This window comes from Eretmochelys imbricata, chromosome 3 (assembly GCF_965152235.1).
Source record: "Eretmochelys imbricata isolate rEreImb1 chromosome 3, rEreImb1.hap1, whole genome shotgun sequence".
NCBI classification, from domain to species: domain Eukaryota; kingdom Metazoa; phylum Chordata; order Testudines; family Cheloniidae; genus Eretmochelys; species Eretmochelys imbricata.
In genome coordinates this window covers 126594692-126883049 of record NC_135574.1, presented here as the reverse complement: position 1 = coordinate 126883049, position 288358 = coordinate 126594692, and the positions used below count along the sequence as shown (strand labels likewise).

General features: G+C 43.1%; 6 protein-coding genes and 1 long non-coding RNA gene across 16 annotated transcripts; 4 read left to right on the top strand and 3 right to left on the bottom strand.

Moving 5' to 3' along the window:
* Window positions 1-47211: 47211 nt before the first annotated feature.
* On the top strand, window positions 47212-49272 carry LOC144262168 (uncharacterized). Its single transcript, XR_013345495.1, has 2 exons — window positions 47212-47679; window positions 48067-49272. It is a non-coding gene; the product is annotated as an uncharacterized LOC144262168 (long non-coding RNA).
* Window positions 49273-59918: 10646 nt separating this feature from the next.
* On the top strand, window positions 59919-92653 carry UNC93A (unc-93 homolog A). Of its 4 annotated transcripts, XM_077813343.1 has the most exons (10): window positions 59936-60679; window positions 64945-65384; window positions 66007-66174; window positions 68095-68276; window positions 69480-69709; window positions 74054-74185; window positions 78174-78391; window positions 83643-83778; window positions 85796-85927; window positions 92207-92653. In XM_077813343.1, exons 4-10 carry the CDS (start codon window positions 68170-68172, stop codon window positions 92470-92472), a joined length of 1221 nt encoding a protein of 406 aa, XP_077669469.1. In that variant the 5' UTR covers window positions 59936-60679; window positions 64945-65384; window positions 66007-66174; window positions 68095-68169; the 3' UTR covers window positions 92473-92653. The 4 variants fall into 4 exon arrangements, with proteins under 4 accessions (XP_077669468.1, XP_077669467.1, XP_077669466.1 ...); XM_077813341.1 differs by lacking the exon at window positions 66007-66174 and having other exon boundaries at window positions 59924-60679; XM_077813340.1 differs by lacking the exon at window positions 66007-66174 and having other exon boundaries at window positions 59925-60679; window positions 65179-65384.
* On the top strand, window positions 92462-107341 carry TTLL2 (tubulin tyrosine ligase like 2). 7 transcript variants are annotated; one of them, XM_077813334.1, is made up of 6 exons: window positions 92462-92595; window positions 93328-93772; window positions 99932-100027; window positions 100235-100316; window positions 104279-104447; window positions 105411-107341. In XM_077813334.1, the coding sequence occupies exon 6, from the start codon at window positions 105428-105430 to the stop codon at window positions 107093-107095; it is 1668 nt and encodes a 555-aa protein (XP_077669460.1). In that variant the 5' UTR covers window positions 92462-92595; window positions 93328-93772; window positions 99932-100027; window positions 100235-100316; window positions 104279-104447; window positions 105411-105427; the 3' UTR covers window positions 107096-107341. The 7 variants fall into 7 exon arrangements, with proteins under 7 accessions (XP_077669460.1, XP_077669461.1, XP_077669458.1 ...); XM_077813335.1 differs by lacking the exon at window positions 100235-100316; XM_077813332.1 differs by lacking the exon at window positions 104279-104447.
* A 4590-nt stretch (window positions 107342-111931) lies between these two features.
* LOC144262167 (centrosomal P4.1-associated protein-like) lies at window positions 111932-173660 on the bottom strand. Its single transcript, XM_077811819.1, is given in 21 exon segments — window positions 111932-112121; window positions 113754-113874; window positions 114216-114300; window positions 115071-115211; window positions 117314-117418; window positions 119621-119776; window positions 120075-120181; window positions 120481-120595; window positions 120929-121087; window positions 123311-123457; window positions 124605-124820; window positions 135416-135581; window positions 139461-139587; window positions 142458-143913; window positions 150621-150721; window positions 154519-154659; window positions 155976-156071; window positions 157352-157597; window positions 169509-169605; window positions 173164-173618; window positions 173621-173660. Coding segments are annotated over 21 exon segments (4467 nt in total).
* On the top strand, window positions 163784-164752 carry GPR31 (G protein-coupled receptor 31). Its single transcript, XM_077811818.1, has one exon. The coding sequence runs from the start codon at window positions 163784-163786 to the stop codon at window positions 164750-164752; it is 969 nt and encodes a 322-aa protein (XP_077667944.1).
* A 41403-nt stretch (window positions 173661-215063) lies between the features above and the next one.
* LOC144262289 (monocarboxylate transporter 10-like) lies at window positions 215064-235918 on the bottom strand. Its single transcript, XM_077812015.1, has 7 exons — window positions 235681-235918; window positions 232516-232731; window positions 229544-229753; window positions 226617-226768; window positions 225192-225354; window positions 215523-215726; window positions 215064-215179 (listed from the first exon to the last, which is right to left on the bottom strand). The coding sequence occupies exons 1-7, from the start codon at window positions 235916-235918 to the stop codon at window positions 215064-215066; spliced, it is 1299 nt and encodes a 432-aa protein (XP_077668141.1).
* Window positions 235919-248921: 13003 nt separating this feature from the next.
* CCR6 (C-C motif chemokine receptor 6) lies at window positions 248922-259278 on the bottom strand. The gene is made up of 4 exons (XM_077811817.1): window positions 259225-259278; window positions 253948-254043; window positions 251443-251517; window positions 248922-250762 (listed from the first exon to the last, which is right to left on the bottom strand). Exons 3-4 carry the CDS (start codon window positions 251449-251451, stop codon window positions 249677-249679), a joined length of 1095 nt encoding a protein of 364 aa, XP_077667943.1. The 5' UTR covers window positions 251452-251517; window positions 253948-254043; window positions 259225-259278; the 3' UTR covers window positions 248922-249676.
* Between the last annotated feature and the right edge of the window lie 29080 nt (window positions 259279-288358).

The following is a 288358-nucleotide window of genomic DNA, read 5'->3' as shown; positions in this document are numbered from 1 at the left end:
ATTTGCATGTAGGCTGCTCTGATGAGCAGTCATTGTAATCTTTGGACACAAGGAATAACTATTAAACAGAAGGTGAGGCAGGGGGGACTAGATGGAGCAATCATGGGACTGAGAGCAAGGGATTCCTGGTCTCACATGGAAGGCGGGGATGCTAAACGGAGAAAGGAATCAGAAGGGGAGTGAGAAGGTGAGGGGAATGAAGATGAGAAGGTGGGAGGAGGTTGGAGGGATGAGACTTCTTCCAACAAGAAATAACCTCCGTGGGAGCCTCCAAAACCTAGCGTCAGTCCTGCAAATGTTACTTGGCCTCTATGCGCCACTGCACGGCCACCATGCTAAGTGTCTTGCATGGCTTCAATAAAGGACTTCTGCCGACACCAGTGTCCAGTTTTCACCTTTTGAAGAGCAAAGAGATCATAGCAGAGGAATTTGGATTGTGCAGCTCTTGAAGCTGGAAGGCGGGAACTTGAAGCTGAGAAAAGTGTTAATTGTGCAAATAAACAAGTGAGAAATGAAGGCCCAAATGAGATCTCCCTTACAGCAATATACTCCTATTGGCTTTGACTGTGTTTCTTCTGATTTACACCAGCATGAGATAGTTCAGAATCCACCTGCTATTGAGTTGGAAGGAATACATTAGCCCTCACAGATAGGTGTTTGTAAAAACCCTTCGTAACTGCAGTTTGCTAGCACGAAATGAAGAACTCTGGAGCAAAAAGTTGTGCATTCTTTTTATCTGTATACATGTAGTAACTATCTATATTCAGAAGGGACTGTTAATCCTAGATTTCGATGCCAGACCCAATCTTGCACTCCGTAATCCCATTGATTTCCATCAATGGGAGATTGTTCTGAGTAGGGCTTGCAGGATTTTAAGAAGAGAGTAGCTTTACATCCCCAAGAGCCTGATTCTATTCTCTGTTGTACCAAGTTCTACCAAAAGTAACTACAGTGAAGTTGATGGAATTACACTGATATTAGCAAGAGGTGAACAGCTTAATTGTGGGGCCCAATTGTCTAGGAAGAAATACTGGTTTAAAATGTAATACTAGAGCTAGCTGGAAAAAATCCAATGAAAAAATATTTCATTGGTATTTGCCAGGTCATCAAAACTGAAATGTTCTGTGGAGATGGTTCGAGTTGAATGAAGTTCTGATGGAACCCAGGGCAGGGATTTGATAGAACTCTGCATATCAGGCACGTTTGGAAATCTGCCTGGCTCCAGTCTGGTCCATTCGCTGGACTGCCTTAGAATCTGGGACCTCAGGGCTTCCAGAGACCAGAGCTCTGGGGCAGCCAGCCAGATCGACTGCCCTGGAACTGGGGCTCCCTTCCCTTTTGCAGGGAATTTCAAAAATTTTGGAATCAGAACAAAAGCAATTTTTGACATATCGAAATTCTTTTCAAAGCTGTTACCTCTCTCCACATGGCTCTATTTAATACACATTACGGACTCAGTTTTCATCTGTGTTGTATCCAGTGCAGTCATTTACCCCTGTGTAATGTGTGTATAAGGTGCTACCCAGTCAGGTTTCTCAAATTCCTTAGCTATAATTTCTCTCCCTAAAAGCCCTCAGTCAGGCTGGGTTTACGAGCAGAGGGATATAAAAATGTCTACCGTCCTGGCTACATTTGTTTTAAAATTCAAAACTATTATTAAAATTATCCCCCCTCCTTCCTCACCACATCTGTGGCATGTCACTAAACAAACAGATATTGGGGGCTATGACTTCTTATTGGTATGAATTTGGGACGGTCTACTTGATACTAATGTGGTTATCCTAAACACATGCCAATTAAACATCCGTCTTTTCCACACACAGACTACTTTTTCTTCCTCCTTGCCCTCCTCATGTTCCCTCACCACTAGTTTATCCTCATACTTGGGCCCGTAGTGGCCTACTTGTAAGCTGTATCTGTGTTTTCTCTATGAGGCACCTTTTTGTTACTGATTCAGCAGAGGATGTTGAGGATCTACCATTTACATAGTCTTTTTGGTAGGGCACAGGATTTCATATACCAGCTATGTGACAGTCCGCTGGAATGTTACCCATTGGAACAAGGTACCAAGGGTTGTGGTAGATTTTCCAGCACTGGCCATTTTAACATCAAGATTAGATGTTTCTCTGAGAGGCTCTAATTCAAACAGGAATTATTTCAGAGAAGTTCCAGGCCTGTGCAGGAGGTCATAGTAGATAATCACAGAGATCCCTTTTGGATTTAGATGCATAGATTTTATTCCTAATTGCATTACTTGAATAAACCTCTTTTGTAAAGCTTCACTAAGCTGTTATGTTCAGTTTTACTCAAAAACTTAGGTCTGGTCTACACTACAGAGGTAGGCTGATGCAAGACAGCTTCCATCGATCTAACTACAGAAGTGTCTACACTTAAATTTTGCTCCCGCCAATGTAACCGCCCTGCTTCACCAGTTTAAGAATCACCTCCACGAGTGGCAGGTTGACACAGTGTCAGTATAGTAACTATGTTGCTGACATCGACTGCTACTGAGTTGCAGGAGCCATTCCATAATGCCCTACACCGACAGTACAATCGATTCAAGTGCTCCTGGTGGGGAAACGCACTGCCGACACCAGGAGCAAAACAATGCAATTACTGCGGTGGCTGTATGCTGACATAAGTTAGGTCAACATGATTTGGTAGCGTAGACATTCCCTGCAGTGAAGGCGTTGGCTTATCACAACAAAGACAACTCTTCTGGGTCTCATTGCATTAGACCTGCTAGCTAGAGCTAAGAACTAAAATCCCAAACAGTTTAATACATTGCAGGCTGGCATTGCCACGTTCTGAAAGGCTAACCATTTTGTAACTTTATTACTGAGACAGAGATTTTCTCTCTTCCTTACAACTTAATTCTGAGGACCTTTCCATAAAAAATCACATTAAGTGTAGAGAGCAACTGGCAGTGGTTTTAGCCCTAAAGATGAGACTGTCAAAAGACTTAATAGTGGTTTTAATCTTTTTTATCTGCCCTAGGATTCAAAGGAAGAAAGTCATTTATCAAAAAATACATGTGAAAGGCCTACAGTCTGTATATTTTAGATCAGCTTAGTCTCACTGATCCTTGCTTAACTCTTTTTTTTCTGATTATAAATCCAATTCTCCACTTGTTCTCCCTTGTCTGACATTTTCTATTGAGAAGTATAATATTTACCTTTATATGTCAGAGCAATCTCAGCAAAATATCTGTAAGACTCTATCCAAATAAACACAAGACCAGTGGGATCAAAACCTCAGACCTGAAGTACCACCCAATACCATTACAGCTAAAGTAGTAACTCCATCAGCTGCCAATAAGTAGCAGACACTTACCTTTGCTAGGATTGGCCACTGGAGAGACCAAGACTTTGTCTTCACTGGAAAAAAAAAAAGTGCATTTTTTTAACCATGAAATAATTAACATGCAGTAATTAGCATGCTGTGAAATCCTAGTGGAGACAAAGTACCTATAGTTTTTACCATGAGATTGCGAACTGAGGTCAACACTCAGTCCACTTCCACCCATGGCTGACCTCTCCTAGTTTACGTTATGGTAATACTACAGTCAGTGCCCTTTATGCACTAGGATATTACCGTGGGATAGATAACACACAGTAGTTATCCTGCAATGAAAACATACCTTTTTGTCAGTGACGACAAGACCTAAGTAAAAAAATGACAATAGCATAGAAAATTCGAGCTAAATTCTGCCTCATTACACTGATACCATCTCTTTGATTTCACCTCACAGACACTGATTGGTTTATATGGATTGCAGACTCCAAGCAGAGTTTTGCCCATTATCTGTAGATTTTATTCCAGTGCTGTACTCCCTTCTTTATTCGCCCCATGTTTACCAACTGCCAGAGCAGAGTTCTCCTGGTACCCTAGATATATGCAGTAAAATTCTAGTTTCCTATGTCTAGGGCATAGGATATTGTCCCATGGTTTCATGATGCTACTACATAAATGGCAAGGCAAAGCCAAACTGTTTATTTTCAAAAGTAGCGTGGAAGACCTTTCAGAAACAGCGATCTGTTGCATGGATTTCATCCCTCTTATGCCAAATTTCAGAGTAGCCGCTGCATTCTGATTTGCTTGGGGAACAAAGCTAGTGTGTGCTTTAGCCAACCAAAGCCGAGAATTCCTGGGTTTTTTAAATCCAGAATCTTGCATTATTATGAACAAACAGGTTTCTGAATGGCTGAGTTAGAAGCTGGTTTTAAATACATATACCACTAAGTTTTACAAGTCAGCTAATAAAAAAAAGCTGATTGTCTGGGACAGACTCCTGTTGCTATAATGCAGTACTTATTCAAGTGGTCACTGATGTAAGTGAGATTCAGTCAAACCCTAAGGGAGCAGCCTCTGTTTCCTTGCAACTCTGGCAGTGGAATCTCTCTACAGAGAAAGTTGCTTGTAAAGAGCAAAACAGCTTCCCTGCATACACTCCCCTCCCCCGTCTACTTTTTATTCCTTCTGTGGTCCCACTCTCCCTCCTCCTGCTGCACACACAGCTAACTCCCAGATCAGAAGCAGCTCTCCACTAAAGACAGGAAGCAATTCATTTATCTTGAACCTCAACACCACACTAATCCGAAACATGCTGGAATCATTCTTCTTTGAAATAGTTTCTAGCCCATTAGCTGTAGTTATGGAGCATGGAGCAGTGCTACTTATGTTACAACACAGGGATCCAGAGCTGGAAATGAGGATCATTGTCTCAAACCAACAGCAGAGAGGTAGGACAAAAGATTCTCTCAGTCAGCCTGCAGCCGCCTGTCCTAGGGGGAGCATAGAAGTAGTGTATACCTCCTTCTTGAAACCCCTATACATTTCAGCAGGCTGTTGGCTAGCTTTGAAATTCACAGAGGGGAAGGAATACCGAATCCCTTCCAATCTCCACCATGCCAGAAATTCCCCTGGAAGCTTAAGATTTCATGTCAGATGAGAAGTTTCACATCCAAAACATTTTTTAAAAATGAAATGATAAATACAAGGAACCCAGGTAGAGTGAAAGTGGGTTCAGTGCAACTCCTTTAGTGAAGTAGGTTCAAAAGGTCCCACATTTTTGCAGCATATTGTGATGCCAATGAGCCTATTCTTTAACTGAAAGGGGGTTTTTTTGGTTTGTTTTTGTAAGGGAGAGAAATGAGTTCATAATCAAAGGGCATAATTATAAAGTGATATCAGTCTGGGCCATTCCAGTCCATCCTAATACTCTACATTTTGAAAGTAACTTTCTTTCTTCATAAGAGGGCATAGGTGAGAGAGAGAGAATAGTCACATCTTGAAAATAAGAAGTAGAGAAAGTCAGTGACTTGTGTCTGACAGAAATTCCTTCAGCAACATGGAGAGACTCATTAGAATTTTCCCATGACACACCACAAAAGATAGCTGGGGAAAACAAAGTGAGGTGCTGGAGCTCAGTATATTCCTTTGTCCTTGAGAATCCTGGCCTTGCTGAATCTCACGGGCTGGTGCATGCATAATTTGGGGCAGCTAATTAAGTGCTCTTGCCAAAATAAAGGGGGTTGAAAGGGGTGGGGGAAAGATATAAAGTTGGCTTTAATTAAAACCATGTGATTGTCTTTAATATTTACATAACATGCTATCATAATTGCCCCTGATTGGAGACTTAAAACTGGGAGGAGGAAATGGCAGGCTGGAATTTCCCAGCTGTGAAAACCAAACACAAGCCCCTTCAACCAAACTGACCCAAAAAGCCACAGCAGAGGAAATGCATTTGAGCAATTTTAAACCCAAGAGTTACGAGCTGGGCTCAGATCAGCATATTTGTTATCATGCATTAATATGCTTTCAACAAATTGCAACACTCATGCAGGTGGTCCTATGAGCACCATTATTCTCGTTTATGGCTGCACACTTCATTAGTGCAGACAGGTTGCACGATATCAGGTGGCAGTGGATTGTGGGGGGGGGGCTGTTAAGTAAAGCGTGTCTTGTTTGGTGCTGGTCTCCTGCCTCTCAGATTTGAGAGTCAGCAACTTGTTATACCAATAAAATAAAAACCAGCAGGATCTTATTAAAGAGGAAAAGGCAAAATGCCACATTTATTGTGAATACAGAAAGAATCATAGTAAGCAGTTAGTTATAGCTATAACATTGCATTCAATTTCATATTAATTCACACACACAGACACACACAGGTTCTGCAAGGTTATCATAGTTATCAGCCTTAGAGTTGCTCATGGCAAGCCACTGGCCAGGTGGCCTGGACATGAGGAGGGAGCAGGGCCTTGTCAGATGCTCATCTGATGCTCCTGGAAGTTGGTTTGCAGAATCAGACCCCAAAGTTCTCACTTTCTAGAGTCCATTTTTATAGGAATTTCTTCCTATGCCAGTCTATGGGAATTGCTTCATCATGCTGTTGCTGATGGCACATTCCTGACGGCTCCATGCTGCCAGATGTTATCTTGTTCTTTGGTTCTCCCATTCTTGAGGCTGTTGGGTGGATTCCAGTCTGCCCACGGGGGGGGGGGGGGGGGTCCCCTCTGGTTATTTCCACTTGACACCTTCTTCAGCCGATGGACACTGCATTCTTAAGCTGACACCTCCCTGATCATTCAGTTATTATTCACACCAAGCATCAACCACATACATCCTCCATCTCTATTTTAATCACAATTGTTAACAAAGTGAGATGAATACAACAAAAGGGCGGGGAGTCTCTGGGTGCTGTTTCTGTTGTTACAGAGTATTGCTTTGAGAGTCTCTCTGTGTGAGTAGTTGTTGTTACAAAGAACTGCTTTGAGAACAGACTCTGTCTTAGAATGTACTAGCACAATTAGCAGCTTGCAAGTTTCACACAGAGGGAGAGAAACAGTACCAAAAACCAAGAGACCTCTTAATTAGTAATACCCTGGAATTTAAACTATGGGGAATCAAACTCATTTGTGATTTTATACAGAACTTCTTTAATATGATCCAACAAACTAACTGCTAGGGAAGGAGGAGAGTCTGATAAGAGTCTACATAAAAGAAAGCGCAATACTTTCTTTTGGTCTTCATTATATTAATGTAATGTTAATCATGATGTCCTTTTTAGATGCAGATTGAATGTATAATTTTGTAGGAATTTAATATGGCTGTAACTCAATACATAACAGGAAACAGATGGGCCCTGTACCTGAACCCTCTGAAAATTGACATCTGGATCCAAATATTGCAGTTCAGAACCATCTCTATAAAAGGCCTTAACCTGAACCCAAGCATGCTTGAACTTAATCACTTGTGGAGATAGCTATAAAACTGATGCCGTGTGTGTGTGTGTGTGTGTGTGTGTGTGTAGGGTACTTTTAAGTTTAAAGACAGCAACCATTTTGGCTGCTATGATGTGCAAAAGCAGAAACCATTTTGTGCTCAGAGATCCTGTTATGGAGGAGAGACAGTCACTGTGCTCTCCCTCATGGAAACTTTATTTTGTTATCTCATTGGTAACCTTGATCTACAAAAATGTATAGAGTTGCTCTTTGTGTATGGAAAGACATGAGAATTGTGGTGATCTGGAACTATTAGAACAAAAATAAAATTTCCATGAGAGAACGCCCAGTGTGTGTTTGTGCAGCCCGCACTGTGTATGGCTGCAGCATATCTGAGGAAAATATGGCAGCTGTCTCTACATACATTCAAAGTTCTTGGAAATTTAAAGGTGCAGTATTCAGAAAACAAAGGCATACTGTTTCATAGCTACTTACAACATGGGCTTATAGGTAATGAGAATCAAGTACAAAGAGAAATGCAATTGTATTGCTCTGTGAAACATTCTCTAGGCTCATATAATGAGAAATTGTTAAATTTCTATCCTTTTCCTTGCAAAGATAGCCTTAAAAATGCACGCTAGTGTACTGCTAGGATTGAAAGTTTGGCACTGATTTTTCCTAAAAGTCATGGAATAATTGCTATTTCTCACACTTACAACTCCTACAGCCCAACTTTAAGAATCTTGAAAACCAGGGTCACAAGTCCTTTCTATTTTTGAGAGGACCCCAGATCATTTCACAGCTATTGAGTGTAATTCCACACAACTTGTCATCAGTAGCACCTTCAGCACCACTGAAGGTTCTCTCCTAGCCAGTTCCTTCCAAATGAGCTGGCTCTGCTTAGCAACCAGCACAACCTCTGACCACAAGAAAATGCACCTGAGTAGTATGAGACACCATGTGGATTAGCCATGGAGTGAAAGGGGACTCCTGGGTTCTAATGACAGCTCCACCACCAGCTCTCTTTGTAACCTTATTCAAGACACTTAGGCCATGATCATCAGGCATATCTATTAATTCAGGATCCGTAGGGGTGCTGAACACCCACATTGACTTCAATTGGAATTATGGGTGCTCAGCATCTGTGAACATCAGGCACGAAGGCTCAGATGGAAGTTAGGAGCCTAAATACTTTTGTGGTTCTCGGCGTAACTGTCAGACCTTGAGCACTCAAAGACCAAAATTTATGGACGCAGGAAACTGTTGCTCTTAACTTCACTGCCTTAGTTTTTCCTAATATAAAATGGAGATAATTGTAGCCTTTTTGATGGATGGGTGATTTGATTACTGGTTAATCTCTCAGACTGCATTGGTTCAAGATTCTGTCTTCCGAGGGCTACAGCACCACTTGCCCCCAGCACGTGGGCCGGGCAATATACTGGTACTTCCCTACCTCACAGGGATGCTACAGCCATTAGTGTGTGTAAAGTGCTAAGAGTCACTGGAACACACACACAAAACCCTCCAGTGGCTGAGGGCTTAGTGGCCCTCACATTCCCTTATACATTGACGCCATTGCAAGCAGCTGGTCTCCATTTCTCCTGAACAGCTGAGAGGGACCAGAAGGTTTGTTGTTTTAGTGCTACAGCCATAATGCTAATTGCCTATACGTTATTTCTAGCTTCACATATTGTGTTAGTGAGCATACTGAGAGCAATGCTCTTTAACGTAGAGGGGCCACGCAAGACCTTCTGCATGGTGGGTTGTCTGCCGGGAGCCCCTGGCAGAGTGGATGGCAATGGGGATGGACCAGAGTAGTGGTGTCACAAATTCCACCGATTTCATGGCTCACGTGCAACGGATGCAGAAGAGCTACAGCTTCTATTCTGACCCAGTGTTGGACTAGTGGCCACAATGCGGCAGTATGTACTGCAGCCCTACATCCTCTACGCCCATTTTATTGATTAATACCACTCAGCATCAAGGTTTTGACTGTGAAATGCTGCTGTTCACTCGCCATCTTTGTACAAGCAAACTTCAGAAAGTTTCAGTGATGAACTTAGTTTCTGTCCCTTCCATCAGAGAGAAGCTAGTGACCTGATGAATCTACAAAGACATTTGGAAATGCACTTTGGTATTGCTGTGTCATTTGATCATTTCACAGCAATGACAATAAGAAGAAACTACTCTGCCACAGTCAGGTCCCCAATAAGCACGTTTGCCAGCTGTACCCAGATACAGTAGATTTAGTCACATACACATTGCTGCTCTGACTAGTTTCTGGCCACTTCCAAAAGATAACCTGATAGTGGTGCTCAAAACGTTCTAACAAACTCTTTAAAGGCATACTACCTCATTGCTATTCACTACACATGCCTCTCCCCTTAATGTAAAAAGAACAAAGTCACAACTCCATTACTATCATTAAATATCAACATGCTACAGATTAAGTCTGAGAAGTGGTTTACAACCTCTCTCCGGATAACATTTCGTAAGCATCGCAAAAACAGCTAGAACAGTGTTTGTACATTACCAGCAACATCTTCCTGCTCTATATTGGTAAGGTTTCAGAGTAACAGCTGTGTTAGTCTGTATTCGCAAAAAGAAAAGGAGTACTTGTGGCACCTTAGAGACTAACCAATTTATTTGAGTATGAGCTTTCGTGAGCTACAGCTCACTTCATCGGATGCATACCGTGGAGTAAGGTAATTTGTGGTATACTACTCTGTTCCTATTGGTACATCACAAGTGCCAAATATTCCTTTTCAGTACTCGAAAGAATCAACCTCAATGAGAAAAATCCATCTGTGTGACCTCACTCTCTTGGTTAAGGAAATCATCTGTACAAGAAACTACATTTCAGTGCCGTCAGTGAGCTCGCAACAGAAAAGTCAAGAAGCCTATATTCCATCCCATAAAACTCACTGAATAAAGAGGCATGACGTATGTGCAACCTTGGACATAGCTCAAACTCTGCTTCCAACTCGTTGTTGAACTTTGGGCTCACAACATATGTGGCCTCTCAGACTCTGGGCTTGTCCATACAAACACTTAGTTCACAGCAAATTGGGGTGTAAATCTACCCTGCGCTAGCCAACTGCACACTAATCGTCCATGTGGACCTTGCTGCTGTGCAGTGAAAGTTCCCTAGTGCACTTTGCTCTACTCCAGCACCACTCTAGCAGGCGAGGGAATTTACAGTACTAAGCAGCGGAATCCACACGGACAGCGAGAGTGGAGCAGGCTAATGCTGGGTAGATTTACACAACAGCTTGCCATGAATAAGTAAGTGCTTGTATAGACAAGCCCTTACTTTACCCATCTACAAAATGGATACATTAGAATGGGGAAACACAATGGATACACACTAGACTGAAAGTTATGAGATCTGGGTTCCCTTCCCACTCCTTCCATTGATTCCCTACTAAACTGCAAAGTCTCTTAACCTCTGTGCCTCAGTTTCCCCCTCCCCCAGACCTGTAAGAATGGGGAGAAATAATGCTTACTAACTTTTGTAAAGCATTTGGAGAAATACATAGGCAAGTCACTATCCAACTGCAAAGCAATTTCCTTTTTAATACTTAACAAAGGAATGTTCTAAGGGTTAATACTGGAAAGGGACTCCGTCATGGTAAGTGTAAATTATTATTTCTGTGAAGTTGATTTTTGTCAGAGTAAAGGCATCTGAATGTTTGTCTTTGCCAGGAGAAAGCAAAAATGTGACCAGTTCAATAGCACTGTTGTGGAAAATTCAGACAACCTTCAGACAGGGGAGTGCTCCCCACAGCAATATTAATCGCATAGTTTACAGTTGTAAACAACTAGACAAGAAGCTATTTAGAATATAATAGGCTCTCAAACATATGTTTTGAATGTCATGCATTTCTAAACACCGCTTCAATACCTTGCTTTTCTGGACATTTCAGTCACGGACTAGGTGTTAAACGGGTCATAATGTATTGTAACTGCTCCAGATTAACAAATCATATTAGCAAATAGCTTGGGTAGCACAGAGCTACAATATTTTCTGCATTCCTCCTATCCCCTTCATGCATTTCTACTAGGGTTACCCTTACTGGCCCGTATTTGACTGGCCTGGTCAGTTTTTCTATGGATTTGCCAGTTACCATAAAAATAAATTAATCTGCTGGGGTTTCTTTTACATGGGTCTAAAGATTTCTATTATCACCACAATACACTGGGATATCTAATGTTAAACGTTTCTGTGCCCAGCTAAAGATGCTGCAGTGTTCCCACTGCTGCAGTTTAAGCAATAACTAGGGCCCTACCAAATTCACAGCCATGAAAAACACATCACAGACTGTGAAATCTGGTCTCCACCCGTGAAATCTGTATAGTATAAGGTAAAAGCATACAAAAGACCAGATTTCACGGGGGAGACCAGCGTTTCTCAAATTGGGGGTCCTGACCCAAATGGGAGATGTGGGGGGGGGTCACAAGGTTATTTTAGTGGGGGTTACAGTATTGCTACCCTTACTTCTGCACTGCTGCTGGTGGGACACTGCCTTCAGAACTGGGTGGCCAGAAAATGGCAGCTGTTGGCTGGGCACCCAACTCTGAAGGCAGCGCCTTGCCAGCAGCAGCGCAGAAGTAAGGGTGGCAATACCATACCATGTCACCCTTGCTTCTGCGTTGCAGTCTTCAGAGCTGGGCAAGCAGAGAGTGGCGGCTGCTGACCGAGGACACAGCTCTGCAGGCAGCAGCGCAGAAGTAGGGGTGGCAATGTCATACCAGGCCAGCCTTACTTTTGCACTGCTGCTGGCGGTGGCTCTGCCTTCAGAGCTGGGCTCCCGGCCAGCAGCCGCCGCTCTCCAGCTGCCCAGCTCTGAAAGCAGCACGGCCACCAGCAGCTGCACAGAAGTAAGGGTAGCAGTACCGCAACCCCCCCTACAATAACCTTGTGACCTCCCCACAACTCCTTTTTGGGTCAGGACCCCTACAATTACAACACCATGAAATTTCAGTTTTAAATGGCTGAAATCATGAAATTTACAATTTTTTAAATCCTATGACCATGAAATTGACCAAAATGGACCCTGAATGTGTGTGAGAGAGGGTTTGAGTCACATGAGAGTGAGGAGACATGCTATGTTATCAATCTTATCTATATGTGTTATCTCTCTAGATCAGGGGTCAGCAACCTATGGCACGAGTGCCAAAGATGGCACGGAAGCCAATTTTTAATGGCACACTTCTGTCTGCCAGGGCAGCATGCCATTAAAAATCCTACCTGGCCCGCTCTTTTCTGCCCCCCACCCACCGCTCTCTCCTTGCAGGGCAGGCAAGCTTCCCCCTCCCCTGGCCTCTTCCCCCAGCGTGCTGGGTTCCTGCTCCTCCTTCTCTCCCTCCCTATGGCCGATCAGCTGACAGCCCTTGCTACGGAGCGGGAGGGGGAGAGGGAAAAGCGGAGCCACAGAGCGCTCTGTGCTCCGGGGACCTTGGGGAAGGGGGTGGAATCAGGGCATATCCCCTCCAACCCCCTTCCCTGAGCTGCTCAGGGCAGGGGGCTGGGAGAACCCCCACAGCCCCAGCCCTCACTCCCAGCCCTCTGCCCTTACCCCTGAACCCCCCCACACCCCAGCCCCATGCCCTGACCCCGGAGCCCCCCACACCCCATGCCCTGACTCTTGCACCCCCCACACATACCCAGCCGCCCCACACCCCATGCCCTGACTCTTGCATCCCCCACACATACCCAGCTGCCCCACACCCCATGCCCTGACTCTTGCACCCCCCACACATACCCAGCCGCCCCACACCCCATGCCCTGACTCTTGCACCCCCCACATCCCCACCCCCACCCTGAGCACCGAACAGGAGCTCCTGCACCCCGCCCCACATTCCCACCTGCACCCCTCACACCAAATGGGAGCTGACCAGGAAAGCGCTCCACACCCATACTTCCTGCCCCAACCCTGAGCCCCCTCAGTCATTCTAGTTCCTGGCCAGACCCTGCACCCCAATCCCCAGCCTGCTCCTTCACCCCCAGCCCTGTTCTCAGCGCACTCCCACCCTCATCTCAGTGCAGAGAGAGGAAGAGAATGGCTAGAACCAGGGAGAAGGTAGGTACCCAATCTATGTGGACAGGGCCGGGACCCCAGACCGGCAGCGGGCTGAGTGGGGCCGGCAGCCGGGACCCTGGCTGGCAGGAGCCGGCAGACAGAACCCCAGACTGGCAGCGGGCTGAGCCGCTCAGCCCATTGCTGGTCTGGGGTCCCAGCCGCCGGCCCCGCTCAGCCCACTGCCGGTCTGGGGTTCTGGCTGCCGGCCCCTTGCCAGCCAGGGTCCCGGCCGCAGGCCCCGCTCAGCCCGCTGCTGGCCTAGGTGAATGGAACCCTCAGGCCGGCAATGGGCTGAGCGGGCCGGCGGTGTAAGATCAGCATTTTAATTTAATATGAAGCTTCTTAAACATTTTGAAAACCTTGTTTACATATGACAATAGTTTAGTTATAATAATATATAGACTTATAGAGAGAGACCTTCTAAAAAACGTTAAAATGTATTACTGGCACACGAAACCTTAAAGTGAATAAATGAAGACTCGGCACACCACTTCTAAAAGGTTGCCGACCCCTGCTCTAGATACTGTAAGTGGCTGTTAAAGGGGGGGGGAGGTTCAGAGTTGCCTTGTAGTTGTGGGATGGAGTTGAGGTGGGCTTGCCTGCCTTGTGTGTGGCGGGCGTGCTGGTTTTTTTGCATTTCAAAGGTGGTAACCCCCTAGTTTCTACAATGAGAGTAGAATAGAACCTCAGAGTTACAAAAACTTCGGGAACGGAGGTTGTTCATAACTCTGAAATGTTCGTAACTCTGAATAAAACTTTATGGTTGTTTTCAAAAGCTTACAACTGAACACTGACTTAATACAGCTTTGAAACTTTACTATACAGAAGGAAAATGCTGCTTTTAACCATCTTAACCAGCTACCCTGGGAAACTACATGAACCTTAAGAGCCCCCAAACAGTCATAGGCCAGAACTGCTCACACCTGGACTCTGTAGGCAAGAAATAGGTAGAATGCTTTCCTTCCCACTTCAACAAGCACACCTCCTCTCTTTAAAAGGCTAGTCATTGATCTTCCACTGGTGTAGTCATAGCTCCATTGACTTCAAAGGATTTATGACAGTTTACAGCAGATGAGATTTGGCTTCTCATCTTTGAGGCCCAGCTGTCAGCCTCTCCCTCCAGGACTAACAGGCTGTACTAGTTTTTCAGGGTGTGGCAGGTACTTTCCTCCCTCTAAGGAATCTGATTAACCTCAACCTCCCTTTGCTATGGCCAATGAGTACAGGCCCTCTAAGACATGCAGCAAAGACCATATTTTAGAGACTAATTAAGATTCTAAAATTGACAGGAGCCCTGTTCACAGATGTTACGTAACACGAGTCCTTTGCTCACTCTAGGATGCCTGGAGTATGGAGCTGCATTCTATTCTGTACTTGCACATTTTAATACCATCTCTTCTCCACCTGTATTCTCTGAAATGCCTCCAAAGATTTATTGTCTTATCCTCTCAGCTTTGAACTGGACACAGGCAACAAAACCTACATTTTATTAAACTGATTTACACAGGCATATAAGGTCAAGCTTAATCCCTGTGTTTTGTGTTACATAATGAAACCTATCACAGCAGGCTTTCAAGTTATTAAGCTTTTTTATGTTACTCAATTTTTTTGTTTATTGCTGCATTCCTCCCCAAGGATTTGTTGCTTTATTGTTTTTGGTTATGTGGCAATAGTGAAACTCATTTTAATTCATTTGCTTTTGCATACCATGCCCCAGCACTTATGGATGTGAGTAGCTTTGCATATGTGAGTAGTCCCATTGATCTCTCAAATAAGTAAAGTTACTTGTGAGTGAAAGTCTTTGCAGTACCAGGGCCCATGCTTTTAACAACCATTGTATACTGTTCTTAAATAGTTTGGGTCTGCCCCCGGGTAATGCCACTGAAATCAATGGAATTACACCAATGTGAAGGTGGTGTCAGGATTAGAATCAAGTCTACTGACTGGAGTAAATAATTAACAAAGCTATTTCTCCAGCTAGCCTAAGAAATCTAACTCTTTGTAGGTTAGTAGTAGTATCTGTTTTTATTAGTTTTGAAAAGTAATTTCTAATATAGAAGTTCCCTCTTCCTGGTGATAAACAGCTTCAGGGCTCCCCCCCGCTTTTCTCCCAATCCTTGCTGTCTCTAATTATAATATATCTTTCACTTCTACAGTGTCTCATCTGAAGATCTCAAATTACTTTCCAAACCTTAATTCATTAATCTTCAAATCATCCCTTTGACGTAGGTGCTTATTAATAGACCCATGTTATGGGTGGGCAAATTCAGGCAGAGTGAAATTAAGCCATTTGCCCAAAGTCACAAAGCAAGTCAGCAGAAGGATAAGAATGGATTCCTATGAGAAGCCATTGGAAACACTCCTGCTCAATGAGGATTCCACATTTACAGTTAAATTTTGAGACCCATCAGCTAGCCAGTTTTCAATCCATTTAATATGTGCCATGATAATTTTATATCATTCTAGTTTTTTAATCAAAATGTCATGCTCAGTACCTCTGAAGATCAGATCCAAATTGGCTGCTACCCATTTCTGCAGTAGCTTATCCACTCTAATGAGACTCACAGTACTTTCATGGCTGCATTAATTCTTTTCCTTTTTACTGAATGCTCTTCTGAATTAAAATAATCTATCCCCCAACCCACCCGCTCCAGCCCCCCTTTTTCTTATTTTCCTCCTAAATGCTACAGAAATTGCTTTCCTGGGACTCAGAAACTAATTTATGCAAATTGTTACAGAGCATCACCACTGCCATGGTGCCACTACATTGGTGAGATGGTTAATTATCAGGATAATGCAATTTGTCTGCTCTCAATACCCTTGTGCTGCTCTTAAAAGGAAACAAATGAAGCAGCATCAGTGAGACCAAAAAAAGAGGGATACTTCAGTACTCTATTAATAACAGCCATAAAGGAAATAAAAGATTAAAGGCCATTCCCAGTACAAATGGCATGCAGCTTTATGCAGCACAAAAGCTGAGGGGCTAGGACCTTAGTGGCACACCTGGCCTTGTCATTCATGAGGAGATAAATCCAAAGGTCCTTTCTTAATTGTTATTTAATTACTTTTACCTCACTAGGAATTTCAGAGAAGAAAGAACTGAGTAAAGCTGAGGACCTGTGGTGAGAGATTGGACTTGGATTCAGAAGACATACATTTTCTTCTCAGCTTTGCCACTGACGTGCTGTTTGACCTTGGGCAAGTCATATAAATTCTCTGTGCCTCAATTTCCCTATCCATAAAATGGGGATAACTATGATTATTCATGGTTGTGTTGGGAAAAGTGACAGTAAAATTGATATCAGCTTACTCAACCTTTATGCTCTGTGGGTGTCTTCAAGTTATAGCTGCTTACTTTCATAACAGAAACAAGAGTGTCTTCTGTTAGGGCCAGTACAGCTATAGGAGAGCAAGCTGGGAACTGTTTTGGCTCCCACATGAACAGATTTGTCAGCTAAGTCCTGCCACCAGTTCTTTACTACTGGTGATGCTGTAAGATGCAGAAAGAACCAGCTTGACTTTCAGATCCCAGGCTGCATCTGCAGAGCTGCAGCTCTGAAGAAAACAACTTTTGCTAACTGAATAAATTTGATGAGAAGCCCATGAGAGAATAATAATGAGCGGGGATAGCACACAGTGAGCCTGATCCCATACTCACAGGGACCAATCACGGAACTCTTCCTTATGCAGCGGGAGCAGGAACAGACCGGATACCATTTTCCAGTCACTTTCCTGACTGCATCTGCAGCTTAAACTGGATTAACTGCCCTTTATGCTTGCGCATCACTATCCAGATAATTGCCCTTGGCTGAACATTTTTAAGTGCTTATTTTTCCGCTAGAAAAACTCTCTCTCCCTTCAATCAAGCGCAGTTACCTCAACCTCCATTTCTAATTGTTGATTTTCCACACATGCACACGTGCACAAAATTCCCTTGGGGGTTTTCTGCCACTGTCAGTAGATACTTTATTAGCAGAATCCACTGAAGCTAGTGGAGCTGGCAGCCATCTTTCATCTGTGGCTGGCAGGTACTAAACCACCATGTATGGGGATGCCCTGAGTGGCTAGTGGCATGAAGGGGAGGAGGGAGAGATAGAGACCTAGAAATACACATGTGAATAACAGTTGTGTGTCTTGAATTAGAGCCAAAACTCCACAGATGCCCAGCTGGCAGAGCCCATATGGAGCCTCTGAGGCCAGGAACTATGGAGACGCAATATATTTCCTAGATGTCTTCCCATTTTAATTGCTGAAGTAGTCTCTTTTCTTTATCTCAACAGGAGCTGCAGTAGGAGAACAGAGATACATATCTTGGCTGCTCTTCTATTGTAAAACCATCCTGACAAGGGCAGTGGGAAATTAAAATCAGCTGCCAGACACTTTACGCAACTCTCGGCTTCAGGCCAATCAAGAAGAAACAAAAGAGGCAACAGGAACACATTCCCTGTTCCCAGTGTCTCTGAGTCAGACCAGTCCCAGGCATGTGCCGTTACTGCAGACTGTACACTGAAAACAGTCCGGTGGGATGAATAGAGCCAATATAGATTTTAAAAGAAAATCTATTGTTGGGGTCGGTCTGTCCCCTCTGTTTAAGGGGCGAAGACATGTTGGCTTTGTACAGCACTATAAGTGGGGCAGGGAGGGCGGCAGAGACCTCAAATGCAGGAGACAAGAGCTTTATACAGGATAAAAGAAAAATTACTTCTGTTCCATTACCCTTGAAAAATGATTTAGAACCTCCCCCCCCAGCTTTTATTGAATCTAAATTATAGCAGGGTTTTCATCATCTGTGTCATCTCTGCCTTTTCTTTAGCAGGCTTGATTAAATAAGTCATCATTGGACAGTTTTTTCCCCCACTCAAAAAAAAAAAGGCAATTTGGACAGGTTTTTTCCTGTTAGTCTTTTGCAAAATGGTGCAAACGTGGCATTTGGGATGTAATCGTAGCATTTATCCTACCGCTTCTTCACTGGGTAATGCTGCAGCGATGTGCACAAATATGAACAGGATGCTTTTTGGAACTTTTTTGGGATCTAACTATCAGAGAGTACAAATCTGTAACATATTTGTCCATCCACTTCCGGTGGCCATGATGAGACAGGCGCAATTCAGGACGGAGTGGCAAAAATGGAATCACACCAGTTTTGCATCTGCAGGATTCTGGGGCTTCCAGGGACAGGTTCAGGGGGCTCCTCAAACAAGTCTGAGGCGCAATGGTCTGTGAGAAACCACCAGTTAGGTCAGAACAGCTGCCGTGCAGAGCAGAGTAGAAACATCCTCTTCTCCCCCTGATATGCTCCCTGCTTCCCCCATCCTTACACCAGGTGTGGATTCTCTCTCCTGTGGGTAGATCAGCTGCTTGTCAGCCCACTCAAGCTGCAGAAGCAGCATAAGAGAGTCAGAACAGAACCCCAAACTGGGGCCTAAAAATCAGCCTCCTGTGATTTCAGGCATGTTTCCAATCCCTACACTGTGACCAAACCACAGGCCTCTGGTGACCTCTTTTCTTCTCTGTGACCCTGGCTTCCAGGTCTCTTCCTCCCAGTAACCCCCTTATCTCCCTGAAACTTCCATTTTCTTTCCATCCAGGACACTACTTGCAAGGACCCCCTATCTTTGATCCCATGGAGGCAGCTTTCTTCTCTGATACATCTGCTACTCTCTCAGCCAGGCCAGCTCCTCCTTCTTGCTTCCAACTGATTTAAAGAAAATGGGCCTAAACAGGAGAATTTGGATATCTGTTCAAATTCTGAACCCTTCCCATGTTCTGGGATTTTGGATCTGAGGAGTTGGTTCACCTCATTATGGAGATAAGGCCAGACACTACATTTTGATCCAGACTTACATTCAGATTTTAAGTCCTACCCAAAATGCCAGGATATTCAGATTTACAATTCTGGTTTGGGCCCGTGTCTAATTTACATCTTGCAGCTCAAGAGCGTTCCCTGACCTGGAGAGCTCATAAGAAGCTGAAATAGAGACGCCCAAATTCTTGTGCATGGAGCACTTGCTGGTGATCTACAGAATGTTCAAGCACATAGTGATGGAGTTTGTTGTTTTTTCCCCCGTCCAGCTGCTTCTACAGGTGCCCAAGTTCCTCACTGCAAAAATGCTGTAAAAGCTGCTAGGGGCTGCTGCTACAAGAAGAGGAAGAGAAAAAACAGAAGTCTGGAACCACCAGGTTCCGGGGGAGCAGGGAACAGTACAGCTAGGCAGGATGTTCAGAGGAGTGGGAGGGGTCAGGAGAGGAGAAGAGATTCAGATGTCCGGCAGAAGGGAATCGTGTGGCAGGGATTTACAAGCAAGGCAAAAGAAGCATGTGTAGGGAGAGAGGAGGAGATGGGAACCGGGCCTGACTAAGCCGAGGAAAGAGGAAGGGTGGCGGGTACAGAGAAAATGGGGGGGGGGACGACAATGGGCCGATTCTCAAAGGTATTTAGGCACCTAACTCCCATTGAAATCAATGGGAATTAGGTGCCTAAATACCTTTGAGGATTTTAGCCAATGTGATTAACTTTCTGAAAGAAAAACACTTAGGCACAGATTTTAAGTGACAAATGATTTTGTTTGCCTCAATTTCTGGGCAACCGACTCGAGATACCTTAAAGAAACCAGATTTTCAAAAGTGCTGAGCACTCCCCTTCTGAAAATCCAGGTCCCTTTAAAGGTGTCTCAGGCTGGGAACTAAAAATGGAGGCACCCAGAATCGCTAGTCACTGTTGAAAGTCTGGGCCTCATTGTATTAAAAGAGTTATCATGCATAAATAATGCCCTCACTACTTCTGCCTGGGAGCAACAGCTCTTCTTGCCACTGAAAATGGGAAGGCAGGGGAGTCCACAAGACAGGCTCTCAAACCGGGAGCACTGTTATGAAAGAGCTTCAGGACACCTGAAAAAAGGATCCTATGTAATACCAGGGCAAGAGGCTCGTGTAGAGCCGTGAGCATTTCCAGGGATGGGCCTTCCCCAGTGGGATCAACAAATGTAGGGAGGCGTCATGAGTCTTCTGGAGTGGGAAGAAGGAAGACTGAAATCTCCGCTGTTTGTAAGAAGGGAGTATAGAATAAAGCCACAGACAAGGAAAGCGGCTGAAGAGTCATAGCGGGGGCGATGAGCCAACACAGCCTGGACAAAAATCCAGATCCCAGGTTCTATGGCACCTCTGTAATATCCATAATTTTTCATGGATGACATTAAGACACAGGACAATTCAAACATTTAAGCTTTCTAGCTGTAGCTCACGAAAGCTTATGCTCAAATAAATTGGTTAGTCTCTAAGGTGCCACAAGTCCTCCTTTTCTTTTAGCTAGAGTAGTTTTCCCTCATTTAATAGGACTTCTTTTGCTACCCAAGTGCATATTTTATCTCTCTCCACCCCTGCCTGCCCCAGCTTCCAAGTGCTGATTTAAATGCAACTCTTCAGAATCGGCTCATTAATGTTAAACTCCATGTCTCCATTTTCCTTGGCAAAATAATCTAACTACTGGTATCCTTTGCTCTGCCACTGCAGAGATGATTCCTGCATCCTTGAAAGACAGGGAGAGAAAGCTAAAAGAAAAGTTAACAAGCAGTCAGGGGAATGTAGGTTACTACAAACAAACAGAAACTGGAGGGCTGTAATGAGATACAAATTGAAAATGAGACAAAGCATTGCCATGCTATCCTTCTACACACAGAGACAACATCATTCACCTTGACTAATGAGCGCTGTGGAACAAAATGGGCAAAGAGGGGGACTTGGCTGCACTGAATAATATTCTAGTGCAAGTTGAACTATTAGGTAAATTTCATCTGGTGATGAATGAACACGTTTGGCATGCATGGCAGAAAGAGCCCATGATTATGTCATGAGGGGGAAATGCATTTATCGAAGGGGATACTGGCAAGGTATTTAAAAAAAAATTTTAATAGTTTTTTCCACTCACTGTGTTTATAATGAATCACCTCTTGGAATCTTGAGACTGAAATTGGTTTTCCTAAGGAATCCCTGTAGCAGGGCGAGCACCCCGGTCTGGAAAGAAAAGGGTTAATACCAGCTCTGGGAAAGGACTGCCCTGAGGAGCCGATCAGGTGAAGGCAGGTAGCAGCCAGCCAGGCCTGGTAGGGCTGGTATAAAAAGGGCTGTGAGCTAGGAGGCAGGCAGTCTCACTCTAGCCTTGGGGTGGGAAGGACTGGGCTGCCTGGGAGCACAGGGTACCTTGAACAGAGCAGTGGAGGGGAAGGGGCAGGCTGAAGCTCAGGCCTGGTGACCTCCCAGGCTGAGGCCTGACAGGAAGGCATAAAGAGGTACTGGGGCTGCAGGGAAAGGCAACAGGTCCAACGCTCTAACCAATGATGAGTGGCCACTTCAGACTGCAGTTTGCCTCTGAGGGACGGGGCTAGATGAAGACTGGCAGTGGGTCACTGAGGCGAGGTGGGCTCAGTGGAGTGGGGTTCCCTGCGTGAGGGGCAGCACCCCAAGGTAAGGGGCACTGTGGTCTGGGAGGAATGTGGGGCCTATACGGGGTGGAAACAAAGAGACTGCAGAGGGGTAGGTAAGGGCAGGAAGAAACTGGCCAGAGGAGGGCACTCCTGAGCTGAAGAAGCTAATTCCCAGACTGACCAGCAGGAAGTGCTGCTCTGGTGAGTCAGCACCTTGCCACAATCCCCTTCCCCCACTTTGTGTTGTATGACTGAACTCACATTGATTATTTTAATGATGTATCAATATTTTGTAATTAGTACTAAAAGGGAATACTTTTTCCACACAAAATACAATTAGCTGGTGGAACTCATGGCCACTAGATATCACTGAGGCCAAGAGGTTTGGTCACTTCTGCATATTCCTCTGATTTGTATTATTAGAATAGTAAATATTTTACAAGTAAACAAGAGTTTTGGAAGGAATATAAACCCTTATGCTTCAGAGTAGTAGTAGGGTTTCTTGCACTTTCTTTTGAAGCACCTGGTGCTGGCCACTGTTGGATACAGGATACTGGACTAGATGGACATTGGTCTCATGCAGTGTGATTATTCCTAGGTTCCTACTTATATACCATCAAGAGGTGCATCTAGAGCACCTATAATTCCAGAATCTCAAAGTGCTTTACAGGCACTAAGGGTATGTCTACACTGCAATTAAAAATCTGCAGGTAGCTTGTGCCAACTGACCCACCTTGCAGGGTCCTAGAGCTTGGGCTCCAGCCAAGGGCTGTCTCTAGCTATTCTGGGGTCCTAAACAACACCCAATTTGGTGCCCCAAATTTCCTGGTGCCCTATGCAGCTGCATTCTTTGCGTATGGGTAGGGACGGCCCTGGTCCAGCCCAATCCCGAACACCTACACTGCATTTAAACAGCCCCTTAAAGCCCCAGACACCAGAGCAATGCTAAGGAGTAGCCAAACTGGGGGGAAGCTCCCTGAGCTTAAGGTTCACTTGGACAGTTTGAAAGGACAAGGTGGAGGGAAGAGAACGGTTAGAAGACAGTAGGAATGGTTTCAAGATCCAGAATGAATTCCTAACTACATTTAAACTAAAACAGGTTTCTCCTCATTTATACTGTCAGACCATTAGTGAGTTTTAAGGTATGTTTATCAGTCTGAGGTAATGCGAAAAGAGGACCCTTTTAATTCTTCTGGCCCTCTCCATGAGGTACTTATGTTTCCTTCCCCCTCCTACTTCCATCTTTGTGGCCATCAGCACATTCCTTCAGACTAGAAGAGAAATGTCCCCAAACCCCACAGCTGCACTGTCTGGGATATGCTAAAAGGAGGCTCCTGATGGCTTCAGGAAGTCCCTTGCTAAAATTCTCTCACCCCTTTGAAGGCAGGGAGTTGAGGTGATTTCCCACAGCAGGATGGGCCGCTCTCAGAGAAATACCCACAGAAGTCAAACCTCAGGGAAGAGTTTGCTGGGATCGCTAAGAGTGGGGGCAGAGCTTTTGCTTCCCTGCAGAACAGGCAGCAGAAATTGCCAGAGGTTTACCACAAACACCCAAGTAGGCTGAGTAGTACATGCACAATGCCTTGCAACTGTTTCCTCCCGTGGCCCATGCATGCACCTCTGGGGTCCCTGGATGTGTAGGACTCCAATAGCTTGCCATAATGAATGTTGCTCAGACTGGCTGATAATGGTAAAGAATCCCTTTGTGTTTTTAGGGTTAAATACAAGAATAATATTCCCAAATCCAATGTCAAAACTACGGTTAATCATTGGCGGCGGCGGGGTGGTAGTAGGGGTGCAAGTGTCCCATACAGACATCTGCACTTTTATGTGGGCAGCCTCCTGACAATGCTGTCCAGTCAGAAAGCCATTAGTTTAATTTTTTCCCTAACATCTAGCTCACAGCCAGCTTGCAAGTAAAAGGTTTTCAAATGGCCATCAAACAAAGGAGCTGCCTGAGCCCTTTCTGCTGCCAAAGTCCCTCTACCTCATGTGGTATAGAAATCTTGTTTACGAAGTTGGAGTGTGACGAAAGCAGCATTCCAGCATGGTCATAGTCAATGCCACTGATGATGCATGCCAGCTCTTTACGCGTTAGAAATGCACCTTAATTGTCGTTTGTTAGCTCCTTGAAGAAGTTACAAACTTCTACAGAAAGTCATTAACTTTGACATGAAACCTAGGTGGAAAACCCCACCCAGTTTTTATTCTGATAGTAGGATTTTACTGGTTTCAGAGTAACAGCCGTGTTAGTCTGTATTCGCAAAAAGAAAAGGAGTACTTGTGGCACCTTAGAGACTAACCAATTTATTTGAGCATGAGCTTTCGTGAGCTACAGCTCACTTCATTGGATGCATACCGTGGAAACTGCAGCAGACTTTATATATACACAGAGAATATGAAACAATACCTCCTCCCACCCCACTGTCCTGCTGGTAATAGCTTATCTAAAGTGATCATCAGGTTAGGCCATTTCCAGCACAAATCCAGGTTTTCTCACCCTCCACCCCCCCACACAAATTCACTCTCCTGCTACTATTACTTGATTTCACCTTTAAGAAAAACACCTCAAATTAAACAAAATATAAAATCTGAAACTCAGGCTGGCCCACCTTTGTTCCATTTCATCTGAATCTGGAATGTTCTTTGGCAGCTCCTCTAACTGGTACTCAAAAGCAAGGTACAATAGTGTGACAAGTTCAGTTTTAATAACCTAAAATTCTACAGGCACATATTTCAGCCAGCCAGAGCCATACATAGTCGCACCTTTGTGAGCGACAGGGCGTTAGAGGGAGGTCGATGTGGATTTTGTGCGCTGATAGTGCAATGTAATATAAATGACCAGCTAGGTAATATGCTGTCAGACACTTGCAGACCCCAACCACTTTGTAACTGCATGTGGGTTCATGTTGTGTACAGATACTGCAGTGATATCACCAAAATACCAACCAGATTACCTGTTAGAGAATAGATTTCAATTGAAATCCCTGTTTACACACCACTGGGACACTGAACTACCTATAATGGAAATTTAGGTTTTTCCTAAATACCACTGTCTACTTGCACCCACCCAAGTGATGTAACTTGCACAGACTAGTCAGACTGATACCAGTGCTTCTGACTCTGGCTCTTTAACTGTTGTGCTGCACTGCTCTTGTTTTGTTGAGCTTGAGCCAATGCCTAGTGAACTCAATGGGTCTTTCCATTGGGGTGCTGGATTGGACCCAAAATGCAGTGAATGCTTAAAGTACAAAACAATAGGATCACAGAAGAAAAGAAATATTTCTTGAAAAACATATTTGAATGGGAAATACAACTTGGAATTCCCCTAACCGTATGACAATCATAGAATCAGAGCAGTGTAGGGCTGGAAGGGACCTTGAGAAGCATAGGCACTGAGTTTCTAATCTGCCTGGGGATGCTCCCCCCGGCTCCGCCCAGGCCCTGTCCCCACTCCACCCCTTCCCCAATGCCTCACCCCCACCCACCTCTTCCCACCCCTGCTCCGGCCTGCCTCTTCCCTGCCCAGTTCCGCCAAGCATGCTGCACCCTCCCTCCTCCCCCACCCCAATGCCTCCAGATGCCGCAAAACAGCTGATCCACAGGAGGCAGTAGGTGCTGGGAGGGAGGGGGAGGCACTGATCAGCAGGCAGGAGGCACTGGGGGGAGGGAGAGGCATTGATAAAGGGGCTGCTGGTGGGCGATGAGCATCCGCCATTTTTTACCCATGGGTGCTCCAGAGGTCATCAAGTCCAGCCCCTTGTGCTGTGGCAGGACCAAGTAAACCTAGACCAATCAGAGCAAGAGAAACTGACCATCACCAGAAAGCTTTGCAATGTAATACCCCAGCATCTCCTGGCCTCAGTCTTGGGGCTGCTCCAGAATTTAGTCTTACCCACATGATACTGGACAACTCAGTCAGGAACTTATTCAACAGCAGAGGAAAGCAGAGACTCATGTCTGAGCGTGTGCGCCCTGCAGTGCTACTTTCTATCATTTTTAGGTAGAGAGTGGCTCCTGCTTGTTTCATAGCCATTAACAAACACATGGCTTGTGACTCTTGGGGAAAATAACATCAAAAGAATAAATAGGATTCCATTTTCCAGGTACATTTTTCTCAGCCCGACAAAAACAATAAAGGTCTGTCTGCGTAACGTTCCTTGAAAGCTGTGAGCCATGGAATAAGGCCACTGAAGCGGGAGTGCTCTTTCACTGCTCTGCTGTGTGACCTCAAGCAAAGCACTGCACCTCTCTGCACCTCTTTCCCCCTCCATCTGTTACATGGGGATGACACTTACCTGCCTTCGTAAAGCACTTTGAAAGCAAAGGATGAAAAGTGCTATATAAAAACTAAGTATGAATAAATACATTTTTCAAAAAAAAAAAAAAAAACCAACATGAACAGAAGAAAAAGAGCCAGTACAGAGTGTAGTCATGACGAATAAAGTTGTTATATAAAGTTATAGAATAAAAAATAACCTGTACAAAAAGAAAAGAAAGAAAGAAAAGTAGGATTACAGCCTGCTATTGTTCCCAGAATGTAACTGGCTCTGTAACACTGTACAAAAATCTGCTACAATTTGTTATTTCCCTGTGCCTAGGTTCCAGAGGATAATGTAACAACCATTTCCTCTGCACAAATTCCTTAGCCATAATAAACTCAGAACAAATACAAGTAAATAAACATTTGTCTGCAGGTCTCGTCTGTTACGATCACTATTTATTATTTGTATGGCTGTTTAACCTACAAAGTTCTAGGTGTTTTCCAAGCAGAGAGGAAGATAGTGCTTTTGCCAAAGAGGTCAAAGTCTCAGGTCCTGCTGGTCTGATACCCATCAAAGCCAATGGGTAGGGCCTGATCCTTAAGTAAACAAGGCAGAAAAACAATAGGGGCCTGATACAAAGTCTCAATGAAGTCAATGGAAATACTCCCACCGATTACAAAAGGCTTTGAATGAGGCCCTGTATGAATAACAAAGCAGCAAAGTGTGAAGGAGGTTGGTATGTATTGTGTTTGTTTTTTTCCTTTTCAGGACCTTCATCCCCAACCACTACACATCTGGCCATCAAGCCCCTCCCTCAGCCATATTCCTACCCTTTTCTTTCATCCAGATTACTCTCCCATGCCAAAGCACCAGCCTACCCATGACTCCCCTGTAATATTCCCCAAGACATTGAGTCCCCCAGCCTTTCCCAAGCCTCCCTGTCAAGCAGTCCACAGAAATGAGGAGCCCCCAGAATGGCGAAAGGTGTACTCTCTCCCCCTCCTCCCACACCACTGTAACTGCTCCAACCACTGCCAGAAAATCTCTGGCCTCCACAGAGACTGATGATGAGATTTCCTGCCCCATGTAGGTGTCTCCTTTTAATTTTTTGTCCAAACATTGGGTTTGCAGCCCAGATTTATGATAACACTTGGTATTCAGCCATAGATCTGAAACATTTTACAAAGGTGGCTAAAATATTATTGTCTCCATTTTACAGGAGAAGAATTCAGATCTTTTAAATCCCAGGCCAGTTCCTTAACTGCAAGGCCAGACCATCCTTCCTCTCTTCACAGCCCTTATTGGGTTAGAACCTGACTAACGCAGAAACTGCTCCACTCTTCATAAAAGTGGCCACAAGTACTCCTTTTCTTTTTGCGAATACAGACTAACATGGCTGCTACTCTGAATCCACTCTTCATGACTCTCACCTACCACACAGCTACAGAGTTCAGGAACATAGGAGATTACTATGTTTAGGGTGAAACTCTAATGGCTGGGTGTTTTTTCGCCTTCCCAGTTGCAGGACCATTGTAACGGAGTTCCCTTCCAGCAGATACCAGAAGATCCCAAATCCCATTATCTTTGGAAAATAATGTAGGTGCTCTCTCTCTCAAATTTCTGGAAGATGCCAAATAATAGCAATGAAAAGAAACCACAAATTCATCCTTGGTGCCTCATAAATTCAACAGGGAAAATAGTCTGTCAGACTGATTGGTTTTTGCAACTTTGGTTGTGCTGGTTGGCCAGGAGAGGTCCATGTGCTAGATTAGATAAAATACTTAGACTTTCAGGGCAAGGAGTGTCCATATTTTGGAGAAAGGATGGTTTTGTGTTTAAGGCACTTGACTATAACTCAGGATCTCTGGGTTTCAAATCCCAGCTCTGCCAGAGGCTTCCTGTATGACCTCAGCAACTCATTTAATCTCTGAATCTCTAAAATGGGTGTAATACGAGGGTCTGGGGGAAGAGGGCAGTGTTAGGCTAAATCAATACATGCTCAAAAGGAGATTAGAATCCACACTGTTCCTATTGGGATCCAGAAAGTGGGCAGGCGGAAGCCCGCCCACTGCTAAAGGGTCCTCTCCCAGCCTAAGGGGGGACCCACAGGACCTGGAAGCCAAGTGATTTCGGGGGACAACTAATAAAAGAACAGGAGTGTGGTCAAAGGGTCAAACAAAGGGAACTTGATGGGGACACTGAGCAGAGAACCCCAAACAGCGCCCACTGCTCCTCGAAGGCATCAAGAGAGTCAGTGGGCACCGCCCAGAGGAATTCTGCCCAGATGCGTGAACAGACAGAGGATTGGAAATAGGCCCCACAGTCACAGGAGTCTCCATCGGCCAACCTCTTCTCCCTGGTTTTATAGATGGCCATTTTAGACAGGGCCAGGAGGAGGTTGACCAGGAGGTCCTGTGGCTTTGTGGGGCCATGGATAGGGAGTGCATAGATAAGGCAGTGAGGGGAAAAGTGTAGCCAGAAAAGTAACAAAATATTTGTGAGGAGCCGGAATAGGGGATGCAACCTGGTGCACTCCAAGTAAATGTGTGCCAGGGTCTCCCTCACGCCACAGAAAGGGCAGGTGTCCAGGCTCTATAAATAGACACATCATGGGTTGGATCCTGATCTTTCTTCAGACAGTGCAAAGGGACCATGAAGTTGTCTGGGCAATTGGGAATTTCCCTGGTGTGGGGAAACTCCTAGATGGCGTTAGTAAGGAGAAGGTGTCACCACCTCTTGGCCCTCTTGCACAGGGTACATGCCAGGGTGCCATGGGGCACGGCCACAGCATGCTACACTCCAGCCATCCTAGAACAGTAGAATGGCCCCTGGGAGACTGATCCAAACCAGCAGGAAGTGAGACTGCACAGAGTTATGATAGAAACCAAACTGACCACCTTTGCCCACCCCAACCTCTGTTTTACTGTGCAGAAGTCTGGGATAGCTGAGGATCTGGCCCCCTGTACCTTAGTCAATGCTGAGCACCATGTTGCTGCTTAACAAATATAAAACAACAACAACAACAGACAAAGTATCTATCATAACTGTTCTCTGCTACAATGTAAGAGTTGAGCTAAAGGAGACTTGTTCCAGAACAAACAATGTAATCTTTTATTTCAGGAATTACTGTGCTATGACTCATTATATGTCAGATCACACAGACTAGAGCCACTTGTATAGCCCAGTAACTGTTATCGATACTCATGCTAATGTAATTAATGTACACTACCTGTATATCTCTTTTAAAAACAGCGTAACTCTGTGTGCGTGTGTGTACGCGCATGTGTATACCTGCGCCAGGATTTCAAGGGATTATGTACCAGCTGTTTCAGCATGTGGCATATGATGCTGAGCAAATGATAACAAAACTTGTAACATGAAGGGCAGAATCTCTGACTGGAAGCTATCTCAAAGGACTGGAGAATCCAAGAAATTCCAGGTTTTTCTAAAGCACTTTGAATGCTCAGAGCCCTGTAAACAAAACGGTGGCTTGGAAAAGGCACTCCCTTCGTTAGCATAAAATTAGTGCAGTGTTGATGGCAGGTGCCCGAATGACAGGCTTGAGGACCAAAGTCCTCTCTTTACACAGCAATGCTGCAAACCTCATTACAGTCCCTTGCCAAACTACTTGACCCTTGCCCTGAAGGAAATTATAGGTGTGAACTATCCTGCAGTCTCCAAGCCTGTTTGCTGGAGCATGAACAAAGCAGCTTTACTAGTTGTAATGTGGGTTTCTGTTAAATAAATAGGATTGTCCATTAGGAACTGTACTGAAACCCCCAACCCATTTCAGATATGGATCTAACGGTCTTTGATTTTTCTATAGCACCTATCAACCTGGCATCTGGATAACCACCATACTCTGCTATATCCTCTATCAGCCTGGACCACACTGGAACCTGTGACCTGGATCACATTTTCAACCAATGTGCAAAATGTTCCCTATCCTGCTAGTAATTTTCTTAGCCATCAGGAATGTTAATAACAAATTATTGTCTCTCTAGTCACATTTATTTACTGAGCTCATTAAATCAACTAAAGCAGTGCAGATTAAATGTCATTTCCAGGCACATGGCGGGTAGGGTACCAGAGCTGGGTTACAATGGCCTCCCACCAAATACAGTCACTAAAAACTGATAAAATAATCTTAATACACAAGTGAATTTCCTTAGCATAAACCTACATATTGTTCAATAAAGGAATGGATTTCTTTTTTAAAAAATAGTAAAACTTATTTTCTTTTTAGTATCACTCAGAATCCTGTTCATGTTCATTTGTTCTTTATCAGCAGATCTTCAGCTGATTTAAATTGGCATAGCTCCACTGAAGTCAATCCATAGACCTATGCCAATGTACACAAGCTGAGGATACGGCCCTTATTTTCCATCACCTTTGGATGGCAGTGTATCAGAGGATCTGAATCCACATTCAGAAAGATATTGCTAAAGTATCTTTCCCAGAGTAAAACTTTAGCTATCTATACATGCACTTCATAAAGTCACTTTGGCTCAAGGGGTAAATCCATCTGATTTTGATCAAATGATTATGGTGATGTGAGGTGATAAAGAATGCCAAACAGCAAATCTAATTAAGCAGGGGTGTAATATGTATAATTTGTGCAAAGTTGTGGCTGAGCAGCTATAAATTATATCACCATATTCAATTACAGGAAACAATATTTCCTGTGCCAAACAACCTTTAAAGTCTGCAAGGAGATTTCCCCATTTCATATGTACATTTTTAATCACTGCTTCAATTTTTCACTTGAAAGAAAAGAATAGAATCAACACACAACAGGAAGGTCAAAAAGTTCTTACATTCTAGACTTCTAAAAGCATCTTAGTTTGAGAACTTTGGGTTCATAACAACAGATACACACACAGTATATAAACAAAAAATCTTAAAGGGACAGATACCTGACACATGAGATCCTTCACACCTTCATTTTGTGGTGCATCTATAGCAGAAACTAATAGTATGAGACACAAACACACCACAGGGAGGGGGCTGTGAGAGGGATGGGGGAAGAGGGGTGCCAAATCGTGCCTTCATCTGGGGTATCTAGGCATCCAGGGGCCAATTTTGGAGTGTCCAAGGGTCAATACATTGCATCAGGCCACCTAGTCACCTGGCACTGAGAGGACACTATTTGCTGACATGAAAGCCCCTATTATCTGCCTAGCTTTATTACATGGGATGACCCTGTTTGGAATCCACCTCCCTCAACTCAAACAAAGCTACAGTTCCCATTTTGTCTCCTTGCAGTTACTTGGCATCCAAGGTGGTAAAAGTGGTAAGAAGCCAATGGCCAAGGAGTTAGAGCAAAGGGCTTGTGAGCTTGGAAGTCCTGGTCCTGATTCTCCTCTGACTTGCACTGTGTTTGCAGCACTGTAGCCCCATTGAGTTAAATGGTGTTACTCTGAAACTATGCCAGTGTAACAGCAGAGGGGAATTGGAACCTCTGAGTTTAAACCCCAGCTGAGTCACTTGTCTTCACTAGATTTATTTTCCTAAGACTTCCCAGCATTGCAGCTCCACCAGCAGTAGCAGTAGTGTAGAAAAGGCACTGACCTGCTGCAGGTGTTTTAATCACGGTTAAAGTAGCTGAGACGAAACAATGGTTAAAATGCTGTTGCTGGTCTTCACTTGGGCTTCCATCACTGCTAACACTGGAGGAGTATTAAATCCACTGCTCTGGGATCACTGGGATTCCACTTTACACCTGCAAACGCTGAAGGAAACTGCTGTTAATGCACCACCAAGGCTTAAAGAGAGTGTCCAGGGACTGGAAGGGGCAGCAGAGGCGCAAGCAAACTAGCAAGGGAGTGAGCTACAGTGGGCAGCTTCATCATATTTTCATCAGAGTCAAAGCTGTAATAATAAACAGTCTAGAGATATAGCGAGACCTAGATAATCCACGCCCATTGATGTACCTAGATGACTGGCTCTTTGAAGGAATGAAGTGTTGATCTTCTAGCCTGGGCCAAAGGCACAGCTGATTTGCTAATCTGAAGATTTTCTATAAATCTGTATAGCTTGCCCTTTTCTACAAAGGAGTGAATTATAGAAAAATAAACTATGGAGCAGTTTCTTTCTTGGCTGCACCCGATGTTCAGCACAGCTGAGGAGGGAGCCCCTTTATCCTGGGACTGCTCTGCACTGGAAAGCTCTTCTAAATTGTGCCAGCTTCTCATGGCCCAAAGGGACTGTTATAGCTGTAGCAGGATCACCAGAGCAGACAATTGTTCTTCTTTTTCAAGGTTGAGGTCAATTTCCCCCGGCAATCGGGAGAAGTTCACTCTACCAGTGCTTATTTGCTTTACTTCTTCAGTTTCTAGGGCTGTCAGTCTGGCACCCTTCATAAGCACCAACCTTATTCTCATACTCAAAGAAATTAAAATAAAACAGTAGCAATAAATTTGTGTGTTATGTAAATAAAGCGGTCTTTAGTGAACAAAGCCAAATTTCAATTATTGTCAGTGACAGATTATAACCTGAAGTTTAACAGCAGGAAAATGATCACTTAGCAGTTGTTACATATTCCTCTTGCCAGGTGTAGTTGGGAGCAGCAGGGACTGGGATCAAACAGCTATGGGTTCCTCCTAAAATTCACAGACACCACTGGCTCAAACCCTGAGGTAGAATTTCTGGGATCACTAAATACCTTCTTTGGGCCTTCTTACTAGGCAAAATTTCCTCACTTCCAAGTACTGAGTCTGTGTATGAAACAAGGAAAACTTTATTTTTCCAAATATATATGAAGGATAGGTAAAATACTGACCCATAGTAACTTTTGCAGTAGGCTGCTAACCCAGTTCCCCACTCATCAGTAGGAACATCGAATAGGCAAACATCCATTTACCACATCACTTCCCCCTTCTACATCTGGTAACCCTAACTCACAGTTTGGAGTCAGTGGGTAGCATAATCCAAGAGTCTTGAAGTACATTCAGACGGGCCTCTGTCCAGTTCCTTGGAAAGCACTGCCGGGTCCTATCCTCGGGTCCTATCCTCAGGTCCTATACTCAGGTCCTAATACCTAACCCAGCTACAGTAACTACAGCTTTATTTAGCAGCTGATCAGGAAGAACCTCACTAGAACTCACTCAGTTCTATTACTGTAATTTGCAGTATCAGCTGACAGTCCTTCCCATAACACACAAGCCTCAGTACAGAAGAAGAAAACAGTACCATATAACCTTCATCATAGCCCTTAATATATCATAGAAACCTTTTTCTTTGCTATTACTTCAGTTCCAGTACCCAACCAATTCTGAGTTTGTGTACAGTTATGGTGATTGTGACTATCACTGGAGGAATTCTGGGTAGAAAACTTATGCAAATGAAGCTCTCTCTCTGCAGCAATAATTCCTCCCGTTAGCCAACAGATGGTGCCAGAAAGCTTCTTACCTTCTAAAGTTTCAGACCACAGGATTCACATTAGTTTAGCTGCAGCCTTTTATTAGGGTGCAGACTCCTTTTAGTCAAGTGACATAGGCCCAGATCCAGAAAGATATTTAGATGCCTCAGCCCCAGATGTAGGTACCTAAGTTCCAGTTTTATGCAGCACTGTGATCCAAGAAGACCCTGCTTGGTTGTCACCTAATCCCTAGTGCCTAAACTCACTTGGAATTTAAAATTCCCCTGTAAAAGTTCCCCAGCCGCTTAAGTTTTTGCTTGCAGGCATGCACATTGCTGCCTCCCTCTAGGAGTCCAGACATCTTTCTGATGCCTAAGCCCTAGCATGATCCAAGGGAGTTTGGCACTCGTGTGCCTTTCTTGTCCATTCCAGATAGGGGTGGTGCCACTGTCCCCCTTATAACTTGTTGCCTTGTGGTCAGAACACTCACCCAGGCTGGGGGGGATGTGGGTGAGTTCAATTCCACCTGCTGCCTGAGGGGAGAAAGGATTTGAACAGGGGTCTCCCATCAGGGTGCCCTAACCATGGGACTATGGGATATTCTGATGTGGGGCTCTCGCTCAATCTCTAAAGTTGAGGCTTTTTCACTATGTAAATACTTAAATAGTCACTGGGCCAGAGAGAGAAAGAGAGAGAGAATCACTGTACCGCCTGACCCAGGGTCCAGTCTCCCTGCTCTAATGACTCTAATTATTTATCCAGAGTAGAATGCCTTCAACAGGAGAGAGGAAGGGAGACCTGTGATGATTCCCAAGGGTACCCACGGCTGTAAGACATCTCACTACCACCTGCCCTTAGCATGAAGAAGCCTTGACTGTGTCTGCTGGGGGTCAGCTCCCCAACTCCATCGGCACGGACAACACATGCACTCACCTTTGTACTTACACAGGCCCTGATGTCCCTCTACAAATTAGCCATAGGCTCACTCCAACCCTTGAGCCCTCTAAGCATCTCCCTAGAGTGTCTAGCCCCTGATCCACTGGACACTCACAGTAGTCACAGATTTGCAGCTTCCAAAGGTACAGAACACCCTATCTTACCAGTTCTACCCCAGATCACAGATCCGCTTAACACGCCGCACTTAGAGGTGTTTATAGTGAACTAAAGTAAACGTTTATTTAACAAAGCAGGGAGATCTAAGTGATAGCAAGTTGAGGTATTGGAAACAAACAGTTACATATAAAATGAAATCCTAACATGCATTCTAGAGCCTAAACTTAGTTAACTAGATACTCTCATGTCTCATAGAGTAATGCTCACCCAAAGTCCTTCCAGCCAGTGACCCTCCTTTCATAAGACAAACACGCTGTTAGCTTGTCTCCTCGGTGAAGGATACCATGTGGTTCTTTGTATTATCTGATATACCTTTGGTTTTTATCATAAAAAGGACATCCCCCTGTAGATTGCTGTTTCCTGTAGATTTTCTCTCTTGTAGATTTTGCAACCTTTCAGCTGGTATCTGGCTCATTATGCACATAAGCATCCCAGACCTTAAGAACATATCTTTTCACTTTAGATACATAATTCCTTAAATATTATCCATACATATATTTCACAATGATTATGATGACCCCAGTTGGCTCATGGTTCTTGGTAGAGACCTCACATACCAGCCTTTGGAGAACTATTATGCATATATCTGACCCAGGGGATCCACGTAAAACCCTACACATCCCTTGTGTCTCTGCCAGTTGACACTGACAGGTCCCTGAGTCACAAACCCCACATCAGAATATCTCATAGCTCAGTGGTTAGGGCTCTCTCCCGATTGAGGAAGGCACTTAGCTCATGGTTGCACGAAACAGTTTAGGCACTTAAGCTGCCTGACTCCCTGAGAGGGGTTCCTGACTGGGGATCAGAAGCAGAGATAGGGGCCTTTCTCCAGCTCGGAGTTAGGTGCCTAAATCTGTGAGGGGGTGGGGCCTAGGACACACCCCTCTCACTGGCATCTCCCAGTAGCTAGTTTAGGCAGTTCCCTTCCTAGTTTGCTGGCTTTTGGGGCTCCCATTCGTAGGTGCCTTTCTCTCCCCATTCATTGTATAGGAAACCGAGGCACCTAATTCAATTTTGTGGATCCTGCTGATGTTCCAGTGATTTCCAAGGTGCCTAAACGTAGGCATTGCAATACATAAGTCCCTTTGTGGATCCAGGCCATTGTGCTTTAGAAGCACTGAGTAGGTATACTGACTTTTTGGAGTCATGGTGAAAAGCATGAGAGCAGAATCAGGCACTAATGCCAAAATGTTTAAAGTTGAGTTCCAAATTAGAGACTTAATAAAACTGGCCTCTGGTGCTGAGCACCCACAGTCCCCTGGGAGTCAGTAGAAGCTGCCGGTGCTCCACAGACAACTAATTTGCAGGGATAGTGAATAGTGGAAGCTCCTACTGACCCTTCCATCTACCAGCATTTTTCAGGCATTTATGACACTGGTGTCTGAGCACTCTGGGTCCCAATCTCACTCGTCTTTCTTCCACGCCATTTCAAGACTCCATCTTTATTCTGCCCCTTCAGCTAAACTCTCATTCAGGTTCTCAACATATCCCATCTTAACTACTATCACTTCTTCCCCCCTGGACTCCCTGACATCCACACTGACCTCCTTGTGCATACAAAAAACAGCTGCTCAGATCTTCATCCTTGCCTGTTGTTTTGACCATTTCATCTCTCTGAAACCCACAGCTGGTTCCCTCTTTCTCCACCAACCTTCTTGTCCTGCTCTTCAAAGCCCTGCAAGGCTTTCCCCCCTCTCTCCTTTACTTACCTCATTTCCCCCCTCCTCCAGCCCATCAAATGGTGTTGCCCTTGATATCCAGTTTGTTCACTTCTCCCATCATCATCTCCATGTTGTCTTTCACACTGCTTCCTAGGCATAGATATCCTTCCTTAGCTGCCTCTGAGAGACTTACTTCTGATGGTGTGTCTACAAGAAACTAGCCAACTAATAATGACTAGATAGAGGAACACTTCGGAATCCTATATAAAATGTCTGCATGCTTTAGCTGTTCCCAGACCTAACCCCATTTCTTTTCTTCATAGAACATAGGCTTTTGGACTGTGCATTTCCATGTCTGTCCAGCATTTAGCACACTGTGGATGCTGTAATTCATAATAACAGACATAGTTCTCTAGTGTGAACACCTGTCGTAAGTGTGTAGAAAGTAGTTCCCATGTTGATTTTTCAGTAACGATATATATTGTCGAGTTTGCCAAAGCTGTAAAGCTTTGGAGAACGGCATAATAATGGAAACCAGTATTGTGGCCAATGCACATACCTTAAGCCAGACATGTACATCCATAATTGAGCACTAATGTAAATAAGTGACCTGATTTTCAGAGGCGTCAGTGGGCATTTGTGGCTTCTCAGCCACTGTGAAAATAAACCAGGCCACTTTTGTTTATGTTCCTAACACCCAAGTTTGAAAATGTCAGCTTATGATTCATGATTTAAAGAGAGAGAGAGAGAGATTAAACTGTGTGTGGTGGACTTGCAGGGAGTTTTGCACAAATTGGAATGTTGCCATGCCAGACAGTTGATCAATGTAGGACTTCATCATATCATACAATTGCTTTACAATGATTTTCCCTGTACAGAGTATTGGCACTGTCCTTTTCAGTCCATTTGGAGTGTGGTGGAAGGTTAATGGGAGGTTTCCATAAGGTATCCAGATGGCTGAGGCTGCCTCTGAGATACACAGGGGGTTTAAAGAAACTTTTGACCAATAATGAAAAACAGAAGCCATGACTGGTGTTGGCTTCCAAGTTACTCATTTTCCTGTGAAATCCTTGACTGACATGCAAGCTGATTGGGGAGTCAGATTTGTAACAACCTGCTGCCATTAGAGCTACGCTGTTGCGCTAAGGCTGTGAGAAGTCAGGTGCGTCAGCCATTAGCCATAGATGTACAGTAGAAGGTTATAGCAGTTGTCCTGAAAACTGGGACGGGCTCATTCTTGTGAGCGAGTTAAAGAACTGAGAGTTAACAAATCAAATACCCTTGAAGGCCAACACTTGTCCCTGAGCATTACCTTTGTACTAGTAGCTAAGGATTCTCTTGTATTCATAACCTGTCTAGCATATTTTTTTCCAAACCCACATGCTAGTTTCTAACTCACTCTTTTTCCTTTGAGCTTAGCTGTTCTTTATTTAAGGCTCCGCTCCCCTCCCGGGACTCAGTAAAGATTTTTACATCCACTAGGTTATTTTACAGCAGGTTTAACCCATTTTCCAAGTATGGCTTCAAACACTTGGCCCAAAGAATTAACCATAAGGGCCAGATCCTCAGCTGGCATAAAGCTCCATAAAGACCTTTAAAGGAAAATTGTCCATAAAAAGGCTACAAAGTGAGAACTCTTCTGAAGGGGAGAGGAGAGTCCAGAGAGTGAAGTTCTGTACAGCTACAGGACTCTTTTCCTGATAACTCTGCCATTTATCCTGTCAGAAACAGACCTATGGCTCTGGCTGATGGAGTCAAGTCTGAAATTAAGCCTCTTGCTGAACAAAGGAGTAATTGACAATAACTGATGTCTCAGGCTGTGAGCATGCACAGTGTTATTTGGGGCTCTCCAGCCACAGTTCAGAAACTTCAAACCATCCTCTCCCCATTTAGATTTCATTAGTCTTGTCTTCAAATGGCACTCTTGGAGTCAACCCTTTGGAAGCTGCAGGCATCCTTCTGAGCATTTGGCTGGTTGGCATTCTGCAAAATGCCATCGTACAATTTCAATTTCTGAGGGCCAATATATGTTAGCACCTAACAAGGCCTCTGAGTAACATGCTGGCTGGATAATGTGCAGCTTGCTGTACCCGTAGCATTGGTGGTCACATGCAACCAAATTGTTCCCTCCCACAAATGGATGATACACAGAGATCATGAACCTGAGGGTTACCTTCAAATCTTGCCCTCCTGGGGATGGCTTGGGTGGTACCTTCTCTCAGAAACAGGGGATCTCATGGAAAGGAGACATGGAGGATTGGAATCCAATGGGATCTCACACCCAATGCAGCTACACTGCACCGGCACAAAAAGCCGTCCATTTATTGTGTACATTGGCCAAACTGGACAGTCTACGTAAAAGAATAAATGGACACAAATCAGACGTCAATAATTGTAACATTCAAAAACCAGTCGGAGAACACTTCAATCTCTTTGGTCACTCGATTACAGACCTAAAAGTGACAATTCAACAAAAAACTTCAAAAACAGACTCCAACAAGTGACTGCTGAATTGGAATTAATTTGCAAACTGGATACAATTAACTTAGGCTTGAATACAGACTGGGAGTGGATGGGTCATTACACAAAGTACAACTATTTCCCCATGTTTATTTCCCCTCCTACTGTTCAACTGCTGGAAATGGCCCACCTTGATTATCACTACAAAAGGTTCCAATCCCGCCCCCCCGGTTCTCCTGCTGGTAATACCTCACCTTTCCTGATCACTCTCGTTACAGTGTGTATGGTAACACCCATTGGTTCATGTTCTCTGTGTATATAAAATCTCCTCACTGTATTTTCCACTGAATGCATCCGATGAAGAGAGCTGTAGCTCACGAAAGCTTATGCTCTAATTAATGTGTTAGTCTCTAAGGTGCCACAAGTACTCCTTTTCTTTATACTTTTCTTTGGACACAAAGAGAGCTCAGGTTAGGAAAATCTGGTCCTAAAACTCTATCCCTTAAGGACTCCAGCAATAGACATATTTCCAAACCAACCTTTGCTACAGCATTAAATTAAAAAAACCCACACAACTAAAAAACTCCCCATGGGCCAGATTCTGATACCCTTATGCATACTGAGTATCACCTTACTCCTTGAGCAGTCCCATCAAAATCACAGTATCTTACATCTAAGCAAACTCATGTATGCACCCTATCTGCTGTCACTGCACACATGCAGGAATTTGGAACACATAGCAAGCTGTGGGAGTTGATTTTTTTTTAGTAAACTCTGCAAAATAATACTAATTTTAAAATGTTCACAGCTACAATCCTTAAGGTGAGTTCCATGATATGGGACATTTGTTGAGTCACATTGATTTGAAGTCCTACCACAACATTGACAGTGTTCCTCAGAATCCATTATGAATTCACCTTATTACCCTTATTACAATGCTTATCTCAAAGAACAGCCCTATATGAAGGGAGTTCTATACCCATAAAACTAATAGAGCGTTCTGGACATTTGCCCTTCCCGGTTCTGATATTTGTGTTTAGTGCTGCCTGCAGTACACCCAACTGGGTGTTGAGAGGTATGCCAGAAAGCCTCTGAATATGTGAACATTATCAGCTGGAACAGCATCATCTAATGCTGCACAATAAGTGCCTGTATCTAGCCGTCCTGCTAAAGCTCTCTCTCTCTTTCTGTTTCTGGCTGAGTCTCTCACTTGTTTGCAGTCATTTACCTTTCAGGCTGATTTTGCATATCCTCCACACCGCTCCCCCACTGCCCTCCCCCCAGATATTTTGGAATGTACGGCTGATCACAGGCAGCTGTAATTGGTCATGAATGGCAATGTGCTCTGGAGAAGAGGAAATACAGTATCTGTCACTCATCTATACTCCAGGCAAATTGTCTGCTTCAAGAGAAAAGATCGCCTTTAAAAAACAGGGGGAAATAAAATTGAAGAGGAAGAGTCAGAAGACATTTTGAATGAAGTCAACTGGCTTTACAAAACAGCAAACTTCTCACCTACAAGGACATAACAGGCTGAGAAACTAGTTATTCCAGATGTACTGTATATCCTGCGCACACATGAAATACCACACAGAAATGTACAGTGCACTTCAGTTCCTATCTGCGTGGGCCTGCTTCTGATAAACATACAATAAATAAAAAGAAAAGGAGTACTTGTGGCACCTTAGAGACTAACCAATTTATTTGAGCATAAGCTTTCGTGAGCTACAGCTCACTTCATCGGATGCATTCTGTGGAAAATACAGAAGATGTTCTTATACATACAAACCATGAAAAAAATGGGTGTTTACCACTACAAAAGGTTTTCTCTCCCCCCACCCCACTCTCCTGCTGGGAGAGAAAACCTTTTGTAGTGGTAAACACCCATTTTTTTCATGGTTTGTATGTATAAAAACACCTTCTGTATTTTCCACAGAATGCATCCGATGAAGTGAGCTGTAGCTCACGAAAGCTTATGCTCAAATAAATTGGTTAGTCTCTAAGGTGCCACAAGTACTCCTTTTCTTTTTGCAAATACAGACTAACACGGCTGTTACTCTGAAACCTATACAATAAATAGCATCTTACTTCCCATCGACTTAGGTGGTTACCTCTTGTGGAGGAAGGTGCCGCTCAAGGTGAGTAAAGGGTATCAGAATCTGGGAGAAGTCTTTTTGCATGCGACACAACTGTTTCTCTGCGCCACGTTTTCCATCTCCTCTTTTGCTGGTGTCCATCATGTTGATTCATTTAAATCTCATACTGTAGCTTTAAAAGGTTATGAGTTACATGCACAATCAATGGGCCAAGTCTCCATTCAGCTTCTATTGTTGCTCATGCCCATGGCTGTCAGTCCCCTAGCAATGACTCCTATCACACTGCTGCTATGGTTCATACATATCATCCCTTATGCCTTTCAGTCTTCCGTATGATAGTTCAGATGACACACACCTCCCAGAATTCAATGCAGAAGCAGGTCACACTCTCAACCTGTCACTATTTTGGATCATATTAAAGAAGTTCTGTATTAAAATCACAAATGAGTTTGATTCCCCATAGTTTAAATTCCAGGGTATTACTAATTAATAGGTCTCTTGGTTTTTGGTACTGTTTCTCTCCCTCTATGTGTGAAACTTGCAAGCTGCTAATTGTGCTAGTACATTCTAAGACAGAGTCTGTTCTCAAAGCAATTCTTTAACAACAACTACTCACACAGAGAGAGACTCAAAACAATACTCTGTAACAACAGAAACAGCACCCAGAGACCCCCCGCCCTTTTGTCGTATTCATCTCGCTTTAACAATTGTGATTAAAATAGAGATAGCGGACGTATGTGGATGGATGCTTGGTGTGGATAATTGAATGATCAGGGAGGTGCCAGCCTAAGAATCCAGTGTCCATCGGCTGAAGAAGGCGTCAAGTGGAAATAACCAGAGGACCTCCGGTGGGCAGACTGGAATCCACCCAACAGTCTCAAGAATGGGAGAACCAAAGAACAAGATAACATCTGGCAGCACGGAGCTGTCAGGAATGTGCCATCAGCAACAGCATGATGAAGCAATTCCCATAGACTGGCATAGGAAGAAATTCCTATAAAAATGGACTCTAGAAAGTGAGAACTTTGGGGTCTGATTCTGCAAACCAACTTCCAGAAGCATCAGATGATCATCTGACAAGGCCCTGCTCCCTCCTCATGTCCAGGCCACCTGGCCAGTGGCTTGCCATGAGCAACTCTAAGGCTGATAACTATGATAACAACCTTGCAGAACCTGTGTGTGTGTGTGTGTGTGTGTGTGTGTGTGTGTGTGTATGAATGAATGTGTGAATAAATATGAGATTGAATGGAATGTTATAGCTATAACTAACTGCTTACTATGATTCTTTCTGTATTCACAATAAATGTGGCATTTTGCCTTTTCCCCTTTAATAAGATCCTGCTGGTTTTTATTTTATTGGTATAACTATGTTTATTTGTGCAGCATTTAGTATTGTTAATAAAGGGCAATTATGGTTAAAATGCATCATTCTGCTCCCTCACTTAGGCTAGTGTAAAACTCAAATAACCCAAGGAATTATTCCAGATTTCCATTGATGTAACAAAAAATCAAAATCTGGCCCAGAAGCTCTATGTTAGAAACAACACTTCCTTACTCAGACTGTGTGTACACCAACTTTTCTGACAATAATATATTTTATTCCAATCCTGATAGCTTTGCAGAGCCCAACAGAGAGAGATTGAACTGGATTTTTCTGACTCATGCACCTTACAATGCCTGTAATAGTTATCAGCTTCTTCATAATTAACAGAATTGTTAAAGATTCTGCAACAGGAACTTAGCAACTAGTGGCGTGAGAGCAAGAAAGACTCCACCTGGACTTTTAGATCTGAGGTGGAGTTTGTGGGCTGGCAGTTAGAAAAAGGCCATCTTTTCACTTGTAGCCAGAGCAAAATTGTTATTGAGCCACTAGCCATGGTAACCCACAATGCCGTTTGTAAAGCCAGGTCATGAAGTATAATTGCATTTTTATCATCATTCTTGTGTTCAGGACTTTACAGAACATAAGGGAAGATCTGGTCCCTGCTTCCAGAAGCTTGCACATCCTCAGAGAGACAATTCAGTTCAAACACATAGCACTTCAATCCTGATTAAATCCCCTTTGCACCGCTCTAGCAATATGGAAGGAATTTAAAGCATCCACAGACATCCACATTTCAGATATATTGTGATGTGGGGAAGGAGGCAGAGCCAGTGTGTGATGCACTCCAGCAGCCCTGGGCCACCACTAGGGGGCCATTGCAGTTGGCATAATTTAGAGCAGCTCCACCGATGCTCTTACTTACAACCAGTTTGGCTCCCAGGAAGGAGAGAGAAATGAAGGTGGCTGACCCTTTGCCTCCCTCCTCAGCTGTGCTGACTGTAAATTTACAGATGATGATTGAAACTCAAAGCAGTGCAGATACTTTCTCTTTTAGATTCTGAATCTGTATTCCTGTGATTCATGTTGCAACAGCGGATGGTCTAATGCAGCTGCAGTTGTGGGTGGGCTGGTAGCGTTTCCATGGAAGATTGGCTCTGCAACAGAAGCAGAACAGGCAGTTGCCCAGGGCAGCAAAACATTAGGAACAGCAAAGTGACAGTTTGTTGAGTGAGTGACTGCAGGTCCCGAAAGCCTGGATGTTTTCCAACAGAGCGGCAGACCTCAGTGCTGGCTGCTGTATCTCCATGCATCACTGCTCAGACCAAAGGAACAGTGCTGACCATTAGTGATCACAGAAGAGATAAGAACAATAAATATGGGGAAGGGTCTGATTCACTGTCCTTTATAATGTTTAAGGCAGTGCTAGGGTAACAGAAGCATCAACAACATAGAGAGCTAATCTTGTTTTTTCAGCTGCTTAAAAACTAGATCACCCTTCTCCTCCAGCCCCACCATACTCTTTTCTTCCGAATAGCCGCACATATAAGCCTCGGGTGCTATTTAAATAAAGTTACTTTATTTCAGAGAGGTTTCCAAACCTCAAAGTTCAGACCTGGATTTAGATCCAGACTTCTCCTGAGTTCAGATGCAGTTCATTCCGCTCATTAGAGATAGAAGACAAGCAGGGGATTCTGATGTAAACTTTCCCAAAGTTCAGGTATGTTTAGAACTGGATTATTTTATTTAGGCCCATCTCCACTTTATTTATAATGCTGCTGGTGGTTCAGTAGGTGGCACTCTTCCTTCTGAGTCACTGGCTCAGCACAGAGCTAGAGGTTATTAGGCTACAGAAAGTGATGTCTTTGAGATGAGAAATAAAAATCAAGGACCGGACAATTAAGAAGCGTGTTTTAAAGTCTAGGTGAAACTCCAATTTAGCTAATGTAGATGTCCTCTCTGCAGTTCCAAATGGACAGGGTAACCTTGACTTCTCCAAAGCAATTTTGTATTTTTTTGGGGGGGTTGGGCTGTATTAAAAAAAATGCTTGTCAAAGCCTTATCCAGGGTCCATTGAAGTCAGTGAAAAGACTCCAATTGACTTCAAAGGGCATTGGATTAGGGCCAGACTCCTCCTTATATTCACTGGTAAGAGAGGAGAATCAGGCCCTGAGAGTTTACCTATCTGGCCCAAAAGCAGTGAGATGTGTAATGTTGTAGGGGCGTCTCCTCTGCACTCCCAGACAGGTCTTTGTAACAATTAACAAAGCAACTGCCTCCAGAGAATCCGCTGCAGAGCCCAATGCATGTTAAGAATCATTTTAAGAGATTTTTTCTTCAAGTAACCATAAAATCTGCTTATCTGCACAGGGAGGTTTCCAAAGCAGAGTGCATGCCCCTTGTTACAATCTACCACAGGAGTTAGTGGCATAAGGGATGCTGTGTCCTTTGGTGCTACAATTTGGAGTAGCAACTGCTATCTGTATTTATTGAGCCTCATTCTCCCCCATCTTGCCTCTTGTGTATTCATTTGCATTGGTGCAAAGTGGGTGTAAAATGCTGTCAGAGCAGAATAGTAGCATTTTACCCCACTTTGGACAGGGGTAAATAACTACACAAGGTGCAAGACTAGAGAATCAGGACTCCAGTGTTTATTCATGGAGATATATGAATAAATTGTCTGCAAAGTAAAATCCTTCAGAAAGAGAATATCAATGTACTTGGCTTCTGAGTTTCATGTGTGTAGTGATGCCCGGTGAATTGCGATGGTACTCAAATCAATTGCTGATTTGAAAGGGGTTTTACTGATTATATAACAGTGGAGGAACAGACAACAAACAGCAACAAATGTTGCTCCCAAGGGCAGACATGCTGAATAGCATTCTGGTTATGGTAGAAAAGCTTTGTCAAATAAGGAAGATTGTGCAGCATTTCCTAGAGGTGGTTAGACTCTGCATTTGTATAACCTCCTTGGAAATTCATTCTGCAGCTAGATACCCTCAACTGGCAATACATTGTCCCCAATTCCTCTGGCACTTGGCCATCCAACCAGCTCCACGCATTGTTAGAGGTGCCTCAAGCTGAGGTTTGGGGCACACTAATGGGAGCAGAGTGGTTAATCAATCGCCAGGATCCCTTACATATCTGTGCCATGGATAAACTGATGACTTTAAGTCTCAAAGGATGACAAGGCTGCTTCTTTCCTAGCATCAGATTAACTAAGTAAAAACCAAACCAAGTAAATTTAGTGAAATCTGCTTTCTGAAGAGGTCAGCAATTCATATCCTCTTGGGGTACCATACCAAAGTCTCTGTCACTCACCCGCCTAATTTTAGTTGCTTGGATTTTGTGGCTGCACTAGTGATGCTTCCTGGCTCTGAATACTGCTTAGCCTGCCTCGGGTCTTAGATTTACACTGGAAAGAGACCAGCAAAAATAATTTGCAACTTGCTTCAGAGCCAATAAACACAGTTGGCATTGTTTTGCTGTGCCACTCTGGTTGTAAAACACAGATGGGCTTCCCTTTATTCCTTGGATTCTTTTTTTATTATGACTATTTCAGAAATGTCCAAGAATGTCAGCTAACGTCTCTCAAACTGATACTTCAATGACATCTGGTGGTCTGGTCAATAAATTGTTTTCAGATGCTCTGAACAATCATAGTGGGGAATTGTCTTTTCAAGGGTAGGGTGTATTTCCATTGCAAAAACCTTTTATTGCTTGTAGGTGCTTTATTGATTGACATTTTCATTAATCCCAACATAAAAAATGTGCTAGATTTTACTTTGAGCAGCAGCGTCAAAGCATATGAGTCAGCACTTGGCTTCCCTCCACCACCATGAACATCTGGGGAAACAGATGTCACCCCATAAAACTGCCAAAGTAATTCATCTCTGTCACCAAGGGGAGTAAGTGGGTTACTTGGGATAGTTGCTGAGTGGTTTCCCATTAGAATTACTGACTTGTTCTGCTGTACCAGGGCAGTCAAGGCTTTAGGGCTATTGTGGACAAAAATTCTGAGTAGTATTACGGAAGGATTCCCAAATTGGCTCTGATGTTGATATATCCTGGAGTAGAATCCAGATCAGCATTCTGATTGTTACTGGAGTGCAGACCTTTCCCCAATTTCCTCTAACATAAAATACAATAAATGTACAACTTTCCTGTTAATAATCTTACCTATAATAATAATAATTAAAAAAACAGTCTAACCTGCGTGTGTGTGCTTCAGACTCTGAGTTGTAAGCCTGGCCAGTGAACTGTTGCAAATACCAGCTCAAGAAAGTGAATCAAATGCTGATGAATACACATATTACATACATAAAAGCAATCAAGTTTAAGGCAAAAGCCCAGACTGGGTTAGGCATTAAAGAATAAAAACATTTCATATTTACTGTAAGTGGAAGAATAATGGTTACTGCTGGGAGAGAGAAATGAAATACATTGGAAAACATGTAGTAAGTGCTGAGTCACTTTCCAAAAGCAAAGTTATGCATGAGTGAGATGCATCTGTTAACACGGTAAATGAAAATAGGGAATGCTACACTGGGCTGCTGCGTTCAGATAACTGTTGACATATAACTGGAGATACTGATAAAATATAATTAAGGAAGGTTCAGAACAGACACAGGAAAACAGACTAATGCAATTTCCAGAGGAAAATGCAATAGAAATAAAAAAGAATACACAAGCCACCTGGAGAAAAATAATTACTGTTACTGTCTTTACCAACTGTCCTTGTTCTCAAGGGGCAGTTCCTGTTAGCAGCTTTAAACCCATGCTGCAAAGTGTGGAGTATGAGACCAATGCAAAAGTTAATTTGTAAGGCCAGCCATTTTCAGGAGTTGCGAGAGAACAGTGTGCTGCCCTCAGCCAAAGAGTGGTTTTTCAGGGAAGTTGTCCTTATATGTTAGTTTGCGTTTCACTGGTTGAGTTCACTTAATATCTTGCTGCCAGGGTTGTGAGGCTACTTTCTGGAATAAACCGTCGTCGTTGGTGCAAGTCAGAGCAGAACCTAGCTGAAGGAGCAAAGCATTGGAAAACTGCAGAGTTCTCTATTACTTGTTCTGCTTCATCCCTCCACTTTCCTGCCCAGTTTTGAGAGGTCAAGAGGTCCTTTGAAATGTTGTGTTTGACTAATTGACCACATAACTTTATGTTCAGCTTCCTCAATTGTTTAGATATGGGCAGGAGGGGAGATTGACTCTTGTTAACTGGAACATGATGTCTTGAACAGGGAAGCTTCCCACAGGGCTACCTTTAGAGAGACAAGTAGCTTGGAAGTGTCAGACTGGGCTAGCAGCTCTTGAATAACATGACTTTTGAGACAGAGCATTACAAGAAAAGACCTGTATAGCACACACGTTTCTTTCATATCACCACAGGGTTGTTTTTCTGTTTTGGTTTGGCTTTGGGGGGGAAAGTGTGTTTATTTTTTAAGCTGTAAAAAGCAGACAAACAATGATAGGGGAGTCTTTTTTGCTAACTCCATGATATTTGGTGTTTTTCTTATGGTCCCAGTTCCTGGAGTCACATGTGACTATGTGAGCATAAGCTTTCGTGAGCTACAGCTCACTTCATCGGATGCATGTAGTTGAAAATACAGTGGGGAGATTTATATACACAGAGAACATGAAACAATGGGTGTTACCATACACACTGTAACAAGAGTGATCAGGTAAGGTGAGCTATTACCAGCAGGAGAGCGGGGTGGGGGGGACCTTTTGTAGTGATAATCAAGGTGGGCCATTTCCAGCATTTGACAAGAACATCTGAGGAACAATGGCAGGGGGGAGGGATAAACATGGGGAAATAGTTTTACTTTGTGTAATGACCCATCCACTCCCAGTCTTTATTCAAGCCTAAGTTAATTGTATCCAGTTTGCAAATTAATTCCAATTCAGCAGTCTCTCGTTGGAGTCTGTTTTTGAAGGTTTTTTTGTTGAAGAATTGCCACTTTTAGGTCTGTAATCGAGTGACCAAAGAGATTGAAGTGTTCTCCGACTGGTTTTTGAATGTTACAATTATTGACGTCTGATTTGTGTCCATTTATTCTTTTATGTAGAGACTGTCCAGTTTGGCCAATACATGGCAGAGGGGCATTGTGACCTCATAACTGTGAAGAAAAAGTGAACCACAAAGTTTCAAAAGCCAGAAGGCAAATAAATCCCAGCAATTATTAATGTTAAAAATCTCCATGCTCTGACACAGACTTCTTGTGTGACCTTGGGCAAGTCTCTCTCTTGGGCAAGCTTCTCTGTGCCTCAGTTCCCCATCTACCTCATAGGGGTGTTGTGACGATAAATATAGGAAGACTGTGAAGTGCTTTGAGATCTATGAATGAAAAATGCTATACAAGAGCTAGGTGTGACTATTATTATTTATTGAACCAATCTCATTATTTTTGAATGCTTAGGATTGGTAATACTGTCCGTGTTTTCATGAAGGTGGGTCAAAGCAACTAAAATGCTCGAAGATAGCTTTCATCAGCCAGGGAATGAAACCGCACAAATCTTTGTTCTTTCTGATTAATTGTTAGAAGCGTGCCACCAACTCAGCCAATATTACCATGAACATCTCTGCACTACCATGAACATCTCTGCACTAAACATCCATTAAACCCAAATGGTCTGATTTTTATTTGCACCCAAGGCAAGATAATTCATTATGAAGAATGTTTTTACATGGGCAGCTCAAACCCATTTCTGTGCGAGAAGAAAATAAGTCTACCAGAAAATTTAAAACCTTCAGGTGTGAGGTAAACAGGATGGAGCTAAGATTCCTTAGGGAAAAAACAACAAAAGCAACCCAACAGTAAACTACCTTTTAGCAGGAGACTTCAATTTCAAGTAGGCAAAGAAAGCTGGAGATAAGAAGTTATCTGCTTAAGATTTCTAAGTATCCAGCCTTATGAAAGTCAAGAACAAGTTCCACACACTATCTGGTGAAGATTATGCCTGACTAGGCACAGAGTGTGTAAACAAGAACAGCATTGGATTATATGTAGTGCCTTTCAAACTCTGGGAGTCTTAAAAGCATTGTAGGTAGTATCACTTCCCAAATGAGCTGCATTTAGTGGATCAGACCTATACTAAGAAAGGACATGAGTTGTGAGAGGTTCCAACTTGCACACACACCAGCAGGATACATTAAGTATGTGGAGCCTACCTGACCTTTCCTATCATATTCCATTGTGAGAGTGGGCAAATCACAATCTCTTTTTGCCTCAGTTTAATGTGAATAAAATGGGGATAATATTTCTTTTCTCCTATCCTTTGTCTGTCTTGTTTATTTAGATTGTAAATTCTTCAGAGCAGATAACGTCTCTTACAATGTGTTTGTTCAGAGTCTATCTCAACATGATCTTGATCTTGGCTAGGGCACCTAACTGCTACCATAACACCCATAAGAAATAGTAACATAGGCTAGAAAGAATGCATATGGCAAAGGATTGTGGGCTCCACTGATGGCACCACAGGCTGAAACTCCATTAAGCAGGGCAATTGGGCACATGAACAGACTGGGGTTTGACATGAGGGGAATTGCAGTTTCAATCCTTCCTCCAGACTCAACTTGTTCAACCTATTTTAGTCAACCTCGCTCTGTGCCCTAGAGTCCATCCCAAAGAAGGGGCAGAGGAGACAGTGGTCCTCCTTTCTCACAGACCTGCAGAGGTACATTGCAGGATGCAGGCAGCACCATCCCAAAGAAGGTTGTTGCTCGCACATTCTCTCTGAGACACTGTCCCTCCCAGAGCTTCCCCAGGGGCAGGGCAGCTCCCCAGTGCATGCAATGCAGGCCTGTGGTTAAATACCACAATCTATGCCTACATAAATTACTCCCTCCTTCACAGAACCTTACAGGAGAGTTTAATCTGCTGGGCAGCTCCACCATGAGCAGTTAAGTCTCCTTTGTCTTTGACTAACACACATACTGCAAGAGCGGGGGATCATTTACACTCTAAGTAATTCTGGATTGGCTATGACTGCAATTAATGGAAAGGGGGAGAGTCTCTGAAAAAAACAGTAACCCGTTGGACTTACAATATATGCAATCCCACTGACTACATTTGGCTTCTAGGAGGTGTAAATCAGACAGGAAAATTGGAGTACATATTTATATAGTATGGGCCTGATCCTCAGCTGGTGTCAATCAGCCTTGCCCCATTGACTTCATTGAAACTGTACTAATTGACACCTGGGGGGATCTGCCCTGTATAGGAAAATAATCCTGAACTTTCCCACTCACAACAGCAAACTTGCCACATCAGTTAAGTCTCTCTCAGTCCAGCCAGCAATACAGCTTCCCCCCGATTACTATTAATGGGAGTTAGGAACATGCATCAAGTAGAGAATGCAACCTACTGTGTTCAGTGACCTTCATCTCATTTAATCAGAGTACTAACTCACTGGCTCTACCAGACACTGCCTTGCACAGTTTCCCTTGGTGCTTGTGTGTGTTATAGGTAATTCATAACAACACATGACAGGGTGTGCATTGGAGTCTCAAGCACTAGAGATGTATTACACAACATAACGCAATGCGTGACCTGGAGTGCCTGAATGCGTTTACTTGTGCAGTGAGGAGATAACTTGTATTCCAGTTCCCTGCAATCTAGCCTGAAATGTCTGCTTTATGGGAGATTTAGGTCAAGGAAAAAAAAAATATGGATTTATGTGTGTTTCAATTATTTCTAAAGCATCGCTGAAGTACTTTGAGTTACCAAGGATTGGCAGAGGTGATGTAATGCATAATCTCCATGAGCACTGTGAACAATTAGGCAAGTAGGTGGTGGTAGAGGATTCTGTTGCCTTGTCTTACCTTTTTTTAAAAAAAGGTATTTTCAGTGTTCCATGGTGACTTTCCCATTAAACAGACGGATTCAAATTCTGGCCAGACGCACACCCAATACAATCTGCTTTTAGCTGAGAGGGTTGCAGGGGGACTATTCTTGTCATAAATAAATGATTTCCTGCCTGCCTCACTGACAAACTAATGCTACCCAGGTAAATTCTGCACATCATTAGAGGAGGTAGAACAACAGTTCTGAATAACGATCCCATTTCTCTAGCACAAGATCCCCCTTTTTCCCCAGACCTGAGTTATGCCCAGGAAACTTGGAGTAATAATATTGTACCAATACATAGCACCTTTCATGTAATGTATCTACTTATAGCTCCTCTGAAATGCAGCCACCTCTGGGTGGGAAACCAGCGGACAGTCAACTGTGGATTTGTGGGGAGTAATGGATGATTCTTTGGTCAAAGTCATGGAGTAAATGCCTGCTCTTGTCAAAAGTATATCAGGAACTTTCATGTCCATAAAGGACTGACAGGTTTTTAAGAGTTCACCTGAAAGCCCATGACACAGTAAGATGTGTGGTACTGACCAGAGCTCACTGAAAAAATCTGAATTTTGTTTTTTTGATGAAAAAAAGGGATGATTTTTTTCACAATACATTTTCCCATTTTTTCCATTTGTTCTAGTATTGACTTTTATCATCTGACAGGCTTTAACACCATTGGATTCCTGACCCAGGTCAGGTGACTGGAGCCAAGAAACAAACTCATTCTGTCTTTCCAGCACTCATGTGTGTCAGAAGTATGTTATATCACCCTGTCAGGATCTGAGCCTGTTGTTCTAGGGAACCTAAGTATTCCAAATCTCCCTCTGATACTACGAAGTCAGGTTCTTCCAGTGGGCTGTCAACTCTCCTTTCCAGCACAGGGGATCATTTACCAAAAAAATGAATTGTTCCACACACATTTTCACCTTTATCTTTCTGACATACAGTTTTCCACTCCCCATCTATATCCCGCTGTTGAAGAGACAGAAAAAGATTTTTAAAACTTCCAAAACTGTTATTCTCTGTTTTGTGCTTTCATCTGACAGCTCATTCCTCACCACTAAATTCTGTTTTTTGAAACTGGGCAAAGTGATATTTTGTGTGACTGAGTAAGCTAATTCCAACGCTTGCTGCTGACCTCACAATAGCCTAGTCAGTGGCCAATCAGATCACTGGATTTATATGGTCCATTTTATAAATGGAGTTGCTGTATTAAAGGATAAGCGTAGGAAGTGTTATTTTGGCTCCAAATATGGAACACTGAGACACAGTAACTACCTGTTACCTTGAGCCATTTTTTGAAGTTTCATGGAACCATATGGATCATCATACTGCTTTTGTAGCTCCTAAGTAACATCTGGCTTTCATTTTCCTTAGCCCTCTTCTGATGCACTTCTAAATCTAAGACTTCTGAGTCTTGGAAAGGAAGCTTTTACATTTTATATGCTTCAGAACACTAAATAGATTTTCACAGAAAGTTTTTAGAGAAAAGGACAAGGTCATATGGACCAGAGATCTCTTTGATAATTCGCCTTGCCTAGTCTTTACTTAAACTGACCCAGATGCTGAATGAGCAGATTTCCAGGTTCCAGTTTGCTTCCTTACCTTGCTGACAAGTTCACTAACCCTGCTATTTGTTATGTTCAGTTTCTATGTTTATCAGCTCTTCACTCAAAGTTTATGAAAAAGATGTTCTGATGAGGGGGATTAAAAAGAAGTAAAAATCGAAGGCCAGATTATCCACACTATTATGCCAGTATTATGCTGGTGTGACTCCTCAAGAATCACCTGTGTAAAACTGATGGAACTTGGATGAGAATCTGGCTTTCAGAATAAGTAGGGAGGAGCCACTTCTCACAAAGGATAATATATGGAATAAATTACCAGGGACATGATTGAAGCAAAGAGCCTAGAGTTCAAGAAATACCAAGATCTTTTCTGAAGGAAGGAATCTGTGAGGATAGAGAAAAAGACTTACAACTAAAAATAAATAAATAATAATTAAAAAGGGCTAGCGTGCTAAATGGCATTTTGTATTCCTAAAATCCCTTTACGTTGGACCTTCTTGTAAATGCATTAAAGTGACCCACTGGAAAATTATGCTTGCTTCAACTTTTTGTAATGGAAAGGTTTCTTGGGGAAAAAATACTAGAAATGGGCCTGAATCATACCCCAGATACTAATTTGACATCTGGATCTGAATACAGAATTTGTCAAAGAACTGGATATTCAGATCCAGTGTTTAGATTCAGCCCATTAAATAAGTACAAGCTGTGAACTCAGATCTGAGGTCCAGATCAAGATTTGGGGTCATAACGTGGGTTTTAATATATGTTCATCTCTAAAGCATACTCACTCAATTATTTTTGAACATTTTCAAGATGGATTTCAGAAAACAAGCACTAATCTCTTTATGATGACATCTCTTGCTTTGTTAAATGTCATATTGTGACAGGGTAGTCGATATATATTGTCACTTTACAAGCCTCTCCATGTCAGACAGCCACTCCATGATTGGAAACCTTGGTAGTCCATGCCCAGGAAAAAAAATCACAATAATAGGGTCTCCTGGGTTAGGACGGAGGCTTGTTAGCAGAGCTGTATGGAGGAAGCTTCCATAATGTCCACTATCATTTGGCTCAAACTAAGTGCTATCACTCCCTCAGATACATGAACATTATAATTCATTCCATTCTAAATAATACCATGCCGCTACCTGTTTATCTTACATTTTTATAATACACCAAGCCCTGTGCAATCTAAGTATTGCACAAAACTAAAGCGCACAAATGCCCCCAATTTGATATATTTATTTATGCTGGGAACCACCTTCCTTCAAAAATAGTCACATTGACATGAATGCTACACTACATGAGTAAGAGTAGCAGAATCTGACCCAGGGTGTTTTCCTTTTTTGTTCCTCTAGTGCAGAGAAGCATGAGTTAGTCCGCAAAGGATATTTTAAGAGCATTGACAAATATGTTTACAAAACACTTTGAAACAAATAGAGGTTAGCAATAATGAATTATTTCTGTCCCACAAGGTTATTTTCTTTGTTCTCAGGTCTGCAGCAAATATACAGAATACTGCAGTCTGATTTTTCTTTACTTCCTCCCCCAAAGATCTACAGATTTTCAGTGGTCTCTAAATTGTTCGATTCAATTTTACAGCCAGAAACCATTTCACGTATTGATTGTCATCTATTGAGTACAAGCAACTCCACACTGGACTTTCTGCAGGTGACATTCCGTCTCTCTCAGGCGGGCCACTCCGGTCCCTCCACCTCCTCCGGGTATTCCGCTGCGGGCAGCTCCGGATCCTCCATCTCCTCTGGGTAATCCACTGCGGGCAGCTCCGGTTCCTCCGGGTATTCTGCTGCGGGCCACCCCCGCTCTCCCTCGGTATCGGACTCACGCTGGTCCGGGCTGCAGTCAGGCCCCTCCAGGTCCTCTGGGTATTCAGCGGCTAGCAGCCCTGGTTCCCACAGGCCTTCCCCCCGGTCAGGCTCCTCCTTGCTTCGCCTGGGTCAGCAGCAGGATCGCGAGGGAGCAGCCTGTGTCTCCCTCCCTCCCTGGTGCTCTCCTCACTGGGCAGAGGGCCCCGCCCTTTGTACTTCCTGTCCCACCCTTCCCCTTCTGGGGATTGGCGGAAGCTTGGCCTGGCCCCGCCCACTCAGGCTCAGAGGGTGACTCTTTACCCTCTGGTTCGGAGGGGAGCCACTCTGGCTCCCTACACAACCCATTGCCCCAAGTTGAACTCTGTTTCTCGGTCTTAGGATATATGTGTACTGCCAAAAAACTTATCTTAATAAAAGTCAATCTCCACAGGAATGTTGAACCTAAAATTTGAACTTTTAAAAAATGGAAAAGAACTGAAAAAAAAATAGTTAAAGCTCAGGATCAAGGTCCTGATTCAGCAAAGCTCTTAAATATGTGTTTAACTTAAATACATGCTTAAGTCCCATTGATTTCAATCCCAAACACGGGGTATTTCATACCCTCTGAGTTCAATCCTGAGCTCCACTCCAGGTCCTTTGTGCTGCTCCAACAGCAGTCAAAGGGGCAAGAAAGTCAGTGGTTCTTCCTAAATGGGGATTCTCCTGGTGTGGGGGCATCCTTGGGTGGCACAGAGCTGGTATCTAGTCTACTCCTTTCCAGCTCCCAGCACCCATTGCAGAGGGACATTCTGAGGGTGTGGCCTGAGGATACTGCCCTCCAGCGATCCCCAGTTGGTAGAGCAATCCCTTTTTGCATAGCCAGATAGGAATTGTTTAAAGCAGCCTGAGTTGAGCTTTGAGACCCAGGACTGGTGGATCTCCCAACTCCCACGGGCTGGCCCTGGCATTTACAGAACATGTGGATTTAGGCTTATGTATGCAAATGAGGAGACACTCAGCTGGTGAGTCTGCATGCAAACTGAGCAGTTCCCTTTCAAAACCTCTTTTCAGTTAATGCTGTGGTTTTTTTCTCCTTCAAGTTCCATAGAAGATACTCTCTGTTACACTTATGCTTAAATTATACATGCTTTTAAACAGAGGGAGAGAGAACTAAAATCCAAGCCACTTTAGGTTAACATAGCCATATAAAATAGTTATATCACAAATTTAAAACCACCATATATCAGTTACATTATCCCTAAACCAAAGCAAAACTTCTCTAGCAAGATTATATGTGATATCTAGCCACAGTGAGTGATCTACATTAGACCCCAGCTCCCACAATAATTCTTCTGCAGCTTGTCCATTTCATCATGTGGCCATCAAGTATAGAACAATTGAATCCCTTGCCCCTTTATTTAAAATGTGGAGGGCTTTGATCAGTTTTGTCCCATGTGATTTGAATCTGTGCACATGTAAGCCCTGCTTGGAAAATGTGGAGCCATTTTCCTTTCTAGTGACTGGTTCATATAAGAGATTAGCGAGCCTGCTACTAAGTGCTTTAGCTCAAGTAGTTGAGGGTCATATTTTAGTTTTGCAGGTTCTGGTTTCAAACCCTCAGTGTTCAAACATTCTGGAAATTATCAGAACTATTGCTAGAGAAATTTTTAACTAATCTATTGAAATCACATCATGATTTTGCTTGCTGGGAAATATGACCACTTTAAATCTGAAGGGCTAAGAGAATCATGCTTGTATGAAGTGTAAACAATGCTAGTGACTGAAAGAAAGTGTCTCATGCCCACATGGGTTGGCCCATACCCTCTTTCATCTAATATGTGGGCAGAATTCCTATTGAAGGTCTTGGTTTATAAGAAGTAGCATTGCAAAAGAATGGACAAACAAGTACATACTTGTGGTCTCTGCTTTGGAGATCACTCCCTCAAAGTTACTTGTGTTGGAATTATGGATGACTTCATCTACTGTACAGACTTAGCCTCCCAACATTTTGAAATGCTGCTGTTCTCATATCCACCCACTTAAAGATGAATAATAGCACAGAGCTATTTTGATGACTTCAGTACACGTCAGAAGCTATGTTTATATGAAAATTACATCATTTTTGAAAATTCATAACAAAATTTCTTCTTAAAGTAGCCACAACCAAATGTAGCTCTGCTCTGGCTCACTGGCTCTAGAGAATCCAGTAAACATCTCTCTTTTACCAAACAGCGACTGTGAAGGTTAATGAAAGTGGTTTAACTGGGAACTGGCTGCTATTTCATGGTTTCCCTCATGCTGCTGTGACAGTCTTTCCTAGCTGGTTCATGGACTGTTCCCTCCAGAAGTGCTTGGAGGGTCTCTAACCATGTGCCTCTGACACTGCCCCACCACTCGTCCAACGGGGCCTTAATGCTGCTCCAACAATGTTTAGAGTACCACAGGCATTTGTCAGCATAGCAGTCTACTCACTGCAAGATGAGAAAGGAGGCCCTGAGTCAGTTTAAATTCAGGCTATTTATCCAAGTCCTCTCATTGTCTGTTAGTCTCTGAAAAACCCAATTTGAACTATATTATATGCAAGCCTCTCCCATGATACTTCTCCGGAGGTGTTACATCCTGAGTGAATTTGCCTAATTATCCCCCACTGTTCTTAATTCCTGGAGGGCTGTGATTACCCTGCCCCATGGAATTACATGCAATCCCGCGCCTACAATGACACATAAACTTAATACAGTAAGTTCTCCCAAAGAGATTGAATAAAATTGCCATATCTGTCACAGCCTGAGCTTCCAGAAACGCGACACAGTGTTAAAATATGTATACATGGAGTGTTTCAGAGGTGTCATTGAATGAATGAGGGACTGGGAATGGAATGTAGAGTGTTTCATCTTTTAAAAACTCAGTTTATTAGGCTGAGGGTTACTGCAAATCATTACCATCCTGAAATTATTTGGTGACTTATGTGAGGTGTGTTGTAGGCCTTAGACCCTTTCTGACTAGACAAGTGACTATGTCACACATACACAAAAGACCACCACAACTGACAACAATTACTTACCACTATTTCCTGACATTGCAATGCAATGGTCTAGGTAAAGCGAGCTAAAGTCTTGCTTGGGTTTCCTACTGACAAACTCACCATTACAACTGGCAGACACCAAGAAAAGAACAGGCATGGAGAACTAATTACCCATTAACCCTCGAGTTGGGTCATCCAGGGTCAGTGCACATGCTCTTCTACTTGGGCATGAAAATTGGGATGTACTTGTATGTCCCCTGGGTCCATTATTTGAGTTTAAGCCCTTAGAATGCTTCCTAATCGCCAAATGTATACCATCTGGAAACATATTTTGAGAGCTGGAAATAAGACTGCAATGGGCACATGCCCAAAGGCAGCAGGAAAGCTCAGCAGTGGAGAAACTGGTCTCTAGTCACCCAGTACTGTTTCCTGGGGATGGGTAAACTGCATTGCAGTGTTTTGACCATTCATAAGAACTAGATATGCAAGAAAGAATCAATTTTAAAATTGATCTCAAGATTATGCTTTCTTTGGGAAATAAGGATTGCTATTATTTGTCATGATTAGCAAGGGATGAGGTTATGTGGGGGTGACTTCATAAATATTATTTTGTTTTACTAGCTCAGGGCATACACCAGGAACTGACATGACTACAGGAAGGTTTCAAACAGAGAAGGAACAGGAAACAGTTTTGCAATTCTAATGAGCACACTGGGACTGTTTGCTTTTAGATCTGGGTAAGATTAGAACTACACACGTGTGCTAAATGTGTCCATGACAGAATCAAATGAGCTTTCCTGACTGAGGAGCCGAAGATTGTTGTGAAAGTGCTGAAGGCACAAGCACAGAGTCAGAAATCTAAGTGAATCTCTTTGTATTGTCTGCCTAATAAATGAACATTCAACTTTACAAACAAACAAACAGACAAACAAACAAACAAACACCACGTTTGCCAGCCTCACAGTGCAGAGGGGGAAATCAGGACTGATTCAGATGAACAGGCTGTAAATTGCTGCCACTGCAGTGACAGACTCCAGTGACTGCTTTTGAGAGGTCCCTCATCGATATTGAAATTGCAATTCACAGCAAGCCTCCTGAAAGGTAATTCAATTGAACAAATGGCTAAGGGTTAAAGTCTGACCAGCTTGTGAACATAGCAGGTGTGTATGTGGACCAGCAAGGAGCTTCCTCCCATTATGCAGCATGTGGAAGGCCAGCCACCACTACAGTCCCTGCACTTAGGTGCTTTGCACCTTGCAGTTATTTATGCCTCTGCAAGATGGGTATAATGATTTTGTTGAACTCTTCCATGGGGGAAGAAAACAAAAACAAAACATTTTTTGACCAGCGCCAATCATCACTCTTTTTTTCTGCAATGTACAATTTACCCTGCAGGAGACCTTTCATTGCACCTCAGGCATATATCAAACTTTTTTTTTTTCCTTTTTTTGCTGTTTTTGTTTCATCAGTTTGCATTCTAAGAGCCCGATTCTGCAACCCTCTCTCACATTCAGTAGTACCTGCTCCCACTGAACTCAGTGAGCCTGTTCACATGAGCAACTGCTACAGAGCATAAACTAGGCTTGTAGCAGGAGGGGCGGAGTCTTGACCGCCTCACACTTTGCATAGTCATTTACACCCGTCAAAGTGGGTATGAAGTGCTTCCCGAATAGCACTCCCTTTGCGCTGGTGTAAATGATCACACTAGGTACAAGGCAGGGGAGAATTGGAACCAAAAGCATTTAACAGGTTTCAGAGTAGCAGCCGTGTTAGTCTGTATCCGCAAAAAGAACAGGAGGACTTGTGGCACCTTAAAGACTAACAAATTTGTTAGAGCATAAGCTTTCATGGGCTACAGCCCACTTCATCGGATGCATAGAATGGAACATATAGTAAGATTATATATATACGTACAGATAAGTTGGAAGTTACCATACAAACTGTGAGAGGCTAATTAGTTAAGATGAGCTATTATCAGGCACTCGTCACCAAGAACACTGGGAGACCAAGAGGTTTCTGCACATTACAGCAGTGGTTCTTGGCCTTTTCCATCCCATGAGCCCAATAGAAAATGTTTCAGGCTCCCCACCTCCTATCTAGCTATAAAGACAGGGAGGAGAAGAGTTGTGACCCCTTGAGGCCTGTTTGTGGGTCTTCTGGGGATCACAAAACCCAGTTTGAAAATCTGTGTGTTACAGCATCTTTTGGGTTAGTTTGGTAATGGGCATTGCTGACATGGGTATATGCCTGGCAAACTATCTATGGCATTTATATGATCCCCCATCACTGTTGTGCCTGAGTGTCTCACAATTTTTAATCCTGTGAAGTAGAGAAATTCCCATTTTACAGATAGGGAACTCAGTCACGGATAGGCAAAGCGACTTGCCCTCAGGTGCAGTGGAATTCTGTGATGTAGTAGTGAATTGAACTCAGAGGTGCTAAACTAGAACCTTAACTGCTGGACCATACTTCCTGTCCAACTGGAATCGGCAAGATGTTGCAAGTTTAGGGACAGCATGGAAGGTGGCTTAGAGATGAGTGCAGGAGGAGTAGTCAGGCTGGTTTCATTAGCACAGAGAGGGGAGGAGTGGTAAGAAATGATGGCAGAGACTTAGGCATGGTGGAGTTGTACATGGCCCTGCAGATAAGAGAAGAAAATTAAACTTCAGAGCAAAGATGACAGGATGCCACTAGAGGGATTGAAGAGGAGAGTGAGTCATGAGTGCACCAGTAATTTTGAGGCGTGATCATATGAGATGTTAACAAGCAGTTGAGTGAATTTCCTGAGCTGCCAACAAGTGGCGACTGAGTTTTGCAGAGCAGCCGTGGTACAAGCCTCTGTTGTTCACAAACAGGATCTGGCTGCCCCTTTCGTTAGAAAGGGTCCATATCACAACAGGGGCATGTGCTTTTTCTTAGCAGTACTCGGTCCTGCTGAGTCAGAGTCACCTTGTACGCAGCCAAGCACAAGCCTGTAAAACGGGCATTAATCAAGTTGTTCTGAGCCATGCAAAAGAGCAGAGGTAAATGCAGATGTGAACTGCTTAGAGGCAGGATATTTTCAGAAGGTAAGACGTGGATGGGCTGAAGCAGAGGAGAGCTACTGCAGGTAGAGAAGTGAATGCAATACGCATACTAGAGAAACAGACTACTTCATGTGTGGGGAGCTCCTAGCTGAGTTTAACGTTCTACTGGATCTGCGACACAAAGATTAAGTCTGGCACCCTGACTCAGCAAGCAGGAAATGCTTCTTTGTCCTGGCAATTTGGGATTCAGGGGAGGAGCCCTACTGTGCTGAGAGCACCCTGCCCCAAGCCAGTCCCAGCCTCTACTACAGGACCAGCACAGGTTACCTGAACAACTGGACTCAGCAGAGGTGGCAGCTGCTGTAAGCCTCCTGCAAGTAAGGACCACAGAGCCCCACAGATGTGCAGGTAAGAAGCCACAGCTGAGACTCCCGTCTGCATTCACTCTGCTCTCTTTCTAGCTGGGCACCTCTCCCCACCCTAGCTGCAGGAAGTTTCTCTTCTTCCCACCTTAGGGGATAGGTAAAGGGAGTAGAGGGGTGTGGACAGTGTGGGAGGGGAGGCGGACGGGGACTGTGGGGAGGACAAGGTGGAACATCAAGGATTGAAGAAAGAAGAGCGTGGCAGGATGTGCAAGGGGTTTGCAGGAGGGGAGCCTGAGAGGGAGAAACTGGGTTGGGGACGTGGGGAAGAGGAGCTGGGGAGGAGAAAGCAGAGAGATGAAGGATGAAGACAAGGAGGAATGGAGAGATGAGACTGGGGAAAAGCAGAGCAAGGAGGGATGATAGGATACATCAAGGGGCAAAGAAAAGCAAGCGGGTGTCACAGAAGGAAGATAGAAAGGGGGACATCACAGGATAAGATTTAGACATACCTAGGGGCAGAGGGATACTGGATGTAGCAAACGGACTGTAGACACCTTGGAAGAGTGAACAGAAGTGGGAGATCTATGAGTAGGTTGCGGAGAGGAGAATGGGTGGTGTTTGAAGGGACAGGATGTAGAGACTGGATCTGTGGGTGGAGGAGAGAGGGATGGAAAGTTGGGTAGAGGCCAGGGAAACGTTTAGAGCTTTAGGTGGAGGTAGGAGAGAACTAATACTGCTTGGAGCTTTGGGCACAGCGTGGCTCCTGGTTCTGTGAGTGTCTTTGTCCTCCCTTCACTTTGTTGACAGAATTACTCCACTGATTGGCAGCTGTCTGCTAGGCCTGATTGATTCCCAGGAGAAAACAGCCTTTGCTACTTGGGGTATTCCACTTAGCCACCCGTCAGCATTTAATAGGTTGTATTCTCCATGGCCACCAGCAGTATGCAGCTGCCCACCTGCATGACGGGTCATCTTTAGTCCTACTTATCAGTCACATCTGAGTGAGGAGGGAACTGACAGTTGAGGGAGGCTGGAGTCAGTGCTAACCTGAACTCCTGCAAATTTGGGAAAGGAGAAGCTATATACCTGCTAGGAAATGAGCAGGTTCAACCTACCCTACCTCCACCCACAGAGAAAATGGAGACCCTCCAAAAAGCCCATTCCCTAAAACCAAGAAGCAGGTATGCTCCTTCTTGGAGGTGGCCAGCTATTGCATGGGATTCCTGACACATTTCGCCACACTTGCTTCAGCTTAAAAAACAGTGAGGCACCACAGCAGGTGTGTGAGGCAGAACCATGCAACTAGGCTTTCACAGTGATAAAAGAACATATTTTTTAAACAGCCTGGGCTGAGCAACCTAGATTTTAACTGGACGCTTACTCTACTGAGCAGATAAATTGGATATTGAATTGGGGGCTGTATGATTCCAGAAATTTCAGGGTGAAGACCACAATATATTATACTGGAGATGTAGACTCATTCCCATTGGGGTGGGGAGTGGGGAAGATCTTTAAGGAGAGAGTGGTTGCTTTAAGACAGTACTGGCTTGGGTACCCTTTTATTTTGTTTACAGGCCATGCTGCCCTGTGTTGGTTACATACTCTGAAAGAGTCTAATCTCCAGATCATCCATTACTACCTGAGGCTCCAGCCTTATGTTTTCCATGTGCAACACCGACCTGGGAGGCAGCATGGGAAGGGTTAACTTCCTTTCTCAGGTCACTAATACTGCCGCAACCTTTAGAGAGTGAATCACATATGACATTTGGAGAGGATGAGTGTGTGGGGTGGTTCTGGCCTTTCACAGAGAAGAACCTTTTCTGGTCTGACAGCACCCTACCCACAACTTGGTCGCTGGCAAAAACCCCAGTATCCATGCCTCTAATATAATGAGGCCAGTATGGGTTATACATGGGGAGTTTGTTAGACAAGTGGGCCTTGTTAACTTGCCAATATGGGGCATGTAACTTGCTGACTTTGCCTGTGGGGGAAACTCAGAGAACAGTCAGGCCACAAGAAAGGGCTCTAACCCAAGTAACTTGGAAGGGGGTCTCCTTACACAGTGAGCTATTTAAGTTTCTTTTTTTTAAAATTGCTGCTGTTAAAGACAATCCTGGGCCTGCATTCTAGTCCATCGGTGACGCTCCAGCTGTGCAAAGGGGCTGCAAAACAGCCAATGTCTCCAGCTGGCGTGAAACGTTGGCATAGCTACCTTCTGTCACTCCGCCCCCTGTTGTAGCCTGATTCCAGGGTTGGGAACATTCTGGGGGGAAAGCATGGCCAGATGACTTGTGTGCTCTGGCAACCCCCAGGAAGTGGTCACCCCTTGGGGGCCAGCAGCAGCCAGGGATAGTTTAGAGCAGCTTTTGGGCTGCTGTAAACTATGCTGGTGCCAGAAGCAGGGAGTGGATCACTCAATGGCTGCCTGTTCTGCTCATTTCCTCTGAAGTGCCTGGTATTGGTCACTGTTGGAAAACAGGATAGATAGCTGGACCATTGGTCTGACCCAGTATGGCTATTCTTATGTTCTTATGACCCAGGATCTGGGAGCCACAAAATGCTACTCATCCCTCCTTCAGCTGCATCCATTGGCTAGTGGGCATAGCCAGAGATCAAAGCCAATAAAGTAACAGCCAGCCTGTGGCCTGAGATAGAGGGATCTAGGGTGGGTCTTCTGTTTTTATTGGGTTTGTTCAATGAAAGCCTAAAATGAACAGATACCCCAGTAAAAGGTGGATGGCTAGAGGGAGGGGTGAACACTTGAGAAAAAAGAAGTCAACCAGAAGGTCTGTTGTGATTTAAGAGAAGCCAGGGCTCAGTTATAGTCACCTCAGAGAACAAACATTCTTGACTGTGGGATGGAGTCATTAATTTAATTGGTCCATTCCATTTCCAGTTTCAGTGATCCCTCCATGTGAGAGCTTTTAGCTAGGAGTGTGTCGATCCCCTGCTTGAGACCTGAGATTGCACACATGTTCGGCTCAGATCTTGAGACTCACTTAATCTTAGGTAAACTGACAGAAGGAATGAAAAGGGTGTCGGGTTGATACACAGCAGGCTCACTGGAGACTCTCACAGCTTGGTACAAAATGAAGAACATCTCAACCTTATCAGATTTCATTGGTAAAGAGTCTGCACATTCCTTTGGAGAGACTCATTAGAAGGCAGATAAGCCAAAGGTCTGGACAGGGACATACAGCAGGCCAAAATGTCTCTCAGATCAATCAAAAAACCAAAGAGCCCAAAAATGCTTTCCAGGAACAGGTGTTGCTGGTGGGAAAGACTGTGTGTTGGCTCTCAACTGACAGTCTCTCCAATTGTGCCTTTAAAAAAGAGTGTCATGTTAAAAACTATTTTAAAAAAGCTTCCCTTTCTAAGTGACTACCAACACAGTGAAGTATTACAAAACAAAGGATTTTGAAAATGTAAAGTGCCTCTCACTGTTGCATGTGTGCACTGTTTATTCTCGCGTCAGAGTGGGAAGTGAGATGTTTCAATTTTGTTTAAAGTCAGTATCACTGTCATGTTCTTATGCATTAGTTCAGTTCAGCACTGGTTTGGGTTACAACCACTACAGGAGAAGGCTGGGTATGTAACTATCAATACTTGCGCCTCCAAAACAAAGGCTGGGTTGAGGCTCAGCTGAAAATTAGACTCTATGTATGTGTGCCAAGTGTGATAGTCCTTAACATAAAGAGACAGTATTTCACTGTCTATTTAGAAAGTCTTGAATTTATTTATAAATATCCTATTCTCAAAGGGATATTAATAACTTCTTCACTCTCACTTGGGGTTGGAAGAATATTTTTCTTCTGCATTTACTTGAATTATAAAACAAGAACTAAAAATATCAGAAAGTGGATGTTCCTCAAAAACAGGAGCTAGCTTTGACTTCTTGGTATGTTAAAATATATTCAGCCTTTTTCTTGTTTTCTTTGTTCTGGTCTTGATTGAATGTGTGTATGGGAAGCAACACTGTGCCATCTAGTAGCTGGTAGAATGATTCCCAGCCATGTATTCCCAAATTCCACTCGGTTTTGCTGGGGATAGGGTATCTTCCATTAGACAAACAGGCAACGCCCTTGCTTTTGTGTGCTGTATCTATGTCAAGATTGAGAAACCCTCCAAGTAACAGTCTCACATTACCCAGTCACATAAACAGGCTGGTTTGTTTGTGTGGTTTGCAACCTTAGTTAAGGAACAGACCTGATATAGATTTCCAAGCAACCTTTTCATCTTTGCCCTTTAAGGTTTAGCTCTAATTGTATTCAAGCCATGCACTTAACTATCTGCATTCTTCTGTTCCAGGAACAGGAGGAAGCCACATACTATACAGATGAAATATGAAATTTTGCCTCATTCTTACAAGCGATTTGTGAACTTGAATATAAAGTACAGAGATCTAATGCAAGCTGATAAGTCCTAATTATTATTGCTTCACAGCAACTGAATGAGTAACTGGTTCATATGGAGTTTTCAGTATCAGAGAAAGTAAAGTTCACCGGCTGACACACAACTGGCTAACAATTCTTTCTACTATAGATGCAGTGAGAAGTTGATCCTTACCAACAAGCAGATCCTGTTTTTCCCTCCCTAAGTACCAGCTGGGCCACTTTGATCAACACCTTTAACTGTCAGGCCTTTATCTTCTATGAACCAACATGGAAAGCAATCTTAAGAATGTCCTTGTCATTTCTTTTGGATTTTTACTTCTATTTACTGCTTACGGAGGGCTTCAGAGTCTGCAGGTAAATGTAACTAGTTTCATTAGTTGCTATGATATCCGTTCCTATAGTTTTCAGAGTAACAGCCGTGTTAGTCTGTATTTGCCAAAAGAAAAGGAGTACTTGTGGCACCTTAGAGGCTAACCAATTTATTTGAGCATAAGCTTTCATGAGCTACAGCTCACTTCATCGGATGCATCCAATGAAGTGAGCTGTAGCTCACGAAAGCTTATGCTCAAATAAATTGGTTAGTCTCTAAGGTGCCACAAGTACTCCTTTTCTTGTTCCTATAGTTGCATCAGTCCAGTCAAGGGGTGTGAAACATAATCTTTTCTTGGTATCTTTGAACAAAAATGTGATTTTCTGGTGTGGGCTGAGATATGGCCTGGCAACAGATGATGTGTTTTACCCAAGTTCCAGAGCTTCTGTTAAGAATTTTATACCTGGAATGCAATGGAAGGGCTCAGAAATAGAGGGGATTTTTAGGAGTAGAAATAGTTCTAGAAATGCCTAGATCTGTAAAAAAATGACTAAGACGTACGTTGGCCATGAAAAGGTGACACGGTATCTTGTTTGCAGACTTGTGCAATGCCAAACGCAGGATGTACCCTTCCTGCCATATGATCTTAAACTGTGATCTTTTCAGATCTCAATAACATTTTGGAATAAAAGGCTGTCTCGAAAAACCCAGAATGCTGCAGCTAGGGATGTTGGTAATTCAGGAAATGGTTCTCTTCCTTCTGTGGCCCCCTCTTGATGAAGAAAAAAGGTGCATTTTTCAATCATGTAAACGTAACATGATTGGAAAGTCCTGGTAAATATGCAGTCTAATACATCTGAAGCCTGGTTAACTGGTTGCATTGCAGCCTAGCAGGAACCCTTAAAGAATTTCTTTTTAAACTCATGATGTTTAAACCGATCTCATGGTTTTTTGTGTTCTGACTAATAATATTTAAATGCTTGGAGCTGGCAATACTTTAGATATGGACGTTTAAATAAGAATCCCCCGCTGATCTGCAAGCCAAATTTGAATGTCTATTGAACAATGAGTTCCTTACACCTGCACAATGGCAGCCATGGAAGGGAAGTAGCAGAAGCTAATATGGCTTCAGGCAGCATTACTCCCACTGGGATTTCCAAACAGCTCTCAGAGCCAACCAGGGATTATGGGCAGCTGGTCTTCAGCTCCACCTCTGTGGACCGAACCCTGCAGAGCCAGTTCCCTATGAAACACTGGTGGAGAAGCTGCTGGAGGCTCAGGTGAAGGATGAGATGAGGCCATGCAGGTGGTACCCTGCACCCACTCCTCCAGATCTGAAAGATCTTAACTAGAGCAGGTCAAAAAAATGGCAACACACTAGTTTTAAATCAAAATGCAATTTCATCTAAATCAAAACTTTTTGCAGAAAAGCGTTGATTTCAACAATGTTTTTCAGTGGGAAAAAGCTGAAACCAATCATTTTGACTCTCATTTCAACTTTGTATTATAGTTTAATATTAAAAATATAAAAGTTAAAACAAATCAAAATGAGAAAGTAGAAACAACACATTTTTACCTTATTGAAATGACACATTTCGATGCACCCAAATCAAACTTTTTAGGAATTTTTGTTGTGTGGGAAACTTCAAAATTTTGACTTTTCATTCGGATTGGGAACTTCTTTTGTGTGGGTATGTGAAATGTCAGAATTTCCCATTGGAAAATGGAAATTCCAGTTGCTGACCAGCTCTGATTTTAACCCCTTGTGCTCATGGAAGTGGAGAGCATGATCTGACCCAAGGTTCTTATTTATTAATATGACTGTAGCACGTAGGAGCCCTCATCATTGACCAGGACCCCATTGGTTTAGGTGCTGTGTTTAGCTAGTAAACAGGAAGCACATTTCTGCACTCTTCTAATTACTCTATATACATCCAAGAACTGTAGCCAGCCACTGAAAAGCACCCATCTCTAGAGTGGAAGACAGCAGACAACCAGTTACCCACCATGCAATGTGTCATAATAGTGATGGGTAGGGAGGAAATAATTTTGGCCGAGGACCCTGGTGACCGCATGCTCCTACAAAAAAAATGCCCCGGGGCTTACATGGGCACACACAACTTCAGTTTTTAAGGTATCCTTTGAAATAACCTTCCCACACAGGGTAAACTGCATGGAACTCAGATCTACCTAGGAAGGGCCAACTAGACCATGCTGGAATTTGAACCTTTGGTTCTGAGATGTCTAAGAAGTTTTCAGACCTTGTGCTTAAAGTACTAAGGCATTGCCTCGGGCAAAAATCCCCTTGGGATTATGAATCAAGAGACTTTCTTTTCAAAGTAAACAAGAAAGAAAAAGAGAGAAGGAAAACAGATTTTCCTTAAGTCTCATTGGTCTAAAAACCAAACTGTGTTTGTTGCAAACCAAAATCCTGGATCTGAACCCCACTCTGCATCCCAAATGTTTAGACAATTCACAATCCAAACCTGAATCTGGATCAGAATTTTGTAAGTGGCCCCTATCTTTGATGGCTTAAACCAAAATTCTGGAACTTGGACGGGTAAGGGATGTTAAAATACAGAGCCAACTTCTGGCTTCATCCTATCTCTGGCCAAAGCCAGTTTTGAGTATCCCCTTCCCCACTCTCCCTTTTCCATCCTTACCCTTGTGGCTTTGGAAGCACTGATATTTCAGCTACCATATCTCCTCTTCTCACATGGTAAATTCTGGGTCAACTTGTTTTTGTCTCCACAGAGCAGTCTCCACTCTGAAGAAGGTCTTGGTGTTGCCTCACTAAGTGTTATCTATGCAGCTCTCATCCTCTCTTCCATGTTTCTCCCTCCAATCCTCATTAAGAAGCTGGGCTGCAAGTGGACCATTGCAGGCTCCATGTGCTGCTACATCGCATTCTCCCTGGGCAACTTCTATGCCACCTGGTACTAATGGCCTTTTATACTGTTCTGCCAGAGTTGAACTAGTGAAACGCCATTCATTACATCTGGGTTAGATATGCAAAGGGGCAATTTTTTCTCCTTAGAGGGTTATCAGTGTTTGGAATTTCCTGCCCCCAGTGGTACTCCCAGAACCAACCAAATGGACAACAACTTGGGCAGAGTCGTCCCTTTGATAGGGCGAATCGAGGTGACTGCCCCGGGCCTTGCGCTTTGCATAAAATCGTGAGGAAGCAATCTTGTCCAATGCTTCTGGGGGTGCTGGGGTATTGTGGAACTGGGCAGCCTCTGCTAGACCTTTTTTCAAGCTGTAGTGTCCTTCATGCCAAACCCAGGTCCACTCTTCATTGGGTAGGGGATGTGAGGCTAGAGGGGAAGGCTACTAGTTTTGTCCCCCTCCACCTCTCTTTACATCCATCCAGGGTAGGCACAATCTAGTCCTTAGATTACAGAAGGAAAGGGTTCGTGAACTCAGACTAGGTGTATGAACTGTACAAGTCCCCCCATGCCCCCAATATAGTTGGCATCATTCTCAAACTTCACAGTGTTCAGTCATTCCTTGTTTAAATTCATTGGGGCAGATTTGACCCTGGAGTAACTCCACTGATTTAAACAAAAGTTGAATATGTTTGGGTTATGGGCGGCGGGTAATGGAGTCTGGGGGAGGCTAAACCTCCCCAAACCTCCACTAATGCTCCCTGTCACAGGCCCAGGGTCAGGCTGTGGCAGAACTCAGAGCTCCTCTGGGTGGCTCAGACTCAGGGCTCGGCCCCAGCTGGCTGGCTGGGGCTCAGGGCTTCTCCGGACTGCTCTGGGGCTGCTCTGGGCAGCAGCAGGCTGGTGGGGGTAGGGCAGCAGGCCAGCCGGGGTTCCGGGCTGCTCCAGGTGCCAGCCAGGGTTCGGGTCTGTGCTGGTGGGCCAGCTGGTGGGGGAGGGGGGTGGAAGAGCAGGAGTGGGGTCGAGGCCTCGACTGGAAGAGGCAGGGCAAGGAGCTAGCCTCTCCAAATGGGGGTGCACAAACTGCCCATGGTTTCGGTGTATTGTGATGTCTGTTATGCATCTGAGACTCTGGGAATAATTTGGCTTATGTATTTTATTTATGGAATGCAGTGTTCAGTGATCTGCCTTGGAGGGGGAATAGATGGACAAACAGATAAAATCTATGCTAAATAAAGTATTCTTTGGCAGGTACACGCTAATCCCTACCTCCATAATCCTGGGATTTGGGGGAGCCCCTCTCTGGTCTGCTAAATGCACCTATCTCACAATAGCTGGCAATTTGTACGCCCAAAAGGCAGGGAAAATTGGAAGAGATGTCATCAATCAGTATTTTGGGCTCTTCTTTCTCATATTCCAGTCTTCTGGAGTCTGGGGAAATCTTATTTCATCTTTGATATTTGGCCAAACTATCACCACAGGTAATATATTATATGTATATGTATATTTAAAGACCTAAAGTATAATATTTCTTTCTTGCACCCTTCCATCATGCCGTGTTTATGAAAGAAAAGATTTATTGCTTTAAAGTTTATTTTTTAAAACCTTGGTTAAAAAAGGCAGGCAGAATAATGCAGAAGCAAATTCATGGATGTTTTGAGGTGAAAAGTCAAATGTGTTTTACATTTTTAAAAATGCAAGTTTAATCACTGATGATAATTGAACTGATTTTGAGGTTACTTGGATTTAGTGCTTAATCCAGTTGCCAGAGAGAGGCAGAACTGTCTACTGGCTAGAACATGGGACTGGAAGCCAGGACTCTTGTGTTCCAATCCACACTCTGATAGTGAATTGCCATATAGTTTGGAAAAGTCAGTTAACTTCTCTGCCTCCATTTCCCATTTATAAAATGGGGATAACAAGAGCTAACAAGGATGTTGTATTTGGTCAATATCTTGAAGAGGGGAAGTATTATAATGTATCATTATTACAATCATCTTGCTGCTTCATTCAAAGGTCAGGATATAATGGAAATGGGAGATTCTTGAGTGGAAAGAAGTTACAGATCACTGGATCAAGCAGGAAAAATGGCTTCTTTTAAAGGAGGTTTTGTCTCCAAGAGTTCAGAGTTCAACTAGAAATTGGGTTTAACCTTATATATTCAGGAAGCTCACATCAGGTTTTATTAACAGTGTAAGTCTAAAAATATTGTCCAATCTGTTGCACCCTGTTTTATGCCAGCGCAACTTTTGAAGTCAGTGAAGTTACCCTGAGACAGACTTGTATAACAGAGTGGAGAATTTCGTCCCCTGGGTATGAATCTCTACTCCAGTCCTTTGCCCCTGAGCAAGGTGGATATAACACACCACTATATCTGAATAGTGAGTGGAAGCACAAGGTGCAAGGCAATGGATAATCAGGTGCATTCTCGCTAGTATTGAACTGTATTGTGGCTCACAGAGATACAGAAGATCCACTTTGAGGGGGTTCCCTCACTCTTACATTTGGGTTTGCACATCTCCCTTAAAATGCTGAGGCCATCTCTGTGGGCCTCCACTTTTATTTCATTGATTGGCTCCTTTTGATTTTAGTGAATGCTGTACTTGTGAAAGGGGCTAACTTAGCAGCTCTCAAGTCTGAAGCTTTGTTTATCTAAACAGTGACAACATGGGCAGAGCCAGTGTAAGCTTCCCCCCATTGCCTGACCACTGAGCCTCAGCCTTCATGTGGAGGGATCTTCTATGAAGGCAAGACTAAACTCCAGTCTCCAGCTCATTCAGTTCTTAGCCTCTCTTTGGACACTACCAACAAGGGTGTGCTCATGTATTTTTCAGCACCAACAATGTTTGTTTTTGTTGTAGCAAAATGGAAAAAAAGTAAAATATGCTCATTTGGAAGAAAACCTTTACAAAATGTAGACCTGCTTCCCACACTCACGCTTATAAACTCGGCCAAACCCATTACCACAGCTAGCCATCCCCATGAAGGCAGGACGTCCCTCATTTTAAGGGAGACCTTGTAAGAATGAGATGCTTCCGAAATATCTAGGGGCTGGCATGACATGCTGCTTGGCTGCATCACGAGGGAACGACACAGGAGATAAATTTGTAAAGGCAATAGCCACATATAAAATGCAACATTCATTTTCCTCACCCCTTCCTACTAGCACCACTTTGGGCTTGATTTTCAGAGATGCTGAGCACCTATTGACCCCAGTTAGAGCTGTGGGTCCTCTGCACTCCTGGAAACCAGGCCCCATACTACTTAAGTGCGCTGTGTCACCACCAGGATATTGCACGTGAGAAGAAAAAGCACCAGGTTTTGCTTTACATTGTTGAAAACTTAATCAAGTTCTAGATTTATTTTTCACTCCCGAGCCTCAGGACTGCTCTACATTATACTTTGCTCCCCAGGGGTCTTTGCAGCAGCTGAGAATAGCCAGAGTGCAGTGTCAGGCCGTGATGTAAAACTGCTGAGGCAGGTCTCTGTCATCTGGAGAATCCTTTTATACCAGGGTTATTCCCCAGGGGCCATTTACACTCTGTTTAAGCTTCCAGTATGACACAAAGACTGGGACAAAATGAAGAGTTCACCCTTGTTTATTTAACACACTTCCAGAATATAATCGCTTTCCTGAAGTTCCACTGGTCCGAAGCTATGCAAATGTGGCCACTGGCCACAGCAAGGCGATCACTTTATCCGCTTTGTTAATTTTTACCTCAGGGCATGTCTACACTGCTGCCTAAGTCAATATAAATTACGACACTGAGGGATGTGAAAAAGTCCCCCCACCCCCTGAGCAACATAAGTTTTGTGCTCTCCACACCAGCGCTATGTTGGCCAGAGATGCTCTACCGCTGACATAGCTTCTGCTTCTTGCATCGGTGCAGCTGTGCCAATGTAGCGCTGTAGTGTAGACTTGCCCTCATGGTAAACTTGAATTGTCTTTGTGGTCAATAAACAGCTTGTGCACGCGGCTGTTGTTTAAAGCTAAAAGCTGTGATGAAAACAAACCAACTGCAACTAATGTTTAAAATAACCATACAATAGACCTAATTAAGTAAGGAATCAACCTAGATAAACTTTATTCCCGCTTATTCAAGAACTGACATGCTTTGCAATGAAAGCTGGTGAATTAATTTTAAAGCTCTCTCTTTTCCTCCTGGTACGCCCCGGCCTATTCAGGTTCACAATTTTGATGACTATTTTGCATTCTTACAATGAGTAATGAGTACAGGAGGGAATTAGCATGGTGTGATCACGCTACAGAGGAACTCTGTGTGGTGTGTGTGTGTGGGGGGGGGAATATTGTCATATGCTCAGCATAGGATTTAAGGATTGAACAAAGCAAAGCCATGTAGAGTTGCTTTAGTTTCAAATATATTCGCAAATAACAATAAAAACAGGAAGAACTGGTTCTTTTCAGGGATGGATTATGGCTAAATGTCACCTAGATCAATCAAAAATGAGCGCCTCAGAACTGTCCTCCCAGACAGAGTGCTACTGGAATGTGAAATTCCATTACGGAGCAGAGCAAAGAAGGCTGCTGCTCAGAAAAACAAAACAACCGGGGCCTGTGTTTCCTCTTCTGAAGTGTTAGGAGCAAGCAGAAATGTTAGACCATTCTTTAATATTATTTCTTCAGTGTCATTCATCCAGAAGGTTCCCAAAGTTGTTTTTTTTTTACAAACTAATTAATAAATACTTTGATCTTCTTCATCCATAGATGTCAAAGTACTCTGTAATGAATGGTAAGCATCATTAACTCCATTTTACCAATTGGAAAACTAAGAGAAGTGACTAAATCAAGGTTACATAGCTAGTGAGCTTCACTGGTGGGACCAGAACTCAAGTAGCCTGTGTTCTAGTTTGGTAACCTTGTCCACTGTCCTCCCTACTACAACAAACATGAATAGAAACTAACCCGCAATGGATCCCAACTGAAGAATTCAGATCTAGATCTGGATTTTGTACGCTCCCAAGTTAGGGATATTCCAAACAAGGGGTTTTGGTATGACCTAGGATAACAAATTGGGCCCATTTGAAAAATCTGAGATCCAGATACTTATTTGAACTTCAAACACTCACAAAGTGAGGATGAGCTCAGATCTGGGATTACTGATTTGGGACCATTTCTACAGATAACCACTTACTTAGTAAGCTAACTGGAGCTCCTGTTGCACTGGAAATACACACTAGGAGGTGGGAGGACCAGTTTGGACAAACTAAGAACCTTACCTATCCAACCTATCAGCCAGAACTTGCACTGATTTTTTTGTTGTTGTTGAGGTTCAGGAAAGCTCATTTAACTTGTATTTCATTTTCATGGATGTGCTAAAGTGCAATATTTCAAGGAAAGCAATTCCTGTGGTTTCTGTGTCCCAGATGTTAATCTCCTAGGGAAGGGTCTTCTTCAGATTTCCAGCCCAGTTTTGCAGACCCAAGTAATTCAAATGAGGCTTCAGTAAAAAGTAAAAAAACCTTTTTGAGTGCTGAACTGAACCATCAACCTTTTTGAAGTTTACTCAGGGTGACTTCAGGCCTTGGAAAGCATGCCCCTCCCCCACAGGGCTTACTGATAAAGAGTGGCGTGAATCAAAGCCCCAGCTAAAAACAGTTCCAAATTTTGGAGCATCACAACTCAGGATTCAAACTCTGTAGCTGGTGCCTTCTTTATAAATGGCTAAACTAGAATATTGCTGAATTTTGGGGAAGTTTGGATCTATGATCAACCTTTGTTACTTGGATCCATTTCTACTTATTACCTTGAACTCTGCTTATCTGACTTCCCTCATGTTCTGCCTTTGTTTTCATTGTTACTGAAGTAGTGGAAGTCTCAGCAGAAGATCTGATGTGCTGTGGAGCATATGACTGCATGACAAATGCTACAGCTAACGCCACTGCATCGAGTGGGCCAACCAAGACCTTAATCTATATCCTGTTGGGTGTCTACACTGGTATGTGCTTCCAGCGGTCTCAACCAAACATCACTTACAGGGAAATTAGAGGCAAATGAAATCAAAGATGATCTTGCAGAGTATGTTTCCAGAGTCCTCCAATTTGAGCTGACAAAAAGGAAAGCCCTTTTCTCCTGAGCTGCAACCAGTTCCCTTCTGAGAAGCCCTAGCTGCTTTGAGCAACTCTGTATTTCTTTACTCCTTAAAGGAGCAGGACACCCTTTATATTTACATTTTTACTTAGAATGAAAATTACAATTAAGGTAGAGTTTAGACATTTAGGCAAACACAATCCTCTCCTGCTTGGACCAGTCTTTACTTCAGCTAAGGAAAGCCCCATACAATATGGCTTTCTTCAACAAGTGTCCAAAAGAGGGGTCTAAAATGTGGCTCACTTCAGACAACTCCCACAGAGGAATCCCCAGCCTCTTCCTAGAGATTCTGTCAGAAACTGAGTAGTGGATGGTCTGGTATAGTGGTTGGAGCAGCAGCAGTCAAACCTAGTTATTGGGCTGGGGAGAGGAGCCAGAATCAAGAACAGGGTTGAAACAAGGCTAAAGCAGAAACGGAACAAGGACAGGCTGGGGCTGGGGCTGGGACTGTAACAGAACAAGAGCAAGCAGAGGCTGGTGCAGGAGCAGTCTGTCAGGGCCACCAAGCGGCAGGTGATACTCCTGGTGGGGTAGCAATGTTGAGCAGACTGAAGTAGCTGCTCTCAGTGGGACCCTGTATCCCTGGATTTGGGATCACCTGGTGAGACCTGCACCTGTGGATTGGCTGAGCCCTGGTTGAGTGACATGGAAGCTCTGAGAGCAATCATCAGGTTCAAAGATGACTCATTACAGATCCTACCTCCCTGAATCTTAGTGCCAGATTCAGCCTTAACTCCGGACAGAACATCTCTCTTCTTGGATGTGCCTTAACTAGGATAAAAGGAGTTTTCTTAAGTGTTCACTCACTTATTTTAAAACCTAGGGATGTGGTAGACTCTTCATCCCTTGAAGTCTTTAAATTAAGACTGGATGGCTTCCTAAAAGATAAGCTCTAGCTCAGCCACAAGCTATGGGCTTGATGCAGAAGTTATTGCATGGAGTTCATTGGCCTGTCTTCTGCAGGAGGTCAGAGTACTTCAATAATACAAATAAATAATAGTAAATAATAATGGTTGCTTTTGGAAAATCTATTAAAACTCTAGTGTAGACAGGGCAAGTTGTATCTCTAACACATTTTAGCTGGTTGAAGTGAATCCTAGGAGAGAACCTATAAAATACACTTTGTCCTGTCTACACTAGTTAAAACATGTTAACTAATACTTTAAATAAATCCTTTTAACATAGTCTAGATACACCCCAGCTGTGCTTAGAGGACATAATTCCTTATAGCTGGTCGAGCCCCACAATACTCAGGGATAGGCATAAATTATTCTTCTTCTAGGCAGAGAATTAACAGCTTCCATTCTACCCTCTGGAATAGACCCCATGGCAGCACCACTATGATACCAGTATATTGGTACCATATGTACGACCCCCTCTTGCACCCCCGCACTGGATGGAGTATGTGAAAACTGCTCATAGGTTCCTTCCTCTGGCCACGCTAGTGGAGTAGAGTTGGGCCCAGAGCTAGTACAGTTGTCCAGTGACTATTTTGTCTGTCTACATGTGGCCAAAAGCCCATTATAAGGAATAAAGAGTGTATTACAATCTGCCCACCTTAGTGTGGCTGGATTTTGCCAATGTAGTGTTTTCCTAGATCTGAAGACAGGATCTAGCTGCTGAGAAGGGGGAAAAAATAATGCAGCACAACATCCTCTGTTCTGAGGTAACACATGAACAGAGTTAGGTATCTCTTTTCACACCCTCTTTTCCCCTCAATGTGCACTTGTAAATTAGAACTAATGTAGCCAATGAAACAACTTTAATTGGAATCCAGTGCTCAAGACAAAGAACACTCATGTCACTCAGTGACATTTTACAGCAGTGAGTAAAGCTTAGAATGCAGCTGACTGCAAACCGCGTAGATAAAATCTTCCGTTCTGGTTAAAGGGGAGAGGTTTTTGACAGCCACATATGTCACCTTTCACCTTTTGACATGGTTTTATGTTTTCTACAGATATATGTAATCTCTGTGTGGAGATATAACACTAAATGTGTAATACACCAATGGAAGGGAGTGTGTCATCTGGCAAAACACCTCAAATCTGCCATGCTTAATTAATGGGTAAAAGGAGGAAGTAAAAAGCCCCCTCGCACATCCTCCACCTCATCTGGAGTGCATTGGAGCTGCTACCTTTCTGCAGAGTGTGGGTTTGGGTTGTGAGTTTTAGCTCTAAATCTGATTACTAACATGTGCTCCCCTAAGCTTTGCTCATACAAAATGAAAGTAACCCTGCCTTCCACTGACCTCACTCCAACAGTCTCAATTTCTCTTTCACTCTTAATAAGAGATATTACTTTCCTACCTTGAGGGAAACCAAATATCTGAATATTTCATTCAGAGACATTTTTTAAATGTCTCCTCAGTTTTGTGGATGACTATATACTTGGCAGTTCTTGGCTGGAGAGGAGGATAAATAGCTAGGCTATCTTGTAGAGTCTTTTGGGTTATTTTGAAAACCAGAGTGTGGACTTCTCTGTTTAGATTTATAAGCCTCACAACTGTTAATCTCCTGTAATTGCTCTCAGTTCACTACAGGAATTTATAGACTATTCATCCTGCAAGCTTCCCTTGATTTTCCTTGCACTCCTCACTTCCCTGCAATAAGTCCATAACACTGCTATAAACCCTAACAGAATTAAAAATAACTCACATCACTAATGGCTACACTCCAGCGGTAACAGAACACGTGTAATCACTTTATGAGAACATTAATATTAACACTGTCTTAAGGAGACATACCTAAGAAGCAAGTTTAGTGTTTTTGTGCAATTTATTGTAAGTCTGCCCCTGCAATGGGAGGCGATATGAAAAGCACAAAGCATCTGGCTCTGAGTTAATGGATAGGCAGATGCACACCTACAACTACAGTGTCACAGTGATGAATGGATGTACAGCATGTAAAACATGCAGTGGGCCTGATTCTCCTCTCACTTTATAACTCCATTTACTTCAATGGAGTGATGCCTGATTTACACCAGTGTAGCAAAAAGATAAATCAGGCCCTGAGTTTTTAATTAAGGAAACGATCACCTGTTGCTGCTTCAGACCTCTTGGCCCAAAATTCTGTTCTAATTTATACTAATGCGGTCCTATTGACTTCAATGGAATGACACTACAGAGACAGGAGAATTTGACCCTATATGTATATGATCATCTGCACTGACTATCAGTGTACGCCGTTATTTGTCATTTTTATATTAGGTGTACAGCCACAGAGTTGATCTATCAAGCTATACACAGTTGCCTCCTAGCATTTTTCATGTCCCATACATTCATTACTGTTCTAAGCACGTCAGCTACCAGCAGTGTTTTGAGATGACAATCAAAATCTCTAGTGGGATCCAGGAAAATAAAAGTTAAAATTCTATCTGTAGCCTGATATTTATTTTTTTCAGGTATTTTGAGAAAGACTATTACTAACCATGAATATCTTGTCATTGAACATGGATGTTCCCTAGTTGAGCTAGAAACTGTTGATAGGTGCAAAGGAAACTCTTTCATGCCAGCCTCCCTATGACCTCTGACATGACTTGGAAGAGTGAGAGATTGTTCTGATGTAATGGTGCAGCTGACTTTGCGACTGTCATAACATGTATGTCACACCTCAGCAGAGGGAATTTTGTGAGGTGCACAGCGGCATACAGCGGTCTGGAACTTAGATCAGGCATTTTTAATTAGACAGTAATGGCCACTAGGCTGTATTTAAACCAGTCTTTCAGCCACCAAAACATGTGACCCAGAACTAAGCACTAGATCTGAATAATAATAAACCAACTGTCTGTCATTCTCTTGGCTTCCCTCCTGGTTTCATGCATTTGTTTTGTTTTTGCAGGTAGTGGTGTGATAGCGGTGTTGCTGATTGCTCTATTTCTGGATCAAATCAAAGCCAACCAAGCAGAGAGTGAGACAGAAAAGATGCAGACACAGTCCTTTTGGTCCACATTCCTAGCAACTTTCCAGCATCTTAAAGATAAGCGACAGTGTCTCCTAATCCCTCTGACAATGTACAGCGGGTTTGAACAGGCATTCCTTGCTGGTGACTATACAAAGGTGGGACTGAATGTTCCTAGTTATGCTCAATCTTTCTATAATTTACCTCTGCTTAATACTATTTCCTCTACCAGATAATTACTCAGAGTAAAATGATGTATATTCAATGGCAGGGGACAGTCTTGGCAATGCTAAATTACTGCCTAATACTATTTGAATTAACTCCGACTGAGCTGTTCAAATACAAGAAGCTGGCAGTAACCAAATCAAAGCAAAAAAAAAAAAAATCTGGGAAGAAATTATTTTGAGTTTACAGCAAAAGGTTTTTAAAAAATTTCCTTAGAATTCGGTATAATATTTGTATTTATTCGGTAATGAATCAATATATTATTGGTTTCAGAGTAGCAGCCGTGGTAGTCTGTATTCGCAAAAAGAAAAGGAGTACTTGTGGCACTTGTGGCATCGGATGCATCCGATGAAGTGAGCTGTAGCTCACGAAAGCTTATGCTCAAATAAATTGGTTAGTCTCTAAGGTGCCACAAGTCCTCCTTTTCTTTTTGCGAATATATTATTGATAATTAAAATGTTATTGACTTCTTTTTAAGTATTGCATGGACATTTTGGTTCCATTTTTGTTTAAGACTATTAAACTATTAGTTGTATTAAGTTGTCTAAAATTATATTGAACATTTCTTTTCCATGTCTATAAATCAATGGCAGTTTTAAAAAGGCAGAAGTCAGGAGGCAGCATGAGATTGGAACAAAAATTAGAAACTTCTAACATGAGATTTGCAAATACAGGACACTCAGCAATTGCTGATTAGCTCATCCTGAGTTCTGGAACAGGTCCAAAAATATCACTAGTTCAAATACAAGTTTTTTCTTCTTTAACACTATGATGCCCTCTTGTCATTCTTCAGGCTTCCTTTTCTCTTGGCACATGCTTTTCACATTTTTGTCATAGTCACTAGTACAGTAAGTTTCAGAAAACTCCAGACCTTCTCAGGGTATATCACGCCACCCTTACTTCTGAGCTGCTGCTGGCATCAGTACTGCCTTCAGAGCTGGGTGCCCAGCCAGCAGCCACTGCTCTCCAGCTGCCCAGCTCTGAAGGCAGAGTGGAGGCTGCTGGCCAGCCGCCCAGCTCTGAAGGCAGTGTTGCCATCAGCAGCAGAGCAGAAGTAAGGGTGGCATGGGTTGGTATTTCCTATATGCTTAAATGGCTCTGTTTGAATCAATGCCTTACTGTTTTTAATATTTAGTGAGAGTTGCATGTTGATTTTTTTATCGGTATATGTACTTGTGTGGCAGGCAGGGGGCATAAACTGCTAGACACAAAGAAGGAGGGCGTGAGCAAATACACTTGAGAACCACTGGTATAGGGAGCCTAAGTTAGGGCTGTGAAGTGAAGTTGAATCCTGTTGAATCCTACTGAGTGGCTTGATGGCTGATCTATAAGCTGGCTGGCTACAAAACATTATCTTGCACATGTTCAAAAGCCAGAAGTGATAAGGAAGAGTCAGAACCACCCCACTGCACATGCATTCTCAAAAAACAGCACAGAACAGACTTATTCCTCAGCTGTACATTCAGAAAGTCTTCAAGTAATCTGAAATAGGGAAGGAGCTAAACATCTTCTTAGACTGCTCATTTGAAACTTTAGCTTTCAGGCACCATGCACAACCAGAGAGGGAGGATGCACCCATTACTAATCTTGAATGGATCAAGTGACATCCCATAACCATTTAGGAGAATGTTTTTATAGGTAAGATCCATTCCCTTTCTGGGGGTGCACCATGCTCTTTTATGGAGATTAGAGTTCAAATCCCAATCCCAGCCAAGGAAGGGTAGAGAGTTCTTTGTGCCACTATGTAGCAAGAAAGTCTAGTGACCAGATGGCCTAGTGGTTAGCTCATGGCCTTACAGTTTCTACTGGTCTAGTCATCCTGGCTGTGGACTCTGCTATAGACCACCAGACCAGGGGGATGAGGTGGATGGGGCTTTCTTCCGGCAACGAACAGAAGTTACTAGGTCACAGGGCCTGGTTCTCATGAGGGACTTCAATCACCCCAATATCTTTGGGAGAGCAATACAGCAGTGCACAGACAATCCAGGAAGTTTTTGGAAAGTGTAGGGGACAATTTCCTGGTGCAAGTGCTGGAGGAACCAAGTAGGGGCAGAGCTTTTCTTGACCAGCTGCTCACAAACAGGGAAGAATTAGCAGGGGAAGCAAAAGTGGATGGGAACCTGGGAGGCAGTGACCATGAGAGGGTCGAGTTCAGGATCCTGACACAAGGAAGATAGGAGCAGCAGAATACAGACCCTGGACTTCAGAAAAGCAGATTTTGACTCCCTCAGGGAACTGATGGGCAGGATCCCCTGGGAGAATAACATGAGGGGGAAAGGAGTCCAGGAGAGCTGGCTGTATTTTAAAGAATCCTTATTGAGGTTACAGGAACAAACAATCCCGATGTGTAGAAAGAATAGTAAATATGGCAGGCGACCAGCTTGGCTTAACAGTGAAATCCTTCCTGATCTTAAACACAAAAAAGCAGCTTACAAAAAGTGGAAGATTGGACAAATGACCAGGGAGGAGTACAAAAATATTGCTCAGGCATGGAGGAGCGAAATCAGGAAGGCCAAATCACACCTGGAGTTGCAGCTAGCGAGAGATGTTAAGAGTAACAAGAAGGGTTTCTTCAGGTATGTTAGCAACAAGAAGAAAGTCAAGGAAAGTGTGGGCCCCTTACTGAATGAGGGAGGCAACCTAGTGAACAGACGATGTGGAAAAAGCTAATGTACTCAATGCTTTTTTTGCCTCTGTCTTCACGAACAAGGTCAGCTCCCAGATTACTGCATTGGGTAACACAGTATGGGGAGAAGGTGACCAGCTCTCTGTGGAGATAGAAGTGGTTCAGGACTATTTAGAAAAGCTGGACATTCACAAGTCCATGGGGCCAGATGCACTGCATCCGAGGGTGCTAAAGGAGTTGGCAGATGTGATTGCAGAGCCATTGGCCATTATCTTTGAAAACTCATGGCGATCGGGGGAGGTCTAGGATGACTGGAAAAAGGCTAATGTAGTGCCAATCTTTAAAAAAGGAAAGGGGGAGGACCTCAGTCCCTGGAAAAACCATGGAGCAGGTCCTCAAGGAATCAATTCTGAAGCACTTAGAGGAGAGGAAAGTGATCAGGAACAGTCAGCATGGACTCACCAAGGGCAAGTCATGCCTGACTAACCTAATTGCCTTCTATGATGAGATAACTGGCTCTGTGGATGAAGGGAAAGCAGTGGACGTGTTATTCCTTGACTTTAGCAAAGCTTTTGATATGGTCTCTCACAGTATTCTTCCCAGAAAGTTAAATAAGTATGGGCTGGATGAATGGACTATAAGGTGGATAGAAAGTTGGCTAGATTGTCGGGCTCAACAGGTAGTGATCAATGGCTCCATGTCTAGTTGGCAGCCGGTATCAAGCGGAGTGCCCCAAGGGTCAGTCCTGGGGCTGGTTTTGTTCAATATCTTCATTAATGATCGGGAGGATGGCATGGATTGCACTCTCAGCAAGTTTGCAGATGACACTAAACTGGGAGGAGAGGTAGATACGCTGAAGGGTAGGGATAGGATACAGAAGGACCTCGACAAATTAGAGGATTGGGCCAAAAGAAATCTGATGAGGTTCAACAAGGACAAGTGCAGAGTCCTGCACTTAGGACGGAAGAATCCCATGCACCGCTACAGACTAGGGACCGAGTGGCTAGGCTGCAGTTCTGCAGAAAAGGAGCTAGGGGTTCCAGTGGATGAGAAGCTGGATATGAGTCAGCAGTTTGCCCTTGTTGCCAAGAAGGCTAACAGAATTTTAGGCTGTATAAGTAGGAGCATTGCCAGTGGATCGAAGGACATCATCATTCCCCTCTATTCGACACTGGTGAGGCCTCATCTGGAGTACTGTGTCCAGTTTCGGGCCCCACACTACAAGAAGAATGTGGAAAAATTGGAAAGAGTCCAGCGGAGGGCAACAAAAATTATTAGGGGGCTGGAGCACATGATTTATGAGGAGAGGCTGAGGGAACTGGGATTATTTAGTCTGCAGAAGAGAAGAATGAGGGGGGGATTTGATAGCTGCTTTCAACTAACCGAAAGGGGGTTCCAAAGAGGATGGAGCTAGGCTGTTCTCAGTGGTGGCAGATAACAGAACAAGGAGTAATGGTCTCAAGTTGCAGTGGGGGAGGTCTAGGTTGGATATTAGGAAAAACTTTTTCACTAGGAGGGTGGTGAAGCACTGGAATGGGTTACCTGTGGAGGTGGTGGAATCTCCATCCTTAGAGATTTTTAAGGTCAGGCTTGAGAAAGCTCTGGCTGGGAAGATTTAGTTGGGGATTGGTCCTGCTTTGAGCAGGGGGTCGGACTAGATGACCTCCTGAGGTTCCTTCTAACCCTGATATTCTATGATTATATGATTCAATCACCCCATCATGCTCCAATTGCTCCCCCCAAAGCTCAGTCACTACAAAGGAGGGGGGGCAAGTTAGGGGGACCTGGGCCCACCCACTCCATCAGGTACTAACACAGAGCACTAGGGGTTCTCTCAGAGTTTCCAGCCCAATTACTGAGCTACCCCAAATTATGTTACCCCAGGTCACTTCCTACCAGTCTGGAGTTCCTCCGTTTGGAACAGGGTCACTGGTTTAGCAGACTCTCCTCAGTCTCTCAGTGTCCTGTTCAGTCAGTCAATCTCTCACACTTGTGGCTTTCAACTCCCAAGGAGGGAGGGGGAGCCTAAGTCCCTGCTGCTAGCGCAGCTGTCACAAAGCTGTTGTCATTCCTTGCACAGCTCTCAGCATCAACCTTGCTTCCTGGTGCCAGCTCATTCCCCCCTTTTCCTGGGCTACCAGCGTCCTTCTAAACTGTTCCTCCACTGAGAACATGCTCTGCACCTGTTGAGGGGGAGCACCAGTATTGTCTACTCCCTGCCCTGGTTCAGCATGGGGCCTGTAGACCCCATCACACACTACCATGGGGGCTGATCTGAAGGGGAAATAGGGCTCCAAATGCAGCCCTTGTTCCTTTAAGAGAAACGCTGGTGCTGTGGTGCAGGTCTCACTGGGAACTGGGATGGGAATGTTGCTGGAGGCCAGATACAGCAGCATTCCAGAGACTTGACTGTGGAGATACCGAACTGTGCTTTATTGATCATGTCTACACGGTATGAATATTCACCAGCTCCGAGAATCAGACCCTCTGACTTTAGCCACAAAGACGAGTCATAGTCTGTGAATAATAATGCCGTGTGTCTGTTCTCTTCTCTTTAGTCATATGTGACCTGTGCCCTGGGGATACATTTTGTTGGTTATGTGATGATCTCCTTTTCAGCTACAAATTCGCTCTGCTCTCTGTTCTTTGGAAAGATTTCCCAGTTAACTGGCAGAAAAGCCCTATTTGCATTAGGTATGTAAAGACTGCTTGGAGGACCAATGATCTCATCTGGTAAGACAAATCCTGTGTTCCCTTCCCACAGCATGGGGCAGGGGGAATCATGCTATAGGCTACCAGTTAGAAGAGATATACCTGGAGGCAAACTCTTCATTCATTAGAGGAGCTGGGGAAGAGAGGAGTCGCAATTAAGCTGCATATTCAAGTCATTCCATTGACTCCGTCCAGCAGCTCTCCATTGTTGACAGGCTCAGCTCACCCTGGTTTTGGTGATACTATATACTCAGGTTGAGCTGTTAGTTCTTTGGAACGAATGTGACTGATGCCAGATTGTCTCTCATTATTGGGCCAAATCCTGATCCTGTTGAAGTCCATTGCAGTATTGCTATTTGCTTCAACGAGTTCTGAATTTACCAATAGCTCTGTCAGGACCAAACTCCTGGCCTACTTTTGGTTAAAAACCACAGTGAGTAATGAGCTAACATATTAGCTTGGTACTTGGGGGAAATGTGAACTTGGGGCTACTAGCAGTCAGTCTAATAACTGCAGGATATGTTTTGAACATTAGTCCTGTGTCCTAATTGCCATGTGTTTTGTAGTGCAGAAAAATGAAAATGAAAGCAAGAGAGAGAACTATCTCAGTGCGCCAGTTTAGACTAAATGAAGTGCTGCATATGGACGAGAAGTGTGTAGGGTACTGTGAGGAGAAGAGACTTATGGGATGGATATATTTTAAGGGCTCCTTTCAGTGGACATTGAAAAAAGGCTGTCCCAATACATAATTTACCAAGGCAGAAAAATATCAAGGAAAGTGTTTCATTTGAAGCCCAGTATCTGAAAATGAGATTTCTGTGCCATTTGAAGAAAGTTTATTACAATGAGTTGTCCTGAATTCCATAGCATGGTTCCCTTTATTAATAGAAACTGCATTGCTTGATTCCACGTGCATTGCCCTAGAAATTTTCCCTAAGATAGCTTTAAAGCTAGAGACAAGAGATTCAGAGTTCTTAATATAGAACCGTAGAACTTTGCAGGTTCTAGCTGTTCAGTTTTCCCATACATATTTTTGCTCTTTGTGTATTCCTCCCTCTTGGTGACTCATTTTATCTTAAGGAAAACAAAGAAATTACAGTCTTTATAAGGGTCTGATTCAAAGCCACCGTCCACCCACCCCTCATTCCACTGGGCTTTGAGTCAGGACCTTGGAGTGTGAGATCAAAATGCAGTGATTCACTAACATTCTCCATCTAAGCAGAAAGATAAAATGTCAGCCACCGCTTCAATAGGCAACCTAGATGATCTTAAGGCCAGGTTTCAGAGTAGCAGCTGTGTTAGTCTGTATTCGCAAAAAGAAAAGGAGGACTAGTGGCACCTTAGAGACTAACCAAATTATTTGAGCATAAGCTTTCGTGAGCTACATTCCACTGAATGCATCCAATGAAGTGAGCTGTAGCTCACGAAAACTTTTGCTCAAATAAATTGGTTAGTCTCTACGGTGCCACTAGTACTCCTTTTCTTTTTAGATGATCTTAATGGTCCCTTAAAAAAAAACAAAAATCTCTCTCTAAAGGACAGTATATGGAAAACAGAATGAAACATCCTTTCAGTTATCTACCAGTAGACACCTACATCACATTAGGATTCAAAGTCTTCTGGGGTCCCCTATGCCTACTCAGTGGTACATTGGCTTGGCTATTCCCATTGGTAGGTCTTAACCTCTGGGTTAATATCTCCATTAGCTCAGAATTCCTCTCTATTTAGGACATGGCCTGGGATGACTATATAAAAACAGGCTCTTCCCAATGTTTCATTGTACAATATTAACTGATGACCAAGAGAGGATTGCAGTGTCTTTGTGTAACTTTAAACGGATGAGTACAGATGATGGAACCTTCCTGGTTCACTGACCTTATTTTATTCAATAGCGTTTGAAGAAATCTTGCAGTAGACTCTGAAACACTGTATATCTAATATGAAATTTCCAGTTTATAACAGTAATTATGTTTTCTCCTTCTCTCTCCTAAACATACAGCTGCAATTACAAACCTTGCCTGTATAATAGCACTATTGCTGTGGAAACCTCACCCAAACCAGCTTGCTGTATTCTTCATATTCTCTGCTCTTTGGGGCCTAGCTGATGCCATTTGGCAGACACAAACCAATGGTAAGTCCCAGCGACAGCTAACTGAACCTCACTGAAATATAGTATTCTGTATGTTTTTTATTTATATGCAGTCTGTTTTACTCTACGTGGGCATAAAACAATGTGATGGGTTTAAGATGGGCTTCAGGAAATATGCTTACCCTCCTTTCAGTCAGAAAAATGAGAACAAATGCTCAGGAAGGAGAAACTAATTTAAATGCTTATTAGCCTGGCTTTAGCCAAGGTGGAGGGAGGGGACATCCTTGAACAAGGTAATGGATGATCAAAATAAATCTTTGAAATGCTCACAAAATTCCAGAAGGAAAGTCAAAATTTGGAGGTAATTAAGTTAATACCCAGGTTGTAATATAGAGCTATCATTGTAGACATGGCCTGCATATATACTGACATCTGAGATAAACAGTTAATGCAAATGTTCTCAAAACTCTAAATATTAATATCTTTCGATACCTCACTCTGCTGAGAATAAAGGAGGCTCTTCTTTTTAGAGACGGGGGCACACACAACCTAAAGATTAAAAACAGGACAAATCAAGAAAGAGTCATGCACTCTGGTGGCCTGCGGGACTGCCTTTGAACACGTAAAGTCTAACAACCACCAATCTTAGCCTTGCTAACTGAATATCCCAACCTGTGCTGGCAAGATTTTCCATAGCCTGCCACAAGCAAGACACAGTTTAAGTGCTGTAACGAGGCACACCCACCTCTCACGAGCACCCCCTTGGCTGAGTGCATTGCCAGTGACTGCAAAGTCTCTCTCTCAGGGCTAGTCTACACTGCAGCAGCGCTTTAACATGGCTTGTGTAACTTGGCTTGTGTAGTCAAGAGCTCTCTCAGCGCTCTACAAAACCCACCTCCACAAGGGGCATAGCTACTGGTGCTGGGAGCCTGGCTCCCAGCGCTGGGGCACTGTCTACACTGGCACTTTACAGCGCTGAAACTTGCTGCGCCTGGGGGGGGGGTGTTTTTTCACACCCCTGAGCAAGAAAGTTGCAGCGCTGTAAAGTGCCCGTGTAGACAAGCCCTTAGTTTGTCCCTGCTCCAGGATAGTGCCCCAGGGCTCCCTCCCTGGTGACAATGTCTTCGCCCTCTTCTTGGGCCTTCTGGCTGCAGCTGTCCAGCTGGGCCACTATAGGTCAGTTGCCTCTTTAGGGTGCCTCAATGTCCAGGCCGCTTCCCCCCAGTGGCTAATGGAGGGGACCTGAGCCCACCCACTACTCCAGGTCGCAGCCCAGGGACCCTGTAGATAACAGCCCGTCCGCTGTATCCCTTTATCTATGTCACAGGGCTTTTCTAATTCCTCTGGGCCACTTCCCCGCAGCCCCCACCATCTTCACCCTTACCTCAGGGCCTTGTCCTAATGGAGTCCGAGCAACCAGCTCAGAGCTCCTTCTCGCGCTCCCTGGCTTCTGTCCACACTGCCCTGTCCAGGGTTCTGTAGGTCAGTCAGTCCATCTGCCAGCCAGCCAGCCACACTCCTACAGCTCCAGCAAGGAACTGAACTTCATCTGGCCCTGCAGCTCTTCTTATACTAGGCTGCTAGCCCTGATTGGTGGTGTCCCACACAGCTGCTCTAGGCAGCGTGAAGGACCCTCTCCACTGCCCTTTTCTGGGGTGGGGTGTGACAGGGCCTTAGAGGGTCTGGTATACCCCATCACAAGTGCTCTCCTATCTTATCATGTGTTTCTTTTCTCTCCATTTCTTAATTTTTTTCAACTGCAACTGTAATTCAGATCTGGCTATTAACATAGTGTTACAGGTGCTGGCTGACCCTCCCGAAGGTGAGATGGGGGAGTATGACATGGCTGGCCTACCAGGTTCTATTTCAGATTGTGTAGCTGGGCCTCCCTTCCCCTGTAGTGCTTCAGCTTCCCTCTGGTTGGTTGGGTAGTTTGGATGAGTTGACCCTCTGGCTAAATAAATGCTCTACCCTTTCACGGTTCCAAATAGGCCAAAGGAAACAAAACACAGTTCCTTTGCCCTGCTCAGGCCATAATCCTCTTCCCAAGATCCACAGTCTTCCCCTTAGATACAGGGGAATGAAAGGTGGGGCTTCCTCTCACCCACTGTGGAACATCCCCCCCTGGGGAGCCCTAAATGAGAGCAGGTGCACACAGCAGGCTACACACCCACACCTCTTCTCTCATGCCAGGCCACATCCTTCTCCTGCATCCAACACAAGTCTAAATCACCACCTCTCATATCCAGGTTCACACCTGCTGAGTTAAGGTTGATATCAATAGTTATTTGCCCTCCCTGGTTTAAACAGTTCATTCATCTCCTGCCTTGAACAATATACGGACCATGGGGGTCCTGCCTCTTCAGCTCACCTTTTCCAGGCTTCTTCCCCAGCTTTCTTAACCATGCAGCAGGTCTTGTTTCATCCCCAGGCTCTCCTTTTACTGAGGAACAGGTTCTGTCTTTTATCCTGCTTCCCTCTTTCCCAGCAAGCCTTGCACGCCGCGACTTGCTCCTTCTGGATAGCACATCCTTCAGAATGCCTGGCCCTAAAGGGGCCATGGCCCAAAAACAGGAGGCTTGGGCTGCATCTCCCTTAAAAGTGGCTGCACGTCCTTACAGCAGAGAGAAAGAAAAAAACAGGAGGGAAGTGCCCACGGTCATAGAAGGAGCTTGAGGAGGGTTGGCAGTTCCTAACCACAGAGTAGACACTGGCAACGGATGGTGCTTCATATCGGTGTAGAATGAGCGACTGTGACTAATGAGCCTTGTGGTGCAGCGGCATGGTTCCCCACTGTTATGTACTGTCTGCTAGCACAGGTGCCACCTTCTTTCCTAAGTTCCTGGAAGGTCATCAACCAAGTCCACATTTAGTGTTTGACCAGGAAGAACAATAAATGTCCTTTATGCATGTACAAACCCCCTATATCTTTTCTTATTATTATCTTTAGCTATGCTGCAGGACAAAATAATATCACAACAGGACAATAATTTGCATCTTCACATGGTCACATGGCATCACTGAGGATAACATTACCCCTTCATGGAGAGATGCAATGTTATTATATCATAATGCTGCATCACACCATGGGATCTCCAGTATTATATGAATCTGTTCAGGAGTCCTATATTGGCCTGATTCTCCTCTCACCTACATCAGTTTTGCACAGGTGTAACACCACTGCCTTCACCAGAATTACTCCTGATTTACAGCAGTCTGAGTCGAGATTCATGCCTTTTACAATAATAGTTTAAAGGACAAATCTTGCATTTCTTACTCTGGCAAACCCCCATTGAAGTCCATTGGGATCTTAAAGGCTGAGTAAAAACTGAGTAAAACTACCAGGTTGTGCTGCACAATTAGGGCTTATGAGATCATCAGAGATTTACTTTGACCTTGTATGGAGATGTACTCTAATACGGATCAAGGGTTCCCCCTACAGGATATTAATTAGAACGGAATGAATCCTTTCACCTATATCCTTATATATATTTTTTAATATTTCTGAGTGGCTGGGTGGTTGTGGTTGTGTGTGTCCCTAGTTATTCTGAATGGAATCTGTTCCATTTTAGAGTATGCAGCACCCTCTCTTATCTAAACTGAACACAGTCCCTTCCTGCTAATAATTGCAGTTCTTCAACAACAATTGTGTAGCACAGGACAACCAAGTAGAGGGTAGCAAAATAAAATTCTTTCCAGCCTCGCCTGCCTCTTTAGAAACGATGTGAATCAGTCTGGAACGCTGACAGCACTGGAGCTCACACTAGGTTCAGCAGCCCCAGTTTGTGCCCATTCCTAGTTGTAAACAGGGGGAAGGGAGGTAAGGGAACTACTGGAAAAATGAGGTCGGGGCTTGTGCTGCTAAAAGCAAGGGGCTGTTTCTGCCCAATGGAATCAGGCATCGCACCAAAGAAGCACAGCGCTGCCGGGGCACCTCAGACTGACCTGCCAATTTGTGCCAAACTGTGTGCAACAGTTTTATGCTATGGACAACCATTTGTTAGGGCCTGGGATGAGACACCAGCCTCAGGTTCCTGTGTGACCTACGCCCAGCTCTTAGCACATGTTCAACCGAGAAGTTAGAGTTACAGGTCCAGATTTACAAAGGGACATAGTCCCAGACCCTCAGACCTATTCAGGCAGCTCACATCCATTAATCTCTCACAGTAAGGTGCCTAATTACCTTTAAGGATCTGGCCTTAGGCATCACCATGCTGAATGTTGCAACACTTAACTTTTAGGCGCCTAGAAAATCATTGGAATCCACAAATTCTGGGTTAGGCATTGTCAAGGTTCCTTCCCCACTCTGAACTCTAGGGTACAGATGTGGGGACCTGCATGAAAAACCCCCTAAGCTTATTTTTACCAGCTTAGGTTAAAACTTCCCCAAGGTACAAACTATTTTATCTTTTGCCCTTGGACTTTATTGCTGCAACCACCAAGCGTCTAACAAATATATAACAGGGAAAGAGCCTGCTTGGAAACATCTTTCCCCTCCCAAACCCTACACCCCCTTTCCTGGGGAAGGCTTTATAAAAATCCTCACCAATTTGCATAGGTGAACACAGACCCAAACCCTTGGATCTTAAGAACAATAAAAAAGCAATCAGGTTCTTAAAAGAAGAGTTTTAATTAAAGAAAAAGTAAAAGAATCACCTCTGTAAAATCAGGATGGTAAATACCTTACAGGGTAATCAGATTCAAAACATAGAGAATCCCTCTAGGCAAAACCTTAAGTTACAAAAAGACACAAAAACAGGAATATACATTCCATTCAGCACAACTTATTTTATCAGCCATTTAAACAAAACAGAATCTAACGCATATCTAACTAGATTGCTCATTAACTCTTTATAGGAGTTCTGACCTGCATTCCTGCTCTGGTCCCAGCAAAAGCAACACACAGACAGAGAGAACCCTTTGTTTTCTCTCCCCCCCCAGCTTTGAAAGTATCTTGTCTCCTCATTGGTCATTTTGGTCAGGTGCCAGCAAGGTTATTTTAGCTTCTTAACCCTTTTTCCTCTGGCCAGGAGGGATTTAAAGGTGTTTACCCTTCCCTTTATATTTATGACAGGCATCTAGGCTCCCTATACAATGAATAGGGAGAGATAGGCACCTGAGAATGGGATCTACAAAAGCCAGCATGCTAGGAGGGGCCTACACTAGCCAATGGAAGATGCCAATGAGAGGATTGTGTCCTAAATCCTGCCCCTCTGATGGAGTTAGGCACCTAGCTCTGCTTGCAACAAAACCCACAACCCCCTCCTGAACAAACAAGAAAAAACCCTTCTAAAATCCAAACTTTTTACACTCAGAAATACTATTATATTAGCAAATATTGTTTATACTAATTCTCACTTCCTTAATCCAAGAATCTGATAATTTTCACCCCTTTTCAGAATTAATTACAAAGCATTGTAGCAAGGTCCCTTGTTACTAAAACATCATGACTTTTACAAAATGTAGTTCAGGGCATTTACTTGTATCCTGTGAAGGACTATCAGATCATTAATACTAACCTACACTGATCCAGGTTAATGAACTATACATTTGGTGATGCACTAGCCTTGATTTCTTACCACCCGTGTTCGCTTACTCACTAATTTGTAAAATCCAGTAAGTGTCCCCTTGCAATTGGCATGAATTAGCAAGGTTCTACTGCCCAGATGATGAGATGATCCCCTTTGGGAGGTTAAACATCTCTCACAGCTCACCCTGACTTTTTGAGAGCAACTTCAGCAGGAAGAGATTTTTGTGACTCTAACACAAGCCAGAAATGCAAATTTACACTGAATGTTCTAACACCCATCAAGACAAAACTGCCCTCTTTGTTGTATGAGACTCTATGGACTGGGCTCAGCCCACGTCATTGATCTTACACTGAAACACTATAGGCCATATAAGTACCTAGATCAAGCTTCTCATTCTACTCCTCATCCTACCTCCTCACTGCATCTAGCACTGTCCTCCTCTCCCTTCTTATGTTCTCATCACTTTATGTAAGAGCCTTCTGCTCCATGGCTCTTGGTGTCTAGAATAAGCTTCCTGGCACCTCATTTCAAACTTCAACAGAAAACATCCTTTCTTCCTTGCCTATAGCTGTCTCCCCCGACCCCCCGCTAGGATATATTCACCAAGTTACCTGTATTATTTAACTTCTTATAACACTATGGGATACAGTTTGCATGACAGAGAAGACTAAATTACAAGCTTGTATTTTCCTGTGATTTGACCACAGGGAAGGAAATATAGCTCATGTTGTAGGAAATATAGAATGTGTTCAGACTTACCATCACAAAGATCATCTCTCTTTCTTTGCAGCACTCTATGGAGTTTTATTTGAGAAACACAAAGAGGCAGCCTTCGCTAATTATCGACTATGGGAGTCATTGGGATTTGTCATCGCTTTTGGATACAGCACCTTCTTTCATGTTTACGTCAAACTGTACATCGTAATGGCTGTGCTGGTGGTGGCCATAGCGACGTATGGGACAGTTGAATACCTGGAAGCAAAGGACTTGCCTGGAAAACCTACCACTGTGAAGGAGGAAATAACAGGATCTGTAGTCCAGCAAACACGTCTTTAAACCCAACAGGATCAGAGTGGTAGAAACAAAGAATTCTGGGCAGCTCAGCACAACTGATTTCTTTAAGGGAGATTCAAAGTGTTCAATCAGATTTTAGAAGAATATAAAGGAACTGTTTTCCTGGTCAGTCTAATATAAAGAAATAGGAATAAATCTCCTTTCATACCTCTGTTTTTTAAAAGGTTATCTGACTTTGTCATTTCACTCAAACTCTTACTAATAATGAAAAATTATTTTTTTAAAAATTGTATTGGATTTTTTTTCCACAAATAACATTTTATTAAACATGATAAAAGACCTTTTTATTAGATAGGATACAAAAGGTTCTGATCCAGTGGTGCAAAATGAATGAGCTACACCTTTCAGTTCCCACTGACATCAATGGGCATAGAGCGTGCTCAGCATTTTTCAGGGGTCACTCATGTGAGTGGACCCCTATTTATAACTACCTCATCATAACAACATCGACTCTCATGAACACAAACCTAAATTATTGCAGTTCCTTCCCACCTAGTTTTGATGAAAGGCTGCTCCATTGCTTGTAGCTTGTGCAGAATGCAGCACTGTGTGCCTAAGAGTATCTGTGATCATACTATTCTCATCCTCTATTTGAATTTTTTTTTTTTTACACTTGCTGTCTGTAACCACAGAGAACTTGTAGTTGGCCTGGTTGGTCTTTAAAACCTTAATGGTGTAGGCCCTGGCTCTACAATATTTAAGAATTCTATCTGAGCTGTCTTCATGTGTATTTGCACTCCGCAATATCTACTCCATTATGCCTTAGGACAGCAGACAATTGTGTCTGTGCCACTGTGGTCCTTGCATCCTGGTACTCATGCCTTCATCCCTTCTTAGGGGCTAAGATTCACGATGTGACGGAGAGACTGCCGAGACTCATCAAGCCCTCGGATCGCTACCCCTTCCCGCTTCTCCACGTGGGCACCAATGATACTGCCAAGAATGACCTTGAGCGGATCACTGTGGACTACGTGGCTCTGGGAAGAAGGATAAAGGAGTTTGAGGCGCAGGTGGTGTTCTCGTCCATCCTCCCCGTGGAAGGAAAAGGCCTGGGTAGGGACCGTCGAATCGTGGAAGTCAATGAATGGCTACGCAGGTGGTGTCAGAGAGAAGGCTTTGGATTCTTTGACCATGGGATGGTGTTGCATGAAGGAGAAGTGCTTGGCAGAGACGGGCTCCACCTAACGAAGAGAGGGAAGAGCATCTTTGCGAGCAGGCTGGCTAACCTAGTGAGGAGGGCTTTAAACTAGGTTCACCGCGGGAAGGAGACCAAAGCCCTGAGGTAAGTGGGAAAGCGGGATACCGGGAGGAAGCACAGGCAGGAACGTCTGTGAGGGGAGGGCTCCTACCTCATACTAGAATGAGGGGCGATCAGTAGGTTATCTCAAGTACCTATATACAAATGCTCAAAGCCTTGGAAACAAGCAGGGAGAACTGGAGGTCCTGGTGATGTCAAGGAATTATGACGTGATTGGAATAACAGAGACTTGGTGGGATAACTCACATGACTGGAGTACTGTCATGGATGGTTATAAACTGTTCAGGAAGGACAGGCAGGGCAGAAAAGGTGGGGGAGTAGCACTGTATGTAAGGAAGCAGTATGATTGCTCAGAGCTCCGGTATGAAACTGCAGAAAAACCTGAGTGCCTCTGGCTTAAGTTTAGAAGTGTGAGCAAGAAGAGTGATGTAGTGGTGGGAGTCTGCTATAGATCACCGGACCAGGGGGATGAGGTGGATGAGGCTTTCTTCCGGCAACTCGCAGAAGCTACTAGATCAAAACGCCCTGGTTCTCATGGGCGACTTTAATCTTCCTGATATCTGCTGGGAGAGCACTACAGCGGTGCATAGACAATCCAGGAAGTTTTTGGAAAATGTAGGGGACAATTTCCTGGTGCAAGTGCTAGAGGAGCCAACTCGGGGAAGCTTTTCTTGACCTGCTGCTCACAAACCGGGAAGAATTAGTGGGGGAAGCAAAAATGGATGGGAAACTGGGAGGCAGTGACCATGAGTTGGTTGAGTTCAGGATCCTGACACAGGGAAGAAAGGTAGGCAGCAGAATACGGACCCTGGACTTCAGGAAAGCAGACTTGGACTCCCTCAGGGAACTGATGGGTAGGATCCCCTGGGGGAATAACATGAAGGAGAAAGGAGTCCAGGACAGCAGGTTTATTTCAAGGAATCCCTATTGAGGTTACAAGGACAAACCATCCCGATGTGTCGAAAGAATAGTAAATATGGCAGGCGACCTGCTTGGCTTAACGGTGAAATCCTTGCAGATCTTAAACATAAAAAAGAAGCTTACAAGAAGTGGAAGATTGGACAAATGACCAGGGAAGAGTATAAAAATATTGCTCGGGCATGCAAGAGCGAAATCAGGAAGGCCAAATCACACCTGGAGCTGCAGCTAGCAAGAGATGTTAAGAGTAACAAAAAGGGTTTCTTCAGGTATGTTGGCAACAAGAAGAAAGCCAAGGATAGTGTGGGCCCCTTACTGAATGAGGGAGGCAACCTAGTGACAGAGGATGTGGAAAAAACTAATGTACTCAATGCTTTTTTTGCCTCTGTCTTCACGAACAAGGTCAGCTCCCAGACTGCTGCGCTGGGCATCACAGCATGGGGAGTAGGTGGCCAGCCCTCTGTGGAGAAAGAGGTGGTTAGGGACTATTTAGAAAAGCTGGATGTGCACAAGTCCATGGGGCCGGATGCGTTGCATCCGAGAGTGCTAAAGGAATTGGCGGCTCTGATTGCAGAGCCATTGGCCATTATCTTTGAAAACTCGTGCCGAACGGGGGAAGTCCTGGATGACTGGAAAAAGGCTAATGTAGTGCCAATCTTTAAAAAAGGAAAGAAGGAGGATCCTGGGAACTACAGGCCAGTCAGCCTCACCTCAGTCCCCGGAAAAATCATGGAGCAGGTCCTCAAGGAATCAATCCTGAAGCACTTACACGAGAGGAAAGTGATCAGGAACAGTCAGCATGGATTCACCAAGGGAAGGTCATGCCTGACTAATCTAATCGCCTTCTACGATGAGATTACTGGTTCTGTGGATGAAGGGAAAGCAGTGGATGTACTGTTTCTTGACTTTAGCAAAGCTTTTGACACGGTCTCCTACAGTATTCTTGTCAGCAAGTTAAAGAAGTATGGGCTGGATGAATGCACTATAAGGTGGGTAGAAAGTTGGCTAGATTGTCGGGCTCAACAGGTAGTGATCAACGGTATCAAGTGGAGTGCCCCAAGGGTCGGTCCTGGGGCCGGTTTTGTTCAATATCTTCATAAATGATCTGGAGGATGGTGTGGATTGCACTCTCAGCAAATTTGCAGATGATACTAAACTAGGAGGAGTGGTAGATACGCTGGAGGGTAGGGATAAGATACAGAGGGACCTAGACAAATTGGAGGATTGGGCCAAAAGAAATCTGATGAGGTTCAACAAGGATAAGTGCAGGGTCCTGCACTTAGGACGGAAGAACCCAATGCACCGCTACAGACTAGGGACCAAATGGCTAGGCAGCAGTTCTGCGGAAAAGGACCTAGGGGTGACAGTGGACGAGAAGCTGGATATGAGTCAACAGTGTGCCCTTGTTGCCAAGAAGGCCAATGGCATTTTGGGATGTATAAGTAGGGGCATAGCCAGCAGATCGAGGGACGTGATCGTTCCCCTCTGTTGGACATTGGTGAGGCCTCATCTGGAGTACTGTGTCCAGTTTTGGGCCCCGCACTATAAGAAGGATGTGGATAAATTGGAGAGAGTCCAGCGAAGGGCAACAAAAATGATTAGGGGTCTGGAACACATGACTTATGAGGAGAGGCTGAGGGAACTGGGATTGTTTAGTCTGCAGAAGAGAAGAATGAGGGGGGATTTGATAGCTGCTTTCAACTACCTGAGAGGTAGTTCCAAAGAGGATGGATCTAGACTATTCTCAGTGGTAGAAGAGGACAGGACAAGGAGTAATGGTCTCAAGTTGCAGTGGGGGAGGTTTAGGTTGGATATTAGGAAAAACTTTTTCACTAGGAGGGTGGTGAAACACTGAAATGCGTTACCTAGGGAGGTGGTAGAATCTTCTTCCTTAGAAGTTTTTAAGGTCAGGCTTGACAAAGCTCTGGCTGGGATGATTTAATTGGGGATTGGTCCTGCTTTGAGCAGGGGGTTGGACTAGATGACCTCCTGAGGTCCCTTCCAACCCTGATATTCTATGATTCTATTGTTCCTTTCTTCACCTCCTCCCTTGCCACTTTAAAACAACCCCCACTCAAAATGTCGGTCATCAACATTTCTAAAAAAATCATAACCACAGTCACCTTGTCCCTCCTGCTAAGTACCATGCAGGGTTTCCCCAACCCCATTTTATTTTTGTTTGGAATTTTATTACATTGTTGGGATTATTTTGTAGTATCATTAAATTATTGAACAGTGTCCCCAGCACCTTGGCAGGTGGGTATTGTCCAAAATCAATGATTATTATTAGTCGTGTAACAGCAGAAATAATCCTTTTTGTAAAGCAAACAAAATGTAAGAGAAGAAAAATTGAAGACACTGACTACCAATCATCAGGATTAGCACACACCTGGAAACAAATGACATTGTAAGATAAACTGTGTAATACCATGAAATCTAACATTTGAGACTAATAGGTTCAATTATTAACTGCACCATGAGAGTGAGGCATTAATGAAATAAAAACAAATGTGGATGTAACAAGAAGATAGAAAGAAATAATCAGATTAATGTGGGAAACCCCCCCGAAGTATTCCTTTTTACAATTTTTTTCTCACACCACTTTCCTTCCTCAAATAGTATTTTCTAGTACCAGGATTCCTGTCCAGATTTCTCTCATGTTCTGTCTAGCGTTCCATATTATACCTTTATTTACCTTCTAGTTTATAATTAAGTATAATTCATTATGTCTAGCAAAAAAACAACAAACAAACAAACAAAAACAGGCGAGCTCCTTTACAGCTCTGCCTCCCTGATGGCTCTGTCAATTCTGAAAAAAGGCTTGTAATTAATCACTTTGTTCATTATATTTGTGACTAAACTATTATAGCAGTGGAATCCTCAGGAATGTTCACCATACATTCAGTGATTACAGATGGACTTTCAATAACATATAGTTTACCTCCTGACTCCTTTACCGTTCTGTTGCATATTCTTAACAGGTGTTGCTTCCCCAGAATGCAGAATCTTTATTTCATCTTCAACTTGCCCTTTACGTATCAAACACACTCACTGCAAATACACAGGTGCTAACACACTACCCCATTTTGCATGCACAGAGCTTGCATGCTGTCTTATTGTCCTTCAGCCCAATGTCCGTTTGTGTGCATGCAACTTTGCATCTGTTGATACAGCAGGTTTTTTCTATCACCATACTATCAAAATACTTTCAGTTACCTCCTCTCCTTCCTTCCAAAACTATCTGGATATTTTTCATGCTGTGGACATGTCAAGCAATGACACCACAATGGTCTGCCACAGACAACATAGATTCCAACTGAAGTTACAATGAATGAAGCAGGCAGTAAGCAACTGGATGGTGCTGGTATCTGGGAATCTCAGCACAGGTGAGGCAGAGTCAGAACTGGAAGGATGGTCTTGTGGGTCAGGCACTGGACTGGAGATTTGTGTTTAGTTAGTGGCTCTGTCACAGACTTCCAGTGTGACATAGGCAAGTCACATAATATCTCGGTGCCTCAGCTCCAACTCTGTAAAATGGGGATAATTACACCTCTCCCTCACAGGGGTATTGCGAGAATAAGTTCAGATAGTATGGCAATGGGAGCCATAAACATACCCAGCTTGACAGTTAATTTGAGAAGCCTTAGTCAGGGCAGAGTGAGGTGAAGCATATGATAGCCTCATATGCGAATAACACGGCTGAGCTGTCTGGCAGAGGCAACTATCAGACTTGATCTATGCAGCCCGAACTTTTCAATTAGGCCATAGATGAGCAAACCCCATAAGTGAGTTAGAACTGTGGTGATTTAATATAAAGTTAATAAACCGAGCCTGTGCTGTAGCACGACTCAAGACATCAAAATATTGGTAGGGGGCTGAGCCAGGGAGGCCTCTGTGCTCCAGTGGGAAAACAAAGTGACAGTTGGTATCACTGTGGCACGAAGCTTCTGGCCTTCCGGAGGAACATTCCGCAAGCCTTGCTTTGGTTGACCGGGTAGTAAGCAGGCGAATCATGTTTGGATGCAATGAACTGAACCAGAGGCAGGACTCACTTGGAATCACCATCCCCTCTCAACTCATGCTTGGCTGATGGCCAATCTATTATAATGCCACCAGCAATAACTGCATTCACCCCAGTAGGCTTCTATCACTGACTCCACCTGTATGAGGTTAATGAGTGCCCATTCTGGTCGCATGCTGAGCAACCCCAATATGTACAAGCTGCAGGCTTGAAGGTACTGGAAAGATAACCACTAGTCACCTGGACAGCAAACCGTCTATAAGCAGACTGCCACTAAATGCTGTGCATGATAAATGTTTATACCAGACAAATATTATGCAGGCTCACAGCTTTGCAAGGTGGAGAGCACCCCCTGCAAGCTGCTGAGTGCCTCCTGACAGATGCTGAGTTCCCAGGCCGAGGAGACACTGAAATGGGGAGCAAGGGAGCAGAACTGAATTAGCTGGAGGAAGGAAGCAGAGAATAGATGATGGGGACAAGGGAAGTCACCAGTTTTTCTCCCTCTGGGACCTGGTCTCACACTTTGTGATCCTGTTTTCCCAGTTCAGCGCAGCTGAGATAGAAGTTTGATATGGAGTTGGGGGCAGTGATGAGAGCCCTGGCCCAAGCAGCAGCAGTCACCGGGGGCTAGGGGTGCGGAGGGAGGAGAGGAGGCAGAAGGTGGGGCATTCTAATTTACCAGCTGACTTTCTAAATTAAACTGAATACCATTAATATTAATCATTGTCTACATACGTCCAGTGACTGCAGTGAGAGTCCTACACATAAAAACCAAAGCCCATCACAGCGCCGCATGAAACCACAGAGGAGAATGAATTAAAAGCAACATAAGCTAAAGTTTGATATTACTAAGCCAAGGCTTTCATGGACTCCTGTGGGAGTTTTGCCTGAGCAAGGCTGGCTGGCTTTGGCTTATGGAGATTAAAGAAGAGAAAGAGGAACTTATGGGCTGGTGACAGAAGTTGAAAGGACTCAATAAACCACTTTGCCTACTTCCATGATGCTGTCACTCTTCGCCTTTGTGTACAGGATTGCTACTTTGTGTTGCTAGGCAACAATACTTCAACCCTCTTGGCCTGCCCTTGGAGACATCCAGGCAAGAAAAACCAATCAGACAGCTGTAGCTGCTGAATCAGGCAGCCTGCAAATCCCACTTTGGCGTTTGCAAGCATAAAGAGGGGGTTTCCTTCTGTTCGTATTTGAAAATTCAAGTGTATGTTGATGTTTTCTGATTCTCTACCTAGAGCTGGGAGTGTCCCGGCCAGCATGCACTGTTGATGAGGACAATTACCATACAGAGAATGCACCTGTCCAGAAGTGTAGCTGTACCAGCGGGAGAGGTATGTGCCCATTTTGAATTGGTGAGTACAGTCGTGTGTGTGTTAAGCACTTTCTAGTCCTTGGCCTTTCTTGGGAAAGAAGGAATTTATCCTGGGGGGCGGGGAGGGGAAATCCTGTGAAAAGAATTTCATTCCCAGCTGATGATGGAGGACACACAACAGGGGTTGAGAGCATAAGGGTTGAAAGCCTTCTTTGTTTCATACCAGATTCATAGAGATGTCATGATTTGTAAGATGCTGAATTCAACTGCATTTCAACTGGCAGAGTAAGAAAAGGGAGGGGTTTTTGGTAAGTCTCTCTATACTATCGTCCTTATGCCAATACATAAATATTTAGTATGCACCTGTCCAATACATCGTTTATCCATTGTACAATGGCTTTTACAATATTAATTCCAACATAATGCAGCTATTGCAAGATTTGATGTCACAAAAACTCTTTTGTTCAAAGAAAATCAGTTATCTGAGCTAGCTTGGATGCATCCTTGGAAGATATGCTTTAGTCAAACACAAGTTGTTGGGACCAATATGGGGTAACAGGGTCAAATTTGATAGCCTCTGATATACAGGATGTCAGACTACTAGATGATCTGATGGTCCCTTATGGTCTTGAAATCAATTAGCCAGGAAAGCTGGGTGAATAATGGATTTTTTGATTCAGTGGCAATTTCAAAAAGTTTAAAAAATTCATTTTGGGTCTCACCAAAATAAAAAAAAATAATAAAAAAATTGGACAAATTGAGAAGTAAAAAGAAAAAAAAATTGTTTGGGTCAAATGAAACATTTCATTTGGACCAAACCAAAATATGCTATTTCAATTTTGACCATTTTAAAATGTTTTAGAATTTTAAAAACAACATTAAAGAACTTTTTGAAACAAAACCATTTCCAATTGAAACGTTCCATTTCAAAAATGAAATTTTAAAGCTGGACACCTGCGCAGCGGTGGCCATTGCAATATCATCAGCATCCAGTTATTCGTTACGGCAGCACGAGTACTTTTATTTAAAATACAAGGAAATACATTAGCCTCTCAGAGACCACTGTGTGAGAGCTGTGGGCAGTTGTTAACTTTGAATGGAAACTACTACCAGTGCACTGGGCAACAATGATTGCAAGTAGATGGAGCTTAAAATTATGATGTTTTCATAACTTGCAAAAGAAAATTGGGCAACTCAGGCAAATTCATCTGAATGAAAGGACATTTGTATAGTGATTCACACAGCCATAGGAAAAAAAGTAGTCAAATTTGTGTTCACGCATTTAGGTGATCACTCGATGATAGTTCTCCTCCAGTTGTGCTTAAATTGTGTTCCTTGTATCTGAAATCTTTTTATTGTTTTTGCGCTCCATATACACTAGGTACTGAGTTTCCAAGGTATTTGGTGTTGATATTTATGTTTAGGCCTGCAAAGCACTTGTCTTTCCAGTCAACTTCCCTCTGCGTGTAAATGGCACGAAAGGTTTTCCATTGACGCAACCTGACATGAGCAAGCCACTGTCAACAGCTTTATTGTTTAGGTAGTGTTAGCAGCCAGTAATGAGTAATTTACAATGTGTTAGTTCAGACTCCATTGTGGCAGCATTTACTGTACTCAGTAGTCATATAACACAGTGCCTTTCAATGAAGGGTTGCTAGTTGCACTACTGATCAGTACACCAGACACACACACGCAACTTACTGCAACGTTTAAACTATGACTCAGAGATGTCAAGCTTGGTCAATTTAGTTAAATGTTATTTGGAATTTAGTATTCCTTGTCAGGGAAGCTGAGTCAGAGCCTAGAAAATTTGCAGCACAAATGTTTCTTTCCAGGGCTTTTAAAATGGATGATTAATAGGTATCTACCAAGGCGATTTTATAAGAGAGAATGGAACTTTAGGGAAGAAGATGGAGGCAAAGACAATAACTAACATGTACTTACATTACTGGAGGCTGCCATGGCAATGTGTGTTCTGCCTCAGCAGTGTCCACCACACTCCTGGGACCTTAAAGAGAATAGAAAATAGTCACTGGTGGGCTGCTTTTCCATATACCCAAGTAAATCTACTTACATCACTAGGGTGCTTTAGTACCCACATGGTTCCCCTCAATCCCACCTCCCAAGAGTGGTACATCCCCTGAGGACTCTGCCTTATGTGTGGGAGAGAGATGGGGAGGAGGAATTCCTGAGTTACCTGAAGGGGCTCAGGGGGTGTCCTCAATCCAAACCTGGACCTGGCTGACTTCCATCTCTGGCTCAAACACAAGAGAGAAAGAAGTTCAGCTGCAAAACAACAGAAAAAATATTCATTTATTTATTAACTACTTTGTTTTACTATAAATAGTATTGAGTAATGGATTAGAAATCATGAAATGAAGAAATTCAGCCGTAGTTCATGGGTGCTCAATAGTCTCTGCTCCTGCTGGACAGTGATTCTCCTTGTCCTCTTTCAACAGGGATCACACTATTCTTCACCTTCCCGCCACTTCCCCCAAGTCCCTCCCGCGTGTACACAGCCATTTCCCTCTATGCAGGGTCCAGCCCTTGGGCTCTCCCATGACGCACCTGGCTGTCTCAAAGCAGTAAAGTGCTGCTTCGCTGCTTCCCAGGGCCACTTCCTATGATGTCTGTCTCTTGTTAGGCCCTTCTCCTCAGCCTTTTGCCATCAATCCTCTGCTGAAACCCTCCTGGGTTTTGTTCCCAGTTCCCTGTCAGGGGCACCACCTCCAGCCTCGGTTCAGATGCCTGGTCACTGGAGAGCACCACTGCTGTCCCCAGATCTCTCCCAGCCACTGCCCTGCCTGTCAGCTTTCTCCCTTGTCTGAACAGCACAATCTGCCTTTTAACCTGGCTCCTTCTTCCCAGCAGGCCTGGCTCCAGTCCCACGGTTTGGGCGGCACGTCAAACCTAGATGGGAACTGGTCCTGAGTTCTTCCTAAAGTCCTAACTTGTCCTGTGCACGTGGCTCATGACTCATGCACCACTGCAGATAGCACCAGACCATTCATACCTGTTTCAAGTGGCAACAATGAAATTTCTCTCAGGTAGACAAGGGTTAAAGCTCACAAAAGAAAGATACTTAGTGTGTTGAGCTGACAGTGCCAGCTGACCACAGCACAAGGCTCAGGGAACCAATACATATACATCAGGCAAGAATGTCACTGAATGCTGGAGTAGGGTGGGAAATGATTTTCCCATCCTGCAGAATTTTTTTAAGGTTTTGAAATTTTTTTCCATCCTGAATCAGGACAAAAAGTCAAAATCTTGAATATGTTGGTCGACTGAAAAATCTGAAAAAAATTTCAAATCAGGTCAATTGAAACATTTCATTTCAACTGTGCCTTTTCTTTTCAATTGAAAAAGATAGAACTTTTCAACAATTTAATTTTTTTGTTCAAAAATAGTTCAAAAAAGGACATTTGTGAAGCCAACCATTTTCGGTGAAAAGTTTCAGTTTTGACAAATTGCCATGTCCCCATAAATATTCTATCACAGGAAAGGGGGGTGAGGGAATGCTGTGAGGTATACACACATCCTGGGTTTCTATGGAGATTTAGAATGTATGGCATTTACATTCTGGGGATTGTTTCAAAAGTTGGGAGTTTAAACCTCAGGAGGAGAGATGCTCAACCTCAAAAAATATACCAAGATGTCAGTCTGAAAACAGGTTGAGCAGAGGATTGACCGCTGTATCGCGGATGTGCATGTCTTGGGCAATGTCAGACCTGTGCAGATACTAAGGCTTTGTCTACACTGGCAAGTGAACGACAAAACTTTTGTCATTCAGAGGTGTTAAAAAAACCCCACACACCGAAAGACAAAACTTTTGTCGAAGAAAAGCGCCGGTGTGAACGGTACTTTGCTGGCAGGAGTGCTTTCCTGCCGACAAAGCCACCGCCGCTCTTTGCGGGTGGAAGTTTTTTGTCGGCAGGAGAGAGCTCTCCTGCCAGCAAACAGCGGCTACACGGTGCACCTTTTAGTGGCACAGCTGCAGCGGCACGGCTCTGTCACTAAAAGCGGCATAGCGTAGACAAAGCCTGAGGGTTGTGATTAGGAAAATTCCTTTCTTCTTTTATTTTCCAATGTTGTTACATTCCAAGGGTAAAATTTAATGTCCGTCCCTGGAGACCCCATCCTGGGGGATTTCAGAGTGTGGAGTGGTACAATAGGCAAGTTCATGCTGATCTTAAGGGCATGGATTTCAATGGCAGAGATGATGCCTTGTGGAACTATTCTCCCCCTAACTGCAGTCTTGTCCCCTTTCTAGACATAGAGGAACTTCTGCAGCAGGTTTTGGGGAAGGGCAGAGCACTGACACAGAAGCAGCAATACCCCCCCTAAGGCAGATATCCGCTGGGATTTTGTGTCCTCCACAGACAGCAGGGGCAACAGAGCCTTCAAGTTGTACCCCATTTCTTTAGATTGAGAATTAATTGGTATGTGTGGGTGTGGTGGGAGGGTGGGAAGTCTTATTTAAAAGTTAATAATTCTGTGTTAAAGCTGCTACTTTCCCCAGGAAACTAGAAGAATTAAAATGCATTTCCAACTCAGAAGAGCTGACATGCACCATCTGCGGTACATATTCTGAAATGGCGCATCATTTAGAGATTACATGAATTCCTATTGGAGATTATTTACAAACCCCAGGGAGAATTAACTCCTCTGAGGGAGGGAAATGGAGAGAAGGAACAGTGTATGGAGCTCTTCAGGAAGGAGGAAAAGTTTCACTGGTAACAGCAAAGTATTAGGTAGACCAGCCAGGTGATACCAGGACTTTAGGCTGAGATCCAAAGCCCACTGAAGCCAATGGAGTCTTTCCAGTGACTTCACTGGGCTTTGGATCAGGTCCTAAGATCTTGTCTACAATGGGGTTTTTCTCAGAAAGGGTTAGATAACATGGTTGTAAAATGTCTGGTCCTTGTCTAAATGGCAACTGTTGGGAATTATGGGTCATAAATTACTAGTGTAGACAAAGTCTAATAGGAGAAGTTATTATCATTGGACTGAACAAAGGCATTGTAAAATAATAGATATCTGTGCATTACAAAAGCATTAGTCTACTACACCAGCCCAATACCGCTAAGATTGGCCAAGTTAAATTAAAAAGCAAAGCAAAAGAAAATATATGGACATTCAATTTTATAGAGACAGCCATGTGTCATGCTGCCTTAAAGTTTTCTGAAACTAAGATCATTGTACATGAGACTCATACAATTGCTCCTTCAGCAGTAAATAAATCTTTGGACTCCATTTTTCAATTGCAATTTGCTCATTCATGGTAGAAAGAACCATGGGAAAGAGAGGAGGCTTTGGGTGTGCCAAGATATATATGATGCATTTCAGCTCAATTCATGACAGTCATTTATTTATTTATTTACCTTCTGATCATTCTTTTTCAGAAAATAAGGCCCACACAATGGCATATGACCATGATGCAGAAGACATCCTGAAGCCTCTGGTCTTCCGTCTCCATGAGAGCATTCCTGAAGCAGTCCGTGAGGTCTTACTGGAACGTGGTTGGAGTGAATTTGATGAACAAGAGCAAGATGAAGCAGACTGGAATCTGTACTGGCAGAACTCCCCTTTCCGTATGACTGACCACCGTAGCATTAAACCATGGCAGAGGCTCAATCACTATCCAGAAACAGTCAGGATCACAAGGAAAGACTATCTGGCAAGGCATCTGAAACGCATGAAGGGAATTTATGGACCATCTCTTTACGAGTTTAGTCCAATGGCATTCATCATGCCTAACGACTATGTCAAGTTTATAGCAGAATACACTAAGGAGAGACAGTCACAGGGCAGAAAGCCAAGCTACTGGATTTGCAAGCCTGTGGGTCTATCTCGTGGAAGAGGCATTCTCATTTTCCAGGACATTAAAAACTTTGTATATGATTGCATGGTCATTGTGCAGAAGTACATTAGTAACCCTTTGCTTATTTCTGGGTACAAATGGGATCTCCGCCTCTATGTCTGTGTCACCAGTTTTTGCCCCCTTACCATTTACACTTATGAAGAAGGGCTAGTGAGGTTTGCCACTGAAAAGTTTGACCTTAGTTCTCTGGACAACGTCTATGCCCATCTGACAAACACCAGCATCAATAAATTTGGCGCCTCGTACAAAAAAAATAAAGAAGGGATCGGCCGTGGCTGCAAATGGACATTCAGCAAATTCCGTTCTTACCTACGCAGCCATGAGGTGGACGACCTGCTTCTGTGGCGGAGAATACACAACATTGTAATGCTGACCCTGCTCGCTATAACCCCTTCTGTTCCACTGACGTCCAATTGCTTTGAGCTCTTTGGGTTCGACATTCTGATCGATGACACATTCAAACCATGGCTTTTAGAAGTAAACTACAGCCCAGCCTTGCGCCTAGACTGTTCCATCGACAGAACAGTGAAAAAAAGACTTCTCCATGACATCATTGAATTGCTAAATTATAAGCAAACTGACACCTTGAGAGAAAACAAAGGGGCTGGCACTAAAGCTTCCTATGCTGGTAGAACACACATCCCCTTGACAGCACAGGGTGAAAATGCAACAGATGATGCTCCTGATTTCCTTGCTTCTAGGCAAGAAAGTGAATGCACTGCCACTTCTGCAGTGCAGTCTCTCTTGGCGGTTACAGGAGGTGCGTTTAAGAAGGAGGCCATAGTGATGGAGAGAATGGCCAGAACACATCCAAGGAAAACACTAACCTCACAGCTCCGGGAAAGGATGAACAGGCCAAAAACATCTTCGCAATCAAAGGCAGTGTCTAAAAGCAACCAGCTCTCAGGAGCTAGACACCCTGCACATGCATCTGTCCAAGTCACCCATCGGTTGCCTACCACTGAGTTATGTAACTACAAATTAACTATTCCTCCATATTTTCTCTCCACTAAAGACAAAAGGCCCTTCCCTCGAGTAGGTGATTTTGTCCTTATATTTCCTTTCAACGATGCTGCACTTGAAGCCTCCAGAAATGGAATAGATGTAAAAAGCATCATACAAGAAATACACAAGTTAATGAACAAACAGTTGCCCCCAGGACAGCAGAGAGTAAAGAAGAGAAAAGATTATTTAACTTTTAGATAACTCAGTAGATGTTAGGATATAAGCTGCCACACAATGAAAGAGGAAGACAATAACCAGATATGAATGGTGCTGGGCTATTGACCCATCTTAGCTGGTGGTTTAGTTTGAAGATGGTGGGTATGTGCGGAAGTCATCTCAGAAATAGGGATCTTGCAAAACCACACACAATTTGAAAATGTCTCTTGTAATTTAACAATGACCCTGGGAAATTATTTTTTTAAATAAAATACTGAATTGCATAATTAATTTATACAGTATTCTTCTGCCTCTGAAATAGTCTCAAAATGAAAATATAAAATTGCATATTCTTTCAAAAGCTTTAACAATGTCAATCTTTGCTTTTGTTTATGAGTCATTTATTAATTCCTACCCTTCATTGTCAATGGCTTTTCTTTTCCTGCCTGGGAGGCTTTATAACTATAAAATGTTGGTTAGTTTACCCCTTGCAGCATGCAACTTGGATATCCATGTCCCATAGTTTACAGTGTTATTAATAGTCATAAAACTATCAAGTCTCTTTAAGAATTCAGTACATGATCTCATACACTGAGCTTCTGGGCAGTCACTGCTGCAACCTGATTACATGCTGCGTGAAGAAATACCATCCAAATAGAATTACATTCATTTGATTGAAAACTGGGTTTCTGCAGAAATTCTTATGAAATGTAATTTCAAAAATATCCTACATGCTGTTCCAGACTGGTTTTCAAACCCACTGCTCAAACACTAAACAAAGAATCCCGAACAGTCTTGGTGAGGTAGAAAATATTATAATTACCAGAGCAACAGAGGAATTTAATATTGGAGCTGCGTTGAGACCTCCAAGTGCCATTTTTGAATCACCAGATAAAACCTCTCCCACCGACACAATACATTATCTGCCTGCTGGGGCCTTACTAATGTTAAACAGTTACTCAGTTTTGTTATGCCATAATTATGGGGCCTTACATCAGATTGCTGGTTTAACACTTTTTGCACAATAAAGTGAGTAGGGAGAAACCCCACCACCAACACTGAATTGAAATATTTGTTTGACTCCCTGTCCAAACCATCTGAGCTCCTTGTGCATCTCTACTGCCACCAATTGTCCGTCTGGCAAAAACTGCATCTGCTATGGTCTACAGAAGTACATTCTCATTTTGTTCCAAACATGAGGCAAAATTCTAATTGCCATGGGCTTAGTCTGATGCCAGAAAATCTGTGGGTAACAAAGAATTGAGGTGTTGCAACTGTATTCTATCTCCCTGCAAAGTCACCCCTTACAGCTTCTATAATAAGAAACACAGAGGGATGTTTTGGGGCCGGCATGGTCTGTGTGTTTAGGGAGGGTAAGACTCTGATCCTGCAGAAGGGAGTATGCAGCCACTCATATATAGGTTACCTGTGTTCTTAGAAGGAATCATCTGTGGCTGGGAAAGGCCATTGTCAGTCAGAATAAAGGGCAGAGGGGTTTTGCAGCATGAAGGATTAGAGAAGAGAGGGGTGTGAGGAAGAGGTAGGGAGCTGTCTTTTTGTATTAAGAATAACCAGATCAGGGCTCATTTTTACTATGTTTTTATTTCCATTGAAGGGGTTCTGGTTACGGCATGAGCTAAATAGCTCTTGTGATTTATGCCATCACCTTCTCCCTCTCTCTGAGAGCAAACTAGTCTTGTGCTATTTGTTTTGATGGTTCCTTTGCTTTTATACTATTCAGCATCTCCTGAGGTTTGCTTTCTAGCATGCCAGGTCCGACAAGACAACAAAATTACCATTAAATACTCATTACTAATCTCATCTCAAATGGTTATACTATGGGCAAGTGCAGCTGCAAAGGGTTCTACTAGCTAGGCTCTGGTTTGCCACTACCCCAGGCAGTATGGTGCCAGGCTCCTGGGGGAGCTAGCAAAATGATTTGGGCTGTGGTCTCATTAACATGCACAGGACATGCAGCTCTAAATCTCATTTTCGTCAGAACCAGATGGTGCAGTGTTCACTTTCCTAGTGCCTGGCCAGGACAGGGACTTAGAGCGAGTTGCCTGAGACTCAATCTAGACGAGACATAGGTGATACTAGTGGGTTGGAACCCAGGGGATACAACAGAAGTAGATCCTGCCCCTGTGCCTGAAAGAGATTTTGCTCATTTTTTCTCCAAGATGTTTGCAATTTGGGGGTGCTACTGGTGAAGTTGTTGGCCCAGAGAACCTTTTTTACCTGCATATGGTAAGTAGTGCTTAAATTATGCGGAAAAATAGGGGGTGGCTTTAATGTAAACATTAGTGAGAAGTAAGGGGGGGGTCATAAGACAGAAGTGAGGTAACCACTAAAAGTAGTATATGGGGGCCTGCCCCTCCCTCCCCAGCCCCGCCATAATTCAAGCACAGCTGGTAAGACATTTGTGACATTTTACTTTGGATCAAGAGCCTGCCAAGGAAATCCATACTTTTGTAACTTTTAGTTAGGATTACTGCAATGTATTTTGCATCTACATGAACCTATACATGAAGGTCATGTGGAAGGTAATGGACAAGGCAACTATATCACTGTTAGATGGGTATTACTCACAGGAAATATTTTACACCAGTTCTTTGATGACTTTACTGTTCGCACTTTTACTTCTGGGTTCAATTCAAGCTCCCGACTTTGATGTGTAAAGCCCTATAGTACATAGTTTACATTAGAGCCTGGTTACTTGAGAAGTTGCCTCTCCTCCTGTACCACAGTGCAAATGTATTTATTTCACTTACAGAGTGCACTATCACCCTAGGCACATTTAAATAAGAACAATCATATAACAGTACAATGCCTCCAGCATCTAATAGTAGCCAACACAAACAATCCCATAAAACACCCTCAGAGAAAGCCTCGGTAAGCAGCTCTTACAATGTTCCCTGAAAGGCAACTGATTCAGCCTGTCAGACCTCTCCACTGGGAATGCTCTGCAACGCTTCTTATATGGGCCTGCCCAGCCCTGACTGGCTGCTCCTCACAGCCCTTCTCTGATCGGCTGCCTCCTGCACAGCCTCCCTGGAGCTCTATTAACCCCTTAGAGCCCAGTGTGGGGCAGGCACCCCATCACAGGATTATAATTAATGGTGTAAACAAGCAGATTTCTAGATACTTAATCATGATTTAAGAGTAAAAGTGACAAACAAAAACCACCAAACATTTCCTGAATACCTGTAAATGAGCACAAACAAGCTGCTTCATTGACAAGTAAACTTTTTTAAAAACAGGATGCTTAGGAATTAACTTGATGTTTCTCATTGGCAGATGCAAACACTATTTTTTCCTAACCTGATTGAATGCAGTTTTCAATAACAGCTTTGCTGCGATGGTTATTTGGGACAAACCATGTAGCCTTGTTTCAGCCTTTATGTAGCAGCAAGAAGTATTACCCTGTAACAAAGGACATGGAATAGAATGGTCTCTTTCAAAGATCTTTTTGGACTTCTTTAATAAGCTGCCTTTCACAAACTATGTAGAAATAGATTAAAGATTACAATAGTGAAAAGCACACCATTCTAAATAGTTTATTTTACACATAGGGAGTAAAAGGAATAAAAATACAACTATGTTATCACACCTGAATTACATTAAAATGTATTCATCATCAAATGCTTCGAAAAGAGTAATTACATTTATACACACTGTAGTTTGTGATCAATATTAATGGGAAATAACTAGTTTCATACACTTTCTGTCTAGTCAGAATACGTCTCCCAGACTGCACAGTAATTTGTTTGTATTCTGAGTTGCAAGAAACAAAACAGAAAAATGAACAATTGCATAATCTTGCAATTATTTTATACTTGCATGTGAGGAAAGAATAAAGGTAGATTGCAGGAGAGTCTGCAGGAGTTTACACATGTATTTTGGGTGCTGGAGTCAAAAGAAATTACATAATGCTAGAGAGAGAGAGAGAGAATCAACAAGAAATATTTGTAAAAGTAAAGACATCGGTCCAGATCTTCATGGAGTGTAAATCAATATGTCTCTATTGAAGACTGAAGAGCTGGACCTGGTCTTTAGATTTTTACTTAATAAACTGCATTCACTTTAATGATTTTGTTTAAGGCAGCATGTCTGAGTGGATCTACCATGCTGAATAATAAAAACAATATTTTTTACATTTATATGGTGTCGTTCCAAAGGATCTCAAAGTGCCTTACAGCTGTGGGGCATACATACAACACCACTAAAGTGCAGCCACTTCTGGGATAGACAGAGGAGCCAACTAGCACCCGAGTAAAGGGAAGGGAAATTTTGGGCAAAGTCACCAGGCAAACACTTGGTGGAAAGGAAAGTACCATGGGTTGGTTAATGTATATTCAGGGCAGACATGAGTGCAGTTTTAGAAGCCTTCAAGAAGCACCCATCCAGAAAGCTGCAGTTTAACTAAAATTCAGTGAATGCAAGTAAAATTCAATCCTACATATCTACTTGGAATGTGAACTTATGGTCCACGGGAACCTAGGCATATCATATCGTATGCTTAGTCTCCTAGTCCATCCCCTTCTTCCTTACACCTGATGTGAAGAAATGAAATGTTCTCCACACAGCAATTTCTGTTTTTTCTGGAGATGCATGGCATTCATTTATGATTTTAGAGAACACAACTCTTTATGAGCCTGATCCTTAATTGACTTTGAGAGGAGTTGTAGGTGCTCAGCACCACTCACAGTCAGGCCCTAATTCTTTCAAGAAACAGAAAGGCAGGCAAAGGGACAAGGAAGAAAACAAATCAGACTTGTGCACTTCCAGGGGATACATATCTACACTGTAAAATAATAACCAATCTCAACCAGAAACTGGCTTGAATGACCTACATACAAGATTGCGTCTAGAGCAGATGAATCACTTCTTATTGAGGATGATGTTGCCCTCTTCGTCTTTGATTCGAACCCGGCCAGAGGAATATTTTGTTTCCTGTTGGCCACTGGAGTACACAGTCTTTACAGTGCCATCGGGGTACTCCCTTCTCTTGAACTGTGACGTGTGAATTTCCTTCTGCCCATTACTGAACATCACCATTTTATCGCCATTCCTGAAAAAAAAGACAATTGATAAAGTATTCAACCACATACAAAAGCCCAGATTCCCCATGGGTGTATAGTATATCCTGACCAGGAGCGGTGGGAGCTCCCTAAAATTGGGCGGGGGGGCCACTGGCACCTGAACCGTGCCCTGCCCCTCCGTGCCACCCCTCCCCCCCGAGGCCCTGCCCCCATGCCACCCCTTTTCCCTGAGCCTTCACCCTCGCACGGCCCCTTCCCCAAGGCCCTGCTCCTGCACCGCCTCTTCCCACCAAGACACCCCCACCCATGCTCGCTCCTCTCCACCCCTCCCCCTGTCGCTTGCTCTTACGGTTGGTAAAAAGCGATAGGGCCATGACCCCTTGGTCCCCCATGTTCTGGTGCCCCTGATCCTGACAGACTCCAGCAATGGAAAATACACCGTGGGGAGATATAAAGTATAATAGATAGCTTCAGAAACCAATGCTGAGGGCCAGGGCTGCCTCCAAAGTGGCCAGCACTCGACAGGGAAGGGGTGTGGATATACTCAATCAACTCACTCCAAGAGCTGCTTCTAACAGTGGGGCTTTGATGGAGTCCCAGCCATAACTTAAAACTGCTCCCTGCAGGGGAAAGCTATGAGGGAGGTGAAGCTACAATTATGCTGCCTGAAATGAATCCTCCCTATGGTGGATGGGCCCAGGCTGGTGCAAGGACACACAAATGACATCTCCTTGTGTCCACATGGGTGAAAGTAGCCCTAATGTTATAAACACTGCTGCAGGAGATGGACAGGGTGCACAGAAATGCATCACTGAGACTAAACGTTCTTATGAATATATCTGATTTGCAGCAGTGGGAGTGGAATATAACACATCAGATGGAAGCTTTCCCCTCCAAGTTTCAGCACAGCTCTGATCTTCAACCACCCAAATGTAACAGCGTTTACAGAAGGACTGCAGTTTTCAGCAGTTCTCACAATGTGGCCTTCATCACAGAGATGCATCAGTACATAAAATTAACTCAAACAGTAATGAACAACATAATCTGCACTTACAGTGCACTCTCCATCCAAGGATCTTAAAGCACTTTACAAACAGTGGTACTCACAATACCTCTGTGAAGTATGCGGTGATAAGTATTATTATTACTCATTTTTCGCTGAGGCACAGGGAGTTGTTACTTGCAGTGACTTGCCCCAGGAGAGAGAGTCGGCAACAGAGGTAAGTATAGAGGCCAGGAGTCCAGATCTTCAGTCCCCTGCTCTATGCACTAACCCAATGCACCTGACCCTCTGGTGCCTTGCCCCTTGCGTAATAAGTTATTACAGCTGAACAAAGTGAGTGTAAAGTGCTACTAAATCAAATCACACCTACTGTATCCAGCTGCAAATGACTACACAAGATGCAAGGCAGTGAAGAATCATCCCCAATGCCTCGCTCTGGTAAAAACTTTCCTCCATTCGTACTCCAAATCCTTTCTCTTTTCAATTCTTCTGAAACCTCCGAACAAACTGGTATGTACTGAAAACAAAACAACCCTCTCGTTTGTAAAAATGAACCTTGTAAGACACAAACTAAAGCTTTAACCTTCTGCCCTCCCACCAGGAGAACCGGTATAGATCTGCTCAGTGCCCCAGCCATGTCACCTCACAGGATACTTACTTTTCTACTTTTACTACTGTGCCATCTGGAAAAACAGTTTCCTCAAGCCCACCATCATAGAAGCGTTTCACTGTCTGATCTGGGAACACAATTTCTTTGGTGCCACCCGGGTGGTGTTTTTCTGTAGAAAACAATATTTTTAAAGTCTATTTAGAAACTCCATCATGTTGGTTTATATGAAACTACAGCATGTTCTTTCACAAGACATGGGGGTGAGGAACGGACTTGATAGATGGTAACCTACTAAAAATTGTAAAGAATAAATAATGATAAGCATCTAAATGGTGCTTTTACATCTGTAGATCTCAAAGCAAATATCAATTATCCACATTTTATAGATGAGGAATCCAAGGGACAGAGAGGTGAAGTGAAAAGTCCCAGTCTCCCAGAGTTAGAGTCAGGCAATTTTTTATGAGAAGATACTCCTGCAAAAGTAGTTCAAAGTTATGAGCTACCACATACCTATCTGATTGTTAGGGAACTGCAGTAACTCCAAGCCATTTGGATAAGTGGTATGGGTTGTCTGTGCATCTGCATAATAATAAATCTGCAAGGACAGTGAAGAGTTTGTATTTTGTTCCTAACATTTTAATAAAGGGATACAGTTATAACAATGTTTTAAAAAAATCTCTCATAGAAAAATGATTTTGAATTAACTTAAGGTATTTGGATTACAAGTAATTATATTTATATTTCAACTCTCCTCTTTCCCTCACATATAGGATGTGTCCAGATTTTGCTGCTTTCTCCTCTACAACATACAAATAATCAATGCAGTTGCTAAAATTATCTTCCTTGCCCACTGGATCCTTCCTCTTGCTCCCCTTTGCACACTTAATAAAGTGTAACATTCTCATCCTACCTTCAAGAACCTGCTCATTTCCACCCCAGCTCACATTACATTATTATTTCCTATTTGAAGGAAATAGTACTACACCTAGAGGAAAGGACCCAATTGCATTGGCACCCTGCAAATGTATAATAAAGAGACACTCCCTGCCCCAAGGAGCCATGTCTCACACTTTGCTTTGTATCATGGTTTCCATTTCCACCTGCTCCACCAAAGATGCCAGCATCAGTGCTCCATTTGTTCCATCTTCTACTGCTATCTTGGCTTCTTTTCACTTTTCCACTTGTCTGTGGGGTAGACTCTCTAGCCCAGTTCACCAAGCCACCCTGCTTCTCTTTCAAACCTCTACTAAAGACACTCTTCTTCTACCACGTCCACAAGACGTAGGACCTTGTAGTACTAGTCAATCTGCATAAAATATTGACGTGCTTTTTTTAAACAAAAAGAAAAGACAAGTGTTTACACACCACTCTCTGATCCGGCATGATCTTCTTTACATCTCCATTGAAAAAAGTAACCACTGTCATCCTTTTATCAGCACTGATCTCTTTCTTGGTACCATTGCGGAAAATAATGATTCGACGGCCATCAGTAAGCACCTCTTCTACCTTTAAACACACAAAATACACCTCACAAGAGAAACAAAAATGGGCCAAACACCCCTTTCAGCTCCACCAGTGCAGCCTCAGTGCAGTCAGTAATGTTGCAGTGGTGTAACTGAAATGAGAGTTTGCTGCTAAATATTTCATTAACACAGGGACTTCAGGCTATGCCACAGCCCTTCAAAGCTTATTTCTGTAGCATGGGTAAGTAATGCCTACGTCACTTGTGTGCCAACAGAGGCCTAAAGATTATTTATCTCTCCCCCTCTCCGCCAAATGCGGGTTTTGGCAGGCTGGCCAGATTGCTATTTCTTCTCATTCAGTCTGAGTTTCAGAGCGTTGGCAAGCACAGTATTTCAATGAAGGACGACAATTCTGCAGCTACACAGTTGGAGTGAGCTAAGACTCCTGATTAAGACAATCTAGTTAGTCTGCACATATGTCCACACAAGTCAGAGCAAACTGAGTTCCCCACCCAAGAAACCTAGGATCTGGGTGGAGGGGACCAAAATGATCTGATCTGATAAGCTGGCATATGGTGGTGACATATGCAGATGGCAATTTTACTTCCAGACAACGTGACCCCATTAGAAGCACTTCAGCTCTATGGAAGCTAAATTTGCTGCATGCAGAGAGCCCCTGGGAAATCACCCAAGACCACTTGACAAGCAGACAGTAAACACATCACCAGTGTACTCTTTTGCAGCTGATGCGTTTGTCAGAGGAGACCTGCGGTCTAGCAGAACCTCTAATTAACCCAAGCAGACTTTGCTGGAGTCACTAGGGCAGCTACTTCTGGTCATCAGGTTGCATTGATTTACATAACACAATCCATTTAGTGAAATCCCAGTGGAGGAGGCAGTCAGAAGAGCTGTGCCTTAACTCTACCGTATGGCGCCAGTGTCATAAGCCATTCCTCATGGGAAAGGAAAGTCATGAACAGGAGAGAGGAGGAATACAAAAAATTTTGTGGGGAGGAAGAGAGGAAAGTAGGGCTTCCCAAAACAGGCATCGTAATGGATACTTGGGACAATATTTTTATTTAAATGTAATTGTATTCAAAGATGCCTGGGTAATAACTCAAAATTGTTATGAAGAACACTTTAACACGAAGTATTGTTATTCAGAGGTCCAAGTGCATTAGGGTGGCTGTTAATGTCTTGCTCCACCTTTAATGCCATCACATCCCTCTATCCCATTTCTCTAGCACTCCCCATCCCCCACAAAAAACAAGCCCAGAACTCTTGACTTTATGAGCTGAAAGAAGTGGTGAAAATGCTTAATCTTTTCATGATTCTTTTCCTTTCCAGATGCAGAACTACAGGTCCTGCATTTGCTACTTCTGTGAGAAGGAACTGTGACAGGTATAGGCTGCCAGAGCCCATCTTAATAATAACTGTGAAGAGTTGGTGGTCTCTGGCCAGTCCCCACTAGCCAGGCAGTATCTACATCACGGAAACTCCCATTAAAACAACTGGCATTAATTGACACCCTCATTGGTAGCATTTGCAGAGAGGCCTAGGACTGAATGGACATGAGGAATGAACTAATGTCTCATGCCTTAAGCCCTGGTGTGTGCCAGAAAACTGACCCATAGCTGACAATGGGTCCCCCCTAAATTAGTGTTGAAAACAGTTTAATAGGACAAGACTGTTTGTAGCAATGTTACACAGGAGTTGGCGGGAGCCTGGGTGCAAGTCTCAACCACACTTCCTGTTATGGCATTGGAAAGAGGGCTGCCCAATCCATGCAAGCAGTTAAACACAACACCTAGGTAGCACTTTTTCATCAGTAGATGGTAGCTGCCATTATCTGCAGTTTACAAATGGGGTAACTGAGGCAGACAGGATAAGTGACTTGCCAAAGGTCACATGGTGAATCAGTGGCGGAGCTGGAAACAGAATCCAGGTGTCTGGATTCCGAGCCCGTTAGTTAATCAAATTTCCCATAACATATGGTGTGATCTTTACATTTTTGCTTTCCTGTGGAAAAGGGAAACTTCTCTTACAAAACGTTCTCTAGAGCCTGTGTAATGGTAATTCATAGCCATAGCAGGGATCCTACTGGTCACCTCTTTTCTACCCTGACATCTGTGTAAGGTCCCTTACCTTGCCATCTGCATACTCTATTTTTTCTCGCACCTCCTCATCACTCTTTTTGCTTTCTTCATATAGTGAAGATCTTCTGGATAATGTTGATTTTGGACGAAAATTCTACGGAAACATTACAGTCCCTGTTATATTGTTACATGAACATAGAGTTTTGCTAATATTTTTGCTAATCTTAATCAACTCTGCCAAAAATATGGTAATCAGGAGAGCATTACTATGGGAGACAAGCACTGCACAGAAGGGTGAGACACAGGGCCCTGTTCTCATTTACTTGGAGGCCCCTTCAGGCTGCTCTGGCTGCATAAAATGGCCTTAAGTTATATTTACACCCACGGTGTAAAGGGCCCTCAGTGTAAGTGAGAATCAGGCCCACAGTGTCCAGATCCATGCTGAACCAATATTAGCTACAATGAGGGAGTGTGCGTGCTTTGTTTTGGAGGCAGAAATCCAATGGAACAAAAAGTCTTTCTCCTGGCAGGGTAGTAACCCATTCAGATGAGCAACACAACAGGGAAACAGTCAACTGAAGACAGTTTAGGGTGTGAGAGTGAGCTACCACCCAAAATCACAGAGCCTCTCAGTTCCAGCTAGCAAGGGGGTCACAAGAATATCCTGATCTGGTGTGTTCTGGTTCACCAAAGAATGTCACATGAGGTCTTAAATGAAAGCAAGGGTCACATTGGCCATTGATACCTCTGTGAAATGGATGTGAAGATACTACGTAAGGAGTTACATATCTATGCTAAAAATATGTTCTTAGATTCTGTATTACAGCAGAGGTGGAGAAACAGGTGTCCTGTCAGAAAAAAAGATATTTATTCACCTGTTTCTCTGTTGCAGGTAAATTAAGCATCATAAGCTAACACAATGGAAGCACATTTACATATGAAATCAACAGGGAGACATGAAATCAACAGGAAAGAGCATACAGAAAAAGCAAGTGATGGGTTATCCCATCTCAGACTATAGACAATCAACTTTGGAGATATAGGTAGAAGGCAAAAGGTAGCAACCTGCACCTAGGAAGTAAACAGGTAGTGTGTTTACATTCATGAAAATGGGACCTTAACAAGCCTTGACTAAAGACGCTGAAAAAGGTTTTGGGTGAGATAAACTAGACAGGAGGTTAACCTAATAGTTAAGTTTAGTCTCTAGAAAGCATGTCATGATTTTGTTTTATATATCACCCTTTTGTTCCATTATCCTTACTCACTATCTCTTGAACCTTTGATAATAAACTTCTTGTTCTCACTATACATAAAACTCAGTGATGAGGTATTAAACAAGGTGCTGATTCTGAGTTGAATCATACAAATTGGTGTGTACACTGTTCCCCTGGGGACTGCAGCCCTGATATTTTCGAGAGTGTTCAGTGGAGAAGGGGCTGGATGCTACAGGGCAAATGCTTCAAAGGAGTTCAGGGACTGGGGTGCACCTACTGTTAAGCTGCAAGGCAAAGGAAGGGCTGGCACAGCCCAGAGGAGAGGGCTTGGGTGGCTAACAGGCTGGAGGTATCAGGTTGCTAATACCCAGTTAAGCACAAGGAAGTCTCCCTCTCACTGGAGGCGGGGTGGGGGGTAACAAGGTGACCCACAATCCTGGAGACCCTGAGAACTGTCACAGCATTCCAGAAGCTGTGCACTCTCTCTGCAGCTCCTTAGCAATGCCTCTGCCCTCCCTGCCAAGATAAGGGCCTCCCTCACCTTTTGTATTATTCATGCTTCTTCGGTGGCATTTTCACCAGTGGTTCCCCTTCTCTCTGAATTTAACTGTCTTCCATTCCCCATTTCTTCCAAATCCAGATTTCCTAACTGTGGCCCAGAACACTTTGGGGTTTTCTCTGCTGCCTGCCAATGTATGCCAAGATATCTTCAAAGGGCCAGAGTGCTGCTTTTGCAGCAAAGCCTTCTGGGGCACATTAGCAATGTCAGGCAATGACAGAAAACACGTACTCTGAAGACAGCTGTGGCAACAAAACCGTAGGTAAAAAAATATTTAGTTTTGCTTAAGCTTTGCACTGCAGCTATGAGCAGTCCCAAGTCTTGCAGAGAGAACAATCCGGCTTCCTACCCCCACAAGGTCATATGCATTTTCATCAGGCAACAGAAGGCAAGGCCTGAACTAACATTAACCCTGGAAAGAAATGTGATGTAGGAAAGGAGGCTGCAATGGAGGGTTCTGTTGCCCCAGGTGTATTTTATTTTGCTTGGATTGATGAAACAACATTTCAGCGCACGGTTGCATGGCTGGAGCTACGGGTGTCGAAGATCAGTACGTGAGCCAGTATCTAGAATTAGCTCAAACCTTTGCTTCAGCATCCAGTAAAGCACAAAAACCTTCTGCTGCTGGTTTGCTGCCACTTGGGATTATGCTGTTTCTCCTGGAGAGTGTCACAGAGGCTGTTTGATCCCAAGGTTTAAGTGATTTTTCAGTCCTTTTAAGGCACAGATTTTCTTTCTCCTGTGTCAAGATGAAAATATTAAATTGCAACGTAAACCTCCTTAAGACAAATCGTTATAAAGGGTTATTTTCACAGAGAAACATACCATGGGATTTGTAAGATGTCGCTATATTGTTTTAAGTACAATCAGCACCAACAGACGGGAGGAAAAATGAAGCAGGCTGAATACTTGGCCCCATGAAGACAATGGAAATTTTGCCAATGACTTAAATGGGACTAGGATTTAGCTCGGTGTCTGTGAAAGCTGAAGTATAAATCTTGCTGGATGATTAAATATATCTATATGGATAAATATACCTGTGTTTCCTCATTGTTACTGCAGGATGCAGAGCTACAAACTTCATCGCTCTGGTTGCGAAAGAGGACTGTGTCCTCTGAACTACCTGAGGTGGATGAAAATCTGCCTACAGGGTGTGGAAAGAAAAACAGATTCAAAAGGTTAGTGCAGGCCTAGGAAAGTGCCCAGTCATACAACTGCCCCGGTGTTGTTTCAGAGTCCATTTAAAAAATACTGACTTTCAGATTCATGCAACACGTTGTTTATTGCCGCAATAATATCATTCTCGTTGACAGCAACACTTGGTGCTGCCTCCTCCTGGAGCAAAAGAAAGAAGCTGTACACTCACCTGCAGACCACTGCTGACAGGTGGAAAGTTCCCACAAATCATAGCCATAAAAACGTAGGGCTTGCAGGAAATCTTACCTTTCGTGTAAGAAGATGAGTTGGTTTCCTTAGACACAGTCAAGTGTGAGACGGGAAGTATAGGTGACTTCCTGCCATAGGTTCTTTGTTCATTATGAGATGATTGACGCATAACCTAAAACAAAATTTTAGACAAATATACAGTCCTACCATCTCTGTAACTTGGCAATTCTCAGTGTATGAATGGTCATGTGTGAACTTCTCCTGGGCTGTCAAGAAATGAAGCTTGTACCATAAATAACCAATATGGTATCTACAATTTGTTTCTATTCAACTGTCTACCTCTCCCCAAACATAAGCATATTGCTTATTATCTTAGATTGTAAACTCTTTGGGGCAGCACGTGTCATAATGGATCCATGATCCCAACCAGCGCCTCTGAGCAATATCATAATATAAACAGTAAATAATCATAACAATCAGAATAATTGCACTATTAACTAGTTACCTTCTCTGGCTCAAATGGTGTTAATCTTCCTTGATGGGATGTTCTCCTGCCAGTGGGTGTTGTATTTCTGCTATGAAAGTGATTAGATGGTGTCTTTTCTCTGGGTTCCCTGGTTACTGATTTCAAAGACTCGGTCCTTTGCACTCGGTCCTTCATTGCCTGAAATGCATTCAATACTTTTGCATTAAATATACACCGTCATGTTAAAAAATCACACTGAAGTCATTCTGTAAAAGTAGCAAAAATAATTTGCTTATTTCAAAAATGTTAGATTTTTTTTTAAATTTACTTTTCACTATTTTTGCTGTTTGTTTACTTTTCACGTTTCTCTCTCTGCTTGGAAAATGGAAGTGGACAAGCCACTTTCACTTTTGTTTCTAAGCAGTTTCATTTTCTGGTTCTTGTGAAGCTGGAAAAACCCTGTGAAAGGTTGCAATCACAGCAGCAGGATGTTCACATATGAAGCACTTATAGATTCATAGGGTGAAATCTGGCCCTACTGAAGTGAATGGCAAAACTCCCATTGACATCACTGGGGCCAAGATTTAACTCACAGTTTTTAAGGCCAGACGGAGCCATAACAATTGCCTTGGGTAAAATTTTTCAAAAGCCCTTATGTGACTTTGGAGCCGAAGCCTCATTTTCAGAAATGCCATAGGCATCCAGGAGCTAAAGTCCCACTGACTTTCAGTGTGACTCAGAAGCAGTGCTAGCCCATTGGAGGCCCTAAGCAGGAATATTTTGCCAGCCTCCAACACATAATAAAAAGCGAAAGGGGGCACCCTTGAGCTGCTCGGGCCCTAAACAATTGCTTAGTCTGCTTATGCCTAGCACCAGCTCTGATGTGACTTAGTCTCTTTTGAAAATGGGGATTTAGGATCCCAAGTCTCTTAGGTGCTTCTGAAAATTGAATCCCGACTCTGACCTCATACGTAACACAGACCATAGAATTTCACCCAGTAATTCCTGCATCAGCTCATAGCTTCTAGTTGAACTAGAGACTAGATGACCTCCTGAGGTCCCTTCCAACCCTGGTATTCTATGAAAATCTATGAAATTAGAGCATATTGTTTAGAAAGACATCAAGTCTTGAGGACAAACATCCAATCTAGGCCACCCCATTCAAAAGTGGGGAAATGACAAGCTAATAGTTCACACACAATATAAATGCTGCCCCTCTGTGTCTGTGCACATTACACAATACAGTCGTTATTCACCTGATCACATTTTACTTCACAAATAATATAATATAGAATTTTAAGGGTTTTTTCCTAAAATCTTCCTGACATCTGTATTCACGTTGCACAGTAGCCTCATTTCACAAGTAACTGCCTTTTACATGTTTTTAAATTCCAAGTTAGTTCAGTGACTGGGCAGGCAAATGCGGTAATTGCTGCTGCTACTGTGGGAAGTAGCTTCCAGTCCGTCCGTGGATGTTAGAACGTATTTGTGTCTTGAGATCATTAACTGCAGAGACAGGAGGAATCTCAGTTCATCTGACTGACAAGGCACAGATTTAGACTAGGTATAAAAAAAAAGGCAGGGGAAGGATTATTATTGGGATGTTCAAATGGAGACAAAACAAAAAAGTTACAACTTGAAGCCAGGAGGAGGAAAATTCTAACTAGATATTTAGGAAAAAGTTCTTAAAAGTGAGATGCATCAGACAATGGTGTAATCCAGCCACAGAAGAGCAGTCAAAGGGCTATCAATATGAGCCCAGTGCTGCACTCATTATGGTCAAATGGGAGTTTTGCCATTGATTTGATGGGAAGTAGGATTAGGTCTGATGTGCACTAAAGAGAAATTGGGTTTCACGCTTCGGGCCAAATTCTGTGTGGTCTCTTTTGTAATTATGCAATGCCTGAAACAGTGAAAATACTGGATTTCAGCTTTAGAGACAAGGCTGCAGAGAGCTCATGAAAGGAGACCTCACAGCCTCCCGTGTGCCGTGGTGCAATTCTCTAGTGTCTCTCTCTTCAGGGCCAAAGAGTCAGGGAGGGTTTGGGGAAGGGGAAGCTGGAAGAGTGGGTGGGGCAAGACTACTAGATCCTCACACTGTGCAAATTCAAGGGCCAAAACCATGCATTGGGGCAGGGGCACAGTACGCTGTGATAACTACAAAGATGCAATTCAGTTATGCTTAAAATAGGAGACAGATGATTGTCTCACACCAGTATGGAGTTAGGAAGAGTGCAAGGAAAACTTTACTACTGAGTCATAACAGGGGGCCATATAGAAAAGGTGACCCCACATATCTGGCATATCTGGACACTTTGATTTACATACATTTTGGTCCCAGAAATCATTTTCTAAAATAAGTCTCATGTTAAACTGTGGAAATGTGCCTGTTTGCAATAAGGACCCGAGTTTTGTCCATACTTTCATATTCACATCTCTGGGGGGGTGTTTCTCCACTGGCGTTTTCCTCCCCACCGGAGTGGTGCTGCGACTCTTCTGGCTACCTCGCAATGGCCTTTCTTCTAGGTTAGCCAGAGATGATGTCCCTCTCAAAATAGCTTCTGAAACCTAATGGAGAATTTATGATAAACAAAGCAATGGTTTAGCCGTCACATCTAACAGAACCAGTCACTTCATCTTGTACCTGGTGAAAAAACTCAAATCAAACCTTCACATTGGCTGAAGTAACAAGGCAATATGACATAAATACACAGCTAGCGACTATTCAGTCAGCTAGACCACAGGAGGGTGGGCAGGAGCAGGTGGCATCTGTTTCCCCCCAAGCAAAGAGATCAATACGGCATGGAAATCCCTCACTAGGTGCCTGGAGTTGGAAAACTTAATGGCTCTGATAGGAGATAAAACAGAATCACCCTAAGTTTACACTCAAAGGACTAGATCCCCAATCTGATCAAGTTATGCTTCTCTGAGCCTGGGGCTAGTCAGGGACAGGATGGTCCCCAGCATAAGTTACAGAAGCCTCAGGGTCATGTCCCATATACAGCGCCCTTATGCCACCTGAGGATTCTCCAGCCCAGAGGGAATCTTCAGAGGCTGAAAGCCCAGGCTTTATGGCTCTTTTGCACCACCAGAGCAGGCCAACGCAGGTGGAGTGGGGGCCGGAATCTAGACCAAAATGTCCAGTGTATTTTGCCTTCCCTAGCTCTTGCTTTGCTTGGGATTGTTATACAGTTTTGCTCCGTACTGGTGTCCTTTATGTTGCATACAGCACAGCTGGAATCATCTTTGTGTGTGACCTTCACTATGCATAAGAAGAAGCGTCATCAGAAGTAACAGGCAGATTTCAGTCAAGTTAAAAATCAAAATTAAATTTGAATATGGGATTACATTTTCTGAAGTAGCCAAAGGGAGTTAGGGGCTTAATTTTCATTAATGCTATATTAAAATTACATTAAAATATATAAAGATTATTTACCATTTCCCTTACTTTTTCAAATGAAATTGGTGGTTCCAGGCACCTTGTAAAGAAGAATAGAGTTACTGTCATTTACAAAGGGAAGGATGGCCCAGTGGTTAGGGTACTAGCCTACGACTGGTTATGTCCCTGAGAATAACTGGCTAAGAGGGAGAGAGGAGTATGCACATGCACTCCTGAATCTGAAGAAATCTCAAAGCTTTGAATTGCTCTGACATTGGTATACCAGACACTTCCACTGCTCAGACAACCACCCACAGACAACAGATCCTTCAGTACCGGGGTTTCTGATTTTCTGCTTATGAAATCCACAGCTCCAGATTTCTTTTCTGCTTCCAGCCTCTGATGCTCTGAAACTCTGAGCTCATCTCGAAGCTCCAGGTTCTGTTTGGTCAGCATCTCAATCTGATTTTTTAGCTTGCCATGGGCAGCCTGCCAGCGGGACTCATTTCTCCTGAACTCCTCCTGGAGCCCTGCAATCTGCTGTTTTAACATCTGTTATTAGAGAAAGGCATATAACATTAGTGCACCAGTCCAGACGAGGAAAGCATTTGGAAAGATGCATGAAATCTGTTGTTTTGCTTAAAGCTTTATTGAAAATTTTCATTATGACATAAACGCACACAAAACAAAATCACACAAGATCTACCAAAATACACAGCAATAAACAAAACAGACAACAACAAAAAATCCATGCTGCAGAAGAGCCAGAGAAAAGGAGCCTAAGAAAAAGGAGTAGCTATTAGCCCCCTACAGTATTTAAGGTGTACTGACAAGCATCTACAGCAGTGAGATATTCAGCCAACAACGGATGATTTTAGAAATGCTGAACACCCACTGTAAATGAAGTCAGTTGAAGTTGCAGGTGATCAATGCCTTTCAAAATCAGGTCCTAACATTCCAACCATCAAGGAGCATCTCGCTGTGTTTACATTAAAAAAAAAAAAAAAAAGAAAGATTTTCTTTAAGTGGCTTGGACTGATGGAACAATCTGACCTATTCAGGTTCTGATCCTAATGAGTCTAGAACATCCACAACTCTTGCTGACGTCAATGACAACTCAAGCCTGGATGTCTTTCTAAAACACATGCTGAGCTCAAACAGAAGTTATGGGCTTGATGCAGAGATTAGTAGATGACATGAGGTTCTTGGGCCTGTGTTATGCAGGAGGTCAGCCTAAATGATCATAATGGTTCCTTCTGATCCTAAAATAAAAATCTATGAATCTATGATCAAGCCATTTTAGAAACACATTTAAGCATATGTCTCCTTAGACATGCACTGCCCCTTTATTAACCCTGCACCTTTAAATGTAAAGGAGTGGATGAGCAAAGATCTCAAGCCTTTCCTTTGCTCAGGGAGAAGTACACCTAAGGCTTAATTGTAATCTGTCATTTTGACAAATAGGGAGGAACTGATTGAGAATTTGAAAGTGGAAGGCAGCTTGGGTGAAAGTGATCATGAAATGATAGAGTTCATGATTCTAAGGAATGGTAGGAGGGAAAACAGCAAAATAAAGACAATGGATTTCAAGAAGGCAGACTTCAGCAAAATCAGGGAGTTGGTAGCTAAGATCCCATGGGAAGCAAGTCTAAGGGGAAAAACAATAAAAGACAGTTCGCAGTTTTTCAAAGAGACATTATTAAGGGCACAAGAGAAAACTATCCCACTGCGTAGGAAAGATAGGAAGTATGGCAATAGATCACCCTGGCTTAACCAGGAGATCTTCAATGTTCTTAAAATAAAGAGCCCTACAAAAATTGGAAACTAGGTCAAATTACAAATGATGAATGTAAAGAAATAACACAAGTATGCAGGGACAAAATTAGAAAGGCCAAAGCACAAAACAAGATCAAACTAGCTGGAGACATAAAGGGTAACAAGAAAATATTCTGCAAATACACTAGAAGGAAGAGGAAGACCAAGGACAGGGTAGGCCTGTTACTTGATTCAGGGTGTGGGGGGGAAATAACAACAGAAAATATGGAAATGGCAGAGGTGCTTAATGTCTTATTTGTTTCAGTTTTCACCAAGAAGGTTGGTGGTGATTGGACGTCCAACATAGTGAATGCCAGTGAAAATGAGGTAGGATCAGAAAAGGCTAAAATAGGGAAAGAACAAGTTAAAAATTACTTGGACAAATTAGATGTCCTCAAGTCACCAGGCCCTAATGAAATGCATCCTAAAATACTCAAGGAGCTGACTGAGGAGATATCTGAGCCATTAGCGATTATTTTTGAAAAGTCATGGAAGACGGGAGAGATTCCAGAAGAATGGAAAAGGGCAAATATAGTGCCAATCTATAAAAAGGGAAATAAGAACAACCCAGGGAATTACAGACCAGTCATCTTAACTTCTGTACTCAGAAAGATAATGGAGCAAATAATTAAGCAAACATCTAGAAGATAATAAGGTGGTAAGTAACGATCAGCATGGATCTGTAAAAAACAAATCATGTCAAACCAACCAGATAGCTTTCTTTGACAGGGTAACAAGCCTTGTGGATGGGGGGAAGCGGTAGACATGGTATATCTTGACTTTAGTAAAGCTTTTGATACTGTCTCGCATGACTCTCTCATAAACAAACTAGGGAAATGCAACTTAGATGGAGCTACTATAAGGTGGGTGCAAAACTTGTTGGAAAACTGTTCCCAAAGATTTCAGAGTAACAGCCGTGTTAGTCTGTATTCGCAAAAAGAAAAGGAGTACTTGTGGCACCTTAGAGACTAACCAATTTATTTGAGCATGAGCTTTCGTGAGCTACAGCTCACTTCACCGATGAAGTGAGCTGTAGCTCACGAAAGCTCATGCTCAAATAAATTGGTTAGTCTCTAAGGTGCCACAAGTACTCCTTTTCTTTTTGTTCCCAAAGAGTAGTTACCCGTGGTTCATAGTCATGCTGGAAGGGTACAATGAGAGGGGACCCACAGGGATCAGTTCTGGGTCCGGTTCTGTTCAATATCTTCATCAATGATTTAGATAATGGCATCCAGAATACACTTATAAAGTTTGTGCACGATAACAAGCTGAGAGGGGTTGCAAGTGCTTTGGAGGCTAGAATTATAATCAGGGGTGAAAGTAAGTCGAGTGATTTACCGTTATGCTGGGGCCAGCTCTGGCCCCCGGAAGGGGCGGGGCCTAGGGCAGAAGGGGTGGGGCTGATGGGGTCAGAGCCAGCCCCAGCCCACCCTGTAAGGTAAGTGCCGCCCGTCCTTCTCCTCCTCCTCCTACACCCCTCCCCCACCAGGGTAGCAGCGGCAGCTTCTGGGGCTATTTAAAGGGCCCGGGGCTCCTCTGCTTCTACCACCCCTTCCTTTAATTAGCCGCCAGACCCCTGGGGAAGCGGCGGGGCTCCAGCGGCTATTTAAAGGACCGGGGCGGCAGAGGCAGCTGGGGCCCTGGCCCTTTAAATAGCCCCTGGACCCCCGCTACCCCTGGGCTCTGGGGGCTATTTAAAGGGCCTGCGGCTCCCCTGCTTCTACTGCCCTGGTCCTTTAAATAGCCCCTGGAGCCCTGGAGTAGCGGTGGCAGGGCTCCGGTGGCTATTTAAAGGACTGGGGCGGTAGAAGCAGGGGAGCCGCGGGCCCTTTAAATAGCCGTCAGAGCCCCGCAGCCGCTACCCCAGGGCCATTTAAAGGGCCATTTAAAGGGCCTGGGGCTCCGGCCACTGCTGGGAGCCCCAGGCCCTTTAAATTGCCCTCTGGGGAAGCTGGGCTGCCCCAGTACGGTGCACCGGCTCTTGCCGGTACACCGTACCGGGGCATTATAGTAGGGGGTTATAGTGTACCACTATAATCTGGGGTTATAGTGGACCACAAACTAAACATGAGTCGACAGTGTCACGCTGTTGCAAAAAAAGCAAACATCGTTCTGGGATGTATTAGCAGGAGTGTTGTAAGCAAGACACGAGAAGTAATTCTTCCCCTCTACTCTGAGCTGATTAGGCCTCAACTGGAGTACTGTGTCCAGTTCTGGGCGCCACATTTCAGGAAGGATGTGCACAAATTGGAGAGAGTCCACAGCTGAGAGGGGCTGCAAGTGCTTTGGAGGCTAGGATTATAATCAGGGGTGAAAGTAGCAACAAAAATGATTAAAGGTCTAGAAAACATGACCTATGAGGGAAGATTGAAAAAAATGGGTTTGTTTAGTCTGGAAAAGAAAAGACTGAGAGGGGACAGTCTTGATAACAGTTTTCAAGTATGTAAAAGGTTGTTACAAGGAGGAAGAAGAAAAATTGTTCTTCTTAACCTCTGAGGATAGGACAAGAAGCAATGGGCTAAAAGTGCACCAAGGGAGGTTTAAGATGGACATTGGGAAAAACTTCCTAACTGTCAGGGTGCTTAAGAACTGGAATAAATTGCCTAGGCAGGTTGTGGAGTCTCCATCATTGGAGATTTTTAAGAGCAGGTTAGACAAGCTCCTGCCAGGGATGGTCTAGATAATATTTAGTCCTGCCACGAGTGCAGAGGACTGGATTAGATGACCTCTCGAGGACCCTTCCAGTTCTATGATCCTATGATTTTTGCTTGCACGAAGTGGTTTTGCATTCATTCTTTGTGTATTTCCAGACAAACTGAACTGTATATTTTAAATCCTTGACCCTTTAGAACAAAACCCTGCAAACCCCAACCCCCAACATTAGCAAAAGCAATGAGGAAAAGCAGCAGTTTTCCCATCCTCCCTCTCCTGTCTGTTCATCCTCTGCCTCCTTTCTTCCTTCAAGCACATAATTCTTTCTTCTTCTGCAACTTCACCATGAATAGCACATTGTCGGGTAGTGAAATTGTGATTTACCGCTTAATCTGCCAAACATGGGACACTACTCCAAACTGAGGTGGACATAAGAAAACTATTTATTTATATATTTATGCACCCACCATTATGGCACTGGGGCACTTGATGTACATTGACAGGCTTGATCCTGCCCAAGGGCAGGTGTGTATTGTTGCTTGTATAAAAGCAGAAGGTGAAAAGTGATGAGCAGGCAAAGACAGCAGGGGTACCTGATCTTGCAAGAATGAGTGATGTTGTGTGTCCGCTACGTTACTAATGTAAGGCATTTGACTTAATCTTGCGTGCAGTGTTGTTGTGGCCGTGCTGGTCCCAGGATAGTGGCGAGACGAGACGGGTGAGGTAATATCTTTAGTAGAGAAGTTGGACAATCTTGAGAAGTTGGTCCAATAAAATATATTACCTCAACCACCTTTCAGAGTAACAGCCGTGTTAGTCTGTATTCGCAAAAAGAAAAGGAGTACTTGTGGCACCTTAGAGACTAACCAATTTATTTGAGCATGAGCTTTCGTGAGCCACAGCTCACTTCATCAGATGCAGCATCTGATGAAGTGAGCTGTGGCTCACGAAAGCTCATGCTCAAATAAATTGGTTAGTCTCTAAGGTGCCACAAGTACTCCTTTTCTCAACCACCTTGTGTCTCTTAATCCTGCAGGATCTTGTAATTGAAAAGATAGCACTAAATAAAATCAATCTGTAGTCAATGAGGAAGTGGGTGGGTGTGGGTGGGAGGGGGTGGGTGTGTGGGAGAGATGGGAACAGGGAATGGGGGTAAGAAAATTGGAATCATGTTTTGCTAAAGGGGGAAATGGGAACAGGGAATGGGAGTAAGGAAGTTGGAATCATGTTTGGCTAAGGGTAGGAATGGGAACAGGGACACAGGTGTAAGGCTCTGTGGTGTCAGAGCTGGGAAGGAGGATACTAAGGAAGGAAACTGGAATCATGCTTGCTGGAAGTTCACCCCAATAAACATCGAATTGTTTGCACCTTTGGACTTCGGGTATTGTTGCTCTCTGTTCATGCGAGAAGGATCAGGGAGTAAGTGGGTGAACGAATAAGCCCCCTAACATCTTGGTGCCGGTGACTCGGATGCATCGCACTGGATAGGTGAGTGGCAGCCTCTAAGTCCCCCCCCCCAACAGTCCGCGCAGCTGCTTGGAGGGGGTATCGCGAACTCTCGTGATGGTAGTTGCGGGTTCTGGCAAGCCAGGGTAAAGGATTTTTTGGATAAATGGATAAGGGAGAACCAGGGCCCATACCAGGTACAGGGGTCAACCTGGGATGGGATTAAAAAGGAAATGGAGGAAGTGATAGGGGACCCAGGGGGATGGGGGGTGGCTGAGGAGCCCACCCTCCTTGGTACATGGGTAGTGGAAGAAGGTCTCTGCCGACTGAATGCCTTCCAGGGAAAGGAGGCACTTCAGTCTGCTTGTGAGAGGTTTGAAGTAAGGGCAGCATTATGGGAAGCTGCCAGTAATCTTTCAAGTTTGGTGCTGCTTCAGCAAGGGCTGCTGAAGGGTTGTAAATTAGTTAGGTGTAGTTAAAGATGATTTGGCACAAAAGGGTTTAAAGTCAAAAGCAGAGTTAACAGACTACCTTTAGAGACTGGATCTGAGACTTGGTTCTGGGGGAGTGGAGAAAAAAAAAAAAGTTTCAAAGTGCAACCTGCCTTTCCACACTCTTTTGTTTTTCTGAAGTTTTAATGGAGGGTACTTTGGATACTTATGTGAGATGTCAAGAAAGAAGTTTTTGTTTAATGATAAAACCCAGTTATATACATGTAACTGTATGTGCAACTCTGTGCAGTCACATTGGATGGAAGCTTGGTAATTAAATTATCCAAGGGGGTCAGGTAGAGTGGCTACTACCACCACTATGCTTCTGTCCACAGAAGCCTTTACAGCTATTCTGAGGGAAAATGGGCCTTTTTCCCACAGAAATGGTCTATAAGGGACTGCTGCAGGCAGCAGGCAGAGAGAGAATCTGATCAAAATTATCTGACTTTTGGGTAATGTAATCAAAATCACTAAAGGATGGAAGGGGTTTCTATTGGAACTTAACTTGGCTGCCCCTGGTTGTGTCTAGTTGTACAAGATGGAAGTGTAATCGGGGTGCAATTGTATAAAAAGAGTAATCACAGTGCAAGGGATGTTAGGCAAAACAGAATTTTGTGTGTGTGCGCACAGGTAAAAGAAAAGGAAAAGGGGAGGAATGATGGGAACACTGAGCCTTGGGATGGCTCTGGGGGATTAGATTGTTGCTTTGGTGGGTGTGCATGAAAACTCTGTAGGCATGGGGGAGGCAATTACACCTAGTGTAAAATTAATATGGCTAATATAATGTATGGAGGTTAAACTATACGGAAGGAATGTGCATTTTCCCAGGACGTGTGCAGTGTATATTGGAGAAGGAGTAAAAGAAATGCAAATAAAACATGGTACTTAATTAAAATCCTAATTGGGCTCCAAAAGGAGCCACAATAGGTTGTGCTTTCTTTTTCAGATCTCTGTGTGTTTTGGAGCAGGAGATGAAAGTAATCAGAACTCTGGTGGAAGTAAAATGCTTCCCTTTTAAGACAGTGTCTGAGCTGCTAACAGCTTTGGATCCAGAAGCAAGCTAGTAAGCCTCTGTGTGTAAATGCAAATTACCTAGCTGATGGGCACAAAGGAGCTGCAAATAACGAATACATCTGGTCAGCAAACAAGCTACTAGAAGACTCAGATTATGGCCCTCCAGTAAAGGGAGGTGAAAAAAACAAGTCAAGCCTGAAAATAAGGGGGACAGGTTAACCTTAAGGTGTGTGCGTACGGTGCTAAAATCTGAAGCTGTGTCTCAGCTATTACCTGAGAATAAACTTAAAGCTTGGCACAGCAGAGAAACTATTGCAGACTTGGTCTGTTGTACAAGAGGGGAAACTGAGGTACACCATCTCATGAATTTCATAAATGACCAGTGAGTGAGGTAATTCACTAGCCTGACTATAGAACAAAATAAGGACAGCCTGGAGGTAATTCTTCTGTTTTTCCTGCAATTAGCAAGGAAATTTGTAAAAGAAAGTGGTATTATTATTAAGCAATAATCTGTCCCCACAGGGGGGTGGAAATTGTTTCTTTTGTTTTTCAGACACTCTACAAGCAAGCTGGTGCCAGCGGAAGAATAACTCAGAATACCATGGATCTATGTTTTATGTTGTTTGTCTGTGGTGTTTGTCTTGTTGCTAGCATTCTTGGGTTTCAATAAACACAAAACCTCATGATGTGGGTGGGGGATGGCTGCAAAAGGCTGACCTTGGGGGGGAAGATGTGTATGGGAATGCGAAATGCTTAACTAGGAGGCCAGCATCTGTGTAATAGCTACCATGGTACCTGGAAATGGAATGGCAACTAAGGTGGCCCCCACAAGCCCTATGGAAATAATGAAAAGGGGAGGAGCTCACTGGGAATTAATGGAGGGGTGTGTAAAATAGTGTAAATCAATAGAAGATGTTTGGATGTGCCCCTCTCCTATGACTATAGAGGAGCAGGATCAATAGCCTATGCAAGGGGTGGACAACTGGGTGTACTGTGTATTAGGTGTTTTGCTGGGAATGTACATATTACTGAGGGCACAATTACACCAGCCCATAACCAAACTACACACATTTACATGCTGCTATCTGGACTTTGGTGCACAAATGGATCTGTGAATCTTATTGCTGTGAATAATCAAACCAGGGCATACTGCCTGATTCCATACCAAGTGGTCAAGCTGGTTTGGACAATATCCCATTTCTCTGTGAACATTCAATGGACTTATGATATGGACAAAAGCATGCAAAACTTGCATGAGCAGCTTGTTGCAACTACCAGCAACTGGACACATAAGATCGTGACCTCGTCGAAGGAGGAGAGGCAGTGTTTTGGTGGTGTCTCGGATGTTGGATCATACTGCAGTGGTCAGGACTTGGTGTTGCTGTGGATTTTGAATTGTTAACGGTACTTGTGTTATGTTGCATAGGGAGATAACCTATAAGTAATGTAATAAGCCCTCCAAACCCTGCAGTGTACTAGACAACCTGGACCTAACCTTCTCGGGCCCACTATAATGGGAAGTCTGGAACACTAATTGGAATAGGTATGGTATGCCCATACGAGAGAAGGTGCAGGGCACTATACTACACAAGGGGCAGTGGGACAAATGGAATATCGACACCTTCCACCTTGCTGCCTGGCCCTATCAGGAAATGTGTCGCCATATGTCCTATGCTTTTCCAGGGATACCTGGGCAGGAGGATCCCAAAAGAAAAAAAAGGGGTGGAGTGTTAGGATAAAGATATTCAGGCCTGTCTGCAAAGGCCTGTACTTTAAGAATTTAGGTGTATTCTTATCACTTGGCTAGTTCTAGAGGTATAAAAGAAAGAATCAAAATCACTGTCTGCCAGTGTAAGGGTCTTCTCTTACTGTGACAGTCTGGGGCCCTGTTCTTAGGCTAAGGCCTTTGGCTAAGCAGCAGAGGCAGCCATAAGCTAGGAAGCGACCGGTCACATCCTCACATTCCAAACTAGTCACATGGAAAGAAGGTGCTATTGGGCTGTTAGGCACTATCAGGACAGGATTGTATTCCTATCACCTCCAGAGAAAGGGACGTGCCTAGAAAATGTAAAAGGAAACTTAGTTTGATAGCATCCTGTCTGGCAAGAACTCTCTTATCAATACTGGGATGTGAAAGCCTCACTTCTGTATTGTCTTGTCATTATAGTTCCCACTTTGCTATTGTTTGTCTGTATAATCTCTGTCTGGTTCTGTGATTGTTCCTGTCTGCTGTATAATTAATTTTGCTGGGTGTAAACTAATTAAGGTGGTGGGATATAATTGGTTACATAATCATGTTACAATATGTTAGGATTGGTTAGTTAAATTTCAGGAAAATGATTGGTTAAGGTATAGCTAAGCAGAACTCAAGTTTTCCTATATAATCTGTAGTCAATGAGGAAGTGGGTGGGAGGGGGTGGGTGTGTGAGTGGGTGGGGGAGATGGGAACAGGGAATGGGGGTAAGAAAATTGGAATCATGTTTTGCTAAAGGGGGAAATGGGAACAGGGAATGGGAGTAAGGAAGTTGGAATCATGTTTGGCTAAGGATAGGAATGGGAACAGGGACACAGGTGTAAGGCTCTGTGGTGTCAGAGCTGGGAAGGAGGATACTAAGGAAGAAAACTGGAATCATGCTTGCTGGAAGTTCACCCAATAAACATCGAATTGTTTGCACCTTTGGACTTCGGTATTGTTGCTCTCTGTTCATGTGAGAAGGACCAGGGAAGTAAGTGGGTGAAGGAATAAGCCCCCTAACAGTAGCCCCTATTAAATGGATTAAAAACTGAATTTTTGAGATCTATCAATTAATAATTGTAAATGGGGAATCACCATCCAGTGAGGTGTTTGTAGTGGATTCCCAGTGGAATTTGTTCTTGGCCGAGTGCTATTCAATATTTTTATAAAAGCATTGCTGGTAAAATTTACAGATGACACCAAAATTGGTGGTGTGGTAAATAATTATAGGAACACGTCAGTTATAGAGAGTGATCTTAGCAAGCTGAACTCATTTGAACAACAAGTATTTTAACTGAGCCAAATGCAAAATCATGCGTTTAGGAACAAAGAATGTAGGTCATACTTCCAAGATAATGGACTGTATCCTGGAATGCACTGGCAAAGAAAAGGACTTGGTAGATAACCAATTAAACATTAGATCCCAGTGCAGTGCTCTAGCTAAAAGGGAAAATGTGATTCTTGGATGTATAAGCAGGGGAATATCAAGTAGGAATAGGCAGCTGGTATTACCTCTGTGTATGGGATTGATGAGACCATTACTGAAATGCTCTGTCAGTTCTGGAGTCCACATTTCAAAAAGGATATTGAAAAATTGAAAAGGATTCAGAAAAGATCCCCAAGAATGATTTGAGGTCTGGAAATCATGTTTTATTGGGAGAGACTTAACTCAGTCTAGTTAGTATATCTAAGAGGAGTTTAAGAGGTGAATTGATTATGGTCTACAAACACTTACGTAGGGAAGTGATTTCTAATTCTAGCAGAAAAAGGCATAATGCTATCCAATAGCTGGAAACAGAAGCTAGACAAATTGAGACTGGAAATAAGTTGTAGGTTTTTAACAGTGAGGGTAATTCACCAGTGGAACAATTTATCTCAAAGCACAGTGGATTCTCCATGATTTGAGCAGCAATTCTCATATCCATTCTACGAGGGACTACAAACTGATCTGTAAAATCACATTTTCTTTTTCCCCTTCTTTATACACTGCTTACTTGTATTTCTTCTGATTTTACTTCCTCTTTAGTGACTCTAGCTGCTGTTGAGTACTTCTTAAATTCAACCTTTTCTTTCTGCGATGTGTGAATGTGGTCTCTCTTATATTCTTCTAAGCGATTAAGTTCTTGAGCCTTGCTGGTCTCAAGCTGATCCATTCGTGTTCTGTTCAAAAGGTAAATTGGGGATTATGAAGCTGATGTAACGAATGTAGGTTGAATCCTGTCTTTGGATGTGTATCCAGGATTCCCAGATTTAGGGCTTGATTTTCAGAGGTCTCGGGCATTCACAGCAGACACTGAAGTCCAGGGGAGCTATAGGTACTCAGCACCTCTGAAAAAATCAGGTCCTTAATCACTGAGAGTCTCAGGTGCGCACAGTTTCAGCTGTAGCCCTCTATGCAGCATGAGGTCACACTGTGTAGAGGACACCAGACAGAATCATCCTACAGGCCAGATCTGGCCCATGGGCCACCAGTTGGGCCATGTTTTTTAATTCTGGGCCATGCAATGCATGCGTCGCATACTTAGACGGCACACCATTGATCGCAACCTGGAGCAGTTGTGCTTGAGAGGAGAGAGAGGGCACAGGTGTCTTCTTCCTCACACATACCCATGCAGGGTGCACGGTTGCAGACTGAGCTTCCGGAAGCCCTAGCTGCCCCAGAGTGAGAATAGCCGTAGACCTTATGTGCCAGTTAGTGGACGGGGAGCTGTTGGGAATGCTTGCTACAGGTATGGAAAGTTCAAGTGCCCAATATACAATCTTAGCACCTAGGAGACATTTTGCTATTCCATTCCTAAAGCCTCTAGATGCTAGCACTGGTACAGGGCACGTTTTCCCTCACTGGAGCTCCAGGCTGTAAGTCCTTAACTGAGCCCAGAAAGTAGCATATTTGTATGAATTGAAATCAGTGTTTGGCACAAGCGCTGACCCCATTTTTGGAATATATTATCATATCATTTGTTAGCCTCATAGGCAGGCACATGAGGCAGCAGTGAGGTGGTTAGGAGCATTCACCTCACTAGCTGGGCCTGTCACTGCAGAGGGTTCTCTAATGGGCAAAATGGAAACTAACACTGACATTAAGAGACCCACGGGCCCCCTCCTCCTGCTGCCCGAAGGAAGGTGCCACTGCAGGAGAGATCTTTACGGCTGAGTCATTTGGAGTTAATTCATTGGTTCCTTTTTTAAAATATGAGCCCTTACAGTATTCTGGGTTCATGAACATTAAAAGTAATTCATCTCCCCAGTAACCAATTAACACCTCACCCCAACATCTAGTAGAAATAATAAATTCAACACCCCTGCTTATGCCCATCCTAACCCTGCCCCTTGTGAGAACAGAAGCGTTACCCAGAAAGTCAACAAAGTTGGACCACAACAGGAAGCAATTTCTAAAGTGGAGGGTCTTTCACTGCAAATGCCCTACTTTCTTGGCTAGACCAGGGAGCAATTAGTTCCAGCATCTCAACTGATTTCATTTGCTGCAGAATCATCCAAAGAGACCAGAGGTGTTTCAGATAGGGTTGACCCCAACCTTTTAGAGGCCTTATACAATAGATTAAAACCAAAGGCTTGAATTGCACATGGAAGTGAATTGGCAGCCAGTGCACATCACAGATGTAAAGTGCTCCCTGTAGAATACACTGCCTACAAAGCAGACCTCCATGTTTCAGGCAAACTGAAGTTCTCACAAGGTCTTCAGCTGTAGCCCCATGTAAAGCACATTGCAATGACCCAATTGTGAACTGATAAAGACCCTAGTGTTGGAAGCAAAATCCACAGCCAGGCGAAAACCTCTAAGCTAAACAGAGGGAAAAAGCACTCATGATTGCTGTTGCTACCTGGACATCCAGAAGCTGCTGTAGATCCAACAAGAACTGCAGGTTATATGTCACAAACGGCAGGCAAACTCCCCAGAAATAATCTTCCCTAATCTCCTTATGGCTTCCCATAGCCAACAGGAATTACCTCAGTTCTGTCTGGGTGGAGTCTGAGCCTACTAACTCCCATCTCTGCCCCAGTCTCCCATTAGGCACTGTGTACATGCCAAAGTCTAAACTCAGAGAATTTTCACCCTCCAGTCTGCACTTCTCATGCCTGCAGAGGCCTAAGGTAAAAAATGTGTTTGGAAACCAAAGAATGGACAGAAGCCTGGACAGGTCCAGGCATGCTAGCTGACTCTCTCAACAGGGCTCTTATTGCTTCCACCAGGCAAAAAAGTCAACATGGTATAACGGAAGAGCTATATCACTGTGGTTACCAGCCAGAGCTCCTGATGTGCTCACTAGTTTAAAAATACAGAGCCAGATCCTGAGCTAGTGTAAATCATTGTGAGATTATTGACATCAATGGAGCTAAGCAAGTTTACCCCAGCTGAGGATCTGGCCCACAAACTGGAAAGAAGAAATGAAAAGGTCTACACTACACAGCATGCCATCTATGGATTTGTAGATAAACACCTTTGTGAAAATGGTAGAGTCAACTACAACTAACTCCACGAAAACGCTGTCAACAACACTCTTTTTAGGGCCAACGCTGTTATTAGATGCCAAAGCACTATACTCAGTAACACAAACCCACCAGAGGGCACTATCTGTCTACAGGAGCAGAGTACAGTGCTGTCTAGGAAAGTATTGCATTAACTCTGCATGGAAACATCACTTAGCAACCGAAGGTAACACCAGTACATAACTCTGGAAAAACTGGAGCCTAATTTCTTTGACTGATTTTTTAGATGTTAAACATAAACAGCCCAAATCCACACGCTCTCACACACAGAACTCCTATTGCAGTCCATTGGAGATCAGCCTGCAGGATGCTTTGGGGATCATACCCAGAAAAAGATCTTTATTGAAGCAATTTTTAATAAATGTAAAGTATTTTGAGCAAGGCTAGCTAAGGAAAAATATAGCACACTGTAATTCTGAAAGGACTTGATCGTAAGCTCTTTGAAATCAATGGGAGTGAACATACAAAAGTGTAAACTTTTGGTTTGGGGGCGCGTTCAGTTTGCAACATGTATTTTTTTAAAGGAATGCAAAAAAAAAATCTAAATCAAGAAATTACTCTTACTTTACATAAGAAAAAAAAATATTCTCATACCGAGTAAGAAATAGAAAGAACACAGTAATATCAAAAAAAGGAGTTTGTATTACAATAGATACACACAAAAAGAAAAGGAGGACTTGTGGCACCTTAGAGACTAACAAATTTATTTGAGCATAAGCTTTCGTAAGCTACAGCTCACTTCATCGGATGCATATAGATATACGGTAAGTGTAGGTTCTAACAGATTTCAGACATGTTTTAAAAAAATTCACACTGGGTTTGAATTTAACCATGCTATGATTTTATTACAGGCATGCCAATGGCTAAGCCTACATTTGAGATGGTGCCCTTATTCCAAACCCCTGTTTTCAAACATAATTTTCTTCAAAATATTACATTTTTGACTGAAATTTTTCCTGCTTGATCTCAACCAAGTAGAAAATTGTTTGAATTATGCAAACAAACATTTTATAGCTATGCAATTTTACAGCTGCTTTACTGCACTTTGATTATTTACAAATCAGCTCTTTTGAAACTTTAAGCTTGGCACATCCATAGTTACAAATACATCCTTTGCCTGGTTTGGATAACTACCACGATATAAAGGTGGGTAAATCTAAATGTGACATACATAGGGATGATAACTAGGTTGGGCCTGATCTTCTGAGCTGGGAAGTGCCCCCAGCTCACAGTGACTTCAGGATGCTCAGCAACTTGTACAGAGTATTCAGCATTTCACAAGATCCAAGCCCTAAAACTCGTCATCTGGCCATAGGTTTCAAATCTGTGTGCCCTCTCGTTAGTCAGCTACATCCATATTTGGACACCCACATAAATGGCCTGATTTTCAGACCACCCACAGATCCCACTGAAATGAGGCCACTTCGGTAGGATTGAACAACCTAGCTTTCGGAATCCAAGGTTGAAAATATTGGCCGTAATGCATGGTCAGCTAGATTCGTTCTGCATGCCATGGGATGGTTTACTTACCTGAGCAAATAACTTGCTTTCTCTTGTTCTTCTTTCATCCTCACTAGAAGAGGGGTTTCTCCATGATATACACCAACCTCCTTTTCCAATTCCTCTAACTTGTCAGTAAGCCTTCTCTGAGCTGCTTCTATGAAGACAATCATATTAGTACATATAACTTACTGTGTGTTCATGAAAATAGTCCACATATTTAACTACAGTAGAATTGCACAGACCAGGAAAATGTAAATTTCTCTGCTATATCCATCATTAGACATTAACATCTTGGGCCCCAATCCTGAAACTATTCACTATACAGCATAATGCTTACTAGTGCAAATCAAGCACTACACCTGGCAGTAAGTGTGATGGATTGGGGGCTCTCTCTGGGCCAAGGTATAAATTCTATTTTGGTTTTTGTTAATGTCACGCTGTATTTCAACCTCCATTTTGAATGTAACTTTTGAAGTGGCTTTGAGCATCCATTTTGAAGCAGGAACTTGGCAGCTACTGAAGAGTCTGTGTATGAGGAGGCAGTTTCCACGGTATGTATCTGATGAAGTGAGCTGTAGCTCACGAAAGCTCATGCTCAAATAAACTGGTTAGTCTCTAAGGTGCCACAAGTACTCCTTTTCTTTTTGCGAATACAGACTAACACGGCTGTTACTCTGAAACCTGTATGAGGAGGTGTGATAGAGCAATCAAGGGCCAGAAACACTGAATGGCTCTACTCCAGTGGAACAATTAATTATTATTAATTATTTGTATTACTGTAGTTTCTCTACCAGCAGGATCACTGACATTGAACGACTCTCTGCCCAGACATTCCTTATATAAGAAATTCTTTCTCTAAGCCTGTGTTTCCTTGCTTTCCTGTCATGTTGTCCCCAAAGTGTGTAACTAGAAAAACCACAGCTCCTACATCCAAGAATGGAACCAAGTGGGGGAACGTGTATAAGCAACAAGGAGCTCAGGCACTAGTTCCTGGGTCTAGGCAATCAGACTGTGAGGTTCCACTGTCCAAGAAGAGGGTTAGACACAGGATCTGCAACTGGGAATGTGCCTGAGCTAGGAACAGTGACTATCCTCTCCTCATATCCAGATCCCGGGAGCGTATTAGTAGGTGGGATTCAGTGATTGGATCCAATCACAACAGACGAGAGTCCATCCAGAGAGTGGGACTGGACCAGGTTGTGACGGTAGGATCAGGCTCTTGGTTACTGTAAATCCAGTTGGAATTCACCCCAGTTAAGTAAAAGGTGCGGCACCAAAAACTTTCTAATTCAGAACAGAGGAGCCTCTCAGAACTTTCACTTGGACAGCAAACCGACCCAGAGGGGAAAGGAGACTGAACATGGTGGAAGCACAGTAATAAATAAATAGATAATTAACTTCCACTCAACCCCAGAAAATAAGTAACTAAATTGCATGGGCATGTGGTATTTTTATAATTTTAGGAATTGCAGCCCTCGGCTTCCAAGGGTCCAATGAACCAGAAACCACAGGGCAGGCTCTTTTTCTGCCACTGGAGTTCCACGTATTGTCGTTATCGCTCAAACGGAAATAGAAAAATCCCTCCTGAAAACCCACTTCCTCTGCAAGGCTCTCCCCACATTAAGAAGAAATGTAAGAGGATCAAATAAATTATAAGATTAAATCGAGTTTGTAAGGTAACTCTCCCCTCTGCTTCTTCCAGTGCATCCTGCTTTTTCTTGTGGGGTGAATGTCTCCTATAGTGAAAACTCTTCAGGGCAGAGGCTGTCTTCCTGTCTATGTCTTGCACAGTGCCAAGCACATTTGCCTGTGCTTAATAGCAACACGAATTAATTACAAAATGAGAGATGTGATGTTGGCATCTGAGCACGTGACCAGGAACCAGGATATAACAGGCCATAACTTCACTGATGATTCACCAGGGATGAATTTGACCCCCCCCCAGCTTTAATCCCAGATCTCACACCATCTGCCATTCTGGCCTTGCATGTGTCACTTAAACTCTCTCTCAGTTTCTCCATCCCTAAAATGGCAGCAACTCAACTTTGGTGCCAACTTTGAGTGCGGTGAGGATGAATTGACAATTTGTAAAGTGCTGTGAAGATGTGAAGCATTATGCAGGCTAAGCAACCACACCTACACACCCACACCGAAACAGTGTTAAATTATATTCAGTTAGTAGTGGGTGGGCTCAGTCCAGCTCCTAGTGCACAGTTGCCCTCGTCATGAAACCAGTTACAAGCGACACTGATAGACATCCTTGTTGGCAGTCTCTGCAAAGAGGCCAAGACTAGAATAGGCATATAGATTGAACTATCCCCTCAGTCCCAGTGGGAGCCTGTTTTTTCTAGGTCAGGGCTGAGGAATGTTGGCATGGTGGTTGGCATGGCATGGGATGGGACATGCACTAATGGAACATGTGGTGCAAGTATGGCGGTACGGTCTGGTATGCCGTACCAGTAAGATATTTATAGCCGGTACTCTGTACCAGAAAGACATAGGAGCAGAACATGGAGCTGCTGGGTGGCCCTACACCCACAGCTCCTCCGGCATGGCTGTACCACCTCCATCCTCACCCCCAGCCCTTCCACGCAGCTGCATCTCCTTTCTGGGGTCTGTACAGCAGCCCTGTCAGAGGACAGGGCTGGGGGCAGTACAGCCGTGCCAGGTGGCCCCACATTCTGCTCCTTTCGCCTGTGGTTCCGGAGAGCCCTGTGGTTCAGAAGTCTCCGGTGCAGTGGGAGGAGGACAGAGGCCCGCCCCCCCCAGGTAATGTGGGTTGGATCATGGGGAGGGGAGAGCGCAGGGAAAGCGCAGAGCCTTGGGCTGGGGTGGGACAGGGAGGAGTCACGTGGGGGGTCATGTGCCCCCCCGTTAGCTGGTGCCCCTCTTTGTGTCCCTCCCATGAGTGCAGCGTACAGGTAAGAGATGAATTCTACTTGCACCCCTTGTGTAGAATCATTATAAACCAAGAAAAATTCAACTGCTGCTGACATCAGGACAGAAGTTTTGCTTAGCCCTTACCTAGCATACCCAGAACCGGTTTTCTTTGTGTCTTTTCCTCTGCAAAGGTGTCTTTAATTTTGAACGCAGGGAACAGGCTGGCCACCAGATCACATGTTGAGGGTGATGACTGCAGATCTACATTTTTAACATCCCCGACATTACTCTCACTCCTTGTCTCAGGCTCTCTTCCACCTCTCGCAGATCTTGGGGGCCAAAAGGGAAACTTTCGAAGAGAAGAGCAAGACTTGTTTCCTCTCAACCTAGCAACCCCGTTACCAGACTCACTGCTGCTTGTGCTGAGAGAGAGACCCTGCTTGCCTTTTATTGCTTGAGCACCCAGTTTCTTTGGAGGTGGCTTGGTGTGCTTTTTCAGGGCCAGCTCTTCTGCTCCACTGGGCTCATCACTAGCATAATCAGCATCAGAGAGATCCAAATTTTTGTCTGTGCGACCTACTTTCTGAGGCACGTGCGTTGTGGGAGTCTGAGAGCAGTAAGATTTGGGGTCATCCTCACTGTCAGTGGACGTGCAGCCTGACCCACTGGACAAAGGTTGAGCATTCCACTTGTTGGTAGCACTTCTACTGCTTTGCCACTCTTGCTGGTGGCCGACAGATGTGATATTCTTTTTCCTGTCCATGCCTTGAGCTGATTTGTGGGTAACTTTCATTATTCTGTCATTAACCATCTTAAACCCAGTGCTGGGTCCTCTTTGGCTCTCTGCGCTTTTGCTCACAGTGTACTCTTCATTGTGGCAACTGCTAATTCCTTTCACACCTGGTGTGAATTTGAGGCTTGTGCTCCAGTCCATCTGCTTGGTTTGGCTTCCTTCAAAATTCTGAAGCTTAGAAGCTTCTTGAAGGATTTCCAAGGGATTTTCTGCTATCTGAGTTAGATTGCCCTTCCCACACTGATCCACAATATCTAGGTCTTTTTGAACTGTAGACTCCGTGGAATGTTTGTCTGCTTTGTCTGAATGTCCTAGAGAATCAGTACTTTGAGCTTTATTTTTCTCACCTATTTGTAACTTCATTTCAGTAATTTGTTCCTGACACGGCTGCAGGAGTTCATCCCAGTTCATCTGCAGTGGTACAACAGGATCCTCCTTTGCACACTCTTCTCTACTACCTCCTTCTCCTCTTTCATCTGGGCATTGCTCAGGATCTCTTGCCTTACTGTCAACCTGAGCCTTTATTTCACTCATGGAGATAGTGCAATCTGTATTCTTTTCATTAGAGACCAACACCGTGGGGCTGCTGACCCATCGATGTGAACGATTTAAATGTTTCCCCAACTGTAATTTTCCTGCATCCTGTTGGCGAGGCAAAGAGAAGAGATTCTGGCAATCAAAACTAACTCTTCTGGCATGTTTGGCTTGTTCTTTCGCAAGGTTCTCTTTATTTTTTTCAAGCCTTGCAATGCCTTCTCCACGTTTCAGGAAAGATTTCTGAGGGGTCATTTTAGTCTCACAGAAGTTCTGCAAATGCCAAAAATTATGTTTAAATTATGAAACATTCTTCAAAAATGGAGAGAGAAATCAGATCCCATTAGGCAGAAGCCATAATAATAAAAACAGTTTCTTTGTTGTATGCCACATTTTTCTATTTTCCTTTATATCAAAACTTTTTAAACACACACTATGTTAGTTTTCCAGCATTTATACTGCTCAAGTCATACAGCGCAAAATAAATTCTCACAAGGAGGAATATTATATTGAGATAATGTTCAGACAGTGTTATTTTAGTTAATCATTTTTTAGGAAATCTAAAAAACCCTTCCAGAGTGTTTGGTTAACATAGGTTAAAACTCACTTCTGGAATGCGCAGACATTCTTTGTAACCCTGTTAATTCAGTCCTTGTGCACAGCTATCTTAGAATTTTTATTTCCATGTGATCGAAGTGTTTTCCTATTTCTGCTTTCATAACAGTGAAATAGTTTCAATATCTCAGATGAAAGATATAAAAAATATTCAAAAGTCATTCAGTGACCACTTTGTGGCTAAGGCCCTCCATTTCTTTTTTTTTAAAATAAAAATTACAGACAGATATATAAATTAATCTGCAAATATCGGACTTCATGGTTTTGTGCTCTCTGCAACAGGTGATGACATCAAAGCTAGCACAAAATCATGGCCTCTTTTTCTAAGATCAGGTATATGGACAAACTAACAAACTGCCAACAGAATCTGACCCACAGTCACCGCACTAAAGAGTTTAGTGATGACATCAGATATTGCCAATAAATTCAGATTCTGGCAAGCAAATTATTCTCACTGTTTCTCATAGTTTAACAACTGCAAGGAAATATATTTTGAGTCTGCGCTTAAACCTGAAACCTGCTCAGATTATTCACAAAAGCAGTCCCATTGATTTAGTCCATGTTCTGTTAGGGCAACATGCATCCCTGTGCAGATGGACAGGACCTGGCCTTTCTGTATCCCTTAAGTCCCACTAAAACCCTATTCTGAGGCCTCTGGTGGTGCTTAGGCCAAGTGATGGCCCTTTTGCACGGGGGGAAAAGGACCTTAAACAGGATTTTGCGCTGTATTTTTTTAAAGGTTTATGGTTTACTTTTAAAGTACATATTGAATTACTATACTCTGGGGAAAACAGACATACAGAGAGATAATGGGTGGAATTTTCAAAAGTGCCTAAATCACTTACGAGCACAGGTACCACTGAAAGTCAATGGGACTTGTGTTCCTAAGTAATTTTGGAACTTTTGAAAATCCCTCTCAACGTGCACAGAATTGAAAGACAGGAAACAAATAAAGGACGTCACAGAAGGCAGAATGATAGACAAATGTAATGAATATAACTGTGCGTTACATAGCAAATAATTCACTACTTCATTTTATTATTACAATTCCATGTAGAAAGAAATACTAAGATTTCCCAGAATTTCAGATTAAAGTGAACCACGGATGCCTGCTATTGTGCTGATGTGATCTGGCAAAAGCCTCCCAAAAATTCTGATAGGAGTTAGAACTCTCCTTTATTTAATTTCAGGCCAGTGAAGTTTATTAACGTAAACACCTTTGCTTTTATGTCACATGGACAGCACTACACGAAGTAGTGAAAAGGTTTATGGTAATAAGTAATTTGAGTTCTGTAAATCCAGATAATCTTTAAAAAAAGTGTTTTCTTAAGTTACTTGTATTTTTATAGTAGTACCTGAATTGATTGCTGTATATTGTATCACCTTGAAGTTTCAAAATATTATACATTGTACTCTATATCACTAAACCAGAATAGAATGTTCTGGTTTGTGGTGATTATTTTGTCAATTTTAGAGTGCTTACTGATAGATAGATAAATTAATGGATAATATTTAAGAAGAGAAAATTGTTGTTTTAATAATCTGTTTATAAAGATAATTTTCCTTGAATTATATTAAAGTTGACCTTTTTCTGAAATCTCACACACCCAGGTATGAACTCCCGGCAAGTGGTCTCAGCTTTTTTCTTCACTTGAGTTTTAATTGTATTTATTTGAACTGGAAAACCTAGCTGTAAACAATAGGTCAGCACTTGACAGTTTGCATAGTTGAAAGTTACCAGGCTCAGGAGCCTTCTGATTAGAGCAGGTCAGGAATTTGGGGTGGGGAGGGATATGGGGCTTTTTGTTGAAAAAATGCCAATTTGTTGAAACCAAAACTTTAAATGGGAAGTGGTTAGATTCAATGCATTTTTCAATTAAAAAAATTTTTTTTTAAAAAAAAAAGATGTTTCTATTTTGAAAATAAAATATTTCTTGTTTTCTGGTTCAAAACAATTTTTGCATAGAAATTTATGCTAATTAAAGTAAAAAAAATAAAAAATAAAAAGAAATGGTCAAAATCAAAATGACAGGTTTTGATTGACCCAAATAGAATTTGGGGTTTTTTTTGGATTTTCAATTCATAAACATTTTTTGAGTCCAACTTTTTGTCCTGATTCAGACTTGGGAAAAAATGTTGTAATCTTGAAAACTGTCATGGGACAGAAGATCATTTCCTGCCCAGCTCTTCTTCTGATGCTTAACCAACCTGTGAGAGATTTATATGAACCTTCTAGATTCTGTGTTATGCTTATCACTGAACTAAGATAGTTACTCTTTCTGTTTACCTCATGTCACATCTGTTCCAATGTGCATGTGTACCCCATTATTGTTCAGATATCTGAACTGAACAAGAACTACACGACACCATAAAAACTTTCAAACCCAAAACATGTCCTTTAATCTCTAAAAAGGCCAAATACCCTCCATGCCACAGAAGACCCAAAGCTTGGCAGAAACAACACGTTATGATGGGAAGCAAGAAGCAGAAAGCAGAAGCCTCCACATCCCTGTGTGCTGAGGAAGCAAGACTAGGGTTGTTTGTGGGTAGACAGCAGAATGGTAGCATGGACAATAGATCTTCAGACTGCACTGATCCACTGGACCACAAAACTGTGTGTGTACAGAGGAAAAGGGATGCTGTACAGCAAGCTACAGCTGCTACTAGGGCCCATACATTGTACCAGCAGCTATGGCCTGGGTGCAAAGGTGACTCAGACCCATCTCCAGTTCAGAGGAGGGAGGAATTCATCCTCCTTTACCTGTGCTTTGCACCCCAAGAGAGATGAGTGAGGTCCAGTGGACTGAGTCTTGGACTAAGAGCCAGAAACTTCTGCGTTCTGGCTGTGATATTGATTCCCGCAGTGACCTTCTCTATCTGATTGTCCCAATTTGTAAAACACTTAACTCACAAGAGTACTATAGTGATCAATTAATATTTTAGACATTATCTGGGGGTGGAAACTACCACACAAAAGCTAGAGATACAAGGCAAGTGAGGTAATATTCTTTACTGGACCAACTTCTGTTGGTGAGAGAGACAAGCTTTTGAGCTACCTGAAAAAGAGCTCCATGTAGCTCAAAAGCTTGTCTCTCTCATCAACAGAAGTTGGTCCAATAAAAGATATTACCTCATCCACCTTGTCTCTCTAATACCCTGGGACTGACACGGCTACAACTACACTGCAAATGTAAAAGCTAAGTATTTTTATTTTTAGGAGTCCTCAGTGCCTGCAGGGAAGTCTTATTCACGTCATTCCTATGAGTGGGAGTGTCATGTGGTTCCAGACAGGATATGGCCCTAAGTGTTCTATTATTCAGAAAGAGCACGTGGCTCCATTGAGTGCAAAGGTTCACATCCAGTAATACAAGCAAAGGGTTCAATAAGAAACGTAACTGGGCCACCAGAAGCCTAGTCTACAGTACTGGCTTTGGGTGATTGAGCAAATGAATCACAACTAGCCCCCAGAGAGGATATGAGAACTACCAGCAGCAGCTACAGGGCTGCTACAGCTACAGGGCTGCTCCTTTAGCTCAAGCGGTAGAGGCCCGTGGGTTCGGAGCTAAAAGAAAGGGGTCTGGTTCAGGCTCCATAGATCTATGTGTTTTCTGTAACAAGTTTTTCTGATGTCCACACTTTTTAATCATATCATGGTAGGCCAACAGTTTCAAACTTGAACGCCTAAAGGTAAAGCAGTTAAATCCATTCTGAGGCACCTATATTAGTAGTCTGATTTCAGTTGCTGAGGCCTTGGGCTTCTGACTGACTTTGGATTTTTCAGCATCTCTGAAAATCAGCCGCTAATTTAGGTGCCTATATATGGATTTAAGCGCCTAATTTTAGGCACCCAAGTTGGAAAATTTTGGCTCTAATTTCAACTACTATTTAACATTTTATTCAGTAGCACCTACATACCTAGCTATCCCTTATGCAAATATAAGTACCAAATGACACGCAACAACTTATTCCCTTCTGTGTTATCGCTAGTGTTACTAAATATGATACTAGAAAAAAGAACAGCCCCTAAAGATGAGAAGTTTGCCTGCAGCTAAGGCAAGTATGAGTGTTTTGTGTAATATCATATAGAAAGGAAGATAATGTATCAGTTTGAGTTTGTGCGTTTCTTTGTTGGTGGACAAAGAGGAAACAGGAATCTATTGCTCTGGGTTTCCAAACGTTTGATACTGAACTGTACGTCTTCCAGGTCAGTAAATATAGCAAGGTGGCAGAGCTGGTAGACAGGATTGAAGATAAAATACAGGTCTCAGAACCCCCAATTTCAAGTGGACAAAAGCCACTGCTACATTTGACACTAAGGGCCAGATTTTCAAGAGTGCTCAGCACCCAGTAGCTCCCACTGTGACACTCATCCAGTGTGCTGAGCACTGTTGAAAATCTGTCTCTGTCAACATAGTACCCTTGCTCTCAGTCTCAGCAGAAAGGACTTAATGAGCCTTGGAAAATGATATATCTTCTCACCCCCATTCCCACATAGCCCATCCAGATCAGGTTTGGAGTACAACATCAATAAGGCATGTGAGAAGTCTGGACTGTTAGTGTCCAAGATATACCCAGTGGTGAGCTGGAGCCGGTTCGCACCGGTTCGCTAGAACCGGTTGTTAAATTTAGAAGCCCTTTTAAAACCGTTTGTTCCGCGAGGGAGAACTGGTTCTAAAAGGGCTTCTAAATTTAACCAGCCAAAAGTGGCGCCTTAGGCGCCGACTCCACGGGTGCTCTCGCCCTGGAGCACCGAAGGGGAAAATTTGGTGGGTGCAGAGCACCCACAGGCAGCTCCCCGCCCCACCCCCGGCCCAAGCTCACCTCACCTCCACCTCCTCCCCTGAACTCGCCGCCCTGCTCTGCTTTTCCGCCCCCCCCCGCCCCGGCTTCCCACGAATCAGCTGTTCGTGCAGGAAGCTGGGACGGGCTGAGAAGTGGGCCGCGGCTTCCCGCTCAGGCCGAGGGAGGCAGAGGTGAGCTGGGGGGGGGGGGCGCGCAAGGAGGGCCTCCTGCGCCACAGCAGGTAACCTGTGGGGGGGGGTGCGCAGGGGAACCGCTCCCCGCCCCAGCTCACCTCCGCCACCCTCACTCTGAGTGGGAAGCCGCCACCTGCTTCTCAGCCCTCCCCAGCTTCCCGCTGAACAGCTGATTCGCGGGAAGCCAGGGGGGCGTGGAGAAGCAGAGCGGGGCGGTGCGTTCAGCAAAGGAGGCGGAGCGGAGGTGAGCTGGGACCGGGCGCGGGGCGGGAAGCTGCCGGTGGGGACTCTGCACCCACCAATTCTCCCCATGGGTGCTCCAGCCCCGGAGCACCCAGGGAGTCGGCGCCTAAGGCACCACTTTTGATGTGATCAGTGGGGGGAGCGGCTGCTCCCCCTGCTCCCCCCCAGCTATGCTCCCCCACCCCTAGGAGCCAGAGGGACCTGCTGGATGCTTCCTGGGAGCTGCCCTAGGTAAGCACCTCTGGGACTCCCCACCTCGCCCCCCGGCAGGTGCCTCTGACTCTTAGGGGTGGGGTGGGCACCCACTACGGTGGCCCACGAGACCCTCCTGCCCGGTCCTGGAGGGGGGGCATCAAGGAACGCGGGGGGGGGTTGGATGGGGCTGCAGTCCCGGGGGGCAGGGGTGGGCAACGACCCCCTCGTGGGGTGAGGAGGGAACCCGTTTAAGATTTTGGCAGCTCATCACTGGATATACCGGTTCTGTGAATTATTTGAAGATCTGTCTTCAGGGCAGCCAGATCAGAACATGTCACCAGGATTAAGCGTTTGATGCTGCCCAAGGTGCTGAGCACTCTGGCTCCAGTTCAGCAAAGGAGATTCACTTACGCACATGCTGATCTTTAAGCACGTGAGCAATCTCACTGAATAAGCACATGGGATTACTCATGTGCTTAATTTGCAGGATTGGGATGAGCATGCTCAGCACCAGGCAGAATGAAGCACTAAATTCACATTAGAAAAGACAAAAAGAAGAGGGACATGATTATCAAACACCAACAGTTTTAGGATAGGGAATGGTGACAAATGGAATAACAGAGTCATCCTGAGATCTAATTTAGTTTAAATAAACTGGAGGAGGCTAGAATATAGGCCATGAAGTACCTAGATGAGGAGGATACTGTGAACACTAAACAGCTCACAAAATGTCAGCAATATCATAGGCAAACAGCATTTCACAGTGCATTTATGAGGACACAGCTTTAATTTGTGGAAGCTAGTCTAGGCCTCTCTAGCATTAACAACAGGTGAGGGGAGAAATTCACCCTTGTGCAAAGAACCAGAACAAGTCCCATGTACCACTTAAGCCCATAGGGACTTGTAGAAACAAGCTGAACAGTTTCATCAATACAGCCAATAATACAGTACCTGCTCGTGGCTGTCTGTTATTTGAGAATCCACTTTAAGTTGTTCTTCAACAAATTCTTCAAAAGTCTTCTGTCTTACACCAATTCCTGGTCTGATTGGTCAAGGCAAAGAATAAGATGGCATCAAATGTAATAACTTCCCAGCTATTTTTCTTTATAATTATAGTACAGCTGACCTCTAGTTCCAATTTCAAAGGTAATCTGCATTTTTTAAAAGGGGGAAGTGGCCGAGCAATGAATCGAACATAACCTGGCACCTATTAGGGCCAGGACATAGGAACGCATGCTTAGTGCATGGAGCCAGGGCCAAAAGCCAGGATCCAGAGCCAAGGGTTAGAGCTGGAATCAGGAAAGGGAGCAGGACAGGACTGGAGTAAGGTCTGTCATAATAGTCAACCAGTGATCCACCTACTAGCAAAGACAGCTTCCTGGAACTCTTAAATAGTGCTCCTCCTGGACCAATCAGAGGTCACAGGGATACTGCTAATTGAGGCTTCCATGGATGGCACTTCCTGTGATGCGTGGTCTCCCAGGTTTACAGTGCACTGATCATGGCTCTACCATAGCTACCAGAGAGTGGCAGGGCAGCATTGGTCACCTGGAGCCCTACAGACCTGGGTTCTGGATCCTTACAGGATCCACTTTTCACCTTGAAAATATCCTGTGTGAGCCTGAATATATGTTTTGCAGACAGACAGACAGCAATTTCTTCTAAAACACTGGAAAATGCCTGAAGGCCAAATAAATCTGAGAAGCTGGACTATTTTCCAATCCTGCACAGCCTGCTTATTCCAGGCACTTGTCCCAGACCCACACCAGCTCCAGCAGAAAATAATGCAGCGAGAGGGAGAAGTCTGCAATATTTGGTGAAAAAAGCGACATATAACAGCATGCCCTTACTTTGGCAAGGGAGAGAAAGAATGTCTGTAATGTATTGGAAGGCCAAATGGAAGTCTCTGAATAACAGACCAGGGTAGTGAAGAAGAGGTAAACCTTTCAGTAGTTTATTCGGGATGTATCTACAAGCTTACTTAAAAGGTCTCTGAAGTCTCAGGGAAAGCAAATCTTGAAAACATCGTAAGATGTGAAAATACTAGCGTGCTGAGGACACATATGGAAATGTTTCTTAATTTGCTTTAGAAAAGCATCTCAGTATTTATCATTACTTCCTCCTTCCAGGTGGATGATCCTTGCTTGCTGATGACATTATTGCCTGATCTGGAGCTCTCTGAAGCTCAATGAAGAGTAAAATTATGGCTATAATTGTAGCTAATGCTCAAGAGACGTCTTGAGGCACCAGGGGATTTTTTTATGCATAGGCTTAATCACTTGAGGAAACTAGGGGCTGCATTTTCAAAGGGCCTCAAACTGGCCTTCACTTGTTCACAGGAAACTTTGCACTTGCAGACACCATTTCAAGCACTAATTCCCACGTGTGAAAGTTGATACCTTCAAAGGCAAGAATGGGTTTTGCCCTTGTACATGCTACCACCTGTGCGTGCAAGTGTTCTTGCTCGAAAAGTGTGTGCGCAGGTGTTTATATATGCAAAAATGGAGGGTGCTTTTCCAAAAATGAGCCCTAGTCTTCTTGCCCACAGGGGTCAGCCTTTTCTTCCTTGTTTTCTGCTGCCCTGCTGCTTTTTAAACTATGCATAGTTGCTAATATTTAAAAGCTGTTTCTGGAATAATTAGGGTTGCCCCAGGGAAGAAGGAGTGAGTGAAAGAAAGTGTGTGTGAGAAGTATGTATGTATGTAGTGTGCATCTCAGTGTTGCCAGTATTGGTGTTTTTTCTTAAAGCTTCAGCTCCAGGAGTCCTCTGATTTTGTAAGAATCTCAGCTTTCATTTAAAAAAACAAAACCGTTTTCTAGCCCTCAAGGCTGTGGAGAAGAGCTGGAACATTTGAACCTGAAATGCAGAAGGCAAATACAAGAACCACAAAATTATCATTTTAAAAATCTCAGTCTGGGGTGTGCGAGGCTGACTCATTATTATTATTTTTAAACACTTGTGGTTGGCAATCCTGAATCTTGGGAAATTCTAGGTTATTTTATTAGGAATGTCTTCCTGTGACAAAGTGTAAGGGTGCTTTGACGTGAAAGGAGTTATGTGGCTCCTCACTATCACATGGCTGATCTAGGCAAGATTATGCAAGAAAAGAGGAAGCTACTGCAAAGGAGGCTGTTTTGTGGGAAGGGTGCATCCTGTTCCCTTTCTCTTTAGTTACAGAAAATCTTATATAGGCAAAACCCATGTGTAACAGTCTTTTAGATGGCATTAACTATGGTCTTAGCGGTCCTTTTTGGGGAGGAAAAGAGAAAAAGTTAGTTGAGATGATCTTGAGCAGTTATTGTAGTTGAAGTCTGGTCCAGTCTCCTTTAAGGCAAAACAAGGCAAACGCACATGAAAGGGGTGGGAAAGGAACAGTAAAGATAGGAAAGGCAGCTTCTGCCTGTGGGGCTGATTTTCACTTACAACCTTGCTGCTAGAGGAAACACAGGTGCAGCGCAGTCTGATCAGCCACTTGAACACCTGGCTAACTTTTACCAGCACCAGGCTTTTTAAGGGATTGCTTTTAGCTGCCCTTCCAGTCACAGGATCACAGCAGTGTAGCAAAAGGTGGAGCTGTCCTGGCTGGCCAGTCTTATTAGGTAGAAGGCAAAAGGAGAGAGATAGGAAAGAGGAGAAATGGGGGCTGGGCGGGGGGAAGGGAGAGAAAGTAAGACATTCGGGAGGGGTTGACAGCAGGTTCACATCCCAAGTGTTGGTCAGGATTTAGCCAAAGCCAGTGGAAGTGGAAATGCCATCTGGTTCCCTCTCTTTAACTGGGTCTGGTGAGGATGCCTGTGCAGATGAGAATGACAAAGGCCCAGCAGTGTTGTGGTGGACCCCAGGATCCCTAAACCTGACAGGGCGGCAACCCCTGATGGTAGAGCTTGCTTCTTGCAGTCCATGCATCCCGTTGTTCCTTTCAGTGATGCTCAGATGGGCAATATCAGACCATGGATGGCAATGAACATTAACTAATCAAAACACATGTTGGTGATTTCAACTGCAAACATTTCCTTCCATTTCTAGAATCATTCAGCTCAGTGATGCCAGCCAGTGACTTTAGCAGGAGCTTTAAAGACCCTTTATTCCAGTTATTTTAACGTAAACAGTCCAGTTTGTACCAGTCTTGGTCTCCATCTTTTACTTTTACAATCAATTGTATATAACATGCTGAACTGGACTTCGGTTACCTGGGCAACTTAGAATACAGAGCTCTGTACAACATTCTTCTCCCCTCCAAGCTGCCTTAAACTGAAAAGGCCTGGGCCGGGGGTGGTATTAACCAGTAGTTTGAGCTGATCTATTCTGGTGTGTTTGGAAACCCTGTGAAAGGGATGTGAAGAGGCCCGTCACTGGGACTTTATTTCCTTTCTCCGGCTGGTTAGCCTGCATATCCACTTACACTGGTGTGCTCAGGGCGTCTGGCCCCCTCCAACCATACCTCCTCCATTTGGCTTTTTTTCTAGGAGGTGATTGAATGTTGTCATTGGTGTTTCTGCTCTGGAGCTGGCAGTCCTATCAAGGAGCCATGGATCTGTCCCAACTTTGCCCATGCACACAAACTAATCTCATAATCTGTGATACCCCACTGATATGCTAGCATTTGCAATTTACTGTATACAGGGGTGCGGGAACAATTTTTATAGTCGGGGTGCTGAGAGCCATTGAACCAAACTGTAAACCCTGGATATAGAAACTACTTCAAGCCAGGGGGTGTGGCAGTACCCCCAGCACCCCTAGTTCCAGCACCTAGGACTGTATATGTATAAAAGTGAGGAAAAGTAGTGACTGTTCACCGACAGCTTTATTTGTATCATTGTAAATGACAAACTAAACCCTTTCCTCACCTGTCTTCCAGGTTTCTAGTCCTTGCATCCATCCTTATGCCAAAAGAGGAAAGGGGAATCTGTTCATCAGTTTGCTCTCCCTCTTCTTCTTTAATGGCAGGCAAAGTATTCGGACAAGCCTCTACCATTAGTGGGCTTTCATCTAAACAGCAGTAAGGAGGGACATAAGAAGAAAGCCTTGACATTTTTCAAGTTTTCTATAACTTCTAAGATTTTTTTAATATTTGAAAATGCTTCCTGGAATATTTTAAACTTAACGAGATGGAAGAATGAGACTCACAAAAGACCATAAGAATCTCTAATCCCTAAATCTAATGATTACAAAGAGTGAAAAGTGAAAATGAATTGATTTATGCCCATTCAATGTATAAAACTGAAATTAACTGGCTAGTCAGTGCCTAGCAGTCTATCCAGCATTGCTATCTGCAGGATAGAATTAAACCTGCTCAAGTGTGTGCATTTATGTCACCTCCTAGTGGCTAGCCTACTAAATGGACACAAGAAGAGCTGCATATCGTTTTTGTAATAGGAGGTTTTGTCACAGAAATGTGCCAGTCCCCCCACACTCTACAAACTGAACCAACCGGCAAGACTCCCTACAACTGGCAGGTTGTCACTTTGATAAAAGCCTAATACTAGTGTCAACCAATGGAGAATTACTTCTTTAGTTCAAATCACAGAATTCTGTGGTCTGGGAACAGAAGAGCCTATGTTTGATCCTTCATGTTTCACACACATGACATCGCTGGCAACTTGTGTCCACTCTTTACAGCACAAATACAGCAAGTGCTACTGAAGCCCTGTGAAGACATCTTCGTTTTCCTCTCCAACAGCCATCCCAACCCGCCATGCCAAGCCAAGCTACTCCTGCTTTGTGCAGGGGAGAGTATTTTGCTCCTAGAGAAAAAGCATCTGCAAGTGTTTCATGGAGGTTAAGAACTAGCTCAATTTAGCTTGAATGACTTAATGTAGGTGATTTACCAAGAATGCAGGGAGATGTAAGTTACTCCTCCTTGTGGTCAGCTGTAGTTTAGTTTATGGCTGGCTCTCCAGAGGAAGTAAACAGAGCAGTGCTAATGTATGCCAGATGGAGATACAGCCCAAAGAGTTCAAGTGGCATGTTCAAGGTCCCACAGCAAGTTAAGTAGCAGAACTGGAACTGGAACCAAGCTCTCCTGGCTTCCAAGCCTGCGCCAAATGCACTGGGCCATGCTGTCTCCCTTGCCTTACTACAGTGCCTGCCTAACTTTACAAACAGCGCCGAGATGAGCACTCTAATAACAGGCTGCTCTAGCTCGACAGGTTTCAAAAGGAAAGGAGGAAAAACAATATGCGTAATGCGCAGCGTATTGGAGAAAGAAAATACTCTTCATAAACCCTCCCAAAACACACTTAGCATGTTTCGTCTTTCTCTTACAGCAATTCAATATATTGCTCAGATCTGTTCCTGTAATTCACCTTTGCTGGATGTGATTTCCTCTTCTTGAGCAACTTGTCTGAAAAGTTTTTTTGTGGGGCTTCCATCACTTCGAGATAATGGCTCGATCTCTTTCCCTATAGTCAGAGAAACACCTTTTTTTTTAGTTTATATACATTTTGATACTTGTTATTAGTTTTCAACTCTAGGGCCTAACAAAACACACCCATCGTAATTTCCACTAGGCCCCAGTTCAGTGAAGTATTTAAGAATATGCCTAATCAGTCGTGTTTAAAGTCAGGCACCGGCTTAAATACCCTGCTGAATGGGTCCCTTGGTGTCTCCCACTGTAACAGGAAACCATACCATTGTGCTGTAGCTGGTCTTGATATAAAGTAAACTTAAGGGAAGCTAGGACAAAGGTCTGATTTATATTTTCTCCCCTTGGCATCTAATTGCCTTCACCCTTTGCACTTTTTTCATCCCCTCCATAATAAATTCTCCCTGCTTTACCCTAGTTTCTCATTTCTTTTTCTTGCTATCATTTTCTTTGGCCACTTTGGTTTTGCTTCCTTCTCACTCCTCAACATTTTCTTATAAAGCAGTTTGTCAACTACCAGTCTGTGGACTGGCGCCAGTCCCTGAGATTTCCCTGACACAGTGTCGGAAGGCAGCAAGCCAGTCCCTGTTATCAAAAAGGTTGAGAAATACTGTTAAAGAGGATGAGTACAGCACAGTGTGTTACTGAAAAAAAGCCAGACCAGAGCTTCCATCCCTGCCCTTTTAAGGCAGGACCATGTGCCTCTGTGAAAACAGAGATTGCTAACACAGAGACTTCCTCCTCGGCTAAGCAGACGCATCTATCACCTTCGGAAGCCATATCACTCAGTTCCTTCTTACCGTCCCTCTCCTGGAAACCACCATGTTCCCTACACTCTGTAACTCAACTTTTTTATTTTAATCTAACATTTACTTTCTGTTCCCCCCACATCAACAAGCCTCTGATTACTTGTTTAGCACTAAGAAAAGGAGTACTTGTGGTACCTTAGAGACTAACCAATTTATTTGAGCATGAGCTTTCGTGAGCTACAGCTCTCTTCATCAGATGCATCTGATGAAGTGAGCTGTAGCTCACGAAAGCTCATGCTCAAATAAATTGGTTAGTCTCTAAGGTGCCACAAGTACTCCTTTTCTTTTTGCGAATACAGACTAACACGGCTGTTACTCTGAAACCTGTCATTGTTTAGCACTGGAAATAGCATGGCCATCATCTCAAACTAGTAGGGAAATGAGTTTAAAACTTTATTTCTAAGCTTTTAAAACAAAAAAACACATCAAAAATCATATGGATTTTAGCTTTCATGATTTGCACAATGTCCTTGGGTGCAAATTTCCAGTGCCTGGGTTAATTCCCCACCTGGACTTGGAGGTTGTGGGTGCTCCCCTAAGGTTTCTGAGCAGCTGTTGTTGGGTGAGGACGCTGGGGAATGTTTCTGAAGGGAAGTCTGCGTTATTGATGGACTGGTTTGTAAATGTCCGCTGTTCTGGACTGGTGAAGAGTTTTCGAAAGGGAGCTGGACAGGAAATAAAGTGGCAGGAAATCTTGGAAGTGTTGGCACCATGGTAACGAGCTGGGAAGGGGTGCCGGGACAGACTGAAAAGCCTGCAATAACAAACAAAGGAGAAAAGTCAGTCTGGTATAGGACGGCAAGCCAGTTCTGACCCAGAATACTCCTGCTAAACAGGCACTGTACTAAAATACTCATTTTTTCATGTTTACTGGTGTTTTCATGTTCAGCCAAAATGCTAAAATATTGAATCGTGTTACAAGATTTATTTGTAATGTTTAAACCAGGCCGACCACAACCAACAGTTACATGCCCATAATTATTAAACATAGATCAAAGCATAACTCAGCAGACACACTGTCATTTAAAGGGTCCTCACAAAGTACCCCCAGGCAAACAAAATCAGGTGCCCTCCATCCCTTCGAGGCCAGCTCATCAGGCAAAAAGGTGACTAAACAGAAAAGCCTTGCAATGGCTCCCAAAGGGGGGAACTAAGGCATTCTCAGTGCAGTGCTGGAAGTGAGGAGGCCTTCGCAAAGAGCACCGAGACACCAGAAATACAGAATAGGGACAGTCAGTATGAGCACTTCTAGTGTCAGGGTAGAGCACCTGGAGAGAAGAGGTTTCTAGACCTTCTAGATATAACTTTAATACTGCTCTGAAATATTTAATTTTGAAGCGACTATGCCTCCTAATGAGATACATCAAATAATAAATTAAATCTATTCCATACTGGCTAGCAGCTCCAACTAGGTGACCAGGCCAATCTCATCTTTCCTCACTGAATACTGAATACTGGACTTGAACCCAAGGTTCTGAATTGTTAGGCAGTTTTACCTGCAATGCTGTCCTCTGTCACCAGGGAATATAGCTCTGACTACTAGACAGATTCCCCCTGCCAGGAACCTAGCTCCCTGTTCTTTGCCTCTCTGGTTGCACAGCAGGGAAACAAAGGAGCAACAGCTGACAAGGGAGGCAGAGAAAGCAAGCAAGCAGAGGCACCAGGTCACACCTGACTTGTTTTGTAAATCTCTTGGAGATTTAAAATTCATGCCCAGTACGAAGACAGCATATGACAGGCCATCACTAGGGGGATGCGGGGCCCAGGCTGGAAGTGACGAATCTATCACTTCCAGGACCAGCTGCGCCGGCCAATCGCTCTGGCCCGTGGGGCCCCCCAAAGCGTGAGGCCCGGAGCAGTTGCCCCGATTTGCTGTACCCAAGGGACGGCTCTGACTGCAGAATTAGGGTTGCCAACTTTCTAATAGCACAAAACCAAACACCCGTACCCTGTCCCCTTCCCCACCCCTGCCCTGAGGCCCTGACTCTGCCCTGCCCCTTCTCTGAGGCCCCATCCCCACTTGCTCCATCCCCCCCTCTCCGTTGCTTGCTCTCCCCCACACTCATCACTTTCACCAGGCTGGGGCAGGGGGTTGGGATCCAGGAGGGGGGTGAGGACTCCAGTTGGGGGTGCAGGCTCTGGGGTGGGGCCAGGGATGAGGGGTTTGGGGTATGGGAGAGGACTCCAGGATGGGGCAGGGGGTTGGGGTGGGGGGGGTATGGGCTCTGGGCTGGGAGTGCGGGCTCCAGGTGAGGCTAGAAATGAGGGGTTCAGGGTGTGGGAGACGGCTCCAGGCTGTGGCACGGGGTTGGGGCGCGGAGTTTGAGGTCCCAGCGGCGCTTACCACGGCTCCCAAGAAGCAGCTGCCAGGTCCCTGAAGCCCCTAGACGCATGGGTGGCCAGGGAGGCTCCATGCGCTGCCCTTGCGTCTGCAGGTGCTGCGCCACAGACCGGACTTTTAATGGCCCAGTCAGCAATGTTAACTGGAGCCACCAGGGTCCCTTTTTGACCACGTTTTCTGGTCAAAAACCAGACGCCTGGCAAATCTATGCAGAATGTAGCTGATCTATAGGGTAAAAGGCCTGTCGTGCTCTCCCAATTGTGTCATTTTATACTAACGCGTTAATGGAATCATTCAGAAGATCAATAATTGGTCATGAGACTGAAAATAAAAATGTAATTTAGTATAAAGATAATATATAACATTATGTTAGCTAAGGAGAGGGGTTAAGGACCTTCATCTTACAAGCTATGGCTAGAACTGCCTGTTACCCTCAGAGTCTGGTCCTGCCCCATCTGATTCAGCACACTAGTAATCCCCATGGACTTAACTGTATTTCACATACAATATAAAGCCAAGTTCCAACCATCCTGAGATTTTTGTCTCACATACACCGATTTCCATATGGAAACTGTTCTTAACAGATGGCTTGGCCTGGCCACACAGACAGCTGCGTGCTCTTTGCTCAGACCGTGCTCTGAAAGTCATGACTTAGAATCATAGAAGATTAGGATTGGAAGAGACCTCAGGAGGTCCTCTGGTCCAACCCCCTGCTCAAAGCAGGACCAACACCAACTAAATCATCCCAGCCAGGGCTTTGTCAAGCCTGACCTTAAAAACCTCTTACGGATGGCGATTCCACCACCTCCCTAGGTAACCCATTCCAGTGCTTCACCACCCTCTTAATGAAATCGTGTTTCCTAATATCCAACCTAGACCTCGCCCACTGCAACTTGAGACCATTGTTCCTTGCTCTGCCATCTGCCACCAATGAAAATAGCCTAGCTCCATCCTCTTTGGAACCCCCCTTCAGGTAGTTGAAGGCTGCTATCAAACGCCCCCCCCCCATTCTTCTCTTCTGCAGACTAAACAAGCCCAGTTCCCTCAGCCTCTCCTCATAAGTCGTGTGCCCCAGGCCCCTGATCATTTTTGTTGTTCTCTGCTGGACTCTCTCTAATTTGTCCACATCCTTTCTGTAGTGGGGGACCCAAAACTGGGTGCAATACTCCAGGTCTGGCCTCACCAGTGCCAAATAGAGGGGAATAATTACTTCCCTCGATCTGCTGGCAATGCTCCTACTAATGCAGCCCAATATTCCGTTAGCCTTCTTGGCAACAAGAACACACTGCTGACTCATATCCATCTTTTCATCCACTGTAATCCCCAGGTCCTTTTCTGCAGAACTGCTGCTTAGCCAGTTGGTCCCCAACCTGTAGCGGTGCATGGGATTCTTCTGTCCTAAGTGCAGGACTCTACACTTGTCCTGCATCAGATTTCTTTTGACTCAACCCTCCAAGCTGAGCAATTCTAGGTCACTCTGGACTGTATCCCTACCCTCCAGTGTATCTACCTCTCCCCCCAGCTTAGTGTCATCCGCAAACTTGCCTAGGGTGCAATCTATCCCATTGTCCAGATCATTAATAAAGATGTTGAACAAAACCGGCCCCTAGACCGATCCCTGGGGCACTCCGCTTGATGCTGGCTGCCAACTAGACATCGAGCCGTTGATCACTAACCGTTGAGCCTGACAATCTAGCCAGCTTTCTATCCACCTTATAGTTCATTCATCCAATCCATACTTCTTTAACTTGCTGGCAAGAATACTGAGGACTTGCCTTCCTCTTAAACAGATATAGTGCATCTTTCTCTAAACTGTAACTTCGCAGATTCATTGTCTCTTCTCTGTCATTACCGAAACCTCAGCTAGCTGCCTACTGCAGCCACTGGCACTTAGAATCGTAGAAGACCAGGGTTGGAAGAGACCCCAGGAGGTCATCTAGTCCAACCCTCTGCTCAAAGCAGGACCAACCCCGACTAAATTCTTCCTCTCCTCACCCATCTGTCTCTTCTATCCTGTCACGCCCCTCACAAACTGTCCCTGACAGCTCCACTTAATTCCTGTGCACACTCCCAGCTTGCAGCCTTCTTCTTCAACACTTGGAGCAGACTCTCGGAAGAGGGACACTGCTCACCTACAGCACCTCAAGTGGGTATTGTGAGGCGTGGGGACAGATTCTGCCCCCCAAAGCAGCCCTTTTAAGCAACTGCAACAGCATGAAATGTCTGCAATACCCCTCTAAGAAATTATCCCAGCACAGGGCCAAGAGCCCTTCACCACCCTCACACACAGTCCCTGGTGCAGGGACATGGCTAGGAGCAGATCAGGAAGGGGGATGGCTAGAGGACATTGTGCTCCAGTTACTCTAGACTGCAGCAAAGCCCACAGCATAGGCCACTTTGGGGCTGCTCTAACTTGTACCTGGGGCTGCACCAGGCTCTGGAGCACCCCAGAATTAGGGAAGACACCTCAGCATCTCCCTACCTGTTCTACATTTTCTAGGAACTCACAGCTTTTCCCTTGGATTTCTGGGTGGCTCCTGGATTCCTAGATAGGAGCTCGCCAATTACAGACTCCTGCTGCACACAGCAGGGGAAAAGAAAGCAGCTGGCATTTGGCTGACTCTCTCCCTCTGAAGCACCAATCAAGTGTGCTTCCCACTGCTACCCTCTGAAAGGCTTGGAGAAAGCAGTTAGTCCTGTGGAGAAAGCTGAGCAATTCTAGGAGAAGCATAGCTTCCAACTTTCCCTGGGGTGCTCAACCCCCACTCAGTACTAGGCCCCAACCTGACTCCACCCTTTCCCTCAAGCCTGCACCCCACCTCTTCCCACCCCAGGCCCTGCCCCCACCCTACCCCTTCCCCCAACCTCCCAACCCCACCCCGCATCTTCCCGCCCCTGCCCTGCCTCTTCCCACCCAGTCCCATCCCTCTCCTGAGCAAGCACCATTCCTGCTCCTCCCCATCCCTCCCAGCGCCTCCTGCACGCTGCAGAACAGCTGATCCACGGCGAGCAGGAGGCGCTGGGAAGGAAAGGAAGGAATTGATTGGCGGGGCTGCTGGCAGGGAGGAGGCTCTGGGGGAGGGGAGCTTGGCCCTGGAGTTCCCACAGAGTCAGTGCCTATGAGGAGAAGGGTACTGAAGAAGAAAACAAAACAGATAGTGTGTGTATACACACAGAAAAAGCAAAGGGTCAGAGAGAGAGAGAGAGAGAGAAGCGTCATTTGGGTTTTTTAAAAAAAAATGTTCAATGACTTTCAGTTCCAGAAACTGGAGTCATTTTAAGCACACTGGGGAAGAAATCATGTGACATTATGTTACTGCACTTCCAGTATATTCTCTGGGAACGGCAGTATAATTAGTGTCACTTAATCCAGTGCTAATGACTCATTAGTAATGAGACTTGAAGTACCGTTGTTCAGACACACAGAAACGTGCCATCCCCCCCTTTTTTTAGCTGCATAAAAGTGGTAGACATTAAAATGGAATCATCTCTCTTATTGGCATACTGATTTGCTCAGTAAGTCACCGTCTTTTCTTTTCCCTAAAAAAGATGACAACATAATAGTGACATGTGTGTACCATGGCAGGCTAAATAACACAACACTTTTCTGGGGTTTTACATCTATAAAGCATAAATAGAGCCAGATCATTCAAGGGGCTGAGCATCCTCAACTCACATTGTTTCACTGGGAGTTGTGTGCTCAGTGCTTCACCGGAGGTGCAGGTTCAGGCCAAGATTTCATGTTCAGGAAACTATTCTGTGTGTGGTTTTGTGTACACACATCTATATGTATATATAAATATACACACATATGTAGTACACAGTACATTTTATTTGCTGATGCTTAATAGTAGTTTGCTTTTGACCTCCTGATGTTGATGGTATTGTCAAAGTCACATTCAGGACTCACATAATTTGTCAGAAGAAAGAAAAGAAGTACTTGTGGCACCTTAGAGACTAACCAATTTATTTGAGCATAAGCTTTCGCGAGCTACAGCTCAGTAGCTCACGAAAGCTTATGCTCAAACAAATTGGTTAGTCTCTAAGGTGCCACAAGTACTCCTTTTCTTTTTGCGAATACAGACTAACACGGCTGTTACTCTGAAACCTATAATTTGTCAGACCACTCTGTTTATTAGCAAAGCGCTTTGCTAATGCACCCAGATGTGAGCCCCTCTCTGAGGCTAAAGATAACTTATTTTTACAGCTAAGCCAAAGCCAACTTAACATAAGAAACAAAAGGAAGCAGAAACTGACAAATATACATACATTTCTTATTTGCATACTAACGTTTACCATCTCCTAGCTCAGTAGGAGCTCTAAGTTAATGAGTTTGAGGACCCATTGTCTCACATGCCTTAATGTTTCTCTTCCTGACAACTATATTTCAACAAACCCTTCAAGTAGCATTTCTTTAATGAATTATAATTTCAATATAATTCATTCTACTTTCATAGTATACTTCCTTCTCTGAGAAATGCAGAAGTAATTACAGTATTAGGAGGAAAATAAATCCTTTTTTGGGGGAGGGGGAGGGGCGCTTTGAAGTGTAACACGATCCTTTTCAGTTTTTCAGTCCTTTTGAGAAGCCAGCAGAAAATGACACGTTCTAACTGCTCTGTTTACAATGAGTCTGTGGAAATAGCCATGAACATCCTACTAATTCTGGAATTTGGGCTGGGACTCACAAGCAATGCTATTGCTCTGTGGACGTTCTACTTCCGTTTGAAAATTTGGAAGCCACATGCCATCTATTTGCTCAACCTGGTTATTGCAGACGTCTTGCTGAACATTTGCCTGCCGTTTCGACTACTGCTTGCTCTCAGGTTTAGCATTCTAAAGACATGGGATTATAGAGAGCTATTCTGCTCAGTAATACTCTTCATGCTGTCTCTTTCCCAAGCTGTCTCCATCGCATTCCTCACGGCTGTAGCTCTGGATCGCTATTTCCGGGTGGTCCACCCTAACAATAAAACCAGCTCTCTCATAGCCAGGAATGCTAGAGTCACTGCTTGCTTGGTTTGGCTTTTAGCAATCGGATTGACTGTTGAGATCCTGGTTGCTCCTCAACCCAAAGCCTTCACTGAGTGCCGCAGTTTCAGCCCACAAGGAGATGCCAACTTCTACAGCATCTGGCATGTCATCGTATTCTTTTTGGAGTTTCTCGTTCCCTTTGGCCTCATTTTGTTTTGCACAGTTGGCATCATCAGGAAGCTGAAGAAGAGCCCCCGGGATTTGAGCAGTCAACCTAAGCTGCAGAAAGCCATGTTCTTAGTGATTGCAGTGGTGGTGGTGTTCGGAGTTTGCTTCCTGCCCAGTGTGTTGGGCAGAGTTCTTGTGTATATTCTCCAAAACTTTGAAAGCTGTGCAGCTTTTCATTTTGCTGTGAATGTATTTGATGTTACTGTCTGCTGGACCTATCTCAACAGTGCTATGGACCCCATCGTGTACTGCTTCTCAAGCCCGACTTTTCGAAGTTCCTATAGAAAGGTCTTGAATTCTCTCAGGGTGAGAAGAAATGAAGTGGAACCCCAGAGCTTAGACATTTCCAAAGATTCTGAAACTTGAAGCAATTGGAAAGATTTTGATAATCTCTAATGTATATGCCAGGTTGGAAAGGAAACTTTTTCCCCTCCATTACCACATCTTATCCTGAAAATGAAGGGTCTGTCAGAACTCAGCCGTTCTAACCCCTTTCATTCCATTGGGCTGGAATTCTAGTTAAACAAGTCAAAAACCTAGATGTAACATTAGCTGATGTACATCACTGTAGCTCCATTGACTTAAGTGGAGATATGCCAATTTATGCCAGCAGGGGATCTGTCTCTATTTTTTTTTTTTTTTTACAAAATCTACAGTCTAAGGGCCCCGTGCTCCCACTAAAGTCAATAGTAAAACTCCTATTGACTCCAGTGGGAGTAGGGAATGCCATCTTAAATCAGTTTAAAATTGTGATATATACAAAAGCCAAATAGATTCTCCAAAACTTATTATTTTCTTATGTTTACCTGTACCTAATATAAAGATTAACATTTTTAAAATGAAGCTTTACAAGCAGTTGTTCCTTATATGTTGACTGAAACTTGAATTTAGATTGTAAATAATTCTGTCCAAACTAGCCATGTTCTGTTCCTTCATGTACATATGAGGCATTATTGTTTTATTTTTATAGGGATAGAGCAGGGGTGGGCAAACTATGGCCCGCGGGCCAGATCCAGCCCACAAGCCATTTTAAGCCAGCCCTCAAGCTCCCACTGGGAGCGGGGTCTGGGGCTTGCCCGGCTCTGGCAGTCCGGCCAGGGCGCTGGGTCAGGGGCCGCACCACGTGGCTTGGCCCGGCTCCGGCGCTCCAGCTGGGGTGCAGGGTCGGGGGCCATACCACGCAGCTCCTGGAAGCAGCCGCATGGCCCCGCTCCAGCTGCTACGTGCTCCAATTGGAGCTGCAGGGACGGTGCCTGAGGATGGGGCAGTGAGCAGAGCTGCCTGGCCGCGCCTACGTGTAGGAGCTGGAAAAGGGACATGCCACTGCTTCCGGGAACCACTTGAGGTAAGCGCCGCTCAGAGCCTGCAGCCCTGAGCTTCTCCCCATGCCCCAACCCCCTGCCCCAGCCTTGATTCCCCTCCCACCCTCTGAACCCCTCAGTCCCAGCCCGGAGCACCCTCCTGCACCCCAAACTCCTCATTCCCAGCCCCACCCCAGAGCCTGCAACCCCTCCCGCACCCTAACCCCAATTTTGTGAGCATTCATGGCCTGCCAAACAATTTCTATTCCCCAGTGTGGCCCTCAGGCCAAAAGGTTTGCCCACCCCTTGGATAGAGGGACTTAATTGTCTTTGTCAAGAATGTTTCCTATACATAGTACAGCAGGAGTGGGGGAAGTGAAACTACAAAAGATTTACATCTTTGATTGCAAAATGCTACCTCTGTGAACCCATGAAGCTTTGCAATTCACTCATTCTATCATCTGGTGGAACAATATCTTGGGTCTAGTGAGAAATGCAGAGGTGTGGACAATATTATACCAAGAATCATGAATTGCACGTATTATTTCTTGACGGTCGAATTTTTAAATCAAGTTTTTATTTCTTTACCAATCATTATTTCTGCATTATAGAATTATAAAAAGATAGCAGCATGAAGGTCCATTTAACACCCACTCCCCTACAATCACAGAAGATGGACCATGCAAGAGACACCCACAACATCCTTGAGGATTATTGGTTGCTGCTGAATGCCCTAACCAAGACCTATGCGGTGTAGTCGTAGTTGTTTCGGTCCCAGGATATTTGAGAGACAGGGTGGGTGAGGTAATATCTTTTATTGGACCATTAAGAGCTCTGCTGAGTCTATGATTTTTAGTGATTAGCAGAGTTATGACCCTGGATGTATGGGTTATTACAAGTCTATAATCCACTAACCCCCTTTTTGTCCCATGACTGCAAAGGTGTTAACAGGCCACTCTACCTTGAATGGTCCCTTAGAATATGAGCTAGCTACTTATGCTAACCACTCTGTTTCACCTTGTATTGAGCTGTAATGCTCTCAGTATCTTTCCCAGAGCTGAAGAAGAGCTCTGTGTGGATTGAAAGCTTGTCTCTCTCACCAACAGAAGTTGGTCTGTAGCAAGGCGATGACTCACAGGCATGGCGCCTCCTGCTGGTCAGCCAGGGAATTAGCTCTTCACCAGCACTGAAGCGCCCTCTGCAGGCCGGTGTCTCACCTGCCACTGGCCCCGTGTCCCTCCCAGACCCCGGTGCCTTATTCCCTGGGGTTCTGCACCAGCAGGATCCCCACTCTGGGTCTCCCCTCCCAGGGAATCCCCAACCCTCTAGACCCACCTTGCCTCAGTGGCTACTGCCAGTCATCAGCTAGCCACTGTTCACTGGGGCAGACTGCAGTGTAATGGCCACTCATCACTGGCAAGGGGGTAGGACCTGCTGCCTTTGCCTATCCTCAGGCTGCCCCTCTGCAGCCCCAGTGCCTCTGGAGGCCTTCACCAAAGCCTGCAACCTGTGGGTTTATCAGGCTGGAGCTCCCCAGCTCCCTTTGCCCTTCCCCAGCAGTATTCTGCTCAGGCACCCTGTTCCCAGGCAGCTAGTCCTTTCCACTCCAGGGCTAAAGTGGGACTTCTTTAGCTCCTGGCCCCCAGCCCTCTTATAGGGCCAGCTGGGCCCTGATTGAGCTGGCCACAGCTGTGGTCAGCAACTCAGTCAGCTTCCCACAGATGTTCTTAATCCCTTTCCCTGCTGAAGCCCTCTCCAGGGCTGCTTTTAACCCCTTTTCTGCAGGAGTGGGGCACCCCACCCCACTACATGGTCCAATAAAAGATATTACCTCACCCTACCCAAGACCTGCCAGTCTGAGTCAGGGCTGCAGGTTGTCCACTGGAATCCAGGTTTCCCTCCATCCCTTACACACACACACACAAATAGTGTGAAAAACCAGTTCTGAGCGATACAAGAGTTAAAAAGTATCAAATGTTGAGTTATATTTCCCCCCTCCATGCACAGAGAGTTTTTACAATCAAACTCTATCATCATAAGTATGGACTAGTATATTTATAACATTGCCCTGGACAGACAGCAAGAACTAAGGGTTTTAAAGAGTCAAAACCTGTTTGTTCCAGCACTTCCCCACTACCAAAACCACCTTCCCACACCACATTTCAGTCTGAAGCTAGTCCCGTAATTTTACACCCTGACACCCCTACTCAAACACACACCATGGTAACCCACAGTTGCAAAAAAATTTCTGTACTGCTTCACACTATACTATATACGAGGGACACAAATGGAACATGATTTTCTTTACAATGACTCCATGCCCTGTATTTTTTGCGAAGAGAAGGAGGTGGGGGAAGATGGAAGGATAGGCATGCCTGGTGTTGGAAAAAGTCTGTGTCACTAAAAGCATGGAGAAATCATTTAACAACCATTTAACCACATAAAATATGACCCTGTCCTACTACCAAAATTAGTGAAATTCGCATTGTAAGTGCTGGTCGAACAGTTTAAAACTACTTGTGAGCTCTGCCATCCTAAGCATTTTGCCAGACCTATCCAGATTTTGTTTATGGAAAAGCACTGGACCAAATTCAAATCTCATTTGCACCAGTGTAATTCCAGAGTAACTCCACTGCTTCCAAAAGACTTCCTACTGTCACTGAGCTTGTCAGGCACTGAGGATGCTAAACTGAAACTGTAGAGAATTGTGATAGAAGACGTTTTCTAAGGAATGCAGGTGATCCATGATTACAACATTGCAGGAATCATCGTTCATGGGTTCTTGATGAACTAGAGTTTAGCCTAGCATATGTGATGGCATGTTCTAGAGCTGCAGACCCACCAGCAGTAGAAAGTCTGTCCTCAAGGCATCTCAGCAGCACAAGATACTTGCAATCCCCAAATTGGGTAATGTAGCCCAGAAAGTGGAGAGGGGAGGCAGGATGCCAGAGCAATGTGCAGATGTACATATCGCAGGCAACATCTGCCAGTGGGGCATTGTGGAGCCCGGTCCAAAAGGACAAAAACTGTTCCCTCTGGTGAAACACCTCCAGGAGAGCACCAATTCAAAGATCCTCTGGCTTTTCCGTGCCTCGTTCTCTACTTCCCCCTGCTTGCACTCATGCAGAGGGCCCCTGCAAAACCAGATTCTGTGCAGTGGGTGGAGATCCCAGCTGGTCCCTCACATTGCATTGTGGAACTACACCCATTCCAAAGTTGGGGGGTGGGGGGACAGGGAAATCCCTGCAGAGGGTGGATTCTCCTTTTCTTATTTGCTATGCTGATGGCATTTTCCGGTACTGCTACCATTAAGGAGGAAGCTGTTCCGGAAGTTATATTGTGATGTGGGGAAGAGACTGAATTACCAGCACGGAAAGTCTATTTCTAGAAGCCCTGTCTGCTGAATTCCTTCCCTTCCCCTTCTCATCTAGTTTTTATAAAGCGAGAAAGATGATATTTTAGGTTTTAGCAGTGCCTCCCACTACACTAAAATTTATTACAACACAAATGAATTTTAATCTAGACTTTAGTCGACACATGTACATGAATGTCTGGGGTTAGTATTAAACAGAAATGCACTTTTACGCATGAAATCTCTGTAGGAAATACTTAAGAGTCAAAGAAAAGTTTTCTGGAGTTATCATTTTTGTGGTGTGAATAAAATATTTTAGTACAACTCTCAGGTGAAGAGCCTTCTACTTCCTCCGACCAACCCCACATCATAGCTTGAATTTATTTTGGGAACTACAGTATTTTATTGTAGGAATGTGAACAGCTGCCATTTACAGTACTGAGTTCTTAGGAGGAAATCCTGGTAGTACCTGGGTTATAGTAGGTGATGATTTTCTGTTGTTCAATTACCAGCCTTTGCAGCTGCTCCATCTGTTCCATCATCACCTGTTCCTGCTGCCCTGGGCTCTGTAAATAGTACCAACGAAATGAATTAAAATATGCTCATCTCTCCCTTTTAACAGGAAGGAGGTTTTAGTTTTGTGGTTTGTTTGTTTTTAAAAGGTGATTCCATTGTTTTATTCCAATAACAAAAAGAGTGTATTTGTATTTAAACATTCTTTTGCAGAGATAACACTCAAAGAAAACAGCAGTGTGCTAAATTAGAGCCTTGCAGTGGGATTGGGATCTCATGGGTCCTGCAGGACCCACTGCCATAATAGTGGGAGCGGATAAACTGTACTTTATTGCAGGAGGGATTAGGTGGCAAAAAAAAGCAACAAACAAAAAAACACCAAATCTCTCATAAGTTTGTCATAAATAGAATTTCAGCAATATAAAGCAAGTTTTCCTTTTTTTTAAATAAAGCTTTTAATTCTTAAATTTAAATGGGGGATAGAAAGAGATTTCATGTCCATTATAACAGGAGTTAAAGTATTTTTACATGGTTCAAGCAAGACTTTTTTATTCTTTGAATGGTAAAAATTTTGTCTGAATTCCGCATAATATATATATATATATATAATGTCGACATTATATATAGTATATATATATAAACTGACCATTTTATTTTTAGTGGCAAGGGGAAATCTGTCTTTCCTGTGGGATTTGTGGGATCTAAGGGTTCTGTGGGTGGGAGTGGGATAAAAATGCAAGAAACCATGCAGGATCCGGTGGGAGTTGGTACTGCGGAGCTGGACGGGAGCAGGATTTTAAAAATAGTCCAGCACAAGGCTCTATGCTTGGGCATGAGAATCAGGAAGTGAAACTGACAATTTTTTCACTGTCCAACTTGAGTGAAATGTAAATTAACCACATAAATGATGAAAAGTAGAGTTTTCAAATTCTTTCACATACAATAGTCTGTGATACTGTTAGTAACATATATGGAAAAAAATTAAACACAATTTTAATCCTGACAGTATTCCCACTCTCCCAATCTTTGATGTCTTATGGCAGTTTTTACAGTCAAACCACACATACTTAAAAACATATTCAAGAGTGAATTATTTCATAGTGTTATTCAGTATTATGGCTGATAGGAAAATGCACACATTTTAAAAAAAAACAAAAAAATGAAATTTTTCCTGAACATTTTTCTTTGAAAATTTGAAAAATTTAGACTACTCTATAAGCCAGTCAAAAAACAGTAAAACATTTCTGCAAAACAATTTCCTTGAAATTTCAAGTGTTTTAAACATTTCACCCAGCGCTATTAGAATAAGCTATATCAGTAGAGTGAAACACGTTTGCTGGCAGATTTGTGAGCGGCTATGTTAATAATTCATGACCTGATTTGCAGAGGTGCTGAGCACATACAACTCTCACAAAAGCCAATAGGATTTGCAGGTGTCTCCGTAAACCTGGGTTCTATTCTTGGCTCTGCCGCTGACCTGCTGAGTGACACTGGCCAAGTCACTTCACTTCTCTGTCCCATTTGCCCTTCTAATTAGACTCTGAGCTGGTCAGGGCAGAGACTGTCTCTTACTACATATATGCATTATGCTTAGCACAATTAGGCTGTGATTTCACTTAGGGCATCTAAGTGCCACTGTAATATAGATAAATAAATAAATAGCCATGTTCCACTCTTTCCACATGCTGAAAATGCCTTACCTGCTTGGCACTCTGTGAATTTGGGCTGGGTGGGGGCCACAGAAGAAAAGAGAGGATGGGTAGAAAGGAGAGATTTAAGAGTGCCCCTAAAATTTCAGGACCTACGGCACTCTACAGCTGTTAATGCCACAGTCGTAGGCACCTCAAGCATTAAACTATTATGGAATAGAACAGGTCAGGCACTATCCTTCTATCTCCAACACAAGCGGGTTAGCTCCCTACCTCCATAGAACTCCTGGTCCAGAGAAACAGAGACCCAAATCTGCCCCAAATTAAAATGCTGCTACTAACCTGCCCACTGCTCCTTCTAGTCAGTCTATCCTTCTTTCTCTCTCCTTCACTCGTGCACTCCCCATTCACCTTGTTTGTCTCCTTCCCATCTCTCCCCTTCTGCTTTTTGGCTGTTCCCCCCACTGGCCTGCTTCCTCTGTCCTCTCTGTTGATCAAAACTTCCAGCCCCTAGCAGTGCAGGAATGAGTTAACACTTGCGGGGTGGAGAGGGAATAGCTCATAACCTAGTAGAGAAAAAGCAACATTCTAGTCTTTGTGCATATCCTCCCTCCATTACTCCGCCCCTGCAATTTGTCTTCCTTGCCTTTCATCTTTGCTTAGGCTGCAAACTCTTTGGGGTAGGGACCATGTCTTCTTTATGTTCTGTGAAGGCCTATCTCATTTCAGGAATTAAACAAACAGTAATTATGTGACTATATTATTTCTGCATCTTGTATTTCTCCAGCAGCCTGCCTGAGAGCATTATCTTCATTCTCCTGCTGCCCCTTCTGGCCTCACTGGGGAAGCACCATACACAGAAGCCAGCCAAACATGTTCTTTCTTTGTAGGAGTCTCTAGGAAAAGCATTTCAAAAAGACAGAGGCAAGGGCCTACAGGAAAATCTAGGATCTCCAGGACCCTATGCCAGATTTTAACTGCCTGACAATAAACTGAAGACAAGTTTACACCTCACAGAAAATGTTGCCGACTCTCTACACGGCAACCTAATCTTAAATAACTAAGCCCCAGCAAACTCCATTTGCCTGCTAGACATGATCTTCAAGTAGGGCCCTGTCTACACTTGCACTTTTACCAACATTGGTCTATTACCAGGCATCTCCCTGGGGTAGCAGTAGTAAAATAAAGTCTGTGCCTCATCAACACTACTGCTTCTGCCATTGCTCTCTCTAGTGGTGCTGCACAACGATGGGAAAAGTGCTGAAGAGTCCCAGTGTAATCGTACCCTACATTTCAGATAAGCTGTTGCCTATTATAGGTGGTGTCCATAGTGCAGTTTTATTTGGTAGTTAGAAACCCAGTGCAGCAGGCTGCTTTGGTGCAGGAGACAGTGCAGAGCTACTCTTGTCCAACTGTCTGTCTGCCCCAAAAGAAGAAAAAAGAGAAAAGGGACAGTCAAAAGGGAAGAGAAGGAGTAAAAGGACATAAAAGTTGAGAAAAGAAAAAGAAAAGGGAAAAGGCATAGGAAGAAGACAGACAATAGTGATCATTGAAAAAAAAAAATCCCCAACTTTGGTTTCCCATGTCATTGTCACACACAGGATGATGTGCTACCAAAGTCTGGAATTCCTCCTAAAGGAGGGAAGTGGAGAGGAATAAACATCAAAACGACAGGAACAAGGGGTGAACAAACTGATTTGTTCTTGGAAAAAGGAATTTGTTACTACAGATTATCATAACAAGCAGCATTTTATTGCCTTGAGGTCTTTAAAACAGCATAATCAGACACAGGGTCACACTCCACATCCTGACATTGCCACTAAAGCCTCTCCGTTGCAGACACAAAAGTTAGCAGACCTGTTCCTTCTTAGGGCAATGCATTAGACGCTATTTGTGTAGTCTTCAAAAACCGGGCGTGCTCATACTCCACTGAAATGCAATGAACGCTTAAAGCAAACTCACCTGCTCCATGTTTCTGTAGTGTATGGGTTCCTGACTTATCTGAGGAGCAGGAGCAGCAGCAGAGGAAGGACTGAGTGTTTCCGAGTCACTACATTTACTGGCCTGGACAATTCCAGTCTGAGTTACGCTGGATGCCAACAAATGAGGAAAAAGAGCAGAGTTGGCCAAAGAATTGAATTGCTTTGCATCCTGAAAAGCTTGGCCATGAAACCAGTTATCTGATGAGCTGCCATTACTGCCCATCATACTGCTTTGTGCCGAGTAGCAGAAGGGTGTAAACTGTTCATTGAATGAGCCATTTGTGCTGTTTATCTGGCCCAGGGGCAAAAAGGACATGGCCTTCCCGGCAATTTTGCTAGGAGATGGCACCAGTCTTGCTGGATCATTGGCAGTCCATTCAGCCATATGGTCTTCATCTTTGAGAGTATCTGCTTCCATATCCCGCTTTCTGAACTCCAGCCTATGGACATACAGTGAATGCAGTTGAAAATAAGCATGCAGTGCTAAAGCGATGGCCCGAGTGGATCCTACCAAGTGCCTCCATTTTTTTTTTCAATCCCAGAGCTTTTTTTTCAGGCTGAAGGCAAAGGATCTTCCATCCATAATAGCTGTCAAAAATAATATTATTCAGTCAGGAAACATGCAATAAAACAAGAAACAAAACCCCACATTTCTACCACTTGGAGTATCCTGCCTGCCAACTGCTCACTATTAAATTCCAAAGTGTCACACAGATGGGAAGCAAATATAAAGGTATGTTGCAAAAAATATACTTTTCAGCACCAAAAACATCCTTCAGAAGTGAGCTGCCTTGTCCCTTAGCTTCACTGTAAGCCTTTAGGATTAGAGAAATCTGCTTTGTGGCCAAACACCACAGAAGAAACATGGAGAACAGAAGATGATTATGCAGAGAATGCACTACTGAAAAACTATCTGACAGGTTTAGGTAACTCAGAAGAAAGCTTAGTTATAAAAAGGAAGGGGAAAATACACTCATAACTCACAGCCCATTCTCTTTGACTCAGGTGATTAAGAAGATTAGGGCATCTGAAAGCTGTGGGACAAAAAAAGCACATTTCCCTGTTTTAAACTTTCTTAACCTCTCAGTCCTCCTCTCTGAGAGAATGGCTGGCTGCTCCATTTTCTACACAGGTGATTTTAAAAATTATTTAATCAGTTGAACTTAGTGGGTCTTCCAGGTATATTTTAATTTGATTCATAGGCAGTTTCCCTGCCTTCTATGAAATGCAATATAGGCTCTTCAGTAGATTAAGCTTCGAGATAATTAATGACTTTTTCTCCCCACTTCAATTTAAGTGGTTTGAATATGATATACAGACCCATTTTATCTTGATCACTTATTATTATTAGTTAAGCACTGAAGATGTGCGTGGTGCTGGTACAATACCTAAAATACAGTCTCTGCTTCTAACAGCTTGCAATTGGTGTCTCACTGCTGTTTGCATTACATGTGTAATTTTATTCATGTGAGTAGCCCCACTGAGTTCAATGGGACATGTAATTTGAGTAAAGTTGAGTAAAGTCTAAGTGCTTGCAGGTTAGAGGAGAAGACAGGGAGAAAACAAGATATCCTGGGAAATGAAAGGTGGGAATAATGAACAATTTGAAAAAAATTAAACTAAGATATTAATCAGTCAAAGTTTAACACCTTCTTCCTTGTTTGAAATGCAGGCTTCCAGTTTCAGAAGGTGTCTGGCATACAAAAATTTAAATTACAATAGAAACTCAACAATCTTAGTCCATCAGAGTACCCATAACATTTCATATATCAGTATGATATGTGAATGTACAGGTGTAGTGCATACGGTTTGCTAGTGCTAGCCGTTCATCTCTGGAGAGCTGGGTTCCAATCCTGGATAAGACCAGAAGTAAATGTGAGTTTGGTGGTCTCATCTTAGTGCCTAGAGCACAAGCGTTTACATTGCATGACTGGCAATTTCTATTTAAATACAGCATGGCAGGGTGGCTTGTGCAGAGTCTGTCAGCACCAAGGAGCCCATCCTCCTCTGAGCGCACGCACATAATTCCAATTTATGTTTCTGGGAGTCAGTTGCACCCCAAGGGAGGCAACTTCAGCTACTAGAGTCATTTAAAAATCAAGTTGAAAGGTTATGTTGGTTAAAAGATATGGATAGTGAATATCGGGCTAAGAATCCAGAAGCCAACACCGCAGAATGAAGAGACAGGAGAAGAAGACAGCCAAGACAGAAATAAAACCTGATTATTAAAATTATCTGGCAGGCATGAAAGTGAAAACATTAGCATAGTAAATAATATTTTATCTTAATTTTCAAGCAGAGTAGACTTCTCTTATTTGAATAATTGCAAGAATATAATATACAGCATTCAACTACTAAATCTACATATTGTATGTTAAAAGACTAGCACTAACAAACTTTATAAATTAGAATACATTAGAATCCATTAGTTATGAGCCCTAAAGAAGGTACATTTTGTAGATTACATTGTACTACTTTTACTTTGAGTGTGGTTTTATTGTAAGGGTTTTCTTTTAATATCCCCTCCTGGCCTCCTTTAAGCTTTCCTTGTGAGCTAGTGCAGTTGACAAGCATGGAGCTGTAGTAATAAAATGACTGTACATGCCAAACACCAAACAATTCATCACTCTGATGTGATTAGTGATTTGGGCTGCTGAGAATGAAGCAAAATGAATATTTTCAGACACTTTGGACATGATATTACATGCTGTTGCTTCCACTCAGTCAGCCAGATTTTATCATGCATGTGCTTAATTCCTTGAATGCCATATATTAATCTCACTCAAGGCCCCAGCCAATTCTATTGCCTGTCACTGATTAGAAATGGAAGAGCCTTGCATCAGCATTGACCTTCTCTCTTCTTCCTCCCCTGAGATCCTCAGTGTTGGGAGAATTCATGATCGCTGATCCAGTGTTTCCAGATCCACTTATTATGATTAACATCACTTGCCCTGCTCTGTGGTGATCCGGATGCCAAAGTCAGAGTGAGGATAAAAGTATCTGTTATAAGTAGGCTTAGCAGAATTTTATTTTTATTTTTTTATAATTTTGACCAATAATATTGACTTTTATTGTTAAATATTTTCTATTTTTATCTATTTAAATAGTCACAGTTGCACAAAATTACGGGTTTTAAGCTTATTTTTATCTATTTAAATTTTCATTGTTGTGGGAAGTTATGGAGGAGTCAGAGGCTATGGGAAGGTCAGACAATAATTTTTAATGAAGTAGATGTTGAGATTCAAAAACTTGCACTTTATAATGGTTAAACACAAATTGTCAACATCATGTGTTTAAATATACAAAGTAAATATCTTTACATCAAACCCTAATAAGTTCTCAAGCAGCCTTTTTCTTATTTTTCCCATCTGTATTTTTGATTACTGTCAATGGAAATGTTTTTTCAACAGTATGTGTGTGCATTGTGAAATCGATGTTTATTGACATTTGCCCAATAAAAATCTAATCCTTCCAAGTCTACTTATAAGACGGGGGTGAACTGGCATGAAGATATGCAGGGCTGGTATACACTAAAAGTTAGTTTGACTCAGCTCGGGGATGCGAAAAATCCACCCCCTTGAGCAACGTAGTTAAGCCGATCCAAACCCTGGAGTAGACAATGCTAGGTCAACGGAAAAATTCGTGGGGAGGTAGATTAACTACAGCAATTGGAGAACCCCTCCTGGCCACGTAGGTAGTGTCTGCACTGAAGTAATACAGCAGCACAGCTGCAGCCGTCAACTACAAAACCCTCAGCTACAAATGCGCTGACTGGAGGAGATATCCACTATCAGCAGGCACTTAATTAAAAAGCTTAAGTAACAACAAGAAGACTCACATTTGCCTCTTTAGAAATCCAAGACCAATAAGACAGATGTCTGTCAACGTGGGGGTTTTCTATAGTACCCATCACTGTATTATCTAGGTCAGGGGTAGGCAACCTATGGCATGTGTGCCAAAGGCGGCATGCAAGCTGATTTTCAGTGGCACTCTGCTGCCAGCCTGGGGTTCCATCTGCCAGCCCCCTGCCAGCCGAGGTCCCGGCCGCCAGCCCCACTCAGCCCACTGCTGTCCTGGATGGACTGAAGCACAGGCCGGCAGCGGGCTGAGCGGGGCCGGCGGCCGGGACCCCAGCTGGCAGAGGCTGGCGGCCGGAACCTCAGATCGGCAGCAGGCTGTGCTCAGCTCGTTGCCAGTCTGGGGTTCATGCTGCCAGCCCCTTGCCAGCCGGGGTCCCAGCCGCCGGCCCCGTTTAGCCCGCTGTCGGCCTGGGGACATTGGAAACCTCAGCAAGGAAAAGAAAGGGCAAGGATCACACTAAACTGATAAGATCTGCATTTTAATTTAAATGAAGCTTCTTAAACATTTTAAAAACCTTATTTACTTTACATACAACAATAGTTTAGTTATATAATATAGACTTATAGAGAGAGACCTTCTAAAAATGTTAAAATGTACTGGCACACGAAACATTAAATTACAGTGAATAAATGAAGACTTGGCATACCACTTCTGAAAGGCTGCTGATCTCTGATCCAGGTGCTCCCCAGGTAAATTAAATGTGCCTGGTGAAATAGTCTGCTCTTCTCCTTTCTCTCAGATAAAAAAAGCATTGTTTGGGGAATAATATAGGTGGGGCTGGTAGCACCACCGGTTACTAAGTTAGCCTGATATTTCCATTATAAGCAGCTGAAAACAGGTTCTCATAATGTTGCCAAACTTGAAATGTTTGGGTTGAAATGTCCCATGCTGGATGTTTGCTTCTGCTTGAATTTTTTTGGAAATGTTCAGCCAAAACAGTTCAGCCATTTCCAAGAATGAGACTAGGAAATAATCTGTTGTTTTGCCCATGTTAAAACATTTTTGACAACCTTTTCTTTGAAAAGCGTTGGTCTGTCTACGCGTTCAAGTGGGGGCTTGAAATTTGGAAGGAAGGTGGCCTTTGTGTTAGAGATGCATCTTTTGCTATTCCTGTGAAAATCCACCCAAATTTGGCCAAGTTATAAGCCTTTGAAAACTCTCAGTTTGCACATGCTCAGTAGAGACTTCTTAGATTTAGAAGTTAAAATCTCCAACACGTCCGTAAGCAGTGAGCATGTTCTATCCCCTCACAGCTCCTAGTGCTGACCAGACCGTGCATGCACCATTCTCACAGGGCAACTGAGCATGTTCCAGCCCCTCACGGTTCTTATATTAGACCAGACTACACATGTGCCATCCCCACAGAATGAGCACGCTCCCTCCATAGTCGGGATACAGGGACTAGTGTGCAACTGGGCACCAGAACTGAGAGCTAAAGCTTGTCTCTCCAGTGCTCCCAGTTACCCCCCAGCTGGCACCCAGGCAGCCTAGACGGGTACTTGAACACAGAGGGAACAAGAGCCAGAGTTTGGAATTTGGAGAAGGAGGCTGAGAGGAGTAGATTGGGGCAAGAAGATGGTGAAGGCAGAGACACAGATTGGATGAGAAGCCTGGGGAGGGATACTGGGACCCAATGGGGATAGGACACAGGAGACATAGAGAGGATGACTGGAAACCAGGGGAAGAGAGAGAGACAGATTGGGGCATAGGGAGGAAACTGGCACTGGCTGAGCAAGGAGACTGGAGACAAGGAACCAGGAGTAGTGGTAGTGGGACTGGGAATGGCTGGGCAAGACGAGAAAAAGTACCTGCTGGGAGACTGGGACTGAAAGGGGATAAAATATGGTCAGCACTACAAGCTGTGAGGGGATAGAGCATGCTCACTGCTCACGGACATGTTGGACAGTTTGACATATTCGGGTGGGAGGTTATATTTAGAAGTTAATCTGGCACCTCCAGCACCCACACAATTGTGGGCCCGATCCTTTTTTCCTTTTCCTAGTCTTACGTCTCAGGGCTATCTGTTCCAGTATCCCCTTTCAGTCTCGGAGCTAAAGGCCCTTCCCCACAGTTGAGGGGGAGGGGGCCAGCGAACCTAGGCCACAGGTAACAGTGAGGGACAACAAATGAAAATGTAGTGGAGGATACTAACAGTAGGATAAGCAGTCCGAGGAGCAGAGACTGGAAATAGGACGAAGAGCCAGGGTGGGCAAGAGACATGACTGAGGCAGGGATAGGGTGGAGGGCTTGAGATAGAAAGGGTCCAGTGTGGGCAGAAATGGACAGAAGACTCTGTGTCCACTAGAGAACACACCCTTACAAAACTTGGAATGGAACTGAAGATTCCTGAGTCTCATCATTCGTCTGCTGCCTGCCAATATCTTGAAATACACTGGCAAAGTGATCCATTCTCCTCTAGTGCTGCTCTACCTAGAGGATGACAACATACGACTTCTACCAGTTACTCCATTAACTCAAGTGACAGAGGTCTGTGTGGTGGATTTCAAGGTTCCAGTGCTGCTGCTGACCCATGTGGTGGTCAATATAATGCCAGATTAGGAATTTATGGTTTTTTCAGTTTGCTTTTTTAAAAAACTAAGGAATTATACCCTAAAAAAAAAAAAAAGTGAAAAAAACATTATTAAGTTGCAAAAACTAGTAAATGCCAGGTTGCTTGTGAAATCTTAATTTGGCCCCCTTGTGTGTATGCGTTATAATACTGCCTTTATCCATCCAAGTGACCATCACATACTATTTTTCCCACAGGACCCTGTCTCATTCAGTACACAAGCTAGATGGCGCTCTGGAGGTGAATCAGTGTTGTGTAGTGGAGGAGGCTGTTGTCTGCAGAACACTGCTTCACTTGTTGCAGAAGTGGGAAGGTGCGTAGCTAATGTAGTTCTGGGAGATGGCAAGCCTAAACCCACTCAGCGCTAAAGGCCCTCCCCTCAGTTGAGGGGGAGAGGGCCAGCAAACCTAGGCCACAAGTAACAGTGAGGGACCTCAGGAGGTCATCTAGTCCAACCCCCTGCTCAGGACAGGACCAATCCCCAATTTTTGCCCTGATCCCAAATGGCCCTCTCAAGGATTGAACTCACAACCCTGGGTTTAGCAGGCCAATGCTCAAACCACTGAGCTATCCCTCCCCCCAGTTGATGCTTGTAGCAGATGCTTCCTTAACTGCTTTTATGGATTTTAAATTAGCAATTGTTTTCTGTACATTATTTATTTATTTCATGGAACTCCTGTTGTGCAGTATGTTTGTTCCAATGGTCTGCTGATTTTATAGGAATTAATATGCTTATTTCAGCAAAGGAATGTCTGACCAGGTAGTCTCATTAAATTGCCCATCACCAGCCTGGCTGCTCTGCCTGAGTGCTCCCATGCAGAGTTGGTGGAACTCACTGCTGTAAATTAATCTGAGAGCAAACATTCATTTACAAAAAATATTTCCAGCCCTGGGGCCCAATGCTGTAATCCCTTACTGATAGATATTATTGTTTACACTGGGAGCAGTCCCACTGAAGTCAATAGAGTCGATATCAGTGGACTTGGGCCCCTTCTTCTGTATGTTTTGAAATGGAGCAAACCCCTTTCTGCAAGTGGCAGCAAGGAAGGCTTCCCCTGCAGCTCTGGCTCTCCCCACATCACCCATGGAGCTCTTGATGCTAATGAGAAGGGGTGAACCCAGCAGTTTGCATGCATCCCACAGGAATTTAGGTGGGAGCCCCTTGGTGGGGCATGACCCCCTCCCTCCCCGAAATGGGGCCGGGCAGCAGAGAATAGAGCTCCCCATTCAACGCACTTGGACTTTGCTCCTATTCTTCTGTTCAGAGCAATGCTTGGGGTGGGGGGCAGATGGGGTCATGTGCCCCCCTGATTTCTGCCAGGGTTAATATCCACTGGAGACACCTGACTCACCCCAGAGTAGAGGCTGGGGGCGGGCTGCTGTATGAGACACCCCAACTTCTCCCCTCCTCACAGACACCTGGGCTCAGCGAAACCGCGGCAGAGCTTCCCCTGGGCGGGCGGGCAGGCAGGGCATTTAGCAGTGGGGCGCTGGGCTCCCTCGCCAGGCTGCAGGGCTCGCACCTGCTCTGGGCAGCATCCACAGTGCCTCCCCCCGCACCCCCCCAGCTGGCTTCTGCCCCCTCCCCCAGTACCAGCGGGCTCTAGTCCTCAGCGTCTGCCGCCCCACCCGCCCCTGCACAGCGGCCCCGCCCCCCAGGACAACAGCTGGCTCTGAGCGTTCGCTCCCAGCGCCCACAGCTCCTCCCCCGCCGCTGCCGGGCTCTCCACGTGGCGCCGCAGCCCCGCCCGGCCTGCCTACCCCCAGAGAGCCACCCGGGAGCGGGAGCAGCTCTCTCCCTCCACTCGTCTCCCCCAGGCACTGGCTTCCTTACCTGCCCTGAGCTCTCCCGGACCCTGGCTGCCGCAGCCTTTCCCTGGGGTCCTAAAGCCCGACGAGTCTCCTGCTGCCAAGGAGGGAGTTTCCAAGCTTGCGGGCCCGGTGGGCTGTAAGCCTCAGCAGTGGCCCTTTCAGAGCAGCCTCCATCGGCTACTACATGGTGTCGTAAACCGGGCCCTCAGCAGCCGCTCTACCACCAAGCCTCCCCGGCTCTCTCTGGAGGACGCTGCATTGTACAGCCAGCCCCTTGAGACTGTGCCCGCCCCGCTCCCTGCAGTCCCGGGTCCCCGCGGGGAGCCGGAGCCCCTCGCCCCGCTGGGGAGCTGCCAAGCCCTGCAGCAGCCCGGCGCCGTTGAGCTGCGGCGGTAGCTACAGCAACTGTAAACAGCAAGTGCGGCCCCAGGCAAGGGAAGCGTCGTCCCGTCTCTCTGTCCCTGCCTCCCGCGGCCCTTCAGTGAGAGCCCGCCCTGCGGCAGGAACTCGCCAGCCGGGCGGGAGCGGGGGAGCTGCCCAGGGGAGCACCCCAGCAGCCGCCTCCAGTGGCGAGAGCCGCCTCGCACAGCGACCCCACATGTCTCCAGAGGCGCTGCCCAGAGTCCCTGGGGGAGGCTGCACAGCGCAGGGCAACGATCCCCGCTGGCGCCACCAGGCAAACACCGAGGTGAAGCATCTCACTGCCCTTGGTAACAGCTCTGCAGCCCTGTCACCTCCCCACCCAAGTGAGTGCGTGGAGTGGGCTGCGGGACAGGGGATGCTGCACATGGGAACGTAGTGCTTGATGCAGTTTGACAGGCTAACAACCGAAGGCCGGTCTGCTTAGGGCGCACATTGAAGATCCATGGAAATACTCATAAGGGGCAGGGGGCCTGGTGTCAGCTACATTTTCCCTTCTTGTCCTGCACTGTGAGCTTTATGAACCACTTTGAACCAGAGTGCCTGATGGTTAAGGATACCATTTAGTCATGGCAGACATGGACTCCCTGACTTTACCAGACCTCTGTGATGTTTTCAGCTTCAGCTGTCAGCCGCTGGAGCCAGGTCCCACTCCCCACACTGCAGCCTGCTGCCCTGGCCTGTTAGAAGTCAGAGCACACTGAGAAGCGCTTCTCTGGCATGCATGGGGCAGGGAGTAATAGAGGGGGGGCAGTAACAGGCGACCTATCTAGTCCCTTCCTGTGATCCACTGGTAGGTCCGGACTCACTGTTTGAGAATTACTACTCTATAGAATGTTTACCTAAAATAATGATATCATTCGCAGTAAGGTATAGTACTCCACTAGCAAAATACTGATTAATCATTTGAATATTATACATTTTAAAAATTTAAATTGAATGTAAACCAATGCCAAAATTGTCTTTGTACTTTCAGGAAGTATTTATCTCGCCTATCCAATAAAGGTTTTAAAGCAGATTCATAGTGAATGTTATTTGCTGGCAATCTGAATTGTAATTGTTGCTAAATCGCCCACTCATAATGATTATACAAAATTCACTTAGAAGCAGTGAAAATTATTTTGGCATTTGTTAAAACATTCAGTCTGCATCAAATGCAAGTACACATATTCTGGGTCAAATCCTCAGCCAGTGTAAATCAGGGTAGCTCCATTGACTTCAGTGGAATCACACTGATTTACACTAGCTGAAGATATGGTCCTTATTCTTGTTATTTATCATTACAAGTGCATTTTAAAGTCTCTAAACATCTCTGGTCTGAATACATATCCTCAGCAATCATGGAGAGCCTCAGTGACGCTCTTAGAAATTAGACTGTAATAGCAGCAAGAACTGAAAGATGAAGAATATTGTATCTCCACCCATCCAACAGGGTCATGATAAAAACATACATGGTCAGACACAAAAAATCCTAGTTCTGTATGCACAGTAAGTTGATGCCACTGGAGACTGTGGTTCATCTAAAATGTTGTCCTAACACTTCCACAGATTTGTACTGTCCATATGTGATTTCTTAACAGGTGTTTGTGTTGTACTTTTTTTTTCTTGCTGTTACAGATTCTGGTACTTTTTTTAGCACGATTTGTTCAATGGTTTCTAACACAATAAGAACTACCAAATTTGGTGCAATAGTCTAGGTGTCATAAATTATTTTAATTTCAGCACGTTTCTTTAGTGCCTGCTGTTTAGTATACACTGGAGTGCTTGAACTGCATGTGGTTTATCTTGGCAGTTGTAATGAAGCCTGATGCCCCAATGCCATGGGAGATTTTTGTTTTACAAATTACTCACTCAGGTTGATCTAAAGCTAAATTATTGTCACAGTGAAAAACCTCCACATCAAGTTTCCCCTTTCCTCACTCATAACCTTCTGCATAGAAAAAGTACTTCTCTATGAAATGCAGTGCAAGATAACTATCTTTGAATACTGCTAGTTAAATCATTGTTCTCAGTTGCATACCACGTGGCAAATGCTGTGGTGGTCACCAAAGATCACATTTATCAAGTGAATATTCATTGTTCATGGTTTTGTGAGGAATAATATTTAACCAAATGCTAAACATTTTTGAAAAGTATACACAATTTAGAGGCATTTTACTGCAAAGAAAACTTCCCCTTTGGACATGCTGGACCATTACACTGATGGAAATTGAGAGTAACTCCATCAATGTATTAATATTTCTCAGCTACAGCGGTGGTATTTCAGGGTTGTACCAGATGCTGTGTTTTAAAATGGACTGGAATCTGCCAATAGCACCTGACCTGCAGTGCTGGTGGCTAGATTTCCCCCAAAAAGCTTCTAAATTCTGATTCCAGGTCTCTAATTGGTCCAGAGAATTTAAAAGTGAATGAGCATAAGGCAGGAGCAGAGAGGGAATTAGGAGCATCGGGGAGAGCGGGGGGAGGTAGATAGAAGAGTTGCAGTGACAGAGATGCTCCAATCTGTCTTGCTTCATATAGCTCCTCATAGCTGGGGCTGATGCTGAGCCACTGAAGTGGGGACCATGTTGGATCATATTAAAGAAGTTCTGTATTAAAATCACAAATGAGTTTGATTCCCCAGAGTTTAAATTCCAGGGTATTACTAATTAAGAGGTCTCTTGGTTTTTGGTACTGTTTCTCTCCCTGTATGTGTGAAACTTGCAAGCTGCTAATTGTGTTAGTACATTCTAAGACAGAGTCTATTCTCAAAGCAATTCACAGAGAGAGAGAGACTCAAAGCAATACTCTAACAACAGAAACAGCACCCAGAGACTCCCCGCCCTTTTGTTGTATTAACAATTGTGATTAAAATAGAGATAGAGGATGTATGTGGATGGATGCTTGGTGTGGATAATAACTGAATGATCAGGGAGGTGCCAGCCTAAGAATCCAGTGTCCATCGGCTGAAGAAGGCGTCAAGTGGAAATAACCAGAGGACCCCCCGGAGGGCAGACTGGAATCCACCCAACAGCCTCAAGAATGGGAGAACCAAAGAACAAGATAACATCTTGGAGCCGTCAGGAATGTGCTATCTGCTGATTGATTCAGCAACAGCATGAAGCAGCAATTCCCATAGACTGGCATAGGAAGAAATTCCTATAAAAATAGACTCTAAAAAATGAGAACTTTGGGGGGTCTGATTCTGCAAACCAACTTCCAGGAGCATCAGATGAGCATCTGACAAGGCCCTGCTCCCTCCTCATGTCCAGGCCACCTGGCCAGTGGCTTGGCATGAGCAACTCTAAGGCTGGTAACTATGATAACAACCTTGCAGAACCTGTGTGTGTGTGTGTGTGTGTGTGTGTGTGTATGAATGAATGTGAGAATAAATTTGAGATTGAATGGAATGTTATAACTATAACTAACTGCTTACTATGATTCTTTCTGTATTCACAGTAAATGTGGTATTTTGCCTTTTTCCCTTTAATAAGATCCTGCTGGTTTTTATTTTATTGGTACAACAACCACAGCCTGGTGGGCTCCCTTTAAGCAACTGGACTGTCAATCTACAGATTTCTATGCTCCTTTTGCAGCCAGCTATTGGACCCACTCAGGGAGCAATAGCAGGGAGGAAAAGTGAGGAACAACGGGAAAGGGAAGATCAACAAATGAGGAAAAATCATTATGAGACAAGTGGGGGCTGTGAATAGGGAACAGGGGTAAGTTGTACCCAGTTTTGTCCCTAAAATGAAGGGAATGCATATTTCTTTTGTAGTTTTCCAATCTTAGGGAGGCAGTTGATTTCTCCTGCATTGTTTCTAAAATACAACGATACTAGAATCTTGTCTGTAAGCAAAAGGAGCCACTATAGTGATCAGAAAAAATTTCTCTCCTATGTGCAGTTTTTATCTCCCCACTATACTTATCTTTCTGTGTGCCTTGCTGCTTACTTGTCTCTTCCCCCTTGCCTACTGTCATTTCCTCATGTCCAGCTGCATTACCTTGCTTATTACTCTTCCCATTTCATTTGTCTGAGATGCTGATCAGTCACATTGAAACAACTCAGCTTGAGGCAGCAGAAACTACAGTGGAGGAGAAAGTGCTATTTCATTTGGATTACACAAAACTTCTCTCTAACAAAGAATGCTAAATTCAGTTTAATAGACTCGAGAGCAGCAGGAACAGAATGCAAAAGCAGATCACAGATAAGAACATCCTACTAAAGCGAAACAGGGGTCCCAATCCACAAAGATACTTGAACACCTAAACCCATGACTTAGGCACCACTGCACTCCACAAAACTCCTGCTGAAACTTGTAGGTGCCTAAATTCATGCAGTGCCTACATTTTCAGATTAAGAGTTCCCTCAGCACTTAAGTTTCTGCCTCTGGGCAGGAGAAAGGGAATGCCAGTAAATGAAGATAAAGAGAAAAATCATCATGAGACAAGTGGGGTCTGTGAATGGGGAACAAATGAGGTGTACCCAATTCTGTCCTGAAAATGGAGAATATGTAGGGAATGCATATTTGTTTTGTGGTTTTCCCATCTTAGGGCAGTTGATTTCTCCTGCATTGTTCTTAAAACAGTCTGATACTGGATTCTTGTGGATTCCAGCACTGCAGGATCACTGCAGAGATAGGTGCACAAATTCAGGCAGTGGGGAGGCACCTATCTCTGTGAGGGCAGCAGGGTTTAGGATACAGACCTCTCCTGGGCATCTCCCATTGGCTAGTTTAGGCAGCTCCCCACCTAATAGAGTGGCTTTTTCAGATTGCATTCTAAGGCACCCTTCTCTCTGCATTCATTGTATAGGGGGCCTAGGCACGTAAAAAATGGTTACCTTTCTTTCTGTAACTGTTGTTCTTTGAGGTGTATTGTATATGTCCATTCCACTGTAGATGCATGCACACCTCATGCAGTTGTTGAAGAACTCTTTCTCTCAGCAGTACCATCAGGGCCAGCTCGAGTGCCCTCTGTCGCCACACATCACTGCATGCCAGGTTAAGAGGGCAGAGGTACCCCGACCTCTCTCAGTTCCTTCTTGCCGGACAGACTCCAATAGAGAAGGTAAGGAGGGAGGGTGATGGAACTGACACATGCAACAAATCTCAAAAAACAACAGTTACAGAAAGGTAGGTAACCGTTTTTTCTTCTTCAAGTGATTGCACATGTCCATTCCACTGTAGTGATGCATAAACAGATTAATATGGAGGTGGGATCGGAGTCGACCTGAACATGATTGAAGAACAATCTGTCGAAAAGTGGCATAATTTCTGAACTGTTGGGAAATGGTATAATAAGCAGCAAAATTGTGAACTGATGATCAGGTTCCTGCCTTACAAATGTCTTGAAAAGGAGAACTTGTGCTCAGAAAGCTGCTGACGCCGCTTGAGTTCTAGTCGAATGCGCCAGTACTGTTGGGAGTGGCATGACATTAGCTAATTGGTAGCAAAACTGAATGCAAAAGCAAATCTAGGAGGAAATCCTCTGCGTGAAAAACGGTTTGCCCTTCATTCTGTCTGCAATTGTGGCAAATAACTGCACTGAGGATCAAAATAGTCTGATGTGATCCAAATAGAAGGTCAATACCCGCCTCACATACAACAAATGCAGCCTTTGCTTATCTACGTGCATAAGTCTTTTGGAAGACCATTGGCAAATACATTGCTTGGGTCACATGGAAATTGGAAACCACCTTTGTCAAGAATTTTGGGTGAGGGTACAGGTAAACTTTAACCTTATGGAAAACCATGTAAGGAGGTTCTGAGACCAAGGCTCTCAGTTTGCCCACTCTCCTTGCTAAGGTTATTGCAACGATAAAGAAGATGGAATAAGGAGCAAATCAGAAAAGGTTCAAAGGGAGCCCCCATTAACTTCATTAGCATGAGGCTGAGATCCCATGGGGGAACAGGCTGTTGAACCTGAAGGTATAATCGCTGCATCCCTTTTAGAAATCTGATAGTTATAAGGGTGGAAAAAAACAATCTATTACATCCAGTGGAGGGTGGAATGCTGACATAGCTACCAAATGTACTTTATTGGAACTAACTGTTAGAACCTGCAGATCTGGAACCTTGGGAGTGCTGGGCCACTCACACCTCACATCACTCCAGAAGTCTTAGGCTGGGCTTCCATGAGAGGACCCTGTGAGGCTGGGCTCAGCAGAAAGTAGCGCCCAGTGGGACCTGAGTGGTAGCCCCTCATAGCCCACTGATTGGCCAGTATCAGTACTTAAATCAGGAAGCCATGAAGGGGAGCCGTCTGAGCAACAACAACACAGACTGCCTGCCTGTCTCTGCTCCAGATCCTGCTTGCGATAGACTCTAGTTTGTCCTCAACTTCACTATTTGATTGTTGTCTGTAACCTGATGCCTGACCCCAGTCTCCTGGTAACCTGACACTGCCTGCCTCCTGATTCCAGGTCTGTCCACTGTCCTGTCTTGGTCTGATCGCCTACGTCCCTGTCATGACACTGTCATGCCTTGATGTTTTAGGTGCAACAGATAAGATCTGCTGAGACCAGATATAAAAGTGTTACTCTTTGGCAAGGTAAGTATACCTAGTTGAAGGCTTTCTGCTATTCAGAATCAACTCCTGAATGTTTTTCAAGAAAGACATTTCAAGCTGAAGCCTGAGCCCTGCCATGGTAAGTTGAAGCCCAAGCCCCACCGCAGGGGGATGATGTCTGAGCCCTGCTGCCCGGGGATGAAGCATGTAACTTAGCTTTGTGGGGCCCCCTATGGAGTGGGGCCCCAGGCAATTGCCCTGCTTGCTACCCCCTAATGCTGGTCCTGCACTTGCAACCCCCCAAAACCCATCTTGTGACCCCCAGGTTTAGAAACACTGGTCTAGACTATGTCAACAGGGGGCATACACCAATGCTAGCCATTCTTGAAGCCTCCTTAGGTGGAGCCTGGCACGTTCCACCACATAAGTATATGCTGCTATGTGTCACAGAAGTCTGAAGTAAGTGTACACTGTAGTAATGGGATGTGGCTTTAGGAGCAATACTAGGTCTTGCAGCATTTGGAATCATGACTGGGATAGAAAAGCTTTGGCTTATGAAGATCCAGGAATACTCCAATAAACTCTGTTCTTTGCAAAGGTTTTAGAATTGATTTGTCCCAATTGAGTAATAACCCTGGTGCACTGCAGGTGGACTGAATGATGGCCACATTTGACAGAACTTGAGTCTGGGACCGGCCCATTACTAGTCAGTCATCCAGATAGGGAAAGAGGTGGATTCCCAATCTCCTTAAATACGCAGCTGCTGGTACCATGCATTTCATGAAAATGTGAGGGGGCTACTGATAGCCCAAATGGAAGTACTATGAATGGATAATATGTTCCGTGCACTATAATCTCAGAAATTTGCAGTGGTCTGGATGGATCACTATATGGGAGTAAGTGTCCGGTAAGTTGAGGGCAGCATACCAGTTACCCTGTTCTGGCGAAGTAATGCTGGAAGCTAGAGTAACCATGCAGACCTTTATTTTTTTCAGGTACTTGTTTAACTCTCTTAGATATAAAATAGGTCTGAGATGGCCTTCTGCTTTGGAAATATGAAATAGTGGGAACTAAAATATTTCACTCTGAGGAACAGAGGACCTTCTCCCTATTGCTCCCACTACGAGAGATTGGATCTCCTGCTGAGGAATGGTCTTGTGACAGTGGTCCCCAAAGAGGGATGGGGAAGTGTTTAGAAAAGCTGGACATGCACAAGTCCATGGGTCTGGATTTAATGCATCCGAGGGTGCTGAGGGAGTTGCCTGATGTGATTGCAGAGCCACTGGCCATTATCTTTGAAAAGTCATGGCGATCGGGGGAGGTCCTGGACGACTGGAAAAAGGCAAATATAGTGCCCAGCTTTAAAAAAGGGAAGAAGGAACCTCACCTCAGTCCCTGGAAAAATCATGGAGCAGGTCCTCAAGGAATCCATTTTGAAGCACTTGGAGGAGAGGAAGGTGATCAGGAACAGTCAACATGGATTCACCAAGGGCAAGTCATGCCTGACCAACATGATTGCCTTCTATGATGAGATAACTGGCTCTGTGGATATGGGGAAAGCAGTGGATGTGATATACCTTGACTTTAGCTAAGCTTTTGATATGGTCTCCCACAGTATTCTTGCCAGCAAGTTAAAAAAGTATAGAGTGGATGAATGGACTATAAGGTGGATACAAAGCTGGCTAGATTGTCGGGCTCAACGGGTAGTGATCAATGGCTTGATGTCTAGTTGGCAACCAGTATTAAGCAGAGTGCCCCAGGGGTCGGTCCTGGGGCTGGTTTTGTTCAACATCTTCATTAATTATATGGATGATGGGATGGATTGCACCCTCAGCAAGTTCGTGGATGACACTAAGCTGGGAGGAAAGGCAGATACGCTGAAGGGTAGGGATAGGGTCCGGAGTGACCTAGACAAATTGGAGAATTGGGACAAAAGAAATCTAATGAGGTTCAACAAGGGCAAGTGTAGAGTCCTGCACTTAGGACGGAAGAATCCCATGCACTGCTACAGACTGGGGACTGACTGGCTAAGCGGCAGTTCTGCAGAAAAGGACCTAAGGATTAGAGTGGATGAGAAGCTGGATATGAGTCAACCATGTGCCCTTGTTGCCAAGAAGGCTAACGGAATATTGGGCTGCATTAGTAGGAGCATTGCCAGCAGATCGAGGGAAGTGATTATTCCCCTCTATTTGGCATTGGTGAGGCCACATCTGGAGTATTGCATCCAGTTTTGGGGCCCCACTACAGAAAGGATGTGGACAAATTGGAGAGGGTCTAGTGGAGGGCAATGAAAATGATTAGGCGGCTAGAGCATATGATTTACGAGGAGGCTGAGGGAACTGGGTTAATTTAGTCTGCAGAAGAGAAGAGTGAAGGGGGATTTGATAGCAGCCTTCAACTATCCGAAGGGGGGGTCCAAAGAGGATGGAGCTAGGCTGTTCTCACTGGTGGCAGATTACAGAACAAGGACCAATGGTCTCAAGTTGCAGTGCGGGAGGTTTAGGTTGGCTATTAGGAAAAGCTATTTCACTAAGAGGGTGGTGAAGCACTGGAATGGGTTACCTGTGGAGGTGGTGGAATCTCCATCCGTAAGAGGTTTTTAAGGCCTGGTTTGACAAAACCCTGGCTGGGATGATTTAGTTGGTGTTGGTCCTGCTTTGAGCAGGGCGGTGGGCTAGATGATCTCCTGAAGTCTCTTCCAACCCTAATCTTCTATGATTCTATGATTAGTGGGGTGGAAAGTGGGTAGAAACAAATTGAAGGGAATATCCCAAATCCACCTTGCTTATGACCTAAGCATGGAGGATGTGGGATAGACAACAGGCAAAGATATGGGTAGGAAAAGACTTGTCTACAAATATTGGTATGCTGCCCTCAACAAGCCCATCAAACTGTATGTTTAGACTGGCTGTTGGTCAAGAAGACCTTGCTGCTACAGATGATGAGGGGGGCAGTGATCAACTCCAGTAACTCCTGTCTCTTTTTTTCAGTGGCTCCTGGGGCCAAAGTATAAAGCTCTGATATCTGTGAGCCTGCTAGAGTTGGAATTGCTTCCTCTTCATTGCCAGTGTGTAGCTTCCAAGCAACTTCAATGCTGCCCTGAAATCTTTTAAGCTATGCAGCCTTTTGTCCATCTTTAAAAAAAAAAACAAAAAACGATGGACACTCAAATGGTAAATCCGGGAAGGTCTGCTGTACTTCAGAAGGAAAACCAGAACACTGCAGCCATGAACATCCCCTCATAGATATGGCAGATGCCAGGGAACAAGCTGCTGAGTCCACTACATTCAAACTGTCCTGAAGTGCTGTCCCGGCTACCAGCTTACCTTCTTCTACCATGAGAGTGAACTCCTACCTGGAGTCCTCCAGTAGCCTGTCCTTAGACTTCGTAATGTTTTCCCAGACTCTGAAGTTATAGTGACTTAGGAGGGCCACTTACATGGTGGTGGTAGGCCCCATGGTTGTACAGGCCATTGCCCCTGGTAATGTGCCCACAGCTGGGACTGTTGAGACATCCATGGACTCCACAGCTTACATGAAGGATATGCTTCCCATCTGATATGGGACACAAAAGACCCTCTTCGGAATCTGATGATGAGACTGAGTTCTGTGACAACAGTGGAGTAAAACCTGTGTGGACAGGAGACAGGTAAGTCAAACCTGGAGATGACGGTACCCAGGGATATTAACGATGGCTTGCCCCTGGAATGTCCCAATCTCCTAGGCACCAGAAGTGGCATTGGTACCACATGCTCCTGCAGGTCTGATGTAGGAATTACAGTTGCCAGTACTGCCTGAAACCCTTTCTGCACCACCAGGGACACTGGTACAAAGACAAGTAGATCTCTGGCAGCATCGTAAGCTTCTGGCATTGTTGGTACTGGAACTGGTTCCTGGGTTTGACTAATAGAAACTTCAGGGGTTAGCATCAATGGACCTGGCACAGGTTTTAGAGTCAACAAACTCCCTTTTGCGGCAGAGGATCGCTCTGGAGAATGCTTTCCCTCAGAGTCCCTTGCAGGGTCCTTATTTTAGCAGACCTCGGTACCAAAGGTGCGGTACTGTGTCTTTGGCAAATTGTGTCTACTGCAGTACCAGGAATACCAAAGCTGGAGTCAAAGACATTTTGAGAGGCACACTCTGCACTGATTGTGCCCCACTCAGAGTATGCTCTGAACCTGAAAGATCTGATGCAGGGCAAAGTGCCACCTCCATAAGAAGACACTAAAGCCTTACTGCTCTATCTTTTTTTTTTAGCATGGCTTGAACCCTCTACAAATGTGACACTTGTCACTGATGTGGGACTCCCCAAAATATTTTTGGCAGCTGGGGTGTGGATCACGGACCGTTAAAGGTCTGGCACACAACTGGCAGGACCTGAACCCAGAAAGCAAGGCACAGTTCTGATCCTCGTCCCAAAAAGTCAAATTTGGTCCAAAACGGACCTAAAAACTAAAAACTTAACACTAACTATATACTATATCTGACTAACTACTAAGTACTAAACAAGAAACAGATTATATATAAAGAGTGAGGAAAATAAACTTGCAATAGCAAGAGCAGAAGCACTCCAACAACTGTCACTGGTGGTAAGAAGGAACAGAGGGAGGCTGGGAGTGGCTTTGTCTTCTTATACTGGTATGCACTGGTGCACAGTGACAGAGGGTGTTCAAGCCACCCTGAGGGATAATGCTGAGGGAAAACATTCTCTGACAACTACGCATGAAGCATGCACACCCCTACAATGGAATGGGCATGTGCAATCACTCAAAGAAGAATGCAGGCTTTGTGAATCACATTGATGTTCCTATTATTTTCTGGGCACCTAAAAGTTAGGTGCTGTGACACTGAGCATTGTGATGCCTCAGTGCCTTTGTGGATCTGGGCCAAGATCCTTTACAAATAATAAAGATTCTGTTGGAAGTCTGAACATATCCTATGGCTTTTATTAAGCTTTAATTTTATACATGTTACATTTCTCCTGCTGCTTCCTTCACTCCAAGTCTTCAGATCATTATTAGACCTTGCTTTTGGTTTATCTGATGGTTCTTGCACTCTCAACATCCATGAGTCTACTTGATGAGACTATTGGCAGCCCCCTTCTCCCTTGAAGTAGCTGTGATATTCAGGAAAAGGCCACTGGCTACCCACCTCCCTCAACCAACTGCAGAAAATATTTAGGTCACAGACCGCCTGCACAACCTTTTTACCTTGGATATGTTTTGTGAACTCCCAACCATATCTCTCATATGTCCTTGTTTTTTTCACCCACGGAGCTCCAGTGTATGTATGATTCCCTGCCTTGCTCCTACCTCCTGAAGCTGCTTCCTGAACAGAACTGGTGCCCCCCATAAATTCTGGTGTCTAGATGTTGCATTGTGGCAGCTGTGCCTCAGTTTCCCTCTTGGGTTTTTGGCCTATTCCAGCTATAGGCATAACCTGACCCTCCAACCAAGACACATTCAAGAATCTGACTCCTTCTATGAAGTGAGCTGTAGCTCACGAAAGCTTATGCTCAAATAAATTTGTTAGTCTCTAAGATGCCACAAGTACTCCTTTTCTTTTTGCGAATACAGACCAGCATGGCTGTTACTCTGAAACAGAGTCTTTTAACACATCCAACAAAAATATAAAGACAATTAAATCTTCAGCTCCAATAGGGCACACCTTGCCACCCCTCTTCCTCACGGGCAAGCTTCAGATACAATGCAATGTCCTCACACTTCTGTACCTCACTCCAGCCCAAAGGCTAGGGCTGGCACAGTTCTCTACCTTCTAGGATCTCAAGCAGGCCATCATCCTTCAACAGCTCCTGATCTGCCCTCAGACTACAGGCTCACCTGAGGAGACCGTCTGGTTCTCTCCCCTCCTAGCCTTCCATCACTCCCTTTCCCAGAAAGAGGACACTCACTACATTCTCTCCCTGGTCTCTGTCCCCAAATGAGCTTTCCTTTAAGTCCTTTCCCTTCACCTGACCATACCCTCCCCAGATGCAATCAGTGAGATTCCTAGTACTCTCAGGCACTTTATGGTGCCTATGCATGATTTACACCCCATCACAGTTCCCCATTAATGTTCATAAGCAACAGAGATGACAGCATTATCTAGAGGTTACAGGCCAAGGGTATGTCTTCGTTTTGAGCTGGGGGTGTGATTCAAAGTGTGGATGTACCCTCAGAGACAGGACTCCTGGGTTTAAGTCCCATTCCTTATATGATCTCATAGGATTTTGGTCTAGTCACAAACTGAGGTACAGAGAAGATATCTATCTGTAAAGCGAATAAAATCATATAATCTATCACTAGAGATATCGTGAGATTTAGTAAACTGTTAGTAGAGTGTTTTCAGATCCTTGGATGAAAGACTATGGGCCAGATCCTTAGCTTGTATAAATTGATCCTTAGCTTCACATACTTCAGTGGAACATGTGTGGATCTGGCCCACTGTGTTAGTGAAAAGTATTATTACCTTCAAAAGAATAGCTAACCAGTCCATCCACTCCCCCACACCAAAGGAGCTCATCAGAACTAAAATAAGTAATTTGCTAACAAAATTAAATATATTTAGTGTTTGTTTAAAAACATGTAACATATTAAAAATGTTCTAATCCCATTACGGTTTATATTTTAAAATACTTAAATATTACAATTTTACATACAATATTAAACTGACCTGAGATATGAATTACGAAACAGAAGTATAATTAAAACAAGAATGATCTAACAAATGTTAGTCAACTTAGAATATAGCATAACAGAGTAAATTATTACTGACATGTTGAATAGCTTTACCTAAATTTAAGATCCACTGTTTTCATACCACTGATTTAACTACTGCTGGTGATACTTGGATCATTTTTGTTCATCATCATGTAGGTCTTCATCTTCGTGTTGCTCAGCATCTACGAAAGCCACATGTGCTGCTTTTTTTGAACCTGAAGCATCACCTTCTTCAAAAGGTATTTCTTCTACCTTTGCTATGCCTTCATCATGTAGGTCCTCATCTTCACGATGTTCAACATCTACAAAAGTCACATGTGTTTCTTTTTTTGAACCTGAAGTCTCATCTTTTTCAAGAGGTACTTCTGTCTTTGCTGTGCCTTCATCATGTAGGTCTTCATCTTCACTATGTTCAGCATCTACAAAAGTCACATGTGTTTCTTTTTTTGAACCTGAAGCCTCACCTTCCTCAAGGGGTATTTCTTCTACCTTTGCTGCGTCTTCATCACTTAGGTCTTCATCTTCATGATGTTCAACATCTACGAAAGTCACATGTGTTTCTTTTTTTGTACCTGAAGTCTCACCTTTTTCAAGGGGTATTTCTTCTATCTTTGCTGTGTCTTCATCACTTAGGTCTTCATCTTCACGATGTTCGACATCTACGAAAGTCACATGTGTTTCTTTTTTTGAACCTGAAGCCTCACCTTCTTCAAGGGGTATTTCTTCTATCTTTGCTGTGTCTTCATCACTTAGGTCTTCATCTTCACGATGTTCGACATCTATGAAAGTCACATGTGTTTCTTTTTTTGAACCTGAAGCCTCACCTTCTTCAAGAGGTACTTCCTCTACCTTTGCTGTGCCTTCATCAAGTAGGTCTTTATCTTCATGTTGTTCAACATCTATGAAAGCCACACATGCTGCTTTTTTGGAATCTGAAACCTCATCTTCTTCAAAAGGTACTTTTTCTACCTTCGTTGTGCCTTCATCATGTAGCTCTTCATCTTCACGATGTTCAACATCTACAAAAACCACATATGCTTCTTTTTTTGAATCTGAAGCCTCATCTTCTTCAAGAAGCACTTGTTCTACCTTTGCTGTGCTTTCTATTGGAGATGCTATAGTAGTATCCTCAACTTTAGGTAAGTCTGCTCTGGAAGTCCAAACAGAACTGTACTTTGTACATGAATCATTTAGACTCTAAGAAAATACATTAAAAATGAAAACATAAATATGGACATGATACATTTAAATATCTAAATTATATCGGAAGTTCTAACAAAACGGGATGTTCGTAGATCAAATAGGTTTTAAGGACAGAAGGGACTATTACGATCATCTAGTCTGACCTGTATAACACAGCCAAATAGACTTCTACCCAGTAATTCCTGCACTGAGCCTATAACTTCTGATTGAACTAGAACATACATTTTAAAAAGACAACCAATCTTGATTTAAAGACTTCAAGGTGATGGAGAATTCACCATATCCCTTGGTAACTGGTTCCAATGGTTAATGGTTCTGTTAAAAATTTACATCTTATTTCTAGTTTGAATTTATCTAGCTTCATCTTCTAGCCACTGGATCTTGTTATGGCTCTCCCTGCCAAATTAACGAGCCTTCTGGTATCCAATAATTTGTCTCTGTGTAGATACTTATGGACTGTGGTCAAATAATCTTTTAACCTTCTCTTTTAATAAACTAAATAGAATAATCTTCTTATATCTCTCACTGTAAGGCAGGATTTCCAGGCCTCAACTCATTCTGGTAGCTACTTTCTCCAATTAGTCAACAAAACCCGATGTTGCAGGAACTATACATAGAAGCAACTAACTATACATTTTTAGAATATCTATTTCCACTTTATCTTTGAACTGGTCTCTTATAAATGGCTCATCCAGAAAAGGATAGAAATGGATCTCTTCCCACCGTAGGGCTGCTACTAATACCACAAGGACTTTCATAAATAATCTAAGCACTGTGACCTGTCCAAAAGGCAATGATTAATATTGAAATACTGATGCCTACAGGCCTAATGGAAAAAAATTGAGAAGGAAAATTGGAACATAGAGGTAAGCTTTCTTCAAGTCTGTGGATGACTGGTTGTCTCCCCTACTGATGGTTGGGAGGGTAGGCTTGAAGGTTTCTATCTTGAAAGATAGGTTACTTACCTTGTACAGTAACTGGAGTTCTTTGAGATGTAGAGTCCCTATCCATACTCCATGTAGGTGCTCATGAGTTCCTTGCGTCTGAGAACAGAAGATTTTTGCTAGTAACATCTGTTGGTTCACACCAATGCTCTTCGCTTCCTCATGCTCTGTGCCAAGGGTATAAGTGACCACACAGACCAACCACCTCTCCAGTTCCTTTTCTACCACAAATTTCATGTCAAGATCTGCAGCACTGAGGAAAGAGGAAGGGTAATGGAATATACATAGGGATCATACATCTCAAAAACTCTAGTTTCTGCACAAGACAAGTAACTGCTCCTTCTTTGAATGATGGTCCCTATCTCTATTCCATTGTGGGTGACTGACAAGCAATACTCATTATGAAGAAGGGTGCGAGGACCTCTGTGAAGTCAGCAATTGCAGGACTGCTGTGATTGAAGCCTCAGCAGCAGATGCTTGCATTAAAATGTCATGCTTTGCAAAGGTGTGCACAGAACCCCATATTGCTGCTCTGTAGATATCAATTAGAGAAACATCACTGAAGGAGGCTTTGCTCAAACTGAGCTCCTGTTAATGCTGAGAGGACTAAGTTGAGGTCCTATGACAGAATAGGTCTTGTTCTGATTAGTCCTTTTAGGAAACATATTGTCACTGGATGTTTGAAGATGGAGTGGTTGTCAATGAGAGGGTGACAAGCAGTGATACCTACCAGATGGACCCATACAGATCTAAGGGAAAGACCCTTAGTCTTCAGAAAAAGTAGATAGTCCAAAATACTGAGAATGTCAAAGGGGTTAGTTGATGTGGTTGACACCAGACTGAAAACCACCTTCACTTAGCTATGCAACATTTCTAGTGGATTCTCTTCTCCTAATGTTAAGGATGGCTTGAACAGCTTCTGAATATGTGTTTCTAGGTTCAACGCTGATTAAAAAACCAGGCTTTGAGGTGGAGATAGGTAGGTTGAGTTGGGGTGTTTTATCTTGCCCTCCTTCTGTATCAAACAGTCTGGGAAGGGTTGGATTGTCATATGCGGTGGAGCTGACATCTATAGAATACTGAGGTACCAGAACTGTCTGGGCCACCTGGGAGCAACCAGTATGCTCATTATTTTTTCTACTTGGTTTTTTGCAACACTGAAGTAAGTGGGATGGGTGAAAAGACATACATCAGCTCTTCTGACAAAGGTACTAGAAGTACGTTCCCCCTCTGGATCCTGATCTTGACCCCCTCTGGAGCAATAGGTCCTACATTTTCTTTTCTCCTGAGTCACAAACAGGTCCCAAGATGCACCTACAGACCCCCCCTTTTGGTGGAATATGGTTTGAACTACTGAGTCATGTAGTTCCTATATGTGATTCCTGGACAAGAACCTGGTGAGGCTGTTTGCCAGAGTATTGTGTATTCCTGGAGTTACGTGATGGTGAAGACACCAATTCCACAGATTAACAGCTTCAATACATAGCAGGGTAGATCTCACACCTCATTGCTTGTTGATGTACAATACTGCAACATGTTGTCTAACATCACTTGAACATGCTTGCTTTGTGTGTATGATAGAAACTGGTTGCAAGTCTTAAGGACTGCTTGCAGTTCTAGGAGGTTTATGTGCATCAGAGCTTTTGTGGAGTCCATATGACTTATGCTGTAGGTTTGTCTAGATGGACACCCTTCCTAACTGGGAGGCATCCATAATCAGTGTTATCTTGGGAGGAGGAGGGATGAACAGAACCCACACACACATCTGTTTTCTGTTCTTCCACTTGCATACTCAAACTTAGGGCTTGGGACACATGCTGTCCTGAGCCAAGCTTGTAGGCAATGAAGTCAAAGCCTCGCGAAGGATGTCATGTATGTGCAGGCAGCCATGTGACCTGAAAGTGTGAGACACAAACAAACAGATGTTTGTGGGCTGATCTGGAGCTGGGCAGCAAGTGTCTTCATGGTCTGGAACATGTCCAGAAGGAAGGTATGCTCTGGCTCTGATAGAATCCAGTGTTTTCCCAATAAATTCTATGTTTTGTGTAGGAACTAAAACAGATTTTTCTGTGTCTACACAGATTCCCAGTGATCATAACAGCTTGAGTAGGAATGATGTTGCTGAGAGAATCACTTGATAAGAGCTCCCCATCAAAAGCTAGTAATAGAGGTAGGGAAAAATTAATGACCTGCTGTGGCAGAAGTGAGCTGCCACTACTGATACTACTTTTGTGAACACTCCTGGGGCTGTTGAAAGATTGAAGGGAAGCACCTTGTACTGGTAACGGTTCATATCTACAGTGAACCTGAGAAATCTTTCTGTGTGCTAGATAGATGTTTATGTGAAAACTGTCATTTTTTACGTCGAGAGCTGCGAACTAATCTCCCTTGTTTGACAAGGGAATTATTGCTGCCAAAGTTACTATTCTGAAGTGTACCACACACATGAAGACATTGAACTGATGCAGATCCAAGATGGGTCTCCATCCTCCCTTCTCCTTGAGAGTATGGAAGTATTTTGAATAAAACCCTTTTCCCACAGTACTGGTGAGTTGCCAGTTCTATGACTCCTAGATGAAGAAGTCATTTTCCTGAACAAATATCATCTCAGGAAAGTGGTCTCTATAGTGTAACTGGTTTGAAAGATGTTGAGGATCCATCTCTCCAATGTTATACTCTGCCAGGTGTGGATGAAACAGGCTAGACAAACACCAAATTGGGTATGACAGTCTTGGTTAGATGACACTGGCAGTTGAGTTGGTTTGCAGTTCTTTACAGTCCCATTAAAAGTGTTTCTGTACAGATGGCTGGAATTGGAAGGTAGAAGCAGGAGTGTTATGTTTGCTTTGTTGCATTTCTTTGGTGGTTCATAACCCCTCTGGTAGAAAAAAAGGTTGAGATATTTGTCTTTGTCTATATGACTGTGGCCTACGGAACTTCCTCTTGGGTGCTGGTGTGAAAATTCTCAGGGAGCAGAGGGTTGTCCTTGGGTCCTTCAATGAATGTGGTGACTCGTTTATCCTCTAGTTAAAATGGCTGTTTACTTCAAAGGGCAAGTCCTCCACTGTAGACTGAACTATCGGGAATCTGGAGGAGTGAAGCCATAATGCTCTACTCATGACAACAGCCATCGCCATTGAGTGAGAGGTTGTATCAGCTGCACCGAGTGTGGTCTGCAGTGATGATCTTGCAATCAATTTACCTTCCTCAATGAATACCTCTAACTGACCTCTAAACTCCTGTGGAAGATTATCTGTGAATTCCATGAATTTGGTATAGTTGACAAAAATTATATTTAGATATTAATGCCTGACAGTTTGCTATACAAAATTGCAGGCTGGTGGAAGAAAAAACCTTCCTGCTGAATAGATCAAAGCATTTAGCTTCATTATCAAGAGGTGGAGCTTGGATAATGTTGCCTGCTTTTTTCTGAGGTTGTCGCTACCTCCAATGAGTTTGGTACAAGGTGAATGAATAAATATTCTGCTCCTTTGGCTGTCACAAAAAAAATCGTTTTTTTCTGTTCTCTTAAGGGTGAGAGCACATATGGCCAGAGTGTGCCAGACCACTTTTACAGGTTCCAAGATGGCTTAATTGATCAGCAGTGCCACCTTGATGTGCCCCACACACTGCAGAATATCTAAGAGTTTATGAGTTGTGTCTTCCACTGGGATCTGTAGCATGTCTGCCACCTTCTTTAGCAAGTCTTGAAATTGCCTGAAATTGTCAGGTGGAGATAGGGAGACGGGAGCACTTACCTTGTCTGATGATGACAAAGAGAATCCTGTTGGATCAGTCAGCTCCAATTAATCTTCCTCAACTCTTTCCTGCGGGGGTTTTGTTTCCTTTCTGTGGGGAGAGGGGTCCTGTGATTCAAGGAGGGATCATGTAGACTTGGAACCATGAGTGTACAGGTCCCAGGATCGCCAAGTGTGGTCTGTACAATGGATCTTCAGAACTGGGAACTCTGGGTAAGCCAATCCCATACCAGGATGACAAGGCATCAAGAACATAAGTTGGAAAGGAAGTTTTCCTCTTTGAAGAAAGGCTAGTGGGAGATTTCTCTTTCCTATTGTGGGAGTTTTTTCCGTTGTCCTCTATTTACAGGAGGAGGAAGTCTTACACCTAAGTGTCTTGGTGGCAATATTAGAGGTGACCAAACTTGAAGGCATGCTCCTAGACTCTTCAGCCCTATGTAAAGGGGGGTTCTACTGAGCCTGGATCAGACTGGGCCCACATGCCTGGCAGGTTCTTATAGGCAAGAATCAGCAAACTGTGCACTTGGAAGAAATGTGTGCTTCTCCAAAGCAGTAGAGGTACCTTATGTGGTTGCCACTGACTGGGAAGACCTGAGGACAGGAGGCACACTTCTTAAAGCCCAGGATCTTGGGCATACTATTTGCCTTAGACAAGGCATATGAGAGGGAGGGAAATCCCCATCCCTAACCACAGTAGGACTAAGAACTTACTTACTAAACTAATATTTATAATTTTTTTACAGAAAGAATCGTGAAGGAAGCAAATGCTATGGACACTGGAATGTTCCAACTCACACCAACAGCTGTAGAAAGGAACTAGAGAGGAAATCGGTCTGCACGGCCATTTATACCCTTGGTCCAGAGCACTAGGCATGAAGTGCGCAAGCACAAACTATTGGACCCTGCCAGCAAAAATCTACTAGTTTCAGATGTATGGAGAACAAGCACACCCACAGTGGACTGCAGATAGGAACTATCACTCAAAAAAAACCCTGGACTTTTTCAGGAATCTGTTCAAGTGTTTCATATCAAGTATGGCTCACAGTTGTCCTGAACTTTTGAGATCAGAAACAGCATGGAGCATAGCCCTAGTGCTCTCTCTTAATGAGGGACTACTTCCAGTGGATAAATTAGATCCCTACAGATCCCAAACTGGAGTATGTGGGCCCAACTCTCAAGTCTGTTCAAGCTGCAGTCAGTGCAGGACATAAGTATGAGAGCAAAGGTTGCTTTATGCCACCTTTATGATCCTATAACTGTTGGATTTTCAGGGGGACAATATGACTCCTAGCATACATTCAGGGAAGTTGCAAGGTTGCTCTAGTTTATGCCTGGCTGCAATGCTATCAAGAGGTCATTGTGGCAGCTAGAAATTAGCAGGGATCCTACTACACACCCATCCTCTTGACATGTCCCTGACACGTGCCTTATGCCAGAGGTTGTGATACAGGATAGCACAGGACAGACTATGCCAGAACCATGGAGCTCAAGGATTCCTCTTATGCTAGAAGAATTGTCTTCTGGCCACTTTTAAGTATGCCGTGCAATTCCAGAGCAGCACAAAGCAGACTTCAGGCTAGTCTGTGGAACCTTCACGTATGTCAAGGAGCATTTACTCACACATGAAGTCCCATTAACTTCAGTGAGATTATTTCTGTGAGTACAGCTCATTAGCTCAAGGGCTAAACAAAGTAAGCCTTGGCGGAGTCATGATCTGCCCTGTTGTTCTTCTTTACCACTTATACTTATTTTCTGGCCAATTTACCATACATTTAACTACCATTTTATGTTTCTGTGTCACTGCTTAATTTGATCATATTATATCTTAACTTAAATATCTGCCTTCGATACACTCATTTTATATAGTAAATCAAAGGTTCTCAACCTTTTTTCTCTCATGAACACTTTTCTACCCTTCCATGCTGCTTGGAGGAACAAAAGACTCAAGAGATGAAAAAGAAATGTCTATGCAAGATGGTTCCCTTTTGTACATTTACTAGAGTATTGGCCTGTGTTGCTTTTAGTTGTGTAAAGTGATAGGAATTCTATCAACTGCCTTGGAAGAGTGTTCTACAACATGGGCAGTCTATGACTCCAGTATTTTGGGGAGGCTGGGAGTGGGTGCCTGTAGCCAGACAGCCAGCCCCCCCCCCTCAGACCAGCATTGCTGGAAACACAGGAGGAAGCCGGAACAGGGCACTTAACATCAATTCCAGCACAGCCTTTGAAGCTGTGAAAAGCACAGGTGTGCTGCTACAATGTGCCTCTGGGAACAGATACAACAATTAAGCTCACAGCAGGCAGAGGCCCTGTGACAGACATGGCTCTTAGCCCCTACTAAATAGCGTGATGCACACACACCAACATCCTAGGTGGGAAAATATTTACCCTGATAAAAGAAATGCCCAGAAGTCGAAACTTATTGTTTCTCTCCCTTGCAAGTGTAAACTACTCTTGCGAAAGCTGGCGTCACCCAGACAGACCAGCCTCAATTTGACATAAGAAAGGAGAAAGAGAATGAAGGAGTACAGAGGTATAAGTAGGGGACCAACAGCACCATGATTTTTGAGTGCTTTTCACTATCTATCTGCTGGTCAGATAAGTGACAGCCTCCCAAGGCTTCTGCAGCTAAGAGGGTCCCTAAGCCTTGTCCCTTATTCGTCTTTCCGCGGAATTGAGTGACCGATCCTGGCTTGGCACCGCTGGAATCGAGAGATGCAAGGAGGGTAAGAAGCACCCACACCTGATCTCCTATCTTTAGTGTACACATATTTTGAAATAGAGCTCTATACTTTGTTTTCTTTCTTTGGGATTGTGGCTTCAGTTTTGTAACTTGTTTGTGTGTGTAACATCTCTACATTTAAATAAGTAGGCACTAGCAATTTTGTAACCACATGATTAGAATCTAGCTTAATAAATTTTGGTAACCATTTGTGCATAAGCCTGACTTGTTTTCTCTGGTTTACTGTAAAGCAGCCAACACAATTAAAGAACCTCAGCCGTTTTGGCTCTAAAGCCTGGCCATTAGGTGAGAGTACTAAGAGTCTAGCGTTGAGTTGTGCCGCCTCCACGGGGCAAACTCTTGGGGCACCTGTCAGTCAATCCTGGCTGCCCACTGCGAAGGAGCTCTGAGCTCTAGCAGTTAAAGTCACGGGTGTGGAGAGGCTCTTAGTGCTGCCATTGGGGCACCTGTCAGTCAGTATTGACTGCCCGCTACGAAGGAGCTCTGAGCTCTAGCAGTTCAAGTCACGGGTGGTTAGGACCTTGGGGCATCCGTCAGCCTAGCCCGGGCTGCCTGCCGCGAAGGGACAGTGCGTCCTAGCGGTTAAAGTCACGGATGGTATAAACGGGCATAGCTGGCACCTCACCAAACATCCTTGGCCGTCGGCTAACAGTGCCAGAAGCTCCCTACAAGTGTGTGTGTGGGGTGGGGCACCAGTGCCCAGACCATAGCCCTGTCCCCTGCTTTACCCTGAGGCCCACCCCAACTTAGCCTCTTTCCCCCCAAGGTCCCATCCATGCTCCACCCCACTCTGCCCCAGGCCCCATTGGGACCCCTCTCCCGAGATCATCCCTCGCACCCGCTCCTCCCTGCCCTGAGGCCCCCCTCCCTGCTGTTCATGCCTCTTTACCCCCTCCTTCTGAGGACCCCCTGCTCATCACTAGCGTCTCTCCATCCCCTCCCATGAGGACCCTCCCTCCTGTTGCTCCTTGGCGAGGGGGCCTCAGAGGACAGTGCAAGCGGTGGGCAGGGGGGATCCTTGGAGGGGAAGAGGCAGAGCAGGGGTGGGAAGAGGAGTAGCGTGGGCAGGGCCATGGAGAAAGAGGACAAGCAGGAGGGGACCTTGGGATGGAGCACAGGCAGGGCTCCAGCATGGGCGGCCCTTTCCGTTGCGATGCTCCAAAGGCAGTGGGCCAGCGTGCCTCCAGGGGAGGTGTGCCGCATCCTGTTCGGGGAGACTTAGTCTCCCCTGGCCTCTTATACCAGCTGCCCATGTTCTACAACCTACTACATCTTCCTGTCAAAAATTTCTTCTAACATTTGGCCTAAATTTTCCCTTCCAGTTTCATCCAATTGCTCCTAGCTAAAATACCTACTTTTACGTTGCTAAGATAAATAGCACCTCTCCCTTCTTAGCATTTATACCCTTCGTAAGTTTACAGACTTTTATCATGTCTCGTCTCCTTCCAGTTGTTGCTTAGTCAAGCAACACAGATGCAACTCTTTTAATCCTTTCTTGCAAGAAAATCCTCCCATGAATTCTGATGCTCTTTTCTGATTTCACTCCATTTATCAATATCTTTCTGGTGGCTAATTGCTTGTTCAAAGGCTGGAGGGCTTAAGGAGCTTCTTCCCACTTATATCCTGGACAAAGGCCCAACACAACTGCAGTTATTGGACTCCCTTGAGCTCAAGGACTGCTCTTGGCTAGCTGTGTTGTCTGTAAAAGCGAAACAGATGGGAGGGAGAAGGCAGGGATATGAGTCCACTAGCTGTGCTTCCCAGGAGCACTGACAGGATTGTGCCTGGTATAAGTATAATATCTTCAGGAGCTCCTTCAGGTGGAGGGCAGCTTCATACCACCCTAAAGGTAGGGCACTACTTATACATCACAAAGAGATGGGAAGAGCATCTTCGCAAGCAGGCTGGCTAACCTAGTGAGGAGGACTTTAAACTAGGTTCACTAGGGGAAGGAGACCACAGCCCTGAGATAAGTGGGGAAGTTGGATACCGGGAGGATGCACAAGCAGGAAAGCGTGAGAGGGGAGGGCTCCTGCCTCATACTGAGAAAGCCGGACGATCAGTGAGTTATCTCAAGTGCCTATACAGAAATGCAAGAAGCCTGGGAAACAAGCAGGGAGAACTGGAAGTCCTGGCACAGTCAAGGAATTATGATGTGACTGGAATAACAGAGACTTGGTGGGATAACTCACATGACTGGAGTACTGTCATGGATGGATATAAACTGTTCAGGAAGGACAGGCAGGGCAGAAAGGTGGGGGAGTTGCATTGTATGTAAGAAAGCAGTATGACTGCTCAGAGCTCCGGTATGAAACTGCAGAAAAACCTGAGAGTCTCTGGATTAAGTTTAGAAGTGTGAGCAACAAGGGTGATGTCATGGTGGGAGTCTGCTATAGACCACAGGACCAGGGGGATGAGGTGGACGGGGCTTTCTTCCGGCAACTAACGAAAGTTACTAGATCGCAGGCCCTGGTTCTCATGGGAGACTTCAATCACCCTCACATCTGCTGGGAGAGCAATACAGCAGTGCACAGACAATCCAGGAAGTTTTTGGAAAGGGTAGGGGACAATTTCCTGGTGCAAGTGCTGGAGGAACCAACTAGGGGCAGAGTTCTTCTTGACTTCTTGCTCACAAACCAGGAAGAATTAGTAGGGGAAGCAAAAGTGGATGGGAACCTGGGAGGCAATAACCATGAGATAGTTGAGTTCAGGATCCTGACACAAGGAAGACAGGAGAGCAGCAGAATATGGACCCTGGACTTCAGAAAAGCAGATTTTGACTCCCTCAGGGAACTGATGGGCAGGATCCCCTGGGAGAATAACATGATGGGGAAAGGAGTCCAGGAGAGCTGGCTGTATTTTAAAGAATCCTTATTGAGGTTACAGGAACAAACCATCCCGATGTGTAGAAAGAATAGTAAATATGGCAGGCGACCAGCTTGGCTTAACATTGAAATCCTTCCTGATCTTAAACACAAAAAAGCACCTTACAAGAAGTGGAAGATTGGATAAATGACCAGGGAGGAGTATAAAAATATTGCTCAGGCATGCAGGAGTGAAATCAGGAAGGCCTAATCACACTTGGAGTTGCAGCTAGTAAGAGATGTTAAGGGTAACAAAAAGGGTTTCTTCAGGTATGTTAGCAACAAGAAGAAAGTTAAGGAAAGTGTGGGCCCCTTACTGAATGAGGGAGGCAACCTAGTGAACAGACGATGTGGAAAAAGCTAATGTACTCAATGCTTTTTTTGCCTCTGTCTTCACGAACGAGTTCAGCTCCCAGACTACTACACTGGGCAGCACAGTATGGGGAGGAGGTGACCAGCCCTCTGTGGAGAAAGAAGTGGTTCGGGACTATTTAGAAAAGCTGGACGAGCACAAGTACATGGGGCCGGATGCGCTGCATCCGAGAGTGCTAAAGGAGTTGGCGGATGTGATTGCAGAGCTATTGGCCATTATCTTTGAAAACTCATGGCGATCGGAGAGGTCCTGGATGACTGGAAAAAGGCTAATGTAGTGCCCATCTTTTAAAAAAGGGAAGAAGGAGGATTCGGGGAACGACAGGCCAGTCAGCCTGACCTGGAAAAATCATGGAGCAGGTCCTCAAGGAATCAGTTCTGAACCACTTTGAGGAGAGGAAAGTGATCAGGAACAATCAACATGGATTCACCAAGGGCAAGTCATGCATGACTAACCTAATTGCCTGCTATGATGAGATAACTGGCTCTGTGGATGAGGGGGAAGCAGTGGACGTCTTATTCCTTGACTTTAGCAGAGCTTTTGACACTGTCTCTGACAGTATTCTTGCCAACAAGTTAAAGAAGTATGGGCTGGATGAATGGACTAAAAGGTGGATAGAAAGCTGGCTAGATCGTCGGGCTCAATGGGTAGTGATCAATGGCTCCATGTCTAGTTGGCAGCCGGTATCAAGCGGAGTGCCCCAAGGGTCGGTCCTGGGGCTGGTTTGTTCAATATCTTCATTAATGATCTGGAGGATGGCATGGATTGCACCATCAGCAAGTTTGCAGATGACACTAAACTGGGAGGAGTGGTAGATACACTGGAGGGAAGGGATAGAATACAGAGGGACCTCGACAAATTAGAGGATTGGGCAAAAAAAAATCGGATGAGGTTCAACAAGGACAAGTGCAGAGTCCTGCACTTAGGATGGAAGAATTCCATGCATTACTACAGACTAGGGACCGAATGGCTCGGCAGCAGTTCTGCAGAAAAGGACCTAGGGGTTACAGTGGACGAGAAGCTGGATATGAGTCAACAATGTGCCCTTGTTCCCAAGAAGGCCAATGGCATTTTGGGCTGTATAAGTAGGGGCATTGCCAGCAGATGATCGTTCCCCTCTATTCGACATTGGTGAGGCCTCATCTGGAGTACTGTGTCCAGTTTTGGGCCCCACACTACAAGAAGGATGTGAAAAAATTGGAGAGAGTCCAGCGAAGGGCAACAAAAATGATTAGGGGACTGGAATACATGACTTATAAGGAGAGGCTAAGGGAACTGGGATTGTTTAGTCTGCGGAAAAGAAGAATGAGGGGGGATTTGACAGCTGCTTTCAACTACCTGAAAGGGGGTTCCAAAGAGGATAGATCTAGACTGTTCTCAGTGGTAGCAGATGACAGAACGAGGAGTAATGGTCTCAAGTTGCAGTGGGGGAGGTTTAGGTTGGATATTAGGAAAAACTTTTTCACTAGGAGGGTGGTGAAGCACTGGAATGGGTTACCTAGGGAGGTGGTGGAATCTCCATCCTTTGAAGTTTTTAAGATCAGGCTTGACAAAGCCCTGGCTGGGATGATTTAGTTGGGGATTAGTCCTCCTTTGAGCAGGGGGTTGGACTAGATGACCTCCTGAGGTCCCTTCCAACCCTAATATTCTATGATTTTATGATCACAGATGAGCCCCATAAACTAGATTCTCAGGTCCACTAAGTCTCCTTTGCACTGTGGACTTAAAGTGACTGAAGATGGCCAGTGGATAACTCCACCTGTGCAACGCATGCTCCTCTGGTGGAAAGATAGTGGAGGTGGCTCTACTACCTACTGTGCTAGCTGCACACACTCCTAGTATAGAGGGGAGAAAGGTGTGTTGGAAGCATTCCAGGACTAGGATGGGGAGGACCAGCAGTATATGTTAGAGTTGCTCTCCTCAGCTGTAAATTGCTCTTGGCCTGATGGCCCCTCCTCTCCACTGCACCAGCTCAGGTAGAGAATCTGCCCCTAAATATTTAAGGCCAGATTTTGAACCCCTTACTCACTCTGGTGAGCATTTACTCTCATGAGTAATCCCATGGACCTAAATGGGATTCTTTGTGAGAGTAACTGTCATTAGTAAAGGGTTCACAATCTGGCCAATAGTGATTTAGTGATCTGGATGGATTGCATGGTAAGCTGGGAACAAGCAAACAATATACATTTAAATATGGCCAAATGTAAATTTATACATCTTGGAACATACAGGCCATACTTACAGGATGGGGGACTCTATTCTAGGAAGCACTGACTTTGAAAATGATTTGGGGGTAGTGGTGCATAATCAGCTGAACATGAGGTCTCAGGGCAATGCTGGAGCCAAAAGGGCTACTGTAAACAGTGGGATCTCACGTAGGAGTAGAGAGCTTATTTTATCTCTGTATTTGCCCCTGTTGCAACCTCTGCTGGAATATTTTGTCTAGTTCTGGTGTCCGCAATTCAAGAAGTTGATAAATTGGAGAGGGTTCAGAAAAGAGCCACGAGAATGATTAAAGAATTAGAAAACATGCCTTATAGTGATAGACTCAAGGAACTTAATCTATTCATCTTAACAAAGAGAAGGTTAAGGGTTAAGATTTGATTATAGTCTGTCTGTATGTACATACATTAATATTTAATAATGGGCTCTTCAATCTAGCAGAAAAAGTACAACAAGATCCAATCTCTGGAAGTTGAAGGTAGGCAAATTCATACTGGAAATAAGGTGTACATTTTTACTAGTGAGGGTAATTAACCATTGGAAAAATTTACCAAATATTATGGATGATTCTCCAATATTGGCAATTTTAAAATCAAGATTGGACGTTTGTGTAAGAAGCTATACTCTAGCTCAACCCAGATTTATTTTGGGGAAGTTCTATGGCCTGCGTTATACAGGAGGTCAGACTAGATGATCATAATGGTCCCTTCTGGCCTTAGAATCTATTAATTTATTCTCTATATTGCATCCATTATTTTATTAGTAATAGAAGCTAAACTATGGGATACTAATTGTAATTACCACTTTTTTTTTTAAGACAGGTATTTCATTCACTTTATTGTTTTTATTGTATATAATGATGCCTGTCAATTATTTTAGGTTTACAAAACAACTTTTAAAAAACACATAATAATGTGAATTAGCATGTCAAAAATATATTAATAAAGGCTTCCATAGCCACTAACGAAGAAAAATTGCCCAGTTCAACCAAATCGTCCAGCTCAACCAACTCATCTGCCTGGAAAATACCTAATTATATGTGTTTTTCACCAATCTTCTGGTACCTCCCTGTTTGTTTTTTGTGGGTTTTTTTGGTCTTTTCAGACAGAATATTTGGAATATAGGCAATGGAAAGATCTGATGAGTAAAGGTTATAGTCTAGCTTTTTTAACCAGAATATTTTAATCTAAGTGCCACAAAACTCCATAATACAGCCTTCATTATTCCAATAGAGGACTTGATGGAAATTTATTGACTGGAGAGGCTGGTGTTGTTTGATCCCATGCAGTATTCTTAAGGTGACTAGATGTCCCAGTTTTATAGGGCCAGACCCGATTTTTGGGTCTTTTTCTTGTATAAGCTATTACCCCTCACCCCTTGTCCCGATTTTTTAAATTCGCTGTCTGGTCACCCTAAGTATTTTCCACTTCGCTGGCCAGGGAACTGGAAATATAACCAATTTCCCAACATTCCAGCCCTATTTCATTTTCAAAGACAAAATAAAATCTTCCTTATATATGGTAGTAGTGATGTGGTCTACCCTGGTGCCAGCTCTGGACAGGGCTGCAGGCTAATTCAATCATATGCTAATAAAAATCAAAGGAGTTTCAAAAGGTATTGTAGTGTAATCAGGCCAATTCAACTAGCATGTTAATTTAGTTCAAAGGAAATGTTAATGGTATTGTTTTCACTTATCTAACCTGTTGATCACTATGGCATTACCTTCTGTATATCCCTGTAACTAGTTAACCCTAGATCAAAACTGTGTGTTAGTGTTAAAATGAGAATATACTTGACGTGTAAACTTAATGAAAACTAATGAAGGATTGTTGTTTGCTATTACATTAGGTTTTACATTGTGTATATCCCTGTAATTAAATTACCCATCAAATGCAATTGGAGCCTTGGAAATATAAATGAAGAAGAATGCTAACTTCAAAGCAACGGCCATTCTGTTCAACAATGGAAATTCACACACACAGTCTGCATTTCCTACTCATCCAACCCACACAGGTGAAGACACTGTTCAGACTGCTTTCTGGAGAAGAAGCTATAAATACTGATTCAAGGAATGGTCCTGTATCTCTGACTGTTTGGACTTTTACAGGGAAGATACCAAATGCAAAGTGGAGATCCCCAGAAACATTTGGGTTCCCTGAAAAGACTTCTGGGAAACTGAGAGATTACGACATCTCTGCTATCATGTTGGTCTTAAAATACATTAACAGGTGAGTCAAAGTTTATACCTGCTTTAACCTCTCAAAAACTCTCATTTCTTTTTCTTAGCTAATAAATCTTTAGTTTACTATAGAATAAGCTGTCAGCATTGTCTTTGCTATGAGATCCAAAGTACCAACTGATCTGGGGTAAGTGACTGATCCTTTGGGATTGGGAGTAACTTGATGTGGTGTGATTTTTGGTTTATATGACCATTTTTACTAACTCCAGTTTGTCTGAGTGGCAGGATAGGCTAGAGGGCCTAAGGGGACTGTCTGTGACTCCATGGTAAGACTCCATGATATAGTGATCCAGGAGTGCACAATTGTTACTGGCTTGGTGAAATCTAATTATAGAATATACCACCAGTTTGGGCGTCTGCCCTGTTTTCTGACAGTCTGAACTGAAATTGGCAGACACAGTTGTGAGCCACTCTAGACAGCATGACAGCAGTATCTTCCTTAATCTTTAAAATTTACTGTACAGTGGTGGAAATTAAGGGAACAAATGATCTGCTAGCATAATTTCACTGACTTCAATGGGAAATTTACCGCACAATGTTTCCAACAGTTCAAAAATTATCAGTTTGAGAAATATTTTCTATATATAGAAATGGGGAATACCAGGAGAACCCATAAAAACTTTCAAATAGGCAGAAACTTTTAAAGTTGGCCTACTGCACTAGTATTACATTATTAGTAAGATTGAGAGAATATATAAATATAAGAACATTAATAAATTATAAGATTGTGCTAATCTTTTAATGAAGGTTAGAAATATCTATCACTCCTGAGGGAATTTTGTACCACTACACAATGCAGAATTTGTGTAGAAATTAATGCTCTGTGCAGAATTTCCTTCACCCCTACCTCCAGAAATAGGCTGAAGAGCTGCCGGCCACCAGTAGGAGCCAATGGACCTGGCAGAGCTAAGCTCATGAACAGAATACGCTGGGGGATGGAGCAAGAGAGTTCTGGGCAGCTGAAGTTCCCGGCATGCCCTGAAGGAAGGAGGTGGCATACAGGAAATTCCACACAAACCAGAGACCCAGCATCAAGCTGTTTCTCACTCTGGATCCCTGGGCTCTGGGCGGGTAGGGGTGCAACTGGGGTCTGGGAAGGACAGGGTGCGAGTATCTGGGCTGTGGGGGATAGGGAATGCAGGTGTCTGGGCTGGGGAGGGCCTGCAGCTCGGCTCTGTGGGGTAGGGGGTGTGGGTGTCTGGGCTGAGCGGGGCCCGCAGCTGGCCTTTGGGGATAGGGGATGCGGGTGTCTGGGGGCGGGGAGCACCCCATGGCTGGGCTCTGAGGGTAAAGGGTGCAAGTGTCTAGGCTGGGAGGCACCCTGCAACTGGGCTCTGGTGGGGTATGGAGTGCGACTGTCTGGGTTGGGGGGGTGCCCTATAGCTGGGCTCTGGGAGGTGGGTGTCTGGCCCCCTGGCTGGGCTCTGAGGGGGAGAGGAAGGGGACAGAGACACAGGAACTGGATTGTCATAGGAGTTTCTTTAACTGTCTACTCCTAGGGGAATTTTTTTGTGTCTGTATTGTTACAGACATAGTTGCTGACAGGTATTTTGAAATAAATTACCAAAATAATTGAAACTGGCATGATTATATAATGTTATTTTGACAAATAAAATATGCAGAATTTTAAAATATTGTACGCACAATTTTAAAATTTTTGGTGCAGAATTCCCCCACGAGTAATATACAGCTGTTTTAGCGTCATGTAAAATTTAGAAAGCCAGTTCCTACATGCTTAGAATAAAGAAGTTTTAGCATAGAAAGACCATTTTAGCATAGCTGCATTCAATCTTTTGTTTACCTGCATTGAATGAACTGGTGAGCCCCAAGGTATTATACTGTTTGTTATCTCACAAACAGAAGCATGAATAATGTTTTTCTTCTGTTGTACTGCTGTATTTTTAAGCCGTGGAATGAAAGCAAGAATACCTGCTGCTCCAACAGAGCAAAGTCCAGGCACTACAAATCCAATGTTGTAACTTCCTAAGAAGTCATATATCCAGCCTGTAACAAATAATATTCCAATTGCATGTAATCATATTCTCTCTGCATCAAAGCACATCTTTATCTCCACATTGTTCTTTATTATCCTATAATACGATGAGTGCCTTAGAAAACATAGAAAAGTCGATAAGCTAAATAAATTAAACTCCTTTTGAAACCCTTTATTTTACTCAATCCAATACCTTTAGACACATTATGTACTCAAGTGTGAGAGAGCATTTTCAATTTATGTAGTATATATGGAATCACCAAGCTTTATGGAGAAACAACCCACATCTCTTAGAAAGGTTCCATGGTGGGTCCAGTAGTCAGGTGATGCAGGTCCTGGTGGACTGAAAGCCCATTACATCAAGATTTGTGTCTATGGCGCACGTGAGGAGTAGAACTGGGTGAATTTTTTTTATTAATAGTGTATTTGCTGAAAAATGCAGTTTCAGGTCGACAAACTATTTGTGAACACATGTTGAGTTTCGACTGAACCGAAAAAGTCAAAACATTTTGGTGATGACAAATGAAACATTTTGTTTAGTCCTGAAAAATTCGTTTTGCTTTTCAGGCATTTTGACAAAGAAAAAGACTCACAAAATAGCCAGAGGATGAGGTGCTGCCTCCTTTGTAAGATTTAGTGAACTGGTTAGAACACTCACCTAGGATGCTGGAGATCCAGATTCAATTCCCTACTCTACTGATGTGGGGAGGGGATTTGAACTTGGGTCTCCTACATGTTTGGTCTCCCATCCTGACCAGGGGGTTTAGGCTGCAGTTCCCCTACAATCCACTGTGATTGTCCCAAGCAGGTCTAACTAATGTCTAGCTCCTGCTTTTTACTTTCTCTCCAAGGACAACAACAGTGATTTATCAGGAACAAAACTGCTCTTTCAAAGCATAGTACATTTATTTAAGGACAAAAGCATACAGAGAAAACATATAAAACAATAAAAAGGTCTTAATCTAAATGCACACTAAAGGTATCAGAAGTCACCAATTTTTAGCATGGTGGAATCTGACAGGTTCAAGTCTTCCAACTTCCCAGCAGGGTGGGATCCCCACTTGGACCAAAAGTCAGGTCTGTTTGTTGAATAAAAAAAGAAGACCCTGAGTCTATTTAAACTCAGTCTTTAAACCCTAAAGCCTTAGGCTATGTCTACACTACAGCCTATGTCGGCAAAATTTATTTCGCTCAGGGGTATGAACATTCTCCACACCGAGTGACATAAGTTACACCGACATAAGCGTTCGTATGCACAGGGCTATGTTGGTGTGAGAGCTTCTCCCGCTGACATTGCTTATGCTGCTTGTGGAGGTGAGTTTTTTATGCTGACTGGAAAGCTCTCTCCTGTCGGCATAGAGCATCTTCACCAGACATGCTGCAGTGGCACAGCTGTATCGGTACAGCTGTGCCACTGCAGTGCTGTACATACAGTCATGCCTTTAGTCTCTCAGCCTCTTGAAAACAGGTAAAACCAATCACTGTCTCTATCTCCGGGGGCCCAAGCCATAAAGATGGGCATTTATATAACTGGCTTTGGGATTTTGCATTAATCACCCGATAGTGATTCCGGATTCCACAGAGAACATCCCCAGTCAGTTAAGAACAAATACATAAAGCTTATTGATACAAAGATCTTTGAATATTCCAATGAGCCCCTCTCGTCTCACTCATCTCCATATCATGGTCTTTGGAGTTTTCAGGCTTTCAAGAGCTGGCTCATATATACAGGTAATATTCATAAAATTAAACATAATGGTCTCAAGATAGCTCTGTGTTTGTGTATCTGTCACAGTCACAACAGAAAAAACAACAGAAAAATCATTCATCTTGAGAGAGGAAAAGTTTGTATGGCAGCATCAGCTTGAAGGAGGGGAGGTTTAAAATTTCTCTCCCTACTATTCATTTCTCCAATTTCATCCCTTGGCCTATGGGGAGGGGGATGTCTCAAGAACTATAGACAGTGAAAATCACTAAAAGGACACTTTAATATAGCTAGCAATGCTATTAATAGATATAGGGCTAAACATTGTTCTTCATATGGATAAAACATTTAAATACCAGCATATGCAAAGCATCATTATTTAGAAACACATTCAAATATAACTTCTCTGTATTAGATAACTCACCTGCAAATGGCGGACCAAAACAACTAATTGTGTGGACAGCCATCATAAATCCCCAGGCCACAGGCATTTTCTCTGCTCCCATCAAGTCTAGAGTTAGAACAGGTAAAAGAACATAGTTTCCTGCATCAAAAAATCCCAACAGCGAGCCAAAAGCAACTAGGGAGGGGAAAGTTGTGCATAGAGGAATTGTCAAGTACAACAGCCCTGGAAAACAAAACAAAACAAAAACAAAAAACGTTAAGGTGGTTTTGGTAGGGCATTTGCTTAGACTTCTTATGGATGAGACACCTGTGTTGAATGGAACCAGATGAAGGCCATGTTTTCTATAAGTAGTTAGTTGTGTAGTCTATCTGATTATGGAATGACTCTTGGATTTCTTGCTAATGTTAAATTCTCACATAGCAGCATATATAAGTAATGTTTTTTTACCACCTCCAGTTGGCTAGGAGACTCCATACCATCCTGGCAAATGCTGATCTAGCCTTGGTTATACATGCCTTAGTTACCGCTCTACGGGACAACAGTGCAATATACCTGGGCATGAAGTCATCAGTGCTTAGGAATGTTGCACCATGTCTTCTCAGCAACACAGGCCATCACAAGCAGATCACACCTGTCCTTTAGTCTCTACATTGGCTTACCATAAAATATAAAATCAAGTTCAAGGTCTAGTGCTTACCTTACTTTCAAGGCACTCAATGGCCTGGGCCCAGAATATCTAAAAGATCACCCACAGCTTTGACACTGCTCCATACAGAACTTACCACCATAATGGTAAAGCTCATCTGTGCGGGTGACAGAACTTTCTTGGGGGCTGGTCCAAGATTGTGGAATGAAATCCCACAGGAAGTAAGGCCTATCACAAACCTCACCATCTTCCCACTCCAAGTGCAAGAGGCGCTTCTGTGATCTTGCCTTTTCCAATATAAATACAGAACATAACACAGACACACACAAAAATAAACCCCTACCACAACAAAACACTCCACTATATACACAATTCTCCCCATGGCAAGAGAATGAGAAAAAGAACAAACCACATGTAGTAGATGTAAGTCATGTCACTCAATGCACTACTGGAAGAGGCTCATATACTATAGTGATGAAGGCAGTAAACAAACCTGTATAATTTAATGTTCAGATTGGTGGTGGTTGTAGTTGAGCAATGTAGGATTTTTTGTGTTAGAACATGAACCATATTTTGATATGTATGGTTTGCTTTATTTATTCAGTTGTGAGTTGTAATGTGGTGGTAAGTTTGTTTGCTGTTATTAAATAGCTTGAATAAACGTATTTCTCTGTAACGCTATATACTATCTGATAAGAAAAGTAGATTTGAACTAGTATAGCGCTTATATTACTTATCTGAACTTAAAAGCTTTGCTAGTCCTTCTTTAATGATCTATTTGATACCTGTGGCAAAGTGACTTACCAGTCGGAGCATCCCCTTACGGCTAGGTGTGACATTGAAGGAATTTTCTCCACTATAGTACTGCAGACCAGCCATCCAAGCCTGCTAGTGGTCCCATTTGCCTTGTGAGTTGGCCCTCTGGCCAAGTCATTCTTGAGACATGCCCCTTGCAAGGTAATTCAGAGTCCAGGTCATAAGACAGGAAAAACCTAAAGTCTAGTAGCCTCAATGCCAGGGCCTCGGCCCCCATCTGGCATATGTAATTCCTGATCTCATTCAATCTGGAAGCCTGCCCTTCTCCTCTTGATCTAGGGGAGAGATAAGGGAACATAGGCTCATCCTCTCCTCTAGGTGTCAGGAATCGGGGTCTGCAGTTGATCCTGAGACCACCTAGCTGCCCCACAGCTGAACACCTTGATCGAACAAATCACCAGATTGACTGAGAAGCATCACCAGACCTGCTCTGAAGCCCAGCAGCAGCACGAAGCGAGTAACTGCTCAACGCTTCTGCCGCAGCTGTAATCATTCCTGTGCAAGCCTTGTTCCCAAGCCTTGCTCCAGCTCAGCTTCTGCCTTGCTCCTTCCGCCCTGCTCCAGTCCACGCCACCCTTCCTACTGTGCTTGGTTCTTGACTCCAGCTCTGCCCTTCAGCACTGTTCCTGGTCTCTGACTCCAGCTCCAATCACTAGGCCTGACCACCGCAGCTCTGACCACTAAGCCTGATCAACCATGCTCCTGTCTGTGACACAGATTTCCAGCCCAAGGACTATGTTTAGGTGGCTAAGGATTGTTCCTTCAATTCCCCCTCTGCTTCCATGCTCTGTTTCTACCTTTCCCTGCTTGTCAGTGTCTTCCCCAGGACTGTGAATGTTGCAATTCCCACCATGGAATTGTGGCTCCTTGCCGCTTTTTTCCAGCTGGCTAAAGTGAGGGGCTTCTGCCCAACCTCTCCAGCAGTAACTGGGCTATATTCCAAAGAGTTCTTCTGGTCCGCCCCAGTATTCCTCCTGGAGCTGGAACTGTGGTTCAGGCAGTCCCGTGGTCACCCTTCTCGAGGCAGGAGTTCTCCAGGTCTCCTTCGTGGAGCTGGACTTCTGACTTGGGCCACCTATAGGACCTCAGTTGACTGCTCTTTCAACTGGCTCCTTTTCCCCCAATTAGTCCCCAGGTTCAGCAGAGTCAGTAAGCCAGCTTCTTCTTTTTCATGTCTCCCACCTAGCAGCTAGTGGGGAGAAAACTGTCCACCTCCCAGGGTTTGGCCTTTCTGAACTTGGCTTCTTCATTTCAAAGTTCCTCCTCCATGACTGGCATGCCTCGCAGATGCAGCAGGATAGAGCTGCCTGAGGCCACAGCTGCTCCTTAACCTCTCCCTGCCTGGTATAGCGTTTGTACCCCATGTCACATACACAGATAAAGAGTATGTGGGGAATGGTCTGCCTTGCTTGAGAGCTTAATTTGTGATGGAGTAGAATTTAAACAGACCTAGGTGCTCTAAGAAAAAAGTGGGCTGTACAATTAAACATGGTATACTGGTGATCTTTAAAGAACAAAGACAAATATTCCATAGTGCTAGAGAACTTTCATGTATTTGCACACTCATAATTCACATTAAAGATCTAACATTCTAGTCTTTTCTTTTCAGTTTTAATACCAAATTATTGATATACTATGAGTATTATGGAATACTATGATTGTTGATCAACCTTAATTTACTTTGACTTTCCAAAGTGGCCAGATTAAGCAAGTGCCCTTCTTATGAAGATTTCCTTCTAATAATTTTCTTATAAAGAAGTTGTATTTTTATACAAAAATTGTGTATTGTATAAATTGTGTATTGTATTTTTATATAAAAAGTGCTTGAGGGACCTGACTTTGGAAAGTGTTTAAAAGACTATTATAATGAAGCTATTTTAATTCATCCACTTTGTGCTCACTTTTCCCATGGCCAGATTACCAGTATTGCAAAAACCTGGAGTAATTACAGGCTCAAAACTGGAGTAGAATATTAGATTGCTTCAGACACAGGATTATATTTCCACAAATTTGTCATAAATGATCTCCAATAGAGGGCAACTGTGCACTACTCTGAGCGAGCAAAACAGGATGTATGAAAAAAGCAAACCAAAGTACCTTAGAAAAAAGGATAACCAGGAAAATAGCCTCTCACTTAAGAAACTTAAGATCACAATAACTGAGTGGATCAAAAGCAGCTTTCATAATCTTATCTGGACTATATTGTCTCATGACAGATGAGGCTTTTAAATGTGAAGATTCAAACTATACAATTACGGGCTGCAGACACACTGTCTTACCTAAAATTGACTTAGAGAGACAAGGTGGGTGAAATATTGTCTTTTATTGTAAGGACCAAGTTCTGTTGGCGGGAGAGATAAGCTTTCGAGCTACACAGAACTTGTCTCTTTCACCAACAGAAGTTGATCCAATAAAAGATACTACCTCACCTACCTTGTCTCTCTAATATCCTGGGACCAACATGGCTATAACAACACTGCATAAAACTGACTAAGGCACTTAGAAGCCTAAGTCTCATTGAAAAGCTACAGGACACAGAATCCTAAATTACTTACTCAAATTATTTTTGAACAGGTTTCAGAGTAACAGCCGTGTTAGTCTGTATTCGCAAAAAGAAAAGGAGGACTTGTGGCACCTTAGAGACTAACCAATTTATTTGAGCATGAGCTTTCGTGAGCTACAGCTCACTTCATCAGATGCATACCGTGGAAACTGCAGCAGACTTTATATATATACAGAGAATATGAAACAATACCTCCTCCCACCCCACTGTCCTGCTGGTAATAGCTTATCTAAAGTAATCGTCAGGTTAGGCCATTTCCAGCACAAATCCAGGTTTTCTCACCCTCCACCCCCCCACACAAATTCACTCTCCTGCTGGTGATAGCCCATCCAAAGTGACAACTCTTTACACAATGTGCATGATAATGAAGTTAGGCCATTTCCTGCACAAATCCAGGTTCTCTCACTCCCTCACCCCCCTCCAAAAACCCAGGAACTTATCCTTGCAACAAAGCCCGTTGCCAATTGTGCCCACATATCTATTCAGGGGACACCATCACAGGGCCTAATAACATCAGCCACACTATCAGAGGCTCGTTCACCTGCACATCCACCAATGTGATTTATGCCATCATGTGCCAGCAATGCCCCTCTGCCATGTACATTGGTCAAACTGGACAGTCTCTACGTAAAAGAATAAATGGACACAAATCAGATGTCAAGAATTATAACATTCATAAACCAGTCGGAGAACACTTCAATCTCTCTGGTCACGCAATCACAGACATGAAGGTCGCTATCTTAAAACAAAAAAAACTTCAAATCCAGACTCCAGCGAGAAACTGCTGAATTGGAATTCATTTGCAAATTGGATACTATTAATTTAGGCTTAAATAGAGACTGGGAGTGGCTAAGTCATTATGCAAGGTAGCCTATTTCCTCTTGTTTTTTCCTACCCCCCCCCCCCCCCGATGTTCTGGTTTAACTTGGATTTAAACTTGGAGAGTGGTCAGTTTGGACGAGCTATTACCAGCAGGAGAGTGAGTCTGTGTGTGTATGGGGGTGGGTTTTTGGAGGGGGGTGAGGGAGTGAGAGAACCTGGATTTGTGCAGGAAATGGCCTAACTTCATTATCATGCACATTGTGTAAAGAGTTGTCACTTTGGATGGGCTATCACCAGCAGGAGAGTGAATTTGTGTGGGGGGGTGGAGGGTGAGAAAACCTGGATTTGTGCTGGAAATGGCCTAACCTGACGATTACTTTAGATAAGCTATTACCAGCAGGACAGTGGGGTGGGAGGAGGTATTGTTTCATATTCTCTGTATATATATAAAGTCTGCTGCAGTTTCCACGGTATGCATCTGATGAAGTGAGCTGTAGCTCACGAAAGCTCATGCTCAAATAAATTGGTTAGTCTCTAAGGTGCCACAAGTCCTCCTTTTATTTTTGAACATTTTACCCTGAATTCCTTTAGTGTGTAATCCCTCTGCATGGGTTTCCCATTCCAGACTGGATGCACCTGTGTCACTATGATTTGGACTGGAGGCATCCAGGAACCCATCTCTAAATAAAGATTGTACCTGGAATGCCACCAGGTCAGAGAGGCTCTGAAGTTGTCTGTTATCTGAAGCAACGTGAGAGTCCCTGGGATGCTTGCTTTCACTGAGGTCACTGAAGTTGTCTCTTATGAACATATGCCATGGCTACTACTGAATATGTTTGCAGCCATCAGATTCAATGTTCACAGTATTGTCCTAGCTGTCACCTGTTGGCTTTTGCTTAATATTTCTGCTCATCCAGTGATGTCTTGGATGCTGTCTGGGCAGGAATGCTTGAGCTGTGTCTAACAGGGCTTTTATGTACTCCAATCATCTACTGGAGACAAGGTGGGACTTAATTTATCATAAACACTAGGGTATCCAATATCCCTGTTGTGTTGGCTTTTTGAATGCTCAGGAGTGTCCTTGATAACCTAATTGTCTAAGTGGGGCAACACATGCACCCTCAGTTTGTGCAGATAGGTTACAACTGTGATGGGTTCGGTTACAGAGATCCCCTTGGGACTGTCACCTGATGTGCTGAAATTACCTCTAAGCCCGTTTTCCCTGCCAGCTTGGGACTTCCAGAACCCTATCTTCTTGAGCCAGACATGCTAGCCTGCTGCAATATAGACCCAGGGTCTGGTCCATGCCCCCAAAGCTGCAGACTTAACTGAAAACAGCTCAGCAGGTTACCTGTCTCCAGCACCCAGACACCGAGCTCCCAATGGGATCCAAACCCCAAATAAATCTGTTTTACTCTGTATAAAGCTTACACAAGGTAAATTTATAAATTGTTCACCCCCTATATCATTGATAGAGAGATATGCACAGCTGTTTGCTCCACAGGTATTAATCACTTACTCTGGGTTTATTAATAAATAAAAGTGATTTTATTAAGTATAAAAACTAGGATTTAAGTGATTTCAATTAATAATAGCCAGAACAAAGTAAGTCACAAAGCAAAATAAAACAAAACACGCAAGTCTAAGCCTAATACATTAAGAAACTGATTACAGGAATATCTCACCCTCAAAGATGATCCAATAAAATTCTTTCACAGACTAGGCTCCTTCCTAGTCTGTGCCCAATCCTTTCCCTTGTACAGTCTTTGTTAGATCCACCAGACATCTCAGGTGGTAAGCAGGGGTTTTCTCATGACTGGCAGCGCCGTTTGTGCTGCTCCACCCCCTTTTATAGCTTTGGCACAAGGCGGGAATCTTTTGTCTGTGCTTGTCCCCACCCCCACCTAATCAATGGAAAAGTACAAGGATTAAGAGGGATTCCAGTACCATGTAACATGGTCACATGTCACTGTAAAACCCCTAATCTCCATTCTTCCTGGGTTGGCATACACAGGAAAGTTTGCAGGTAAATAAACCATTTAAAACCTATTGTCCTAGTCAATGGGAGCCATCAAGATTCTAAAACACCATTAACGGCCCACACTTTGCATAATTACAATAGGACCTCAGAGTTATACTTCATATGTTTAGCTTCAGATACAAAAATGATACATGCATACAAATAGGAGGAATATATTCAGTAGGTTATAACCTTTGTTATGATACCTTACAAGAGACCTTTTGCATAAAGCATGTTCCAGTTACATCATATTCACACTAATAAGCATATTTCCATAAAACATATGGAGTGCAACATCACAACAACTACTGCCAAACATTTTGTGAAAATGTGGTGTCAATGCTATTCCGAAAAGCTAAACATTAGTAATGCTTGTCCCCTACAACAAAATAGACTTGTAAGGTAAGGTAAGGTAAGAGCTTGTAAGGTATCCCTGTGTCCACATAAGTATCCATAATGTCCAGATCTCATAGCCAGTTGCCTTTCTCTAGAAATGATATAATTGTTCCTAAGATGACCACATTGCATTTTTCCTTTACCTAATACTGGTTTAGGTTCTCAAGAACTGGAGTGGGCTGGAGCTCTCGTGTCTTTTTGACCATCAGAAAATTATCTGTTATCAAAATTCATTCCTCTTTAGCACGCTGACATAGGCTTGATGGCTCTCTTTTGAAGAAGAAATGGATATCCTGGAGTATTTATTTTTTACAATAAGGTGCCCAAGAGACTTATGAGGTGGGAGTAAGGACAAGCAATCTAGAACGGGGTGGGCAAACTTTTTGGCCCGAGGGCCACATCTGGGTATGGAAATTGTATGGCGGGCCATGAATGCTCATGAAATTGGGGGCTGGGGTATGGGAGGGCTCCAGCTGGGGGTGTGGGCTCTGGGGTGGGGCTAGGGATGAGGGGTTGGGGGTGCAGGAGGATGCTCCGGGCTGGGACGGAAGGGTTCAGAGGGCAGGAGGGGGATCAGGGCTGGGGCAGGGGTTTGGGGCATGGGAGGGAGTCAGGATGGTAGGCTCCAGGTGGTGCTTACCTCAAGCAGCTCCCAGAAACAGCAGCATGTCCCCCCTCCAGCTCCTACGTGGAGGCGCAGCCAGGCAGTTCTGCACGCTGACCTGTCCGCAGGGGCCGCCCCTGAAGCTCCCATTGGCTGCGGTTCCTGGCCAATGGGAGCTGCGGGGGGTGGCGCTTGGGGTGGGGGCAGTGTGCGGAGCCCCCTGGCTGCCCCTACGCATAGGAGCCGGAGTGGGGACATGTCACTGCTTCTGGGAGCCGTGCGGAGTGGAGTAAGACCCTGACCACACTCCCTGGCTGGAGTGCCGGAGCAGGGCAAGCTCCACACCCCACTTCCCGGCGGGGGCTCAAGGGCCGGATTAAAACATCTGGAGGGCCAGATGTGGCCCTCAGGCCATAGTTTGCCCACCTCTCATCTAGAAGGTTTTCTGAGAATCTAATTTTGTCACCTTACCAATCAATACTCATCTGTTTGAGGTAACCAAAGGCTATCAGGGATAGCTCACAGTCTGCCTCTGACAGGGAGGTCCTGGCAGGGATTGAAAGTAATCATTTGGCTATATGCTCTGGAATCTTTCAAAAAAGCCTTTGGGTTTTAGAATTTGCTGAAAGGACCCATAGAATCCTCCCAGAATTCCTTTTAAAAGACTGCTTACCTGGATATTATGCAGCGGTCAGGATTTGGCCCTTAACTTGCCTTTTTCTTTTAAAAAAACATGACTGAGATGGCATAGAGTGCAGTTTTCTGTTTTGTGTGCATGCGTGTAAAGCAGTTATGAAGTAAACTGCATTAAATCAGTACTTGACAAACCATTTTAATATCAACGTATGTATTTTTCATAAAATCTCATCACATCAAAAATAATATTTTAATTCTCTATATTTCCAAGCAACCATTACCTGTTTGTCTTATCAGCGTCAACTTCAGCAGAAAAACAGAACCTGTTTCATTATGCAAATAATATTGTTCTTCCACCTATGCTGTGAAGTAATACCAGACCTCAAAAGTCTTTAACCTATTTTCCCTGTTTCTTCAGACTCAGTTGTCCATTTACAGCATATGCTGGCTGCCACTGACTGACAAAGGCAGAAGTGAAATAGTTCACCAGGTATTCTCCCATAATGCAAACCACTGGAAGGACAGCAGAATTTTTCAGACAAGAGAAATGTAATTCAACGTGGGATTATATCTATTTATTTGTTCTCTTTTTGGGATTGCAGCATAATGCTGAACCAAACAAAATGTGAACTGAAAACATACCTATTTAGACCTGGATTCCGTTACTCTTACTCATGTTAAGTAGTAATTTACTACATACGTAGTCCCACTGATTTCAATGAGACTATTTGCCAAATAAGTTAATTACTCAGTGTGAATAAGTGCAACAGAATCAGGGTCTAAAAACCTGAATTCTATAGGAACTAATAAATTATTGCAAAATACATATAACAAAAACAATAAAAGGACAAACATACATGCAAAGACGAATAGCCTATTTGAAAAGTAAACAGATTTTGCAAAGCTACCATCACATTAGCTACTGAGCAGGAATACAGTAACACTGATAGAGAAGTATTATGTAACTCCATTCCATTAATTATAATTCTCCATTCCATTATATCAGCTTTATGCCAGTGCAACTCCATTTCAGGAGTTGTACTAATGTGAAACTGGTGTAACAAACAAGAGAATCAGGCTGTGCGCATCTAAATACAGTGGAAAGATAAATGGTAGAGACATTCAAATACTCAAAGGCAGTTTTAAAACATTTCTTATTTTTATTTGGAAAGAGTAAGACTTACCAACAGACAGTACAGATGCCTGGTTAACATAAAGGCGGTTGATATTTTCTAAATCACAGATCTTCCCAAATAGAAGACAACTAAGCAGGCTGCTCATTCCAATTCCTACCATAATATATGATGCATCATCCAAAGAAATACCCAAGTCACCTGCAAGTTTCATCTGTAAACAGAATATCAATTAAATCTATCTATCACAAATGATACAATGCACATTTGTTAGCTTGTGCAAGTATAGAGTTTGGCCATTATTCCAAACAATTTGAGTTAAAACTCTGCTTAGAAGGAGGTTGTCAAAATACTGCATGTTTCATAGTTTTTAAAATATTTTTTGTCCTTGTTGTTTAAACCTCTTGGAAGCTTGACATTTAACTGTTCCCTTGCTAGCAGTTTTATTTTTTTATTCTGTGAGCACACAGGTAAGCATACCCATGACATAATGTTTGTTTTCACTCCAGTTTTGAGAGAGGACTGGCATAATATTTTACATTTATCTTGTGCCTTTCATCCCAAATAATCCCTAAATGTTTCAGATGCTGCAATTTATGTTGAGAAGGGTAGCAACCACCTGGTGTACAGCAGTGGGAGGAGAGAGGTCTAGCTAATGACATCAGAGATTAACCCTTTCTTTTATGAAGAATGAGATGCTCTTATTTGCCCCATAATGTCCACAGCATAGATTATTCCTAAAAAGGGGGAAGTGGAAAATCGCAACTGTTCCTTGACAACCTTCTGTCAAGGGGCAGGGTTTCCATCACTGCTCCACCTTGAAGAGTCTAGAAGTTCTACCTCCTAAACCAGCAGATCTCAGGTGATCTGCTTGAGATAAGAGGCTTCCATATGGAGGACCCAAGCCTCTGCAGTGCTCTTTAGCCCACCAAACCAATTACAGGACATGCTGCTCAGTGCTCCCCAGCATTGGATGGATTTTTATGGCACTAAGAGGTAGAAGCTGCACAAGTTACTGTTGTGATCAATGAGGCCTTGATCTCAGCTGAGGCCTGTAGGTGCTACCGTAATACGAACAATAATAATGAGTCTAATATTTTCTTCTGAGGTGGAGAAGAAGGGCCTCTGTGAAAACTCTTTAAGACAGGACTCCAGACAAGGGGAAGCAGACTAGAGAACCCAACATTGGGGCTGTTTATATAGTGCTCCCTGTCCCTTAACTGACAAGTGACATACTGCTATTTTAGATGAAAATGCCATTAAACAGCAACTACTGAAGAAGTCTGTTTTACTGAAGTTAGGGTGACTGATACACATCTTTACTAATTAGTATTCAGTCTCTATTCTTTTGAAGACAGACAACAACTTGTTGCTCTTCTAAACTACAGGTAAACTGTAGAAATTTCAGAAATTTATTTTAAAAAAAATCACAAATAGATATGTCCATTAATCAAAATACAGAAATTACATTCTTACCATATGCACAAAGGGTATGAAAAATCCAAATTTTGCTAATCCAAGAGCACAAACCCATAACTCAAAGATACTATCCTTCCATAAACTCAGATCTACAATAAAACCTCTTAATGGTGATGTCTGGAAGTTTTCAACAACACTTGGATGTCTTCCTTTAAGAAAAGAATAAATAATTAAAATAAAATTATATTTAGCATTTACACATATTTTATATAATTTAGATATTTTAAGTAGAGCTCTCACTACTAGGTAGCTTGCTACAACTGTGGATGTTTCTTTCAGACTTAAGTTTCTACTTGAATGTCTAATTTAATTTTTAAAATAAAAATGTATCCTGGTATTTTCAGAGGAGCCTAAGGGGTTTAGATGCCAAAATCCTACTGAATTTCAATGGGATTGAGATACCTAACTCTATTAGGCTGCTTTGAAAAAATCTAAGTTTAAAATGTTAAAGAAAACCAACCACAAAAGGTATTGCAAATGCAACATGAAATTTTGTTCAGAACAGCTTCCTACCGCAGCAGTCAAAGAAAAGACTGGACAGGGAAACTGGATTCTTCTTATTGAAAAGAAATCAGGCAGAGTGATAGAAGCAAGTACCAAGCTCCCTAGCCACCTTATAATGTAGTTTATTCTAAAAGGAAAGTATGCAAATCACAAAAGTTTACTTAAAAGGTCTTAAGTAAAAAAGGTAAGGGGGCCAGATTCACCAGTATGCACCAGCTACTCTATACCAGCCCATCATCATAAAACACCTGTAAATCCAGTTTCACTGATTTACACCTGCTTTATGTTGCTAGAGTACAATAAATCATCCAGAGCCTACTGATGAATCTTATGCAATATATTTAAGTGAAGCCCTTATACATGTTATTTTTAACATAAAACCTGGTATTAATTTAAGGCCATTTAATAAATATTAATTTTATTAATAATTAAATGTAACATTGCTAAGGAATCTGGTATTTCAGACCAAATTAAACTTTCTGAACTGAGAACATATTTACTCATTTATGAACAAATGATAGACCCAATATGAAAGGCATTTACACTTAGGTCACAGAAAATCCAGGTATTTTGCAGACAAACCCCAGAAAATCTTCATGGGTCCACTTGTGAGATGGAGAACAAGGACAACAGACCATGATTTGAAAGCCTCTTTTTTAACCACCTGAATAGTCTGAAGAGTCAGTAAAATTCAAATATTTAATCCAAACAACACCCAACAATCAAGAAATTAATCATAAAAGTTAAGCAAGTTTTGACATTATGGATCCTAGAGTGAAAATACTTGTGTTAGGATATAGATATTCAGGCCTGTCTGTAAAGGCCTATACTCTATGAATTTAGGTGTATTCTTATCACTTAGCTAGTTATAGAGGTATAAAAGAAAAGAATCAAAATCTGACTGTATAAGGCCTTTTCTCACTGTGACAGTTTGAGGCCCTGTTCTTAGGCTAAGATCTCTGGCTAAGCAGCAGAGGCAGCCATAAACTGCGAAGCAAATTGTCACATCCTTACATTCCAAACTAGTCTCATTGAAATAAGGTGCTATTGGGCTGTTAGGAATACAGTCCTGTCCTGATAATGCCTATCACGTCCAGAGAAAGGGAAGTGCCTAGAAAATGTAAAAGGAAACTTAGTTTGATAACATCCTGTCAGGCAAGAACTCACTTATCAATAGACACAGCTGGGAAACCCTTATGTCTTTATAGATGTAGTTGTAAAATCCTCATTTCTGTTTTGTTCTATCATTGTACTCCCCATTTCCCTATTTTTTGTCTGTATAATCTCTGTCTGGTTCTGTGATTGTTTCTGTCTGCTGTATAATTAATTTTGCTGGATGTAAACTAATTAAGGTGGTGGGATATAATTGGTTACATAATCATGTTACAATATGTTAGGATTGGATTAGTTAAATTTCAGGAAAATGATTGGCTAAGGTATAGCTAAGCAGAACTCAAGTTTTACTATATAGTCTGCAGTCAATCAGGAAGTAAGGCGGGAAATGGGAACAGGAAATGGGGGTGGGGAATTGGAATCATGTTTTGCTAAGGGGAGGAAATGGGAACAGGGAATGGGGGTGGGGAAATTGGAATCATGTTTTGCTAAGGGGGGGAATGGGAACAGGGACACAGGTAAGGCTCTGTGGTGTCAGAGCTGGGAAGGAGGACACTAAGGAAGGAAACTGGAATCATGCTTCCTGGAAGTTCACCCCAATAAACATCGAATTGTTTGCACCTTTGGACTTCGGGTATTGTTGCTCTCTGTTCATGCAAGAAGGACCAGGGAAGTAAGTGGGTGAAGGAATAAGCCCCCTAACATCTTGTATAAAGCAACCCAAACTGAAAGCATAACTGCCCTCATAGACTGCTGATCTCCAAAACGTAAGTTGTTGGCATCCTTTCGTCTGCGAGAGACAGCTGGAACTCCAGCCTATGCTGTAGATGGTTTGCAATGTCTCATGTGACTGAATAGGCCAATCCGAGATTTGCATGAGCTTTGGCAGTTATTGCAAATGTATGTTTCTTGGTTGGGAGCTGCTTGCTTGAAGAGAAAACATAAGAGGAATCTCACATTTCCTACGGTATCACAATTAAATGAAGAGACTTTCCATGAAAAAATGTGAAGCTCCCAAATATTTTAGTTCTGACCATTGTATTGTTACTATCCAGTTTTTAAAATCTGGACACCAAAATTATGACTTCTGTTGGAGTCAACCTAAGTAGAGAGTGGGTGAAAAATGAGCAAGGATCTCAAGATTTGCCTCATGTTAGTACTTTTTTCTCTTTCACAAGATTATATCCAGAATTACCTTAGTTAGAAAGCCTATCAGTCGATGAAGAATTTTGTGGATTTATAACAGAAACACAGGAATAACAAAAACTAATCTAATGTTTAACAAAATTTCAAAAAGAAGGACATACGTTTTTCAAGTGGTCTGTATGCAAACCCAGCAAAAATACATATTGTTAGAATTCCACAATACACACGCAGACTAGTTCTCCATCCAAATGCATTGATTAGGTAGCGATGCACCTGATTCTGTACCAGAGTTCCTGCTGCCCCTCCAGCCATCACAATCCCAGTTGCAAATGAACGCTTTGTCGTGAAGTAAAGGCTCACCATTATCAAGCCTATCAAAAACAAATAAAAATGTGAAAAGTTGAAAAGGAAAAAATTGTTTTATATTAAAAAAAGTAAAGTTCAGCTATTCCCTATCCCCTTCACTCTCATCAAAGGCAATAGAAGCAACAACTCTCTCAGGAGGAGAGGGCAGGGTGGGATGGGGCACCTTGGCTGAAACAGCCAGGGGGAACCTCACACAGAATGCTCTATTTCAGTCACAAGTTGGGATCAATACAGGAATTACTGGTTGAAGCCTGTTACGCAGAGATCAGACTAACTGATTGTATTGGTCCCTTTGGGCTTAAAATATGTGAACGGAAGAGGCCCAAGCGCAGTTTGTGGAGAGAAATACAATGACATCTGATGCAAGGCTCCATATGCCCAGATAAGCATTAGAACATTCACATCAATGTGAACTGTTACAACATCATGATACAATATATATGGTCGACAATGTGGGATTGAGTGGATTTTTTAATTTAGTCCTCTAAGGCAGTGGTTCTCAACCGGGGTACATGTACCCCTGGGGGTACACAGAGGTCTTCCAAGGGGTACATCAACTCATCTAGATATTTGATAGCTTTACAACAGGCTACATAAAAGGCCCTAGCTAAGTCAGTACAAACTAAAATTTCATAAAGACAAAATGAAAAAGTCAGAAATTGTTCAATAATAGTATTCTGTGACACTTTTGTATTTCTAGGTCTGATTTTGTAAATAAATAGTTAAGTGAAATGTAACTTGCAGGTACACAAGACAAATCAAACTACTGAAAGGGGTACAGTGGGGTACTGGAAAGGTTGAGAACTACTGCTACCTAAAAATTCAACAAAATACACACAAAACACTCTACTGCCTAGAGGGTTGGCAACCTCATTTTATACAGAGCATCATCAATTAGAATATGTTTTGCATGCTGGCAACTATATGCAACCTAATTCAGTCTAGAACAGGAAACAATATTGAAAATTCAACAGGACAGTATATTTGTTTCCTGAACAGATTTATTTCCATTTAAAAATACTAATGCTCTCTGAGAAAAGTCCATGACGTTTGTAATCTTTTTCACTTGTAAAACAAAATTAGTGCTTATGCTTAATTAACATTACTAAGGAAATCCTCTATCCACAGAGCTGGTATACCAGGAATAATATTTTCACCATACTGCCCAATCAATGTGCTTCAACCCTGCTTTTGATAGACCATCTCCATAGGTAAGTGGGGTCATTCAGCCTGTAATCCAATTCCATTATTTGCCTCTCTGATGAGACTACCAAAAAGCATGCCAATCAGTGGCAGTGTTTGTGAAGTGGACACCTGCGATATATACTGTCAAGGCTAATTACACACGCTGGCACTTTGAGTGCAGAAGCCCACACAGATTCTAAAAATTAATACTGGCCACTTCAGGCTTGTATTAAACTCCTAAGGTTACAGCTTTTTTCTGACTTTGGATAGGTAGATGCTGCCACCACCCAAGTGAAGAACTCCTCTGAGAGCCCAGGAAGGTGCACTTGGGAATTCCTTCCTGTGGGATACCCTCAAGCCCTTTCACCTCCCCCTCCCCCTCCTCCCGGGAAGAGCTGAGAAAGAAAGAAAAAAAGGGAAATAAGCTGTTGTGACCAGCTAATTAAACAACGTGCACAAACCTCTTAAGACACAAAAATTCAATTCTGTTCTTAAAAAAGGTAAATTTTATTTTTAAAAGAATACATCTGGGAACTCAGGCTATTGCTAGATTTTAAAAGAGAAACTACAAGGATTAAGCACCAAAAATAGCTTTCTTGAGGTCCAGCTTAAAGGTTACAAGCAAAACAAAAGCACTTGGGGTTAGCACAGAGGACTCCACAAGCCAAAGAAATAAAAGGGATAAACCTAATCTCATCTTCCTAGACATTTCCTGAACTACTTACATATCTGGGGTTTTAAATGAGTAGTTTCTAGGTATGATACTGATGATTTTTTCATACCTGGCACAAACTGCTTATAGCGTAGCTGCTGCCCTGTCCACCTCTCTCCGGGAGAACAACCACAGACAGACAAAAGGGGAGTTTTTTCTTAATTTTAAAAAGTTCTAGCCTTCCCACTGGCTCTGTTGGCCAGGTGCCCACTCACTTCCTTTTACCTATACATAGCAGTGAGACTTTTTAACCCTTTACAGGTAAAGCAATTAGAGAACAGCTACTAAGAGGGATTTTATAGCTACTGGCTGGCTGGTGTACGTAAAAGGGAGCTACCCCCACCCCCTTCATTTATCACACATACCCACTAGTAAATGGTCTGAGAATATCAATACATTTCACATAAACCAGCACAAAACTGTAAAATGTTAATGGTTTTTATCAATACCAATATGGATCAAATTTGAAATAGCAAAATAGATAGGAAAGACTTTATATTTCATTATTAATCCCATAAATCATCTAGTTCCCAAGGCTTTTTAAAAAAGTCTTTGTTTATTATCATTTCTCTTGCACACATTTAATGATCATTAGTATTTTAGTATGGAAAAAAGAATATCTTAAGAAGTGTACTGCCCATCACAAATGCAAGATGCATGCATCCAATTCATATTTTTGAATGAAGAATGTGTTTTCTTCATTAGGTCACACTACTTTATCCTCTACTTTTTATTTAAGCAATGGAAGGTGGAACTTAAAAACAAATAAAACACTGACAGTCGTTAATTTTTTTAAATTATTTTGTGTGTAGCTAGCTGCATTTTTACCTAACATCCTGGTCTACTGGTAAATAAATAAAATCAAGTTACCTGGAGTAGAAGCAAAACTTGATCCTACACCTACTAGGATTCCATGGGTTAAAAATAGAACACGTATATCACCAGCATAAGATGAACAAACAACACCCAACATGACAACTAGAGCTCCAAATATTGCTACTTTGATAGCTCCATATTTCTGCAAAAGTTTTCCAGAAACGGGACCAAAAATCATAATGAAACCATAACTGACTGATCCAATCCAGGCTGAAAAAGAAAAAAATACTTTTGCAATTAAGTGCATTGAATAAAACCGTAACAATGACACCAAATTAAGTGCCAGATATTCCACCTCTGTCAACTGCCATAGTCAGTGGATGTATGCTGACATTTTTATCAGCTGAGGATGTACATACTTACTACTTCCAAGATATACTTGTACTTCTATCATCAAATACTGGATACTGTGGGAGGTACTAAATGCCCTCTATTTTCACTGCAGCCTCAGCACCTCACAAGGTTCTGTTTAAAATTTCTAATTATTATATCAGTGCATATTATTAACATTTAAAAGCAATTTCAGAAATAATAGTGGAAGTAGATCAAGGTGTCTTAAATCACACCTTTTAAAATCTAAAAGGGAAAATGTATTAAATTACATTGTGTTAAACTAACTTTACAAATATAGCAAATTAATAATTCAGTATTTACTTTGCACTTCTAGTAAAAAAAATCATACACATTACACCAGAGGCATGAAACTCATTCAAGGCAGAGAAACAAATTCTACTTGCAGTTATAGGCAGTAGGAGCCAGGATATAAATGTAGACTACATTCTACCCTCAATCCCACCACTGAGAAAATATGTTCCCTTTTCAGGTCACCACTACTCCTGTTCTTTGTTTTTCTTCCTTCCCCATTTTCCTTTCTTCCCCTCTCCTCTCTTTGTGCATTTTTCGTGTTCTTCCCTCTGCATTTCCTGTCAGCAACTCCCAAATACCACTTCGTCTTTTGTGCACACCTGTTTTGGGCTGAGTGACCCAAGGTGAGAAGTTGTAAACTATCAGGAACCCAGAATATTAACTACTTAGCACTTATGTAAATGTAATTTTAAAAACCCTGTATTTATAATGCAGTACATTGATCACAAATTTCTCTTTATTTCTGTAATAAGATCAAAATTTAATACCATAATGTGAATGTTATTAGACTTTCAATCATTTAAATTTTAAATTTTAAAGTCACCAAAAAGTTCTAAAGAAGTTATATCATTCATTTTTACAGGTTTCAGAGTAACAGCCGTGTTAGTCTGTATTCGCAAAAAGAAAAGGAGTACTTGTGGCACCTTAGAGACTAACCAATTTATTTGAGCATAAGCTTTCGTGAGCTACAGCTCACTTCATCGGATGCATACTGTGGAAACTGCAGAAGACATTATATACACAGAGACCATGAAACAATACCTCCTCCCACCCCACTCTCCTGCTGGTAATAGCTTATCTAAAGTGATCACTCTCCTTACAATGTGTATGATAATCAAGTTGGGCCATTTCCAGCACAAATCCAGGTTTTCTCACCCTCTGCCCCCCCGCCCCCCACAAACTCACTCTCCTGCTGGTAATAGCCCATCCAAAGTGACCACTCTCTTTACAATGTGTATGATAATCAAGGTTGGCCAGTTCCGTCATTATGCAAGGTAGCCTATTTCCCCTTGTTTTTTCCTAACCCCCCCCCCCCCCGCCCAGACGTTCTGGTTAAACTTGGATTTATGCTGGAAATGGCCCACCTTGATTATCATACACATTGTAAGGAGAGTGGTCAGTTTGGATGAGCTATTACCAGCAGGAGAGTGAGTCTGTGTGTGTGTGCGGGGGGGGGGGGGTGAGAAAACCTGGATTTGTGCTGAAAATGGCCCACCTTGATTTTCATACACATTGTAAGGAGAGTGGTCACTTTGGATGGGCTATTACCAGCAGGAGAGTGAGTTTGTGGGGGGGGGGGGGGCGGAGGGTGAGAAAACCTGGATTTGTGCTGGAAATGGCCCAACTTGATTATCATACACATTGTAAGGAGAGTGATCACTTTAGATAAGCTATTACCAGCAGGAGAGTGGGGTGGGAGGAGGTATTGTTTCATGGTCTCTGTGTATATAATGTCTTCTGCAGTTTCCACAGTATGCATCCAATGAAGTGAGCTGTAGCTCACGAAAGCTTATGCTCAAATAAATTGGTTAGTCTCTAAGGTGCCACAAGTACTCCTTTTCTTTTTGCTAATCAAAAATGTAATTTATACTGGCTCAGCTATGAGCACTGACACATAGCGACTGGATCTCTCCCCAGCTCCAGTCACTTTATGCTACCCTTTATGATCAGAATCTAATCACAGCTGCCCAGCACAGAATTCTCCCTAGGCTACCCTAACTTGCATTGGGGGCCATAGAAACTGACGCTTGAGAATAAAGAGCTGCAATCAGATCCTTAATGACTGCCCAATCCTGTGATAAAACGATCTAAGCTTAGGACAGAATCTGGTTCATAGGCTGGTAATCGTCTGAAGCACTCTGAACAGATCAAAAGGTAATATAGCAATGTGTCCATTTAGGGAGGCAGGTGTCTAGTTGGCTGCTGCCAGGGTTGACATTAGAGTCAGACTTAACTGATATCTTCATTAATGATATAGAAGTGAGTGTAAATAACACCTTAACGAAATGTGTAGATGGTACTACATTAGGACGCGTTCCAAATACCAATGTGGACAGAGAAACGATACAGTGGGGGACCAAAAGTGGTTATCAAAGATTAACAGAAAATAGCAAAATAAAATTCAGCTTGCAAAATGTAACACATTTGGGAAAAATAATTTGAAACATACATATTCAATGAGAAGAAGAAAACTGGAAACCAGTAAGTTCATAGGAGACTTAAAGTGGTATTCAATGAAAAAAAAGTCTTCATGTGTCACTGTATTTAACCTTCCAGTCGTTCTCATTCTAAGCATAGTAATATATTAAATACAACAAATATCATGGTAAATTCAAACACCACAACATGACAAAAGGTGATTTTTTTTAAAAGGTGACCACTTTAGTGGTAACAGCAGACAGTAAATTAGGTGAGTTTTCAACATGATATGGTATCAAAAAAGATTGATTTAGTTTTGAGCTACCTGCACAGAAACATCAAGCCTTGGTTTCACATTATAAATGGATGACCTACCTGTTCGTGACCTACTTGACTGGAAAGTCTCAAGTAAGGAAATCATATACACACCAAAAGCGTTGTGGAATCCGCTGACAAGCAAAGCATGAGTACATGCAGCCAGCACCACAACCCAGCCCCAACCCCCATCTGGGGGAGGATAGAAAAATGACGACTCTTTTCGGAGATTATCAGCTTTACCCAATCTGTGTATGGCATGATGCAGCACAGTACATATCCTTCTCCCTTTAATCATGACAGGAAATTACGACCTGTATACAAATACATTATTTTAGTCTTTAAAAATAGTTTAATTAAAAATGTACAACATAAAAGAAAATTAAATATACTTATAATACTGTACAAAAATAAAATGTCTGTTACTATAGAAATGTTTTGTCATGATGAGACATAATGAAAAACAGAAAAAATCTACTGTCTAAAAATCACACACTAAAATCTCTTAATCATAATATGATTATTTCATGACATCACTATAGAGCAGAGTCAAGGTTTGTTGGGTGCTCTCGTACATTTCCATACCTTGACATAAGTTTAACCTTAAGTCTGAATTTCCTGGTGTCATAAATATAAAGGGAAGGGTAACCACCTTTCTGTATACAGTGCTATAAAATCCCTCCTGACCAGAGGCAACATCCTGTTACCTGTAAAGGGTGAAGAAGCTAAGGTAACCTGGCTGGCACCTGACCCAAAATGACCAAATGAGGGGACAAGATACTTTCAAATCTGATGGGAGGGGAGGAAGGCTTTTGTCTATCCGTGTGATACCTTTGCTGGGAACAGATCAAAGATGCAAGCCCTCCAACTCCTGTAAAGTAATCTAGCTAGAAAATGTGTTAGGTTTTCTTTGTTTTGGCTTGTGAAATTCGCTGTGCTGGAGGAAATGTGTATTCCTGTTTTTGTGTCTTTTTGTAACTTAAGATTTTGCCTAGAGGGATTATCTATGTTTTGAATCTGACTGCCTGTAAGATTATCTTCCATTCTGATCTTATAGAGTTGTTCTCTTATTTTGTTTGTTCTTCTAATAAAGTTGTGTTTAAGAATCTGATTGGGTTTTTGGGGTCTTAAAAATCCAAGGCTGGTCTGTGCTCACCTTGTTTATTCTGAAGCCTCCTTAGGAAAGGGGGTGTAAGGGCTTGGGGGGACATTTTGGGGAAGTGGTCCTTTCCCTGATTGTTTGTTAAATCACTTGGTGGTGGCAGCATACTGTTCAAGGACAAGGTGAAATTTGTGCCTTGGGAAAGTTTTTAACCTAAGCTGGTAAAAATAAGCTTAGGGGGTCTTTAATGCAGATCCCCACATCTGTACCCTTGAGTTCAGAGTGGGGAGGGAACCCTGACACCTGGGTTTATATAATTACAACTGCTGCAACTTCTGTAACACCTTCTCCTAAACTACTGGTGCTCTCGCTGAGTTAGTGTAGGGCTAAACTCTGCTACTGCTGCATCAATCGAAAGGAACCAAATTGCACTTTGAAGAAGAGCAGGGAGTTTTTTGAGGCTAGACCCACAAAGGGACTGAGGCATTGCCCAATGCAATTCACAGCCCCAAGTGAGGCATGTTGGCTCTCTGTATTATGCATGGGAAGAGTTAAGTGCCCATGTTAGACAGTGGAAAATGTTGAGGAAAGGAGTAGGGGCTAAACCTCCACCCCTCACAGGTAGTTAGGTGCTTAACTTTAGGGTGTAGGTAGGTACTTCCCTCTGCTTAGGTTTCAAAGCCATGAACGCTCTCTGGGTGTTAGGCACCTAAGCCAGCTCAATTTTTCCCCACAAAGATTAAAAATAAAAATGAGAGCACCCCCACATTCCAGCCAATTGGTTAAGGCACTCCACTGGGATATAACAGACCTATTTTCAAATCCCCATTCTGCCTGATTTGAAGCAAAGACTTGAACCAGAGTGATTCTCACTCTGTAGAGAGACATTCTCACTCTCTCTGGGGCCCAATGCTTAATTTATTTTACGAAGTGGCACAGCTCCAACAGGCGGGATTGAGAGAGACCCACCCAGGAATACCCATTAGGTTGGTGATTAAAGCACTCAGTTGGGAGTGGAGATCTCAGTTCAATTCCCTGCTCCAAATCAGGCAGAGTCTCTCACACTGCAGGTCAGTGTGGGCTACAGCACTCATACATCAGCTAGCCCCAAAAATTCCTGATCTACTTGCCCCCAGCTGTCTCTTGTGCAGGTTAGGCATGCTCAGAGCATCCCGTTAAATTGGAAGGGGGGAACAGCCTAATTTGAGAATCTGCCAGAGTTTAGGTGTGAGCTAGGTGCTGAGCAGCTCAGCAGCATCAGGAATTAGGCAGTTTTGCACATTCCCACCAGCAGAAAGTTAGGGAAACTTAGGGAATTTAGGTGGCAGTTGAGCAGTGGTTCTGAGGAGCTCAGTAGCAGCTAAACGTTGAATTTAAGCATGTACAGTGGGAGTTAAACACCTAAGTCCTTTTGTGGATTTAGCTGCAGGTGCCTTCTTTATTGCTCCTCTGACTAAACTGAATGCCACAAGGAATACAAAGGAGGCGGAAGAAACTCTCCAAGTGTGATTCTATCCGGAAAATAACTGTAAAAACTCTACTCTCTTTGGCCTAATCCTGAACCTCTCAAATCAATGGATGTAGCTTCAGGTCCTTACTTAACAGATCTGATCCTTGTGAATATTCAGTCACATCCATGTCTATTGTTGAAAAAAGTAATTTTTATTACTCTTTACCACTCTGAGCCCTGCAAACCCAACACAGCTCTAAGAAACTGAAGTGGATTCAGGCATCAGCGACAGAACTGCTAATTAGACTCCATTTTCAAGGCTGCTTGTGCAATCCAAATGCCTTCAAATTATGTATTCAGGTTGAACTCCAGTTCAGTAGCTCCTAGGCTAGGGGAAGGGCCCATAGACACGGGCAGGCTTGCTCCCACCCACACCAGGATTCAATAGGTACACTTGGGCAACTAGGCTGTACACGTGTAAGTAAGAGCAGCATTTGGCCTGCCAGAATTTGTATTAATAGTGATGATTCAAAAAGCAGAAGGAATACAGCTTGATTTTCAGATCATGTGCTGAGTTGGCATAGTTGACAGTTAAAAAAACCTCAAATTGTAAACTGAGAAAATTTGATTTGAAAATATTGATACGATATATGTGAAACCTCATGGTGCCATTTTTACAAAGTCACTTTTAAGAGTACAAACCACTTTTAGAATCACAGCTGAAGAGGATGGAAATTAAAGCAAAGTCTCCAAAGACTTCTCTCCACATCACTCCAGACTGGGGGAAGCCAAGAGAAGATACCCCAGCAGTTCCAGGGACTTCAGAGGTAACATTTTTGCTTCTTACCTAACCTGCAGGAAGTAGCAGTTAAAATGCAGTAATTGCTTATTAAACACCTGATTCCGATACAAGGGTTGATTCAAAGTCTGCTGAAGTCAATAGGATTCTTTCCATTCACTTCAATGGAATTTGAATCAGGCCATATTTGGGGTACATTTTAAATACACAGTAGTAGCTAATTTTACAAGATATGCAGCAGGATATCACTGCAGGACAGTGTTTTTGTACCAAAGCTGGATGGGAAAACAAAGGAAAGAAAGAAAAATTAAAGAAGGGAAGGAAGGAAAAACAGAATAAGAGGATAAAGTGGGGACAGAAACAGAGTAAAAGAATCAGGCTGGTAGCGTAAGACCTGTTGAAATTAACCTACGCTTAAAATGTAGGCGGTCTTCCCATTTGAAAGACTGATGAGGTAGTTGAAAAAGACCTAACTTCCACAGACAGATCTTGAGAACTAAGAAAATTGCAAACAAGTGCTCCTTGTGAAGTCTCTTGCAAGAGGAAGCACGTCCTTTAGATTCCCATATTTACCTTTATTTCCTCTATATTTGATATACCAATGGCTTAAGTCTCTTCAGTATTTTGCTTTTACTTTTATGAGGTAATACTATTCACAAGTCATACTTTCATATTGTAGCTATCAGTAATATTCAAGATAAAAACCATAAACCTGAAATTAACTAAAGAAAGCTGCCTATTCAGGAAGCAGATTGAATTAATTTCATAACTCATTTGAGTGGATATGCCTTAGCAGCTTTTTCTACCTTTCCCTCACTTTACTCCTTCCAGAGGCACATAAGTCACACCTCTGGGATAACTGTACCTCCAAGGGATTTGTAAAAGGATCTTTGCACCTGAACAGTCAGTAAATCAAGCCACCTACCTAATGTAATTTGCTCACAGAAAATTCATGTATCTTTGGTTTATAGGAGAACACTCTTCATGAGAAAAATATGGAGAATATGAGACTCTTGTATACGATTTGTTCTTTTCTCCTGTTTGCTAAATGGTCGATTTGTTTCTTTTCCTAGGGGAGGAGTAGGTAGATTTCAGTCTGAATCGGGGGAGGGAAGCTTATTTTATTTCTCCTTACTCTCTTCACTCCAGATGCCCCTTACCTCTGTTAATTATTAAAATTCATGTGCTTTGCAGTGTAATTATTACTTTGTATTATCTACCCTGCAGCTGCCTGCACCATGGCCTGGAACAGCCCAAACCATGGAGGAAGAGGCAGCAACTGTGAAAAAAGAGTGACTGTCAGCCTCCCTCTGGACCCGTCTAGCTGATGATGAACACTCCCTGCATCCTATAATCCCTTACGCCCCTCGCCCCCCCTCCACGTTTCTCCTCCTCCACTGCCCTCTCTTCCCCCCCCCATCACGCATCACCCCTCCCCAGAGCCCTGCCCCGCCCCCAGAGCCCTCCCCACCCCTTACCCAGAGTCCTGCCCCGCATCACCCCCTCCCCCCATACACCCCTCTGCGGCCGCTCCCCTGGAGGAAATGGAGGTGACGCTGCCGCTGCCGTTATTCCCCAGCGCGCCGGGGGCGGGGCCGAGCCAGGCGCGCGGGCGTGGCTGGGCGGGGCGGGGGTGGAACAAGCTGGGCGGAGGCCGACACCACCCACTCCTGAGGCGCACGCGACCCCCGCTCCAAGGCGGGAGGGGGCAAGTGGGAAACAGGCTGGGGGTGTGGCCGCGAGCTGATTCCCTGAGGGGCGGGGCCGAGTCAGTGGGGGGCGGGGCCTGGCACTCGGACCGCCCCCGGCCTACTCGTGTGCTGGACACGTGTCTGGGCTGGGGGCGCTGCTGCCCTGAGCAGCTGGGTAGATGCCACGTGCCCACAGGGGTCGCTCTTCCCAGGTCCCTGCCCACCAGGCCTGGCATAACTCCACACAGTAACCAGGGCCCTGCTCAGGAGCTGCCCACAGGGCTCCCGCCCCAAATGAAATACCCCGTGGTGCAAGTTGAAATCATTTCTTGCTGGTACTGTACTGATGGGGGGGGGCACATGACAGCCTCACATGACCCCTACCTGCCCCACCCCCAGCCCTGGGCTCATAGGCTCTCCCTGTCCCCTCTGATACTCTCCTTTGTATATACAAACATCAACATGCTTAACTACTCACTTTCCACGCAAATATGTAGTATTCAGTCTGTTTATATGGAATCTGGAAGTTGGGTGAGGAGTCATTTCAGCATCTGTATGACTTATTAAAAGACAAATTAAGTAAAATTGTAGCCTAAACTGTTTTAGGGTACCGTACCCAAACATTGCATTTCAAGAGGGATTCAACTTTCTTTATAGGAACAGACTCCTGAAACTTTTACCAGCCCACAAAAGTGGTCCATATCCATGCAAATAGTTCCATTATCTTCCATGGAATTGATCAAATGATTAAGGATTTGCAGGATTAGGTTCCAAGTTTGTAAATTGTTGTGGATGAAACTGACAATGTCTGAGCTGTCAGATCAGAAGGAGCTTCATTCGAATAATGGTGGGAAAATGTGTGATAAGTCTTAGCTCCGTTGCTGAGATGAGGAACATATGTTCAGCAAAGTTCTTGGCAGATTCCATTATAATCTTCACTTATAGTTCTCTCACCCACAAAGCTGGAAAATGGAGCATTTGTTGTCTTTGTTTTGCTGCTCCAGTTCCAGTTAACAAAATGCATGTTAGACTAGTTTGGATGCAAAGAGGAATTTTAGGTACACTGGGGACAACACCTGATTCCCATTAGGCTGCAGAACTGGGCTGACATCAGAATCCAAACATCCTCTGGTCAGTGCAGGCACAGGCATTCCTCTAATGATTTGGACTTGATGTGATGCAGTATGCATGTCATGGATAATTCAGACCAATGGGAAGAAACAAAATTAAATACGCTGTTTAAACAACTTCCGTCCGCCCCACCTTTCCCCTCTTGAGGACTCCTGACCAACTTAACAGCACAATACATATGCTAACAAATTTAAACAAAACCTTTGTTTAAGTTTGTTAGCATATGTATTGTCCTGTTAAAGCCATATAAAGAATAAATGTCCTCCTTAGCTGTGTTCTGCTCCTTTAAGGAGCAGAGTACAGGCCCCTGAACCTCCCAGAGGGGTGGCTAGCCCCAAGTCTTTCCCGTACCCCATACTCGCTAAAAATCTCTTGCCGGTACTGCGTAATGGAGGGTACCGCCCTATTTGCACCCCTGGAAATACCCCTCCCCCGCAGTGTACGGACAGTTCCCCGCTGTGCAGGGAGTCGCTGCTTAGCGCTCACATACCTGGCTGGGTGTTCTTGGATGCCTGGTGCTTGTTAGAGGTAGGGGACGTGGTTACAGATGCTGTAAAGGAGCCGCTCCCTTTGCATAAAGACACTTTTTCCTATGTACAGTCCTAAGGAAACACTTCCAGAAGACAGGTTTCAGAGTAACAGCCGTGTTAGTCTGTATTCGCAAAAAGAAAAGGAGTACTTGTGGCACCTTAGAGACTAACCAATTTATTTGAGCATAAGCTTTCGTGAGCTACAGCTCACTTCATCGGATGCATACTGTGGAAAGTATAGAAGATCTTTTTATACACACAAAGCATGAAAAAATGGGTGTTTACCACTACAAAAGGTTTTCTCTCCCCCCACCCCACTCTCCTGCTGGTAATAGCTTATCTAAAGTGATCACTCTCCTTACAATGTGTATGATAATCAAGGTGGGCCATTTCCAGCACAAATCCAGGGTTTAACAAGAACGTCTGGGGGAGGGTAGGAAAAAACAAGGGGAAATAGGTTACCTTGCATAATGACTTAGCCACTCCCAGTCTCTATTTAAGCCTAAGTTAATTGTATCCAATTTGCAAATGAATTCCAATTCAGCAGTCTCTCGCTGGAGTCTGGTTTTGAAGTTTTTTTGTTGTAATATCGCAACTTTCATGTCTGTAATCGCGTGACCAGAGAGATTGATGTGTTCTCCGACTGGAGAACATCCATAACATTTATAACATTCATAAACAGCTTTGCGCACTGCCTCTGCCCACAGGCTCCGCCCCCGCAGCTCCCTTTAGCTGTAGTTCCCGGCCAATGGGAGCTGCAGAGCCGGTGCTTGGGCAGCGCGCAGAGCTAGGAGTTGAGGGAGGGACACGTTGCCACTTCCAGAGAGCCATGAGGAACCGAGTAGGGAGCATGCCAGGCCCACCAACCCCTTCGCCCCCCCCAGCATCACTGGCGGCCTCCCTCCCCCCACACACATTAGTGAGGTCCCGGGCCATCCACCCCCTGAGCACCCATGGCACCCCCCAGGCTGCCGCCCTGCCCTCCCCAAGATTTAGTCAGGGGTATATAGTATAAGTCATGGACAGGCGGTCATGGGCTGTGAATTTTTGCTTACTGCCCGTGACCTGAACACGACTTTTACTAAAAATACCCATCACTAAAACTTAGCTTTAATCATGAGCTAAGAGGGAAGGACCTCTCTTGTATCTGATTAAAAGGTAGGAAACAAAATATAGGAATAAATGGTCAGTTTTCAGCATGGAAAGTGGGCAGTAGTGGAGTTCCCCCAGGATATGTACTAAGACCAGTGCTATTCAATATATTCATAAATGATCTGGAAAAGGGGTAAACAGTGAGGTGATGAATTTTGCAGATGATACTAAATTACTCAACATAGTTAAGTCCAAAGCTGACTGAAGAGGTACAAAGGTATCTCACAAAACTGGGTGACTGAGCAACAAAATGGCAGATAAAATTCAATGTTGATAAGTGCAAAGTAATGCACGTTGGCCAAAAAAATCCTAACAATACATACAAAATGATGAGTTCTAAATTCACTGTTACCATTACTGTTACCAAGAAAGGGACCTTGGAGTCATCATGGATAATTTTCTGGAAACATCTGCTCAATGTGCAGCAGGAGTCAAAAAAGCTAACGGGACTTTAGGAACCATTAAGAAAGGGATAGCTAATGAGACAGAAAATATTATACTGCCACTATATAAATCCATGGTATGGCCACACCTTCAATACTAAGTGCTGTTCTGGTTTCCCCATCTTAGAAATGATGTGTTAGAATTAGAAAAGGTACAGAGAAAGATGATAAATCTGATTAGGGGTGTTGGACTCGTGACAAGGAGTGATTAAAAAGACTGGGACTGTTCATCTTAGAAAAGAGAGAACTGGGGGGGGATAGGATAGAGGTCTATAAAATCATGAATGATGTGCAAAAACGAGTAGGGAAGTGTTATATACCCCTTTATATAACACAAGAATCAGGGGTCACCTCATGAAATTATTAGGCAGCAGGTTTAAAATAAACATAAGGCAACATTTTTTCACACAACACACAGACTACCTTTCAGAGTAGCAGCTGTGTTAGTCTGTATCCGCAAAAAGAAAAGGAGTACTTGTGGCACCTTAGAGACTAACAAATTTATTAGAGCATAAGCTTTCGTGAGCTACAGCTCACTTCATCGGATGCATAGAATGGAACATACAATTATATATACATATACACACACATACAGATAAGTTGGAAGTTACCATACAAACTGTGAGAGGCTAATTAGCTAAGATGAGCTATTGTCAGCAGGCGAAAAAAACTTTTGTAGCGCTAATCAAGATGGCCCATTTAGACAGTTGACAAGAAGATGTGAGGCTACTTAACACAGGGAAATAGATTCAATATGTGTAATGACCCAGCCACTCCCAGTCTCTATTCAAACCCAAGTTAATGGTATCTAGTTTGCATATTAATTCAAGCTCAGCAGTTTCTTGTTGGAGTCTGTTTTTGAAGCTTTTCTGTTGCAAAATTGCCACCCTTAAATCTTTTACTGAGTGGCCAGAGAGGTTGAAGTGTTCTCCTACCTGTTTTTGAATGTTATGATTCCTGAGGTCAGATTTGTGTCCATTTATGTCTACCTTTGGAAGTCATTGCCATGTTCTGAAGGCCAAAAGTATAACTGGGTTCAAAAAAAGAATTAGGTAAGTTCATGGAGGATAGGACCATCAATGGCTGTTAGCCAAGATGGTCAGGGACACAACCCCATGCTCCAGGTGTCCCAAAACCTCTGACTGCCAGAAGCAGGGACCGGAGGACCGATGGATCGCTCCACAATTTCCCAGTTCTGTTCATTCCCTCTGAAAGACAGGATAGGGGGCTAGAGGGACCTCTGCTCTGGCTCAGTATTGGCATTCTTATGTTTTTATAATGATGAAGATACATCCATGATAATGGCACTGGGACTTCTGGGTGGCTTGCAGTTTGTATGCTGCTTATCAAGCACCTAAGTATGTATTTTTTGTTACTTCCCCATGACCACTGTGTAAAGACGTCTTTGAAACAACCTATGATCCATTTATTTAGCTGTCTGGCAAGGAATATTGAGTTCTATAGATTTTGTGTACTCTGTTTAGTGATGCCTTCAGCTTCTAATATGCTAATCACTAGGCTCCAGATCATTCCCTCAGGCAGGAAACCCCAAAAAAGTTTCTTCCAAATTTTTCTGTTGAGTTTAAACACACTCACACAGGATAAGCACACAAACCCTGCAGGATCCCTTGAAATCAGTGCAGATTTTGGTGATCCTGTGGAGCTCAGCTTCATCTGCATGGAGGTTCTGTCTCTACACACCTGTTCCAGGATCCTTGCCATTCACTCAGATTCGCTGGCAGCAAAGTTTCTCCTCTGTGGTCAGGGGACAGTGTCAAAGTTGTCCACCCCTCATTCCCACCCCACCTCACCTCCATACTGACTAGAGCAGATCCAAATGTGGAGATTCTCCTCTGCACATGGGTCACAGAGATAAAACATGGTGCCAGGATTGTGAGTGTTTCCTCAGGTCCTCTACCATTTCAAAATCATCACTCATGTGCCACAATTTAATAATATGCAAACCATCATGGGATTTGTGTGAAGAAAAGCACACACAATTCAGTAAAGGGCAAAGTTCCCTCTAAGCTGCTCAGGTGTACAGCAGGCTATCAAGGGCCGCACAGGCGGGAGAGGCACTTCTTCCTCAGCCCCGGAGCTGCTGCGGTCAGGACGAGATGCCTCTCCCCCGGCCCCGGAGCTGCTGCAGCGAGAGAGGGTTCGGGGAGTCCTTTCCCCCCACCGCAGCCCCGGGGCAGCCTGCACCCCAAACCCCTCCTCCCTGGCCCCACCCCAGAGCTTGCATCCCCAGCCAGAGCCCTCATTCCTTCCCCACACCCCAACCCTCTGGCCCTGAGCCACCTCGTGCACCCCAAGCCCCTCGGCTCCACCCCCACCACATATCACCTCCATATTGGTGCACTTAACAAAATTTATTCCACAGGTGGATATAAAAAATTAGAGGGAACATTGATAAGGAGTTTATCTTTTTTAATATACACAGAATATAAACTATAATAAGCATATCTTATTTATACAGGTTTTTCAAATGTTACCTAGGAAATCTGTTACAGTTGCAGGTTCATTTGCAAAAATCATAGAAGTAATATTATACACATTTTAAATACTATTTTCTACTATAAAACATCAAAACACATTTCAAAGTCTTGTATCTAATCATAAGGGAAGGAGAAAACATTGAATAGGCTCTATAATAGAGTTTTTAAGATGAATAAGGAATTTTCAATGTAATCAAGTGACCCTGTTTCAGCTATTTAACGTTAGGAGAATGAAGACAGAACTGTATTATTTTTCTGCCAATCAGTTATCAAAGTTTTATTTGCTGGAATGTCTACTAGTAAGAATTCTTTGCTATATATGAGTAAATATATGTATTAATATATACGTATTTTTGTATCATGTTTGTATAATTTACAGTTAATTAACAATAAAAGCCATATCTAATTTCCAAATTTGAAGAGAGTGTCAGAAAAATCAGACTGGTGTCTGTAAAATCATGACTGATATAGAGAAAGTAGATAAGGAAGTGTTGTTTACTACTTCTCATAACACAAGAACTAGGGGTCACCAAATGAAATTAATAGGCAGCAGGTTTAAAACAAATAAAAGGAAGTATTTTTTCACACAGTGCATGGTCAACCTGTGGAACTCCTTGCCAGAGGATGGTGTGAAGGCCAAGACCATAACAGGGTTAAAAAAAAAAAGAACTAGGTAAGTTCAAGGAGGACAGGTCCATCAATGGCTATTAGCCAGGATGGGCAGGAATGGTGTCCCTACCCTCTGTTTGCCAGAAGCTGGAAATGAGCGACAGGGGATGAATCACTTGACTACCTGTTCTGTTCATTCTCTCTGGGGCACCTGGCACTGGCCACTGTCGGAAGACAGGATACTGGGCTAGATGGACCTTTCGTCTGACCCAGTATGGCCGTTCTTATGAAAAAAAATAGATCTAACATTTATATCTGAAAATCTCAAATTACTTTACAAACATCGATATATATTTGTATCATGTTTGTATAATTTACAGTTAATCAACAATAAAAGCCATGTCTAATTTCCAAATTTGAAGTCAGAAAAAAATAGACAACATTTATATCTGAAAATCTCAAACTACTTTACAAATGTCGATAAATTGCTCCAACGTGAACAGTCCCCGTGTAACATGTCCCATCTGTGCTCTCCCTCAGTACTCCAGCAGCACCAGCAGCACAGCTCTTGGCCCTGTCATGCTGCCACTGGCAGGCACTTTGCTGGCTCCAGTCTGCTTCCCCCTTCTGCAGCCAGTTAGAATCATGCAAGGGTAGTTACTCTGCCAAAGCCAGAACTTATATTGATCTGAGAAGGGAACAGTCCACATGCAGAAACTATTCCCCAGACACCTTTCGGGATCTAGCTAGCCACTTCCCCACATTTTAGCTGTTCTGCAAAGGAGCTGTGCTTGTAGAGATTGAAGCAAAGCAGCTGCTTTTGCTCCTTTCTACACTTTGCCCCCCACCCTCCATTTCAGACTGAAATTGCTTGCTTGCTACACTTGAGAACCAAAATCATTCCCTCCAAGATTCCAAGCTCCTGTGTAGAATATTCTCCTACCAATCCCATTTATGAAGGGGTGGGACTTCTTCTCTTATTCTCTTCTGACCGCTGTTACAATTTTATGAGCTCCCATAACAAACAGAACTTTTAATTAACTACTCAGAAGTATTAAAGAGACTGTAACAACCATTTTAAGTAGCTGTGTTATTAACATATTTTCCTGAGTGTTGTGCATAACTTAAAAAATCCGTTAAATTTCATCCTGAATCTTTATTGCTGAAAACTTGTGTAAATATAAAATGTGAGAAATAGCCAAATTGCATAACAGATTATCCCCGTTTTATGCTGGATCATGATTAGGTTGTACTGTATGTCTCCCGCACTGACTAATAATTTTACAGTTTATTGTATAAGTATTGAAGGTTTATTCATAACGGGTCAAATACTGAAGTCCTTACTCAGTATTAACTCTGGCAGACTTTACGTTGCAGTCAATGAACCAAATTCTGCTCTCAATCATATCAGAGTAATTTCTGAAGTCTGTGGAGTTAGTCCAGATTTGCATCAGTTTAGCAGGTAGCACAACTGAGCCCAAAAGGAATTTTAATGACTAATAAGGACTGAGAAACAACTTCAAGATTTTTCTCCATGTCGTTTGTCCAATAAAATAAAATAAAATAAAATAAAATACCAGAGTATCAAGTGAGCCAAATACTGCCCTGTTAGGCCATCTTCATTGAAAAACAGAAATCACTCATGTGAATTTAAAATTTCATTTAATAAAGCAAACAGAAAAATATTCAGAGTGGTGTTTTGGCCATTGGCAAGGAGAAATTTACAAAATGGTCAGTTTCGGAGGAGTCGAAAACCTGAAGTTCCACTGCCAAATCAGGAAAATATCTCTTCTCAAATAAACCTTATTTTCTGTTCCACAGATGATAAAAACTGAGGAGATGTTCCCAAACCTTTCAGTGTGTAGTTTTAAAAAAACAAACTATTCCCTTCAGTAGCCATGCTAGTATTGGTCTGGACAATTCAGTGCTGACATAAGAAGGCACAACTATATAGGGAGGCAGCAGTCAGTAGTTAGGGCACTGCACTGCACGGGGACTCAGGAGACCATTCTTCCACAGCCCTACCATGTGAGCTTGATCATGTCCCTTCTCATTCTCTGTCTTGGCTATTCAGAATGCAAGCTCGTTGGTGCGGGGACTGCCTCTTACTATGTGTACGTACAATGCTAGCACAAAGGGGTCCCAGTCTTAGTCAGGACCTTGAGACATTACTGCAATATAAATAATTAATAATAACATAAGTATAAATGGAGTTGGGTTGGTGGTGAATTTGCCTCTCTGATTCTTTTAAAACTGTTGTTATTCTGTTAAAATTGTTGTTATGATATGAGATAGCTGAGTTGAGCCCTGTTTTAAAACCAAAATACAAAGGCAATGTTCAAAACAAATTTGCAATTTTTCATTAGAATCAAGGAAGTTGCTTGATAAATTTAGCTCCCTGGAGAATTTTAAGTGCCTGTATTTGAAAACAGCATAAACATTAGCTACACAGTGATTAATATGAGTTTTCCATAGTCGTGTCATTCTTCTGTTTGTGTTAATTGTTTTGATGGAGGGAGCTGCAGATCATAGAAACTACTATTTAGGGTGTCGGAAAGTCAAAATCACTGGCTGTGACATGAATAATGAGATTGGTTTGGATTGTTGGATGAATATAATCAAAGCTCCTTCGTAATAATGTTGAATTCATATTACATAGTAAAGGATGACACATTGTCACTCATAATTTCACTTGTCTGTCTTGAGTGATAGGTATCAGAACTTATCCTTGAACTCTTGGTCTTGTATTTCTTGTATCTCAGGCACCACAGATCCTTCATCATATTCACAAAGTAACTTCTAAATTTCACCCCAATAAATGCGTAGAGCACTGGGTTCAAACAACAATGGAAGAAGGCCAGGGTTTCTGTAATGTACTTTGCAAAGGCTATTTGCTTTTCACTATCACACTTTTTATTTAATTTACCCATATTTATGGCAGTCACAAGAAGAACCATGTTATATGGTACTTGACAAACCAGGAAAACAATGACAATTAATATAATCAGACATATTGCTTTGTTTCTTTTGGAATTCTGAGCTTTCACCAAGGTTTTGACAATGAATGCATAGCAAAATACCATAAACAGCAGAGGGATAAAAAATCCAAATGCAAGTTGCATACCCAGCAGCAATAATTTCAACACAGTGCCTTTGGTCTCTGAATTGGATCTGTGTTCACAAATCTTTTCTGTTTCATTGACGGAATGGCTGTAGCTTTGACTGAATATGAAAGTGGAACTGGAAATTAAAATTGACGATACCCATACAACCAAACAGATCAGTCTACTGTATGCTAGCGTTCTAGCCCGAAGTTTAAATGACTTTGTTGCCTGTACAATAGCAATGTATCGGTCCATACTGATAAAGGCCAAGAGCAGCATACCACAATTGAAGTTGATTGCATAAATACCTCTGGTAATTTTGCATATGAAGTCACCAAAGATCCATTTTTCAGCAGCATAATTTACTGCCCAGAATGGAAGAGTGAGAACAAACAATATGTCTGCTATGGCCATGTTGAAGAGGTATATATCAGTCATAGACTTGGTTTTTTTATATAAAGCAAAGGTCATCACTACAAAGATGTTACCCACTAAGCCCAAGACACATATAATTGAGTATGCAATTGGCAAAAATACTTTTGTGAAGTTTCTGACTTCCCCCTTGTCACATGGTGATGTAATTTTATCATAATCAAATGTATAGTCTGGATATTCTGTGTAGTTGGGTTCTACCTGCAAAAACAATACAGCCAGTTAGCGTAAACATTAGTGCTCATTTCTGCAAGTTCTCTCTATTGCGTAAACAATGGAGAATTGATGGTATGAGACATAAAGGATCCAATTCTGCTTTTAGATACATCCACCCACTCCTGTAATAGACTCCTAACTACTGGCTGAGTTACTGAAGTCCTCAAATCATGGTTTAAAGACTTCAAGTTAAAAAGACTCCACCATTTACATAACACAGTCCCTAATCTTGAATGTTGTTTTCCCATATTTACAAGTCTTTCTTCTAGCATAGTGTATTTGTTGTTTTTCTTGCGCTTTAGCAATATTACTGAGAGCCAATGAAATATCAGCATTCTTTCTAGCATTCAAATTAGTGCTGTGCTCCTTGGAGTATTGTTTGTTGAGTTTCTGGAAATATGGTGACTAATGAGTGTAATAAAATTGTAACTGAACTGTAAGAGGTGGCAATAATCTTCTGGAATAGTGCACAGAACTCCGTACAAAAATTTCAGCAGGATATCCAGCGACAACACAGTCTATGAAACATCACATCATCACAAATAACTCTTATTAGCCAATCAGTCCCAAGGTCATGACAATTTGTCCAGTACGTCATAGAACTCCCACTTCCAAATCAATTGTTTCATTGGTATATCAATACACTTCACTAATACACTGCTTACCCCATTCATTTTCGTGATGTGCTTCCTCTGATGAGAAAAGAAATGGTGAGGACAGTTCTGGTGTCCTCAGAGTCCCTGTGCAGGAGGGAAGTGGATTGGATCAGGAGAGCAAAACAGGAAGTGTCAAGAGAGCAAAACAAGAAATATGCAGCAACAGAGAAAACCAAGACTAACAAAATTCATCAAAATATATTGTTTTCATTGAGATGTTCCAGTTTTGATGAAATCTTCATTGAAAAAAGGTAGGAAATTTTTTGAGGCAGGGTAAAGTGAGTCTGATACAGTATTCTGGAGTCTGGTGGTTAGGGCATTGGCCTGTGGTGTAGGAGACTCAGGTTCAAGTTCCTGCTCTGCCAGATTCAGAGTGATCTGGGAGGAAAAAAACTCTGCTGTGAATCAGGGGGAGCAGAGACTTGAAGCTGGGGTCTCCCCCACCACAGGCCAGAGCCCTACCCATGCACTCTCCCTTGATGTTTGTGAAAATGTTTGAAAGGTTTTGCTTTCATGCCAATTCAGAACAAAAACTAATTTCAACATCTCAGCAAGTTGCCATGAAACAGAATTGTTCTCTGGTCAACTGTAGTTGAAGGTGATAGTGCCTTTGAACTGAAATTGAGTGTGTTTGTGTTGGTGAGGAAGAGCGGTAGTGGACTAACACTTGGAGACTGGTATTAGTTGTGTGAATTCTGCCTTAACTTATGATTTCTTTGCTTTTCAGTATTTGCATTGTTGTGAGGAAACACACACACTCAACCTTAACTCTAATTTAACAAACTCTTTTGTATAGGAATTATTTGGGTTTAAAAAATTTTGCATATGGAGCTGTGGGGACTGCAGACGCATTTGTGAAGGGGCTGGAGAGAGAGGCTAGTCTGTGTGTGAGACTGAGGAGATGGTCTTCTCCGTTTCAGACTTGGCACGCCCATTAGAGAAAGCTTGAACCAGTGCTCCAACTTCCTTTGCCTGCTTCTCAAAGTTTTAGTTGTGAAGCTGCAGTAGCCTGGAAGCCTGAAGAGATTTGAGCACCTGGTGGAGGAAGCTTGAATACTATTTAAAGCTCTTTCTTGGAAGTATAAAGTTTCAAACCAAGCGGATGTGATTGTTAAACAGGCTCCACTGTTTCCCCAACTCTGCTTCCTGGCCAGCTCCACTCTCAAGACCCTCGGACAGTCTCTATCTGCTCCTTTAAGTCTTGAGTAGGCACTTTCTGTCTCCATCCAGCCATTGTCATTTGTCCACTGTCTAATCTCCATTGTCCCAGCTGATTTTCTTGTTTGTTGTAAGCTATCAGCACTCGCATGCAGGACAGCTGCTCCTTCCTATGGTTTTACCAAGATGCAGGAGACAGGCTGTACCTGAGTCCTTGCTTATAGTTCAGCCAATGAAGCCTTGAATTAACTAGATGTAAGACAATGCTATCTCTGTCAGTTTCTCCCGCGGTGATTTACCTTGCAATTATATATTAAAACCACACACTCTGTCACAATGAATCATTGTGAAATCAATTATTTGCCACAGTAGTTGTTGTAAAATGCATTTAACAACAAATAAATTGAAAAATTGCATGCAGTGTAAATAGAAATAGTTATGGCTCAAAGTATTTACAGACCATACACATCAATTTAAAAAAATAACCCATGCCTTAGATTTTGGAATAATCTGCAAGTGAGTCTGTTCTCAATTCTCAAACTCCAAGGCCCTAAAGATTAGATTCAGCCCTCCCTCCGCAGCAAAAAATCAGAAGTGGTGATATAAAAAAGTTTATAACTCAAATGAATTAACAGATTTACTTGAAAAACTCTCATAAATTATAAAAAGTAAATTCTGTCAGTTTGGTGAGGATACAGAATTTAAGCCCCATTTTAAATGGGGTGAATAAGGACTGCAGTATTTAATCCTGAGTCCGAAGGCTTGCCACACTTCATGCTGACTACAATAGGAGCTAATTCAGACCAAAAATTTGTTACTAATAATAGTAATTGGTTAGCGTGCCTGCTTCTGGCTCTATTTTTCTATACTGTATTAAGTAATTATTAGGGGTACATTTTCATATTGATCCACTAAAAACATAAGTTCTTTAATAGTGCTTCTATATATATATACACACACACACACACACACACACTGTCTATACGCTATATGTAATACAAACCCAGCAACATGCCATTTTTCCAGTGCATGTACCTCAGTATATTTCATTTCACTATCAACGAATACATGAGTTGTCAAAAGTACTAATGTGATGCAAAGGTAAACAAGTGAATAACCTGGAATTATAACAATATAGACAGAAGAGTCTTATGGGGTGGATAAATGATAAGCATGGGTAAGGAAGATAAGATAAGAAGATTTCAGATACTTCAATTAAATCAGAAAGTAACCTCCAAATATTACTAAAAATCATCATAGCTCCACTTCTTACACTTTGCAGATGCATGGATTAAACAGATTTGGTCAGACTCCCTTTCAAATATTTGCACAGCCTTGTTTTATTTTATTACTCACCAATACAGAAAAATTCGCCAGGCAAAGAGGAAGTACGTATTCTGTTCTGGTGGGTTCACTCTCAACTTCAGTAAAAATGCACTTGAATATTAGGAACTCGAGAAACAAGAAATAGCAGCATTATTATAAGTACGGGTTAAATTCAAATGATCACCACTTCCTCCTAACTTGCAACAACAATAATCTGTTGTGCATGTAAGGGCAGAGATTCAACCGTATGTGTATTGTAGATGACAGAACTGGATGTTACTCGTTCAGGCATTAGACACTATTAAAATTTTGATAGTTTTGATTAAATGGTCCTATTAGCATTGGAACTATGGAGAATAGGCTTGTATCTAATTAAATGGTTTTATTGTGCTTGGAACATATCATGAATTATGGCCTCTATCCTGCAAAAAATTAAGCAAATAAGCGCTTAACTTTATGCATCAGAGAGGCCAACTGAAGTCAATGGAGTTACTGGCAGTGGCTATAAAGTTAAACACATCAAAGTGTTTGTAGGATCAGGGCCCACCTTAGTTACTTAACTGAGCAGTAATTATGTTCTGAAGTACACAAGATCTTACTATATATTGGGTTCTAAATTTTCCAAATGATGTACCTGAATTGTACTCAAGCAAAATGTGCACTTGCACAGACAAAACAGGAAAATCTTTGTCGCCTATTCTTGTGCACACTTTTGCTAGTTATATAGTCATAGCTCAGGCACAATGTTAACATTTGTTCTAATTAGCCTTGGAAGGATTTGATTTTATGTCGTATGAATTCTGGATAATATCCGTGTTTATTTCCATGCATTTTATTATTCATTTATGTTCATTCAAATGTTTGCAGTAACACGAAATTAAACAAAAAATAAATCGCTCAAATATGAATGATTTACTCAATGTCCTGAGTGTAAAGTTGTCATAGTTTGTAATATTATTGGATGTCACCAGATGACGCTGTTTCAGTGGGCCTTACAAATTTTGTTTAAATCAATCGGAGGCTAGATCTTGGAGAAATGCTAGATATTGGGTGTGACAGTTCTTTTTGGAAGTTGAACATACAGCAATAAAATTGGTTCCCTACCTGATTTTCTTTGACTGGAATAATTTTATAGATGCCAGGCTGCTCTCTACAGGACATACCCACAGAATCAAACACATTGCATGGTTTCAAACATTAAATAACTGGTCAAACTATTATGTCAAAAGTCAATAATAATTTACAGTTACTATCTTAGATCTGTTTCTAAGGTCCCTTTCTCCATATATCAGCATGAAAGGCCCTGAATGGAATTATGTGATAGAATCCAATCCTTTGCTAACATTACTGACACAAATAAGCACAAATACTCTCTTATTAGCCTTCAAGTGAAATAGAGTTTTTCCCCTATATATGCACACACACATTTTCATTATTACTGATAAAAAATAGGGCTGTCAAGCACTTAAAAAAATTAATGGCGATTAATCATGCTGTTAAACAATAGAATACCATTTATTTTAAATATTTTTGGATGTTTACTACATTTTCAAATATATTAATTTCAATTACAACACAGAATACAAAGTATACAGTACTGACTTTATATTTATTTTTTATTATAAATGCACTCTAAAAATAAAAAATAGTATTTTTCAATTCACCTAACACAAGTACAGCAGTGCAATCTATCATGAAAGTTGAACTTACAAATGTAGAATTATGTACAAAAAATAACTACATTCAAAAACAAAACAATGTAAAACTTTAGAGCCTACAAGTCCTCTCAGTCCTACTTTTTGTTCAGCCAATTGCTCAGACAAGCAAATTTGTTTACGTTTGCAGGAGATAATGCTGCCCGCTTTTTGTTTACAATGTCACCTGAAAACGAGAACAAGCATTTACATGGCATTGTTGTAGCCGATGTCACAAGATATTTATGTGCCAGATGCAATAAAGTTTCATATGTTCCTTAATGCTTCAACCACCATTCCAGAGGACACATGAATGTTTAACATATTTAGCATGTAAATACCTTGCAACACTGGCTACAAAAGTGCCATGCAAACGCTTGTTCTCACTTTTAGGTGACACTGTAAATAAGAAGCAGGCAGCAGTATGTCCCGTAAACGTAAACAAACTTGTTTGTCTTAGCAATTGGCAGAATAATAAGTAGGACTGAGTGGACTTGTAGGCTCTAAAATTTACCCTGTTTTGTTTCTGAGTGCAGTTATGTAACCAAAAAAAATTTGCATTTGTAAGTTACACTTTCACGATAAAGAGATTGCACTTCAGTACTTGTATGAGGTGAATTGAAACATACTATTTCTTTTGTTTATTATTTTTGCAGTGCATATATTTGTAATCAAAATAATAATATAAAGTGAGCACTGTGCACTTTGTATTCTGTGTTGTAATTGAAATCAATATTGAAAATGTAGAAGAACATTCAAAAATATTTAATAAATTTCAATTGGTATTCTGTTGTTATAAGTGTGATTAATCGCGATTAATTTTTTAATCACAATTAATTTTTGAGTTAATTGTGTGAGTTAACTGCGATTAATTGACAGACCTAATAAAAAATTTCCTTCAGTTTTTGGTGTGTGAATATGCATGTTGAACAAAAAAGGGGTGAAATTAGTTTGTGATTTGACTCTTCAATGGAATCATTTTGGGGATGAATTTAGATGCTTGTCACTGTATTGCCTAACCCAAAGTTCCATTTGGATAGGCCTGTGGCAGATTATTAAAGTCATAAAACAGTTGAGAGACTGACCCAGTGTCTAGTGGAGATTGAGGCATGGAAGAGAGAAAGATGTCTGGATTGAGGCTCAGCCAAGACAGAGGTGATGTTGGTAGGCTGGGAGAAACAACTGCAAAAAATGGCAGAGATAATATCTGCTTCTAAGTTCAATTGCCTTTAGTCACCTGAGCTTATAACATAGGGCTTTGTTAGGCCAACAGCTGCAGTTAGAAAATCGGGTGGGAGCAGCGGTTCCAAAGGTATTTTACCATCTATGCCTGGCTTGACAGCTGTAACTGTATGGAAGCGTGCTCCCACTATCCATGCCTTTGTCACTTCCAGGTTAGATCACTGCAGTGCCCTTCACATGAGACTACATCTTAAAACCGTTTGTAAGCTGCAACCTGGTGCAGAAGATGGCTGCTTGGTTTGTAAGTACAGTGTCCTTCAGAAAGCACATAACGCCTGTGTAATGGTATCTGCACTGATTACTTGTGAGCTCACAGATAGGTTTAACAATGCTGGTTTTAAATGATATAGCCCTAAATGATCGAGAGCCAGTCCAGCTGAGTGACGGTCTCTCTTGCTTTGAAACACTGCCACAGTTGTGGTCGGTATAGGTACTGATGTGAGTTCACCCTTGATATAACAGAGAAGGTGGCTAACAGGCGAACAGAATTCAGAAGGGCTCCAGGGCTCTGAAATAGCCTGTTTTAGTGACTTTCATGGCATGCGTCAGGGCCCATTTGTTTCATCTGGCTTTTGAAGAGGGGTGGATGGAGTGAGATACTGTCCAGTGTCTGACGAGGAATAGTACTTAAGCACCTGTTAATGGTGTGGTAGATAGAACTCATGAGCTGAGCATATTTCATTTTTGTTTTGTGTGTTTGTTTTGTTGCAAACAAAAATAAATTGTAGATACAACAATCTACTCTGTATAATGTATTTGTTTTATGATGTATAAAAATGCACTCATCATTAAAATCTCACAATCTTGTAAGTAAATTAGGTCCCCAAAAGCCTGTTTTAACAGCTGTTGAACTTGTTTCATTAAGAACAAATGAAACCTGCAGTTATTACAATCAAAAAATTATGCAGCTTGGTTAAAAAAAAGCTTTTCCTTAAGATCTGATTTGCTAATACTTTTTCTTTAGATTGTTTATTCTGTTTTGCTGTCTAGTGAATACTTGCATTTCCAAAGGGTCTGATCCAAAATTCACTGAAGTCAATAGAAGTCTTTCAGTAATTTCAGTGGACTTTGGATCAGGCTTATAATGCGGTTTCTGGACTGTTCTGGAGGTATAAATACTAGTTTTATTTCAAATTATTTTGCTTCTGAAGTATCAAACTATAGCATATAACCTCCTCACTCACTAACACTTTACATAAAAGGAGCATGTGCAAATGTTTTCATAATGCTGATAGAAATTATTTCTAATAAATTATTATAAAATATTTTAAAAATCCTGAATAAGAAATTCTGTTGCCTGTTACAAGGCATTTGTAAACGGAGTTACAGACAGTTATTTATACCATGTCTTTATTATGGGTGATAGCATGTCTTCAAGGAACTTACTAAAGAGAAAAGCAGTTTCTCTTAATAGCTAAAGCAGATCCCTAGATTCATAACAATCTTGCTTTCCACATTAAAATTTGGCCTCAGTCCTGCCATGAGCCACACCCAGGCAGACACCTGGCTCACAGAGTGCACTGCAGGATCAGGGCCTTTAACGTTTCTTTCTTGCCATGAGAAAACTTTTGACAGCTTTGGGAATGAAAAGGTGATTGTAATTCTTTCAGAGCTGACTTCATTACACAAAGCCAACTCCAGCTCACCTCACTGGTATGAGTAGTCTGATCAGCTTCAGTGGGATTACTCAAATGAGTAAAGTAAGCAGGCTATGGTAATGATTTATATTCTTCTAAACTGGATACATAATTCAATAAATGTGCTAGTTTTCAGTCCAGATGCTCACTTCCAAATGAAGAATTCTGCTAGTAATGGGCTTAATCATCCCTTTGAGGTGCTGGCCGACATTCTAAGCATTTACAAAGCAATGATATAACTACCTTGAGAGGTAATTAAGTATTATCATCATCACTGTGCTACGAACAGAAAAACAGACCCACAGTAGTTCCATGACTTTCCCAAAGCCACACAAGGAATCGGTGACAGTGGTGGAGATAAGAAGTCAGAAGAAGAAAAGTTTCAGAGTAGCAGCCGTGTTAGTCTGTATTCACAAAAAGAAAAGGAGGACTTGTGGCATCTTAGAGACTAACACATTTATTTGAGAAGATAACAGATTTACAATCTGAGCCCTAAACACATTTAGTTAAAATAAGAGGGATGGTTATTGCCCACTAAGTCGACTGATCAGATGTTCAGCTTGGACACTATACAAAGCATTGCTGATTCTTTTCTGTATTCTAATATTCCCTAATTAAAAAGTGTAGCTTTTACTTTTAGTCTGTAATAGACACAATTAGCAGCAATAAAAGGAGACTTTGAAAATGAAGAATTAACTCAATTTTAACTGGCTAAGGTAGCTAGTCTGACTTACCACCACTGCACATCTTCTTTTGACCCATTTATTAAGTCCAGACAGCCATTCCAGCAGACACCAGACTTCTTCAAAGTGTTGTAAGGAGAGGGGTTTTTTTCTTTTTAAGACATCTTACTAAAAATCTGCATGCTATGCAAATGAAGCACCTACACAGTCTTATATTTCAGCTCAAAAGGAAACTTACTCTCATTTTGCTAATATGGTTATTGTGGTTTGTCAAATCTCACCACCGGTGAGCTGTCTGCCACCACGAACTGAACCAAGAGAAAATAAAAGGTAAGAAAAATACTGTCCATGTTATGCAGATGAAACCCACAGGCTTAATCTGGGATGATCCTGGGTTTTTTTTTGCAACTCTAGGAAAACTTCAGCACGTGTCATCCACTTTGTACCATCCCATGTTTTGAATTCATTTACACTTAGATTGACATATATTGATTTATAAAATAGATATACACAACATGGCACCCATCACAGGCTCTGGGCTCCCTGTCATTCCTTAAGAGCACAGAATTTAAATAATACACAGTCATATTTAGTTTATTATATGCAAGTTAACACATATTGTCACTGTACTTTCTCTCAGATATATTTTTACCTTTTTCCTCTGTCCATCTCCTTATTCTGTTTCCCTCTCAAACTTATTTTTCTATAGTGCATAGTTTTCCCATCTTTCTCTCTCCCTCCATCCCATTCCTTCCTCTTTCAGTCTTTTCCCTCCCTTTTCTCCATCAGTCACTCTCACATTTTTCTCATCACCCAAAATAGCCCTCCCACCACCTACTTGCTGCCTTTTATTCTGATTGCTCAAATTCTTTTTTTTTTTACTCCCAACCTTGACTCACTCACTTGCTCGCTCTCTCTCACTGTCATACGCACACATTCTGCTCTTGCCCTTCCCATATCCATCCGTGGCTCTCACAGACACATACTTCTGGAAGGGTTGGGGGTTTGTCAAGGTTCCTTCCCCACTCTGAACTCTAGGGTACAGATGTGGGGACCTGCATGAAAGACCCCCTAAGCTTATTCTTACCAGCTTAGGTTAAAAACTTCCCCAAGGTACAAACTTTGCCTTGTCCTTGAATCCTATGCTGCCACCTCCAAGGGTTTTAAACAAAGAACAGGGAAAGAGACCACTTGGAGACGTCTTCCCCCAAAATATCCCTCCCCCCAAGCCCTACACTCCCTTTCCTGGGGAAGATTTGATAATAATCCTCACCAATTGGTACAGGTGAACACAGACCCAAACCCTTGCATCTTAAGAACAATGAAAAAGCAATCAGGTTCTTAAAAGAATTTTAATTAAAGAAAAGGTAAAAGAATCACCTCTGTAAAATCAGGATGGTGGATATCTTACAGGGTAATCAGATTCAAAACATAGAGAATCCCTCTAGGCAAAACCTTAAGTTACAAAAAGACACAAAAACAGGAATACACATTCCCTCCAGCACAGCTTATTTTACAAGCCATTAAAGAAAAGAAAATCTAACGCATTTTCTAGCTAGATTACTTACTAACTTCACAGGAGTTGGAAGGCTTGCATTCCTGATCTGTTCCCGGCAAAAGCATTGCACAGACAGCCAAAAACACTTTCTCCCCACCCTCCAGATTTGAAAGTATCTTGTCCCCTTATTGGTCATTTTGGATCAGGTGCCAGCGAGGTTACCTTAGCTTCTTAACCCTTTACAGGTGAAAGGGTTTTGACTCTGGCCAGGAAGGATTTTATAGCACTGTATTTCAGAAAGGTGGTCACCCTTCCCTTTATTTTTATGACAGGGTTCTTCCTTCTTCAGGATAGGATCAGCAGAGAGTATTTCTAATTCCCATGCAAATGAGAGGGACAGAGCTAGGTTTTCAATGTTGGGGGTTAGCTCAGATTTTAGCTCAATCTACTTGATCTAGTCTCAAGCCAGGCAGAGAAAGCTGAGCCCTCATCAGCTATTCGGCAGGGGTTTTTCTGGGGATAGAGGAGAAACAGGAGGTGGATGGGGGTGTGATTGCACATGGGGCAAAAGTGAGACGGAGGGACTGCATGGTTGACCCCTGTGCTTAGCTCTTGTTCTTAGCTCATGAGATACTTGACATTTTACTCTGATTGCAAAATCTCATCACATTGGTGATATTCTGTTACCAATGCATGCACCATTTACCATGGAAGGTAACAAATAAGGCAAAAGCAAACACAGTCTGAGTGGGAATATCGGAAGTGACCTGTGTGGCAATGATAAAGAGTTACAGAAAGTCTCTCTTTCTTCTACATTGAACAAAGAAGCGTCAGAATGAGGAAAACATTATTTCTTAAGCTTTTCTCTCTCAATCTTCTTCACTGTAGAACTTCTGTTTAGAACCTTCTCCCATGCTGTCTGGCTTCCCAAAACAGATTTAAAGAAACAGTACATGTGTCCTCACACTTGTAGTTAACTTTTCAATGGAGTTAGTGAAAAAATATTTTATTTTCCCACAAATATTTTTAGGAAAACAAAAAGTTTTATCTAACTTGCCAACAGAAAATTTTGATTTTTCGTCAGAAATTTGAATACCAAAACATTTCTGCAGAAAAGACAAACATGTTATGACAGTGTATCAAAATAATTGTTATGGGGTCAGAACTAAACTGACTAAAGAAAGGAAAATCTGCTGAATTGTCTTCTTTAATTCACCTGAGCATGCCTAAATACAGGGGTAGCGGTGTGTTCATTGAATGAGTCTCCACATCATAAATGCTGCAAACTTCAGGCACTAGAGGAGAGTTACATGTGAAATAAATAAATAAATAAATAATAATAATTTCCACATTTTTGATGGTTTAGTCAGAGCATGAACCTTGTGTTAATTTTTTCTTCTTCTTCTGTCTGTTTTTCATACCTCCTTGAAATAAGTACCCTGGTAGTTTCTCAGAGGTTCTCATCATTTAACTAAACCCCCAAATGGTGACATTTCTAGCCAAGCACATTGAATACACTGATCTGATTTCTGCTCAGAGTTATGCTTTCTTTGTATTACTCTGTTTCTACAAGAAATCTGGTTCTTGGAATGCCCCAGTTGAGCAGAGGCAGCTAACAGGAAAGTTTTGGAGGGACTTTAGACCAGGAGTGTGAGAGGCTTTCCTTCTAGGTACAGCTCTGCATGCAATTTCAATATGGCTAGTAATGGAACAGTTCTGGTGACTTGGAATGAATGTGCCATACTTCTTTTCCTGCCTGAAGCCAGAAGGGACTTCCTGTGCATGAAGTGCAAATTGGTGGCTGCGGTGGAGGAAAAAGATTCTTGAACTGGAGGGACAAATAGAGATGCAATTGAGAATCAGAGCAGCAGAGGTGGTCTCTAGACAGCAGGTTCAGGAAATATCATTACTCCAGTTTCAAGGGGAAAAGGAGCTGGCCACCAAGAAGATGGAGAGAGAGGAGCCCTAGAAGTTTGTAACCACCAGAAGCAAAAGTTCACTGTGGCTTTATACATGGCTGGAGACAGATAAGGATGGGCAGACCGTGGCTGCCAGAAAGAGGAAGACCAGGAGGCATTCCACACAGCTACAAGTTTCAACACCAGGGCCTCAGTGTGGAAACTACCTCTCAATATCCATCTAGACCAAGGGAACAAAGATGTATGAACACACATGTGAATGGCAGCTTGGCAAAACTGATAAAAAAAAAAATCGAGCTTGCCCACAAAGAGTTCTCCAATTGTCCAAGGAAGATAGATGATCCTTTTTAGGGATTCAATACTCAGAAGAAACAAGAGAACTGTCTGCAAGGGCTAGGCAGACAACAGGACAGTGTGGTGACTTCCAGGAGCCAAGACATGAGTTGTGTCTCTGAGATTGGATAGGCTTCTGAAGTTGATGAGCAAGGATCCACTGGGTGATGGTTCATATCAGCACTGATGATAATGCATATTGGGATATCTCCTACATAACAGATGACTTCAGGGAACTCAGAATCATGCTGAAGGAGAAGAATATTTACTCAATCTTCTCTGAGATCCTTCCTGTCCCACAAGCGAAGAGAAAGCAGATGATCCTGGAAGTGAACAGCTGGCTAGGTAAGTGGTGGGGAGGGGTTGGTTTTGTGGAACATTGGTCCACCTTCTGTGGGAATAGGGGGCTGTATAGTTTGGATGGGTTCCACCTCAGAAGAAGGGGAACCAATCTCTGTGGGGACAGGCTGGCTAGAATAGTCAGGAGGGGGTTAAAAGAGGGAAGATATGAGCACTCATTTAACACAAAATTGAGAGGTTGACAACAAAATTAATCAAGGAACCAAAAGGATATGATGAGAAGAAGATCTTGAATTACCTACATACCAATGGTAGGAGCCTGGTGACAAACAAGAGGAATTGCTCATTCATGAGCATACATTTTATCTTGTTGGTATTACTGAAACCTGGTGGGATTATTCACATTATTGGAGTGTTACAGTCAATTGTTATAATCTATTTAGGAAGGATGGAGTGGGACAAAAGGGGAGGAAGAGTGGCACTGTATGTAAAAAATGGCATTACCTGTTTCTGAATCACTGATAACTCAGAAGACGATCTAGAATGCTTATGGATCAATGGCCTAACAGATAAAGCACAAAATGGAGTACAGGATATTAGTCTGTTTGCTACAGACCACCAAATCACACTAGGAAACAGGAAGACCAGCTCCTTAAGCATCTATATATATTGTGTAGGACTTCAATTTGACTGACACATGCTGGAGGTGTTATGCTGCCAGTACAAAAACATCCTTGGAATTTCTAAATATTAGAGATGATAATTTCCTATCTCAAAAAGTGTTGCAGCCAGCATGGGAAAATTCATATTAGACTTCTTTTGACAGATAAAGAGGAACTGATCATAGAACTAACAATTGATGGTAGCTTAGGTAAAAGTGATCATGACTTGATCACATTTATAATGTGCAAATAGAATAAAGTCTAGGCCAGTTTATATATATTTGGTGCTTTAAAAGGGCCAATTTCACAAAGCTAAAAACAATTATGAGCCAGATCAGATGGAAGAAGGAATTTAATTGGAAAAATGCATGAGATAATTGGGAATTGTTTAAGAACACTTTTCTAGGTGCCTAAAAAGACCCAATCGCCAAAGAAGGCCATGCTGGTTAAAAAACTGATCTGAGTTTGCGGGAAAGTGAAGGCAGCTATAAAAAAATAATATTAGGGCTGTTAATTAATCGCCGTTAACTCACGCAATTAACTCAAAAAAATTAATCATCTGTTAAACAGCACACTAATTGAAATTTATTAAATATTTATGTTTTTCTACATTTTCAAATATATTGATTTCTATTACTACACAGAATACAAAGTGTACAGTGCTCACTTTATATTAATTTATTACATTTTATTGTAAAAATTATGTGGGTTTATGGAAAATAGATCCTGTCAAACTAATTTGGTATTTTTTATGAGATTACAGGTTTGTTAATAAAGTTAATAATGTTGCTGTGAGATTTCTGTAAGCTATTTGACTTGGTACTGCACAACATTTTGATTACATGAATTATAAGATGGCTAACTGGAAAGTTTCAAAATGTAATTGTAAATGGGGAATAATCAAAATGGGTATGTTTCTACGGGGGTTTCGCAGGGGCTGGTTCTTGGCTAACATTTTTATCAATGACCTCAGAGGAAACACAAAAACCAACACAAACAGTTTGCAGATGACACAAAAATTGGGGAAATGGTAAATAATGAAGACAGGTCACTGACATGCTTGGTAAGCTGGGCAAGCAAACAATATGCATTTTAATACAGGTAAATATAAATGTATACTTCTAGGAACAAAGAATATAGGCTGCACTTACAAGACGGGGGACTCTACCCTGAGAAGCAGTGACTCTGGAAAAGATTTGGGGTCGTGGTGGATAATCAACTGAGCATGAGTTTGCAGTGTGACTCCATGGCCAAAAGGGCTAATGCAACCCTTGGCTGCATAAACAGGGGAAATCTTGAGTAGGAGTCCAAAGATTATTTTACCTCTGTATTTGGTACTGGTGTGACCACTGCTGGAATACTGTGTCCAGTTCTGGGGTCCACAATTCAAGAAGGATGATAATAGGTCAGAGAGGGTCCAGAGAAGAGCCACAAGAATGATTAAAGGATTAGAAAATCTGCCTTATAGTGATAGACACAAGGAGCTCAATCTAGTTAGTTTCCCAAAGAGAAGGTTAATGAGTGACTTGATTACAGTCTGTAATTACATACATGGAAGACAAATATTTAATAATGGGATCCTCTATCTTGCAGAGAAAGATATAAGACAATCCAATGTCTGGAAGTTGAAGGTAGACAAATTTTCAGATGGGAAAGGCGTCAATTTTTAACAGTGAAGATAATTTCATCATGGTGGATTCTCCATCACTGGCCATTTTTAAATCAAGACTGGATGCATTTGTAAAAGATCTGCTCTTGAAATTATTTTGGAGAAGTTCTATGGCCTGTGTTATACAGGAGTTTAGACTAGATTATCACAATGGTCCTTCTGGCCTTGGAACCTATAAATCTATTAATTTATTTCAACAGCAGTGGCTTTAATGGGCAGATATGCCTGAGGAAGAACCAAAGAATTTAGGGCCAGTCATCAACTAACACATTTCTCTGAACTCAGATGTTGGCTGTTAAAATCCCTTTCATGTCACTTCTAAGAGTAGGCCATCGCTGATTTTGTCTTATCTTTTGATCTCTAGCCTTTAATGCGTGTCGTTTGTTACTGGGGATCAGCAGTTAAATTAAGAACTACTGTTTCCAGAGTTGGTTACAGTAACTCCAAAAAGATATATGAAAATAATGATTCAAAAAAGTAACGAGTTGCACATCATTCATCACTTTGTCTCAGGAGGAGTAGGTAGTGATTGTTTTAGATTAATTCTACGATGTACATGGAGTTGAGGGGCCTATAATAATGTACGATGATCACTACTCCTGAGATGTACTGGCTTTGTTTCTTTCTGAATTGCTGGGACTTAACCTTGCCATAATGCTAACACGGGCACACACGACGTGTGGGTGTGTGGGGAAGAGCTGTACAGCGAGACGGTGGCCACCATGACGTCACTGCAGGGAATCAGGGCAAGGGACAGGATTGCCAAGAAAAACAAACAAACATAGCCCAAGTGTTCAAGGAAAGAGATTGCTTTTTAGGATCATGTTTCTAAAAAAGGATCCTTTACTTTAGCCAAAAAGAAAAGGAGTACTTGTGGCACCTTAGAGACTAACCAATTTATTTGAGCATGAGCTTTCGTGAGCTACAGCTCACTTAGCTGTAGCTCACGAAAGCTCATGCTCAAATAAATTGGTTAGTCTCTAAGGTGCCACAAGTACTCCTTTTCTTTTTGCGAATACAGACTAACACGGCTGTTACTCTGAAACCTGTCATTACTTTAGCCAGTTACTTTAAAGTGATATGATTACATGAAGTTACTGTAATTGGTTTCTTTACTTTATTTCTCTGTTTCAATATAAATAAAGACTATTTAGCAACTTTTCTAGGACAATTTTATTTTTTTTAAAATGTTTGTTATTTTGGTAGTGCCGAAAGGTCGGAGTCAGGATCATTGTGCTAGCTGTACAGGATAGGACAACAAGGTCGCTGACCTGGTGAGCTTACAATTGAAAGTGACAAAGACAGGAAAAGATTGGGCTAAAGAGGAGCAGCAGAGGAGAAAAACACGCTAGACGACAGCTCACACAAGTATGTGACTCAGTGTAATGGGTTAGACTAGAGAGAAGTGAAACAAAGGTTACCTCCTGTTCAGAACAGCAGCTCAGCACTATCATCAGTTGCTCAGCACAGAGGTACCAGAGGTAATCAAGATGCTGAAGATTCACATTTTTGCAGAGATTTGAGGCAACTGTCTATTAATCTGGGTAATTATGTGGCTCCCATCACCATGGCATTTAAACACCTCACAAGAATTTAAAAATAGAAATAATAGGAACAATCTTTCCTTTTCTCTTTCCCAGCCTGGGGGATAAATCTTTCCCCCTGCCCCCTATTATTTGTGTGTGTCTGTACCTTTCTGTCTGGACATGGAGAAAAGCCAAGTAGAAGAGATGAGTTTTGCATTTAATTGTGAATGGTTGAATTTCTTGTGGGAAGGAATTCCATAGTCTAGGTCCAACTCCTGTGAAAGTTCTGTCTCCTCCTCCTACAATCCTTCCTCTTGGTTATCATTGCTCCAGTGGAACATAGCTCTCATGGGAGACCTGAAGGGAGAAGCACTCTCTCAGATAGCTGGGTCCAATCCCATATTTCAGGACAGAAACCATGAATTGGTTTTTGTTTGCAATGGAGATCCAGTGCAGAGAGCAGAGCACCAGGTAAACTGTTCATGACAATCTGTGTTGCAAAGCAGATGGACTTCTTCTTTTTTGTACCAACAGGAGCTCAGGCAAAGTACGTGGTTTTGTTTCTAGATATAAATTGCAGTAATCAAGCCTGGATGTCACGCATTTGTGAATCACTGTGGGCCAGTCTGAGCCTCATATATTCCTGTACAGAGTGATTCGGGGACTCATCACATACTTGGTGCACATTACTGCACTTTTATTTCATGCTAACTCAGGTCATTGCTTTCCATCAGTGATTCTCAAACTTTTGTACTGGTGACCCCTTTCAAATAGCAAGCCTCTGAATGTGACCCCCCTCTTATAAATAAAAAACACGTTTTTATATTATATTATAAATGCTGGATGTATTTATATTATAAAATATAATTTATTTATATTATAAATGCTGGATGTAAAGTGGGGTTTGGGGTGCAGGCTGACAGCTCGCAACCCCCCATATAATAAACTTACGGCTCTCTGAGGGGTCCCAACCCCCAGTTTCAGAACCCTTTCTCTACATTCTCTTCTGAATCACATATCACACAACTTGAACCATGTATATCACAAACTGGATTGGATACACAATAGATTGGTTAAATCTAAGCAACTAGCTACTGATTCAGATATGTTGGTGATCATTCTACAGTACATCAGGCTGCGAAGAGATGGACAGGTCTAAGATAGATACAGGACTGGGGCTCAATTGAGAGATGCAACCCAAAATTCAGATGCCTATCCAAAATGTATCTGAATCTCTTTGGTTTGCAAAACTGGCTTAAAGTATCACAAGAATAAGATTTCTCATGCATTTCAGAGCTGATGGATCCTGTTCTGGCTGAAACGTACAGCCACAGAACAAAAAACTAACAAAAAAGAATGAAAAAATATTTTAATATAAACTTCAGCACACCCCTAATATATAGTTTGGTTTGAAGTTTGGGGAGCCTGGAGAGTGGTTGTCCTTATTGTATCTAAATCAAATAATTCATCATTAATACCCATCTAGCCCTTTAATGCTAAACCTTAAGTAATATCTTAAAGCACATAACAAATAACATTTACTGAATATACAAGAACTGAACTCATTATACTAGGTACTATATCTGATACATCAGCTGTTAACCCAGAGAGATCTGTTTAGAGAACACCATTCATACAAAAAGAGCAATATCTCATTTGGGAGCTCACAGAAAGGGAAAATCAATTATGTCTTGATGGAAAACAGTCTTCTGTACAAACATTGTATTAGCAAAGAGACAACTTCCTCTCCCACTTCTCCTTATTCTAAACCACATTTGGCTCAAAGAAAATAGCAGTTTTATTACTTCACTATAATCCACAGTGGAATGCTAAATCCAGTTTTGTATTTTAAAATTCTGTAGTGAATTTAATCAAGGAACTACACACTTTGGCCCTGATCCAGTAAAACACTTAACTTAAGCATGTGCTTAAAGCTAAGCTAAGCCTATGAACATTAGTCTCACTGACTCCACTGGGGCTACTCACACGTTTAAAGTTAAGCAGATGCTTAAGTGCTTTGCTAGATCAGGGTTTTGATGCTTGTTAAAGGCTGGACTGACATTCTTGAAGACTAAAATTCCCTATATATTCGCTTCAAGATTATGCAACACTTGCTTCCATCAGTGAATATGTTTTCACACAAGCAGTCCCTTTGAAACCAATGGGACTGCTCAGGGAGTACGTTCTCATTAATGAGAGGAAAGATGGCACAGATAAAGCACAGGCAGGATTCCCCAAGATGCTCCCATCAGTGTATCTCAGTCTTGATCTGGAGGAATAAATTCTCTCTGTAAGAAAGGAATGCATTCTGTATGCATATTCACTCCTGCTCCTTTCTGCTGAGACAGGTGCATGGATAACTGGGAAAGATCCAGCTCGTTCATCAAGAACTAATGTCTTCTTACCCTCAGCTGAACGAATGTTCTGTTCCTTTAAACATAAAGATGGATATTTATGGAGTCATTTTGTTTGGACAATTCTTGACCTTACTAGCCTATTAATCCAATTAAAGGTGGATTGTCATGATGATCCTTTTGTCATGAAGGTCACAAATAGTGCATTGCTTCTGCTCTCTGTCTGGCTTACACCATGGTAATGCGTGTACCGGGATGCGTCCAGCAATTTATTATTTATTTTCATTCTAATCTATCTGGGTATTTCAATGGCCCTCCTCATTTGACTCTCTGTTTTAAAGTTTTGATATTTTTTTAAATGGGCGGTTTCTACAAATGAAATATGAAACTTAACTGAATTGCAGAAGCATGTGGTAATAAAATGTTGGATAAACTTAATCTAAATGTCAAATGTGACAAACTGGCATTCACCACGGTGTCCCAGTTAACTGTGTTGCAGAATTACTGTTACAGGAGTTCAGTTTCATCTTTACTGTGACCCAAGTGCTGCACTCAGTTACCCAGCTGCAAAGCCAGATAAACAGCACTGAAATCAAAGGAATTACCCTGGACAGAGAGCCGTGTAACTATAGAATTTGCAGAATTTGTCCGAGTAATTAATGCAAGCTACTATGTATTGCAGTATACTATAGTATCAGTAAGTAATGTCATTTCAGTACTCCTACACCCTTTTCTGGATCAGCTGTATCATTTGTTTACCCAGATAAAATCCCTGATGCACCAGATTGTCCAAGTTCTTAGAATAAGTGAATGAGAGAATCTAGCTCCCCATTCTAATAATATTGTCTTGTGAGGAACCCATCTACAGTGCACCATGTAGACAACTGAGGAACAACCGTCTTCGCCCTCCCCCCCCCCCCCCCGCCCCAAATTAAATAAATAAAAATTGAAGATTCGGGGTCAGTTTGGATAAACACCAAAAAGTTTATGGACCAAATCCTCAGCAAGTGAGAATTGACATAGCTCCATTAATTTCAATATTAACCAAAACTTCTCCTTACCGCTTGTGTCTGAAAAACTGCACTGGAAATCCCGTGGGACCAGATTCCTTCGTGTCATTTTGGTGCTTCTTATTTCTATACAAGCATGAATACGGAGGGTCAGGAGGGCTCTATAAAAATAAAGCATTGGTGGAAAACAGAGGGTAAGTCTGGCACTACAAGCTTCACAGAGCAGGTGTGGGAAAAAACTTGTTTCTCCTTTGTGTTCATGCAGGTTTTCTTATGACTTTTAAAAAATCTGTACTTTCATGTTAATATTCTGCCTGGGTTTTTTCAGTCTTTGTCATTCTCAGAAGTGATGGAAAAAAATAATTAGTGTGCAGAAAGGTTATTCAAAAACCAAGTCAGGAGGCCTGTGGTTGACATTTTTTTAAATTTAAGATACTGTGAGCTACTGGTGTGAAAAGTGTCACGTTGCTGAAAACAGCTCAAGGTTTTATTCTCAAATGAGAAAACAACTCTGAATGAATTCTATTTTCTATAAGTAACATGGTTTAGGTTCTTTGTTTTGTCTTTTTAAACAAGTTAGAATGTTTATTCATCTACCAACTTTCAATCTTGTATCTAAATCAGTAGAAAATGCTAGAATGTTTTATACATAAATACAACAACCAAGCTTTGTGTCTGAAGTGGGCCTGCAAAGTAGTGGGAACTGAGGAGGGAGGATGAGAAGAGGCAATGAAGGACAGCAGAGAGGAGGTAACGGTGGCTGGAATCAGGTGCAGTGGGAGACAAAAAGAGGAAGAAGAGGCAACAAAGGAGAGGAAGGAACAAAAAAGGACATGGAAGAAGCAGCAGACCAGATGCATAGGGAAAGGGTAAGGAACAACCAACCAAGGGATTTTTTAAGCCGCCAAATAGTAGCTACCAAATGGACACATCACATATGAGCCCCCTTACAAAGGGCCTCAAAGGCTAGTGGCAAGAGGCATTCCTAAGAATACCACTGTCTACTCTACCCCTACCACCAAATGAATGGTCAGGAGGACGACAACCCCAAATCCCTTTCTAAATTCTCTGTACAATCCTGAATACAAATAAGGCCCCATTCTACCCTCTATAACTTCAAATCTTTGTTGGCCTCTCACCACTTCTCTGCTGGGAGGGATTACAGCGTTAGGTAGTGATCATTTATGCACCAAATATACAGGCAAGGATCTTCCACCCCTCTTGTCTCCCACTCCTTTTTTCCATTCTGCATATCAGCTCTGATCTACGCTCATAGCTGCACCATTTAACATAAGGCGTGCTATTTATTTAGAGGTGCTTTTTGTTACAGGTTCAAGCTAAACTGCTATCAGCAAGATTTAAACTAATACTGATGTCAGTATCCACGTACAAAGATGCACCAGTTCAGCTAAATCAGTTTAACATCATGCCTTTAATTAACCTGGGACAATTGTGTATAGCTCAGGCATCTGGTGTTTTTCAAAGGCTGAGGATGCTTCAACTCTAAACTCCCTGGATTTCCATAAAGTCTTGGCGAACTTTCGATTGCTTAATTTTTTTAAAAAGGCTTAATTTCAAGAACTGCTCAGGTTTGTGATGCAGCAGTAAATACTCCAAGGCAGTGCCTCATCCCAACTCGGTAGGTACATGGCATATGCTCATCTCAGCTTCACAACTAAGCAACTCTCACAATGTCATATCATTGGTGCGGGTGTGGGGCGGGCAGGGCAGTGAAGGAGAAGTTCAAGTAAGTTTGAAACCATCGGAGCTGGTCTGCTCTACGCAGTTAGGTCTGCATAAGGCAGTTGAAGTTGACCTAGTTGTGCATGTGTCTACACTTAAATTTGTCTCCCACCCCTGTAAGCTCCCAGTTACACTGACATTGTGTAACACCTCCCTGAGTGGCATAGAGCTATGCATGGTCTATGTACTTAGGTTGATGAAGTGCATATGTAGACTGTCCTCCAGCAGCTGTCCCACAATGCACCACACTGATTGCTCTGGTCACCAATGTGAACTCCATTACCCAGGGGTCATGGAGACCAGAAGTCCACCCATCCTTAAAAGTTCCACAAATTTTTGAAATTCTTTTTCCCGATTCCCTGACTTGCCAAGCTCATTTAGCAGCTCTCCATTGTTGTGTGCAACTGCCCAGATGACCATGCAGCTACATGCTCCACACACTGCTCCTGCCTAGAGTACACAGGAGATATTGGATCTCCTTGGCCTGTGGGGAGAAGAGGCTGTTACAGCACAGCTCTGATCCAGCCATAGAAATTTCACCATCTATGAACAGATTGTTCAGCGGATGCAGGAGAAGGTATGAAAGGGACCAGCAGCAGCAGCATGTGAAAACCAAGGAACTACAGCAGGTGTACCAAAAACCAGGGAGGCCAACAATCAACCCGATGTCGAGCCGTAGACCTGCCTCTTTCACAAAGAGCTGCATGCTCTTGACAGAGATCCCACCACGACACTGGACAACCAAGAGGTAGCGTTGCTATCTGCTTTCCATTCTCCTCTAGAGTTTGGTGGGGGGAGGGGTGGATGCAGAGCAGTTTGTTTAGGTACACGGGGATTCGCCTTGAATCCTCCTGAGAGATCTCGAGGAAACTTCCATGGAGATATCTACAGTCCTCTCCCAAAGGTTTCTAGGGAGGGCTGCCTTTTTTCTGCCGCTGCAGTAAGACACTTACCCATGCACTCAGCAATAACTCCAGCAGACACCACTGCAGTGCACAGGCTAGCAGCAGTCAGTCCTGGGTGGCTTCTGGACAACAGCAGCAGCTGTGCTCTCTCTCTGCCTTTGTTAGCCTCAGGAGTGAGCTATCAGCTACAAATCACCACCACTTGTGGAAAATGGTGCCAGTATTCCGTGCCATTGCCCTACAATCCTAGAATCATGCAATCCTGACCCCCAGCGGGCCGTACTTGCCATGGCTGGTTCTGTGACTGGCACTGTGCACAAGCAATCCCAAGCAGAAGTGATAATGTAGTACTTAAAACTTTAGAGGAGGAAGGGGAATGAGTTTGTCATCTTAAGTTTTGCTTTCGGCAGTGAATACGCCCTCTGTGTGTTTTATCTTCAGCTACTGCCATTGCAGCCTTCAGGGTCTCCCCTTCTGCACCCACAGAATGCCTGAGCCAGATAGTGAGGCCAAAGAAGAGGATTTGGTATGACATGTTGAATGAGATGCTGCAAGCCAGTGCAGCATCCCATCGTGAGCACAGAGCCTGGAGGAAGAACATTGTGGATTGCCTGGAGAAGGAAAGAGTGCAGAGGAGTAAGGCCCAGGAGTCCCAGCAGGAAAAGGAGAGGGAGGTGAACCAAGACATAATTGGGCTGGTCAGGCAGCAAACACAGATGCTGCGGACTCTAGTGGACCTCCAGGTTCAACAATCCTGGGCTCGTCTCCCTCTGCAGCCCATTGAGCATTCAATATTGGAACCTCCCTACCCCACCCTCAACATTCCATGTGGCATCAGGAGTCACTGCACTACCCCTTCCACTCCACCCAGAGGGGACATTAAAGAAAGTCACAGCTTTACATACACTGACCTGTGAAAGCTATCATGGCTGTATATGTAGCTTAAAAGGACATGAATGTTCTTTCCCCTTCCTAAGTTCTGTTATCTTAATTTATTACATTTTTAATGGATTTGTTATAAAATTACACCTTTTTCGCACTGATTTTGGTATAGAATAAAATTCTATTATTTGGAACATAATTCATCTTGATTAGTTCACAACATATGCTGCTGAATGCTCAGGAGTCCTGAAAGCAACCAACTACCTGTTACTGCAGTGTCACACAACTCATAGGATCATCACAGACAATATTAGTAGGTGCATTGATAATGTTATATTTCTACATGTAAAGCAATCACCACAATTCCTACCAGGCCACAAAAAAGCAGGTCCAGGTGCAGCACACTACAACATCATGTGCTACTCTGGCTCACTGTTAAAATAGTCTTTCCAAGCCCACTGAGCGACATAACCCTACATTGAGCTCTTCTAATAGCCCTTGTGTCTGGCTGTTCAAATTTAGCAGACAGCCACTCCACCTCTGTCCTCCATGCTGGCAGATACTTTTCCCACTTTGTTTCACAGCTATTATGTAGGACACAGCAGGCAGCTACCAGAAAGCCAGTGGAATATTTTTTTTCACTGAAGTCCAATCTTGTGAGTAAACAACTCCAGTGTCCCTTCCAATGACCAAAAGCGCTTTCGATTGTCATTCTGCACCTTCTGAGCTTGTAGTTGAAATCTTTCCTTGGTGCTGTCGAAGGGACTGTGTACGGCTTTATGAGCAAGGGGGATGCTGGGCCCACCCAGGATCAGTATTGACATTTCAACATTCCCAATGGTAATTCCTTGGTCAAGAAAGGAAGTCCCTGCTTGCAGCTTTCTGAAAAGTTATGAAATCATAGAATATCAGGGTTGGAAGAGAATTCAGGAGGTCATCTAGTCCAACCCCCTGCTCAAAGCAGGACCAATCCCCAACTAAATCATCCCAGCCAGGGCTTTCTCAAGACTGACCTTAAAATCCTCTAAGGAAGGAGATTCCACCACCTCCTTAGGTAACCCATTCTAGTGCTTCACCACCCTCCTAGTGAAATAGTGTTTCCTTATATCCAACCTAGACCTCCCTCACTGCAACTTGAGACCATTACTCCTTGTTCTGCCATCTAGTACCACTGAGAACAGTCTAGATCCATCCTCTTTGGAACCCCCTTTCAGGTAGTTGAAAGCAGCTATCAAATCCCCCCCTCATTCTTCTCTTCTGCAGACTAAATCCCAGTTCCCTCAGCCTCTCCTCTTAAATCATGTGCTTCAGCCTCCTAATCATTTTTGTTGCCCTCCGCTGGACTTTTTCCAATTTTTCCACATCCTTCTTGTAGTGGGGGGCCCAAAACTGGACACAGTACTCCAGATGAGGCCTCACCAATGCCAAATAGAGGGGAATGATCACATCCCTTGATCTGCTGGCAATGCTCCTACTTATACAGCCCAAAATTCCATTAGCCTTCTTGGCAACAAGGGCACACTGTTGACTCATATCCAGCTTCTCATCCTCTGTAACCCCCAGGTCCTTTTCTGCAGAACTGCTGCCTAGACACACAGTTGCTAGTCTGTACCATTGCATGGGATTCTTCCATCCTAAGTGCAGGACTCTGCACTTGTGCTTGTTGAACCTCATCAGATTTCTTTTGGCCCAATCATCTAATTTGTCTAGGGCCCTCTGTATCCTATCCCTACCCTGCAGCATATCTACCACTCCTCCCAGTTTAGTGTCATCTGCAAACTTGCTGAGGGTGCTATCCATGCCATCCTCCAGATCATTAATGAAGATATTGAACAAAATCGGCCCCAGGACTGACCCTTGGGGCACTCCGCTTGATACCGGCTGCCAACTAGACATGGAGCCATTGATCACTATCCGTTGAGCTTGATGATCTAGCCAGCTTTCTATCCACCTTATAATCCATTCATCCAGGCCATACTACTTTAACTTGCCGGCAAGAATACTGTGGGAGACCATATCAAAAGCTTTGCTAAAATCAAGGAATAACATGTCCACTGCTTCCCCCTCATCCACAGAGCCAGTTATCTCGTCATAGCAGGCAATTAGGTTAGTCATGCATGACTTGCCCTTGGTGAATCCATGCTGACTGTTCCTGATCACTTTCTTCTCCACTAAGTGCTTCAAAATTGATTCCTTGAGGACCTGCTCCATGATTTTTCCAGGAACTGAGGTGAGGCTGACTTGCCTGTAGTTCCCAGATCCTCCTTCTTCCCTTTTTAAAAGATGGGCACTACATTAGCCTTTTTCCAGTCACCCGGGACCTCCCCCGATGGCCATGAGTTTTCAAAGATAATGGCCAATGGCTCTCCAATCACATCCACCAACTCCTTTAGCACCCTCGGATGCAGTGCATCCGGCCCCATGGACTTGCTCGTCCAGGTTTTCTAAATAGTCCTGAACCACTTCTATCTCCACAGAGGGCTGGTCACCTCCTCCCCATTCTGTGCTGCCCAATGCAGTAGCCTGGGAGCTGACCTTGTTCGTGAAGACAGAAGCAAAAAAAAAAAGCATTGAGTACATTAGCTTTTTCCACATCCTCTGTCACGAGGTTGCCTCCCTCATTCAATAAGGGGCCCACACTTTCCTTGACCTTCTTCTTGTTGCTAACATACCTGTAGAAACCCTTCTTGTTACCACTAGCAAGGGATGTTAAGAGTAACTCCAAGTGTGATTTGGCCTTCCTGATTTTGCTCCTGCATTCCTGGGCAATATTTTTATACTCCTCCCTGTTCATTTGTCCAATCTTCCACTTCTTGTAAGCTTCTTTTTTGTGTTTAAGATCAGCAAGGATTTCACTGTTAAACCAAGCCGGTCGCCTGCCATATAATAGTAAGAAAGAATAATAAATATGTCCTTAAAGATGTGCGCATCATGCACCTTCCCTGACCAGCCCACATTGAGGTTGGTGAAGAGTCCAATAGTGACCATAACATAACAAAATTTAACGTCCCTCTGGGGGAGACAGGGAGAAAAACCACAGCAGCCGATCATGGTAGCATTTTATTTCAGAAAGGGGGACTACGCAAAAATGAAGTTAAACAGTAATTAAAAGGTACAGTGACAAAAGTAAAGGAGTACTTGTGGCACCTTAGAGACTAACCAATTTATTTGAGCATAAGCTTTTGTGAGCTACAGCTCATCCCTGCAAGCTGTATGGAAACTTTTAAAAGACAGCATAATAGAGGCTCAATTTAAATGTTTACCCAAAATTAAAGAACATAGGAAGAGGACCAAAAAAGTACCATCATAGCTAAACAACAGAATAAAAGATGCAGTGACAGGCAAAAAGGAATCCTTTAAAAAGTGGAAGTTAAATCCTGTTGAGGAGAATACAAAGGAGCATAAAAACTCTGGCCAGTGAAGTGTAAAAATATAATTAGGCAGGCAAATGAAAAATGTGAAGAACAGCTAGCTAAAGACTCAGAAAGTAACAGCCAAAAATGTTTTGAGTACATCAGAAGCAGGAAGCCTGCTAAACAAACAATGGGGCCATTGGACTATTGAGATGTTATAGGAGCACTTAAGGAAGATAAGGCCATTGTGGAGAAACTAAATGAATTCTTTGCATTGGTCTTCATGGCTGAGGATGTGAGGGAGATTCCCAAACCTGAGCCATTCTTTTTAGGTGACAAGTCTGAGGAACTGTCCCAAATTGAGGTGTCATTAGAGGAGGTTTTGAAACAAATTGATAAACAGCAGTAAGTCATCAGGACCAGATGGTATTCACCCAAGAGTTCTGAAGCAACTCAGATGTGAAATTGCAGAAGTATTAACTGTGGTTTATAACCTATCATTTAAATCAGCTTCTGTACAGGATGACTGGAGGATAGCTAATGTGAGGCCAATTATTAAAAAAAAAGTCTCCAGAGGTGATCCCAGCAATTACATCCCAATAAGCCTAATTTTAGTACCAGGCAAATTGGTTGAAACTCTAGTAAAGAACAGAATTATTAGACACATAGATGAACACTAATTGTTGGGGGAAGAATCAACATGGTTGTTGTAAAGGGAAATCATGCCTCACCAATCTACTAGAATTCTTTCAGGGAGGTCAACAAGCATGTTCACAAGGGTATTCCAGTGGATATAGTGTACTTAGATTTTCAGAAAGCCTTTGGTAAAGTCCCTCAACAAAGGTTCTTAAGCAAAGTAAGCTGTCATGGGATAAGAGGGAAGGTCCTCTCATAGACTGGTAACTGGTTAAAAGATACAAAACAAAGGGTAGGAATAAATGGTCAGTTTTCAGAATGGGGAGAGGTAAATAGTGGTGTCCTCCAAGGCCAGGACCAGTACAGTTCAACATATTCATAAATGGTCTGGAAAAGGTGTAAACAGTGAGGTGGCAAAATTTGCAGATGATACAAAACTACTCAAGATAGTTAAGTCCCAAGCAGACTGCAAAGTGTTACAAGGGATCTCACAAAATGGGGTGATTTGGCAACAAAATGGCAGATGAAATTCAATGTTGATAAATGCGAAGTAATGCACATCGGAAAACATAATCCCTACTACACATATAAAATAATGGGGTCTAAATTAGTTGTTACCACTCAAGAAAGAGATCTTGGAGCCCACATCTTGAATACTGCATGCGGATTTGGTTGCCTCATCTCAAAAAAGATATACTTTAGTGGGACGAGGTAGGTGAGGTAGTATCTTTTATTGGACTAACTTCTGGTATGAATAAAATAAAACACCAGTAAAAGATATGACCTCACCCACCTTGTCTCTTTAATATCCTGAGGCCGACATGGCGACAACAACACGGCATCCAGCTGCTTTAGCGAGTCAGTGACAGTAACTCTTAACACAGCCACAGATAGCGAAAGAGACAGAAGTGAGGGAGAGGGTGGGGGAAATTCTTGAGAGGCTGGAAAGGAGGTCTGGAAGGTCAAGGGCAGCTCTGAAATCCAGAGAAGATAAAGGTCAATATCCAAGTTGAAACGGGGAAAGACTTGGGAAGCTGAATAAAAAGGTTGTGGCAGCCCCAGAGAGACGTGATGTGAAAAGAGTGCTACGCAAAGGAAAGCTTACAGAGGATGTGGGTCAATTTATACACAGTTCACCCATCTTTTGTTAGTTTCTTTATCAATGGTCTTATGTGAGGGTCAGTTTATATGTCAGTGTATGTGGTAGTCACTCACAGTGCATGATGCATTTAAAAATAAGTTTGAGCTCTTATGTGGCTGTGTGATGTGGCTCATTATATACAGCAGTCCTCAAACAGACACATTCATATCAGATTTATTAAAAGGGTGCACAATGTTATAGGTAACATATTTTCTATGGTTAAAGCACTTTGCTCACATTCAGTGACCAACCTTGCCTTATACACTTGGCTTTCCGGTGACTGTGTTGCCTGCGTAGCCTATAGGAGGGTCAGGAAACCAAATGTTCAGGTAACTTGTTAGCTACTAAAACAAAACTGTTTTACAAATGTGACTAGTGGTGAGAGTGGGGAACCAGGAGACAGAACCCAGAATGCCTGTTCCTAGCTCTGTGAGGCAGGTCACCTAACCTCTCCGTGACTCAGTTTCTCCAATTGTTAGATGTGGCTGTTTGAGGACTAATCGGCTAATCTTTTTAAATGTTTTGAGATCTTTGGCTGAAGACACAATGGAAGTACAGGGTATTATTAATTATTATCATTGTGCTATTTAATAATAGAAAGAATAGATCAAAGGTATTGGTAATAAGAACAGGAGTACTTGTGGCACCTTATGCTCAAATAAATTGGTTAGTCTCTAAGGTGCCACAAGTCCTCCTGTTCTTTTTGCGGATACAGACTAACACGGCTGCTACTCTGAAACCTGTCACTATGCGAGGTATTGGTAGTGAAACTGTTGAAATTACAGATGACCTGCACTTTACAACAACATTTAGAGCAGGTTTGTGATACCAGCCTTATCATTTTTCATGTCTTTCCTTAGGTCCATTCCACTGCATTTAATGGGTTTTCAAAACACAACAGAATTGCCCTTAAAATTCCTGTTCATCTGTCCAACTGAGTCTCTCTAGGATCAGATTAACTACAAAGATAAAAAAGTGTCCATGTACCACTCTAGTGCCTCTGTAGTGTTTTAAGTGTTCATACAGCCTGAGTGATAGAGAAGTTGTTCTCTGCCAGAGAGCTCTCGCACTGATGTAATTAATCCACCCCCAATGAGCGGTGGTAGCTCTGTCGGTGGAAGTAGCTCTCCTGCCGACATAGCACTGTCCACACTGCCACTTACGTTGGTATAACTTATGATGCTCAGGTGGTGGCTAATTCACACCCCTGAGCAACGTAAGTTATACCAACGTAAGTGGCAGTGTGGACATGGCCTTAGTGACAATAGAATGTCTGCTGGCTGTTTAGTATGGGAGGGTGTGACAAACTGGGAAATAGCTGTATTTTTTATTATTATTTTTTACAAATATGGTGCATGCCTCTGTGTGTTTGTTTATGGTGCATTACTGGCTATGGAGTTAGATCAAAATGGGTTGTTCAAGGAACCAAGCTGGAAAGGAAACATCAAATGCCTTTCCTAGATAAAGAGAATCCCAACAAGTGCTCCCACATGATGGCCAAGTTAACAGCCATGAAGAGATGACTCCTCGGGCTCCAACCCGGGTGACAAGAAAGAGATCAAAGGAAACGCTGAAACATTACAGGACCCTGGGCTTAGAAAAGGGTGGGGATTGAGTCAGTGACCAGAGACTGCCCAGGAAGTGACAGCAAGAGCTGACAGGCTGGCCTGGGGACATGCAGAGCATGCTGCGAGCAGCAAAGTCTGTTTCGTCCAGCCAGAGATGCGTGTTAGCTGGCTTGAGCAGAACCTACAAAACTGGCAAAGAAAGAGTAAGGTGTAGGTAAGACCCGGGCACACAGGCCTTTTATTGTTTTGTCTTTTGCTCCCCATGCTTTGCATCTTTGGTGAATGAATAATGCTTTGTTCTGAAGAAGCTGTTTTTGAGTCACTTTAATCATCTCGCTGGTCACAGTCTCCAGAGTGAAAGGACTTACAAAGGCCAAACAGTTGCATTAATATCGTTGTAAAATGGGGGGCTGGACACACTCGGAGACGCAATTCCAGGTGGTTGTGCCCCCTGGTGCTACTCAGAGGTGCGGGAAGCCAGGTCTGGCACCTTCAGGGTACACTGAAGAGGGACTAAAGGAGTACAAAGTGCAGTTCACCCTATAATGGGGACAGAGGAACTGTAGGACTGAGGATTCTCTAGTTTGCATAGAACCAGCTCAGCTCCCAGAGTCATCTCCAGCTCTGGGCTAGCTACAAGTAACCATGCTATTACACAACTATATGAGTCAGGCTGCATCCTTTTTTTATTTTCAAAGACCACATGTAACAAAACCACAATGGGAGAGGAGCAGTGTGAAAGAAAAGCGTTCTGCAAGATTTCCTGTTCCATGATGCTTGTGCAGTTGGCCTACATTTGTGACCCCATTTTACTTTCAGGTTTGTTACTTACAGTCCAAAGCTATGTTCCTTTGGCTCAAATATGCATTGTATCTTGCTCCTTGGGGAGAGGTGGGGATCGATCTGTACATTCTGTTGGGTGACAAGAAAGGGTCAGGCTGGATACCTCCTCTCCTTATTCCCCCAAATGTAGCTTGCCTTATAAATATCACGCAGCCCTGAATCTGAAACAAGCACCACTCTAATCTGAATCACAGCACAACCATCCTACGCCGGCCCAGTGAGGCGAGGGAGAGGAGACAAAGGGGCCATTCCCTCTCCAGTACACTTAAGAAAGAGGCAACTGTAATTTAGCAGCTTGTGCAGCCAAAGTCCAAAGGTAGGGGGAGTTGGTTAGTGCTGCCTCTGATGTCAAACAGTCGAAGGGGGCATCTCCATGGTTCGACCCCTACTAACCAAACGCTAGCCTTACAAGGCAGGGCTGGGGTTGGGTTGGAGAACAAGCTACACCTGTATAGTAATTGCTGCAGGAAACCATGCGACCCTTGAACCCGAGGCAACTGTGCCTCAGGCAATGTCTACACTGCTACTGGGAGGTGTGAAGCTAGCATACTAAAAATAGGGTAGCTGCAGTGGCCCAGGCTAGCTACCAGGGTCCAAGCTTGCTTGGGACTATGAGTACGTACTCAGGTGATGAGCCTGGACTGCGGCAGCTTCACCTCTGCCTTCAGCAAACTAGCTCGTGAGATCCTAAACATAGCAGCGTAGAGAAACCCATAAACCCCACGTCCTGGGCGTTTTTCAGCCAACATTCATGCTTTTAAAAATTACATCTCATTATTCCTAGTTATTCCTACTGCCTTAAGTAATTATCCATCCCTGCTGCTAACAGTGGGTTCATGCTGTTATTTCACCCTCTTGGTCTCACTTCACTCATAAATAAATCCCTTTCTCCATCCTCCTGCTCATTTTTGTATTTTTTCCCTCTACATTCCCTGCGATTTGTGTCTAACTGATTTTCCATTAATAATATCACACATAGAAGTGAACACAGTATTTATGTGCCCTTGTACAAGAGCAACATAAACATGTTTTCTGCCCTGATATGCCTCTGTGTATACTAGACTGTGTTATGTTGTTGCATTAAAGTTCTGTGTAACTTGCTGCTCATATCAACCATAGCTTTATGAGTTTCACTACTTTCCAAATGTCTCCCTTATGAATGGGTGTAGTTTGGATTTTTCCCAGTTGTACAGTATTAATTTGCATTTTTCCAAGGTGTATTTGCATGTTAGTTTCTGACCAAGTTTCTAATTTCTCTATGCTCCATTGTATTGATTTCTGTGATCTATGGGGTGTTTGTAACTCCTCCCAATTTCATGCCATCTGTGAATTTAACTGTCATTTAATTTCTTTTTTAGATCATTAAAAATTAAATAAGACTGGAACGGACAGATATCTGCAGTGCCTTAGACTTCCTCAACTTGATACTTTAACACAACCTTGGATTGCTGATTTTCAATTCAGGTTCCTATTTTAATGGAGTGTAGGATTCTGAGACACTATCTGATCTCTTAACAAAACACTAAATATATTTGATAAACTAATTATGCAATCAGATATTTCTGGCAAGATCTGTTCTTTGTAAACTCCTGTGATTTATTCCTTGTAGAAAGAATTATTATCCTCTAAAAGTTTCATGATTTTTTCCCCTTTTCATGTTTGTCCTATTTTACAAGGGGACAAAATTTCAATTTATGAAATGGTAGGTGCAAGAATCACTTTCTCTTTTGAAGATCAGTACTTTGATCCTGACACTGTACTAATTTACCTGTGACTTTTCTAACTCACTGCCATTCGGATCATACCACCTCCCTTCTTACCTTTAACTGCACACTCTCTGGTGCAGCTTGTTTGCATAGATATACATTTTCCCAAATATTTCCTCACTTGTTCTGTACCACAGTGTTTTTGAAAGTGCTTGTCTTTGGCTCCTTAAGCAAAATAAAGGCAGTTTTGTCTCAGCACTGTAGCCAGAAAGTAATTTTATATCAGTTAAGTTGTGACCTCTCCCTAAAAGAGCAGATCCTGCAGCCCTTATGCAAACAAACTCCCATGAATTTAAGGAAATTTTGCCTGAAACAGGATAGCAAGACTGGCCCCAAGAGACTTTAAACCTATTCTCAGCTGTTTCTAGGATTAATTTAAAATATTACTGATATTTAGCTATAAACAGACCTCAGACATCACTCACCCATGACAAAAATCCAGCTGCAGGCCAACGTGATATCCCATCTCCCACTCCACACGTCCCCAGACACCACCCCCCAAAACAAGCCGCCTTTATTGAGTGCTTGTCCATATGTCTAGTGAATGTGAGGTTAGAAGTGCACCTGGAATTGGAGAATTCTACCTAGCAGAGTCTGGCTGGGCTGCGCATGTGCCCCTGCTCTCTTCATGTTCCACACTGAGGGTGTAAAAGGAGCTGCCAGATTACCGCCATTTCAGTTCCTTCCTACCAGTTGTGGGCTGGGAAGGAGCCTGAGTGTTCACTGTGGCTCCACAGCCTTACCTGTAAATAGTGAGAAACAGTTTCTAGTTTAACTTGGTATATTTTGGGGTACAGTGCTCTCCTTGGGACCCCACTCAACCCCTTTCCCCAGTGCTATTCTCTGGGGGTACGGAGCATATGCCAAAAAGAGCCCCAGCTTCAAGAGCTGAGTGGACTGCCAGAAGCCCTTCCTGGTAACCAACGCCTGTTTGCATTGCCTGGGGGAACCCCATATTCCTTCCATGTGCAGTAAGTTGTTTTACTGGAGAACGAGGCAGCCGACAGAGTTCCACCTCAACATGTTTCTCATGGATAAGTCCTTGAGGATGGATCGAAACCTCTGGCCAGGGAGACTCCCCTGAACATCCACCTGAAAAAGATAGGAGTGTCCCCTTGGAACACAGCTTTGGCTGAGGCAATCAGAAGGCATGTGCTGCTCTTACAGGGGAGCTGTGCAGATGACCTGATTTTACTACCAATATCCGTTGTGGTTATCTGATTGTTTTTCAGCTGTTCAGTAGTTTCATTGCTTTGCTTGAATTTCTCTACTAATACAATTAAAAAAACACCAACTTTTGATGATAAATGGTGATTTTTAAATATACAGACATATGGTTAGATGCCCAACAGCCAGCACCCAACAATGGTCTAGTGTCAAGATTGTCAAAGGTCAGAGGCTAGTTAGGTTTCTAAATGTGTACTTAAGACACCTGCCTGATTTTTATCAGTGCTGAGCATCTAACAGTTCCCACTAAGGTCAAATTAGGCTGCTATTTTTGAAAATGTTGGCCCTAATCTGCAGGTAAAATTACAGCTACTGCATGCACAGATCATGAATGTAAATGATTAAGTGAACCACAACAGACCATTTCTGCATGCAATCAAGGTAACTAAATTAAGCATGCATGCACACACAACTAGATACACAGACCAATTCCAGTCTTTTTAGTAACTATGCTGCATAGAGTGTTTTCTTTCCATGCTTCTCTTCACAGGTTGTATAAACGTATGTTCCTTTAATAAAGAGTTAAAAAAATAGGGACCAACTTTCACTAGTTTTTAATAAAACAGCTCCTCCCCCATCACAGCATCCTCTTACTCACCTACTTATGTCTGCTGTGACCTATATGACATTTCAGAACGACTCTACTATTAGACAGTGTAGTCTTTCAGAGGTAAAAAGAGAACTCCTCTACTCTTTCCATTCTTAAAAGCTTTGTGTCATTTTTCTGGCCACCTTTCCAATGTGAGGCTCCATATCCAACTCAATGCCCAGACACAGAACAAAACAGATTAAAATGAATTTATAAAGGCTTGTGAGAAAAAAGGCTGCATTCATGCCACTTTTTTGTTCAAGTAGTTGTACAATTTATTGGGTTGTACCTCTCTTTTCATCTCTTTGAAAAAAGCTCTAGGGCAGGAAGCTTAAAGTTGTGGCTGGTTTTAATACACAGTAAATATCAAAGAAAGTGATATAAAGTACTGCACATATCCATAAGGCTTACAGATTTAAAATTCCTCACTTTCATTGAAAATCTCAGCTGTTCCATGGCTTTTAGTATCTCAGTGCTTAAGACAATAGCGATAATAAAACGTCAGAGAGTGGTTTTAAAAAGATATGGAGAATTCAGTGCTTTCCTTGGAATTCATTTGTTGAATCGAGGAACTGGCACTTTAAATGTTCACCAAATAGTGACATACTCTAAGAGGATCTGATGTGGGGTTATGCATTGAGCCTGAATGGGCAGGTCCCTTTCTTTTGGAGAGGTAGTGATGGTGGTGATTCTCAACATTTTACAATCACAGAATCTCAGGGTTGGAAGGGACCTCAGGAGATCATCTAGTCCAAACCCCTGCTCAAAGCAGGACCAATCCCCATTTTTTGCCCCAGATCAACTTAACAGCCCCCTCAAGGATTGAACTCACAACCCTGGGTTTAGCAGGCCAGTGCTCAAACCACTGAGCTATGTTGGACTATTGTTTTATAATGAATTTTGCCCTGGATGCCGGAGACTAAACTCAAGCTGAAGTCAAGTGAAGCTGCATCTTAAGAAACAAACAATTTTACTTTCAGCTTCAAACTGACTAAAAAGGAAAAAGTCAAAATCAAAAAGGCACACGAAGACACTTACATAAGACGTCTATGGCAGGGACATCTGACTCAGGTAGCTACTGAAATCAATGGGGAATGCTTACAGATGATGCAGAAAGTGGATATTTAAGCCAGCTTCCACCTTTTGCTGAACAGAAATGCTTTTAATGAAATAACTGGAGATACTTCCTAAAATGCTCATTCCACTCCCCAAGGTGAAAAGTATTTAGTCAGTGCCAGTTAAGAATTTTAAACTATCTTCTTCCTATTTACCCCAAAATCAGTTTTAAACAGAATTTAAAAGTTCTGTTTAGTACTCAGTATCACTATTTAAGTGCATTTATGTTTACTGAGGTTTCACAGGATAAATCTTCAAAAGCACAAAGCTGAGAGTGGGTTTAGTATAGCTAGAAGAGAGTCACTTTTGGAAAAGTGCTCAGTTTCTATATGTATGGCTGTTCTCTGGTTTCCCACTTTTCATTTAAACAATCAGCACGCACAAAATGAGTTGATTTTGAGAAGCAGGGACAGTCTTGTTGAAACAGAATTGCAACTGTTTGGCAAATCTCTCTACATTGTTTTTGTTCATTAATTCTCAACTTTGACAAGTCATACTATGATTAATAGCATTCTGTCTGGAAGTGCAGAATTCTGTGGGCTTTTTTTTAATTTTGTTCTTAAGAAAGAATCATATATTCAACTATATTTCCCAGTACACAATTTGGGCTGAGGTTTGTAAATATATATTTTAATAAAAGCCAACAAACCCTGGTAACCGCCTTCCATTCCCAAACTTTAAGTTTTGCAGATGAAGAAATCTCACAACATACAATCCAGCCAGCCTTTATCTTGCAGCTCAAACTATTACTGCATATGGAATTCAGTAAGAGTCTCACAGGAGAAAGAGCATGGAGACTTACCACATTTGGCGTTTGCTTCAGTTACAGTCTAAACTGCAGATCTCCCCTCAATGCCAAGGAGAACAATATTCCTTTTTCAAATGCTAATGTTTAAAATATCTAATTAGGTGTTTAAAAAGGCCACACCCTCCAATGATATTTATAAAAAACATTTAATTTATCTCCCATTGGTACGACAAAAACTAGCAAATCTGATACAGCTAAAAGGTGAGGAGATAAATGTTGCATTTTACTAGAGACACGTAAAATGTAAATATTGCTTTCCTCTACATGGATCTTACACATATTAAAAAATGCAAGGTTAAAAGCAAGTGTTCCTTTCTATTTTCTTCACTAGGATTTAACTTCCATTTTTTAAAGGATGCCTTTTTGTTTCTCACTTCTTCTTTTACTTTGTTGTTTAGCTACCGTGGTACTTTTTTGGTTCTGTTTTTTCATTTTAGATATACATTTAAGGTGAGCCTCTATTATAGCGTCTTTAAAGTTTTCATGCATCTTGCAGGTATTTTACTTTTGGCACCGTACCTTTTAATGTCTGTGTAACTGCCTTCCTCATTTTTGAGTAGCCCCCCTTTCTCGAAATTAAATGCTACATTGTTGGGCTGCTCTGATGTTTTCCCCACCCCAGGGATGTTAAATTTAATTATATTATGGGCACTATTACCAAGCGGTCCAGCTATATTCACCTCTGGGACCAGATCCTGTGCTCCACTTCGGACTAAATAAAGAATTGCCTCTTCTCTTGTGGGTTTTAGGACTAGTTGCTCCAAGAAGCAGTCATTCAAGCTGTCAAGAAACTTTATCTTTGCATCCCATCCTGAGATGACATATACCCAGTCAACGTGGAGATAGTTGAAATCCCGTATTATTATATTTTTTATTTGTATAGCCTCTCTAATTTCCCTGAGCATTTCACAGTCACTATCACAATCCTGGTCAGGTGGTTGATATTATATCCTTACTGCTATATTCTTATTATTAGAGCATGGAATTACTTTCCATGAAGATTCTATGATACAGTGTGGTTCATTTAAGATTTTTTACTTCATTTGATTCTATGCTTTCTTTCACATACATTTTTCAGAGTAGCAGCCATGTTTGTCTTATCTGCAAAAAGAAAAGGAGTACTTGTGGCACCTTAGAGATTAACAAATTTATTTGAGCATAAGCTTTCGTGAGCTACAGCTCACTTCATCAGATGCATGCTCACGAAAGCTTATGCTCAAATAAATTTGTTAGTCTCTAAGGGTATGTCTACACTACGGAATAAGGTCGAATTTATAGAAGTCGGTTTTTTAGAAATCGGTTTTATATATTCGAGTGTGTGTGTCCCCACAGAAAAT

Excerpts from the sequence above, each read along its gene's own strand:
- TTLL2 (XM_077813337.1), top strand. The coding sequence starts at position 105,428 with ATGGCATATGACCATGATGCAGAAGACATCCTGAAGCCTCTGGTCTTC.
- LOC144262289 (XM_077812015.1), bottom strand. The coding sequence starts at position 235,918 with ATGATTAAAGGGAGAAGGATATGTACTGTGCTGCATCATGCCATACAC. Across the intron at positions 229,754-232,515 it reads AAGTTTTGCTTCTACTCCAG|GCTTGATAATGGTGAGCCTT; the intron begins GTAACTTGATTT and ends TGTTTTTGATAG. Across the intron at positions 215,727-225,191 it reads GGCATCTGTACTGTCTGTTG|GGCTGTTGTACTTGACAATT; the intron begins GTAAGTCTTACT and ends TTTGTTTTCCAG.
- UNC93A (XM_077813341.1), top strand. The coding sequence starts at position 65,298 with ATGGAAAGCAATCTTAAGAATGTCCTTGTCATTTCTTTTGGATTTTTA. Across the intron at positions 65,385-68,094 it reads GAGGGCTTCAGAGTCTGCAG|AGCAGTCTCCACTCTGAAGA; the intron begins GTAAATGTAACT and ends TTGTCTCCACAG. Across the intron at positions 74,186-78,173 it reads CCTGTTGGGTGTCTACACTG|GTAGTGGTGTGATAGCGGTG; the intron begins GTATGTGCTTCC and ends TTGTTTTTGCAG.
- GPR31 (XM_077811818.1), top strand. The coding sequence starts at position 163,784 with ATGACACGTTCTAACTGCTCTGTTTACAATGAGTCTGTGGAAATAGCC.